Raw genomic sequence first — 280,829 nt, forward strand, 5'->3', positions numbered from 1 at the left:
ACCAATGGGCACATGTTGAGGACTTGAAATGTGGTTAGTCCTAATTACGATGTGCTGTATGTGTGAAATATACATTGTATTTTGAAGACAGGACAAAAAAAGGAAAGGAATCTAAAATACAGTATGAATTATTTTTATACAGATTCCTTGTTGAAATGATACTATTTTGGATATATGAGGTTAGATGAAACACATTATTAAAACTAATTTCCACCTGCTTCTTTTTATTTTTTTAAATGTGGAAAATTTTTAATGACATATGTGGCTTTCCATTGTATTTCTATTGAGTAGCACTGATGAGGAACATATTTTCCTACCGAAAAACAATCAAGAAGGGACTTCCCTGGTGGTCCAGTGGTTAAGACTCCAAACTTCCAAAGCAGAAGGTTGGGTATGACCCCTGGTCAGGGACCTCCATCTCATATGCTACAACTACAAGCCCACGTGCTGTAACTAGTGGAGAAGGCGAGGGCCCCCACTCCAGCACTCTTGCCTGGAGAATCCCATGGGCGCAGGAGCCTGGTGGGCTGCAGTCCACGGGGTCGAAAAGTCGGACACGACTGAGCGACTTCCCTCTCACTTTTCACTTTCATGCATTGGAGAAGGAAATGGCAACCCACTCCAGTGTTCTTGCCTGAAGAGTCCCAGGGACGGGGGAGTCTGGTGGGCTGCCGTCTATGGGGTCGCACAGAGTCGGACACGACTGAAGCGACTTAGCAGCAGTAGCAGCAGCAGCTGTAACTAAGACCCAGCTCAGTAAAAAAAAAAAAAAAAGGGAAATTAATTTTTAAAAATTAAGAATGAATTAGTAGAAAAAAAGAAAGAAAACTAGAAATCCCCAAACACATGGCTATTAAGAAATACACTTCAAAAATAGCCCACATGTCAAAGAAGAATTCAAAATGGAAATTAGAAAACATTTGAACTGAATAACAAAATTCAAAATGCAATTTAACCCAAATTTGTTAGACATTACTAAAGCAGTATGAACAAATTTTAGAGCAGGGCTTGGCAAAACCTAACCAAAATCCAAAATCCAGCCCAGTCTTATTTTGTTTAAAAAAAACTTACAGGAACGCAGGTTCTTCCATTTGTTTATTTATTGCCTGTTTCTGAGTTCATGCTATTATGGCAGAATTGAGTCATTTTGGGAAAGATCTGTCAAATATATTTACTATCTGGCCTTTTATGAAAAAATTATTTGGTTCAGAGCCTCAAATACATATATTAGAAAAAAGTAAAGAGTGTAAAGTAACAGGTTAGGCATCTATGTCAAGACATTTGAGGAAGTACAGCAAAATAAACCCAAAGAAAGTGAATGAAAGGAAATAATAAAGAACAGACGGAAGAGATCAGGCGCGTCCAGGGTGGTACGGCCACAGACAGAGAGCAAACAATGATGAAACATAAGCCGAGCATATGCTAGAAAGGATCGCCAAAGCTCAAAAACTGGCTTTTTGAAAAGTGTTAAACAATTAGCAAACCTCTAGTGAAATAATAAAAAAAATAAGTAGAGAGAAGAATAAAGAACCAACATCAGGACCATCACTACGGACACTGCAGACATTAAAAAGACAGTAGCACAATTCGGAAAGTCATATGCAAATGAAATTTAGAAAAAAACCCAACAAATTAAGGTAAAATTATAACCTCAAAATTGACTCAAGGAGAAATAGAAAACATGAATAATCTTATAACCTACAAAATGATGGATTCAGTAAAGAAACTCTGAACCCAAATGGGTTCAAACAGTGACTTCTTCCAAAATATTCAAGGAAGACATAGTTCCAATCTTACACAACCTCTTCCAGAAAATGTAAAATGAAGAAACACTGCTATGATACCCAAACTGGACAGATGATTGAGTCTTTCTTTTTGAGAAGGCAATCTTACTAGAATGATGATATTCTTTATCATCCAAACACGGGGACATTTGAGAGTGAAAGAAAATGCTATTAATAATATCAAGATGACAGGTATTAACTGGGGTTGTCCCAAGCAAATCAGGATGTAATGTTCCTCTCAATCTCACTCATAAACACAGATGCAAAAATCCTAATGAAAACTAGGACACACAAACTGCTGCTGCTGCTGCTAAGTCACTTCAGTCGTGTCCAACCCCGTGTGACCCCATAGACGGCAGCCCACCAGGCTGCCCCGTTCCTGGGATTCTCCAGGCAAGAACACTGGAGTAGGTTGCCATTTCCTTCTCCAATGCATGAAAATAAAAAGTGAAAGTGAAGTCGCTCAGTCGTGCCTGACTCTTAGCGACCCCATGGACTGCAGCCTACCAGGCTCCTCCATCTGTGGGATTTTCTAGGCAAGAGTACTGGAATGGGTTGCCATTGCCTTCTCCAAAAATGATAATATATGATAACCATGTTGAGTTTATCTGGAATATAGATTATGTTAACTCTAAAATAAATTAATTTGATTCATTACATCAACAGATTAAAGAAAAAACACATGATCATCTCAATATAGATAGAAACATTTTTGATACAATCAATATCCATTCATGATTAACAAAAACTATCAGCAAACCTAGGAATGGAAGGGAACTTCCTTAATCTGATAAGGGATATGTGCAATATACTTAGAGGAAACATCATACTTAATGGTAAAATGATTGAATCTTTCTCTTTGAGATCTGTAACAAGACAAGGATGCATGATACCACTACTTCTATTTAACACTGTATAGTATGTCCTAGCCTGTATAGTAAGGAAAGAGGAAAAAAAGATATGAAAATGAGAAAAGTAGAAGCAAAATGGCATTATTCACAGACGATTTATTCGTATATGTATAAAGTTTAGAAAGATCTATAGGTAAAGTTTAAAGATCTATAAGAGAGTTTATAAATTCATTGGATACAAAATCAATCTATAAAAATTATGTTTCTCTATACCAGAAATATATTAATATGAATTTTAAAGAAGGTATCATTATTAATATTACACCAAAACGCAAACTTCCTAAGAATAAATCTAACAAAAGATGTAAAAGTTCTCTACTGAGAAAATTTAAAACGTTATTGAGAGACATTAAAGAAATAAAAACGGGCATACTAAATTCATGGATTATCTCTTAAAAGGATATCATTATGCTTAAACTGATTTACAGGAAAAAATGCAATCTCAAACTCCCAAAATTTGGAGAGGTGGGATGGGGTTAGAGCAGAAATTGACAAGCTGATTTAAAACTGATGTGGATAAAGAATAGCCAAGACACTCTTGAGGAAAAAGGACAAGGTGGGAGAATTTGCTCTACCAGAGTACTCTTGCCTAGAAAATCCCGTGGACGGAGGAGCCTGGTAGGCTGCAGTCCATGGGGTTGCTAAGAGTCGGACACGACTGAACGACTTCACTTTCACTTTTTACTTTCATGCATTGGAGAAGGAAATGGCAACCCACTCCAGTGTTCTTGCCTGGAGAATCCCAGGGACGGGGGAGCCTGGTGGGCTGCCGTCTATGGGGTCGCACAGAGTCGGACACGACTGAAGCGACTTAGCAGCAGCAGATATATCATATATTATCATAAAGATGAATTATAAAATTTAAGATGGTGTAATATTGGTTCATAAAGAGACAAACAGACCAATGGAACAGAATAGACAACCCAGAGAGAGATCCACACCCACATATAAATGAACCCTTATATGATCTGGATAGTAATGCAATTCAACAGAGATAGGACAGACTTCTCAAAATGGTATGCTACAAGTATCAGGACTTCCCCAGTGGTTCAAGCAGTAAAGAATCTGCCTATGATGCAGGAGCCACAGGAGACACAGGTTCGATCCATGGGTTGGGAATATCCCCTGGAGGAGGGCATGGCACCCCACTCCAGTATTCTTGCCTGGAGAATCCCATGGACGGAGGAGCCTGGTGGGATACAGCCCATAGGGTCGCAAAGAGTTGGACATGACTGACACAACTGAGCATGCACGCACAAATGAGTACCAATATGGAAACAAAACCAGAGCCCTACCTCATACCATCCCAGGTCAATTAGACACATCAGTGTGAAAAGCAAAACTATAAAGTTTTTCTATAGTATCATATATGAGAAAGAGCTTCCCTGGTGGCTCAGGTGGTGAAGTGTCTGTCTGCAATACAGGAGGCCTAGGTTCGATCCTTGGATTGGGAAGATCTCCTGGAGAAGGAAATGGCAACCCACTCCAGTATTCCTGCCTGGAGAATCCCAGGGACGGAGGAGCCTGGTAGGCTATAGTCCATGGGGTCGCAAAGAGTCGGACACGACTGAGCGACTTCACTTCACTTCATATATGAGAAAACCTATGGCCTTGAGGTAAGGAAGTAAGAAATTACTAAATAAGATATAAAAAGCACTACTAATAAAGGTAAGATTTGACTACATTAAAATGAAGAGCTTTTGTCCTTCAAAAGATATCATGGATTGGCAAGATAAGAAACTGTGTGGGAGAAGATATATGCAATGTACACAATCTGCAGAACGGTTAAATAAATCCTACAAACAAGAAAGTTGCAGACAATCCCAGAGCAAAACGTTGGATGGGTACTTCACATTAGAGGAGATCCAAATGGCTGATAAACAACCTAAAAAGTTCTTAACCTCATTAGTAACCAGCACACAAGGCAGATTTAAATCACAATGCTGCTGCTGCTGCTAAGTCGCTTCAGTCGTGTCCAACCCTGACACGACTGCTCCTCTGTCCCTGGGGTTCTCCAGGCAAAAATACTGGAGTGGGTTGCCATTTCCTTCTCCAGTGTATGAGAGTGAAAACAATGAGGTATTATTTATTTCTACCAGATCAGTAAAAAGTTTTCAAGTGTAGAAAACCAAAGAGAATGAGAAAAACTTATAGAATGAAGAGAGTTCAGCAAGATGGCAGAACCATTCATTGCCTTTTCCACCAGCCTCTTTCCCTCCTACCCTGAGCAAACTCCATGCAAGATCTAAATCTACTTAGCTGATATTCCCAAATATCATGGCCAGAGCCCGCCATGAGCAGTAGGTTTCAAGCCATTAGAGCTGTCTTCACATGGTGCTTCCACCTGCTTGCAGCTGACTGCTTGGGGTCTGGGCCCAGAATGTTTCTTCTCCCAGGACTCCCAGGCTAGTCCCCAAACCCCCATCCAGGACTTTAGCATGAGAGGAAGCCGACGTGGTTCACCGCAGAAACCTCTGTGCCTGGGACACATGTTCTCTTTAACAGAGAGAACTGCAGGTGTAACCAAGCCACACAGGAGGGCAGGCATTGCTCTCGGGGCGGGTGAGGAGGCTGGGAGGGCCACACAGAGGCGACCATGACTTGGGTCTCAGGATGAGGAGGCATTCACCAGGCAGTGAGGGGCCAGGGACCCCCGGCTGAAGGAGGACCAGGGATCGGGGTGGCGAGAATGCAGTGACTGGCACTCTGAGGGCCCTGTTACTACACTGAGTAAACCTCAAGAGTCGTCCCAGGTCAGTTAAGAAAACATCAGGCTAGATCTTTTTTTTTCATAATAATATATATATATATAAATAACGTAAAATTTACCATTTAAATAATTTTTAAGTGTACAGTTCAGTGGCATTAAGTGCATTCATATTGTTGTGAAACCATCGCCACCATCCATCTCCTTTTCCATCTTCCCAAACAGAAACTCTGCACCTGATAAAGGATAACTCCTCATTCCCCATCCTCACAGCCCCGGCAACCTCCATTCTACATTCTGTCTCTAGGAATCTGATTCTTGAAGTACCTCAAGTACACGAACAGACTGCAGTATTTGTCCTTTTGTGTCCGGCTTATTCCACTCAGCACAGTGTCTTCAAGTTTCATCCGTGCTGTAGCATGGGTCACAGTTCCCTCCCTTTTGAAGGCGGAATCACGTTCCACTGTATGTATTTACCATATTATTGTTTGTCCATTCACCTACCGAGGAGCACTTGGGTTGTTCCCATCTTTTGGCTATTGTGAATATTGTTGCCACTGTAGACTGAACGTTTTTGTCCTTCCAGAATTCATATGCGGAAATCTCATCCCCAAGGTAATGGTATCCAGAGGCGGGGCCTTTGAAGACCATTAAGTCATGAGGACAGAGACTAAATGAATGGGCTTTGTGCCCTTATATGAGACTGAAGAGGGCTCCCTTGCTTCTTCTTGCGTGTGTTACAGTGAAAGGACACCCATCTGTAAACCAAGACACAGCCCTTCATCAGACACCAAATCTGCTAGCATCTTGATCTTGAACTTTTCAGCCTCCAAAACTGTGAGAAATAAATTTCTGTTATTTTTAGCTACCCCGTCTATGGTATTTAGTTAAAGCAGCCCACACAGACTAAGATAGCTGCTATGAACACTGGTGTATTAATAAAGACAAGACGTTTCAAAGCGAGGGACTAATGCAATTTCAGTTAAGAAAACAACCATTAGACAATTCCAGACAGTCCAGTGGTTATGACCCCTGCACTCACTGCCAGGGGTCCAGATTCAATCCCTGATTGGGAAACTGAGATCCCGCATGCCATGTGGTACAGCCAAAGAAAGGAAGGAAGAAAGAAAACAACCACCAGAGAGGCCAGTACAGTCACAACTCCCAAGTCCTGAGAGACCCACAGGCTCCAATCCCACTTCCTGTCTTCGGTCCCTGACATCGTGGCCCTGTTGGCATGTTCATCTGGGCAGAAATAAAGTGTGGCTTTGCCAGTTACAGGCCTTCTAACTCACCCCAGCCTCATGAAGTACTAGGCACATTTGTTGGAAAGACAGAAATGTGACTCAGTAGTCAAGCCTGAAAAAGTTGATCAGCGTTGAAAAAGTCTTTCACACATCTGTGAAACTCTAGCACGTGTGGAAGACACAAGAGTCAAGCCAATGTTTCAATCTACACTCCGGCAGATACACCATAAGATGAGTTGTGTGAGAAACCAAAGCGGGTCCTGTGCACAGAGCAGAGGAGGAGGTGGAGGACCCAGGAGGCAGGCACAGCTCAGAGAGGGTAACTGTCCAGGATCTGAAGAGCTTAAGCTCCCAAAGAAGTGTCCTTGAAGAAGACACGTGTGAGTCAGGGACAGAAAATGTATGGTGAAAATGCACCCACACCCTCCTCTCTCAGTCTTGTGGAACTGTCCCCCACTTCTGCAGGAGTGGAATTTTATCCATAGCTCATAGGTCTCCTACAGGAGGAGTTAGTTAGCCAGGGTGTTTGAACTGTGAAGCAAACATGTGAAAATTATTGGCCTCGAGTGAAAGGCATGGAGGGACCTCAGCAGAGACCACAGCAGCTGGGCTTAGGATGCTCAGGAACTGCAAGGGCTATGGAAAGACTTCCACGAGGCAGGGCACACAAGGAACATCACTTTTGTTTTTTCTAATCACTGCCTTTAAGTGAGTCCCCTCCTACCACTCTTTCCTGACTGGTCAACTTCTTGGGGAGACTCTCAACTCTTGAGCCACTTGGGATATAAAAGAGAATTAGTGCAGCTTAGAGACAATTTGACATGCATTTCTTCCCCTCCCCAGGGCTGGGTGTGTTGGGTGAGGAGGATGAATGAGACTCACGGCTCCTGCACGACAAGCACTGCTGCCATCCTCTTGTCTGCTGTTGCTTTTCAGCCTGGGCTTATCTGGCTGTGAGGTTCTCTGTGGTCACGCGTACGCATCCTTCAGGATTCCCTGCAGGATGGGGAGGAACTCCTTACTTCACAGCTCCCCATCAAGTGAAAGCCCTTGGCCTGACCTCTTCTGAGACCCCAGCTCCATCACTGTGGTCATCCTGTGATTCTTTCCTTATGAGTCCCCTTGCCTGGCAGGCAGCCTTCTTCACTTAGGGTTGCAGCCCTTTGAACTTCCAAGTGTCCGCTCCGGTCAGAAGAAACCATACATTCTTGCTTCCCCAAACTGCGGTAGCACAGAAGGTTCTAAACCCTCTTTCCAACAGTTTTCTTGGCTCAGAGAGATACAGGGTTGGGTGCTGGTTCTCTTTTCCAGGGCAATACAGTAAAATCCTACCCTGTTAAACTGTCATTTAATCTTGAGGGCATAGTTTAGAAGAAGCTGTGGTGTGGTGTTCATTCCCTAAGTCATGTCCAAATATTTTGTGAACCCTGAGCCCGCCAGGTTCCTCTGTCCATGGGATTGCCCAGGCAGGAATTCTGGGGTGGGTAGCCATTCCCTTCTCCAGAGGATCTTCCTGATCCACGAATCAAACCCATATCTTCCGCATTGGCAGGCAGATTCTTTACCAATGAGCCACTTGGGAAGCCCTCAGAATAAGCAAATGGCATCTAATCAACAACCAATTAGGTAGGAGGCAGCAAGCAGTACAGTCGCTAATTGTATGGCCATTAGAGCTATTTATACTGAATCTGATGGGAAGGTTTTAGAATAGAAAAATGAGTACATTTCATATTGTGTATTGTGGGCTATGCTTTTCTTATGCTGTAGACACCACCCCCCAACCCCCCTGAGTATGGCTACCAGGAGATGGAGGAGGGAAGGAAGTGTGAGAGAGAACTTAAGATCTATTTAAACAGGAGCGAGGGGAATGCAGGAGACTAGGATCCCAAACTGACAAGGATCACTTGTTTCCTGGCCTGGAAGGAGCACTGTGGATCCTCAGTGGGAATTTCCTTAGGAGGGAAGCTAGGCTATGTTCCTCCTGGAGTCTGGGCCAAGTAGGCTGACCACTGGAGGGACAAAGAAGGGGTGATATGAGTGGAAAGGTGTCCAGAAAGGCCTCTCTGAGAGTGGCGGGAAATAGGCTGGGAGGTTGGCCTGGGAGCTGTGGTGGGGACTCAGGCAGCCAGGCCTGGGTCAGGATGTGGGTGCCAATGGGAATGATGAGAGGCACTAAGAAGCAGATGCAGGTGGTGGGGAGAGAGCAATGAGCAGGGGGTGAGGCCCATGGTGGTGACAAAGCCAGAAGCAGGACCTGGGTGAGCCCAGTCAGGGCATAGGCCAGGGAAACACTAGGGAGGCGCTGGAAGCCAAAACCCCAAGAGGAACCAAACCACAGCATTAAAGAAATTAACCGCAGAGTGTGGGAGTCATGACCCAGACCCCAGTCAGGTGGAGAAACCTCTAGAAATGCAACGCTGGGCACAGAGTGACCCTTTACAAAGTGATTGTTTATCCCAGAGAAGGAACCCTTTGAAATCTGAGACACAGATGAAAACGGCGTCATACTCCCTGTGAGCTCCGCTCAGCGGCTCCTTAGAGGCCTCCATTATTGAGACAGATAACTCCTACGACACAATTGTTGGTAACCCCTGCTCAAGACCAAACTTGAGCAGCCTGGCTCAGAATCCAGATGTTCAACAGCTAAGATCCATGATGGACAGAGCAGTAACTGGAACATAAGGAAGAGGACTAAGACCCAGGACTTGAGCCCAGTTCTGTGCCCTGGGAGGGCAAAGGCCTGGACTCAAGGACTCTACACAAAGTTGTGAGGGTTTGTGGGAAGCTCAGTAAGGACTTAAGGGCATCATCCTGAGTTTTCAGGAAGATACTCAGCTTCCTCAAAAACCTGTTTCAGCTCTACTCCCTTTGAAGAAATCAGAAATTTGGGGGAAGACAGAAGCTAAGGCAGGTGCCATGCTCAGTCTGGGCAGTGGGCACACCAGCCCAGTTGGCACCTTACCTGGGATGTGGCCATGGGAACAGCCAAGGCGGGGCCAGAGACAAGAGAAGGCAGTCAGCTTTTGGGGGAAGCTGGGAAGGCAATGGGGCCTCTGTGACTAAGAGGGTATCGGGTGGCAGCTCTGCCCCCAGCCCAGGAGGGGCAGGGACTGGGAAACAGGGGCAGCAATGCTGCTTCTGACTTGGAAAAAAGAAAGACAAGTTCACTCATTCTGATCTGGAATGGGCTCTGCTGCGGACATGGAGACCCCAGAGCTGGAGGGACCCTCCCCAGCCTCACATATTTCAAGCTTCTTCAGATTTTTACTGATACTTGGAAACAAATTAAAGATACCGACAGACTTCTTTCAGGTGTTCCAGAAGGCAGCCAGGTTAGACTTCAGATGGGCCTTTCTCTGCAGGGACCAAGAGTGTGTGTGGCCGGGCCAGGGCGGGGTGTCCTTCCCGTGGTCTGTCGGTCACCCCTGCTTCCTCCTTTCTGGCAAGGTCCCCAGCAGAGCCCTCTACCATCTCCCACAGCCCTCTGTCTTACCAGCTCTATCTTGACCCCAATCCCAGGAAGCACCCAGCTGCCCTAAGGGCATACACTTGAGGTGGTCAGAGCATGTTCTGGCAGAGCCCAGTCAAGGCAGGGCTCATCCCATCCTCTGGCTACTGGTGGGCTGAGGAGGGGGCTTGGGTGAATGGAGAACTCTTTTCTAACCAGCTGCCAGAGAAGAACCCAAAGGAAGAAAGCCAGCTTTGCTAAAACAAAATTTTAGAACTCCCACACTTGGGGAAAAACATCCACTACACAACTCTACATGAGGCAAAGAATAGACTGATGGACGTATCTGCCATTAGGATGCCAGGTAAAGTTAAGACTCGGGTGAGGAGAAGGGGACAACAGAGGATGAGATGGTTGGATGGCATCACTGAATTGATGGACATGAGTTTGAGTGAGTTGGGAGCTCAAGCTGACTTGAGTGGGAGTTGGTGATGGACAGGGAAGCCTGGCGTGCTGCAGTCCATGAGGTTGCAAAGAGTCGGACAAGACTGAGCGAGTGAACTGAACTGAACTGAGATCCATTAACATGCCAGGTAAAGATGAGACCGTGCACGTGTGTCTGACCCCAGCGCACCTGAGCCCAGAGCAGGGATCAGCAACATGATGGCAGTAACACCAGCAGGGAGACAGTGGGCCCTCAGATTCAGCACTCACCTTTAGCACGTGCCACTGATAGAGTGTTTAGATTCCTGCAGGGGAGAAGAGAGAGCCCATGAGCACCATTAACCTGAGGCTGAGCTGGGCTGTCCCTCCCCCATGCTCAGCGTGGCCCCAGCTACTCAAAGAGGTGATAGTAAGGTTATTCTGGATTCCAGAGGGGACATATCAGGAGAATCATGCCTGAGGTTGGTTTCAGGAGTCTCTAAGGGCTGGGGGTTTGGGAAGCTGAACGGAAGGAAAATGAAGAAGCAGGAGGCAGAGGAACCGCCACACCTCTGAGCTGCTGGGAGCAACTGTGGTCCTCCCTGATCCTGTGGAAATCTGAAATGGCCTGGCCTCTCTTATTGGCATGGCAGGAGGGAGAGACTGGGAAATGGGGTGATGGTGGGGTGTGTGAAGAAGCCCCAGATGGGCTGATACCCTTTTCTGATATAGAAACCTCCACAACAAACAAACCAATCTATTCATAATTTTCTGGAACTCAAGATCAGTAAAACTTGAAAAATTGTTCTCAAAGGGATATTATTTTTCTTTCTTCTCTTTTTGGCCACAAAGTTTGTAGGGTCTTTGCTTCCTGACCAGCAACCAAAACCTGTGCCCTTGGTAGTGAAAGCATGGAGTCCTAACCATTGGTCCACCAGGGAATTTCCCTCAAAGGGTTTCACTTTAACCTTCCCAAGGAGGATAAGAGCCACTGTCCCCCCAGACAGAGTGGTTGCAGGTGAGAGGGCAGCCTGGCTCTGAGTTCCCCCAGGCTCGTCTGTGCCTCTGCCCAGCTGGGATCTGGTCCTTTTGTCCTCTGACAGCTCTGACTCTCTGCCAATCACCCTCACTGGTCTCCTGCTTGCTGCTTGACAGGAAGACAGGATTTTGCCTGGGAACATCATCTGTTCCTGTTCAGTCATGTCTGACTCTTTTGCAACCCCATGGACCGTAGCCCTCCAAGCTCCTCTGTCCATGGGATTTCCCAGGAAAGAATATTGGAGTGGATTGCCATTTCCTTCTCCAGGAGACCTTCCCAACCCAGGGATCAAAACTGCATCTCCTGAGTCTCCTGCATTGGCAGGTGGATTCTCTACTACTGAGCTACCTGAGAAGCCCAAGTATTATATACTGTATTCTTAAAATGAAATAACCCAGAAAAAAATGTCATTAAAAAAATCATGTGCGTGCATGTTCAGTTGGTCCCAACTCTTTGCAACCCCACGGACTGTGACCTGCCAGGCTCCTCTGTCCATGGAATTTTCCAGGCAAGAATACTGGAGTGGGTTGCCATTTTCTATTCCAGGGCAATCTTCCTGAGCTAGGGATCAAAACCTGAGTCTCCAGCATTGGCAGGCGGATTCATTACCACTGTGCCACCTGAGAAGAAAATCACAGGAAAATAAAATACATTTCAGTTCAGTTCAGTCGCTCAGTTGTGTCCGACTCTTTGCGATCCCATCAATCGCAGCACACCAGGCCCCGCTGTCCATCATCAACTCCCGAGTTCACCCAAACTCATGTGCATCAAGTGGGTGATGCCATCCAGCCATCTCATCCTCTGTCGTCCCCTTCTCCTCCTGCCCCCAATGCCTCCCAGCATCAGGGTCTTTTCCAATGAGTCAGCTCTTCACATGAGGTGGCCAAAGTACTGGAGTTTCAGCTTCAGCGTCAGTCCTTCCAGTGAACACCCAGGACTGATCTCCTTTAGGATGGACTGGTTAGATCTCCTTGCAGTCCAAGGGACTCCCAAGAGCCTTCTCCAACACCCCAGTTCAATAGCACCAATTCCTCAGTGCTCAGCTTTCTTCACAGTCCAACTCTCACATCCATACATGACCACAGGAAAAACCATAGCCTTGACTAAACGGACCTTTGTTGGCAAAGTAATGTCTCTGCTTTTCAATATGCTATCTAGGTTGGTCATCTTTCCTTCCAAGGAGTAAGCATCTTCTAATTTCATGGCTGCAGTCACCATCTGCAGTGATTTTGGAGCCAAAAAAAAATAAAGTCTGACACTGTTTCCACTGTTTCCCCATCTATTTACCATGAAGTGATGGGACCAGATGCCATGATCTTTGTTTTCTGAATGTTGAGCTTAAAGCCAACTTTTTCACTCTCTTCTTTCACTTTCATCAAGAGGCTTTTTAGTTCCTCTTCATTTTCTGCCATAAGGGTGGTGTCATCTGCATATCTGAGGTTATTGATATTTCTCCCGGCAATCTTGATTCCAGCTTATGTTTCTTCCAGCCCAGCGTTTCTCATGATGTACTCTGCATAGAAGTTAAATAAGCAGGGTGACAATATACAGCCTTGACATAATCCTTTTCCTATTTGGAACCATTCAGGTGTGACCTAAATCAAATCCCTTATAATTATACAGTGGAAGTGAGAAATAGATTTAAGGGACTAGATCTGATAGACAGAGTGCCTGATGAACTATGGACAGAGGTTTGTGACATTGTACAAGAGACAGGGATCAAGACTATCCCTATGGAAAAGAAATGCAAAAAAAAAAAAAAAACATTTACAGTATAGTAATGTATTTATTCGGAGAAGGCAATGGCACCCTACTCCAGTACTCTTGCCTGGAAAATCCCATGGATGGAGGAGCCTGGTGGGCTGCAGTCCATGGGGTCTCGAAGAGTCGGACATGACTGAGCGACTTCACTTTCACTTTTCACTTTCATGCACTGGAGAAGGAAATGGCAACCCACTCCAGTGTTCTTGCCTGGAGAATCCCAGGGATGGGGGAGCCTGGTGGGCTGCCATCTATGGGGCCGCACAGAGTCAGACACAACTGAAGCGACTTAGTAGCAGCAGCAGCAGCAGCAGCAGCAGCAATGTATTTATTGGGGCTTCCCAGGAGGCGCTAGGGGTAAAGAACCGGTCTGCCCATGGAGGAGATGTAAGAGATATGAGTTTGATCCCTGGGTGGGGGAGATCCCCTGGAGGAGGGCATGGCAACCCATTCCAGTATGGTAGGAGATAGTCCATGGGATTGCAAACAGTCGGGCCTTGACTGAAATGACTTGGCATGCATGCACTGTATTTATTGGTTCCATAAGTGTATACTGTCTGTGTCTAAGATGACTTGTCTGTCAGCACCTACAACAATGCTATCTTATACAACACCAAACACTACAGATGATATGTGTATTACTAACAGTAGACTTCAAAAATGAGAAGATAATGTGAAAAAGAAATTTATATTTTTTACAGGTATAATAATTCAGGCACTGATAATGAAGAAGCAGCAATATGATTGCTTTACTGTAGCCCAGTGTAATAAACAGTATTGCAGTCATATTCATAATACAGTACTGAAAATACTGTTACATTAAAAAAAAACCCACCTAACTGTGATGATAGGCTGATGTGAAATTTCTCCAAGTACAAGAGAAAAAGGCATATTGTACCATAATGTAATCCTTTGAAAGCAAAGATATGAAATAGTAAGAAAACTAACACATTATTAATTTTGTGTTAAATATTTCACTCACTTTACACCTACATAAGGACAGACTAGTATCCACATATATTTTAAGCATTCATGATCTAACTTTTTCTTAAATTTTTCACTATTTCTAGGCTCCACATCTTGTCTGTCAGTTTTTTCAAACTGTTGCCAATCTCCAATATATATTTATTGGAAAAAAAAAAGTCTATGTATAAGTGGAACCTCTCAGTTCAAACCCATGTTGTTCAAAGGTCAGCTATATTTTTAAGAGCCTGAAACATTGATACTAGCATTTAAGTCCCAACACTGTCACCTCACAGTTTGGGGGCAGCTTCTTTGAGAAGGAGGACTATGGGGCTGAGGGCCTTATATGCCTGTCCCTCCCCTGCTCCTGGTTTTGTCTGAGATAAATATAATGAGCACAACAGGGATGAATGCATGTCTCAAATCTTTGTGTTCTAGGTGAGAAGCAAGAGAGTGCCGGGCACTGAATGCTTACACATTTATGAATAACAAGAATTATATGGCCACCCCCAGTCCCCCAGATATTGAAGCAGCACCTAGTAGGCTTGAGGTCAACAGACAGCTCTACTTGGGAACGCTTCCTCTGTGACTTGCCTGGCTCCAGAGCATCCTTGAGATCTTAGCTGCCCCACAATCCAGCAAGGAGAGGCTGCCCCATTTCTGGGTTCCCTTTTGCCACCCCACTCCCCACCCCACCAGGCTTGTCATCCTAAACTGTGCTTCCCCGTCTATCTTCTCTATTGGACTGGGCTTGGGAAGGAGGTCCACTTGGCACAGCTGTGCCCCCAAGAAAGCCATGTCCCTGCAGATTGGAATAAAAAGCTGAGGGTGCACAGGCTGAGGCTGTACAGGCCCCAGGGAAGGAGCACAGAGCTGAGTGGCACAGGACAGCTAGGCCTCTCCATCTGGGCCCACCCAGGTGGCTCTTTCCTGTGCTCTTGCTCAGGTGGGCATGTGAAACCTGATGGTACTGCATGGCCAGCCTGAGCCCTGAGCTGCCTTTTGTATTGATAAAACCAGACGGTGTGGTCAGGGCCACCAGTGGAAGCACAGCTGAGGTCACAGAGATACCAAATCTGACACAAGATGCCGTGGACAAGGTGGCAGAAGAGCCCATCATGATGACGCAGGCCTGGGTCCCTGACAGTGGTGGGCAGTCAGAAAAGTCCAGCAGGCCTGTGGGGGCAAGGGACAGGAAGGAGCGGGAGTGGACCTCTGGATGGATGGGTCCCAGGGGCCACGACCTCAGACACTGTACCCTACTCTGAATGTATCTAGGCCACAGGCAGGACCAAGCCAGGCTGGCAGGGATCCACAGGCCAAGGCCCCAGGCCCCATACTGAGACTCACAGGGTCTCTCTCCTACAGACCCCATTCTGCCCCAGCCCTAGCAGGGCCTCCCCGTCCGTGCATCCACCCAGGGCTGGGAGCCATCAGCTCACTTCCCTTCATGATTGCAATCAGCCAGCCGACAGAGGAGGTTTTCCCTTTGCTGGGCTGATGCAAACGCCTGGGCTGGAATCACTTTCTAACAGGGGGTGGCTGGGCCTCTCCCAAGGGGAGAGGGCAGGACTGTGGCCTGCAGGGGAAGAGAGAGGGGTTCCTGTAATTTCACCTGAAGCAGTTTCTTTAGAGTCAAGGCGAACCTCAAAAGAGACTCCTGGAGGAGCCCCAGGCTCTGCCTGGTTCCCCTGAGAGGCTGCAGGAGCTCTGTGGAGAACACCCACTTCTCTGTCCTCCACAGGGGCACCCCTCCCGCTGCCCGCCCTCCCAGTCACATTTGCTTAGAGGAATGTGACTCTGTTCCTCACACACACGATGGGACATCCTTGCTCCCTGCCCTTCCCTTCCCTTCATGGCCTCCTCCCGTTGTCCCGCCTCAGGAGCCTGCCTTTCTACACTCTGCCTCAGAGAAGCCCTGATTTCTTCTAACCTCCTCTCCCTCTGACCCCCAGATGCCAGCCCCTCAAGGTCATCCCTAGCAGTCAGCTCACACTCCCCGATCATGCCACCCTCCATGCCTCTAACCCCACCTCCCCACACCCTCAAGGGCTGACTTCGCTTTCTATTTCCTAGGGAATACAGAAGCTATTGTCCCCTCCTGCCACCAAACCCACTGCAACTTCCCAGCTGGACAGAGGGGGCCCACCCAGGCAGCCCTTCCCTGAGCTCTCTGCTCAGGTTATTGTGTGATACCTGATGCTGTGATTCCTCCCCGTGACCATCCCCTTCAGGCACCCCCTGCATGGCCCGCTGTCCAGCTCTCTCACCCATTTCCAGCTCATCTCCAGCAGAGAGATATTCAAGTTTCCCTGCCTGAAAAGATCCCTCTCTGACTGCTTGACCCCTCTAACTGCTTCTGTCTCTCTCTCTCTTCTTCCCTTCAGAATAAACCTTTGAAGAGCCATCTATCTGTCTTACCCTCCCTCATTCCTCAGCCCACTGCCGCTGGCTTCTGCCCCCACCATACATTAAAACATTCCCCCCTCCACCCCCCGCAGAGGCTCCAGCGGCCTCCTTGTCCTTAACCCAGGATAATAATCCCAGGGGCCACATCTTATCCTCACCCTACTTCTCCCCCCGCCCACCTGGCATTACCTCCTAATTTCCCACTTTCCAGTGCTGTTGCAGTGCGTCCTCAGCCTCTGGGGTCAGACAGACTTGCTTGCATTCAGTCCTGGTGATGTTGCTTCTTAGCTGCAGGAACTCCACCTCTCTGAGACCCAGTTTCCTTTTCTGTAAAATGGGGTGATTAAAGTCTCTGCCTCGGGGCTCACTGTGAGGATGAAATGAATTAGCCATTAAAGAAGAACTTAGCGCCCAGCATTTCAGTAAGTGCTGCTCAGTGAAAGCCGGCTGTTAGAGTCTCTAACTGCATCTGGCTCTTTTGCTCCCCACCAGAATCAACTCACTCCAGCCTTCCTACGATCTGCGTTTCAGAGAGCGCCCCCGACTCCTCACCAACCAACCTGCTGTCCTGATTCTTCCCAGCCATTCTCCCCGCAGTAGCTAGACTGGGATTCCTGGGACTCAAACCTTCTAGGGACCCCACACACCTATCCCTGGCTGAAAACCCCACAATGCTTCCAATGCTCCTAGCATGAAGCCTAAACCTGCTCCTCCTTTAATTGATTTTATAACTATTTTTAAAACAAGAGGCAAATTACAATGGTCAAGATTTATAATAACAAATAAATTTTCTACACAAAATTTTTCTTTGCTTAGAATACAATCTGAAGTCAGGACTTTCAGAGAAGCCTTGTGGGAACATTCAGCCTCCATAGTTTTCAGTTTCCCTCAGAAAGCCTATTTACATAAAAAGGGAAGTTTTTCTCTATAAGAAATCACATTTTTGTGTGTGTGTATGCACAGGTCCAAAAACTCTTACATAGAATGCAACACCAAACCACAGCTGAGTGTTTAAGAAGTCCTGGGTCTCTGGGACACGAACCTCCACCCCTGCTTGAGCTGAATACTTTAAATCAGAACTTTTAAAAAATTCTTATTTTCCTTCCCCATTTTTAAGTTGAAATATAGTTAATGTACAATGTTATGTATCACAGGTGTACAGTAATTCACAAATTTTAAGTTATACTCATTTATAGTTATTATAAAATATTGGCTATCCAAATTCCATGTTATGAAATATACCCTTGTAGCTTATTTTATACCTAATAGCTTGCACTTCTTAATCCCCTACTTCTATGTTGCCCCTCCCCACTTTTCTCTCTTCGTCAGTAGCCACTAGGATGTTCTCTGCATTTGTGAGTCTGCTTCTTTTTCTCTTATGTTCACTAGTTTGTTGTATTTTTTAGATTCCACATGAGTAATATTATACAGTATTTCTCTTTCTCTGTCTGGCTTATTTCATTTAACATAATGCCCTCCAAGTCCGTTCATGCTGTTGCAAATGGCAAAATGTCATTCTTTTTTATGGCTGAGTAATATTGCATCGCACACACACACACACACACACACACACACACACACACACACACACGCTAAGTCACTTCAGTCACGTCCAACTCTTTGTGACCCGATGGACTGTAGCCTACCAGGCTCCTTTGTCCATGAGACTCTCTAGGCAAGATTAGTGGGGTGGGTTGCCATGCCCTCCTCCAGGGGATCTTCCCGACCCAGGGGTCAACCCGTGTCTGCTGTGGCTCCCGCACTGCAGGCAGGTTCTTTACCCCCGAGCCACCAGGGAAGCCTATATGTGTGTGTATCTATATCAATACACACATGTATCACATTTTCTTTATCCATTCATCTGCTGGGGGACACTTAGGTTGCTTCCATATCCTGGCAATTAAATCAGAACTTACTAAATGTCATGTGAATTACCTGAGGACCTGGTCAAAAGGCAATTCTGAGTCAGAAAGTCTGGGGTGAGACTTGAGGGTCTGCACTTCACACAAGCCCCCAGCCAATGCTGAAGCTCCAGTCTCGAGGTCCAAGCTGAATAGGAAGGCTTTACGTCTATCTCTACCCACGAGACTGTGCATCTCTCAAGGAGAGGGACCATGTGTGCTTTATTCACGATGCCTGCTCATAGCAAGTGCTTCATATCAGTTTGTCGAATGAATTGTTCTTAATGCATACCCAGTCCCCAGCCTCCTTACGTCCTTCTGTTGTCTAATTTCACCCATGCCTTTTGGACTCTCCACTTGCTTTTTGAGAATGCTCTGGGCCCAGATCCGAGAGCTGCGGCCACAGGCGTATTGTCATGACATGGCCTTACATCACAGGCTCTTCACCTGCCTCTGCTGCAGCCACATCCTGGTCCTTGTCTTCAACAGATCTGCTCCTGCTCAGAAGCCTGTCACACCCAAATTCCCCTGCCTCAGCATAACCTCCTATCCTTCATCTCCCCACACTGATCACATCACATTGTACCCCAGCCCCTGGCTTTTCCATCCTGACTCTCTTCTTCCTCCCACCGCAGTCCAGTGATCTCAAAGAACTCTTCCCCGTGTCCCTGTGACACCCCTTTACCAAAACCCCCTGCCCCGGGCCTATGTTAGGGCCTGACATGCCCCACAGGGCAGGGGTTCACCTCTTCTTTCAGGGCCTGCCCTCTGGGCACCCCCTCCTAGTCTGCCTTCTTCCTATCTGGGTGCTGCTTCTCTGGTCTTTTGAGGACCCCTCAGGGTCTGCCCTGTTCAGTAAACCCTTCCCGCCAACCTGCATCAGCCAAATCGCCTTCAGAACAGACTGGGATCCAGACCCCTGCAACACAACCCTCTCCTTTATTCACTGGCTGCCAGATAAATTCCTGCCTGCTCCACTGGGCCTTCAGCTGGCCACCCACTCAGAACCAGGCAGTGCCAGGTGGGGTGGGAAGCAGAAGGTCAGGGCTGTCCAGGGCATGGCAGGACCGCATCCCACTGGGCAGGAGCTCCAAGTCAGTGGACCCTCACCTGTCAGAGAGGATCTCTTACCTTTCCCCACTCTGCCCAGTGACCGCCTGTCTCAGCCTCCCTGGCAAGATAAGGAGATACCCTTTGAGTAATTTTTTTTTCCAAGTTTCACTGATCTCAAATACTAGAAAGTGATGAATAAGTCTGTGGTTTGCTATGGAGGTTCCATGTCAGATAAAGATTCTTCCGAAGCCCGTCCTCCCTTCGCTTCCCTGGGGCATGGGCACACTGAATAAAAGTCGGGGGCTGTCTCAGACACTTCAGAACACCACGAAGGACCTGGACAAGACAGAATCCATCCTGCCAGCCCAAACATGAGCAGCCTCTCTATCTTGCATCTGCTCCTGCTCCTGCTTGCACTCCATGCCCCTCAGGCACAGGGGCTGCCTTTGAGGACATCGAGGACTCCATATTCTAGCTTGATGGAGGAAATTATGGATGACCTAAAGAAAATAACTCCGAGTCCAGAAGTGAGTAGCTGGGATAAAGTTGGCAAGGGGCAGGGAAGGGCTGGCAGGTGCCTTGGGCCAATAGCACTCAGGGGCTCTCTCTCTCTCTCTGCCTCACCAGGGCTCCTTGAACTCAGATGAGAAGAATATCCTGGCGGTAAGAGTTCGGCCCCACACATGGGTGCACTTGGGTGGGTTCCCATCTCCTTCCTGCCTGGCGACCTCAGGCTTGTCACACCACCTTGGCTAGCCACTAGGGTTAGCAGCACCTACCTCAGCGGTGGTGTGGTGAAAATTGAATGCACACGGTGCATCAAGTTCCCAGACCAGTGTCTGGTGCTTGCCGAGTGCTCGGGACATTTGCCCAGTCATGGCTGTAATAATGAAAATGATTTTTCTTAATTACAAAAGGAAAAGGCAGCTCTACATGAACAATACCAGAGGCCTTAAGCTCAGTTTTCAGTGGGGCAGTTTCTGGGCTGGCAGACTAAAATTTCCCACAGGATCATGCCTGCCACCTTCTTTTTCCTTTAATAATTGAGTCATGTTTTCCAGTGCCAACCAACACTAGTCATCATCACTTTTAGCTATTTTTCCTAAAGTGGTTATTTCACCTTTGCTTGCATGGCAATTCTTGGGTCAAACAAGAGGTAGAATCTCTCGAGTTCATTGGCCATTTGCATTTCCCCTCTCTTAGGCACTAGTAGTTCACACGCTGCACCCCTTTCCACACTGGGGTCTCTGTGATTGTCTTCCTGATTTCAAGGAGCCATTAATTCAGTCAATTCAGTTAATTCATGGCCTTTTAGCTGCAAATATTTCCCTTAGGCAGGCTTTTGCCTTTTTAGAGTCTGTTTGGGGAAATATGTTTTTCTCCCAAGTGCAAAAAGATCCACCCAGGACCTTCATGCAGCTCACAAGAGCCACAGGCTTGGGACGTGGGTGATATAAAGCTTGTCTGGGGGTGTGCATTCCCCTCTTGGATGGCGACCTTTGGAGCAGTTCAGAGACACATCTGGGGCAAGACGGGGACTAGGAAGGGGCTGTCCAGGGATGTCCCTAAAAGCAGTCTTGGAAAACTGCGAGGGTGACTTCAGCCCAGTCATAAGAAGGACACTCCAACTTTCCCCCTCACATGTATTCTTTGTCCCCTTAGAATAAGAGCCTTCTGCAGGCAAACCTGAAAGCGTTCATGACATTTGCCACAGATACTTTTGGAAATGATTCAAAAATCATGAAAAATCTTAAGGTATGTGAAGCTGTCAAGGGCCTGGGGATCCCTACCTTGACCCTGCCCTTCCTCTGGCAGGAGGGTGGCGGCTCTTGCTTGTTATCGAGGACAGTCTCTGACTGTTTGCTTTGGTCTCTCCCCACAGGAATTCCAGCCAGTGCTGCCCACAGCCACACCCACGGTAAGCTGCCCCCAAAATGCCCCTGAGGTGATGCCCTGAGCCACAACTTAACCCCAGCCTGACATCCACCTTCCAACCCGGCTCCATCTGATGCCTCCTTCTTTGTTTCTACACAGGAAGATTCAATTCTTATTGAGGACAGCAACTTGGGGGATTTTCGGATGAAATTGGAAGAATATTTGGCTACCATTAGAGGCTATCTCAGACACGACTGAAGTGACTTAGCAGCAGCGGAGACTATCTGAAGTCCAAGAACATACGGTTTTTCTAACATCTGAAGTCTGAAGCCTAGTTCCCTCTCTGAAGCCTCAGATCATCAGTGACAACAGACTGTCCTAAATTTCTTCGATGTTTCTCACATGGTCCAGGCCTGGAAGAATTAATTTTCTCCCGTGGAGTCAGATGAATCGTTAATTATTTAACTCTTGATATGTGTGGCCCCCATTTGTCCTTTTGGGATTATGTTCTCATTTTTAATCTATTGAGACTTATTTATTTATGTATGTATTTATTTATTACCTTGTGCAAATGTGAAGGGTATTTATTTTAGCAGAGGAGTCATGTTCTGCTCCTTCTGGACAAAACTTAAGATGGGGACTTGGGAGTATGTTCATTTGTACCTCAGATTTGAAACTGAGGTACACATCTTGAAAATAAACTACACTCTCTTAACAAATGCTTTGTTGCTAGTGTTTCACTTTGACTCAGTAACTCTCTCTCCTGATGATTTAACATGCCTCCCTGCACCGGATGGGCCCTTGTGCCCACACCCTGGCAATCTGTAGTCCATTGGGAAGCTAGACTGAATTTTAGAAAAGGCAAATGTGGTCAGGTTGGTTTATATTTAATTTTCCAGTCCTGGAGGGTCTTCTGGACCTTGTCCAGATACAGACAAGGTCTGTGTTTAGTCACTAAATCGTATCCAACTCTTTTGTGATCTCATGAACCATAGCCCACTAGGCTCCTCTGTCCATGGGATTTCCCAGGCAAAAATACTAGAGTGGATTGCCATTTCCTTCTCCAGGGACTCTTACTGACCCAAGGATCAAACCTGCATCTCCTGCATTGACAGGTGGATTCTTGACCACTGAATCACCAGGAAAGACCCATACAGAGTCCTGCTGCTGCTGCTGCCAAGTCACTTCGGTCGTGTCTGACTCTGTGTAACCGACCCCATAGACGGCAGCCCACCAGGTTCCCCTGTCCTTGGGATTCTCCAGGCAAGAATACTGGAGTGGGTTGCCATTTCCTTCTCCAATACATGAAAGTGAAAAGTGGAAGTGAAGTCGCTCAGTCGTGTCCAACTCCTAGCGACCCCATGGACTGCAGCCCACCAGGCTCCTCCATCCATGGGATTTTCCAGGCAAGAATACTGGAGTGGGTGCCCATCGTCTTCTCCAATACAGAGTCCTAGGGCAGCATAAAAGGCCTGATTCCACCTACTGCTTCTATTTTCCTACTCTCACAGCTACCTATCCTCTCAATGCTCCAGGTAATAGAAGTGCTGTGGCTTCCTAGGTGAACCACACACCTTTTTCACACCTCTAAACCTTTACCCACACTGTTACTGCAGCCTCGCATGCCCTAATCCTGATTCAACATGCCCAAGTTGATTTTAAAAAGCTGTTTACTTGAAGTAACAAGTAAGACTCTGAGTATTTAAAAAGCCGTTTTCCAGCATATTTTCTAATGCTTAATGAAGCATTAGGATGCTTCAAAAGGTTGAGTGAAGGTAGTAAAAGAGAAGATACAATCTAGCTTTTGAATCACTAATAGAGCAGACTGAAATCTTTCTTATTAAAGTAGACCAGGAATAACATAATAAAAACAAGTCATTGAGCCAGTATCATGCTATCTTGATGGCTGTAGCTTTGTAGTATAGTTTGAAAAAATTAGGTAAGTTGATTCTTCCAGCTCCATTTTTCTTTCTCAAGATTGCTTTGGCTATTTAAGATAGCTAGGACATGGAAGCAACCTAGACATCCATCAACAGATGAATGGATAAAGAAGCTATGGTACATAGATGCAACGGAATATTACTCAGCCATAAAAAGGGATGCATTTCAGTCAGTTCTAATAAAGTGGATGAACCTAGAGCCTATTATGCAGAGTGCAGGAAGTCAGAAAAAGAAAAACGAATATCATATACTAAAGCATATGTCGGGAGTCTAGAAGGATGGCACTAATAAACCTGTTCACAGAGCAGCAATGGAGACACAGAGAGAGAGAACAGGCTTATGACAAGGGTGGGGGAGAAGAGGGAGAGGGTGAAACGAATGAAGAGAGCAGCGTGGAAGCATATACTCTAACGTATGTAAATAGATAGCCAATGGGAATTTGCTGTATGACTCAGGGAACTCATACTGGGGCTGTGTAATAACCTAGATGGGTAGGAATGGGTGGGAGGTGGGAGGGACATTCAAGAGTGAGGGGGACATATGTACACCTGTGACTAATTCATGTTGATGTCTGATAGGAATCAAACCAATATTGTAAAGCAACCATCAATTAAAAATAAATAAATATATTTTTTAAAAACTCAGAAACAGTCTCCTGTATCTTATGAAGGATGTGAAAATGTGTGCAATAATTCTTTTTAAAAAACTTAGTATAAAGGGTCAGTGTTTAGGGGATTTGGAATCGTATTGAAAAAGAAAAAAATGAATACATGGAAGAACAAAAGACTAGCTCAAATGCTGCCTACCTCTGGGTTATTCACACTACTCAAGGACAGAGCCCTGAGAGAGAGGGGTGGCAGGGACCCACTAGGAGGACTGCCCCTGTAGCCCTGGGGTGGCACAGACTGATCTGAATGACAGAGGCTGGGGCATCACTGAATGTGGCTTCAGTCTGCCCCCTGACCCTTGGGGTCCCACTGACCCTTTAGCTCTGAGTGCCTCCCTCTCTGGCTCCCCTGAATCCTGCCCAGTGTACCTTCTCCAGTCTGAGGGTTCAGGGGAGGCGGGGCAGAGCAACCTTTCTCCTGTCGCTATGCTAAGGGGCAATGTCATCCTCTCTGACTCCTCACAAGTCCCATAAAGGCTTTGGGTGCTGAATACCTAGGAGTCTGGCCCTCTACTGGACGCGGGGGATATGGCAGTTAACAGAGGGAGGGAAGGTGTTCAGGGAGCTTGCTTCAGATTGAATGGCTTTGGAAGGTCTTTCCAAGGAGGTGACATATGAGTGACAAGAAACTGCCAGCCACACAGCAACCAGGGAGGAAAGAGCTCTGGACCGAAAGGACAGCAGCTGTTGCCCAGAGACTGAAATGAGCTGACAGTACCACAGAAGGGAGAGCCCACTTCTCCCTCAGTCCCTCCCTGCCCTCCTCAAGCCCAAGCCCTGTGTCAGTAGCCAGTCACTGCAGGAAGTGGGCAGACAACACAGACTCCGTGCAGAGAGATCAGAGGATGCGGAGTGTGAGGTCAGCATAGGCAGGACCTGTGGGTCCTGGGCGGAGGAGACATGCTCGAGAAGTTGTTGTTCAGTCCCTAAGTCATGTCCAGCTCTTTGCAGCACTATGGAGTGCAGCATGCCAGGATTCCCTGTCCTTTACTATTTCCCAGAGTTTGCTCAAACTCATGTCCATTGGGCCTGTGAAACTTGAGAAGGGGGTGGGCCTTGTTGGATTCTGGGAGGTTCTTCATTGCCCTTCTGGTAGAACAGTCCAGGCTGCTCCAGGCTGAACTGGGATAAACATGAGCCCAGCACACTCAGTTTCATCCTTGACCCCCAAATTGCAGACCCTGCCTGGGTCTAGCACAACCAGGCCCAAGCACAGTCCTGGTCTGTGGCCCAGAACCAACAGGTGGTCAGTTCCCAGTTGAGTTGGGTTATTTTCACGTCATGTCCATCTGCCTGCAGGGAGATGGCTGATGACCAAATGGTAGGTCCTAGGTCAGTCTCCCCCACAGGTATTAGCCAGAGAATCCCAGAGAGGGGGGAGCCTGGTGGGCTGCCATCTGTGGGGTCGCACAGACTTGGACACGACTGACGCGACTAGCAGCAGCAGCAGACTGTCCTTAGTGCCAGCTCTATAAGCTCAGTTGCCACTAGGGGGCATCCAAGCCCCATCATAAACTGCACAAAGGCCAAGTGAAGGCCAAGGTTCCCACCCTTCCAAATCCTAGGTGCCTTTTCAGCAGGAAAGTAGGAATTCTATTTAATTAAAAAATATTATGGAAAAGAATCTTAACTATGTGTATATATATGTACTATAACTATAGTATATAACTATAGTATAAATAGTGTGTGTATATATATATGGTATATAACTAAATCTTTTTGCTGTATACCTGAAACACTGTAAATTAACTATTCTTCAATTTTCAAAAATAGCATTTTTTTATTGCAAGGGTAATATGAGAGAAAATAAATGCTCTTTACTGATAAACTTTGGGGGTTTGTTTGTTTGTTTAAATAAACTTGGAAATACAGAAAAATAGAGCAAAAAGAAATTGCCAGGAAGGCAAGTTCCTGAGGAGAGAACTCAGAAGAGGCATCGCCCACCTCCTTCCATGGTGTGAATCTTGTTCCAGAAACAGGCTCTGCCCCTCCCACCCTGGCACTTCACTTAGTTCAGCAAGCACCCTGAAGACCCTCCACAGCTTACCCAGGCTGGAGCAGAGAGTTGGGGGAGACACTAAGTCAGGCCTGGGGGCCTCTTGGCTATGCCCATTTGGCCCAGGATGGTGTGGGGCGGGTTATTACATACAGAGCGATGGACAGATGGGTGCAGATCTCGGCAGAGGTGCTTCTCTCAGGAGGGAGGAATGTGGAGGGAGCTTGAGAAATGAGTAGGAGCTCATCAGGCAGCCAGAGGTGCAGACAGGGATGTCAGGCAGATGGTGCCAGGGCGCAGGGTGTGGAGTCTGAGAGTATAGGCTGAGCTGGGGGTCACAGGAGGTTAGGTAGCTTATAGGACCACAGTGTGGGTGTCCAATGGCCAGGTGGAGACAGGTCCCCCAGAACTCCTTTGGCCACTGCCTTTGTTTCCAGAGCCTGACGACGCTGGGCCCTCAGCACCTCTGGGTCTCAGCCTGGTAGCTCCTCAGTTCCTCCCTCTCTTTGCTCAGCCCAGCCCAGCCACTGTGGAGGCAGCAAGACTAGACAACTATGCCTGAGGAGTGGGGCTTGTACGGACACGCAGGGAGAGGAGGGGGCCACATCACTGTGTTTAGGGCCAACAGCAAGAGCCAAGGCAGAGGAGAGATGCTGGAGGAAAGAGGGGGATCTCTGGAGCCACGGTGGGAGGAAGGGAGGGAGAGGCAGAGGTTGTGTGGGCTAGAGTCAGGGGTTGAGTTTTCACCATGGGCTGGGCCTCAGTTTTTCTCCTTGAAAACCTCAGGTCAGGCTCATGCCCACTGAGGCACAGGAGCCCTTCAAGTCTGGTCCAGAGATCACCTGGAATCTCTCCTTTGACTGAACCCAGGCCTCTAGGGGTACCTACTGCCTACTGGCTCCAGCTTTAGGGGTGCACAGCACAGCTACAGTGCTTCAGGTCCATCCTGAGTTCACAGAGCCACCACATGCTTATCACCAAAATCCTCTACATGAATATTTGTCCCTTCTCCTACCCAGCACACCCCCACTCTCCACGTCTGCACACAGTGGGCTTAGATCCATGCTTGCTCCCATCCCCACGCCTCCTGGAGCTTCTGAGAGAGACCACTGGCTCACAGCCATACCCTGCCTTGGCTGGTAGTCAAGGCCTCCTCCGTCCCACCAGCTCCTCAGAGATCCCAGACTCAGATTCCACCTCCAGCCTCGGCTCAGGCTGTGGTCTTCCACAGGCTTTCCTGCTCCCCAGGGTCCACAGAATCCCAGCCTGAGGTCTTCTCGCCCCCTCCTCAGACAGGTGCCCTTGAACTGGCTGCCCCTGGGACTTCTTTCAGCCAACAACAGGCGAGTGTCTCCACTCAGCCTGCCCTGGAGGGCTCCACATGGGCCGTGCCAGAGATGAAGTAGGGCAGCCAGGGACAGCAGACTGTGACAGTGAAGACGTGCAGCTCTGAAAGGAGCTGTGTTGGGAAAGGGGCACAGCTGGGCCTGTGCCTGTGGCCGGGATGAAGCATGGGGTTATCAGAGCGCCTGGGAGCAGGGCGCTGTGGCAGTGCTGCGAGTGAGGGTCCACATCCGGGGGTGATGGTGGCAGGGTGTTCCCTCTCCTTCCACTGTTTATGTCCTGTCCCCTGTGGGGAGAAGGACCAGGGTCCCCTTGAGTGTGGTAATAAAAACAATGAACCCCTCAGAGGGGGTCTGAGCCTCGAATGAGAGCGGGGAAAACATTTTGGACAAGCTCACCCTATGCCAGTGAGCATCCAACAAACGTGACTCTGTTTTCCTCAGGCTGAGGGCTAGACTTGGTGGCTGCTTTTTCCTACAAGGCTAAGCCTTAGGCTCCTGGCAGTCTGGGACCACCTCCTCCCACCCCGGACAGGGGGCAGGACTAGGGAGGACAGTGCCCTACACCCGTGTTGTCAGTTGACTCTCTCCAGGAAAATCCATGGACTGAGTCATTTCCTAGTCAGCTGACCTTGAATCCCCAGGCTGCCTGGCAGGGTTTGCTCCTGGGGGTTGCTTGTGGGGTGGTGCTGGGGTACTGAGGAAAGGTCTGAATAGGAAAACCCCCTACCACCCCCACCAAAAGCCTCTGGAGACTGGCCCAGACTCCAGCAATCACTCCCCTCTCATCCTCTCTTTCCAACAGGGTAATAGAGGCTGGAAGGGGGAGGCACCCAGCCAGTCAAAACAGAAAACATCCCCCCATGCAGCCCCAAACTTCTTTGTTAGGGGGTTTTTACCTGCAAAGCGGACCTTCACCTCCTTGTGGAGATAAGCCAACTGGGGTCCAAAGGTGGAAATCAGTTTGAGGTCATGCAGTGAAAAGCGGCCAAGATTGAAGGCAGGCCCGTTGGCCTCCAACCCTTCATTCAACACAAAGGCGGTTGCTGTGCCCCCACAACCCTATACAGGGGACTTGGCACAACACTTGCTAGGATGTGGCCTGAGGGAGTGGGAAATGAAGGTGTGTTTCAGGGAGTGAGATCCCCAAGGAATCTCTCCTAGAATCTGGTCATCCTAGAGACATTGTGTGGGCCGTCTCCCTCCCCTGCCCCACAGTTCATGGAGCCCTTTGTCACTACTCCTGCTGGGAGGGGCTAGGGGGCCTCTGGGAAAGGTGCTGGGAGGAGGTAGGGGCTTCTGCCCAGAGGCAGAGGTATATAACAGGGAGCTCGCGGCTCAAGGCCAGAGCCCTCTGGGACCTGAAGAACAGAACTGGAAGCAAGAGACACATCTGCCCAGATAGGACCTCAGGGTGAGTCCGAGGGAGCCCTAACACTTCAGAAAAGTCCCAGGAAGCTCGTTCCAGAACCACCCATCTTGCCCAGAAAAGAAAGCTTGCACCTGCAACTTTGACTGGCCAATCAGCTCCAGGAGGACTGGTGAGACAGCCAGGCTAGGGTCCCCAGGCTCTCACCCAGTGCCTTTGCCTGAACTCCAGACCCAAACAGAGAGAAGTGAGGGGCACCCTAAGGACTCTGGGAAGTTATAAAGGCTTCTGGTAAAGATTTCTCCTTTTAATTTTTAATGAAGCCTCCAATGTCTCCCCACCCCACCCCACCCCTGTCCCCTGCACCAAGGAGGCAGGTAAAGGCAGAGGCCCCTTCTAGGTATCTGATGACACTCCTAGCTGGGGAAGAGCTTAAGGGACAGAGATTCACAGGTTGGGGGGGGATGCATTTCCAGCCCTGGAGGGGGTACTCTGGGAGGGTGAGAGGCATAGGTTGGGGGAGGGAAGGCCTGGTGCACCTACCCTTGGTATGTCATTACCTGAGTGTATAGTTGTTCGGTGCTGGGAAATAGCAAAGCAGCCCACGGACCAAGGAGTGAAGTGAAAAGGACCTCTCATCCTTGCGTGCTCAGTTGCTTCAGTCATGTCTGACTCTATGGGACCCCACGGACTGCAGCCCACCAGACTCTTCTGTCCACAGGATTCTTCAGGCAAGAATACTATAGTGGGTTGCCATTTCGTCTTCCACGGGATCTTCCTGACGAAGGAATCGAGCCCACGTCTCTTATGTCTCCTGTGTTGGCAGGTGGGTTCTTTACCACTACCACCTGGGAAGCCCCAGAAAACACATCGTCCCTCACCCGGAACCCGGGTCTGTGGCAGTGAAAGTGCCAAATCCTGGCCACTAGACCACTACCATCCTTGGCCCTGCCTTAAAGCTGGCATCCCTGGGTACTGCCCAAGGCCTGGCTGACTCTGTGCAGCGCTCAGGAACTTCCTCTTCACCAGTGACTTCCACGTGTCTTATGCCCTGACTTCTCTCTGACCTCTGGGCCCATGTGGCCACAAGTGAGTCTTCTGAAGTTCCCCTGGCCTCTCAAACTTGCCACATCCAGTCCGGTCTGGACTGACTCCCCAAACCTCTCTGATACTTTGGGTCTCTCCCATTGCAGCAAATGGCCCTACTGTCCACCCAGCTGCCTGAACTAGTGCACCAAGCGTCACAGGTTCCTCACTCACCTCCTAACCCCAACACACACATACAGTGAGTCCCCTCAAGGCTTTCTCTTAGCTTGCTTCACTCTCATTTCATGACCGACCCCTCCGGGCTGTTCACTTTCTGTTCATGTCTTGATTGATACCTTCAACACTGTGCCTATGAGTCTGGTCCTTGCCCTCCCTGATCCCTACCCAACATGAGCATCAGAAGTGAGCTCTGAGAGCAGAGGGCTGTGAGGTCAGCCACACACACACCTCCTTGGAAGGTGGGCTATATGGATGCAGAGTCTACACACACATGATTGGGGGTTAACCATCCTCAGATTCCCCTAGACCAATCGAAACTCGCCAGCGCCAAGGGTCTTGGGATGCCCAGAGAGCAGGACCACAACAGCGCTCCAGGGCAGCCTGGCCTTTCACAGCGACATCTCTTTCAAGAAGGGCAAGCCACTCACAGTGCTGTCCCCACACTGGGTTCTCCTGAGGGTTCCCCCATGAGCCCCGAGTCTGGGTGGTGGTTGGGCTTGCCACCTTGCTACCTCATCTGTCGAGAAAGATGCTGTCTGGGCAGCAGCTGGGGAAGGAGTAGCTATCCCTGCAAATTCCAGTAAGGCTGAGACATCTGCCTTGTTTGGACTTTAGAAAACTCCCAAAGCGATGCCTCCTATCTGGGAGGATTCTCCCATGAAGTTTCCTGGGACAAGCAACAATTTCCCATGTGAGGTAGCAATAATTAAATGCATTGTACAGATGAGGGAGCTGAGGCTCAGGGAGGAGGGACGTTCTTGGGCTACCCAGGGATCAATGGTGGAGAGTTAATCCTGAGACAGAGATGCCTGGATGTCAGGCTCTGCTGGGGAAATTCTGCCTTTGGCCCCCAGGGCTTCCTGGGGATGGTGACAGGCCACCCTAGCTTCCCCGCCAACACCTGGAGGAGTCTCTCCTTATAGATGCCCTGAGGGAGACATCCCTTTGCTGGTCTAGCCAGGTGGCTAGCATTTCCTGAGGAGGCACAGGTTCGATCCCTGGGTTCGGAAGATCCCTTGGAGAAGGAAATGGCAACACACTCCAGTTTTCTTGCCTAGGGAGTCCCATGGGAACAGTCCCCGGGGTTTCAAAGAGGTGACACAAGGTAGTGACCAAACAACAGCAATAACACGGTGAAGAGGAGGCGGCTTACACAGCGTGCTGTGGAGTGTAAGCAAGGAGGGTTAGAGCTACTGCCCATGTGCCCGAGGTGAGAGCCCAGGGGCTGAAAAAGCAGGTCTGTAGGACCTGAGGGCCCTGTTATCTGAAAAGAAGGGCTGACGGCCAGGGCAGAGTGTCTAGGGGCCAGAGGCATGATAGTTGGGCAAGAGACTGGCCAAGTCCTGGGAGAGAAGGAAAGGAGGAGCAGGAGCCACAAGGAGAGGTCCACACCAGCAGGCTTTCTGATCCCTGAGAGAAGATATCAGAGGAGCAGGAACAGATATGGGCTCAAATCCCATCTCTGCCATCAGTGATTGAACTGGGTGGGCCACAGCTCTGCTGGCTCTCAAGTCCCCAGGGAGGAAAAGGACCAACACTCCCATCAAGGGGTGGCAGGCCCAGGGAGGGCAAGATCAGCTGAGATGCTCATGCAAAGGTCCCATAGGATGCAAGGCACCCTGAGGCCCATTTCCTTCCCTTGTGATAACTTCCTCTGTGAAAAAGATGCCAGGGAAACCACAAGACCCTAATTTCCCTCAGAGTCTGTGGGAGGGACACTCACAGGAAACCCCTTCAAGAGGGTTTTCTCCTGACCGGGGGGGAAAGGGGCCAACGAGGAGTCACACTGCCCGTCTTGGTCCTCACCCCCACCTTCCCACAGTCCCACTGGGGGCCCTGAGTCACTGTACCCGCCCGATGCTATCACTGCCACTTTCCATGCAGTGCAATCTAGGAATGCCTGCCCATGCCACAGCCTCAGCCCTGATGTCATCTTTCCAGAAGAAAGACGCATGGCTGCCCATGAACCTCATTGTCAAACCCCTGGACTTCGGTCCTCTGTGTGCCGACTTCAATGCCCACAGGCCACCCTGCTGGTGCGGACCTCTCCTTGTGGCTCCTGCTCCTCCTTTCCTTCTCTCCCAGGACCACTGGCCAGTCTCTTGCCCAACTATCATGCCTCTGGCCCCTAGACACTACTGCCCTGGCCGTCAGCCCTTCTTTTCAGATAACAGGGCCCTCAGGTCCTACAGACCTGCTTTTTCAGCCCCTGGGCTCTCACCTCGGGCACATGGGCAGTAGCTCTAACCCTCCTTGCTTACACTCCACAGCACACTGTGTAAGCCGCCTCCTCTTCACCGTGTTATTGCTATTGTTTGGTCACTACCTTGTGTCACCTCTTTGAAACCCCAGGGACTGTTCTCATGGGACTCCCTAGGTAAGAAAACTGGAGTGTTGCCATTTCCTTCTCCAAGGGATCTTCTGAACCCAGGGATCGAACCTGTGCCTCCCGCATTGGCAGGCAGATTCTTTACTTCTGAGCCACCAGGGAAGCCCCTCTTCACCATACCTATTCCTAAATCTGTTTGTGCCCAAGACACTCTCCCCCTAAACTGTCCTCCTCCTCCTTCCAGCAACCTGACTTGCCACCTGACTCTACTTGCTCTTTCAGCATGCACTGGGAGGCAGCATCTCCCAGAAAAAGTCTCTGGGGCCCTGTGACCACTGAGCTGGAAGAAGTGGTTCCTTGAGATTCCTTAGCTCTGAATTTCCTCCATCCCAGCCTGGATCATACAATGGGAGGGTCCACTGCTCCCCTACCGGACTGAAAGCCTTCAGGGCTAGATGAAAGGACCAGTGGGAGGGTCTCAACTTCCTCTTCCCCAGCACAGGGCTTGGTGCAGACTGGAAGAGTTTGTTGACTAATTGTCTGAGCTGTGACAAGTCATTTCGAGGAGGAAAGTGACCTTCCATCTCAGAAAGGCCACCCCAGCTTTTTGTCTCCCTGGCCACAAGCTTAGCGATCGCCCACCACACAGCCTCCGGGGTTCTGAATGACACAGACTTTCACTCTGTGTGGCCCTTTCACCTATGTTCCCCCTCGAGCGCTCCCTGTTAGGGCCTGAGCAGAGGTTTCGTGGAAAAGGTAGAGGAAGGATCAGGGTTTGAACACGCTACACTCTCATCCCCAGTTTGGCCACCTAGAAATGTTCCAGCAGGCGCAAATGAGTTAAGGCTGGCCTCACGGTGTGCCCCAGATCCTGGCAGGGACCTCGTGGGGGCAAGGGTAGGGCGTCTGGATGACCAAGGCCTGGCTTCCCTGTACAAGGACAGCAACTCTCCTGCTATGCCATGAAACTTGCTAGGGCTGCAGGTTTGGGCCACAGTGCTCAGACAGTGAGTTCTACCTGCTCCCCAGGGCTGTCCACTGGGGCTCAGGCAGCATGTCCTCACTTATGTCTGACACCATCAATCAAGGTTAAATCATCTGGGGCCCTAAGACATCATTACCCAGTGTGGGGAGTTCCTCCTCTATCAGAGAGGCACCTACAGAGGTATGGGGGCTCACACAGATGCACCACATAAAATACCCTCCCCTCCTGACACATCTGTAAGTATAGACAGCAACCACACAGGCACACGGACACTCAGATACGGAAGTGTGTTGACCCCTACCCCTTCAGTCATGAAACTTAGAGCATCGGGAAGTAAACACCAACTCATGCCGTCCTCTCCAAAGTTCATTGTGAAAATCAAACACTTGTTAGCCCCTCAAGAACTTGTGACCTTTCCAGAAGCAGTTCCTGTTCCACAGGGAGGCTGCTGAGCTGGAGGTGGGCTGGCAGTGGGGCCATATAGGAAGTTAAGCCTGGAAGAACCTTGGTTAAGAAGCTGTTGTCCCCTGTACCTCCTGTGGATGCAGCCACGACCCTGCTGGTGCCTGCAAGAGGCTGTAGATAGGAGCACAGTGCCCACCTCAAAGGGGACAGCCTGCCCTGCAGAGGGAAGTGAGGTTCACACAACTCAGAAGAGTCACTCGGCAAGGCGGTGTTGGAGGCAAGCTTTGAACTCAGAACCCTGACCCACCCCAGCTGAGAGCCCCAACCCACCTATGCAGCTTTGGAGCTGAATATGACTGTGTACCCCAGGACTGTTGCTTTCAGATGAGATTTCACCGTGGAGGATACATTCTGGAATCTTTCTGGCTGGACATGCATACGGTTGTTATTCCCTCAGCTCACAGGAGCTGTGAGGCAGAGGACCCTGGATGGGCGCAGCTTGCTGACCGCTCTAGACCCTTGATGGGAGCTGAGGTGAGCTGTCACAGGACCATGTCATTGGGCTGGAATCTGCCTAGGCGGACAGCGAGGCAGGCCTGTGAGAGTCTTCCTCACACTCCAATGTCTCACTGTGGCCAGAACTGCGGGCTCTAGGAGGAGAAGGGGACACTGGGTCGGAATGGGCAGTGTAGCTCAGCCAGCCCAAAGGCTTCTTGGGACACAGGCAGGATGGGGAGCCAAGGGTGGGGGCGGGGGTAGAAGCCCAATCCAGTGTCTTCCAGGCCCCGCCCTGGCCACTTCAGGCCAGGAAGTCCAAGCTGTACCGAGGCCCCTCAGAGGGAGGGGGAAGCCTTGGCAGGTCAGACTGCTGGGGAGGGCTGGAGAACGCTCAGGAAAGCAGGCAGGTGGGCTGCCAATTCTTGGAAGGGCTCATTAGTGAAAAGCCCCAAGCCTGACCACCTGGGGGAAAGGCTCACCGTTCCATGGTAGCTGATAAGGGCCAGGAGATTCCACAGTTCAGGTAGTTCCCCCGCCTCCCTGGCGTTTTGTGGTCACCATTAATCATTTCCTCTAACTGTGTATATAAGAGCTCTTTTGCCAGTGAGCCCAGTGCTCAGAGAGAAAGGCTAAAGTCCTCAAGAGGATGTGGCTGCAGAACCTGCTTCTCCTGGGCACTGTGGTCTGCAGCTTCTCCGCACCCACTCGCCAACCCAGCCCTGTCACCTGGCCCTGGCAGCATGTGGATGCCATCAAAGAGGCCCTGAGCCTTCTGAACGACAGCAGTGACACTGCTGCTGTGATGGTGAGTGAGGAAGGGAGCACAGGCCACGCCTGGGCCACCCTGCTGGCCTGGACTCATCCTGCCTGTCAGCTCGATAACAGGACATTTTCCTTTTCTACAGAATGAAACAGTAGAAGTCGTCTCTGAAATGTTTGACTCCCAGGTAAGATGCTTCTCTCTGATACACCTTTTCCCAAAGGCCTCTGCCCTGGGGACTGACTCCATTTTAGATGGACCCTTACAGGGTTGTCCACTTTCTCTCCAGCCAGCTGGCTGCCAGAAGGAGGGTTGCTTAGGAGGCCTTGCCCCTGTGGCAGTCATGTGGATTCCTTTATTAGCTGAGCAGCCATGGACAGACCTAGTGTTCAAGGGTATCGGGGTCACCCGGGGACAGGTCGGGGTTATGTCATGAGACAGGGGGTGTGGGCTTGGGACACTCACTGTGCCCTGAGACCAAGCCCTGTGGACACCGTGCTGGCCACTGAAGGTCACAGAAGGTTTGCACGGCAGGTGTGGGCAAGCCCCCCACCCCCTTTCCCCTGAAGGGTGGAAGGACCAGCAATCTCCTTTTCTGGGGGCTGGGACCCTCTTGAGATACCAGACCAAGGGAATGTGGCTATGCCTGCTAGAGGTGGCCTGAGCTGAGTGGTGAGGGCGAGTCAGACTCGTCTGCAGTGGATGGGGGGACAAGGCTGTGTGTATGACAGGGCCTGGCCTGAGCTTAGTCAGGAATAATCCTGTGCCCCTCCCAGGCCCTGCTCTTGGGTGAGTGGGATGAGAAGAGGAAGCAGTGATGGAGAGGATGTCCTGGGCCCACCAGAGCACACTTAGCCACTGCTCACCAAGGAATGGATATTTCTCACAGGAGCCGACATGCCTGCAGACTCGCCTGGAGCTGTACAAGCAGGGCCTGCGGGGCAGCCTCACCAGTCTCACGGGCTCCTTGACCATGATGGCCAGCCACTACAAGAAATACTGCCCCCCCACCCAGGTGAGTGCCCCCATTAGGTGCCCAAGCAGGAAGGTCTCATTCGAGGAGGGTGGATAAATAGTGGGGCGAGACTTTTGGCTGTGGGCATTTGGGACTCCAAATGGTTTGAATCAATAGATTTGTAATGATCAGCCCTTCCTGAGAGGCAACCACTCTAGGTGTTAAAGCCCTGGAGCTCGAGAGACTGTACCATGTCCTAGCGGGAGCTGCTACCTTGCTTGTCACTACTATTAATGATGTCAGAGGTGAGGCAAATACAAGGAAACTCAAGACCTGCCTAAGGCCCAGAGGAAGTTCCACAGCCCAAGTGCCTCCTCCTTAAAGGACTTTCCCCTGGTCCTTCCTGGGATGCCTGGACTGCACTGGAACAAGGAGGAAAGCTTACTCGGGATGGAAAAAGGCCCCAAACATTCCTTCCCTGTGGGAAAAGTGAGGTCTGTGGCCTTGAAATGTGCTCATTCTGGCCTCCTAGAGACAGCCGGGGCTCAGCTTTGTGCCCTGGCCTGGGACCAAAGATGCAGGGGCCCAGTTGCCCAGCAGATCAATGTCTGTCTTGCACTTTTATTGGGCCCCTGGTCCAGCTGCCACTGACAGCGCTGTGCACCCTTTGGGTGGCAAGATGTCACCTGACCCACGTCAGCAGGCGGGCCCCAGACAGGCCTTCTGACCTCTGAGTTCTCAGAGGCAGCACAGAAGCATGCTGATCCCTCCCCCACGTTACCCCTCATGCCTGGACTCAGGTTTTTTTTTCCTTTTCTCTCTTAAGGAAACTTCCTGTGAAACCCAGATTATCACCTTCAAAAGTTTCAAAGAGAACCTGAAGGATTTCCTTTTTATCATTCCCTTTGACTGCTGGGAACCAGTCCAGAAGTGAAGCAGGCCAGACCAGCCAGAAGCCAGCCCAGGAGCATACCTCACAGATCGCTGCCCTCCTACCCACAAAGAGCCAAACAAAACTCAGGATCTTCACACTGGAGGGGCCACAGGGAGGGCCAGAGCTGTAGGGGGCCACTGACTTGTTCAGGGCCATGTTGACCCTGATACACGTGCGGCAGGGGAAACAGGAAATGTTTTACACTGGCAGGGATCAGTAATATTTATTTATATATTTATGTATTTTAATATTTATTTATTTATTTATTTAAGCTCATACCCCATATTTATTCAAGATGTTTTTCTATAATAATAAATTATTAAAAGTCTGTTCTTATTTGTGCAGTTTTCGTTTGTTTTTAATCATGAGCAAATGTTCAAGGTGCTCTCCTCTCTGGCCCAGGGCAGGGTGGGGAGGAAGCTGGGAGTTGGGGGAAGGGGCTGGGGCCTGCAGATCAGGCACAATTGGACAGACAGCACTGTCAGAGCACAGGGGAGGCGGGAGCCCACCTGGGTATGACATTCTGCACACGTGGACATGCTTCCCTGGATGCTCAAAGGTTCCCACTCCAGAGAGAAGTTTTCAGGTTCACTTGGAAGTCCAAGTAACCCAGACAGTGGGAATCTTGCTCCAGAGAAGGGTCATCATCCTTCTTGGGCAGGTGGGGGATTCCTGAGGCTTGGCTGGTCACTGGCCATGCCCTGCCCCTCACACTCAGGGTTTCAACCACTCCCAAGGTGAACCAGCAGATAGACTAGCTGTTCAGGGAAAAAAAAAAAAACAAACCACAGGGGTCAGAGCTCAGCATATTTACCCCCAAATGGGTGATCTTAATCTTTGAGTGTCAGAATGCAAGCGCATAATTTGTTAGTACATGGCTCTCTTCTGGCATTTTCCTGAGTTGGTTTCTGTTTTTACATTAAGTTCTACATGCAATCCGGCACCTTCCCCCCAAATCCATGGCCTTCAGACTGGGAAAACAGGATTTCTCCTTCCTGCCCGTGCTTTGTCAATGGGGCTGGAGGCCTTATTCCCAAACCTGTCCTCCAGTGTCCCTTCTGGGATCTGTGAGGAACTGGGTCTCTCCCTAAGTGTCAAGTGGGCAGCATGGCCAGCCTTTACCTTGACAAGTGGGCCTGGGGAAGCTTATTTGATGAGTTTTAGCTCCTGTCTGGTTTTTTTTCTCCACCCTACTTGCTTGCTCTGCTCAGGCCACCAACTGTAGACAGCACCAGTCCTGGTCAAAGACTTACCCCACACACAGGCAGAAAGGTCATGACTTTAGATGCAATTATAAATAAAAATTCTTAGACCAAATCTGAATTTTAGCAAAGACAAGAATCCACAGAGTATGATGTAGTCATAGAAAATGCATAAAAAACACATCTTGCCCAGAGATAACACAGATCCTCGGTGTCTTCTACGTAAACCAATGATAACTGATAAGAGACGTAGCATTTCCTCAGACTCTCATATATAGGTACATCTCCTCACAGAAATGCTGTCAAGCCCAGGGTTCGGATCAGCTTGGGGCCACCCTCCATCATACCATGTACCTGTACGTGCTCCTGGCTTGTGTGTCATGGGTCTTGGAAAGCCATTCCGCCCCAATGAAGATAGTCAGTGGGTCTACCCAGGACAATCACACGGCAGTCTGTGCTGAGATTGAGAAAGAACTCATGGCTGACAACGTTACATACAAGGTAAGTCTGGGTCTTCATCAAACATCACTTAACTCTCACTGGCCCTCTGCGTTTCTAACCAACTTTTCCTGCCTCCAGGGCTCCTTCGAAAGGCCTCAGAACACCAGTGAGGTAAGGAGCAGTCACCCACGGTCATTTCTGACTCTACTTGAAAGGGAAATCTCAGGGCAGAGACAAGAACAAAAGTTGTTGAGTCAAGAAATCTGGGGAGAAAGTTGGGAGTTTGAAGATGAAGTCTCTGGCTCAGGCAGCAGATGAACCAGCAGCCAGGTTTTTCCAGGCTCTTTGATCACTATCCCAGAGCAGCCCCATGCCTAGGGAGAGACCAGAAACCCACTGCAAACCTCAACCATCCCTGTTTACCCTGGCCTGAGTTTGAGTCCAGGGTTCCATCTGGCCAGGGCAACTAGGGATGGATGAGGCTGAGGGTCAGCGGACCCTCAACTCAATGCCCCCCAACCCTGTTTCAGGAACTCTGCTATGGGAAGTTTATAGAGGGCTTCATCTCCACCCTGAATAACATCTCTACGAAACACAAGAATGACTGGCACATAGAAAAAGTCTGTAAGAACATGAGGCAACTCACCAAAATCTGCCCAAAGCTGAAAGTAAGTTGTTCTTAGGGGAACCTGAGACATTTCTCTGGCCACCGCAGCCAGCAGCCCAGTGGGGCAAACGGCTTCCTAGGGCCCCCATTTGCCACATGTGAGGCTTCAGATACGAATTTGTCATCCAAAAGAAGCCCACTCACTGACAGGGGCGGAGGCTGAGGGGAGTGGGGATTCAGGGGTCATTCTAGGCATTTTCGTTTACGCTCTGCCAAGCCTGTACACACGGGAATCGGCGTGGGACAGGTCAGGGCGTGGGCTCAGCCTGGGAGAGGGAAGGGCACTCAGGGCCAAGCCCAGTCAGGTGGGGAGTCTTAGCTGGCTCTGGTTTGCCCTGCTCTTGGTGCCCTTTCTTAGGCTCAGGAGCTCCACTGGGAGCCCACGGTGTGGGGATGGGTAGTGGCTTGGGGGGGATGCTGCGGAGAAACGACTGAGGTTCCCTGCTCTTTGCCTGCCTTGCTGCTTGTCTCCTGTGTCCTCCCACCCTGCATGTCCCTGTCCTGGGAAGCCAGGAGACCTCCCCACACTCTGCTGGGTCTCTCCCTAAAGCTACGGGTGATCCTCAGTCCTGGGGCTGTACTATCACCAGAGGGTGCCCAGTGAAGACAGACGGGGAGGGTTTGCCCGAGTTACCTCCTAGGTAGACAGGTGGGTCTTACAGGGCCCTGATGGCTGGGAGAACAGAGTTTGCTTTTACTTTTTTTTTTTTCTGCTAAGAAGAGAACTTAATTATGTGTTTCTTATTTAGCTAACAGGACACAACTGTATTACTGAGAAAAGTAACTTCTCAAAATTCAAAGAAGCTTTACAGAGTGTTGTCATATCTATAGAAGGATGGAAATCTTGTAAAAGGATCAAGGGCGTCCTCTGAGACCTCGTCCCCTCATGTCCTGATGCCCTGAGAGCTTCAGGAGATGGGGCTGGAGGAGCCTCAGGAAGAATTTACAGCCGGGGTGGGGTAAGAGTTTGCTGGCCCGGGGTCAGCAGACGGGGCTGAGGGTGGGTCATGGTAGGGGTGTGCTTGAGGAAATATTTCTGTAACTGATGCATCAGCAGTTGTTGCCTTAATAAAGCTGGGTTGAGGAAATGCTGGTAAGAGTTGTGATAGTGTTCAGTCTCTCTGAGGCCTCGACAGACTGAGAGGGGTAAGGGGCTGGGATTGATGGCCCCATAACCAAGGCTCCTGACCTGGAGGGCCAGGGGTCTCTCAGGAAGAGAGGCCCAGGAAGGCAAGTGGGAACCCCACCTTATCTGCCCCTTCGATGTGCTTCTAGAGCCAGTGGACACGCGGTAGGACCCCCATCAATGCTAGCGCAGTTTGTTACTGCTCCTCTTCTCCCTGTGTCCTTTAAAACTCAAATCAGATCTATTCCTAGACACCCCTCCCCAGGCTCACTCAGCACCCATCCACACCTGATCCAAAGGTCCACGGCCCTCGCTAGTTGGGTTTCTACTGTAGCTCTAAGTTCACTTGATCCTCATCCTCCCCCTATCCCCCCACCTGAGGACTCAGTGCGGCCACAGAGTCAACCCTAGTAAATGGCTCAGGAGCAAGGGGGATTTCAGGCTACTCACAGAGGACTCAGCACAGTGGGGGACTTGGACCAGGCTAGGGGGCCCATGGGGGCCCAGAACATTTCCAAACCCTCAGCTTCATCTCACCCAGCAAACAACTGACTTCAAAGCTCCTCTCCTTGGCTTACTGAGCCCCTCACAAACCCTCCAAGGACACTCTCCAAGCATCTCTTTGACCTAACAGCCCACTCCCCAACTATTAACACCCTCCCATCCCCAAAGCATGGGGCCCTGCCTGTGGGGGATCCACCAATCACTCAGGTCTTAAAATGCTGCCACATTGGGCAACCAAGCTCTGACCCCTACCCACTTTCAATTCTAACCCTAACCCTAATTATTCAAACCATTTATTAGAGGTGACTGGGATTACCCCACAATCCAAATAGCTTCCTACAATCCAGACCTTCAGACCATGAACGCATTCAACAAACCGGGAAAGATAAAGATCTACTGTTCTGGAATATAAATAGGCATCAAGCTGTAACCAAAACTAAGCCCAGGCGGGACTTGTACAGAGTCTGCAGTACCTTACTCTGCTGTAAAGCTTCAGACTACGCCGGCAGCCAGCACACAGACCCACTACAGCTCTCCCCACCCTCCTCCCTTGCCCCATGATTTTCAGACCACTTCCAGCTCATCTCCACTGTGAGGACCACTTTAGGCTGGAGGTCAGCCTCAAGTGTGACTGAGGGAAGTGGCCAAATTATCTCAGGACATTGAGCATGGCTCTGTGATTCTGGTTAAGCTGCTATGGGGCCAGGGGCCCAGAGAAAGCCCATGGTCCAGTCCAGAGGCTATGAGTTCCTGTCACTTGGGCAAACCACACAGGTGCTCAGAGTTTCCGAGACCATTCCTCTGTGGCTGGCAGCAGGGTCTGTGGGGTGCACGGTGGCATGAAGTTGCTGAGATATGCTGGCTACTTCAATGCCCGGCCTCCTCTCAGCCTGAGACCCCCGACAGTAGAAGGTCGGGGGCTTGCATGAACACCCTTGTAATCTCAGGGCTGTGTTCAGGACAGCAGGGTACGCGTGAGCCTGGCTTGCCACTAGCTTGCTGTGTGACCTTGGACAGATGCCCCAGTCTCTCAGTCAAAATCCACAAAGACAAAGGCAGGGGTGACTCTAGCCCGGAGGCTGGACTACAGCCTAGGTTCAGACTATTCATCAAGCTAGAGAACCTCAGAGCACCTGGTACAGTTCAGATCAGTTCAGTTCAGTTCAGTCGTTCAATCGTGACCCCATGATTTGCAGCACACCAGGCCTCCCTGTCCATCACCAACTCCTGGAGTTCACCCAAACTCATGTCCATCGAGTCGGTGATGCCATCCAGCCATCTCATCCTCTGTCGTCCCCTTCTCCTCCTGCCCCCAATCCCTCCCAGCATCAGAGTCTTTTCCAATGAGTCAACTCTTCGCATGAGGTGGCCAGAGTATTGGAGTTTCAGCTTTAGCATCATTCCTTCCAAAGAAATCCCAGGACTGATCTCCTTTAGGATGGACAGGTTGGATCTCCTTGCAGTCCAAGGGAGTCTCAAGAGTCTTCTCCAACACCACAGTTCAAAAGCATCAATTCTTTGGTGCTCGGCTTTCTTCACAGTCCAACTCTCACATCCATTCATGACCACTGGAAAAACCATAGCCTTGACTAGACAGACCTTTGTTGGCAAAGTAATGTCTCTGTTTTTTAATATGCTATCTAGGTTGGTCATAACTTTCCTTTCAAGGAGTAAGAATCTTTTAATTTCATGGCTGCAATCACCATCTGCAGTGATTTTGGAGCCCCCGCAAAAATAAAGTCTGACACTGTTTCCACTGTTTCCCCATCTATTTCCCATAAGTGATGGGACCAGATGCCATGATCTTAGTTTTCTAAATGTTGAGCTTTAAGCTAACTTTTTCACTCTCTTCTTTCACTTTCATCAAGAGGCTTTTTAGTTCCTCTTCACTTTCTGCCATAAGGGTGGTGTCATCTGCACATCTGAGGTTACTGCTATTTCTCCTGGCAATCTTGATTCCAGCTTGTGCTTCTTCCAGCCCAGCATTTCTCATGATGTACTCTCAGAGCACCTGGCTCAACTCTAGGTAAACAGGTTGACAGAGAGGCTCTGGTGCCTCTCCTGAGAGAGAGGAAAGTCAGGAATGAACACAGTAGGAAGGCAGCCATACTACCTGGACTATCTTCATCCCCCTGAAAGCCTTAAGCCCCAGACAAGGCCACCAAACACATGGAGAGACCCTGCAGTGAGGGCCATCTGTATTTTCCACGTGCCCCAGTTTTCCCTCCAATTAGTCTCAGATCTGGACAGTGGTCCTGGGGAGCCTTCTGGGGCTGGAACCAGGTAGGAGGGCCATGTGGGCACTGCTCTGGAGACCTAGGCAGGTCCGAGCCCACAGCTCTCTGGGAGCCTACTGGCCCTTCTCCCTCAGGACCTAAGGACAGGCTGGCACACGGTAAAGCCGGAGCTCTAGGCCACACACCTAGGCACAAGAAGCATGCTCTGACTGTCCTGGGTGCTCTCTTCCCCTAGAAGGCTGCGGAACAAGTTCAAATTATATTCTTTTATGGGAGATAATCATGGGCAGGCCTATGGCAGGCCCACTTTAACCCCAAGGAAACACTCTTGGCTTTGCCAGGCCCCCCTCTAGACCAGAAGGAGGAACAGGGCTACATGGTCTGAGGAGATGGGCTCACCCATACATCAAGACTTCCCAGGACACAACCAGTCCCTTCACTTCACAGGGATCTCCCCAGGGACCACCCAAATGTGCTATAGCCTTCTGCTTCCTGGGGGCCCCATCCTGCCTCAGCAATCAGTGGTACTGAAGACGGAGCCAGGAATCGAAGGCTCTCACTAAAGCGGCAGGGCAGCCCTCTCTCATAGGCTAGGCCTTGAGGCCTGGAATAGCCCCATTGGCAGCCGCGTGGCAGTTTCTGTCAGGTCCACAGTGTGTTCGCATCCTTTGACTCTGCATTCACATTCGGGGAGATCACTTGAAAGACGGAGGAAAGAAGCTCCACAGCAACAATCTGCCTGTCCGTGAAATGGAACAAAGGACACGAAGCTAACATGACAACATGTCAAAGCATTTGCGAAAGGCCCAGAATGCTATTATTGCCAGGATGACCCTACTGTGGGCCAAGAGCTGGAAGGGAACTAAGATTATGATTTAGATGGTGGGATGGCAGGCTGAGTTTTCTCCTTGGTTTTCTTTTTGAGTGTGGCCTTGGAGGAGAAAGGCTGAAGGCCAAGTCAGTGGGCACCATATGGTGCTTTTGCTTATAGAAAATCTGCATCCTCAGTGTCCCCAGATATATGGGGTGCTCCGTGGTGGCTTGCATTGCATCGACTGATTCCCCAAATTGGTTGTTCAGCCAAGATGCTGGCATTAGCTTACAATGCAGACGGTATCCTTCGCAGCCCATGCTTGCGCATGCTCAGTCATCTCCGACTCTTTGCAGCTCCATGCACTGTAGCCCACCTGGCTCCTCTGTCCATGGAGTCAGGCAAGAATATTGGAGTGGGGTGCCATTCCCCTCTCCAGGGGATCTTACCGACCCAGGGATTGAACCCATGTCTGAAGGTCCAGATCACCAATACTTTCTTTCTGAGATAGCATGGATAGCAAAAGAGGCCTGTCTGCTCCTCCTTGGCAGGCAGGGCAGCTCTCGGTTTGGGCCTGGAGATCACAAGGTGCTGTTCAGGCATCCTCGATTACCTTTACAACTGTCCTGTGCGTGGATTCTCACTTTGGGGCTATACAGCTGGCCTGCCAGCCAGCCCCAAGTGAGCAGGACTGGCCCTGGAAACCAGGGCCTGAGTCCTTACACCTGTGGCTTCCTGCATATGTGTGTTCTTGGGAATTCAAATCCATATGACTGGAAGTGGAAGGCAGGGGCTGCATGGACCAGGTACATACTGTGCCTACCTGGGCTTCTGAGCAAAGCTGCTTTTTGTGTTGAATGCACAAGGCTGGTTGTTGTAGCTCCAGAAGCAGCTCCTCAGGCCCCTCCCACCTTGTTACACGGGCTTCACAAATAAGGCATCTGGCATGTAGCTTGTCTTGGGCCTCCATTTTCTTATCTATGAGGCGGGGTTGTGGCGGGGACAGAGAAGCCCCAGCCTGACACAAGGAGGCCCAGCTAGATGCAGGGCCCTGACACCTAAGGCCTAGGTCAGAACACTGCTGAGAGCACCAATACTGGCTCTATTCCTCTGAAGAGATGGGAGGCTGGAGTGCTCCTGGCGTCCAGGTCTGCAGAGCAGATCCAAGCAGAGTCAACCCCCAAGAGGGGAGCTGGGGATGAGGAAGAGCCATCTTACCCACTGTTGGTGCTGGCAGCTCTCTGCCCCAAGACCAAAGAAAGACCTGGGACTTCCTCATGACCACACAGGAGGTGAGCCAGACAGAGACCCTAGACTGCTTCCACAGAAGCCTTCTTTCTGGGCTCTCAAAAGGGCTACTGGGCACAGACTTCGCCCTCGGAGAAGACTGACCGATTTCCCTCCTTTTAGGAGACCCCTGAGTTATGGCTGCTAATAAGGATGCAGCTTCACACGTTATTTTTCACTGTGGTTTGAGATAACAGTTAAACAGTTTCATGATGCTGCCACTGATGTTATCTCTGGCCCAGACCTGTTCTTTCAACCTAGAAATGATTAATCAAAAAATTTTTTTCCCTTTTCTTTTTCTTGACTTCAAAGGAAGATGAGCATAAACTCCCTAGGTTCTAACCCTCGAACATGGCTCCTGAGCCCTCACCTAATGTGAAGGTTGGCATTTCCTTCAAGATCCTAGGGGTCTTCAAGAGGCTGAAAAAAATCCTTTAAAAATTATTTTACTTCAAAAAAAATCAGTTATTGAACAATAAAGTACACAAATCTGAAGTGTACAGTTCAGTGAATTTTCATATATGTTTACACTGATAAAACCAGCACTCAGAGCAAGACGGAGAACGTTTTCCAGCACCCTAGAGGCTTCCTGTGGTCTCTCCCTCCTAGTCAGTGCCCACTCACCTAAGCATAGCCACCTTTCAAGCTCTATCACCGTACAGTCATTCTGCCTATTCTTGAACTTGGATGAAGTGGACTCATAGGCTGCACTCTCTTTTATGTTTGACTTCTTTTGTTAAATATTTTCTCTCTCTGGTTGTTGCGTGTACTTGTGGTCTGTTCCTTTCTGTTTCTGTGTAGTATTCCATTGCATCCCAAATACGTTTTCTTATTTTTCTGCTGATGAATATTTTGGCCATTTGTGCTTTCTGGTCAATATTAATAAAGCAACTACAAACACTCTTGTGCTCGTATTTTGGGGAGTGTGTGTATGCATTTCTGTTGGAAATGTTGAGTATGGTGTGGGATTACTGGGTCATAGGATTTACATATTTTAGCTTAGCTGGTACTGTCACACTTTTTTCCAAGGAAGTTCTTTATAAACAACATTGTTGCTGGTCTTCCTGCCTTTTGTAGTTACTGCAGATCCATCAGACACTGGATCTCTCCTTTCCCTTCACATGATCCAAAGCTATTTCCTGAACATTCTCCTCATTATTGGAATTCTTCTCTACATGGTTCAGTCTTGCCCAACCATCAACATCCTGACAAGCCAACTGTTGGGAAACAAAACCCAAATCCGACTAAGTCTGGTCCAAGCTTGGCCCTTGCTCACAGAGCCATGGGGACTGTCCTTGGGAGGCTCAGCTTGGGCAGGCTGTGTTTAAGCACGTGCACTGAGAAGGGCAGAAATTAGCTAGCTTATTGCTCACCAGCTCCACATGCTGTCCTGGCTGTGGGTAGGCTGCCTCAACTTTGAGTGTCTCTAGTGTCTCACTGGGGGGAGTCAGCTCAAGAAGGCCCTAAACTGTGATGTGCCACTGTCCTAGAGGAGAGACCAGGTCAAACCAGGTCTCAGCTCCCTGGTCAGCCCCCTGCCATGTCCTGGTGCTTTCACCTTCCTGCCCCCTGTCAAATCTTTCCACTTCTCTCTATCACACAGCCTCACCCTGGTCCACCCAACCTGCACTGCCACAGATGACTACCACGATTGTCCCAAGGACACTCATCTCTAGATGGATCCCTCCTGCTGTGCTTCCAGGCAGTCAGATGGATTCATGTACCTATTAATTCACTCAACAAATATTTACTGAATCCTACAAAGCATCAGGAATTATGCCAGGCTCTGCACAGAACCCAACACTTGAGGTGCTTACCTTCTAGTGCATTGGTCTGGCTATGGGAAACAAACCCCAAATCCGACCAAGTCTGGTCCAAGGTTGGCCAGGGGCTCCCTGCTGGCTCAGTGTGAGCTCCTTTGGTCTGTTCTAAGACCTGCCACTCTAGGCACACAGTCCTGGAGACCCTTCCAGCCTCACTGCTTATAGCCTTTCGTCTCCCTCCAGCAGCCCTGGGTCCCAGGAACAGGAATCAGCTGCAGTTCTCCTACCATCCCCAGACCCCCGTGCCTGGAATGCATCCTGGTCAAACAGCTAATGTTCTTCTCCCAGTGGGATAGAACAGTGTCTAGTGGGAGACGGACACGTCCTTCAGTGGGGCATCCTCCTCCTCAGCATTCACTCTGGGGCTTGCCTGGCTACCTTCTAGGCCTTGCATGCCTGTGCGTCCAGCTGCTTCAGTCGTGTCCGACTCTTTGCAACCCTGTGGACTGTAGCCCCCAGGCTTCTCTGTCCATGGGATTCTCCAGGCAAGAATACCGGAGTGGGTTGCCATGTCCTTCTTCAGGGGATCTTCCCGGTCCAGGGATGGAATCCACGTCTCCTGATTCTTCTGCACTGCAGGCGGGTTCTTTACCCTTGAACCGCCAGGGAAGCCTTAGGGGAGCACTATCATCTGTTGGGGGCTATGAGGTCTCTGCTCTGAACTATAACTCTATCCCCTAAGTCTGGGGAGGATCCCTCACTGTGTAGGTGCCAGCAGTGACTGTGTTCCAGGGTTTGAGAAAAGTGAGCCACTTCTCACCTCTGATTAATAGAAATACAGGCTTTAATGGACATCAGGATGGAAAGGCAGCATGAATTTCCCGAAGTTTAGAAAAGGCTCTGTGGGGCAAATATCAGCACCAGGCTAAAAGGTACTCCACACACAACCAGAGATCTGTTATCATTATCCTGTCCACATCAGCATCTGAAAGATGAGCCAAGAGGATGACCTTGGGTCACCCAGGAGCCAGGGGAGCTGAGAAACTAACATCAGCATAGCTGCCCTGCTCCCTCTCCCACTTAACGGATTTAGAAACTGTCTCAAAGGAAGCAGAAGAAGGGAGGGAAGCCTAGCTCCCTGGCTATGTGTCATACTTCCTCCTGCCCAGAGCCTGGGGCAGCCCCGAGTTGTCCTGGCGGAGGCCCTGGCTCCTGCCCAGGCCTCTTGCGCCAGCAGGGCTGGATAAGGGTGGTGCCATTTCATGTGCTGGGAGTGGAGGCCAAGGAAACAGCAACTGTTGCTAGAGCCACAGCTTCGAGTCAGAAACTACATGATAACTCACAGTCCCATCCATCCCCCTCACACCCAGGAAGGTCTCCCTGACTGACCCCCACGACTTTTAGGACCCTTTTCCTACCACGATCTCTCCAGGGCAGTTGCTATCAGCCCTCCCCGGTCTTCAGAAGCTCTAGCCAGAGGCAAGGCTGTGCCCAGCCTCGATTCACAGAAGATCTGTGACTCAGACCCTAACATCTCTCACAGGTACAATCCCTGGAAATGCACACCAACCAGTTTTGGGACCCAGGAAGAAATCACAGGAAGCTGGAAGAGTCTCAGGCCATTCCCTGGGCCACATTCGCACCGAAGGCTCCTGTGCCTTTGATGCTTTGGTCTGCTTAGGGACAGTGATGAGTCCCTAAGCAGATCAAACTGTCCTTTGGGCTCCAGACCAAACAAAAACACCAGGCATGGCTGTGGACCTGGGTCCTGTAGTTATCATGAACCCCCATAGAGCTTAGGGGGTAGGAACCCCCGTAGGAAGGAGCTTCTTTCCTTAATGTCATCCAGTCCAGAGGTCTAGGTGTCACAAGCTAACAAATAGACAGAACAGACCCATGATGGTGAGAAAGACACAGTCTGAAGATCCTGATGGTAAGAGATGGACAGGCACTGACCAAGTTCCTGGTACTGACAGATTCAGCCAAAGCTTGGAAGGAATATATGGAAAGACCAGCTGGAGGCAGTGGCAGTGACAGACATGGAGACAGATGAACAGACAGACCTAGGGTCCCAGCAGAGACAAAGACACAGCTGCTGCTGTGGCCAAGGTGAGAGGGGACAGTTTTGTCCTGCACTCAGCCCTAGAGGCTCTTGGAGTTTCTTTCCCAGCACTGCAATCAGAGACTTCGAACGGCTCTTTCCAGGGCCACAACTCCCCCTTCCTCATGATCCTCAGGAAGGGAGCAGGTTGTGGCTCTCACTGTCCCTGGAGCTGTGACTGAGCAGGACCCTATGAGGCCTTCACAGAATAACCTCCCACCCATATCCTCTGCCTGCTTTTTGTCCATAGAAAAACTTTCATCAAAGAATAAGTTTAACCAGAGGAGTGAGAAAATACAGAAAGAAAGGAAAACAGGAAAATAGTCAAGCAAGACAAAATAATACTTTAGCTGTTAAATAAGGGCTTCCCTGGTGGCTCAGTGGTACAGAATCCGCCTGCAATGCAGGAGCTGAAGGAGACGCGAGTTCGATCCCTAGGTCAGGAAGATCCCCTGGAGAAGGTCATGGCAGCCCACTCCAGTATTTTTGCCTGGAGAATTCCATGGACAGAGGAGCCTGGCAGGCTACAGTCCACAGGGTCACAAAGAGTTGGACACAACTGAAGTCACTTAGCATGCACAAACACAGTCATTAAACAAAGTCAAGTCAAGGACCTTTTAGTTCTTCCCTAAGAATTAGAGATAATATTCTGAGCCATGTCCTTTGAGCTGTTTTGTAGATATTTCCACCATCTGGAAGAAGTTAACTGATGCTGCCCACAAGCACATAGACCACAGACCATTTGGAACCAGAAGGTTGATGATCCTGACTCCCAATTATCTCACTACCAACCAATCGGTGTCCACAAGCTGGTCGCAACCCACTCTTTGGACACTCTAAGATTAGTCGCTAACCACTCCAGGGCAGGGCACACAGTTTTGAGGGCATTAACTCACTGTGGCCCCCTCTGCCTGGCAAAGCAAGAAAATTATTCTTTTCTACTTCACCCAAAACTCTGTCTCCACATTTCTATTCAGCACTGGTGAACAGAGGCCAAGTTTTCAGCAACAGAGCCAGACTCAAGAATCAATTCATATCCCTGACACCACTGCTGCTCCCAAACCTTATGGGGTGGGAACAGCTCCCCCACATCCCTCCTGAGGTCTTCGGAGCCACTGAGAGTCTAGACTCTGTGGCCATAATGGACAGTCCCAGGTAGGGGCTGTAGTCTCGTGCTCCCGTGGTTATCAGATAATACTTTGCTCCAACTGGCCAACTTCTTTCTTCACCTCCATGACTTCCAGGGCCCAGAGACCTGAGGAGCTAAAAGGTCCTGGCCAAAGAGAGAGACCCCAGGCCAGACAAAGATGGGGAGACTAGCTGCTTTCACAAGTAGAGACACTGAGACTGACTTGGACACACGCAGCTCTGGGTCTGTAGAGTCCAAGAACCCCTGAGAAGGGGTAAGACTTTCCTACTTTGAAGGGACTTTTGTGTTGAAACCATGACTGGATTGCCTGCCTCAGGCTGGGTCCCTGGGATGGAGGCTGTGAGACAGAGATTAGCATGAAGGACTGTTTGTGGAAGAGAAGAAAATGGAAGAGAAGGGAGCAGGATTGAACTAAGGGAGAAGCTGGATTCAATGCAGTCACAACAAAACCCTCAGTTGACCCAAAGGAGACGATCCTTCAGAGTTTTCCTAACTTAGGGGGTGGAAGTCAAGCTTTATTCCTTGATGTAGGCCCTCCCTTGGAGGACACACAACTCCAAGCATAGCAATGCTTTTCAGCCAAGGAAATCCCCAAAGAGGGCAGATGCCTGCAAAGAGTTGCCTTCCAGCAGCATTCCTAAGCTGGGGGAATAAGCCCTTGACCCTCGAAGGGTGTTTTGGGCAGCACACCATCGTGTCCACCACAATCCACCCCTTGAGCTGTTTAGACCCTCTTCTTCATATAACCACTTCCCACATGTTCTGGGAGCAGTTCCTCCAAGATTCTAATCTGCATGTGCAGTTACATGTTTAACAATTGGCTCTTAAAACTTAGCAATGGGCTATCTCAAGCCAGGCTGAGTGACCTCCGGCACACCGATGATTCTGATGTGCTTCTCCCCTCGGAGGAAGGTTAGTGAGAGGAACTATAGCCCCTGCTGTTGTAGCCAATCTCAGGGCCACCTCAGGACTCATGTTTTCTTCTATTTCAGATCCCCTTAGTTAGCATTGGGCTTCCTTGGTGGCTCAGTGGTAAAGAATCTGCCTGCAGTGCAGGAGACCCAGGTTTGATCCCTGGGTCAGGAAAATCCTCCAGAGAAGGGTACGGCAACCCACTCCAGTATTCTTGCCTGGAGAACCCCATGGACAGAGCAGCCTGGCAGGCAACAGTCCACGGGGTCCCAAAGAGTCAGACACAGCCGAGCATGCATGCACAGTTAGCATTGGGAACACTGAATATATACTCATCTTGGTGGCTTCCCCAGTGGCATCACCCAGTCCCTTATCACAGAGGGATCTAATTCCTGACCTGATATGATTTTAGCCTGGGGATGCTGCCCTTGTCTCTTTTACTGTCAAAACTGGGGGTAGGAATACCAGAGAGGCACTCAAGTGGATCCCACTGGGTAGTACTATGGATCAGTACTATTTCCTCCACCTGATGACCAGGCTTTGGTACTCTTGACCAGAGCAGTTCTTTTCTGCTGGTCCCTGGACACAAGGAGGTCAAATTTCCCTCGCAACAGCTTTGGCGTACAGTTTAATGGGACTCTTGCTTGTGGTCTCAGGTGGAAGTGTCCCTTCCTAAGGACCAAGATCTCTAAACCCACAGAGTCAAGAGTCACAGGGATGGGAAGCATAAATTTCCCAAGTGGGTCACTCAGTTCAGTCACTCAGTCATGTCTAACTCTTTGCAACCCCATGGACTGAAGCACACCAGGCTTCCCTGTGCACCACCAACTCCAGGACCTTGCTCAAACTCATGTCCATCGAGTTGGTGATACCATCTAACCATCTCATCCTCTGTCATCTCCTTCTCCTCCTGCCGTCAGTCTTTCCCAGTATCAGGGTCTTTTCCAATAAGTCAGCTCTTTGCATCAGGTGGCCAAAGTATTGGAGCTTCAGCTTCAGCATCAGTCCCTCCAATGAATATTGAGGACCGATTTCCTTTAAGATTTACTGGTGTGATCTCCTAGGAGTCCAAGGGACTCTTGGTAGTCTTCTCCAACATCACAGTTCAAAAGCATCAATTCTTCAGATGGTGATGGTAAAAGGGGCTATTTCTTCTTCTGTCTCTTGGTTCTCAGACCTTTGTATTACACCTACTGGAACATGGCTCCATATAGGGGTCTTTGACTTAGTGAGAACTGTGTTCTGGAGGACAGCTCTTTATCCTTGTAAAGTACCACTCCCAAGCTGGTGCTTCAATTATGCCTCCAACAAGCTGCTGCACAACATTTTATGGGGTCAGCAGCTCCTACATGGTATAGTATGATCAGTGAACCTTATAGTCATGAACCTTCTCCTTTGCCATAAAGTATATCTCTTGGTTTGAAATACTATATGAGATATCATGCTAGTGGGTCAAAAACTGAAAGCCCTTGGATAGTGATTTGACAGGCCCTATAGATATGAAAGGCAAATCCATTCCTGGTATGTATATTTATTTTCGTCAAAAAGAATCACTTGCTCTTCCAGGGTTTTAGAGAGCTATGTAGTCAATTGGCAATCAAGTGGCCTGTTGATCTCCTTGACTCAGTATTGTCTCTGGGCTTCCCTGATGGCTCACTGGTAAAGAATCCACCTGTAATGCAGGAGATTCGAGTTTGATCCCTGGGTCGGGAAGATCCCCTGGAGAAGGAAACAGCAACCCACTCCAGTATTCTTGCCTGGGAAATTCCATGGACAAAAGAACCTGGTGGACTACAGTCCATGGTCACAGAAAAGTCGGACATGACTTAGTGAATGACTGACAACAACAAAAACAACAAACTGGATCTGGAGCTCGAAGTTGGCATGTGTTGCTGACAAGCTAGACATTTTACAGTGGCGATAGCTAGATCAACCGTGGTTAAGTAAGAGCTCGTGGTATTGGGTTTATGCATAGCTGGCATCCCTGCCCCCATGGGGGCTCCATTCATGTATCCACTGAGCTAGCACTGGGGTGCAATAATGGAAGTGGGTTGATATTACCTGGAATAGTCAGTGTGTATATCTGATCACTGTAGATTTTCCACTGCGGTATGCTTCCTAGCAGGCACTAACATGCAAAATGAAGCTCTCCATAGTTCACACCACTAACAGCTCTCCTTGCATGCCTCTGTACTAGATTTCCTTGTCCCAGGTGTTCTAGTCTTTCTCATTCCAGGTTCCTGAGCAGCCAGTCAAGCTATTGACACTGCCTTTGTGTCCATATATATTTTAAGTTCGGATAACTTTTCCACACAAAGCCAATGGCCAGTTTTACCACCTGAAGTTCTAGTCTCGATTTTTCATTATTATCTTTCAAGGTCAGTCCTTAGTGCAGCTGTAGTACAGTAACAAGCATTTTTGGCTTGACCCACATACTGATCTGACCTACTCGTAAACCAGACTTGGGCTTTTACCTCCTCCATCAGTTGGCCCTGGGGGATCACCCATGTATCTCTAGGTGTAAGCTGGGGGAGAGAGTCTGGTGCCACAGAGGCAGATACATTAAGCCCTGGGTTACCTGTTTGTGCAGCTTACTTGTGCCCTCCAATCCTGTTTATACTTGATACTAGTTCAGTTGATTCCCAGTGTATGACTTCCATCTCATGATGGGTTGTTGCTAAGCCTGCCTGGCTTTCTAAGTTAGGCCCTCTAAATCCATCAGGGCTCAGTAGAATAACAGGAGTTGCTTTTCAAAAGGTGTATAATTCTCCAAGGCAAATGATATGGCCTGTTTCAGAGCCATACGGACACAATGTGTTTTTTCCCCACTACTGACACCTTTATGAAACATAGGATCTGATGATTCATGTGTTCCAAATGGCAGGGCTACTTGTACTACAGCCTGGAAATGCTGTAGAGCCTTGGGACCCCACTCAAAAGTGGCAGGCTTCTATGTTACTGCCAGGTATATGGGTCAGAGCAATAGTTCCAGGTATGCAATAGGTTGCTCCCATAACCCTAAGAGGCCTACCAAACATGGTGCTTCCTTCCTCATGTGAGAAGTACAACATGTAGTCATTTGTCCTATACATTGGAGGAAGTTTCCTGACATATTCTAGACCACTGAAAGAAAGTGAAAGTGAAAGTCACTCGCTCAGTCATGTCCGACTCTTTGTGACCCCATGGACTATACAGTCCATGGAATTCTCCTGGCCAGAACACTGAAGCGGATAGCCTTTCCCTTCTCCAGGGGATTATCCCAACCTAGGGACTGAACCCAGGTCTCCTGCATTGCAGGCGGATTCTTCACCAGCTTAGCCACAACGGAAGCCTAGGAATCCGGAAGTGGGTAGCCTATCCCTTCTCCAGCAGATCTTCCAGACCACTGGATCCCTAAACATTTCACTAATGTGGCAGGTTCTGAATCTTCACAGGGGTTCTCTTCTGGAGTGTATGTCTTTGTCATGGCCATCAGTATGTTAGTCGCTGCTTGACTGCCTTGTCTGGTTGGCATACAGTTATTGATAGAGTAGACCAGGGTGATGTTCTGCAGGATGCTCAGATCACTCAGACCTCTTAGGACTACAGTGTGACAGAGGGAAGGAGCGATAACCTAACCCTGGAAACTTAGAACGTTGTTTGTTCCAAGTAAATCCTAACTATTTCTGATAGGAGTAGAAAAGAATGGAGTCACCATATCAGTGTCCACATATGATATGCCTGAAGTCATGTTAATCTACTGTAGCAAAGATGAAACATCTGGCAGCTACAGTGGCTGCCACTGTGGCTACTATTTGTTGAGCTGGTAGCAGCCCACTGATATCTTCTAGGGTCTGAGTTTTACTGGTAAATCAAAGAAGATACATGGAATTCCTTTAGATCTTTAATGGTGGCACTAATTTCTGCCTTCACCTCTGGGATGTAATACTGGACTTTTGTGATATTGTTTTTGATTTATTTTGATTTATTTTTAATACTGTTTTGGCTGGAACATAAGTTTTTAAGGCTTCCACTTGGCTTTCCTCACTATGACAGCTCTTACCATACTGGCTGGGGACCCAATATAGAAGATTATACTAGCCATGAAATATGTTTATCTGATTATATCATTGAGTGGGTCTGTGGACCTAGAGGGATTTCTATGAGCAGGATTCAGACCAAGAATCTATTTATTATCTGAACTACATATGTTCCCAACTCTAACAAGAGGATCTTGGTGCTATTTCAAGTCTCCAGAGAATAGTTTCAACTCAAATTCTGTGTTTAACAGTCCTTGAAATGCTGGTCTGTTCTCTTTCCCAGTATCTAGTTATCCAAATAAATGGCCTTCCCAAAGGTTCCCTTGGGGGAGAGCTGGGGAAATCACTGTCGTGTACGCTTGCCATGGTACTAGGAGATCCATCCTTCTAGAGATATGGCTTTTTCTTCAATCAATGCGTTCTGAATCTGAAAACTAGTTCTGATCTGGAAATCTGGCAAGGGGCTTGTGATTGGGAGGACTAGGCTCATTATCCTTGATTGATTTCTTTTGATTATACAGAATAAGCAGCACTGTTCACAGTGAGTTCAGTTCTGTGACAATATCTCCTACCATCAGTCTCGACCTATAAAAGACAAACACTGTTTTACTTCTTAGTCATGCTGGTGCCCCTCTTTCCAGCATACTCCTTATTGTTTTGGTGTCTTTGGAGCCCTTCCAACCTTAGTATATTGACTCTGGCACACCCACTTCCTTTGCACACTCTGTCACAGCAATTCTGGCATAGCTATCTTATTTTTCCATGCTTCTAGGAACCATTCTAATGGTTTATTTGCATAATCTCCTGGGGTTCATGCCACAGTTTTTTTAAATATTGCATTCCTTGGACAGTTCAGTTCAGTCGCTCAATGGTGTCTGACTCCTTGCGACCCCATGGACTGCAGCACGCCAGGCTTCCCTGTCCATCACCAACTCCTGGAGCTTGCTCACACTCATGTCCATTGAGCTGGTGATGCCAAATTCAACCATCTCCACTCTGTCATCCCCTTCTCCTCCTGCCTTATTGGCCCGAGTACTGGAGCTTCAGCATTGACTGGTTGGATCTCCTTTCAGTCCAAGGGACTGTCAAGAGCCTTCTCCAACACCACAGATCAAAAGCACCAATTCTTCAGTGCTCAGCTTTCTTTATAGTCCAACTCTCACATCCATACATGACTACTAGAAAAACCATAGCTTTGACCAGATGGACCTTTGTTAGCAAACTAATGTCTCTGCTTTTTAATATACTGTCTAGGTTGGTCATAGCTTTTCTTCCAAGGAGCAAGCGTTTTTTAATTGCATGACTGCAGTCACCCTTGGACAAGTCATTCCTTGGACAGTGATCTCAAATCCATAAACTCTTTTATCCAAATTTCTGTTTCATCCTCTTCATTCAGAATTCAGAGCTAACACAGAATTAGCTCCTGTGTTTTATTTGAGTGTAGATCCTTTCCTACCGGAGATCCAGCATATCTCTGGCCAGGTTACATTGTGATTTAACCCAAGTTACTGAGCTAGTGGGTCAAGAGTGGGAGTGGGAATAGGTCCTGGGAGGATGAAAGAACAAGAACTGAAGGATAAAGGCCTCTGCACCATCTTTAGTTAGGCAAGAGTTAGGGCCCCTAATTCTTAATAGGGATGAATGTGCCACTTGTATAAGCTCAGAGGGTTCTAAGGAATCTGAGGAGTCAAGATTTTCAGATGCAATAGATGTCCTCAATCCACATATCAGGGCCCCCTTCTTTCCTACCCAGGGCTCTAACTTGGGCATGGGAGACCTGTCTTAGTTGGGAATTTAACCTTCTTTGGAGCTTAGCTACTGACATTTTCCTTCTCTTTCACTAAAAGAGATGAGAGCTTGTTATATGTACCAAGGAAGTCTAGGGCTTCCATCCTTAGTTTTTTTAATCACCAATTAATTGCTCTAAGCTTTTCATTACCTTTTTGTGAGACTCAGTCAAGCTTAGCAATAGTTACCCAAACATTGTTATTGGAGTAACTGATTCCCTCATATTTCTCAAATACCTGATAAATTGCACCAGCTAATGCAATCTCTTCCAATAGGAGCAGAAGTATTAACAACTGCACTACTACCTACTGCCTCATGCTAGAGGCTGTCTGCCAACTGTGAAGGGGTGGGTCCTCACTAGCAGCCAGATGGTGAGTGGTCCAGCTCCACAATTCCATCTAAGCATCTCCTTCATTCCTTTTACCACTCCTGTGGGAAGCAGACTCTGAGTCAGAGATTAGCATGTAGGACCTTTACTTGGGATCAACCTCTGCAGAAAAGAGAGGTCAGGAGGATTAGACAGAGGGAGGATGAAATGCTATATAGTTTTAACAAAGGTTCCAGCTGAGCTCAGGGGCTCTCCAATGGTTATCATTCAGAGTTATTCCAAGATAGGGAAGGGAGCCATGCCTTTACGCACTCACATTTATTAGTCACTAGATCTGAGGTATGACCTTACACAAGGTAATTTTCTTTAGCAGAGGCAAGACCCAAAGAGGGCCGAGAGCTGAGGCAGTCATCTGGTAGCTCTTTTAGCAGCTGATAGAATAAATCCTCCATTCATAAATGAGTGTCTGGGTTGTACATCACAACATCTACCACACCACTTTCAAAATGCCATGCACAAAACCAGCTCCTGGCAAATGGGTCAGAAGCCTGATGCCTACAAGTCACCCATTAAGATTCTCTTGCTTTAGTTTAAGTCTTTTTCCTGCTGGGACATGTAAGCCCAGGAAATGGCCCCATGCTGTTCTCTAGTACCCAGCTCCTCAGGAGAAATGGCTTCAGGGTTAGGAGTGGTGGCATCATGAAGGCAGGGAAGACCAAGAGGTCAGAAAATTTCCCTGTGGCTTCCCTGGTGGCTCAGTGGTAAAGAATCCACCTACCAATGCAGGAGACATGGGTTTGATCCCTGATCCAAGAAGGTCCCACATGCCGTGAAGCAACTAATTCTGGGTGCCACAACTACTGAGCCTGTGCTCTAGAGCCGAGGAGACACAACTACTCAGCCCACATGCCATGACTACGGAAGCCCATGAACCTAGAGCCCATGCTCCACAGCAAGAGAAGTCACAGCAATGAAAAGCCCGTGCACGGCAACTAGAGAATAGCCCCCACTCGCCACAACTAGAGAGAAAGCCCACACAGCAGTGAAGATCCAGTATGGCCCAAAAGTAATTAAAATAAAACCTTCCCTGATCCTGGAGGGCAGGTCAGTGCAGGGTGAAGCAGCATCTACTGGCAGCTCTTGGGGCAGCTGGGGTAGGGGATGATGGGGAATGAGGAGGGGATGTGAGTGGAAGAGGCTTCTGTAGTTCAGGTATTTGGGGCTGGAAGCTTTGGACCAGAGGGATGTTGAGCAAGGTTCAGGTAAGAGCAGCCCTCTGCTTGTGGGTAATCCCAGCCTCCTTTCCCAAGCTTTCCCCAGAGCCTTGTTGGAGCAGGATGAACCGGAACTGTCCTCTGGTCTAGGTGCCAGCTCATGCCTGGGTTTCCCCAGGAGGCAGGTCCAACTGGTCCACCCGTCCATTCTGGCAGTTCTGAGCTCTTCTCAGGCAGAGCTATATCCAGCTGTTTTGAGGGCTTTCCAGTGAGCTATGGTGCTTCTGTCCCATGGAACCTACAGGGAAACCCCCAGCTCTGGCCCCCACCCCTTGACTAAGGCCTCCAGAATCTGGGCCAGAGGCCAGGGTGGGGCAAGCCACTGAGTCAGGACAGCGGTTTTCTCTCCACAGATTCCCCTACCATCTGCACCCCAGAAGATGACCCTGTAGGAATGGGGAGCTGAAGTCCATACAGTCACTGGAATGAGTTACATCATTTCTTTAATGCTCACCACAGTCATGTGAGACCATGACCCCCCTCTTTCACAGATGGCGTAACTGAAGCTGCTAGCAGAGAAATAATTTGTTCAGAGCTATAAAGCCACAGAGTGGCAAAGATGAGACTTGGACCCTAGTCTCTGAGACCCCTTGTAAGGTGCTCTTCCACTGCCCTCTCTGCCACTCGGCATAATCCAGCCAGGATGAGATACTGAGAAGGGATGGCAGGTCTTAACTATTTGGCATCAGGATGCCAGCTGGACCTGGGCCCTCTAAGTGTCTCCCCCTTGCCTGCCTCAGGATCCTCTGTGTGAGCCTTATGGCCCATCTAGCATCCCAGGCTCCCACTAATACCTCATATCTCAGCCTTCCCCAGTGCCTACTGAGACCTTCCTCCCAGATGTCCCAAATGCTTTACAACCATCAGTGTGGTGGAACCATTTTACTACCAGAGAGACTAAAACACAGAGGGACCCAGGGAGCCAGGATAGTTGAAAGCACGTGGATCCAGCACAGACGCTAGTGCAGGTCCCCGAGTGTCCACGAATGGCAGATATGAGGGACCAGCAGTCCTATGTCTCAGTCACCTCAGTGAGGACAAGGGTGAGACACCTGGGGCAGCCCCAGCTCCAGGGCCTTCAGCGGGGATCTCCTCTCCTTGTTCTCCACAGGAAGTGTGTGATGCTGGCCGGCCAGCCACAGAGGCCTGGGCATCCCCACAGAGCAGCCTCATTTCTCCGCTCCCTGGCTCTCTCCCCACCTTTATCACACTGGCAGTCACACTTCTTATCTAAGAGCCTGGCTTCCTGCTGCTTTTAAAGAGACACATGGCCTACCACTGGCTGACTGCCACCTTGCTAAGAGGTCCTAGCCTCATCTCCCAGGGTCATAGCAGGTTTGTGCCTTGCTCATCACCAAGGAAAGGCTCTCTCCCCTCCACTCAGTGCCCAGGTCACTCTAAGGACCACCAAACAGCCTAGGGACTGGAATGTAAGTTCTTTTGAAGGACAGATAAGTGGATGAACGGATTGACTCATTCATTCAACAAATAAATACTGACTGAGCACCTATGCGCTGCATATTCACTGTCCTGGACACTGGGGACAAGTGGGAAATAAGAAGACAGACTGTCTGTCCTTTCAGTGCCTACATTCTAGTGGGGGAGACGCTACAGCAGTAGACAAAACGCATTCCCCAGACAATGTCAGAAGAGACGAGCAACGAAGATTAATAAAAGAGATGATGGGGTGGAGTCTCTGGAGTGACTAATGGCAGCCTTTCTGAGGAGACGTCTGGCTGAGACCTGACAAGAAGGAGCTAGATTTATACTTTTAAAGGATCACAGGCTACTGTGCTGGCCAAAAGCATCGGGAAGGGGATCAGTGAGGAGATTGCAAGAGATGATGACCTGATCTGGACAGCAGGGGTATCAAGGGGGAAAAGGGGTCAGGAAAGGGGTCACAGGGAATAGGGAGCAGAAGATGGAGCATAGGAGGGAGACAGGGTGTGGTGCTTAACGGCCCGGTAGGTGGATACCACTTGCCTCAACTTTCCCACCCTCTGTTCCTCAACTGACCTGGCCTCTTGGAGGCCTCTGCTGAATGCCCTTGGACAGAGCTAGAGTATTCAGAAGACGGTGGGGACAGACTGGGAGTGCACATGGGACCTGACCCAGTAGGCTCTGTCCTCACTCTCAGGGCATCCTAATTCTGGTCATATGAGAAACTGGGCTTGAAATGTAGTGAATACTCTTCTTCCTGTTGTTCCTGAACCTCAAACTCCTGGAACTTTGAAGCATGGATGCCACAGCTGCTGCCCATCAGTTGCCTGCCACTCAGCACTTGGGCCGTGACCCAGGCTGACACCCAGAGAGTGATGCCCACTGAAGCTCTAGCAAGTTGGTCATCAGGCACCTAAGCTGGTATCCTTCCCACCTGGAGCAGCTTCTGATCTCCTGGCCATGGGGGAGCAGAGCAAAGTGTCAGACATAGGTGAGCAGCACAGGGCCAGGGGAGGATGGCTGCCAGAGGAGGAGAAGTCAGCAGTCAGCAGACGCCTGCTGCTTGTACTGTTGCTCATCGCCAAGGGAAGGGTATTTACTCAGCATCCAAGCCCCAAAGATCTCAAAGCAGGAGGGCTGAGGTGTTGAGACGAAAGGGGCAGAAACAAAGACAACTGCAGCATAAACAGCAACTTCAGTCAGGTTTGAGGCAGAAGCCCCTTGAGGGCATTCAGTGTTGGGGTAAAAATGGTCATTGAAGTCACTCCCATCAGCATACCGCATTTCAGGGGGCAGTAGCGGCAGGGGCTGGGGGCAGATGGGGCATCTGTGACCTATTCAGTGATATTCCCCCTCACCAGTTTGGCACCCACCAGTTTAGTGGGATGCCAAAAGTCAGAGAGTATGAGAATTGAGTCATCTTCAAGAAATGGACCACCCTGGACTCTAAGAATGAGCCTTAGGGAAACTGTTAGATACGGGCTTCCAATCTAGAGCGCCCCAAGGCTTCAAAGGCAGGTGCTCAAACACTCTGTTCTGCACTACTTGAGAGCTTTCTTGAGAAACCACACGGGAACTTAGCCTGTCCCTTTTTACTATTTTACAAGTCAAAGAGGCCTGTATATTAGGGATTCACTTGCAAATGCCCACAATGGCAGCTGCCTACAAACCAAATATCTAGGACTTAAAAGAGAGTAATATGGGGTCACTGTTCTCACATATGCCAGTCCTATCAATGGCCCTCAAAGAGAACTTCTGGATGTGAAGATTTTGTTATTCTAAAGCTGTCAAAGATGTTCCCTATGTACCTGAAGCCCTCACACCATCAATCAGTGTAGAGTTGTTCATACCTTTCTGCCTGGAGCAAAGGCTGTCTCCAAGAATGTGCAGGTAAGTGAGAGGGAGCACAGCTCTGGGTCTTGGCAGTCACCAACCTCAGTGGAAGAGAGAAGTTGGTGCTTCTGAGGAAGGTTCTCTTTCCCTAAGCTACCATCATCTCATGTGCCCTTGCTTGGCTGGTTCCACTGCATTCAGCAGAGGCAGGCTGTCCCTCAGATGAAACAGTGTCACCAGTGAAAACACCTCATGAGAAAGCCTATCCATCACATGGCCGCCACACGAATCTTACTTGAACATTTCACAGACTTCTTAAAAACAACTCTACTGTCTTAATAATGATATACATTTATTGGTAAAAATCCAAACAAGTAAAGCAAAACAGCAACCCATATCCAGAGATGGTTCTTTGGTTAGCATCCTTCATTATTTCTTTCTCTATTATAAAGAATGTACTTGACTCTATAAGTCTTACTGTACATGTTATAACTTTTTTGTTTTGTTCATTCAGCAACTGAAATGTGCCACACGCCAGCAGCTTTATTCAGGGACAAATGATTCAGAGTTAAGAGAAAGTTGTGACCTAACGTTATATCAGCAAACTATCTTTTGATAATAAAAAGTATAATTCTGGAGAAACTCCTCCTTAGTCTCTGTTCACTGTAATGAGGTCTTGCCTCTTGCTCAGCTGACATCTACAGTGTGACTGATGTGGAAAGCATGAGTGCACAGATGAGAGGTTGCCTGGGCCCTGAAGTGCCACTGATGCAGAAACTCATCAACACGCCAGTGTGTCAACAATGCCAAGAAACCTTTAACACATTGAAAGACCCTGTTAGCAACAGTGAAAGTTTTTTAAAGGGTGAGAAAACCAATGGGGAGGAGACTGCTTTGGCATCTGACTGGCTCATTATATCTACAGAAAAGGAATTAGTCAAAATGACTTAGAAGACCCCCAGTTGCTCATGCTTCATCCACCGGTCTCAGAGAGGAAAAGAGAAAGTGACATTTACTGAGAGCTAGCTATGAGTGACAGCTAAGAACTTCCACACATTGTCTTATTTAATCCTCACATATTATCTTATTTAATCTTCATGAAGTGGATATCATGATCCCATTTTACATATTCAAAAGTGAATTCCTGATCTTCCCCTTCAAACCTACCCTATTGTAGACTTCCTTATCTCAGGCAATGTCAAGCCCTTCTTTCCAGCTGCCCAGGGCAAAATCCCTGGAGTCAACAGTGCTCACTCTCATATTCACTTCTAATCCATTAGAAAATCCTGATGGTTTTTCTTTCAAATTATATAGAGTCCAACATTTCTTGCCATCTCTACTGCACCCATGATGGTTCAAGTTGGTTCATCTTCTGCCTAAAATAAACCTCAGTGGACGCCTGGCTAATTTCCCTGCTTCTACCTGTGCTCTGCTTTATAGTCTACTCTCAACTCAGCAGTCAGAGTGATCCTGTTACAATCTAGGTTAGATTGTGGGACTCTTCTGTGTTTCATCAGAGCAAAAGCCAAAGTTCCCACAATGGCCTGCAAGGCCCAACGTCATCTGCCGCTTCATCTTTCCATTACCTCTCTGTCTTTCCCCCTCTGCCCCACCCCCTCACTGATGCTGCTCCAGCCCTGCCAGGCTCCGTTGCTGTTCCCGGAACACAATAGGCTCAGGGCCTTAGCACTGGTTCTTTCCTCGGTCTGGAACAGCCAAACTTCTTCAACCACGTTCAAGTCTTTGCTCAGATGTTATTTTCTCAAAGAGATCTGCCTTGCCCACCTTATTTGAGACTGCAGTCCCTTCTACCAGCACTCCCAGCACTCCAAATCGCCCTTATCTTGCTCTATTTTTTTATCTGTAGTTCTTATCACCTTCTAACATATTATCAAGCTTATTGGTTGTTTTGTGTCTCCCATGCTATGATACGCATTTCTGAAGGTTTCCTCTACTTCTGTTTCCTCTACTGATGACACTCAAGTACCTAAACAAGTACCCAGTACACAGAAGACTCAAGCAATGAATGTTGAATGAATGATGAACTGGGGCAAACTGAAGAGTTAGTAAACTGTCTAAGACCTGCCAACTAATAGATGGCTGAGTTAGGAGTTGCAGCCAGGTCCCATGGACTCTAAAACTCAGGCTATTTCTACCAAATATCTCTTAGAAAGAAAGAGGCAAAGGATCCAAAAGCAAACTGACTATGGGACTTTTGCCTACAGGATAAGCTGGGGCCTCTTTAGGGGTGGGTGCCCAACTCAGAGCTGGGCCCACCTCCAGCTGTACCTGTAACCTCACTTGGAGTCAATGCACAGTGGCCAGCCTGAGCAGTGGCCCTGAGTCATCCCAAAAGGTATCAGTTGATTAAGGTGGAGCCTGAGAAACACTGTGAAAAGGATGTCTGTGAAACATTAGAGTAATGTCTGGGGCTGGCCCACCTATGTTATTCGAAAGAGTCACTTCCTTATGAACTTGGAGTCCTGTTTTTCTGAGGGTAGAGCAGCCGCCTCACTTCTATCCATCTGTCCTCTTGATCTGCTGTCTGTAGTTTGTGCATGAACCGCCATTTGCCTGACAAGCCTCTCTCTAAACCTGCCCTGGATGTGGCAGCTTGTTTGCTGCTTCCGCTTCCCATGTGAGGCAAGGCATCCTCTTTCTGAATTCTCTCCCCCAAGAAGACTGTCCACTCTTAAGAAGGCGGGCCAAAGCTTAGAGGCTAGGTTATTTCTCATCTAATTACACTGGTGTCAGGAGCATGGGCAAGGTAGGTGAGTGGTTGTGTCACTTCATAAGCATAGAAGAGGGCCTTGGAGGCTCCCAAATGCCTGGAGCATTCGGCCAGTTTTTGGCCCCACCAGAATTGAGGCAGCATCCAGGACTTCAGAAAAAGAAGGGCACTTTCAAACAAGCAAGCAAACCAACAAACAAATTCCTGTTGCCACATTAAGACTATTTCTCATAGAAATAAGACCAGGAAAAGATCAGTTCCTTCAGCTGCACCCCACTCTGCCTGCCTCAAAGGCAGCAACTCCTGCTTGCTTGTATTCCTGTCATGCCCTGACTGAGAGATCATCTCAGAGGACAAGTTGGAGCCAGTTGTAAGCTCAAGGAGGAGAAGCCTGCCTAGAGGCCACTCCAGTCCTTTCCACTTAGGAAAATGCCACCAGTTGGCAACCGAGATGCATGATTATTCCATGGCTTTGGGGCAAGGCTCAGGGGCCAGTTCTCAGCCCTCAGCTTAGCAGTGCTCTACCAACTCCAGGAGCAGAAATGCTCCTTAGAGGCACACAGTGGAGCCCAGGAGCTGTGATGAGACAACCCAGGAGTTTAGAAGAAGAGGCTGAGTAGGTAAAACTCCCACAGAAGGATAGCTGTGCCTAACTCAACCTCCCTGAATGAGGTCCACCCTGGGGAACCAAGTGTAAACACCACACAGTCCCATCTTTCTAATAAGCAAGGAACTCTGAATACTGTATAGTTTCCTGAAAGTGCTTTATCAAAAACCTCAATTAATGTATTCTTTGTCTTAAGACCTTTTCTTTCCTTAAAATGAAAATGCCCCCAAAAGGTCATAGACTGGGCTCTCACAATTCCACAGAGCATGTAGGTCTTCCTTTCAGCAGATTTTCTGGGAGCTACTCTCTACCTATATATCTTCATTGAGATCATAAGGGGATTTCTCGCTCAAACTAAAAACTGCTCAAGAAGTAGTTTCTGAAGAACCTCCACAAACAAGGCAGGCACACAGAGAATTCCAACCTTAGTGCTCAGAGGACCCAGGGCTCCTGGCCTACTGCTGAGGTCTAACCTGAGGATTCAGGACTGCCACACTGGAATGCCATCTCTGTCAGCCTGTCACAGAGGAGCCGGAGCCAGGAGCTGGGGGCAGGGATCACCTTGCTGACTAATAACCTAATCGTGGAAAATTACAACTTCCTGAGTTGGGTCTATCAGAGGTGGCCACAAAACTCTTTATGATGTGGCCAAAAATTCTTCCTGCCACCACAGCCCTCGAAAATAGGTCAAAGACACCTTCTATGGAACTCTCAAAGCAGGCTTTAGCTCATACCATCAAACTATGTCAATATGCTGCAAACATTGGAGCTTTTGTGAGAATACTCTTATCATCTTTGGGTCTGAGCCTGGCCCTGGTTCTGAGCTGGTTGTCGGTCTTTCTCCCCTTGATCCGCCTCAGGGGATTAAGTGGCTATGGAGGCCAAAGAGAAGGTTTCCTGCTCTTTGCCCCCCAAAAGTCTGTCTACAGCCTCTCTGGGGCAAGAGAGTCTCCTTTTATGTACCAACCAAGACCTACAGGCCTGGTTTCACCTCTCATCTCCCAGGCTACACCTAACCCAAAAGCAGCGCAAAGAGTAGATTAGCCACTGGCAGAGACTTTAATCTTCTTTCCTTTGGCTTCTGAGAGGTCCCAGGCTTGTGGCAGGGGCTCATGCTTGGCTGATGCCTGGGTCAGACATGCAGAGCTCCCTCCCTGAATGTTGGGCATCCCGTTGGCAGTATGGTGCAAGAAAAGTGCAAGTGAAGTTGCTCAGTTGTGTCCGACTCTTTGCGACCCCATGGACTGTAGCCCACCAGGCTCCTCCATCCATGGAATCTTCCAGGCAAGAGTACTGGAGCGGGTTGCCATTTCCTTCTCCAGAAGATCTTCCTCACCCAGGGATCGAACCCGGGTCTCCCGCATTGCAAGCAGATGCTTTTACCATCAAGGGTCAGCATATAAACTGGCTCTGATGCCACCCACGCTAACTGTATAACCCTGGGCCATCTCCCTTACCACAGTGAAGCCTGTCTTCCCTGAGAATGAGGGCAGCATTCTCTGCTACAGGGGCTGCTGTGGAAGCCCTAGGGTATACAACAACAGATGAAAGTGGCTTTGCAGGCCCTTATGGAGGTGAGCACAGAGCCCCTGTCTCCTATTTCCTGTGTTCAGACCTTGGCAGAGATAGAAACCATTCAGCTCTGAGGGTGCCAAACAGTGAGGAATTTAGCTCTAAGAAGTCAGGACTCTTTGAAAGCTCTGTGCCTATTTCTCTGCATTTGTGTCTATTGCTACTAGCAGGAGTCCCACCCTCCAGGGCTAAAGCAGTGATGAAATCTCTAGGGTTTGAGTGTCCTCTCTTCTAAGAGGCTCAAGAAAGGGCTGACCTGGAGAAAATGTCCCACCTAATTGCCTGCCACCCAAAATTTCACTTCTCTTGGCCAGAAGGCCTCATCGCACCACTGGCCCACACCTCAGCCTGGACGGGGGTAGATGGTCCTGTCCTGACAGCACCCCCAGAGCCTCCAGGCAGCCCTTACCAGGGATAAGAGGCCTAGAGTTGGCCTGGCCTAGAGCCAGCTGAGTCACAAGAGTCTGCCTTGAGTTCAAGGCCAAAAACAATGACTCAGGCAGGATGGAATCCAGGGAAAACCAGCCCTGGCTTTCCACCCAAGAGTGTTGACCAGCTGGGCATGAGCTCATGCAGTTAGACAATGACAATGACAGTGGGAAACTGCCAGCCCCTTGTATATGAGAAAGACTTGGGGGCTGAACCTTGAGCCTGAAACCACCCCTGAAACATTCTTTGAAAACCCCATATCATATCAACTCATCTAAAATTAGCTTTCAGCATCTAAATCACTTCCTGTTATGGAAACCACAGGTCTGATGCTTCAGTCATCACCCTGACAGCCTCTAGGGGGTGGGGCAGGTGAAACAGGGGTGCTGCACATAGAAAACTATGATAATCCAAAAGAGATACAGCAGTCAGGAGCCCTCCTCTCCCTAATGCAGAAATGACAGCTAAGCAGAACTTATGAGGCTACTGCTGCAGGAACCAGGACCATCATGAGCAGACATGTGCAGCCAAGCACACATGTACATGCCTCCCTGTGCCTTGTACACACAGGCCAGGGCCTTCAGTGTTGCTACAGATAGACTAGCACATGCATAGCCCAAGCACGTCTCCACCACGCCCCTTCTGAGCAGGGGACTCTCCAACAAAGGAAGGTGGGTGTCTGGCCCGCTTTAAGCATCTGCAGCCTTGTTTCTTCTTGTCTTGTAGCCTTGGGTACTCTATGTCTAATAGGCTGCAAGCAAGACTGACCTAGTGCTCAGGGCTTGGCCTTCACTCACTGCTTCAGCTAAGTCTTCGTATACTAGGACCACCAGGAAGCATTCTTAATAAGACTGAGGATTATACTAGAAATCTATAGCAATATATTTTAACAGTCAAACATTAGAAAAAATTCCACTGAAGTCAGGAATAAGACAACAATATCCAATACCCACGCTATTACACATACTGAAGTCCTAGTCAGTGCATTAAGATAAGAAAAACAGGTATGAAAATTAAAAAAAAATCCAATAAACTTATTTTAAGATAAATGATGATTGTTATCACTGTTTGCTTTATGTTAAAGGTTTATGTATCTCGTTTAACTCACTTAATCCTAACAACCACCTTATGAAGTAGGTGTTAGTATAGAAGCCATTATTATAGATGAGGAAACTAACAAAAATTCTGAGATACTTGTCTGGTAAATGGCAGAGCCAAAATTTAAACCCAGGAGGCAGTGTGACTTCAGATTCTGTACTCTTAGTCACTATTACTATATAACCTCTTGATGATGTCAGACTTTACACAGAAAACCCAGGAGCTGAACAATGTGGCCAGATATAAGTTCAGTAAACAAAAAAATTAGCAGCTTTCCCAAACATCACAAAAGTCAGTTCTTTCAATTAATCTATAAATTCTATCCAAACTATCCTAATCTATTAAAATCAAAACCCCCAGAGAACATCTCCTCAATCCTGATTTATTGATTCTAAAACTCATAATGGAGAATATTGAAGATCATTCTGAAGAACTATGGTGGAAAATTTGCCATGTATAATTTCAAAGTATGCTATAAAGCAAGAGGAATTAAGACAGTGTGGTACTGGTACATAAATAAATAAACAAACCAGAAACTCAGAATGAAGAGTCCAGAAACAGACCCACATATTTAAGGGATTTATGGGGGCAAGATAAAGTTTAGATTCTGAGATGAGTGATAATACTGACTTGGACTCTCTTTAAGGTCAGTTTTATTTTGGGTTACTCCTAAAGTAGTTACTAATTAGGAACACAAAAGACATTAGTGAGATGAAGATGCATGTGGGGTAAATGCATCCTCATTTCTTGCTTTCTCATAAATGAATCCCTCAAGTTCATGGTCTTGACAACCTGCAGAGACTGACATGTCTGCCAGATCAGATGAGCCCAGAAGAGCACTCACTGCCTTTTGCAATCCCTCTTATATACCAAAAACAGCTCACACTACCAAATGAAGCAATAATTCTGCTCTTCAGTAAGTCATACCACAGAGTGCTAATATGTATATTCTAGGTGTTGAAACTTCTTGTTGCTAATTTTATGGGTAACCTATCCTTACCTAGCTATGGAGTCTTGGTGTTTTCTGTTCATGCATACTCTTTCGGTAAGCAAGCCTAAATCTACCACAAGTGCTCTTCCATGTAATTGTGAAACATACGGGGCTTCCCAGGCGGCGCGAGTGGTAAAGAATTGACCTGCCAATGCAGGAGCTGCAGGAGACGTGGGTCCAATCCCTGGTCAGGAAGACACCCTGGAGTAGGAAATGGCAACCCACTCCAGTATTCTTGCCTGGAAAATTCTATGGACTGGGGAAGCCTTGTGGGCTACAGTCAGCGGGGCTGCAGAGAGTTGGACACAACTAAACACGTGAAACACACTAATCTTTAAATGAACAGTATTGAGATGATTGTGATTCAATGTTAGGAATACTTCTAGTTTTAAGTAAAACTTAACTCAAACTGGCTTAAATAATAAAGAAAAAGTAGTGGCTCAGAAGTACGCTGGATTTTGGAACAGGATTGGCCCAGTAGATCAATAATGTCATCGAGAATCTGATTTCTCTTCTCTGTCTTCTACTTTATTGGTTGATCATAAGATTAGCTTCCCCTGTGGGAGTAAGATGATTGTCAGTAGCAACTGAGCCAACACTGAAAAGAAAACCTCTTCGTTAGAAGCTCACAGCAAACATTATTTCGTGTGTCTTAACCCCTAAAGGGTCATTTACCCAACTGAAACATTCGTACCCTGTAGCCAGGGTGGATGGGATGCATTGATTGGCTTAAGCTACTTTAAGGGGTGAAAGCAAAAGAAAGCAACGTTGCTCAGTCGTATCCGACTCTTTGCAACCCCATGGACTGTAGCCTACGAGGTTCCTCCATCCATGGAATTCTCCAGGCAAGAATACTGGAGTGGACTGCTGTTTCCTTCTCCATTAAGGGGTGAGGGTGAGAGCAATCCCACATATACTACACATCTAGGAAATTCAGAATGCTGTTAGCAAGGGAGGAGAGAAGAAGGGGAACTGTGAAGACAATCAACAAAGCTTCTACAAAATTATCACTTAGTTGAAAAGATAAAGCTATTGACAGATTCTTCCTCATACCATTCACAAAATAAATTCAGAGATATTAAAGTCCTAAATATAAATAATAGACATAGGAGAAAATATAGAAAAATATGTTTATGACCTGGAGGGAAGAAGAATCCTTTTTAAATAAGATCACACAAAATATCAAGTCACTTTAAAAATTGATCATTTTACTCCATCAAAATCACACATTTTGGTATAGTAAAAGATACTGTAAAATGAAAGACAAGTGAAATAATGGGAGGAAGGATTTAAAACATGTATAATAGACAATTAATATCCAGAATATAGAGTATCAAAAAGTTAACAAGTAAAATCTTAACAACTTAACAGAAAAAGAGTATGAATCAACTAAAAAAACTAACAGAAGAAACAAAAATGTCCAATAAATATATAAAAGATGTTTAGCATCACTAAGGAACTTGAGAAATAAAGTCAAATTCTGCATGTGACATTTGATAACATGAAGCCTATGATTTTAACAGGTTCTTGGCAGGTATGTGATGTTAGTGGCTTTTAGTGGATCTAACTTTTTTCTACAAACAAGTTGACAGATGTTACTAATACACCCATGAGTCTGTAATTTCTTATGCTTGCTTATGAGCTTAATGAAGCATATGCAAGAATATTCATTGCATCCCAAGTGTAATACTGAAATTTTAGAGACACATAAAATTTTTATCACCCAGAGGTGAATAAATAAACTGAGGTATGTTCATGCTAGATAATATCATGCAGCAATTCCAAAATGCACTTGCTCTCTTTGAACCAACACAGAAAGATCTCTAACATAACACTGACTGATAACTGTAGAGTGATAACATACAGCACATCATTTATGAAAAAGAAAGAGAGAGGAGGAAAGAAAAGCAGAAATCATAAAAGAATCCTATCTTTTTTTTTTTTTTTTACAAATATACAGGGTCAGTAAGTAAATATATTTTTAAAAGATCTGGAAGGATGCAGATATATGCAAATATACAGCTAGCTGAGAACTGTGGTTACCTGTAGGAACTGGGAGTGGGGATTAGGATCTGATGAGGCAATCAAAGAACACTTTAGCTGTATAATTTTATAATCATCAGATGAACTTCCTTGCTCTTTTTACAGGAAGATAATATTCTCGCTTGTAAGATGTTACAAGAAGAGAATGTATTCATGCATCACTTGGGTAATTAAAAGACTAAACTATTCTTTATGAAATCATTAGGAGTTGGGCAAGCAAAGGCTAAAGCTTGGAGCCTTATTCTTCTGCAGGAGCCCTGCAGTCCACGACTGACTAGACTCCAGATGTCTCCGCTTACCTGCCATGTATCTGCCCAGGCCTCACTGCCATGTTCATGGATCTCCCTGGCCCCTGAAGGGGGCATGGGCCAGCTCTCTCCTGCAGCACAACTGCATGTCCCTTAATAGGGAATGGGGCGGGGAGGTATAAAGTCCTGGATAGATAAAGGTTCCTTTTATGAAAGAAGTTCAAAAACAGAAAGAAGGGAGGGCCATAGAAGGTCCAGCCCTGGCAGGCAAATACTAGCATTCAGATCATGTGTGCCACTCCCCATGTGCTCACCTTGCATCCCAGCAGCACCTCATCCCAAGGACTTTTGCCCAGATTTTGAGAGACCATTTCCCTCAACTCACCTTGAGTCCAGGGCAGTGGCTAAAACAGGGGCAGCAGAAGGAACAGAAAAAAATGGTCTAGGACAGCATCAGGGTAAGAAAAAGACATGAGGAGAAAGTCAAAATAGTAAAGGACCTGGGAAAGGGCCAAGGGCAGGGGCAGGGTTATGCATCAGGAGGAGGTTCTACTCACATCCAAGGACAGTAGTGGCAGATCAAACTACTAACTACATTCTTCTCCAACATGGAGAAAAATGTCTTTTACCCACAGGGGTAGTAATCCTAATTCCCACTTTGGTTAACCAAGTAAGAGAGGAAAGAGCCTTCCTACCAGGTCAGGGCAAAGAAAGTCATTGTTCTCACTGGAGAGGTACAAATGGAGCCCAAGGCAGATGGCAGAGCCCTCCCAAGGCATGGTCCAAAGGCCTGGGCCAAAATAACTAGAGGGGCTGATGCCGTGTGTGCAGGAAATGGAATCCTGGGGGTGGTGTGGTAAAGAAAAAAACCCTCTGGTTTTAGCAGATCCACTCCTAAGGTTACTCAAAAAGTTCAGACCAAAGCATCACCCTCAGTCTACAAAGCATCCACCCACTCCCCAGTGACTTCAGAGAATTGTGGGAACTAAAGTGCTCCATCCCAGGAAAAAGGGCTTCCTTTGAGGTTAAGGTGTGAAATGACAAAGACTACAGCATCCAAGAAGGACTTCCCAATGCTGAGACTCCTGGTCTCTACCTCCAGAGCCTTGGTAGAACCTAAGAAGGTGAGTACTTTATCAGGCTCTTAAAAGGAATGAATATGGAAAGCTTCTATTGCATCCTTTTAGAGTCAAGTGACCTGACATTAAAGAAGAGAGGTTCAAAAAGTGGGCTTATTTTTTCTTTATGGCAGGCCCAAAGGGGCACAAAGTGAAAGGACTTCATTGTATAATAACATGAGGTATTAACTATACTATAGTTAAGAAAAATTATGGAGCAATTTGGAAAAATGTTTCTCTTTTTTCTGATGGGTTTAGAATATCCAGTCTGTAAGAATTAACAAGCGACTGTGTCTGTGTGTGTGTCTAATAGTTATCAGATGTCCCTGTAGACAACTAGAATAACAAAGAAGTGGGTACATCTGCTGCACACAGTGGCAATGAAGAACTTGAACCTGCCTTGGAGTACCTACATCTACCTGGACAGTCCTGTTGGTATTTTTCTGTATTTTTCAAGACCAGCATTCCAGTAGAACCTTCTGTGATGATGAGAATTATCTATCTGCACTGTCTAGTACAGAAGCCACAAATCATATGTGGCTATCAAACACTTGAAATATGGTTAAGACAATTGTGAATTTTTATATTATTTAATTTTAATTGATTAGCTATATTCAATTAAACAGCCACATATGGCTAGTAGCTATTGTTCTGGACAGCACAGTTCTAGGCTGACTCTGTGCTGTTTGTTTGAGGCAGAGTCTGCCAAGGTGTATAAGATGCACCATGGAGGGTACAGAAGACACTGAGAAACACATGAGGAATAAGGCACTCGTGATGGATAAAGCTCAGAGCAAGTGCCATGACGGCACAGAACAGCTGTGGCACCTCAGATCTTCCCAAGCCTCTGCTGCTCACGACAAAATGAAACAAAACCTTTGGCCAAGTGACATTTTCAGAAAAACCCTAGAAAAGGGGGTATATTAGTGAAATGGAGAGATGCGGAACAGGTATAACAAACTCAGATTAGTAGAAGAGGGTAATCCTAATGATGATGAAATCTTCATCTCCATTCCCGCTACTGAGAAGCCCACTTTGGCAAGCGGCCAAGGAAGCACCAGGCTGGACACAGTGTTGGGACTGGACTTCCCTATCATCCATAGGCAGTGACTCGGGAGGCAGAGCTATGGGTTGAGAAATGCCTCAACTTTCTAAACATTAGACTGTATGGTTTCCTGGGCCTTTTATGCAAGGTAGCTCTTCAGATAATGAAAACCACCCCCAAGGCATGAGTAACAATAACTTCCTTCTATTTTTTTTATTTCTTTTTTTCTATTTTCTTTTTTTCTATTTTTTAATTTCTTTTCCTGGCCAATTTTCATAAGCCATATGACAAGACAGTGATATCCATTTTGCATGCTCTCAGGTCAGAGTTCAGGATACAGAACTTCCCTTTGGAGAACTCAAACATTTCTGGCATAGTACCAGAGTATCTGGCATACTACTCAGGGCCCAGACTCCAGCAGCCACTAGCAAGTAAGGAGTATGGTACTGACCATGTTATTATTTCAGAAATGGTAGGAATCAGAAGTCATTCCAGGGAATATCCCAGGAGACTGATGCAGGTTGAGAAAGAGAAGACACAGAGAGGAGGCAGATGAGGTGAAAGGAGGAAAAACACAAGAGGAAACATCTTATACTCTGTTCGTCTCACACCAGTGGAAAACTATGAGCGGAGCTTCCTCCAGCAGTTCTAACCACAGTTCTTTTTTCCCTGGCTCAGAGGCCTCTAACACCTTCCAGCAGTTACAAGATAGAGGCTAAAATCCTACGCTTAGTAACCAAGGCTCACGGGGCCAGGTCCTATCCACTCTATACCCACGTCTTGTATGTCCCAGATGAACTGATCCTTTTACTTCTCCCACGTACGTCATGTTGATTAGGGCCCCTATATCATCTTTATATCAGCTACTCCCACAAGCTAGTTCACTCTAACCACATCCTTCCTTTTTCCTACCACTTTACAAGCCAGCTAATATTGTCCCCTTCTGGAAGACTTATCCAACTAATCAGTTCAAAAGGAGCTCTCCCTCCTTTTTAGCATACCTAGATTTACTGATAAATTTCTTCCTTTTTTTTTCTTTTTTTCAGATTTTATTTTACTTTACAATACTGTATTGGTTTTGCCATACATCAACATGAATCTGCCACAGGTGTACACGTGTTCCCAATCCTGAACCCCCCCCTCCTTTGTTTTTAACTCTTCAAATGGGTAGTAATTTCTGACAGATAGAGCCAACTACAGGAACAGGATTATCATCTCTGAGTTTCCCACAGCACCCAGCACAGAGCCAGGTGTACATCAATCACTTAGGGTGCTTCGGTTCATTTCAACAAACATTCTGAGTATTAACTCTGTGCCAGGAGCCATTCTAGATGTTTCTGCCAGAGTCAATGTAGATAATGAAGAGGCAGTAATACATTTATCCCATCTTCACATACAGCTAAACCAATTCTGAATTCCTCTGATTCTTCAAGGCTGGAGAGTTGTCCTTTGATGAAAAAGACTATTCCCCATATCAGACCTGTCTATTCCCTTTACCGTGACTTCACTCTCCGTAACGCTCTTGCTCAGTAGGATGAAAGCACTGAAGGAGGACAGACACAATCTACAGCAAGGTCATCTCAATTCCTAGTAATGGGCAAATCAGGCATCAATCCAGGTCTCCCTCCGTAATGAAAAGCAAACAAATAAAGCAAAATGTGAGACAAACAAAAGATTTAGCAGTTCAAAAAAAGTGACCCAACTTGAATAATTTTCCCAACAGATTCCAAAAGGACATTATAGCAATAGAAACAATATAATCAGAAAAAAATATGGCAAGAAAAAAATGTGATTACGGAATTACACAGATTTTTTTTAATCCCAAAGGAAGCAGTAAATAGAAAAACTAGGTACTACAGAAAACAGAATCAGTGTATTAGTAAACAAACTTAAAAAGGAATTCCGAGAAATTCAAGGGAAAACATAATGAAGAAGAAAATTATGGCATTTGGAAGAAAACTCCAGATAAGGTAAGTGAGTACAAAAAGAAATTTTAGGAGAGAACTGATTAGATGAAGACCTAAAGAAATAGCTGAAGTAAATCTCCCTGAGATGTACAGGGTTACAGGTGCCAGGGATACAACAGAAAAGAGCTCACACAAGGTACCCACTCTCACGGAGTTCCACAAATAAATGATTAGAAATATTTCAGATACTAGTAAATGCTTTAAAGAAAAAAAATGAAGCAATATAATAGAGTAACTTGGTGACAGAATGGCTACTTTAGGTTTAGAGAGAATTCTCTCAGGTGACAAATACACTTAGTCTTGAAGGAAAAGAGGGCAATAGTCATGATAAGAAGGCTTCTACGTAGAGAAACTACTTTGTGCAAAAACCCTTAAAAAGGCACAGCATGGTTTAGGAAAAGATATAAAGCCAGTATGGCTAAAGCATAGGAAGGAAAGGGGAGAGTGTGATGAGAAGAGGCTGGAGAAATAGGCTGGGGTAGATTACATAACATCAGCATGGGAAGAAGTGCAAGTGTGAGAGAAGGCACAGGAGCGCTTTCAGCTAAAAAATTATTGCTCTGGCTGCTGACTGGAGAATGGATTGTAATAAGGTAAAAGTAGAAGAAGGAGACCGATGAGAAACCTGTATCAATAGTCTAGGGAAGGGAGGACAGTAAATATGTACTTGAGTTTTCAGTGGATATAGGAAACAGATTAAAAATAAAGAGATGGGCAAAAATACAAGAAACAAGAAGTTAGAAGTTATCATAGAAAAAAAACCCAGCTGAGTTAAATCAGAGGGTTATCTTGCTTGATATTCCAAAACAAAGATATTCATAAGTATTTCTGGGCTGAAAACAGCTTACAAAATTATAACTAAAATAACCAGGGAGAAAGAAAGGTAATTAAAAAAAAGTGTAAAGCTACTACTATAATGGATACCTTAACATATGTTTTTCAATCTTTAACAGATCAAGCAGACAAAGATACAGAGAATTTGTCTATTATTAATAATTAATAAACCTGGCTTAATAAAGATATTAAACACATATCCTATAAATTCTGAGTATACATTCTGGTCCAAAAATCATAAGAATGATAGTGACTTTTTAAAAGTCTATCTAGATAACTGTATATTAGTGCTCTCTTCGGTAGCACACATACACTGGAATGATACAGAGAAGACTAGCATGGCCCCTGCATAAGGATGACTTGCAAATTTGTGAAGCGTTCTGTATTTTGGGGGGTGACCTAGAGGTATGGGATGGGGGTGTGTAGGAGGTTTAAGAGAGAGGGGATATATGTATACATACAATTGATTTGGGCTTCCCTGGTGGCTCAGATGGTAAAGAATCTGCCTGCAATGCAGGAGACCTGGATGCGATCTCTGGGTGGGATCTCTGGGAAGATGCCCTGGAGAAGGGAATGGCAACCCACTCCAGTATTCTTGCCTGGAAAATTCCATGGAGAGAGGAGCCTGGTGGACTACAGTGCATGGGGTAGCAAAGAGTCAGACACAACTCAGCAACTAAGCACAACAACACAGCTGATTCGCTTCACTGTACAGCAGAAAGTAACACAACACTGTAAAGCAATTATACACCAATAAAGAATAGGTATGTTAAAAAAAAAACATAAGTCAAAGGGGGAATCAAAATTGTTAGTAAATTAAAGGCAACATCAATTATCATGCTACATACTAAACATATACGAAATGGACTAGATTAAAAAGTCCTCAAAACACAAAGAAGAATTCTAGGAGGTAGAAAGCTGGGAAGAGTATTGCTCACACCCTAACAACAACAGCAATAGCCAGATAAACCATTAAATGGTAGCTTTTACTGGACCCATGGGAGAACTGAGGTCACAGAGCAATCAAAGAGCTAAAATCTAAGGAAACTCAGATGCCAACACTTAAGAGATGGAACATGAGCACATGTTTACCTGTGGCAGAACACAAAAGAATGAAACATTGGGCGCCACAGAAGAAGGAAAGAAGAATTCACACAAAACTTTTCAATGAGTTGCTAAAGGCAAAGTATGGGCTACATGAGAGTATGGGACTCCTGGGAGTCGCAGATACAAGGGAAATTCACACCGCTCATGCTCACAGGAAAGACTGACTATTTCTGTCCACAGGGCTTTCTCAATGATCCTGACCCTCCTCTCCATGACATTCAAAACTCTTCCTTGTATCTTTGGTGGGTCTTGGGCAGGAGATAGTATAATGAACCTCTCACAATGGTAGAACACTTCTAAAGATTTGGGGCCAGATCATTTCCTGACCTCCCATATGGCAACAGAGTTTGCAAACTGTCTCTAATTGAGGCTTGACCAGGACAACAGAGGATCCCCATTGGTTTCCACCACTAGACTAGCCAAGCCTAGTACCAGACAACAGAAGATTACTGCTAGGGAGGAGCAAGAGTGCATCAAGAAAATCCTGAGGTACAAGTACACTGGGAAGTCTCAAAGCTGCAGGTGAAGCAGGAATATTAAAAACAAAACAAAGCTTCTGGAAACTTAGCCTCTTCCTAAGCAAAATGTTTTGAAGCTGAAGGTACACTGAAGGCAAAATATAGCAACCAAAAATGATCTCAAACTCAAATACTAAGTAAATTGACTCAGATCTCCACACTAATGGCTTAGGAAAAAAAGAAACGTGCATACTTCCAGGAAAAGAAAATCATATTTACATCATGGTATTACGTACTGTCCCAATTCCCAAGAAGGGCAGTACTTTAGTACATTCAGTACATTAGATCATTAAAACCACCAGACAAGTGCACTCACCTCCCATGCTAGTATAAGGTTATGCTCAAAATCGTCCAAGCTAGGCTTCAGCATTACATGAACAGAGAACTTTCAGATGTTCAAGCTGGGCTTAGAAAAGGCAGAGGAACCAGAGATCAAATTGCCAACATTCGCTGGATCATAGAGAAAGCAAGAGAATTCCAGAAAAAAACCTACTTCTGTTTCATTGACTACACTAAAGTCTTTGCCTGTGTGGATCATAACAAACTGTGGAAAACTCTTGGAGAGATGGATTCACCAGGCCATCTTACTCGTCTCCTGAAAAACCTGTATGTGGGTCAGAACAGTTGGAACCCTTATGGAAAAACTGACTGGTTCAGGATTGAGAAAGGAGTACAACAAGGTTGTTTATTGTCACCTTGTTTATTTAACCTATACTCAGAGCATGTGAAATGCCAGGCTGTATGAGCTGCAAGCTAGAATCAAGATTGCTGGGAGAAATATCAACAACCTCAGATATGCAGATGATATCACTCTAATGGCAGAAAGTGAAGAAGAACTAAAGAGACTCTTGATGAGGGTGAAGGAGGAGAGTAAAAAGTTGGCTTGAAACTCAATATAAAAAAAAACTAAGATCATGGCATTTGGTCCCACCATTTAATGCCTAATAGAAGGGGAAAGGGTGGAGGCAGAGGACAGATTTCCTCTTCCAGCTCTGAAATCACTGTGTATGGTGACTGCAGTCATGAAATTAGAAGACGATTTCTTCTTGTCTGGAAAGCTATGACAAACCTAGACAATGTGTTAAAAAGCAAAGATATCACTTTGCTGACAAAGGTTGGTTTAGTCAAGGCTATGGTCTTTCCAGTAGTCACGTATGGGTGTAAGAGCTGGACAATAAAGAAGGCAGAGTGCCAAAGAATTGATGCTTTTGTTTTTTTTTTAATTTTTTTATTTTTTTTTTAAATTTTAAAATCTTTAATTCTTACATGCGTTCCCAAACATGAACCCCCCTCCCACCTCCCTCCCCACAACATCTCTCTGGGTCATCCCCATGCACCTGCCCCAAGCAAGCTGCACCCTACGTCAGACATGGACTGGCGATTCAATTCTTACATGACAGTATACAAGTTAGAATTCCCATTCTCCCAAATCATCCCACCCTCTCCCTCTCCCTCTGAGTCCAAAAGTCCGTTATACACATCTGTGTCTTTTTTCCTGTCTTGCATACAGGGTCGTCATTGCCATCTTCCTAAATTCCATATATATGTGTTAGTATACTGTATTGGTGTTTTTCTTTCTGGCTTACTTCACTCTGTATAATTGGCTCCAGTTTCATCCATCTCATCAGAACTGATTCAAATGAATTCTTTTTAACGGCTGAGTAATACTCCATTGTGTATATGTACCACAGCTTTCTTATCCATTCATCTGCTGATGGACATCTAGGTTGTTTCCATGTCCTGGCTATTATAAACAGTGCTGCGATGAACATTGGGGTACATGTGTCTCTTTCAATTCTGGTTTCCTCGGTGTGTATGCCCAGCAGTGGGATTGCTGGGTCATAAGGTAGTTCTATTTGCAATTTTTTAAGGAATCTCCACACTGTTCTCCATAGTGGCTGTACTAGTTTGCATTCCCACCAACAGTGTAGGAGGGTTCCCTTTTCTCCACACCCTCTCCAGCATTTATTGCTTGCAGATTTTTGGATCGCAGCCATTCTGACTGGTGGGAAGTGGTACCTCATTGTGGTTTTGATTTGCATTTCTCTAATAATGAGTGATGTTGAGCATCTTTTCATGTGTTTGTTAGCCATCCGTATGTCTTCTTTGGAGAAATGTCTATTTAGTTCTTTGGCCCATTTTTTGATTGGGTCGTTTATTTTTCTGGAATTGAGCTGCAGAAGTTGCTTGTATATTTTTGAGATTAGTTGTTTGTCAGTTGTTTCATTTGCTATTATTTTCTCCCATTCAGAAGGCTGTCTTTTCACCTTGCTTATATTTTCCTTTGTTGTACAGAAGCTTTTAATTTTAATTAGATCCCATTTGTTTATTTTTGCTTTTATTTCCAGAATTCTGGGAGGTGGATCATAGAGGATCCTGCTGTGATTTATGTCTGAGAGTGTTTTGCCTATGTTCTCCTCTAGGAGTTTTAGAGTTTCTGATCTTACATTTAGATCTTTAATCCATTTTGAGTTTATTTTTGTGTGCGGTGTTAGAAAGTGATCTAGTTTCATTCTTTTACAAGTGGTTGACCAGTTTTCCCAGCACCACTTGTTAAAGAGATTGTCTTTACTCCATTGTATATTCTTGCCTCCTTTGTCAAAGATAAGGTGTCCATATGTGTGTGGATTTATCTCTGGGCTTTCTATTTTGTTCCATTGATCTATATGTCTGTCTTTGTGCCAGTACCATACTGTCTTGATGACTGTGGCTTTGTAGTAGAGCCTGAAGTCAGGCAAGTTGATTCCTCCAGTTCCATTCTTCTTTCTCAAGATTGCTTTGGCTATTCGAGGTTTTTTGTGTTTCCATACAAATCTTGAAATTATTTGTTCTAGTTCTGTGAAAAATGTGGCTGGTAGCTTGACAGGGATTGCATTAAATTTGTAAATTGCTTTGGGTAGTATACTCATTTTCACTATATTGATTCTTCCGATCCATGAACATGGTATATTTCTCCATCTATTAGTGTCCTCTTTGATTTCTTTCATCAGTGTTTTATAGTTTTCTATATATAGGTCTTTAGTTTCTTTAGGTAGATATATTCCTAAGTATTTTATTCTTTTCGTTGCAATGGTGAATGGAATTGTTTCCTTAATTTCTTTTTCTACTTTCTCATTATTCGTGTATAGGAATGCAAGGGATTTCTGTGTGTTGATTTTATATCCTGCAACTTTACTATATTCATTGATGAGCTCTAGTAATTTTCTGGTGGAGTCTTTAGGGTTTTCCATGTAGAGGATCATGTCATCTGCAAACAGTGAGAGTTTTACTTCTTCTTTTCCAATTTGGATTCCTTTTATTTCTTTTTCTGCTCTGATTGCTGTGGCCAAAACTTCCAGAACTATGTTGAATAGTAGCGGTGAAAGAGGACACCCTTGTCTTGTTCCTGACTTTAGGGGAAATGCTTTCAATTTTTCACCATTGAGGATAATGTTTGCTGTGGGTTTGTCATATATTGCTTTTATTATGTTGAGGTATGTTCCTTCTATTCCTGCTTTCTGGAGAGTTTTTATCATAAATGGATGTTGAATTTTGTCAAAGGCCTTCTCTGCATCTATTGAGATAATCATATGGTTTTTATTTTTCAATTTGTTAATGTGGTGAATTACATTGATTGATTTGCAGATATTGAAGAATCCTTGCATCCCTGGGATAAAGCCCACTTGGTCATGGTGTATGATCTTTTTAATGTGTTGTTGGATTCTGATTGCTAGAATTTTGTTGAGGATTTTTGCATCTATGTTCATCAGTGATATTGGCCTGTAGTTTTCCTTTTTTGTGACATCTTTGTCAGGTTTTGGTATTAGGGTGATGGTGGCCTCATAGAATGAGTTTGGAAGTTTACCTTCCTCTGCAATTTTCTGGAAGAGTTTGAGGAGGATAGGTGTTAGCTCTTCTCGAAATTTTTGGTAGAATTCAGCTGTGAAGCCGTCTGGACCTGGGCTTTTGTTTGCTGGAAGATTTCTGATTACCGTTTCAATTTCTGTGCTTGTGATGGGTCTGTTAAGATTTTCTATTTCTTCCTGGTTCAGTTTTGGAAAATTGTACTTTTCTAAGAATTTGTCCATTTCTTCCACGTTGTCCATTTTATTGGCATACAACTGCTGATAGTAGTCTCTTATAATCCTTTGTATTTCTGTGTTGTCTGTTGTGATCTCTCCATTTTCATTTCTAATTTTATTGATTTGATTTTTCTCTCTTTGCTTCTTGATGAGTCTGGCTAATGGTTTGTCAATTTTATTTATCCTTTCAAAGAACCAGCTTTTGGCTTTGTTAATTTTTGCTATGGTCTCTTTTGTTTCTTTTGCATTTATTTCTGCCCTAATTTTTAAGATTTCTTTCCTTCTACTAACTCTGGGGTTCTCCAACTCTTCCTTTTCTAGTTGCTTTAGTTGCAGAGTTAGGTTATTTATTTGACTTTTTTCTTGTTTCTTGAGGTATGCCTGTATTGCTATGAACTTTCCTCTTAGCACTGCTTTTATAGTGTCCCACAGGTTTTGGGTTGTTGTGTTTTCATTTTCATTAGTTTCTATGCATATTTTGATTTCTTTTTTGATTTCTTCTGTGATTTGTTGGTTATTCAGAAGTGTGTTGTTCAACCTCCATATGTTGGAATTTTTAATAGTTTTTCTCCTGTAATTGAGATCTAATCTTAATGCATTATGGTCAGAAAAGATGCTTGGAATGATTTCGATTTTTTTGAATTTATCAAGTTTAGATTTATGGCCCAGGATGTGATCTATCCTGGAGAAGGTTCCATGAGCACTTGAAAAAAAAGTGAAATTCATTGTTTTGGGGTGAAATGTCCTATAGATATCAATTAGGTCTAACTGATCTAATGTATCATTTAAAGTTTGCGTTTCTTTGTTAATTTTCTGTTTAGTTGATCTGTCCATAGGTGTGAGTGGGGTATTAAAGTCTCCCACTATTATTGTGTTATTGTTGATTTCCCCTTTCATACTTGTTAGCATTTGTCTTACATATTGCGGGGCTCCTATATTGGGGGCATATATATTTATAATTGTTATATCTTCTTCTTGGATTGTTCCTTTGATCATTATGTAGTGGCCTTCTTTGTCTCTTTTCACAGCCTTTGTTTTAAAGTCTATTTTATCGGATATGAGTATTGCCACTCCTGCTTTCTTTTGGTCTCTATTTGCGTGGTATATCTTTTTCCAGCCCTTCACTTTCAGTCTGTATGTGTCCCTTGTTTTGAGGTGGGTCTCTTGTAAGCAGCATATAGAGGGGTCTTGTTTTTGTATCCATTCGGCCAGTCTGTCTTTTGGTTGGGGCGTTCAACCCATTTACGTTTAAGGTAATTATTGATAAGTGTGATCCCGTTACCATTTACTTTATTGTTTTGGGTTCGAGTTTATACACCCTTTTCGTGTTTCCTGTCTAGAGAATATCCTTTAGAATTTGTTGGAGAGCTGGTTTGGTGGTGGTGAATTCTCTCAGCTTTTGCTTGTCTGTAAAGCTTTTGATTTCTCCTTCGTATTTGAATGAGATCCTTGCTGGGTACAGTATTCTGGGCTGTAGGTTATTGTCTTTCATCACTTTAAGTATGTCTTGCCATTCCCTCCTGGCCTGAAGAGTTTCTATTGAAAGATCAGCTGTTATCCTAATAGGAATCCCCTTGTGTGTTATTTGTTGTTTTTCCCTTGCTGCTTTTAATATTTGTTCTTTGTGTTTGATCTTTGTTAATTTGATTAATATGTGTCTTGGGGTGTTTCGCCTTGGGTTTATCCTATTTGGAACTCTCTGTGTTTCTTGGACTTGGGTGATTATTTCCTTCCCCATTTTAGGGAAGTTTTCAACTATTATCTCCTCAAGGATTTTCTCATGATCTTTCTTTCTGTCTTCTTCTTCTGGGACTCCTATAATTCGAATGTTGGAGCGTTTCATATTGTCCTGGAGGTCTCTGAGATTGTCCTCATTTCTTTTAATTCGTTGTTCTTATTTCCTCTCTGATTCATTTATTTCTACCATTCTATCTTCTATTTCACTAATCCTACCTTCTGCCTCCGTTATTCTACTAATTGTTGCCTCCAGAGTGTTTCTGATCTCATTTATTGCATTATTCATTATATTTTGACTCTTTTTTATTTCTTCTAGGTCCTTGTTAAACCTTTCTTGCATCTTCTCAATCCTTGTCTCTAGCCTATTTATCTGTGATTCCATTTTGATTTCAAGATTTTGGATCATTTTCACTATCAATATTCGGAATTCCTTCTCTGGTAGATTCCCTACTTCTTCCACTTTTGTTTGGTTTGGTGGGCAACTCTCCTGTTCCTTTACCTGCTGAGTATTCCTCTGTCTCTTCATCTTGGTTATATTGCTGCATTTGGGGTGGCCTTTTTATATTCTGGGAATTTGTGGAGTTCTCTTTATTATGGAGCTTCCTCACTTTGGGTGGGGTTCTATCAGTGGCTTGTCAAGGTTTCCTGGTTAGGGAGGCTTGTGTTGGAGTTTTGGTGGGTGGAGCTGGGTTTCTTCTCTCTGGAGTGCAATGGAGTGACCCGTAATGGGTTACGAGACATCAAAGGTTTTGGGATAATTTTGAGCTGCCTGTATATTGAAGCTCAGGGGAGTGTTCCTGTGTTGCTGGAGAATTTGCGTGGTATGTCTTGTTTTGGAATTTGTTGGCCCTTAGGTGGAACTTGGTTTCGGTGTAGGTATGAAGGCATTAGATGGGCTCCTGTTGCTTAATGTTCCCTGAATTCAAGAGTTCTCTAATGTTTTCAGGCTTTGGATTTAAGCCACCTGCTTCTGGTTTTCAGTTTTATTTTTACAGTAGCCTCTAGACTTCTCCATCTATACAGCACTGATGATAAAACATCTAGGTTAAAGATGAAAAGTTTCTCCACATTGAGGGACACTCAGAGGGGTTCACTGAGTTATAAGGAGAAGAGAAGATGGAGGGGGTAGTTAGAGGTAACTGGAATGAGATGCTGTGAGATCAAAAGAGAAGAGAGCAAGCTAGCCAGTAGTCACTTCCTTATGTGCGCTCTATAGTCTGGACCGCTCAGAGGTATTTACAGAGTTATATGGGGAAGAGGAGAGGGAGGAAGTAGACAGAGGTGACCAGGAGGATCAGAGAGAGGAATGAGTAGGAGAGAGACAAATCCTGCCAGTAACCTGTTCCTTAGGTGTTCTCCACTGTCTGGAACACACAGAGATTCACAGAGTTGGATAGAGGAGAGATGGGGGAGAAAAGAGACAGAGGCCGCCTGGTGGAGAAAAAGGAGAGTCCAGAGGAGGAGAGAGTGGTCAAGCCAGTAATCTCGCTCTCAGGTAAACTGGGATAGTGAAGTTTGGGTTTTTAAATGTACAAAATTGACCACAAAAACCTAAGAGCAAAGATTAAAAATCTGTTTTTGAAGACAATGATCTGCTTTTCTGGATGCCTAATGTCCTCTGCCAGCCTACAGAAGTTGTTTTGTGAAGTTTGCTCGGCATTGAAATGTTCTTTTGAGGAATTTGTGAGGGAGAAAGTGGTCTTGCCGTCCTATTCCTCCGCCATCTTTCCCTCCTCCCCAGAATTGATGCTTTTGAACTGTGGTGCTGGAGAAAACTCTTGAGAGTCCCTTGGAAAGCAAGGAGATCAAACCAGTCAATCCTAAAGGAAATCAACCCTGAATACTCTCTAGGACTGATGCTGAAGCTGAAGCTCCAATACTTTGGCCACCTGATGCAAAGAACTGACTCACTGGAAAAGACCCTGATTCTGGGGAAGACTGAAGGCAGAAGGAGAAGAAAGTGACAGAGGATGAGATGGTTGGATGACATCACTGATTCAATGGACATGAACTTGGGCAAACTGCAGGAGATGATGAGGGACAGACAGGGAAGCCTGGGGTGCTGCAGTCCATGGGGATGCAGAGTTGGACACGACTTGGTGACTCCACAACAAATTACACACTATATTACATACAAGTATGCAATAAAAATTATGAGACACATAAAAAACCAAGAAAATGAAGCACTGTTAACAGACAAGCAATTATCTGAAACAGAATCACAAAAATACAGATATTAGAATGAACTGACAATTTAAATGTAAGGTAAATCAGTTAAAGTCTTGAGTAAAAAAAATGGATGGCATATATGAACAGATATGGAATTCCAGAAGAAATATAAAAATCATAAGAAAGAATCAAATGGAAATTCTAGAAATAAAAAATACAATGAGAGAGTTGAAGAATGCCTTTGACAGACACATTATAGACTCAATACAGCCAAGAAAGAATCAAGGAACCCAGAGACAGAGTAATAGAAATTACTCAGATGTAAACACAAAGAGAAAAAGGGTGTAAAAAACCAGAACAGAGTATTCAGGAGCTGTGAAAAAATATCAAGTGGTCTAATATATATGTAATTAGAATCTCAGAAGGTTGAAATATAATTAAAGGGAAAAAGAGAAACATTTAAAGACAAGTTAGGCAAGAATTTTCAGAAAACAATGAAAAATATAAACTAGAGAAACAAGAAACTCAGACATCACAAACAGGATAAATACTATCCCCCCAAAATCACACTTAGACACATCATTCAAACTGCTAAAAAACAGACAAAAAGAGAAAAATCTTGAAGGCTGTGAGACAAAAAAAATTACACACACAGAAACAAAGATTAAAAAATAATAGCAGACATTCATAAACTATGTAATACAGAAAACAATGGAGTGAGATCTTCAGTGTTGAAAGAAAAAAAAGCTGTCAACCAGGATTCAACAACCAATGAAACAACCTTTTAAACTGAAGGGAAAAAAAAAAAAAAAAACTTTCAGAAAACAGACTTTATTTTTTTAGAGCAGTTCTAGGTTCACAGCAAAACTGACCAGGAAGTACAGAGTTCCTAGACATTCTCTGCCCTTACACATGCACAACCTCTCTCTCTACTAACATATTGTACCTCAGTGGTGCAAATTGTTTTACATTGCAGTTTTTTTACACGTGCAAAAATTGATGAACCTAAACTGATACACATCATTATCACCCGAAGTCCACTATTTACATTATGGTTGACTCTCGGTGTTATGGGCTTCCCTGGTGCCTCAATGGTAAGCAATTTGCCTACGAATACAGGGGACGCGGATTCTTTTCCTGGGACAGGAAGATCATCTGGAAAAAGAAATGGCAACCCACTCCAGTATTCTTGCCTGGGAAATCCCATGGACAGAGAAGCCTGGTGGGCTTCAGTACATGTGGTCACAAAGAGTTGGAAAAGACTAAACAACTTGGTGTTGTACATTCCATGGGTTTGGACAAATATAATGACATGCATTCACCATTACAGTATCATATTAAATGGATCACTACCCTAGAAACCCTCTGTGCTCTGCCTATTCATCCCTCCTTCCCCCATTCCCTAGCAACTACTGATCTTCTGTCTTCAAAATTTTTTTATTTTCCCTGAATTCTATGTAGCTGCAGTCATACATTATATGCTGCTGCTGCTGCTAAGTCGCTTCAGTCGTGTCCGACTCTGTGCGACCCCACAGACAGCAGCCTACCAGGCTCCGCCGTCCTTGGGATTCTCCAGGCAAGAACTGTGGAGTGGGTTGCCATTTCCTTCTCCAATGCATGAAAGTGAAAAGTGAAAGTGAAGTCGCTCAGTCGTGTCCAATCCTCAGCGACCCCATGGACTGCAGTCTTCCAGGCTCCTCCATCCATGGGATTTTCCAGGCAAGAGTACTGGAGTGGGGTGCCATTGCCTTCTCCGCATACATTATATAGCCTTTTCAAATTGGCTTCTTTCTTTTTTTTTAATATAAATTTATTTATTTTAATTGGAGGTTAATTATTTTACAATATTGTATTGGTTCTGCCACACATCAACATGAATCTGCCATGGGCATACACATGTTCCCCATCCTGAACCCCACTCCCTCCTCCTTCCCCGTACCATCCTTCTGGGTCATCTCAGTGCACCAGCCCCAAGCTTCTTTCAGTTATCAATACACATTTAAGATGCCATCATGTCTTTTCATGATTTGATAGCTCATTTCTTTCTGGTCCTAAGTAATAGCCCATGGTCTGGATGCACCATAGTTTATCAATTCATCTACTAAAGGACATCTTGGTTCCTGCCAAATTTTGGCAATTATGAATTAAGTTGTTATAAATGTTTTATGTGCATTTTTTGGTGTGAATGTAAGGTTTAACTTATTTGGGTAAATACCAAGGAGTTATGATTGCTGGATGATACAGTAAGACTGTTTATTTTTTAAGAAACTGCTGAACTGTCTCCCAATGTGGCTGTAAAGTCATTACTGATGTAGTTAAGATTAATACCTACTATATTTTTTTACTGCTTTCCATTTGTTTCGCTTGTTCTTTTTTCCTGATTTTTGTCTTCCCCTCTTTTCCACCTTCTGCAGTTTTACTTGAGCATTGTATATAATTCCATTTTCTCTTCTTTCTCAGAATATCAATAAAATTATTGTTCAGTCACTAAGTCGTGTCTGACTTTTTGTGATCCCATGAATTGCAGCACACCAGGCTTCCCTGTCCTTCACTATCTCCCCAAGTTTGCTCAAACTCATGCCCACTGAGTCACAGTTGATGTCATCCAACCATCTCAACCTCTGTCGTCCCCTTCTCCTTCTGCCCTCAATCTTTCCCATCATCAGGGTCTTTTCCAATGAATCGGCTCTTCCCATTAGGTAGCCAAAGTATTGGAGCTTTTGCATCAGTCCTTCCAGTGAATATTCAAGGCTGATTTCCTTAAAGACTGACTGGTTTGATCTCCTTGCTGTCCAAGGGATTCTCAAGAGTCTTCTCCAGCATCACAGTTTGAAGGCATCAATTCTTTGGTGCCCTGCCTTCTTTATGGTCCAACTTTCACATCCTTACATAACTACTAGAAAAGCCATAGCTTTGACTTTACCGACCTTTGTCAGCAAAGTGATGTCTCTGCTTTTTGATATACTGTCGAAGTTTGTTATAACTTTTCTTCCTTTTGCTTGAGCATTAGGATTTTCTCTTTATTTTTTAATTGGAGGAAAATTGCTTTACAATGTGTTAGTTTTTGCCAGACAACAACATGAATCAGTCATAACTGCATATGCATCCCCTCCCTCTTGAGCCTCCCTCCTTTCCCCTCAACTCACTCCTCTAGGTCATCACAGAGTGCTAGGCGGGGCTCCCTGTTTTATATAGCAACTTTCCACTAGCTAGCTATTTTACGCAGGATCGTGTATGTATGCTGATGATACTTTCTCAATTCACCCCACCCTCTCCTTCCCCTGTTGTGCCCACAAGTCCGTTCTCTACATCTGTGTCTCCATTCCTTGCAAATACATACATAAATAGCATTTTTCTGGATTCCATATATATGGAATATACATGATATTTGTTTTCCTCTGACTTACTTGACTCTGTATAACAGGCTCTAGGTTCATCCACCTCACTACCAGTGACTCAAATTCATCCCTTTTTATGGCTGAGTAATAGTCCATTGTATATGTGTACCACATCTTCTTTATCCATTCATCTGTCAGTGGACATCTAGGTTGCTTCCATGTCCTGGCTATTGTAAATGGTGCTGCAATGAACACTGGGGTACACGCGTCTTTTAGAATTGTGGTGTTCTCGGGGTATGGGACCCAGTGATGGGACTGCTGGGTCATATGGTAGATTTATTCCTAGGTTTTTAAGGAATCTCCATACTGTTCTCCATATTATCAGTTTACATTCCCTCCAACAGCACAGGAAGATCTCTTTTTCTCCACATCCTCTCCAGCATTTATTTGTAGATTTTTTGATGATGGCCATTCTGACTGGTATGAAGCGATACCTCACTGTGGTTTTGATCTGCATCTCTCTAATAATGAGTGACATTGAGCATCTTCTCATGTGCCAGCTGCATGTGTTCTTTGGAGAAATGCCTGTTTAGGTCTTCTGTCCATTTTTTTATTGGCTTGTTTTTCTGATATTGAGCTGTATGAGCTGCTTATATATTTTGGAGATTAATCCTCTGTCAGTTTCATTTGCAATTACACTTACAATTAACCCAAATCCACTTTCAAATAATACTATACCACCTACAGTATTACTTTTCCCTCTGCCTTCTTTCAAGATTTTTTTATCTTTGATTTTCTAAAGTTTGAATATGATATACCTAAGTGTAGGTTTTTCAGTATTTACCAGGCTCATCATTCTCTGAGTTTCCTGTATCTATAGTTTGGTATCTGAAACTAACTTGAGGAAGTTCTTAGTCATTAATGCTTCATATATTTCTTTTGTTCCTTTCTCTCTTTCTTCTTTTGGAACTCTGATAATGTGTTATTTAGATCTTTTGTAGTTGTTCCACAGTTCCTGGATATTCTACTATTTTTAAAGACCTTTTTCCTCTTTGCTTTTCATTTTGGGAAGTTTCTATTAACACACCTGCAAGCTCACTGTTTCTTTCCTTGTCTGTGTCCAGTATCCTGATAAGCCTATCTAAGGCATTCTTGATTTTTGTTACAGAGTTTTTTAACTTTTAGCATTTTCTTTTGATTCTTAGAGTCTGCACATCTCTGCTTTTACTACCCATCTGGTTTATGTGTTTTCCATTTCTTCCTCTAGAACCCTTTACATATTAATCACAGTTGTTTTAAATTTACAATCCGATAAGTCTAACATCTCTACCATGTCTCGGTCTGGCTCTGATGTTTGCTCTGCCTCTGGAAACTTTTTTCCTTCTCCTCCTAGTATACTTTATAATCTTCTGTTGAAAGAACATGAAGGACAGAGAAATGAGGTCACAGGGCAAACCTCTGTATCATAAATTGAAACACCAGACAGGTAGAGCAGAAATCCACCTCCATGAGAATAAGTACTGGGATAGAAAGGTCTTAACTGTGATTAATAAGATCCTAGAGGCTCAGTATGGAAAAGATTGAGAGATAAAAAAACTCCAGGGGGATCCTAGTCATGAGAGAGCTCTCATACTTTCATGAGTTTTATCTCTGGCATCCCTGCCAGGTTCTCACAGGAAAGAACACCGAAAAATCCCCTCATGCTTCGGGTAGGAGTAGAGAAAAGGGAACTGTTTTGAATTACACTAGAGCATTCTGGTCTTAACAAGGCCTGCTGTCAAGAGAATATACTTTCCCATGTGAGAAGACCTTTAGCAATACAGTGGAGAGAGTGGAAGCATTTTATAATTCCGTGATTAGGTCTCAGTCTTTTGGTAATCCTATGCCTGTGGACTGTCAGCTTCACCAGTGTTTCTTAGTTCCCCCACCCCCTTAGGTGGGATGGATAGAGGGGACTGAAGTTGGTATTTCCTCTCCCCTACATGGAAGGTTAGAAAGAACTAGAGTTGGCTATTTCCCTCACCTCAGGTTAGATTCTGATAAAACCCCAGCTCTCGTAAAGTAGATTCTCTTGACAGCAGACCTTGTTGTTTTCATTGTTATTGTATAGGAACACAAGGGATTTCTGTGTATTAATTTTATATCCTGAAACTTTACTATATTCCTTGATTAGTAATTTTCTGGCAGTACCTTTAGAGTTTTCTATATAGAGGATCGTGTCATCTGCAAATAGTGACAGTTTTACGTCTTCTTTTCCAATCCGTTCATTTTCTTTTTTTTCTCTGATTGCTGTGACTAGGACTTCTAAAACTACATTGAATAGTACCGGTCAGAGTGAGCACCCTTGTCTTGTTCCTGATTTTAGAGGAAATGTTTTCAATTTTTCACCATTGAGGATAATGTGTACTGTGGGTTTGCTGTATATGGCTTCTATTATATTGAGATATGTTCCTTCTATACCTGCTTTCTGGAGAGTTTTCATCATAAATGGGTGTTGAATTTTGTGAAAGCCTTTCTCTGCATCTACTGAGATAATCATATGGTTTTTAATCTTTCAATTTTTTAATATGGTGTATCACATTGATTGATTTGGGAATATTGAAGAATCTTTGCATCTCTGCAATAAAGCCCACTTGGTCATGATGTATGACCTTTTTAATATATTGTTGGATTCTGTTTGCTAGAGTTTAGTTGAGGATATTTGCATCTATGTTCATCAGTGATATTGGCCTGTAGTTTTCTTTTTTTGTGGCATCTTTGTCTGGTTTTGGTATTAGGGTGATGGTGGCCTCATAGAATGAGTTTGGGAGTTTACCTTCCTCTGCAATTTCCTGGAAGGGTTTGAGTAGGATAGGTGTTAGCTCATCTCTAAATTTTTGATAGAATTCACCTGTGAAGCCATCTGGTCCTGGGCTTCTGCTTGTTGGAATTTTTATTACAATTTATATTTCTGTGCTTGTGATTGGTCTGTTCAGTTTTTCTGTTTCTTCCTGGTTCAGTTTTGGAAGGCTATACTTTTTTAGAAATTTTCCATTTCTTCCAAGTTGTCCATTTTATTGGCATATAGTTGCTCATAGTGGTCTCTTACAACCTTTTATATTTCTGTGTTGTCTATTGTGGTTTCTCCATTTTAATTTCTAATTTTATTGACTTGATTCTTCTCCCTCTTTTCTTGATGAGTCTGGCTAACAGTTTGTCTAATTTATCTTCTCAAAGAACCAGCTTTTAGTTTTGTTGATCTTTGCTATAGTCTCCTTCATTTCTTTTACATTTATTTCTGTGATTTTTCTGACTTCTTTCCTTTTACTAACTTTGGAGTTGTTCTATTCTTCTTTTTCTAGTTGCTTTAGGTGTAAAGTTAGGTTGTTTATTTGATGTTTCTCTTGTTTCTTGAGGTAGGCTTGTACTGCTATGAACCTCCCTGTTAGCACTGCTTTTATTGAATCCCATAGGTTTTGGGTTGTCATGTTTTCATTTTCATTTGTTTCTATGCCTATTTTGACTTCCTTTTTGATTTCTTCTGTGATCTGTTGGTTATTCAGAAGTGTGTTGTTTAGCCTCCATATGTTTCTGTTTTTAATAGGTTTTTCCCCATTATTTGATATCTAGTCTTACCACATTGTGATCAGAAAAGATACTTGAACTGATTTCAATTATTTTTTTTAATTTTCCAAGGCTAGACTGATGGCCTAAGATGTGATCTATCCTGGAGAATAATCTGTGTGCACTTGAGAAAAAGGTGAAATCCATTGTTTTGGGGTGAAATACCCTGTAGATATCAATTAGGTCTAACTGGTCCATTGTATCATTTAAAGCATCTGTTTCCTTGCTAATTTTCTGCTTGGGTGATCTATCCATAGGTGTGAGTCGGGTATTAAAGTCCCCCACTATCATTGTGTTATGTTAATTTCCCCTTTCATACTTGTTAGCATTTGCCTTACTCATTGAGGTGCTCCTGTGTTGGATGCATATATATTTATAATTGCTATCTCTTCTTCTTGAATTGATCCTTTGATTATTATGTACCATCCTTCTTTGTCTCTTATTATGGCCTTTATTTCAAAGTCTATTTGGCTTCCAAATTTGCTGGCATATTGAGTGCAGCACTTTCACAGCATCATCTTTCAGGATTCGAAATAGCTCAACTGGAATTCCATCACCTCCACTAACTTTCTGAACTTGACTTCACATTCCAGGATGTCTGGCTCTAGGTGAGTGATCACACCATCGTGATTATCTGGGTCGTGAAGATCTTTTTTGTACAGTTCTTCTGTGTATTCTTGCCACACTTCTTAATATCTTCTGCTTCTGTTAGGTCCATAACTATCACACAACTGTACTCATCTCACACGCTAGTAAAGTAATGCTCAAAATTCTCCAAGCCAGGCCTCAGCAATACACGAACTGTGAACTTCCAGATGTTGAAGCTGGTTTTAGAAAAAGCAGAGGAACCAGAGATCAAATTGCCAACATCTGTTGGATGATCAAAAAAGCAGGAGAGTGCCAGAAAAACATCTATTTCTGCTTTATTGACTATGCCAAAGCCTTTGACTGTGTGGATCGCAATAAACTGTGGAAAATTCTGAAAGAGATGGGAATACCAGACCACCTGACCTGCCTCTTGAGAAACCTATATGCAGGTCAGAAGGCAACAGCTGGAACTGGACATGGAACAACAGACTGGTTTCAAATAGGAAAAGGTGTACGTCAAGGCTGTATATTGTCACCCTGCCTATTTAACTTCTATGCAGAGTACATCATGAGAAACACTGGGCTGGAAGAAGCACAAGGTGGAATCAAGACTGCCGGAAGAAATATCAATAACCTCAGATATGCAGATGACACCACCTTTATGGCAGAAAGTGAAAAGGAACTAAAAAGCCTCTTGATGAAAGTGAAAGAGGAGAGTGAAAAAGTTTGCTTACTCCTTGGAAGGAAAGTTATGATCAACCTAGATAGCATATTAAAAAGCAGAGATATTACTTTGCTAACAAAGGTCCATTTAGTCAAGGCTATGGTTTTTCCAGTGGTCATGTATGGACATGAGAGTTGGACTGTGAAGAAAGCTGAGCACCAAAGAATTGATGCTTTTGAACTGTGATGTTGGAGAAGACTCTTGAGAGTCCCTTGGACTGCAAAGAGATCCAACCAGTCTACCTTAGAGGAGACCAGTCCTGGGTGTTCACTGGAAGGACTGATGCTAAGGCTGAAACTCCAATACTTTGGCCACCTCATGCGAAGAGCTGACTCATTGGAAAAGACCCTGATGCTGGGAGGGATTGGGGGCAGGAGGAGAAGGGGACGACAGAGGATGAGATAGCTGGATGGCATCACCGACTCGATGGACATGAGTTTGGGTGAACTCCAGGAGTTGGTGATGGACAGGGAGGCCTGGCGTGCTGTGAATCATGGGGTCGCAAAGAGTTGGACATGACTGAGCGACTGAACTGAACTGAATGATCCTGTTACCATTTACTTCATTGTTTTGGGTTCATTTTTATAAACCTTTTCTGTGTTTCCTGTCAGAGAAGATCTTTTAACATCTGTTGAAGAGCTGGTTTGGTGATGCTGAATTCTCTACATTTTTGCTTGTCTGAAAAGCTTTTAATTTCTCCTTCATATCTGAATGTGATCCTTGCTGGGTAATCTTGATTATAGGTTTTTCTCTTTCATCACTTTAAGTATGTCCTGTTATTCCCTTCTGGCCTGAAGAGTTTCTATTGAAAGATCAGCTGTTATCCTTATGGGGATCCCCTTGTGTGTTATTTGTAGCTTTTCCCCTGCTGCTTTTAATATTTGCTCTTTGTGCTTAATTTTGGTTAGTTTGATCAATATGTGTCTTGGGGTACTTCATCTTGGGTTTATCCTGTTTGGCACTCTCTGGGTTTCTTGGGCTTGGGTGGCTATTTCCTTCCCCATTTTAGGGAAGTTTTCAGCTATTATCTCTTCAAGTATTTTCTAATGCCCTTTCTGTCTTCTTCTCCTGAGACACCCATTTAACATTGTCTCAGAGGTTTCTGAGGTTGTCCTCATTTCTTTAAATTATTTTTTTCTTTTTCCTCTCTGTTTCATTTACTTCAATAACTATTTTTTTAAATGGTTCATATAAAAAAATCTTTTAAAAAGAGTCTTATTAAGTTTTTTGCATGATATAGCCAAAGCAGTGCTTACAAGGGAATGTTTGTCATTAAAGGCTTACATTAGAATAGAAGAGAAGTTTCCCAATCTAACCTCTGTAAGAGTGTGGAAAAAGGGTAAACTAAATGCAAAGCAAGCAAAGGGAAGGAAAATATTTGGTAAGGGCAGAAATCAATGAAACTAGAAATAGAAACAATAGAGAAAACCCATGAAAATAAAAGTTAATTCTTAAAAAGATCAATAAAACACAAACTTAGACTGATATTGAAAACAAGAAGACACAAACTACCCATATCAAGGAAGAAAGAAGGAAGGTCATTATAGACCATTCTGTGTGCATGCAAGCATGCTAAGTTGTTTCAGTCATGTCTGACTCTTTGCGACCCTATGAATTGCAATCCGTCAGGCTCCTCTGTCCATGGGATTCTCCAGGCAAGAATATTGGACTGGGTTGCCATGCCTTCCTCCCGCGGATTTTCCCTACCCAGGAATAAAATCTGCATCTCTTATGTCTCCTGCATTGGCAGGTGGATTCTTTACATGTAGGTATTTGAAAGCTTTCAGTGTTGTAGTGTCTGACATGTGAATTTTAAGAAGGATGAAAAAGTAGTTTGGGCATTTGGAAGTCTCTTTCTAGAACATTACAAATACTGATGTTTGATGTGGAATGATATTTGAAAAAGCAGCCTTAGAGATGCCAGCTATAAACAGTCTTTTTGGAAAACTGCTGTTTGCTAATAAAGAAATCAGGATTGACCAGCAGTTGTTTCCTTCTTTTTGGATGTTACCTGTGTCTCAGTCCAAAGTGGGAATCAGAGATCCCTGGCTAACTTGTGTGGGGATGGGAATTCGGTCCAACCCCACACGAGTGCCACCTGGGAAGCCCCACAGACCACTCTGGTATCAATAAATTCAACTTGGATGAAGTGGAAAAATTTCTTGAAGGACACAAACTACCAAAAGCTCATGCAAGAAGAAAGTAACATCCTGAATAATCCTATACTTATTAAACTATACTCCAACATAGAAAATCCTGGGCACAAATGACATCATTGGTGGATTCTACCAAACATTTAAGAAAGAAATACTATCAATTCTACACAAACTCTTCTGGAAAAAAGAATAGGAGGGAACATTTTGCAATTTATTTTATGAGGTCAGAATTACGCTGATAACAAAACCAGAGGAAAACATTATAGGAAAATAAAACTATGGACCAACATTCCCCATGAACTTAAAACACGAAAATTTACAGCAAAATATCAGCAATATATCAATATAGCAAATGGACAACATCATGACTAAGCAGGGTTTATCCCAGGAATGTAAAGTGAGTTCAACATCTAAAACTCATTTAATGTAATTTATGACATCATTGGAAGGACTGATGCTGAAGCTGAAACTCCAATACTTTGGCCACCTTATGCAAAGAGTTGACTCATTGGAAAAGACCCTGATGCTGGGAGGGATTGGGGGCAGGAGGAGAAGGGGACGACAGAGGATGAGATGGCTGGATGGCATCACCAACTCGATACACATGAGTCTGAGTAAACTCCAGGAGTTGGTGATGGACAGGGAGGCCTGGCGTGCTGCAATTCATGGGGTCGTAGAGTCGGACACGACTTAGCGACTGAACCGAACTGAACCGATGATATCAACAGACTACAGAAGAAAAATGTCATATGACTGATTACGTCAGTAGTTAAAGATAAAGCATTTAACAAATTCAATCTCCATTCATATACTGTCAGCAAACTAGGAAGAGAAAGAACTATTCATAATCTGACAAAAATCATTTGAAAAAACTTTTACATATTTAATGATTAAAAACTGAATGCTTCTCCCTAAGACTGAAAGTAAGACATAGATTTTCCTTCATCATTCCTATTCACTATCCTAGTCTAGGTCATAGCAAGTACAATAAGATAAGAAAGTTAATTAAAAGATTTACAGATTGGAAATGAAAAAATAAAACTGTCTCTATTTGTAGACATGCTTGTCTACATAAAAAATTCTGAGGAAATTTTAACATAGCTACTAGAATCAACTAATAGCTAACCTAGGTCATAGGATAAAAAGTCAAAATTAAAAATTAACTGTATTTCTATATATTATCAAGGAACAACTGAAAATTAAAATTCAAATAAGGGTACCATTTATAACAGCACAAAAGATTATTTAGACATAAATGTAACAAAATATGTATAGGTTTTATATTCTCAAAACTACAACAGTCGAAAAACCTGATAACAAAATATCAAAGATCATCTATATAATGTGTTATAGACCTGTGTTCATGGACCATGTTCATAGATTATAAGGCTCAATATTGTTTGACTACACCAAAGCCTTTGACTGTGTGGATCACAACAAACGGTGCAAAATTCTTAACAAGATGGGAATACCAGATCACCTTACCTGCCTCCTGAGAAATCTGTATGCAAGTCAAGAAGCAACAGTTAGAACCAGACACGGAACAATAGACTGGTTCCAAATCAGGAAAGGAGTACATCAAGGCTGTTTATTGTCACCCTGCTTATTTAACTTATATGCAAAATACATCATGCGAAATGCCAGGCCGGATGAAGCACAAGCTGGAATCAAGACTGCCAGGAGAAATATCAATAACCTCAGATACACAGATGACACCACCCTTATGGCAGAAAGCGAAGAACTAAAGAGCCTACTGAGCCTCTGGATGAAAGTGAAAGAGGAGAGTGAAAAAGCTGGCTTAAAACGCAATATTCAAAAAACGAAGATCATGGCATCCGGTCCCATCACTTCGTGGCAAATAGATGGGGAAACAATGGAACCAGTGAGACTTTAATTCTGGGGGCTCCAAAATCACTACAGATGGGGACTGTAGCAATGAAATTAAAAGACGCTTGCTCCTTTGAAGAAAAGCTATGACCAATCTAGATAGCATATTAAAAAGCAGACTTTTGCCAACATAAGTCTGTCTAGTCAAAGCTATGGTTTTTGCAGTATTTATGTATGGATGTGAGAGTTGGACTATAAAGAAAGCTGAGTGCCAAAGAATTGATGCTTTTGAACTGTGGTATTGGAGAAGACTCTTGAGGGTTACTTGGATTGCAAGGATATCAAACCAGTCAATCCTAAAGGAAATCAGTCCTAAATGTTCACTGGAAGGACTGATGCTAAGGCTGAAAACTCCAATACTTTGGCCACGTGATGCAAAGAACTGACTCATTGCAAAAGACCCTGATGCTGGGAAAGACTGAAGGCAGGAAGAGAAGGGGATGACAGAGGATGAGATGGTTGAATGGCATCACTGACTCAACAGATATGAATTTGAGCAAGCTCCGGAAGTTGGTGATGGACAGGGAAGTCTGGCGTGCTGCAATCCATGGGGTCACAAAGAGCTGGACACAACTGAGTGATTGAACTGAATGGATGTTAATTCTCCCTTAATTGACCTAAAGATTCAATGCAACCCCAATCAAAATCCAAGCACACACAAAAATTAGTTGTATTTCTATACATTAGCAATGAAATCTGAAACAAAATTAAGGAAACAATGCCATTTAAAAATAGAATAAAAAAGAATAAAATACTAAGGAATAAATTTAATCACAGTAGTGCATGATTTATACACTGAAAACTACAAAACATTGCTGCAAGAAATTAAAGAAGACTTAAATAAGCTGAAAGACACTCTGTTCATGGACTGGAACACAATATTATTAGGAAGGCAGTACTTTCCAAAGTAATCCACGGATTCAGTTCAGCCCCAATCAAAATCCCAAAGGCCTTTTTTGTATAAACTGAACATCTGATCCTAAAATTCATGTAGAATTTCAAGGTAACAGCCAAACCAATACTCAAAATTAGTTGAAGAACTCACATTTACTGATTTCAAAACTTATTACATAGCTACTTATCATTAAAGCAGTGTAAAACTGGCCTAATAGGGATAATTATTCCATATCAATGGAATACAACTGAGGGTCCAGAAATGAATCTATAAATCTGTGGTCAATTGATTTTTGACAACAGTGTGAAGGCAATTAAATGCAGAAACAACCAATAGTACTGGGGTAATTAGATATCCACATGCAAAAGAAAGAACCCTTACCTTACATACAAAATTAACTCAAGATGAATCAAAAGCCTAAACGTAAGAACTAAAACTATAAAACTCGAAGAAGAAAACATTGAAGTAAGTCTTCACAACTCTGGGTAGTTATGACACCTAAAGCACAAGTAACTAAAGAAAAAAGTCAGATAAAATGGACTTCATCAAACTTTAAAAGCATTTGGCTTCAAAGGACACCATCAAGAAAGAAAAGATAACTCACAGAATGGGAGAAAGCAAATCATATTATCTGATTGGGTCTAGTATACAGAATCTATATAGAAGTCTTACAACTAAACAATAAAAAGACAAACAACCCAACTAAAAAATGGGGAAAGGATTTGAATAGACATCTGCAAGCAATATACAAATTGCTAATAAACAGATGAGAAGATGTTCAACACCATTATCCCTTACTGAAATAAAATCAAAGCCACAATGAGATACCACTTCACAACCACTAGAAAGGCTGTATACTTTGTAAACAGGAAAATAACAAGTGTCTGCAAGAATGTGGAGAAACTGGAAGGTAAATTGATCCAGCTATTATAAAAAATAGTTTGGTGTTCCCAAAAGAGTTAAACACAGAGTTACCATATGACTCAGCAATTCCAAGCCTGGGTATATAATCAAAGAATTGAAAACACATGATTAAACAAAACTCTGCACACAAATATTCATAACATCACTATTAACAATAATTAAAAAAGTCAGGAACAACCCAAGTGTCCATCAACTCATGAATGGATAACCCTGAATAGCCAAAACAATTCTGAGAAAGAAAAATGGAACCAGAAAAATCAGGCTCCCTGGCTTTAGACTATACAACAAAACTAGAACACTACCAGGGGAGGCGGTCCTGAGATGATGGAGGAATAGGACGGGAGACCACTTTCTCCCCGACAAATTCATCAAAAGAACATTTGAACGCTGAGTAAATTCCACAAAACAATTTCTGAATGCTAGCAGAGGACATCAGGCACCCAGAAAAGCAGCCCATTGTCTTCAAAAGGAGGTAGGAAAAAATATAAAAGATAAAAAGAGACAAAAAAGGTAGAGATGGAGATCTGTCCCGGGAAGGAAGTCTTAAAAAAGAGAGAAGTTTCCAAACACCAGGAAACACTCTCACTGGTGAGTCTGTGGCAAGCCTTGGAACCTCATAGGCAACATAACCGGGAGAAAAAACAAATAAATAATGAAAACCCACAGATTACATGCCCAGGGTAACTCCCAGCAGAGAAGCAGCGCAGACTCCGCATCCGCCACTAGCAAGCTGGGGCTGGGCAGGGAGGCGCGGGCTGCATTGCTTAGAGTAAGGATCTGGCCTGAATGCCCTGAGGGCAACCTGAAGGAACTAACTTGAGATAGCAAACCAGACTGTGGGATAGCTATCCATGCAGACAACACCACCCTTATGTCAGAGAGTGAAGAGGAACTAAAAAGCCTCTTGATGGAAGTGAAAGAGGAGAGTGAAAAAAGTTGGCTTGAAACTCAACATTCACAAAACGAATATCATGGCATCTGGTCCCATCACTTCATGGGAAATAGATGGGGAAACAGTGGAAACAGTGTCAGACTTTATTTTTGGGGGCTCCAAAATCACTGCAGATGGTGATTGCAGCCATGAAATTAAAAGACACTTACTCCTTGAAAGGAAAGTTATGACCAACCTAGATAGCATATTCAAAAGCAGAGACATTACTTTGCCAACAAAGGTCCATTTAGTCAAGGCTATGGTTTTTCCTGTGGTCATGTATGGATGTGAGAGTTAGACCGTGAAGTAAGCTGAGCACCAAAGAATTGATGCTTCTGAACTGTGGTGTTGGAGAAGACTCTTGAGAGTCCCTTGGACTGCAAGGCGATCCAACCAGTCCATTCTGAAGATCAGCCCTGGGATTTCTTTGGAAGGAATGATGCTAAAGCTGAAACTCCAGTACTTTGGCCACCTCATGCGAAGAGCTGACTCATTGGAAAAGACCCTGATGCTGGGAGGGATTGGGGGCAGGAAGAGAAGGGGACAACAGAGGATGAGATGGCTGGATGGCATCACTGACTCGATGGACATGAGGCTGGGTGAACTCCGGGTGTTGGTGATGGACAGGGAGGCCTGGCGTGCTGCGATTCATGGGGTCGCAAAGAGTCGGACACGCCTGAGAGACTGAACTGAACTGAAGACACCGCCAGGCCTGCTCACAGAACAAAGGACTGAACAGATCTAGCCAACTGTGGACTAGCCCATCTCCCGCTGGAGACAGGCAGGTAAGGACAGCCAGAGACGGAAGGGGGCAATCGCAGCCCCAGAGAGGCATCATCTGCCAAACAGCAAGCAGGCTTCATTGCTAACTAAGACTTCTTTGGATTCTGGATGGTTGACATCTGCCGGAAGGGTCACAGCCAGAGATCAGCTCCCCAGAAGAGACACAGACAACCAAGCGGCATGGACGGGGAAGGCGATAAGTCACAGCGACCACGCTCGCCAAGCACCTGGTCACCTGAGCTACTCAGACCTGGGAAGGGCACAAAACGCAGGCCCAACCAATCTGCGTCTTTGTGGAGTACCTGAGTACCTGAACCTGAGTGGCTTGGACCTGGGAAGTGCATACAACCCAGGGCCGGCCTCAGACAGTTGCCGGCAGAGCAACCTAGAGCCTAAGCAGTAATCAAAACAGTATGGAACTGGCATGAAAACAGAAATATTGATCAATGGAACAACACAGAAAATCCAGAGATAAACCCTCGCACTTATGGTCAATTAATGTATGACAAAGGAGGCAAGGCTATACAATGGAGAAAAGACAATCTCTTCAACAAGTGATGCTGGGAAAACTGGACAGCTACATGTAAAAGAATGAAGTTAGAACATTTTCTAACACTGTATACAAACATAAAATCAAAATGGATCAAAGACCTAAATTTAAGACAAGATGCTACAAAACTCAAGAGGTAAATATAGACAGGACACTCTTTGACATAAATCACAGCAAGATCTTTTTGATCCACTCGAGTAATGAAAATAAAAACAAAAATAAACAAGTAGGACTTAATTGAAATCAGAAGCCTTTACACAGCAAAGGAAACCATAAACAGAATGAAAAGACAACCCACAGAATGGGAGAAAATATTTGCAAACAAAGCAATTGACAATAAATTAATCTCTGAAATATACAAACAGCTCATATAGCTGAGTAGCAAAAAAATAAAATAAAATAAGCCATCAAAAAATGAGCAGAAGACTTAGAGACATTTCCCGAAAGAATACATACAGATGGTAAAGAATCACTTGAAAAGGTGCTCAACATCACTAATTATTGGAGAAACACAAGTGAAAACTACAGAGGTGTCACTTCATGTTGGTCAGAATGGCCATCATCTAAAAGTCTACAAACAATACATGTTGAGGACAGGGTGAAAAAAGGAAACCCTCCAATGTTGTTGGAAGAAACATGAACTGGTATAACTGCTATGGAGAACAGTATGGAGGTTCCTTAAACAACTGAAAATAGAGCTACCATATGATCCAGCAATCCTACTCCTGGGCATATATCTGGAGAAAACCATAATTTTCAAAGATACATGGACCTCCAATTTCACTGCAGCAATATTTACAGCAGCCTAGGGCATGAAGCAATCCAAATTTCTGCTGAAAGAGGAATGGATAAAGAAGATGTGGTGTGTGTGCATGCGTGTGTGTGTGTGTGTGTGTGTATAATGCAATACTATCCACCCATAAAAAAGAGCGAAATAATGCCATTTGCAGCAATATGGATGAACCAAGAGACTGCCATACTAAGTGAAAGAAATCAAACAGAGAAGACAAGTATAGTATGATGTCCCTTATATGTGGAATCTAAAGAAATGGTACAAATGAACCTACTTATAAAACAGAAATAGAGTCACAGATATAGAAAACTGAGTCAATTCCTAAGCAGGTTGATAAGAAGTCTGGGTTTTCCAAGGAGGAGAGGTCAGTCTGGGGCTCTCAAGGAGGAGATAGGGGTCTGGAATTTTTAAGGAGAAGGAAAGGACAAACGTCTTTTTTCTTTTCCTCTGCATTCCTTACTCTTAGTCACATAAAACATTTTTTTTTTCCCTTTAAGCCCAGGACTGACAATTACACCACAAAACAATTCAGTTTAAACTCTGTACTAAGGATTATATAACAACAATGTATCCTGCTTGAGGACAGTTTCTCCTTCCTGAAAACCTTCTGACATCTTAGAATGTATATTATGGGAGTGAGTCTGGTAAGATCTTTCTGTTAAGTCCTAATCCTGTTATCTTAAAATGTAAATTCTGGGAGTCAGTTTAGTTCAGTTGCACAGTCATGTCTTTGCAACCCCATGGACTGCAACACGCCAGGCTTCCCTGTCCATCACCAACTCCCAGAGCTTACTCAAACTCATGTCCATTGAGTCAGTGATGCCATCCAACCATCTTATCCTCTGTTGTCCTCTTCTTCTCTGGCCTTCAACCAATTAAAAAAGTGTATAGCTCCTTTGCTAAGACTAGCAAGTGGGGCACTCTATGCCCTCTTCTGATGTCTATGTCAGAAGCTTCCTCTGTCCCTTTTCACTGTAATAAAACTTCTGCCACACAAGAGCCCTGAGTGGTCAAGCCTGGTCTCTGGTCCTGAAGGTAATTCCTCTTTGGAGATCATGAATCCGAAGTCATTCACTGTAAGTTATCAAAGTGAACTTACAGTTACCAAAGGGAGAAGGAGAGGAGGGATAAATTGGAAGGTTGGGACTGAAATACAATCTACTATGTATAAAATAGATAACTAATTATAATCTACAATATAGCTCAGAGAACTCTGCTTAATACTCTGTAATGAGAAGAACAAAGTCAAAGAATGTTCAAACTATTGTACAATTGCTCTCATTTCACATGCTAACAAGGTAATGCCCCAAACTCTTCAAGCTAGGCTTCAGCAGTATGTGAACCAAGAACTTCCATATGTACAAAATGGATTTAGAAAAGGCAGAGAAATCAGAGAGCACCAACATCTGTCGATCATGGAGAAAGCAAGGGAATTCCAGAAAAACATCTATTTCTGGTTCATTGACTAAGCTAAAGATTTTGACTGTGGATAACAAACTACAGAAAATTCTTAAAGAGATGGGACTACCAGGCCACCAGTAAGGTCTCAGATCTCCTGAGAAACCTGTATGAAAGTCAAGAAGCAACAGTTAGACCGTATGTGGAACAATAGACTGGTTCAAAATTGGGGAAGGAGCACATCAAGGCCGTATATTGTCACCTGACTTATTTAACTTCTATGCAGAGTGTATCATGTGAAATGCCAGCCTGGATGACTCACAAGCTGGAGTCAAAATTTCCAGGAGAAATATCAACAACCTCAGATAGGCAGATGATACCACTCTAATGGCAGAAATCGAAGAAGAACTAAAGAACCTCTTGATGCAGTTGAAAGAAGGGAGTGAAAATGCTGGCTGAAAGCTCAACGTTCAAAAAACAAAGATTAAAACACACACACACACACAAACATCATGGCATCCAGTCCCATCGCTTCATGGCAAATAGACGGGGGAGAAGTGAAAACAGTGACACATTTTATTTTCTTGGATTTCGAAATCACTGTGGATGGTGAGTGCAGCCATGAAATTAAAAGATGCTTGCTCCTTGGGAGAAAAACTATGACAAACATAGACAATGTATTATTAAAGGGCAGAGACATCACTTTGCCAACAAAGGTCCAGTAGTCATGTGCAGATATGAGAGTTGGACCATAAAGAAGGCAGAGTGCTGAAGAATTGATTCTTTCAAATTGTAGTGCTGGAGAAGACTCTTGGGAATCCCCTGGACTGCAAGGAGATCAAACCAGTCAATCCTTAAGGAAATCAACCCTGAATACTCAGTGGAAGGACTGATGCTAAAAGCTGAATCTCCAATACTTTGGATACCTGATGCAAAGAGCTGACTCACTGGAAAAGACCCTGATGCTGGGAAAGATTGAAGGTAGGAGAAGTGGGTGACGGAGGATGAGATGGCTGGATGGCATCACTGACGAGTAAACTCCAGGAGATAGTGAAGGACAGGGAAGCCTGGCGTGCTGCAGTCCACGGGGTCGCCAAAGGTCAGACATGACTTAGCGACTGAACAATAACAATGGGAAGAGAATCTAAAAAAAAGTGGATATATATATAATAAAGCATATGTATAACATAGGTATAATAAAACATATCTGTAATAAATATCTATAATAAAACATATGTGTATGTTTTTATAACAGAAACTAATACAACACTATAAATTAACTATATAACAGAAACTAATACAACATTGTAAATCAACTATACTACAACAAAAAGTATTTTTTTTAAAGAAATTAGCAAGACTTTAGAATCTCACAAATTTGGAAACTAAGAAATAAATAATCTATTGGTTAAAGAACAAAACACATGAAAATAAAAGTATCTTGGACTGCGTAATAATACAACATACTAAAATTTGAATGATGCTACTTACAGCCTGCAGGTAAAGCTAGAGACTAATGTATCAATTAGTTTAGTGCTTAGGGTAGAAAATTTTTCTGTTTTGCTGGACTGCCTCTTTTCCATTCCTAAGGCTGGTGGAAGCAGGCTTTTCTTTGGGCCTTTTTTGTTTGCGTCTATTCACATTTCCAGGTTGCCAGCTTCTGAAATGAATGAGGTAAAAAGAAAACCCAGGGAACTCACTGCAGTTTTGTTCCTTCCCAGCTAGTTTCCCTTCTTCTCTCCACCATTCAAAGCATTGTTATGTTTTAGGTGTACTTAAATATAAAATCCAGGGTTTTAGCTGTACTTACTAACAGAGAAAAGTATTTCTACTCTATGTTTCTAGAAATAGAAGTCTCTCACAAGAGACTTTTAAGGCACTGACTTATATTGTCCTTTTTCTTAACTTGGGTGGTGGTCACGTACGCGGTCACCTTATTACTCTTTAAGCTATATGATTTATGCATGCATCTATATATATATATTTCACAATTTTAAAGTAAACATATTATAAATTATAACAGCATCACAATTCTCACAATATTCTGTGAAGCAAGAGGAAACTCTTTCTTCCACTTTGCAGCAGGGAAATTCACACTTGGAAAACACAGAGAACACTGAACCCAGGTCAAGAACCCAAGCCTAGGGCTCTTAAACACTAAGGCATTCACTGCTCTAACTTCTGAGATTGGCTTCTACAAAGGTGATGCTTAAGAAATGCCGAACTTCGTAAAGTATTTCCACGCTTAAAAACACACCGAAAACAAGGCTTTTTATAGATACTTTATTTTTTGGTTAAAGGTGCAGCCAAAAAAAACAGAAATGGCGATATAATCAATGTGTAAACAAGGTATCAGAACTTGGATTCATGAAAATATATGACAAAGACATCACTAGACACTAGAAAGTTTCACTATTGTAGGCCGACCCCTGCCCCTGGTACACAGAAAGCACAGACCTCGATCAGCATGAATCCAGTTTACTCAGGACCTACTCCAGCCTGCCTTCCCTCTGCTCCACAAATTCACTTCTCCAAGTTCTCACCCTGACTGGGGTTGGAACAAAGAAAGGTGTCCATCATACTGTATTTAAAGATGCAGGCTTAGAGTTTGGAAGTGAAAAGGCAGAAAAGGATATCATTCAACTTCTGTTGGTTCACAGGGCCTCAAGAACTCCTGTCCTCACTCACGGAACCACCTATTGGAAACTGAACAGAAAGAGTGTTATAGTCCTGGTTGTTTACTCAGCAGCCAAAATCAATAACCCCTTTAACCCAAGTCCTGTGGTAGGTGCAGGAAGCATACACAAATAAGACAAGTTTTGAGGTAGGACCATATGTTGTTATCTACTTCCCTTTTAGAACTGCCTTTGCATCCCTAGGTTTTGGGTCATCATGTTTTTAATTTGTTTCTAAGTGCTTTTTATTGCCTCTTTGATTCCTTCAGTGATCTCTTGGTTATATAGTAGCATACTGTTTGGCCTTCATGTGTTTGTTTTTTTACAGTCTTTTTTTCCCCCTGTAAATGATATCTAATCTCATAGCACTGTGGTTGGAAAAGATGCTTGATAAGATTTCTATTTTCTTAAATTTCTGAGGCTTTATTTGTGCCCCAAGATATGATCTATCCTGAAGAATGTTTCATGTGAACTTGAGAATAAAGTGTATTCTGCTTTGAGATGGAATATCCTATGAATATCGACTAAGCCTATCTGGTCTAATGTGTCATTTAAGGCTGTGTTTCCTTAGTACCATATTATAATCTCCACAGATTCAGAAAAACCCATTTATGATGAAAACTCTCCAGAAAGTAGGCATAGAGGGATGCTACCTCAACATAATAAATGCCATACATGGCAAACCCATGCAAACATTCTTAATGGTGAAAAACTGAACGCATTTCCTCTAAGATGAGGAACAAGACAAGGGTGTCCACTCCTGCCACTGTTACTCAACATAGTTCTGAAGTCCTAGCCATGACAATCAGAGAAGAAAGAAAAAGACAAGAATCAAAGCTGGAAAAGAAAGAAAACTCAGTGTTTGCAGATGACACAATACTACACAGAGAAAATCCTAAAGATGCCACCAGAATACTACTAGACCTAATCAATGAATCTAGTAAAATCATAGGATACAATATTAATACATCAAAATCTCTTGCATTCCTATATACTAATAACAAAGTATCAGAAAGAGAAATTAAGGAAATAATCCCATTTACCATTGACCATTGCAACAAAAAGAATAAAATACATAGGGATAAACCTACCCAAGGAGACAAAAGACCTATATGCAGAAAACAGTAAGAATGATGAAAGAAATCATTGATGAAATGATTTAGAGTTTAGATTTAGAAACTCTTAGTTTCTAAGTTTAGTTTAGATTCGGAGTTTAGTTTAGTTTAGATTTGGAGTTTCCACTAGGTGGTTCCATGAGTGAGGACAGGAGTTCTTGAGGCCCTGTGGATGAACAGAAGATGAATGACATCCTCTTCTGCCTTTTCACTTCCAAACTCTAATCATTTCTTTCATTGATGAATGAAATCAAACAGATGGAAAGATATATCATGTTCTTAGACTGGAAGAATCAATACTGTGAAAATGATTATTTAATCCAAAGCAATCCACAGATTCATTGTTCAGTTCAGTTCAGTTGCTCAGTCATGTCTGATTCTTTGCGACCATATGGACTGCAGCATGCCAGGCTTCCCTGTCCATCACCAACTCCTGAAGCTTACTCAAACTCATGTCTGTAGAGTTGGTGATGCCATCCAACCACCTCATCCTCTGTCTTCCCCTTCTCCTTCCGCCTTCCATCCTTCCCCACATCAGGGTCTTTTCAAATAAGTCAGTTCTTCACATCAAGTGGCCAAAGTACTGGAGTTTCAGCTTTTAGCATCAGTCCTTCCAATGAACATTCAGGACTGATTTCTCTTAGGATGGACTGGTTGGATCTCCTTGCAGTCCAAGAGACTCTCAAGAGTCTTCTCCAACACCACAGATCAAAAGCATCAATTCTTCGATGCTCAGCTTTCTTTAGAGTCCAACTCTCATATCCATACATGACTACTGGAAAAACCATGGCTTTGACTAGACAGACTTTTGTTGGCAAAGTAATGTCTCTGCTTTTTAATATGCTGTCTAGGTAGGTCATAGCTTTTCTTCAAAGGAGCAAGCGTCTTTTAATTTCATTGCTGTAGTCATCATTTGCAGTGATTCTGGAGCCCCCCAAAATAAAATTTTTCACTGTTTCCATTGTTTCTCCATCTATTTGCCATGAAGTGATGGGACCAGATGCCATGATCTTCATTTTCTGAATGTTCAGTTTTAAGCACACTTTTTCTCTCTCCTCTTTCACCTTCACCAAGAGGCTCTTTAGTTCTTTGATTTCTGCCATAAGGGTGGTATCATCTGAATGTCTGAGATTATTGATATTTCTCCCAACAACCTTGATTTCAGCTTATGCTTCATTCAGCCCAGCATTTCACATGATGTACTCTGCATATAAGTTAAATAAGCAGGGTGACAATATACAGCCTTGATGTACTCCTTTCCTGATTTGGAACCAGTCTGTTGTTCCATGTCCAGTTCTTACTGTTGCTTACAGTTTTCTCAGGAGGCAGGGCAGGTGGTCTGGTATTCCCATCTTTTGAGGAATTTTGCGCAGTTTCTTATGATCCACACAGTCAAAGGCTCTGGCGTAGTCAATAAAGCAGAAGAAGATGTTTTTCTGGAACTTTCTTGCTTTTTCGATGATCCAGCAGATGTTGGCAATTTGATCTCTGGTTCCTCTGCCTTTTCTAAATTCAGCTTGAATGTCTGGAAGTTCATGGTTCACTATGGAGAAGAGTATGGACTAAACATAGAACTACCACATGACCCAGCAATCCCATTGCTGGGCACACACCCTGAAAAAACCATAATTCAAAAAGACACATGTAACCCAATATTCACTGCAGCACTCTTTACAACAGCCAGGACATGCAAGGAACCTAACCATCCACTGACAGATGAATGGATAAAGATGTGGAACATATATACAATGGGATATTACTCAGCCATAAATAATTTAAATTGGATCGTTTGCAGTAATGTGAATGGACCTAGAGTCTGTCATACAGAATGAAGTAAGTCAGAAAGAGAACCCATCTGTCTTTTGTCAGACCCAGATCTAATGTGGTACCAATTCCCTGATTAAATGAGACCTCACTCTACTGTGCTACTCAATTGATAGGTTCTCTGTTATAAATTCAAGCACTAGGTTCTCTGTTACCAAATCTTCAAACTTTACACATCTATTTACGAATTGCTTCCATTATCCCAAATTATTTAAAGGTAAATGTGGCATTTATCTTTGCTACTACATCAAATCTTTATTAACTGTTGAAAGAATAATAATATAAATTACTTTTTTTAGGGCAAAGGCTTTGGGAAGCTCCAGATCAGGGTCTGATTCCCGAGCCTTTCACTAACCTGCAATGAAACCTCTGTGACCTCAGATACATTATATAACTTTTTGACCTTCAGCTTCTATATCTGTTATAAAGAGTTGTGAGTTTGAAATAACAGACTGTAATATTCCTAGCACACCACCAAATCCATACTGAAAAGCTCAACTCTTTCATGCCACAGTGAACATGTTAACACTAAGCTAAGCAGGTTAATAAAGATTACTAAAAATAGTGCCATATCTCTAAGGTTATCTTCTGTTTGTTTCCAGGACCACACAGAGTGACAGGACAGCACCAACACATAACAGAGTCCTTAATAGCTGATACCATGCTTAATGTAGGAAATGTTTAAGATAATTGTGGGACATCTTGTTATACCAGATAACAAAGGAAGATATCAAAGGCAAGGTTTTCTCTATCTGTATTTTGTTTTACATGAAAATAAATTTCAAAAAGTAAAATGAACAAGAGACTTCTACTCCTAGCTATGATGGAATAGCTTAAGGTAGAATAACTTTCATGTCAAAAATAACCATGAAAACTGGATAAATCTCTTAAAAATCTGAAGATATCAACAGACTGCTGAAGCAAAAAGGGCTTAAGCATCAGATGCTGGGGAATGATGAATCTCAGGTGGGTGAGCCAAAAGACTGATTTCTTTTATCCTTTGACAATTTACTGACCATTTACATGCATCTAGGCATGCAGTAGGAGAAGGCAATGGTGACCCACTCCAGTACTCTTGCCTGGAAAATCCCATGGACAGAGGAGCCTGGTGGGCTGCAGTCCATGGGGTCACTACGAGTTAGACACGATTGAGCGACTTCACACTTTGACTTTTCACTTTCCTGCATTGGGGAAGGAAATGGCAATCCACTCTAGTGTTCTTGCCTGGAGAATCCCAGGGACAGAGGAGCCTGGTGGGCTTCCGTCTATGGGGTCACACAGAGTCGGACACGACTGAAGCAATTTAGCAGCAGCAGCACCAGCAACATGCATGCAATAAGAGACTGAGGACTCAGATAAGAGGACTCAAGCAATAGGCAACTGCTAAGAGACAGAGAAACCAGCAGAGATCTTAGTGGTCTCAAAGGGCACTAAAAGAGAAAAATTAGACTGTAGTTTTTTAGAATACTAAATAGGAGGGAGGGATGTGGAACTTAGTCAACCACTCACCCTGTTTACCCATTATGACATTTTCTAGATTCTAAAGCTGTGCACAATGGAAGATGAAGAAGCTAATCAGAGAACCTCTGGAAAAAAATGGATTTGGGGGTCAATGTCACATACTGAGTATACAAGGATTAGAACTGTAGAACTGCCAGTGAGACAGATCCAGGGAACACTCTTGGCAGAGAAGTTGCAACTCTATTATTTTTCAGATTCCCTTATTAGCTGGCTTCCTGTTAGGTTCTGATGGTGGAAGGCACCAGAAGGAGATTGTATGGCACCAGATAGGTAACAGTTGCCCTAGAACCAGTGATTTTTTGCATGAGAGATGGCTTTATAATTAGGCCATTGAGATTTAGGGATTATTTTACTACTCTAGCATAAACCTAGTCTATCCTATTAAAATATGTAAAAAGAATCTTTGTACTTCATACCAGATACAAAAATAAAACCTAGGTAAATTAAAGATATAGATTAAAAAAATGACTATAATGCTTCTAGAAAAGAATATAAGAAATATCTTTATGATCTTGGGATACAGAAGAACTTCTTAAACAAGACATACAAAGTGTAAATTAAAAAGGGAAAGCCTGATAAACTTGAAACAGAAATTAAGAACTTCTGTTCAACAAAAGACAGAACTAGGAGTAAAAAGACAAACTAAAAAAGATATTTCAAAACATGTAATCAACAAAGAGCTTGTGTCCATAGTATATTAAAAACTTGTGTGAATTAGTAAGAAAAAGACCTGAATAGACAAATATGAAATCCAAAGGCTAAAAAGCACACAAGAAAGGGTTCAACGCCATTAATAATCATGTTCAGTTCAGTTCAGTTACTCAGTCGTGTCTGACTCTTCGCGACCCCATGAATCGCAGCAGGCCAGGCCTCCCTGTCCATTACCAACTCCCGGAGTTCACTCAAACTCACGTCCATCGAGTTGGTGATGCCATCCAGCCATCTCATCCTCTGTCGTCCCCTTCTCCTCCTGCCCCCAGTCCCTCCCAGCATCAGAGTCCTTTCCAATGAGTCAACTCTTCACATGAGGTGGCCAAAGTATTGGAGTTTCAGCTTTAGCATCAGTCCTTCCAAAGAACACCCAGGACTGATCTCCTTTAGGATGGACTGGTTGGATCTCCCTGCAGTCCAAGGGACTCTCAAGAGTCTTCTCCAACACCACAGTTCAAAAGCATCAATTCTTCGGCGCTCAGCTTTCTTCACAGTCCAACTCTCACATCCATACATGACCACAGGAAAAACCATAGCCTTGACTAGACGGGCCTTTGTTGGCAAAGTAATGTCTCTGCTTTGGAATATGCCATCTAGGTTGGTCATAACTTATCTTCCAAGGAGTAAGTGTCTTTTAATTTCATGGCTTTAGTCACCATCTGCAGTGATTTTGGAGCCCCCAAAAATAAAGTCTGACACTGTTTCCACTGTTTCCCCATCTACTTCCCATGAAGTGATGGGACCGGATGCCATGATCTTTGTCTTCTGAATGTTAAACTTTAAGGCAACTTTTTCACGCTCCTCTTTTACTTTCATCAAGAGGCTTTTTAGTTCCTCTTCACTTTCTGCCATAAGGGTGGTGTCATCTGCATATCTGAGGTTATTGATATTTCTCCTAGCAATCTTGATTCCAGCTTGTGCTTCTTCCAGCCCAGCATTTCTCATGATGTACTCTTCATAGAAGTTAAATAAGCAGGGTGACAATATACAGCCTTGATGTACTCCTTTTCCTATTTGGAACCAGTCTGTTGTTCCATGTCCAGTTCTAACTGTTGCTTCCTGACCTGCATATAGGTTTTTCAAGAGGCAGGTCAGGTGGTCTGGTATGCCCATCTCTTGAAGAATTTTCCACAGTTTATCGTGATCCACGCAGTCAAAGGCTTTGGCATAGTCAATAAAGCAGAAATAGATGTTTTTCTGGAACGCTCTTGCTTTTTCCATGATCCAGCAGATGTTGGCAATTTGATCTCTGGTTCCTCTGCTTTTTCTAAAACCAGCTTCAACATTTGGAAGTTAACAGTTCACGTATTGCTGAAGCCTGGCTTGGAGAATTTTGAGCATTACTTTACTAGCGTGTGAGATGAGTGCAATTGTGTGGTAGTTTGAGCATTCTTTGGCATTGCCTTACTTTGGGATTGGAATGAAAACCGACCTTTCCCAGTTCTGTGGCCACTGCGGAGTTTTCCAAATCTGCTGGCATATTGAGTGCAGCACTTTCACAGCATCATCTTTCAGGATTCGAAATAGCTCAACTGGAATTCCATCACCTCCACTAGCTTTGTTCGTAGTGATGCTTTCTAAGGCCCACTTGACTTCACATTTCAGTATGTCTGGCTCTGGGTGAGTGATCATACCATCGTGATTATCTTGGTCATGAAGATCTTTTTTTGTACAGTTCTTCTGTGTATTCTTGCCACCTCTTCTTAATATCTTCTGCTTCTGTTAGGTCCATACCATTTCTGTCCTTCATCGAGCCCATCTTTGCATGAAATGTTCCCTTGGTATCTCTAATTTTCTTGAAGAGATCTCTAGTATTCCCCATTCTGTTATTTTCCTGTCGGCTGCGACGGCGCACAAGCACGGCCAAGAGGAGCTACCCCATGTCCGAGGTCAGAGGCGGTGGCCAAGAAGAGCTACCCCCCACCCGAGGCCAGGGGCAGCAGCCAGGAGGAGCTACCCAATGCCCGAGGTCAGGGGCAGCGGTCGAGAGGAGCAACGCCAAGTCCAAGGAGCAGTGGCTGCATGGTGCAGGAGGGCCTAGAGGAGCTACTCCACGTTCAAGGTCAGGAGGGGTGGCGGTGAGGAGATACCCCTCGTCCAAGGTAAGGAGCAGTGGCTGCGCTTTGCTGGAGCAGCTGTGAAGTGATACCCCAAGTCCAAGGTAAGAGAAACCCAAGTAAGATGGCAGGTGTTGCGAGAGGCATCAGAGGGCAGACACACTGAAAACATACTCACAGAAAACTAGTCAATCTAATCACACTAGGACCACAGCCTTGTCTAACTCAATGAAACTAAGCCATGCCCGTGGGGCCACCCAAGATGGGCGGGTCATGGTGGAGAGGTCTCACAGAATGTGGTCCACTGGAGAAGGGAATGGTAAACCACTTCAGTATTCTTGCCTTGAGAACCCCATGAACAGTATGAAAAGGCAAAATGATAGGATACTGAAAGAGGAACTCTCCAGGTCAGTAGGTGCCCAATGTGCTACTGGACATCAGTGGAGAAATAACTCCAGAAAGAATGAAGGGATGGAGCCAAAGCAATAATTATGTTAAGATAGATAATACTATACATATAATAAATGAGCTAAAATCCAAGTATATGACAAGACAGGATATTGGAGAAAGTTGGGATAACAACTCTTACTCCTAGTAGCAATGAGCTCAACCACTCTATAATATATTATACTAGTAAAGTTGAAGACTCATCTATTGAGATTCAGCATTTCCGCTTCTAGATACATATTCTACATAAATGTGTTTATTTGTACCAGAAATAATGTATAAAAATGCAATGACAGCCTATTCATTAAAGACTGAAACCAGCCTAAATGTCTATCAACAGTGTATCAGTATATTATATACCATCCTATGATAGATGCTAACAAAAGTGAACCATACAAATTAACATAAATTACAGTTGCACAACAACATGAATGAATCCTACAAACAACTATCAAATAAAATAACCCAAACATCTCCCAAAATATACTCTTAATTTCACTATAAAAAGTTCAAAATCAGGGAAAACAAAATAACTAATATTTATTTAGGGATACAGACCTTGACAGTAAAACTACAAAGAAAAGCAAAGGCATGACTACCACAGATCACTTGACAGTGGTTACTACCGAGGTACTGGGGGCAGGTCAGAGATGTGATCAGAGAGGCTCACAGGGGCTCCTGAGGTATAAGTCTGAAAATAATCTCTTCTCTAACCCAGATAGTGACATGGATGCTCATGCACACTCTCATAGTCTTTAAACTGTACATCTATGTATCACAAACAATTCTGGGTGTGTATTTCAAATTTTTAAAGTAAGAAATCTCAAATTATAACAGCATCACAACCATGGGCATACATGATCTCTATATTCTCTGAGATGCAAGGAGACTGACTCCCTCACTTCCCAGAAAGGACATTGATGCTTAGAGGAAAAATAAGTGGGAAACCTTGTCTAGAACCTAACATCAGAGTTTGCCTCTCAAGTATTCATTATGCATATTCTCCTTGAACAGAGAGGATGCATAGGAAATGGTAAACTTGGTAAAAGCTCCCCATATTAAAATATATATAGTCTAAATAAAGCTCTTCAAGGCTTCTGGCAGGGAGGGACATTTTGTTTTTTGGTTAAAGCCACATTAATAGAAATTTCATAAAAACAAGCATGTAAACAAGGTATTAGAACTTTGGTTCACTGAAACATCTCACATCTAAAGCATCTGAAGTACAAAGGTAACTTGCTATGTGCCAGACCACCTGACTCTGTTCCAACCCTACCTGAGCAGCCAGAGATAGCACAGGCTGGCTAGAGAGGCTGGGACCAAGGTCACCCAGGACATTCCCCAGTCCACTCTCTACTCCACACAAATATTCATGCCTCCAAAGACCTGCCTTATGGGACTGGAAGATGAGGGGGGTCTCCCACATTGAATCTGAAGACAATATGGGTTGAGGGGCCAGGAAGGCAAAGGGCAGAAAAGGATGACAGTCAACTTCTGTTGATCCACATGGCCTCAAGAATTCCTGCCCTCATTTATAGAACCACTTATTGGAGAATGGACAGAAATAAGTAGATTAGTTCAGCAGCCAAAATGAATGATGCCTTCATGATGACTCCTTCACAGGGTCTGGGAGTCAGAAATGAGTAAGACTTGGTTTTGGACATCAAGTTGCTTATTAACTGGTGAGGGAAAGAGATAACTGTACAAAAGCCTGTCAGTAGCACAAGATATATGCATGTAGGCTGCCACAGAAATAGAGCTAAAGAGCGTCTAACCATGTTGGGGAAGAAGAAACCCTAGAGCTGGGACAGAAAGCTGAATAGGAGTTATTCAGCGAAGAAAATTGACAGAGCAAGTGGTTCCTATACCAAGAGTGTCCGGGAAGTGGGAACAGGATGAGAAAGAGAGCAGGCATGATCCACCCTGGAGTGTGTGTCAAGGACCCCAAAAGCTTGATATTGCTGGGATGTGGAGGGTGGAAACTGAGAGACAGGAGATGAAGCTGGAGGTTAAGATTGTGGAAGGCCTAGACATCAACCTCAGGGGCTCTGGCAAGTGGACCAATCTTAGGAAGCAGAGTTGGTGCTAGCATAGTCTATTACTTAAAGCTGTGCCTTAAAGGCTCATGAATCATGATTTCATTTCTCAATATAGATGCATTAATAATGAATTCTAAAAATTGATTTTAACATATTAATGAAGTCATAATACTTCAAAATATAATTTATAATACTTAATTTTTAAAGCAATACATATACTTTTTTGGAAAAGTCAAACTGTTCCACAAGAATTACAGTGTTACACAGCAATCTCCTACTTATCCCTTCTCACCACCAATTCCCACCTCCAGAGGACATTCAACTCCTTTAGCTGTTTCTTCTGATATTTATCTTTATTTTTCTAAATAATATACTTACAGTGCTATTTATTTCAATTTTAGATCTTATATGTTGATAAGTCTACCATGGAAGATGGAGACTTGGAATTTTTTACACTACTCTTCAAATGCCTATTTCACACTCCTATCTCCCAATATAGTTAAATTACAAGTTTAGTTAAATTAATATTTAGTGTTCACATTATTATGTCATTTATGTAAATACTGCTCACACCTAAGCCATCTAATAAATAAAACAGGTGATTCTTGAACCACACAGGTCCATTCATATGTGGCTATTTTTTAAACAGTTTAAATATTATGGTACTATACAACCCCACAGTCCATTGAATCTACTAATGTAGAAGCACAGATATGAAGGAATCATGTACACAGAGGACCAACTATAAATTATATGCAGATTTCCAACTGTGCTGAGGGTCAGTACTCCTAATCCCTACGTTGTTCAAGGCTCAGCTATACTTCTATTTCCTTTCTTGTACAACTTTTTCTTTTTCCTGAGGTCAGCAATTGTCTCATTTTGTTTTTAATTTGCTTAATTTTCTGTGAACCTATCATTACTTATCCCCATAATTCTCTAAGAAGGCTATAAATTTTTCTCTTCGTGATCACTTCCTGTCACAACCTGCTTTGAGCCTCTCCACTGCTCACCACAGCTGCTTCCAGAACAAAGCTCAAATTTCAGCCTCCATGGTTTGGTCCCAGTCTTGAGCTTCATCTCTTGACCCCTGTGCTAAGGCCTCTTTTCGTGCAAGAGACAAAGGCAGCCTGTCTCCACACCTACAATGCTGCTTTTAGCTTGAGCCTTGCTCCATGTAGGCTTTACTTGCCTGAGACACCTCTTCCAATCTCTGATTCAAGTTCTCCCTGACTGCAATCTCAGAACCCTTGCCAGAATCCATTTCTCTTGACAGCCATATTCAAGAAGTCTCCACAAGGTTCCCATAGTATTTTGAGAATTTTCAAGGGAAACTCAAATCAATTATTTTAATATTCTCAACAAATTAAGTGGGTAGAAAGCTACATGTTGAAAGAAGGCTCTAAAGTAGTTAGTGTAGAAAATTCTATACAAGGAAATTGTCTTGCCTTCATAAGAATATGGCGGCTGTTCACTCCTGGTACAGAGTCTAAGACTGACCACCAAAACCTAGTATGAGGTCACAATGGCTAACCGCACATCTTATATCACTCACCCCACTTGCAGCCCACAAGCACAGGACAGGCAGTATGTTTTGTTAGGTGGTTGCCTTTCCCACTCAGCAGAAGGTTATACCAGAATATGGCTGTTCCCTGGAAAGAGAGGGCTTATCAGAACATATCCTGTTGCTGGTTTTGAGGGAACAAATCAGAAACAGACTTTGGAAGACACAAATTTTGAACCCAAAAAGAGATGCCACTTGTGATAAGCATATGACTTATTTTTATTCAGGGAAAGTCATCAGCTACCTATATAGCCACCACTCCAATTTCACATAGTCTCTGGGACCTGACCATGGAGTACTTCTGAAACTCCAATCTGAAAGGAAACACTCTCACCAAAGTATAAGGGCACAGAGCTCTAGGACTCCACGGGCATTATGCAGGCAGTACCTACCCCTTATGATGTGGTGAACATCTGGAAACCCACCCGTCCTTGAAGGATCTCCTATACCTTTTCCCAAAGTAGAGGCCAAAAGATTGTAGTCCAGGTAGAAAGTTAGTTCCTGATGCCATCACAGTCACAGTAAAGCAAGCTAAGGAATGAAGCAGGTAATGAACAAGTCCTGTGCCCTGAAGCAACCAGTGACCTACAAAGAACAGAAATTACCTTCTTGGGTGAAATCATAGTCCCCAGATATGGGAAGACAGTGGCACGACCAGCTTCTACATCATTCATCTTTGAAAACAAAGCATAGTAGTTGCCCCTTCTCACTCAAGGCTCTTAGATTCTATATCCTGCTTGATTTGGGAAGGATCCAGACACAAGCTGTTCTTTTTTCCCTACCACCCATGGTCAGTTCAGTTCAGTTCAGATCAGTTCAGTCGCTCAGTCATGTCTGACTCTGCGACCCCATGAATCGCAGCACGCCAGGCCTCCTTGTCCATCACCAAATCCCGGAGTTCACTCAGACTCACGCCCATCGAGTCCATGATGCCATCCAGCCATCTCATCCTCTGTTGTCCCCTTCTCCTCCTGCCCCCAATCCCTCCCAGCATCAGGGTCTTTTCCAATGAGTCAATTCTTCACATGAGGTGGCCAAAGTACTGGAGTTTCAGCTTTAGCATCATCCCTTCCAAAGAAATCCCAGGACTGATCTCCTTTAGAATGGACTGGTTGGATCTCCTTGCAGTCCAAGGGACTCTCAAGAGTCTTCTCCAACACCACAGTTCAAAAGCATCAATTCTTCGGCGCTCAGCCTTCTTCACAGTCCAACTCTCACATCCATACATGACCACAGGAAAAACCATAGCCTTGACTAGACGGACCTTAGTCAGCAAAGTAATGTCTCTGCTTTTGAATATGCCATCTAGGTTGGTCATAACTTTCCTTCCAAGGAGTAAGAATCTTTTAATTTCATGGCTGTAATCACCATCTGCAGTGATTTTGGAGCCCCCGCAAAAATAAAGTCTGACACTGTTTCCACTGTTTCCCCATCTATTTCCCATGAAGTGATGGGACCGGATGCCATGATCTTCGTTTTCTGAATGTTGAGCTTTAAGCCAACTTTTTCACTCTCCTCTTTCACTTTCATCAAGAGGCTTTTTAGTTCCTCTTCACTTTCTGCCATAAGGGTGGTGTCATCTGCATATCTGAGGTTATTGATATTTCTCCTGGCAATCTTGATTTCAGCTTGTGCTTCTTCCAGCCCAGCGTTTCTCATGATGTACTCTGCATAGAAGTTAAATAAGCCAGGTGACAATATACAGCCTTGACATACTCCTTTTCCTTTTTGGAACCAGTCTGTTGTTCCATGTCCACTTCTAACTGTTGCTTCCTGACCTGCATATAAGTTTCTCAAGAGGCAGGTCAGGTGGTCTGGTATTCCCATTTCTTGAAGAATTTTCCACAGTTTTATTGTGATCCATACAGTCAAAGGCTTTGGCATAGTCAATAAAGCAGAAATAGAAGTTTTTCTGAAACAAGAGATTGGGGACAGGAGGAAAAGGGGATGACAGAGGATGAGACGGCTGGATGGCATCACCGACTCGATGGACATGAATTTGAGTGAACTCCAGGAGTTGGTGATGGACAGGGAGGCCAGGCATGCTGTGATTCATGGGGTCGCAAAGAGTCGGACATGACTGAGTGACTGAACTGAACTGAACTGACACATCCCATCTGTCAAGAAGGGCTGACTACAGTAGCCATACACTTGGAAGGGGTCATGAAAGAGATGAGGCCAGAGATCAATACTGGGAGTCTTTGATGTCTACTGGAGTCTTTGATGTCTACTGGAGTCTCTGATGTCTATCAGTCACCAGTCTACTGGTGTCTGATTGAAAGGAGTCAGTAGCAGAGTTCAAGCGGAGGATATTTAAACCAGAGTGCACTCCATACTTCTCAGCGAGCTAATCCAGCCCTTTACTTATTTAAAATGGAAGCACAGTTGTTGTGAAAGTAAAAGTCACTCAGTCCGACTCTTTGTGACCTCATGGATTATACAGTCCATGGACTTCTCCAAGCCAGAATACTAGTGTGGGTAGCCTTTTCCTTCTCTAGGGGATCTTCCCAACCCAGGGAAAGAACCCAGGTCTCCTGCCTTGCAGGCGAATTCTTTACCAGCTGAGCCACAAGGTTGTATAATATTATATAAGTTACAGGTGTTCAACAGAGTGATTCACCATTTTTAAAGGTTATACTCTATTTATAGGTATTATAAGATGCTGCCTATATTCCATATGTTGTAACACTTATCCCTGTAGCTTATTCTATACCTAATAGCTTGTACCTCTTACTCCCTTACCCCTTTTCCCCCTCTTCCCTTCCCGTTCCCCACTGGTAATCACAAGTTTGTTCTCTATATCTCTAAGTTTGCTTCTTTTCTGTCGTATTGACTAGCTTGTTTTATTTTTAGATTCCATATGTAAGTGATATCATACACTATTTGTCTTTGTCTGACTTATTTCACTTAGCATACTGTCCTCCAAGTTCATCCATATTGCTACAAATGGCAAAATTCTGTTATTTTTTGAGTCTGAGTAGTAGTTTATTGTACATGTATACCACATCTTCTTTATCTGTTCATCTGTTTGGGAATTTAGGTTGCTTCCATACCTTGGCAGTTGCAAATAATGTTTCTATAAACTATGAACCAGGGTGTATGTATCTATTAGAATTAGCATTTTTGCTTTTTTCAGATATATACTAAAAAATGGAATTGCTGAGTCACAAGGCAAATAAGTCATTAAAAAAATTATGATTTTCAGAAATCTCCATTCTGTTTTCCATAGTGGCTGCACCAATTTACATCATACCAACAGCGGGAGGTTCCCGTTTCTCCATATCCTTGCCAACATGTGCTATTTGTGTTATTGATGATGGCTGTTCTGACAGGTGTGAGATAGTATCTCACTGTGGTTTTGATTTGCATTTCCCTGAGGATTAATCACATTGAGCATTTTTTCCATGTCTGCTGGCCATCTTAATTTCCTCTTTGGAAAAATGTCTATTCAGTTCTTCTGCCCACTTTAAAAAGACATTTATTTAATTGGGGGCTAATTACTTTACAATAACGTGGTAGTTTTTGCCATACATGGACATGAATCAGCCATGGGTGTATGTGTGTCCCCCATCCCAAACCCCCCTCTCATCTATCTCCCTTCTCATTCCATCCCTCTGGGTTGTGCCAGTGCACCAGCTTTGAGTGCCCTGTTTCATACATCGAATGTGGACTGGTCATCTATTTCACATATGGTAATATACAGATTTCAATGCTATTCTCTCAAATCATCCCACCCTCGAAAGTCTTTCATCTACATCTGTGTCTCTTTTGCTGTCTCGTGTATAGGGTAGTCATTACCGTCTTTCTAAATTCCATATATATGTGTTAATATACTGTATTGGTGTTTTTCTTTCTGACTTATTTCACTCTGTATAACAGGCTCCAGTTTCATCTACCTTATTAGAACTGATTCCAATGTGTTCCTTTTAATAGCTGAGTCATATTCCATTGTGTATATGTACCACAGCTTTCTTATCCATTCGTCTACAGATGGACATCTAGGTTGCTTTCATGTCCTGGCTATTGTAAACAGTGGCACGATGAACACTGGGGTACACGTGTCTCTTTCAATTCTGGTTTCCTTGGTGTGTATGCTCAGCAGTGGGATTGCCAGGTTGTATGGCAGTTCTATTTCCAGTTTTTTAAGGAATCTCCACACTGTTCTCCATAGTGGCTATACTAGTTTGCATTCCCACAAACAGTGTAAGTGGCTTCCCTTTTCTCCACACCCTCTCCAGCATTCATTGTTTGTAGACTTTTTGATAGCAGCCATTCTGACTGGCGTAAGATGGTACCTCATTGTGGTTTCGATTTGCATTTCTCTGATAATGAGTGATGTTGAGCATCTTTTCATGTGTTTGTTAGCCACCTGTATGTCTTCTTTGGAGAAATGTCTGTTTAGTTCTTTGGCCCATTTTTTATTGGCTCATTTATTTTTCTGGTATTGAAATGCATGAGCTGCTTGTATATTTTTGAGATTAATTGTCAGTTGCTTCATTTGTTATTATCTTCTCCCATTCTGAAGGCTGTCTTTTCACCTTGCTTATAGTTTCCTTCGCTGTGCAAAACCTTTTAAGTTTAATTACCTCCCACTGGTTTATTTTTGCTTTTATTTCCATTGCTCTGGGAGGTGGGTCATAGAGGATCTTGCTGTGATTTATGTCAGAGAGTGTTCTGCCTATGTTTTCCTCTAGGAGTTTTATAGTTTCTGGTCTTACATTTAGATCTTTAATCCATTTTGACTTTATGTTTGTGTACAGTATTAGAAAGTGTTCTAATTTCATTCTTTTACAGGTGGTTGACCAGTTTTCCCAGCACCACTTGTTAAAGAAATTGTCTTTTCTCCACTGTATATTTTTGCCTCCTTTGTCAAAGTTAAGGTGTCCATAGGTGTGTGAATTTATCTCTGGGCTTTCTATTTTGTTCCACTATTCTATATTTCTTTCTGCCAGTACCATACTGTCTTGATGACCGCAGCTTTGTAGTATAGTCTGAAGTCAGGCAGGTTGATTCCTCCAGTTCCCTTCTTCTTTCTCAAGGTTGCTTTGGCTTTTCAAGGTTTTTGTATTTCCATACAAATTGTGAAATTATTTGTACTCAGTTCTGTGAAAAATGCCACTGGTAGCTAGATAGGGATTGCATTGAATCTATAGATCGCTTTGGGTAGTATACTCATTTTTACTATATTGATTCTTCTGATTCATGAACATGGTATATTTCTCCATCTATTTGTGTTATCTTTGATTTCTTTCATCAGTGTTTTATAGTTTTCTATATATAGGTCTTTTGTTTCTTTACTACATTTATTCCTAAGTATTTTATTCTTTTCATCACAATGGTGAATGGGATTGTTTCCTAAATTTCTCTGTTTTCTCATTGTTAGTGTATAGCAATGCAAGGGATTTCTGTGTGTTGATTTTATATCCTACAACTTTACCATATTCATTGATTAGCTCTAGTAATTTTCTGGTGGTGTCTTTAGGGTTTCCTATGTAGGTGATCGTGTCATCTGCAAATAGTGACAGTTTTATGTCTTCTTTTCCAATCTGGATTCTTTTTATTTCTTTTTCTTCTCTGATGGCTGTGGCTAAAACTTCCAAAACTATGTTGACTAGCAGTGGTGAGAGTAGGCAGCTTTGTCTTGTTCCTGACTTTAGGGGAAATGTTTTCATTTTTCGCCATTGAGGATAATGTTTGCTGTGGGTTTATCATATGGCTTCTATTATGTTGAGGTATGTTCCTTCTATGCCTGCTTTCTGGAGTTTTCATCATAAATGGGTGTTGAATTTTGTCAAAGGCTTTCTCTGTATCTATTGAGATAATCATATGGTTTTTATCCTTCAATTTTTTTAATGGGGTATATCACAATGACTGGTTTGCAAATATTGAAGAATCCTTACATTCCTGGAATAAAGCCCACTTGGTCATGATGTATGATCTCTTTAATATGTTGTTGGATTCTGTTTGCTAGAATTTTGTTGATGATTTTTGCATCTATGTTCATCAGTGATATTGGCCTGTAGTTTTCTTCTTTTGTGTGGTATCTTTGTCTGTGGCATTTTTGGTATTAGGATGATGGTGGCCTCATAGAATGAGTTTGGGAATTTACCTTCCTCTGCAGTTTTCTGGAAGGGTTTGAGTAGGATAGGTGTCAGCTCTTCTCTAAATTTTTGGTAAAATTCACCTGTGAAGCCATCTGGTCCTAGGCTTTTATTTGTTAGAAGATTTTTGATTATAGTTTCAATTTCCATGCTTGTGATGAGTCTGTTAAGATTTTCTATTTCTTCCTAGTTTATTTTTAGAAGTTATGCTTTTCTAAGAATTAGCCCATTTCTTCCAAGTTGTCCATTTTATTGACATAAAACAGTTCCTGATAGTAGTCTCTTGTGATCCTTTGTACTTCTGTGTTATCTGTTGTGATTTCTCCAGTTTCATTTCCAATTTTGTTGATTTGATTCTTCTCCCTCTTTTTCTTGATGAGTCTGGCTAATTGTCTATTTATCTTCTCAAAGAACCAGCTTTTAGTTTAGTGGATTTTTGCTATAGTCTCCTTTGTTTCTTTTTCATTTATTTCTGCTCTAATTTTAATGATTTCTTTCCTTCTACTAACCCTGGGTTTCTTCTTCTTTTTCTAGTTGCTTTAAGTGTAAAATTAATGTTATTTATGTGATTTTTCTGTTGTTTCTTGAGGCAATCTTGTATTGCTATGAACCTTCCCCTTAGCGCTGCTTTTACTGAATCCCATAGGTTTTGGGTTGTCGTGTTTCCATTTTCATTTGTTTCTATGCCTATTTTGATCTCCTTTTTCATTTCTTCCATTATTTGTTTGTTATTCAGAAGCATGTTGTTTAGCCTCTATGTGTTTGTATTTTTAATAGCTTTTTTCCTGTAATTGACATGTGATCTTACTGCATTGTGATCAGAAAAGATGCTTTGAATGATTTTAATTTTTTTGAATTTATCTAGGCTAGGTTTATGGGCCAGGATGTGATCTATCCTGGAGAATGTTCCATGTGCACTTGAGAAAAAGGTGAAATTCATTGTTTTGGGGTGAAATGTCCTATAGATATCAAATTAGGTCTAACTGGCCCATTTAAAGTTTGTGTTTCTTTGCTAATTATCTGTTTGGTTGATCTATCTATAGGTGTGACTAGGGTATTAAAGTCTCCCACTATTATTATGTTACTGTTAATTTTCCCTTTCATACTTGTTAGCATTTGCCTTACATATTGAGGTGCTCCTGTGTTGGGTGCATATATAATTGTTATATCTTCTTCTTGGATTGATCCTTTCATCATTATGTAGTGTCCTTCTTTGTCTCTTTCACTGTCTTTATTTCAAAGTTTGTTTTATCTGTTATGAGTATTGCTACTCCTGTTTTCTTTTGGTCTCCATTTGCATGAAATATCTTTTTCCAGCCCTTCACTTTCAGTCTGTATGTGTCCCTTGGTTTGAGGTGGGTCTCTTGTAGACAGCATATATAGTGGTCTTGCTTTTGCATCCATTCAGTCAGTCTTTGTCTTTTGGTTGGGGTATTTAACCCATTTAAATTTAAGGTAATTATTGATAAGTATGATCCCATTGCCATTTTCTTTGTTGTTTTGGGTTCAAGTTTATAAACCTTTTCTGTGTTTCCTGTCTAGAGAAGACCCTTTAGCATTTGTTGAAGAGCTGGTTTGGTGGTGCTGAATTCTCTCAGGTTTTGTCTGTAAAGCTTTTGATTTCTCCTTCATATTTGAATGAGATCCTTGCTGGGTATAATAATCTGGGTTGTAGGTTTTTCTCTTTCATCACTTTAAGAACGTCTTGCCATTCCCCTCTGGCCTGAACAGTTTCTATTGAAAGATCAGCTGTTATCCTTATGGGAATCCTCTTGTGTGTTATTTGTTGCTTTTCCTTTGCTGCTTTTAATATTTCCTCTTTGTGTTTGATCTTCATTAATTTGATTAATGTGTGTCCTGGGGTATTTTGCCTTGGGTTTATCCTGTTTGGGACTCTCCGGATTTCTGGAACTTGGGTGGCTATTTCCTTCCCCATTTTAGGGAAGATTTCAAATATTATCTCCTCAAGTATTTTCTCATGCCCTTTCATCTTCTTCTGGGACTCCTATGATTTGAATGTCAGGGTGCTTAACATTGTCCCAGAGGTCTCTGAGGTTGTCATTTAATTTTTTTTTCTTTTCTGCTTCATATATTTCCACCATTCTATCTTCCCCCTCACTTATCCTACTTCTGCTTCAGTTATTCTACTGTTGTTTCTCTACAGACTGTTTTTTATCTCATTTATTGCATTATTCATTATTGATTAACTCTTATTTCTTCTAGGTCCTTGTTAAACGTTTCTTGCATCTTCTCAATCCTTGTCTCTAGTCTATTTATCTGTAACTCCATTTTGCTTTCAAGATTTTGGATCATCTGTACTATCATTATTCTAAATTCTTTGTCAGGTAGACTCCCTATCTCCTCCTCTTTGGTTTGGTTTGGTGGGCATTTATCATGTTCTTTTACCTGCTATTTCTCTGCCTTTTCATTTTGTTTAGATAGCTGTGTTTGGGGTGCCCTTTCTGTAGGCTGGAAATTTGTGATCCCTCTTTATTGTGGAGCCTGCTCCCTGTGGGTGGGGTTAGATTAGTGGCTTGTCAAGGTTTCCTGGTTAGGGGAGCTTGCATCTGTGTTCTGGTGGGTGAAGTTGGATCTCTTCTCTCTGAAGTGCAATTAAGTGTCCAGTAGTGAGTTTTTCAGTATCTATAGGTTTGGCATGGCTTTGGGCAGCCTATCTTTTGGTGCTCAGGGCTGTGTTCCTGCTTTGCTGGAGAATTGGCATGGTGTATGTCTTACTCTGGAACTTGTTGGCTCTTGGGTTGAGCTTGGTTTCAGTGTAGGTATGGAGGCTTTTGGGTGAGCTCTTGTCTATTAATGTGCCCTGGAATCAAGAGTTCTCTGATGTTCTCAAGTTCTGGAGTTAAGCCTCCTGCCTCTGGCTTTCAGTCTTATTCTTACAGTAGCCTCAAGAATTCTCCCTCCATACAGCACAGTGAAAAACATCTAGGTTAATGGTGAAACAATTCTCCAAAGTGAGGGACACCCAGAGAGGTTCACAGAGTTACATGGAGGAGAGGGAAGAGGGAGATAGAGGGGACCAGAAGGAGAAGAGGGAGAGTCAAAAGGGGAGAGACCAGTCTAGCCAGTAATCAGTTCCCTAAGTGTTCCCTAAGTGTTCTTCACAGCCTGAAACACCCAGACAGATTCACAGAGTTAAACAGAGAAAAGAAGGGGGAGGGAGGAGATAGAGGTGCCCTGGGAGAGAAAAAGGAGCATCAAAAGGGGAGAGAGAAATCAAGCCAGTAATCACACCCCTAAGCGAAAATGGATACTGAAGATTAGATTCTTAAAGGTACAAAGTTTCTAACAAATACCAAAAAGTAAAGATTAAAAATAGAGTAGAGGTTAGACTCTCAAAAAAACAAAATATTAAAAATACAAAACAAAATCACAAAAATTATAAAATATATATATATGAAATTGGCTTTAAAAATAGGGGTTTTTTTTGCAAGGTAATAGTAGCTTATAAAAATGAAAATTAAAGGAGCAAAAAAGAACTTAAATTTTAAAAAACTTAAGTAGTGATAATAGTAAAACTATATCTAGGAATTCCTCTGGAGCGGCTGTGGCCGTGTAGCATCAGTTCAGTTTCAGATAGTTCCTTGTTGCAGCTTGTACTTATTCACAAGGTCTGTAAGCCCCCTCCAATGCTTAGTCAATGTTAACTACAGGGTTTTAATCTGTTGTACCTGTCACTTCCAGAGCGGTTCCCTCTTCCTTGTTTATTTTGGCTTCCTCTTCTTTCAGGTCTCTCCAGTGTCTAATCTCTACCCTGATACAAGAAGGCAAAGGTGGTCACTTATTTAGGCTCACTTGTTCAGTTGTGTTGTGGGGAGTGAGGGACACTGCAAACAAATATCACTGGTGTGTGTGGGGAGTGCTCACAGTATATGGACCACACTGGGTTTGCCCCAGCTCAAGGTAGTATGCGCTTTCCGGGTCTACACTGCTCAGGCTCCAGGGTGCTCTGCAGGGGCACTGTCCAAAGCAGACCCTGCATTTTGTGCACTTCCCAAGTCTAAACTGCTCAGGTTCTCGGGTACCCCATAAGGGCACAGACTCTGTTCGGTGTGTGTTTTGTAACTTTCCCAGGTCCAAGCAGCTCAAGCAACCAGGTGCTTGGTGAGCACACTGTTCCAGGAGGGCCATGCATCTTAATGACTTCCCCGGTCTCAGCCACTCATTTTCCCAGGTGTCCCATGTGTCTCCTCTGGAAAGCTGATCTCAGGCTCCAACCCTCCTGGCAGATGTCAACTGTTCAGGATCCCAGGAAGACATGGTTAGCAACTGGGAGCCTGCTCACAGTTTGGTGGAGGATGCCGGTCTCAGGTCGAGATTGCAACAATCCCTTGCCTTTCAGCTCTGTCACTCACCTGCCTCTCCGCCTCTGGTGGCAGGGGTGGGAGGAGTGGGTCCTGTATGCAGTCAACTAGCTCTCCCTTGGTATTCACTCAATCCTTTGTTCTGTGAGCAGGCCAGGCTGTGCATTAGCCTTTCACAGGAAAGTTCTCTTTTTTCTCTCTCTCTGGCAGTCCCAGTTTGGGCTGCCGTCTCATGTTAGCTCCCTCAGATTGTCCTCAGGGCATTCAGGCCTGGTCCTTACCCTAAGCACTGATTATGCAGCCCATGCCTCCCTGTCCAGCCCCCCCTAGCTGGTGGCAGGAGTGAGTGTCTGGGCAACTTCTCCGCTGGCAGTTGCGCTTAGGCATGTATTCTGTGGGGATTTTTTCTTTCTCCCGGTTATGTCGCCCTCTGAGATTCCAAAACTTCCCACAGACACACCTGAGAGAGGGTCTCCTACTGTTTGGAAACTTCTCCTCCTTCACAACTCCCTCCCCAGGATGGGTTTCCATCCCTAACTCTGTTGTCTCTCCTTTTGTCTTTTATATTTTGTCCTACCTCCTTTCAAAGAGAATGGGCTGCCTTTCTGGGTGCCTGGTGTTCTCTGCCAGTGTTCAGAAGTTGTTTTGTGGAAGTTGCTCAGCATTCAAATGATCTTTTGATGAATTTGTCAGGGAAAAAGTGGTCTCCCCGTCCTATTCCTCCACCATCTTGGGAGTGCTCCTTCTGCCCACTTTTTAATCAAGATTTTTTTAAATGTTGAGTCGCATGAACTGCTTATATATATTGAATATGAATCTCTTATCACTGATATCATTTGCAAATATCTTCCCCTGCTCAGTAGGTCATCTTTTGTTTTGTTGACAGTTTCCTTTGTTGTGCAAAAGCTTTTGTCCCATTTGTTTAGTTTTATTTCCTTTACTTTAGGAGATGGATTCAAACAAATACTGCTGTAATTTACGTCAGCATGTTCTGACTGTATTTTCCTCTAGGAGTTTTATATATCTAGCCTTTTTTAAAACTGTTTTATTTATTTGGCTGTGCCAGGTCTTATTTGGGGCACTCAGGATCATCCATCTTCATTGTAGCACCGTGGGATCTTCTAGTTGTGGCATGCAGGATCTTTGGCTGTGGCATGTGAACTCTCAGTTGCAGCAAGTGAAATATAGTTTCCTGACCAAGGACTGAACTGAGGCCCACTGCATTGGGAGCTCAGAGTCTTAGTCACTGAGACACCAGGGAAGTCCCCTACATACCCAGTTCTACATTTAGTTCTTTAATCCATTTTGATATTTTTTTTGTACATCCCTTAAAAGAGACATCGATGGCTAACCCCTACTCAGTCCCCATGGACTTACCGTTCTCAGAATTCACATAAAATCCATCAGTTGCTGTATCACCTGGCCCCTAGGTGTTAAAGCCCTGCTGCTACCCCTTTCTTGTTACCAGTATCTTTGAACTACAACTCATCTCTGCAGCCTCAAGGATAGGCCTCTAGCTTTCTTCCAACTGCCTCTTCTTTGGGGTCCATGAGAAATATTCTGTACAGACTACTTGGCCCAGGTTTCCCCTTCTCTGAGGCTTACAGCAGGAAAACAACACCATGACAGTCACTGGGCCATACTTTATCTACAACTGCCCAGGAGGAGCTGATCCAACCCTGCCCTGCAAGGACTCCTTGAAAAGAAAGTTTTGACAAATATCAACCTGTGTTCTTTTGCCCCTTGCAATCTAATATTTTTCCCTTTCTCTGCCTCCTTTCAGCCAATCAGCCCAGGGCCCACACTGTAAAGCCTATGAGGCAGACAGTGTGGTGAGCCACCCAGATGCTTCTTTCTGGATTGAGGTATTCATCTCTGAAGCTGTCAGGAGTGTTGCTTGCTGATGACTCACAGCTATGTCCCTCTCTGGATACTGCCCTCATCTGAAAAGAAATGCCTCACCTGTGTTACAACCTCCCTAGGGACAGCCTTCTTCAATGCTGGGCTAATGCCAGAGTAGGAAGGTCTAGGCATCTTGCCTCAATTTAGGACAATTATAAGGGGTTTTCCAAGTTCCAGACCTTCTCAGAGGGTTGACTCAGGCCTATTTTGCAGCTGAATCATAGTTCATCTTACTGCACTGCCCAACCCTGTTTCCCCCAATGTCTAATATTATTCTTGAATGCAAATCTCCAGTTCAGAGTCTGTATTTAGAATTGACCTAAAAACTGTTAGTAAACTGAGTGGTTCTAACATATAGATTCTAAAATAAGATTTTGGCAGTCAATTACCTGCTTGGTGGCTAGCAATGAGGACGCTATCATTTGTGGGAGATATAATATTAATAGTCCCTGGAATGGTGTAGTTGTATATGTGTTCAAACCTTCAGTAACAGCAAATTGGGAAAGGATATTAGTGGAAAAGAACACACTGGTGGTGCAATATCTCAGGTGACTAAAAGATACATGGGTATGGTATACAAACTAAGGTTCCCCTAAAGATGTAGGAAAAAAAACCACATAGTTATCAGAGGGTAAACGTATGGCTATCAGAGGGTAAATCAGTGCAGGCAGGAATCAATTAGGAGTTTGGTATTAACAGATACACACGACTATGTATAAATATCTTGCAATAATCTATAATGGAAAAGTTTGAAAAAATATGCTATATATATAAATAACTGGATTATTTTGGTGTACATGAAAACATAATATATAGTGTAAAACACTATAAATCAAGTATACTACAATTTTTGAAAATCTGAACTAGAAACCACACACATGAAAAAAGAAGTGAAAGGCCTGCATACTGATAACTACAAAGCACTACTGAGGGAAAGTAAAAAAGACCTAAATAAATAGAAAAACACCCCCATGTTACTGAACTGGAAGTCTATATTGCCAAATGGCAGTACTATCCCAACAATTTATAGGCTCAGTGAAATCCCTATAAAATTCCAACTCCCTTGTTCATATAAATGAAAAAAACCTATCCTAAAGTTCCTGTGGAAATGCAAGGGACCCAGAATAGCCAAAAATCTTGGAAAGGAAAAATAAAGTTGAAGTACACATTCATTGATTTCAGAACTTACAGTAAGGAAAGAACAATCTTTTCAACAAATGGTGCTGGGACAAATGGATATCTAAGTGCACGAGAATGAAGTTGGACCCACAGCTCACCACATGCAAAAATTAACTTGGGAAGTTCCCCGGTGGTTAAGATTCCAGGCTTTCACTGCTGTGGCCTAGGTTCAATCCCTGGTAGGGGAATTGAGATCCCATAAGCTGCATGGCACAGCCAAAAAAGAAGTTGACTCAAAATGTATCAAACTTAAATACAACAGCTAAAATGATAAAAACTCTTAAGAGAAAATACAGGTATAATATTTGTGACCTTGGATCAAGCAATGGTTTCTTAGGTGTGACATATAAATTATAAGTAACCAAAGGGAAAAGAACAGATTAACTGGACTTCATTAAATTTAAAAACTTTTGTGCATCAAAAGACACCATTAAGGAAAGTCACAATGGGAGAAATATTTTCAGGTTATATATCTGATAAAGTTCTAGTATTCTGGATATAAAAAAGAATACATGAAACTCAATAAAAAGACAACCTAATTTTAAAATGGACAATGGATTTAAATGTATCTCCAATGAAGATAAAGAACTGGCCAATAAAAACATTAAAAGATGATCAACATCATTAGGCATTATGCAAATGCAAATATAAGCAAAAAGAAGATATATCACTCACCATAGGATGGCTATAAAAATAAAAAGCAGAAAATATAATAAGTGTTGACAAGAGCGTGAAGAAATGGTAACAGTCATACAATTGATGATGGGAAAGTAAAATGGTACTGTCACTGGAGGAAGCAGTGTAACAGTTGCTATAAAAGTTAAACACAGTTACCATATGACCCAGTAATTCTACTCCTAGGATAACCAAGAGAATTTAAAGTATCTGTTCACACAAAAATCTGTACATAAATCTTTTTGGTAGCATAATTCACAATAGTTGAAAAGTCAAAACTCAAATGCTCAGCAAATGATAGATAAACAAAATATGCCATATCCATACAATGGCATATTATTTAGCTCTAAAAATGTATTGAAATACATGCTACAACATGGATGAACCTTGAAAATACTAAGGGAAAGAAAACAGACACAAAAGCCTGTATATGATTTTGTTTGTATGAAATGTTCAGAATAAATAAATCCACACAGGCAGAAAACAGTAATGCTTGCCAGGGACTGAGAAGGGAAAAAGAAGGGGAGAATGTGAATTACTGTTAAAAGGACACAGGGTTTGTTTGGGGGGTGATGGAAACATCATGGAATTATATTAATGATTGTTGCATCACCATGTTGTGCAATACACTAAAAATCATTGAATTATATACTTAAAAGGGTGAAATTTATGGTATATAAATTACATCTCAATAAAAATTTTTAAGAGGATAGATTTACCCCATTTACGAACATGGTAGAAAGGTCTCAGCCTTGTAAAACCAGGTGCATATCCCTCAGGATCTACTTTCATTCTCCTTCTGGTCACTACACCAATAACTGAAATCAAGTTACAGCATAACCTAACTAAAGAAGTAGTGGGCCTAATAAGGGAAAAACACACTGTATACTGAAGAAGCTACAGAAACTGAGTTAACATATTCCATCAGGATCTAATTATTGGGTCTGGATTCTAAGGATGTTGGTGGGAGGTGGGGATGGGGCCTGTCACATGTAAAACTGGCACAGGTCTGTATTTATCTTTACCATGCATCACATCTCTTTTCACACAATGTGAAGCACTCACAGCTGTAATCATTTGGGTGATTTCCAAAACACTGCATTTCAGCACCATTTCTAATAGTAATATATTTTCAGTATGCACCCACATTTTGAGCTAATTCATTAATGACTGGAAGACTATACTGCTAACACGGCAATACTACCCAAATAATCTACTGGTTCAGTACAATTCCTATAAAAATCCCAACTTCCTTGTTCACATGAATGGAAAAGTCTACCATAAAGTTCCTGTTGGGCCGGCCCCATCTTATGACATGGTAGATATGACAGACAAGAACCCAATGGGCAGCTTTGTTGCATAATCACTTCATATTTCAAGCTTAAACACTTAATTTCTACCACAAATACTCCATTTCTAACTTTCCTGCTACAGTATGCACTTAAAGTTGGCCAACTTTCTGTTTTAGCTGTGAACAGACAGAGGCAGATTATGGGATATGCTGCTCTGGACCAACTACTGGATATTTAAAGACTTCACAAATGTGGTAGGATCCTGAATTTTCACAATCTTTAATAGTTATGATCGAATGGTCAGCTGGTCCCATCACAGTCTACCACTCAAAAAAATAGTAGCTTGACAGAGTAGAGATCTCTTAAAGATTCCAGTAAGGTGTTAGCTTGAACATTCTAATTATATTCTACGAGGACAAGGTCATCTTTCAGGATGCATTCTATATCCCCAAATCAATAACTATAATATGCAGAATACATGGGTCTGGGAACCCTGGGATGAAAATTGGAATGGCTCCACTTCATGCCATTCAGAGTGATTCACCTGGAGAATTTCTGTTTCCTATAGGCTCTATTGATCTAGAGCTACCACTACCAAATAAGGTAACAATTAGCCATGTATATCTGTTTAAATTTTAAAATGTAATTAAAAATTAAGTTCCTTAGTTGTACTAGTCATATTTCAAGTGCTCAACAGCCACATGAGACAGTGGCTACCATAATAAATAGCACAAGCACTATACATTTCCATTACTGTAGAATGTTCTATTGGACAGCATTACTCTACAGGACCTGATTATCAGAATAGAAAACTTCTACCAGGGGATACAGAGAATCCTACTGAAATTTAAGCTATGGCTATGGCACTGTCCCTTTAAGCACTTCGTGCCAAGAGACCAGGAAGAAATAAAAGGAGTCACTTTTCTGACAGGGTCATTGACCCTGATCATCAAGAGGAAATAGTGCTGGGACTTCCCTGGCAGTCCAGTGGTTAAGACTCTGCACTTCTTCAGGGGGTATGGATTCTATCCCTGGTTGGGGCACTAAGAGTCCACATGGGGTGTGGTGTAGCCAAAACATTTTTTCTTTAAAGAAAGTAAGTGTTGTTGTTGCTATTACAGAATGGAAATAAGGAAAAATACGGTGCTCAGGTGATCCACTGGAGGGTTTCTTGGACTTGTCAAATTTTAATAGTAAAGGGACAAATGTTTCATTCATGCCCTCAAAACATAATGGTAAACAAGGCTCAGACATCTCAGGATGAGGGTCTGGGTCAGATTAACTGGTGTGCCACCCATTACAGCAGAGGTACAAGCCTGACACAGGAATAAAGAATACCTTCATATTTCCTGTGTAGTAACACGACAATGACTCAAGGTCCAAATGAGCATGCTCCGAATGCTTTGTTACTATGTACGTGTCTGGAAAACTGAACAACTGCCATATCTAAGTGCTGGGAGATCAAGATTGTCTGAAAATGTCAGAAAATGGTGGCTGAAATTGAAAGAGCTACTTTCAAAATATTTCTTTGTGCTAAGTTTTCCTCTGTCTCAGACCTTTCCACTTGTTACACTCATCTTTCAGATCATTCACACAGCTAGCTCATTATTACTCCGATGTAATTTCCTTAAAAGAGATTTTCCCTAATCAACAAAATCTCCCAACATAGCTTATTTTTCTTAATACCACTATAATTAATTCCTTTATAAGACTTCTAAAATGTGCATTCATCTTATTAATAGAGTTTTAATTTTTCATATTTATTGTTAAATTACACCACTTGAATTTAATCTTCATAAGCGTGGACACTTTGGTGATTCTACTCACTGCAACATTCTCAGCACCTAGTAATAATCAATGCCCCCTGGTGGCTCAGAGGGTAAAGCACCTGCCTACAATGTGGGAGACCTGGGTTCGATCCCTGGGTCGGGAAGATCCCCTGGAGATGGAAATGGCAACCCACTCCAGTACTCTTGCCTGGAAAATCCCATGGACTGAGAAGCCTGGTAGGCTACAGCCCATGGGGTCGCAAAGAGTTGGACACGACTGAGTGACTTCACTTTCACTTTCACTTTCAGTACACTGTAGATGCCAATGTATGTGTGCTAAGTTGCTTCAGTCATGTCCAACTCGTTGTGACCCTATGGACCGTTAGCCCAACAGACTCCTCTGTCCATAGGATTCTCCAGGCAAGAATACTGAAGTGGGTTGCCATGCCCTCCTCAAGGGGATCTTCCTGACCCAGAGATCAAACCCACATCTCCTGTGGCTCCTGCATTGCAGGCAGATTCTTTACCACTGAGCCACCAGGGGAACCGTAGGTGCTAATACATAGTTTCTTTCTTTTTTGCCAATAAATATTTTCTAATTGACTGTTGCAGAGGCTAACAAAACTGGATTAGAAATTGGGACAGGTTATTTCAATACCTTTAACTAACCAATAAATCAATGGGGATAAAAAACCTAAAAGCAACAACTTGCCAAATATACACAGCTAGTTTCTAGCAGATTCAGCATCAGAACTTTTCAAGATTGCTGGGGGAAATATCAATAACCTCAGATATGCAGATGACACCACCCTTATGGCAGAAAGTGAAGAAGAACTAAAAAGCCTCTTGATGAAAATGAAGGAGGAAAGTGAAAAAGTTGCCTTAAAGCTCAACATTCAGAAAACTAAGATCATGGCATCTGGTCCCATCACTTCCTGGGAAATAGATGGAGAAACAGTGGCAGACTTTATTTTTTGGGGCTCCAAAATCACTGCAGATGGTGACTGCAACCATGAAATTAAAAGAAGCTTACTCCTTGGAAGAAAAGTTATGACCAACCTAGATGGCATATTCAAAAGCAGAGACATTACTTTGCCAACAAAGGTCCGTCTAGTCAAGGCTATGGTTTTTCCAGTGGTCATGTATGGATGTGAGAGTTGGACTGTGAAGAAAGCTGAGTGCTGAAGAATTGATGCTCTTGAGAGTCCCTTGGACTGCAAGGAGATCCAACCAGTTCATCCTAAAGGAGATCAGTCCTGGGTGTTCATTGGAAGGACTGATGCTGAAGCTGAAACTCCAGTACTTTGGCCACCTGATGTGAAGAGCTGACTCATTGGAAAAGATCCTGATGCTGGGAGGGATTGGGGGCAGGAGGAGAAGGGGACGACAGAGGATAAGATGGGTGGATGGCATCACCGACTCGATGTACATGAGTTTGGGTAAACTCTGGGAGTTGGTGATGAACAGGGAGGCCTGGCGTGCTGCGATTCATGAGGTTGCAAAGAGTCGGACACAACTGAGCAACTGAATTGAACTGAACTGAAAAGGCCCTGCCCTTTCCACTGAATCATCTATATAAAAGTAAACAATAAATACTGCAACTGTTCCAAGAATGTGGCAAGCAGCATATACATAAGGCAAAGAAAGTGAACTATAATTAGTGCTCATGTGCTCAGTCGTGACCGACTCTTTGTGACCCCATGGACTGTAGCCCACCAGGTTCCTCTGTCCATGGGATTTTCCAGGCAAGAATATTAGAGTGGGTTGCCATTTCCTTCTCCAGGAACTATAATTAGTATCAACTTTAAATACCATATCTGCCATCTCTTGTCTATTTAACTATGAGAGAAGCAAACAGAATAACTTCCAAATATCTGTGGCAGTAGCAAAGACTGGGAGAGCTAGGAATATAGTTAATTCACAAGAGAACTCAAACTACATTTCTTTACCACCTTCTCTTCTAAATCCTTGACCAATATTTGTTAACATACCATAAAAGCATTGCTCCACTGTTCATGCTGGAGAAAAGAGGTGGGGTAACTGTTCCAAATAATCTGTATCTAGAATATTAGGCCTAAAATGCCTTACACTAACTTTGTAATTAATGATTTTTCTCATTTTATCTTGGCGAAAACAGGAAATTTACACATTGTGACTACTGCCCGTTGGGACTAAAGTACACCACTCATATCCATTTTCTAAGTTATAATCACTCATTGAAACAAATAAAACAAGTCATATTCAAAAAATTCCCGAAAGAACATTCTTTGTCCAAATTAAGCTTTTTTTCTTATTAATAATGATTAAAAGAACAGGAAGGATCTTCATGTTGTACCAACCTCAAATTGGGTATGACAGAATTTCAATATTGACAATCATTTCCTTCCAAAAGGAATGAATAAGAATGAGAGAGAAACCTTTCCCCCTGGAAGCCGTCTTTGTTGTTGTTGTTCAGTCGCTAAGACATGTCCGACTCATGGCGACCCTATGGACTGCAGCACACCAGGTTCCCCTCTCCTTCCCTGTCTCCCAGAGTTTGCTCATATTCATGTCCATTGAGTCAGTGATGCTATCTAACTTCCCATTCTCTACCACCCTTCTCTCCTCTTGCCCTCAATCTTTCCCAGAATCAGTCTTTTCCAATGACTTGGCTCTTCACATCAGATGGCCAAATTATCGGAGCTTCAGTCTTAGCATCAGTCCTTTCAATGAATATTCAGGGTAGGTTTCCTTTAGTAGTCACTAGTGATAAGCAAAAGTCTCTGGGATGTCCCTCACAAAAGTGAGGTCTAAATCTGCTATAACTTGGGAACAATTTTTGGAAATTTTAAAAGTAAGTGTGATAATACCAGAGTATTATTTGATAATGGGTAGAGAAGGAAAGACAGTAGAAAAATGTCTGTTATACGCCTCTAGGAATCCTGAGGGCTTTTTCCCCTCATTGCTTATTTTAAAATTAGCTTAAAAAATTAAACAATTACTTAAAGAAAATGAAAAAATTAGCCCTAGTGCAGAGGAGGAAATCACACCTGACTGTCAAAACAAATGGTTCTAGATCTTCAGCCCTCAATGAAGAGACTGACAATGTTAAGGAGTAACCGAATGACTCCCCCAGGGGATTCTGCAACTCTTCCCTTTGCCTCTCTCCCCCTCTACTTTTAATCACTAAGTGATAGTAGTTCCCTTACAAGGTTGATCATTAGAATCTACTGCAGTGTTTAAATTTCTGGATCGAAGTCCTCAATGTTTTGTTCAGTGGTGATGCTTCCAGCTCATGCTTAGTGTGTCTAGGGGACAAGTCCGTACTGACCATACTTACATAGTTCATGAATGTGGCCACGCGATTCCCCGTCACAATAAATTCCAAAGGGTTACTGTCAAAGTCCTGTGAAATTTATGTAAAAGTGAATATACAGGTCTTAAGCTTAACTAATTAAGAAAAGAAGCATGAACAATAGTTGCTTTCCCAACCATTATGAGAATGAGAAACTCATCTTAGCCAAATGGAGGTCACCCTGCTCCTCAAGGATGGATATGATCATATAGGCAGGTGAGACTGGAATCCAGACAGAAAGGGCAGATATGGGAACTAAGTGTTACATTCAAAGAACAAACCACCAATCCACTTATTTTTGCATGGTGGAGACAGAAAACTCAACAAAGGAAGTGGGTCAGAAAAGATGACTAAGAAGGAATGCATGCCACTCTAGAAAACATTTGATCCTAGAGCTGGATAAGTCAGGAACATTTCAGAGCGGAATCACAAAGAGGTCTTATCCATCGATAGGAACAGATTGGCTTTTGCTTTCAAGATCTATATCATTTCCTCAGTAAAAGCTATTCCCACAACATCAAGAATATGGTTTCACAGATTCCTGTAGCCAGTGGGTCAATCTATACTGTAGAGACAGGTACTTTCAGACTATATTCTGGCAGCAGTGAGAGAGGGCTTTGATTCTAGGGACACCTTCTTATGAAGGGACAGTTTTAAAGGAACAATCTTAGCTTACACCTAAGCTCCCCCAGGAAATCTTTTCTGAACATTTAGGCTGATTGCCTGTTCACTGGGTCTCAGGACACTGTGCCCATACCTTCTTTATAGCACTTACTAAGTAACTTAGAAAGTAACTATTCACACGTATGACTTGCAAAAAAACATGCCTCTGTTTGAAAATGGGAATTTTTTTTTCTATGCCTTCCTATCCCTAGATCCTAGGAGAATAACCAGGATATTAAAAGTGCTGAAGAAACATTTGGTGTTTTGTTTGCTGATTCAGCTTGTCATTCCCAGAGTACAAATACCAATCTTCTCTCAGTGTCTGGTTCAGCCATACAAGGGGCTTATGTGAGGCTGAAGTACTGGCACTCAAAGCAACTGACTCAAGTGCTCCTCCTATCAACAGAGGAATGAGGTCTGCCTGAAGAGACCGAGGAACCTTCTAGCACAAGAGAGGGGACACAGGTAGGAGGAAAAGACTATGTAGCTCTCTCTCCATCACTTTCTACCCCAAGAATTCATCTTAAGTCCAGATGCCTAGTGGAGGCAGCACCACACTAGAAGACAATAAAATCTGTTTTCTCTTCTGTCCAATTTTAAGACAGTCCCCAAAGATTTATCCTTGAGAATTTAGATGACCCTGAGGTAGAAGCCAAACATTCCATGTGAGTTGGTACCTTTTCCTGCCACTTGAAACACAGCCCAAAAGAAAGATGTTTTGCTCTTACCAAAAAAGAATCCACATGAGGTTCATAGTGTCCTCCAATGCCATAATCAGCAACCTGGCAGTTAAAAAAAAAACAAACATGGTTAGCTGTGGGAAACCTCCAAGCCAGCTCAAGAACTCTGCATTCCCAAGCCTGCTCCTAAATGAAGACTGAAAAGCAGTTTACCTAGCACCTGCATCTGGACCAGGAAACTAAGGATCAGACAAAATATGGAATTTACCTAAGGTGACACAGACAGAAAGTCACAAAGCTTGAATTCCTACCCAGGCTTTTTGATTCCTGAGGTCCATGCTCTTAAACCCTCCACCATTTTTGCCCAAATGAAAAAACAACCAACAAGCAGGCTGGGTAAGTTTCTGTGGGAAAGGGCATAGACGTGGGGCCCCCAACATTTCAAGACCCATGTCCTCAGGCTGGAGAATGGAAAGCTTTTCAGGGCAGAGATAACTATGGCTCAAGTGCCTGATTAGAAAGGACAAGAAAAGGGGACAGGACAGGACACAGATTTCACAGTCAGGTTGACTCAGATACCTCATACCTGGAGAAATTCGGCTGTTTCATCTGACAGCCCAGTGATGAGCTAAATCCTGCGATTCACTTGGCCAATCACAGGGTCTTCTTCTTCTGTTAGAAATACACTGGATGGAGAAAATCAGATAGAAGACAGGGGCATGGGGCAAGGAGAAAAGGGGATCAATGAAAAGAGAGTCAGGAGAAAAAGATGGGGTAGAAAAGGAAGTGGAGAGGACGAAGGGGTTGGAGATCATTCCTCTCACCTCGGGACACTGTCACAGCTGTCATTTCCAGCTCAGAAATGCCATATGGTGATGTTTAGAATCCCCACAATGTCAGCATTCACAGGAGCCTTTTAACTCATCCCTTCCAACCTTCTGATCTCTTAACAATTATATTGGGACAATACTGAGAGGGTAAACTGGCCAAGTTTATACAGTCAGCAAGGGCAGAGGTAGGACTATAACTCAAGTCATCAAGATTTCAGTCCTGTGCTTTTTTGGTGAGACAACAAGATCTTCCAAAATTTTAAATAAAACTAAAAACTGATCAAACCAAGATAAAAATTTGAATATATAATTTAAGTTAGAAAAAAATCATTCTTGGGTCCATGAACAAACACAACCCACATGTATAAACATATGTGCATAGTTGCTCAGTCATGTCCAACTCTTTGCAACCCCGTGGACTTTAGCCTGCCAGGCTCCTCTCTCCATGCGATTCGCCAGGCAAGAATACTGAATTGGGTTGCTGTTTCTTTCTCCAAGGGATCTTCCTGACACAGGAACCAAAGCTAGGTCTCCTACATTGCAAGCAGATTCTTCACCATCTGTGCCACAAGGGAAACCTCATACACACATGCACACTTATAAGCCCACATGGAGGTATGCACACAGTCACAGCTAAGGACAGTGTGAGAGACAAACAGTAAACAAAAGGAGAGACATGAAGTGAACACCCAGGTCAGAGAAATCTCACATATATGAGTAGGGTGATTGGGAGAGATGCCAAACCACACTATGCCCAGATTACCTTTGGCTGATTCTTTGTTTGGATGACTGGGGAGAACGTGAAGTGAGGCTAAAGACTCTGGATCATTTCATCTAGGAAATAAAATCTGAGAATGAATTTAGTCTCACTTCACCTCTATCTGCTTATGTCCAAAGACTCTAGACATAGAACTATCATTCATTCATTCATTAATTTATTGTTTTTAAAACTTATTATGAGCTATTTTAAAGCATACAGAGACCTATGAGGAATAATACAGTAGATCCATAGGTACCCCAACTCAGGCCTACCAATTTTTGGCATTGGTCAGAAGATGCAGAAACTACCTACCTACACAATACCTATATAAAAGACTTTCTCTCTTTCTTCACTAATAAGATAATTCTGATTTTATTTAAGATACCAATGTGCCCAGAAAAAAAGATTGTATCTTCTCATCTCACTTGTATTCTGTGAACATGTGCAAAGTTGCCTCCATTGTGTCCACTTCTGTGTGACCCTATGGACCATAGCTTGCCAGGCTGCCCTGTCCATGGGATTTTCCAGGCAAGAATACTGGAGTGGGTTGCCATGCCCTCCTCCAGGAGATCTTCCTGACCCAGGGATTAAATACAGGTCTCTTATGCCTCCTGCAAAGAATCACTATCCCCAAATTATTAGTGCTTACTTACCCTGGAACATATTTTTATACATTTATTAGTAATGCATTTAAAGTGAATATAAATAGTATTTTTCCATGTACTTTATATAAATTGTATCATACTAAACATAATCTTCTATAACATGCTTTTTAACTTAGTGTTTGTTTTCTGAGAGATCCATGAGAACAATTTGTTTGTATTTTTTTTTTAATTTACTCATTTCCACTCCAGCTAAGTCATGGGTTGTATGCATAGTTCATGAATTATTCATTTCCCTTTGATGAACATTCAGATTTGTAAAAACCTTTATATTACATCTCCCTGTCCACATGAACAAGTGTTTCACTAGAGTACGTGTACAAGTGTTTCACTAGTGGTCTGTATACCCCTAAAGTATGCAAATTTTAGCAGAAATACACAGGAACTGATTTTCAGATACTCAAGTGCTATATATACACTTAAACAGCTTTGCTATTTCTCTCTCTTTTTAAAAAACATTTATTCATTCATTTAGTTGCAATGTGCAAGATCTAGTCCTGTGACCAGGGATTGGACGCAGGTCCCCTGCAGGTCTTAGCTACTGGACCCATCAAGGAAGTCCCTCAATTTTTCCTTTCAAATAGTCCTTCCCTTCACTCTTCAAAAGAAAGGTCTAGTAGTGTTCATGCACGTCTAGTAGTGTTCATGCACATTAAATTTTATAACGGTGTATACTTCCCAAGTGTAAGAACTAGGGCATCAAAAAAAGGAACAACATGAAATACAGCTTCAGTGAAGCCTCCTCTAGGTTAACGAAGACACTCATTAACTCACAGTATGGTTTCCTGTACCTAACGTATCTGGTTAACTGTATAGTATTTAGAAATGGGGTATTTTGGGCCCTTGCTGGGATGCTCTGAATAAAAATGTTTGTAAAGCAGGACACTGTAACTGATAAAAATTTTAGTTTCATAATTTGGCCTCTTCTATCCCTTGATTATTTTCAAAGAAGGCTTTCAAGTAGTCTTGTGGGATGAAGGGTCTGGTGAGGTTCTAGTAAAGGTCTAGTAAGGGTCAAGTGAGTAGTGAGAATGAATATTTCTCTGCAAAGTGGTGGCAATTCTTTTCCACTATTCTTAACATTCATCCCTAGTATATGTCACTTATTATAAAGAAAAGGAAATTCAAACACCTAAAAAAGTCCAAAGTCTAGGTTGGTAACATTGATTATTTCAATAGTAAAAGGCTGTCAACAATTATATTCTTCTAAATGCAATTCCTTCCACATAGCTTCCAAAAATCACCAATAAGGAAAAAAAAACAAGATCACCCATCACCTAGACATACAATGTAACTTGGAAACAGATACTACAAATTTCAATTTTCTTGTTAATGGGAAAATAAACACCAGATGTCAGCAAAGTGCTCCAAAGACATCTAAGCAAAGAATCCAAGGCAGCAGAAAGAATGAAAAGTGCAGTATGGTCTTAATGATGGTGAAACAAATATTAATGGTAAACATCATATAAAGTAATCTAGGGTCTTCTTTCCAGAGGGAGAGGTCGTACTCTGAATAGGGAAATACTGAGAGAAAAATATGAAACTTAGTGGATCAAAGGACTGCCTTTTGGATATTTTAAACACAAGAGCTTAGAAACTGTACTGAATCACAGGAAAGGCACTATTACTGGGGTAAAGGCAGTCTCAGAGAGTGAGACGGCTCTCATAGGTTTGGTGGTGAAGAGAAGTGGCTAAAAGTAAGGGACCCATGAAAGTTATAAATTAAGAAATAATCCAGAGTAGACAGACCAAAAATAATACCATTAACTAAACTGAATGCATTTCATTGTAGAAACAGAAGAGGAAACATGTAACATGAGATCAATGGTCCAGGAAAATATAACAAAAATAAACATGAACAAGAAAAAATAAAAAAGAACTCACTACCCATACAAGTTACTGTCAGAAAACATAAAATGAAAATGAAAACTTTTCAGGAGTTGAAAACACAAAATCACCCAGCCCTAGCCAAGAAACAGAAGAAAATTATAAACAAAATACTGTAACATTAAATATAATTAAGCATCTGTAACTATGAAAGAAAATTACAATTCATAAATTGAAAAGCTCAAATGGATATAGACAACAAAAGAATATATGAATTAGAAATTGATCATACTCAAAAAAGCTACAGAGAAAAAATAAAACAATACTTTGGCCAACTAATGCGAAGAGCCAACTCACTGGAAAAGACGCTGATACTGGGAAAGACTGAGGGCAGGAGGAGAACAGGGAAACAGAGGATGAGACTGTTGGATGGCATTACCAACTCAATGGACATAAGTTTGAACAAACTCTGAGAGACAGTAAAGGACAGGGAAGCCTGGCGTGCTGTAGTTCATGGGGTGGCAAAGAGTTGGACATGACTAAGCGACTGAATAACAACAACATACTCCTAACAAACTGACCATTACCCAAGTAACTATAAACTCTGGGAAAAAATATGAAAAATAACTACCGGAAGGCACTGCAGATTAAACAAAAGCAGGCAGATTATGAATGGCAGTCAATCCTTAAAAGGCAAGAATGGTACAGGGTGATTTCCTATTTTTTAAACAGCTGTTAGACTTGGATGACCATAGGTGATACAGAACAGGAGAGCTAAAATTCTGAGAGAAAATCCAAAGTTTTTCTAACCTTAAACACATTACTGCTGCTGCTGCTAAGTCACTTCAGTCGTGTCCGACTCTGTGTGACCCCATAGATGGCAGCCCACCAGGTTCCCCCGTCCCTGGGATTCTCCAGGCAAGAACACTGGAGTGGGTTGCCATTTCCTTCTCCAATGCATGAAAGTGAAAAGTGAAAGGGAAGTCACTCAGTCGTGTCCAACTCTTCGCGACCCCATGGACCTCAGCCTGCCAGGCTCCTCTGTCCATGGGATTTTCCAGGCAAGAGTACTGGAGTGGGGTGCCATCGCCTTCTCCAGAAACACATTACATCAGTGCTTAAAAGTAGACTGAGTCACAACATGAGAGAAAACTGGTGATGGTGGTGGTTTAGTAGCTAAGTTGTGTCCAACTCTTTGCAACCCCATGAATTGTAGACCATCAGGCTCCTCTGTCCATGGGATTTCCCAGGCAAGAATACTGGAGTGGGTTGCTGAGAAAAAGAGAGGAACTTTCAAATACTAGGCATAAGCTCCGCCCAACTCTCACAGATCACCAAACAAAGCATATGTAGGTGAGACTGCAAGCATCCCAGCCAAGAATAAGAACTGAACTGCACAGAAAAGCTTGCAGTTTGTGTCAAACCAAGTTAACTTCCTGTATTAAAAACAAACAAGCTGTCCATTCCAAGATGGTGACACAGGATGCTCCTGAACTCACCTTCTCCCATGGACACACCAAATCTATAGCTACGTATAGAAAATTTTTCTCTGAAGGAAATCCAGAGGATGAGTGACAACTATGCATCAGGTGAACAAGAAAAACTCCACATCAAAAATGGTAAGAGAAGAGGAAATCCCTGGTGGTCCAGTGGTTATTACTCTGCACTCCCATCGTAGGGCGTACAGGTTTGATTTCTGGTCAGGGAACTAAGATTCTGCAAGCTGCATGGTGTGACCAAAAGATAAGTAAATAAATAAAAATTTTAAAAATAGTAAAAGAGGACAAAATCACAGACAGAGAGAAAAACTAATGGTTATCAATGGGAGAGGGAAGGGGGGGGGGCAAAGTAGGGGTAAGGGATTAAGAGGTATTCACCTGAAACAGGTATATTTATATACTTTAAAAGCTGCTGCCAGAGGGTCCAGCTTACAATCAGCCTGCACCCAGAGGCTGACTGATATCCTTTCCTTTGGACACTAACAGCTCTTGGTACACCTTCAAATACTAGAAGCCACTAAGAACAAATAAGGCTGCTTAGACAATCACAAACATTTGAGAAAAAAGAACAAGAGCTAGGTCATGGTTTAATGACAAGGTTCATCTCCTACACAAGACTAAAGTGTAGGAAGTGACCAAATACCTTGAACTGCTAATGGAAAAAAATGAAAACCAAGAATACTCTACCCAGAAAGGTTGTTTTTCAAATTTTAATAAGAAACAAAGAGTTATCCACACAACCAAAAGATGAAGGAAATCATCACAAATATATCAGTATTACAATAAATGTTAAAGGGAACTCTAAATTGAAATGAAAGGGCACCAAGTAACAAAAAAACATTTGAAGTATAAATCTCACTGGTAAAGGTAAATATAGTTAAATTCAAATAATCTAACACTGTAATGGTGGTGGGTTAATCACTGATAATCTAGTGTAAAGATTAAAACACAAAGGTAGTAAACTATAATTATAATAATGTGTCAATGTATACGCAAGATAAAAAGATGTAGATTTTGACATCAAAAAGAGAAATAATGGGTAGGGGAGAGTTAAAATACAGGGCTTTAAAATGCATTCAAACTTATGCTGTTATTAAAACAGACTGTTAGTGTGGAGATTCCTTAAAAAATTGCAAATAGAACTACCTTATGACCCAGCAATCCCACTGCTGGGCATACACACCAAGGAAACCAGAATTGAAAGAGACACATGTACCCCAATGTTCATCGCAGCACTGTTTATAATAGCCAGGACATGGAAACAACCTAGATGTCCATCAGCAGATGAATGGATAAGAAAGCTGTGGTACATACACACAATAGAGTATTACTCAGCCGTTAAAAAGAATACATTTGAATCAGTTCTGATGAGATGGATGAAACTGGAGCCGATTATACAGAGTGAAGTAAGCCAGAAAGAAAAACGCCAATACAGTATACTAACACATATATATGGAATTTAGAAAGATGGCAATGACGACCCTGTATGCAAGACAGGAAAAAAGACACAGATGTGTATAACGGACTTTGGGACTCAGAGGGAGAGGGAGAGGGTGGGATGATTTGGGAGAATGGCATTGTAACATGTATACTATCATGTAAGAATCGAATCACCAGTCTATGTCCGACCCAGGATACAGCATGCTTGGGGCTGGTGCACGGTGATGACCCAGAGAGATGTTATGGGGAGGGAGGTGGGAGGGGGGTTCATGTTTGGGAACGCATGTACACCCGTGATGGATTCATGTCAATGTATGGCAAAACCAATACAGTATTGTAAAGTAAAATAAAATTAAAATTAAAATTAAAAAAAAAATAAAACAGACTGTTATAAACACAAGATGGGGTTTATGTAAGCCTCATGGTAACCACAAAGCAAAAACCTATTGTAAGTATAAAACAAACAAACAAACAAAAAAACCTAGGCATACCACTATTTTAAAAAATCAAGAAGAGTGTAAGAGAAGAATAAAGGAATTAAAAAACAGCCAGAAAACAATTACCAAATGGCAGTAAGTCCATACCCATTGATAATTACTTTATATGTAAATGGACTAAATTCTCCAGTGAAAAGACATGCGATGGATGAATGGATAAAAAAACAAGACCCAGAAATATGCTGCCTACAACAGACTCACTTCACCTTTATGGAAATACACTGACTAAAAGTGAAGGGATATAAAAATACAGTCTATACAATGGAAACCAAAAGAAAGCTGAGAGAGGTATACTTATTCTAGATAAAACAGACTTTAAGACAAAGACTATAATAAGAGACAAAAAGGTCATTGTATTATACAATGATAAAGTGGTCAGCCTAGTAAGAGGACATATCATTTGAAAATACTTATGGACCCAACACCAGGGCTTCCCTGGTGGCTAAGATAGTAAAGAATCTGCCTGCAATGTAGGAGACCCAGGCTTGATCCCTGGGTAGGGAAGATCCCCTGGAGAAGGAAATGGCAACCCACTGCAGTATTCTTGACTAGAGAATCCTATAGACAAAGGAGCCTACCTAGCAGGCTATGGTTCATGAAGTCACAAAGTCAGATACAATTCAGTGACTATCACACCATGCACCCAACACAGTAGCATCAAAACATAGAAAGATTTAAAGGGAACCATTGATAACAATACAATAATAACAGTAATTGTTGTTGTTCAATCACTAAGTTGGGTCCAACTCTTGGCAACCCTGTGGGCTGCAGCACTCCAGGCTCCCCTGTCCTTCACTGTCTCCTGGAGTTTGCTCAAATTCATGTCCATTGAGTTGGCAATGCCATGCAACAATCCCATCCTCTGTCGCCCCCTTATCCTCTTGCCCTCAGTCTTTCCCAGCATTATGGTCTTTTCCAATGAGTTGGCTCTTTGCATTAAGTGGCCAAAGTGTTGGAGCTTCAGCTTTCACATCAGTCCTTCCAACAAATATTCAAGGTTGATTTCCTTTAGGATTGACTGGTTTGATCTCCTTGCAGTCCAAGGGACTCTCAAGAATCTTCTCTAGATTTAAAAGCATCAATTCTTTGGTGCTCAGCCTTCTTTATGGTCCAACTCTCACATCTGTACATGATCACTGGAAAAACCATAGCTTTGACTACATGGACCTTTGTTGGTAAAGTGACGTCTCTTCTTTTTAATATACTGTCTATGTTGGTCATAGCTTTTATTCCAAGGAGCAAGTTTTTAATTTCATGGTTGCAGTCACCACCTGCAGTGATTTTGGAGCCCAAGAAAAGAAAATCTGCCACCGCTTCAACTTTTTCCCTTTCTATTTGCTATGAGGTGATACAACTGGATACCATGATCTTAGTTTTTTTAATGCTGAGTTAGTTTTAAGCCAGTTTTTTCACCCTCTTCTTTCACCCTCATCAAGAGGCTCTTTAGTTCCTCTTTACTTTCTGCCGTTATAGTGATATTATCTGAATATCTGAGGTTGTTGACATTTCTCCCAGAAGTTTTGATTTTAGCTTGTGAGTCATTCAGCCTGGCATTTCACATGATATACTCTGCACAGAAGTTAAATAGTCAGAGTGACAATATACAGTCTTGTCATACTCCTTTCCTAATTGTGAACCAGTACATTGTTCCATGTCTGGTTCTAACTGATGCTTACTGACCTGCATACAGGTTTCTCAGGAAACAGGTAAGGTGGTCTGGTACTCCCATTTCTTTAAGAATTTCTGTAGTGATCCATAGTTTCTGGGTCACTGGAAGGACTGTATCCATAGTTTTTTGGGCTTCCTTGATAGCTCAGTTGGTAAAGAATCCGCCTGCAATGCAGGAGACCCTGGTTCAATTCCTGGGTTGGGAAGATCCGCTGGAGAAGGGATAGGCTACCCACTCCAGTATTCTTGGGCTTCTGTTGTGGCTCAGCTGGTAAAGAATCTGCCTGCAATGTGGGAGACCTGAGTTCAATCCCTGGGTAGGGAAGATCCCCTGGAGAAGGAAAAGCCTACCTACTTCAGTATTCTGGCCTGGAGAATTCCATAGACTGCATAGTCCATGGGGTTGCAAAGAGTCAGACACAACTGAGTGACTTTCATAGTTTCTAGTGATCCATACAGTCAAAGGCTTTAGCACAGTCAATGAAGCAGATGTTTTTCTGGAATTCCCTAGCTTTCTCTATGATACAAAAAATGTTGGCAATTTGATTTCTGGTTCCTCTGTCTTTTCTCAACCCAGCTTGCACATCTAGAAGCTCTCTCAGTTCACATAGGCTTTTGAGCATAATCTTACCAGCATGTGAAATAAGCACAAGTATCCAGTAGTTTGAACATTCTTTGGCATTACCCTTTTGGGGGATTAGAATGAAAGTGTGATGCTGTAGAGAACAATAATGCATAGGAATTTGAATCAAGGTAAATTGGGCCTGGTTGAGTAGGAGATAGGAAGAGTGAACATCAACATCTTAGGAATCAGTGAACTAAAATGAACAGAAATGGGTGAGTTTAATTCAGACAACTATTAATATCTACTACTATGGGCAAGAATCCTTTAGGAGAAATGAAGTAGCCCTCATAGACAAAAAAAAGAGTCTGAAATGCAATACTTGGGTGCAATCTCAAAAACAACAGAATGATATCAGTTTGTTTCCAAAGCAAACCATTCAAAAATAGTAGTAGTAGGAGACTTCAATACTCTGCTTTCATCATGAGTAGAACACACAGACAGAATCAGTAAGGAAACATTGAACTTACATTACACATTACACCAGAGGAATTTAACAGAACATTTTTAGGCCATTTCATTTAAAAGCAGCAGGATATACATTCTCCTCAAGCATATATGGAACATTCTCCAGTATACATGATATGTGATTCCCTGGTGGCTCAGAGGGTAAAGCGTCTGCGTGCAATGCAGGAGACGTGGGTTTGATCCCTGGGTCAGGAAGATCCCCCAGAGAAGGAAATAGCAAACCACTCCAGTACTCTTGCCTGGAAAATCCCATGGACAGAGAAGCCTGGTAGATACAGTCCATGGGATCACAAAGACTCAGACACGACTGAGCGACTTCACTTCACTATGCCACAAAACAACTCTTGATAGAGTTAAGAGGACTAAAATCATATCAAGCATCTTTTCCAATCACAACATTATGAAACTAAAAACTAATAGCAAGAACAAAGCTGGAAAATTCACATATATGGGCAGACTAAGCAATACACTGTTGAATAACCAGTGGGTCAAAGAAGAAGTCAATCAAGAAGATACTGAGAGAAATAAAATGAAAATATAATATATAAAACTTAAGGGATGCAGCAAAAGCAGTTCTAAGAAGAAAGCTCATAGCAATAAATGCCTGAATTAAGAAACAAGAGAGAACTCAAAATAACCTCATTATACACCTCAAGGAACTAGAAAGAGAAGAACAAAAGAAGCCCAAAGCCAGTAGAAGGGAAAAAATAACAAAGCACAGAGTGAAAACAAATGAAACACAGACTAAAAAGACAATAGAAAGGGTCAATAAAACTAAGAGCTTTTAAAAAAAAATGTAGACAAAACAGACAAACCTGTAGATAGATTCACCAAGAAAAAGAGAAGACTCAAATAAAATTAGAAAAGAAAGAGGAGGTGTTACAACTGATACTACAGAAATACAAAGGTCCTTGAGAAATTATGTTGAACAAGAACAAACTGGGACAACCTTGAAGAAATGATAAGTCCCTAGAAACATACAACCTACCAAGAATGTATCATGAAGAAATGGAAAATCTGAAAAGATCAATTACTAGTGAGAAGACTGAATCAATTATTTGAAAATTACCAACAAAAAGTTCAGGGCCACAGGGCTTCACTGGTAAATTTGACTAAATACTAAAGAAATACTAATAATTCTTCTCAAACTCTCTCAGAATTTTCAGAGGGAATACTTCCAAGCTTATTTTACTCTGGCAGCATTACATTGATACCAAAAAACTATAAGAAAAGAAAAATATACACCAATATCCTTGTTGAACAAAGATGTAAAAATCCTCAACAATCTATTCAGTTCAGTTCAGTTCAGTTCAGTCACTCAGTCTTGTCCAACTCTTTGCGGCCCCATGAATCGCAGCACACCAGGCCTCCCTGTCCATCACCAACTCCCGGAGCTCACTCAGACTCATGCCCATCAAGTCCGTGATGCCATCCAGCCATCTCATCCTCTGTCGTCCCCTTCTCCTCCTGTCCCCAATCCCTCCTAGCATCAGAGTATTTTCCAATGAGTCAACTCTTCACATGAGGTGGCCAAAGTACTGGAGTTTCAGCTTTAGCATCATTCCTTCCAAAGAAATCCCAGGACTGATCTCCTTCAGAATGGATTGGTTGGATCTCCTTGCAATCCAAGGGACTCTCAAGAGTCTTCTCCAACACCACAGTTCAAAAGCATCAATTCTTCGGCGCTAAGCCTTCCTCGCAGTCCAACTCTCACATCCATACATGACCACAGGAAAAACCACAGCCTTGACTAGACGGACCTTAGTCGGCAAAGTAATGTCTCTGCTTTTGAATACGCTATCTAGGTTGGTCATAACTTTTCTTCCAAGGAGTAAGCATCTTTTAATTTCATGGCTGCAATCACCATCTGCAGTGATTTTGGAGCCCAAAAAATAAAGTCTGACACTGTTTCCACTGTTTCTCCATCTATTTCCCATGAAGTGATAGGACCGGATGCCATGATCTTCGTTTTCTGAATGTTGAGCTTTAGGCCAACTTTTTCACTCTCCACTTTCACTTTTATCAAGAAGCTTTTTAGTTCCTCTTCACTTTCTGCCATAAGGGTGGTGTCATCTGCATATCTGAGGTTATTGATATTTCTCCTGGCAATCCTGATTCCAGCTTGTGTTTCTTCCAGTCCAGCGTTTCTCATGATGTACTCTGCATATAAGTCAAATAAGCAGGGTGACAATATACAGCCTTGATGTACTCCTTTTCCTATTTGGAACCAGTCTATTGTTCCATGTCCAGTTCTAACTGCTGCTTCCTGACCTGCATACAGATTTCTCAAGAGGCAGGTCAGGTGGTCTGGTATTCCCATCAATCTATTAGCAAAACAAATTATACAATACATTAGAAAGATCACACACCATGATCAAGTGGGACTTAACCCTGGAATGCAAGGATGGATAAACACTTGTAAATTAATCAATGTGAATCACATTAACAAAATGAATGGAAAAGTCATATGATCATTTCGATAGATGCAAAAAAACCATCTGACAAAATTCACCATCCATTCATGATCAAAAAAATCTCAGCAAATACAGAGGAAATGTGCTCCAACATAAAAAAGGCCATATATGCCAAGTCCACAACTAACAGCATACTCAACAGTGAAAATGTCAAAGATCTTCTTTAATCAGGAACAAGACAAGGATGCTCACACTCATCATTTTTATTCAATATAGCACTAGAAGTTCTAGACAGAGCAATTAGGCAAGAAGAAAAGAAAGGCAGTTGGAAAGGAAGAAGTAAAACTATCTCTATTTGCAGATACCATGATCTTTTTTTTTCACTGAAGTATAGTTAATTTGGGGGCTTTCTTTGTGGCTCATCTGGAAAAGAATCTGCCTGCAATGTGGGAGACCTGGGTTCAATCCCTAGATTGGGAAGATCCCTGGAGAAGGGAAAGGCTACCCACTCTGGCCTGGAGAATTCCACAGACCATATGGTCCATGGGGTCACAAAGAGTCAGACACAACTGAGCGACTTTCACTTTGGGGCTTCCCTTTTGGCTCAGCTGGTAAAGAATCTGCCTGCAGTGTGGGAGACTTGGATTCAATACCTGGGTTGGAAAGATCTCCTGGAGAAGGGAAAAGCTACCTACTCCAGTATTCTGGCCTGGAGAATTCCATAGACTGTATAATCCACAGGGTCGCAAAGAGTCGAACATGACTGAGCAATTTTTATATAGCTAATTTAAAATGCTGTGTTGGTTTCTGTTGTATAGTGAAGTGAATCAGTTATATATATATATTCAGTTATATATGTATACATATATTTTGTCTTTTTCATATTCTTTTCCACTATAGTTTAATATAAGATACTGAATATAGGTCCCTGTGCTATACAGAACCTTTTTGTTTATCTATTTCATATACAGTAATTTCTATCTGCTAATTCCAAACTCCTAATTTACTCCTCCCCCAGTCCCCTTTAGTAACTGTAAATTTGTTTCCTGTTTCTGTTTTATAAATAAGCTCATTTGTATCATACTTTTTTTTTAATTTTTTTTTAGTTTTTTATTTTTTTAATTTCAAAATCTTTAATTCTTACATGCGTTCCCAAACATGAACCCCCCTCCCACCTCCCTCCCCATAACATCTCTCTGGGTCATCCCCATGCACCAGCCCCAAGCATGCTGTATCCTGCGTCAGACATAGACTGGCGATTCAATTCTTACATGATAGTATACATGTTTCAATGCCATTCTCCCAAATCATCCCACCCTCTCCCTCTCCCTCTGTATCATACTTTAGATTCTACATTTAAGACATATTATATAATACTGTCTCTGTCTAACTTCATGTAGTATGATAATCTCTAGACCCATTCATGTTGTTGCAAATAGCATTATTTTATTCATTTTTACGCTGAGTAGGATTCCACTGTGTGTGCATGTGTGTGTGTACACACACAAACTACATCTTCTTTATCCATTATCTGCCAGTGAACATTTAGGCTGCTTTATTTCTTGGGTATTGTAAATAGTGCTGATATGAACACTGGGGTGCATGTATCTTTTTGAATTAGAATTTCATCTTTTCCATATATATCTGAAGAAGTGGAATTAATAGATCATCATCTATTTTTAGCTTTTTAAGGAACCTCCATATTGTTCTCCATAGTGGCTGTAGCAATTACATCCCCACAGTGTAGGAGGGTTCCCTTTCTCCACATCTTCCAATCTATTTATAGAGTTTTTGATGATGGTCATTTTGATGGGTGTGAAGTGATACCTCACTGTAGTCTTGATTTGCATTTCTCTAATAATTAGTGATGTTGAACATCTTTTAATGTGCCTGTTGGCCATCTGTATGCCTTCTTTGGAAAAATGTCTGTTCAGGTCTGGCCACCTCATGCAAAGAGTTGACTCATTGGAAAAGACTCTGATGCTGGGTGGGATTGGGGGCAGGAGGAAAAGGGGATGACCAAGGATGAGATGGCTGGATGGCATCACAGACTCGATGGACGTGAGTCTGAGTGAACTCCGGGAGATGGTGATGGACAGGGAGGCCTGGCGTGCTGCGATTCATGGGGTCGCAAAGAGTCGGACATGACTGAGCGACTGAACTGAACTGAACTGAACTGAGGTCTTCTGCCCATGTTTTAGATTGGTTTGTCTGGTTTTTGCTGCCATTTTTTGAGCTTTCTGAGCTGTTTGCATATCTTAGAAATTAATCCCTTGCCAGTCACATCATTTGTAAATATTTTTTCTCCTGACCTGTACACTGTCTTTTTGCTTTGCCTCCACTTTGTTCTTTTTCCTTAAGATTGCTTTGGCAGTAGATGCCATGATTTTATATAGAAAGCTCTAAAAACCCCACCCAAAACTGTGAACTAATAAGCAAGTGCAGTAGTTGCAGGGTAAAAAAATCAATATACAATAATAAATTGCATTTCTGTTTACTAATTACAAACTATCAGAAATAGAAATTAGGAAAACAATCCCATTTCCAACTGCATCAAAAAGAACAAAATACATAAGAATAAATTTAACCAAGGAAATGGAAGAAGTATATGCTATAAACTACACAATGAAAGAAACTGAAGACAACACAAATAAATGGAAAGATATTCCAGGCTCACGAACTGGAAGAAGTAATACTGTTAAAATTGTTCATATTACCAAAAGCAATCTACAGATTCAATGCAATTTCTATCAAAGTATCAAAGGTACTTTTCACATAAATAGAACCAAAAATCCTAAAATTTGCATGGAACCACAGAAGACTCCGAATAGGCAAAACAATCTTGAGAAAAAAGAACAAAGCTGAAGGCATCATGCTTCCTGATTTCAAACTATATTATAAACATATAGTCACAAAACAGTTTGGTATTGGCCTAAAAACAGACCCAAAGATCAATGGAACAGAAGAGAGAGCCCAGAAATAAACCTATGCAGATGTGGTCAATTAATTTACAACAAAGGAACCAAGAATATACAATGGAAAAAGGATAACCTCTTCAATAAATGGTACCAGAAAAACTGGACAGCCACATGCAAAAGAATGAAACTGGACCATTATCTCAAGCCATACAAAAAATCAACTCAAAGTGGATTAGATCTGAATGTAAGATCCAAAACCATAAAACTCATAGAAGAAAACAAAGGGTAAGCTCTCTGACACTGATCTAGGCAATGATTTTTTGTATTTGACACCAAAAATGAAAGCAAGAAAAGAAAAAATTAGTGATTGGGACTATATCAAATGAAAAAGTTTCTACACAGCCAAAGAAACCATCACAAAATGAAAAGGCAACCTATGGAATGGGTGAAAATATTTGGAAATCATGTTTCTGATAAGGGGATAATATCGAAATCATATAAAGAACTACTACAATTTAACAGATACAAACAATCCAGCATGGGGATGATCCAGAGAGACGATATTGGGTGGGAGGTGGGAGGGGGGTTCAGGATTGGGAACTCATGTACACCCGTGGCTGTTTCATGTCAATGTATGGCAAAATCAATACAGTATTGTAGAGCAAAATAAAGTAAAAATAAAAAAATTTTTTAAATGAGAAAGGGATCTGAACAGACATTTTCCCAAAGATGATATAAAAATGAATAGACAAAAATGATATAAAAATAAACAGACATTTTTCCAAACATGATTTAAACATATGAAAAGGTGATGGTAATGGTTTAGTCACTAAGTAATGTCCAACTCTTGTAACCCCATGGACTGTAGCCCAACAGACTCCTTTGTCCATGGAATTCTCCAGGTAAGAATACTAAGAGTGGAATGCCATCTCCTTCTCTAGGGTATCTTCCTGACCCAGAGATTGAACCTGGGTCTCCTGCACTGCAGGTGGATTCTATACTAACTGAGCCATTAGGGAGGTCATGAAAAGGAGCTCGACATCATTAGTCACTATGAAAACGTAAACCAAAACCACAATGAAATACCACCTCACATCTGCTACAATGGCTAAAAGACAAGAAGTAAATATTGGTGAGTATGTAGAAACCTGTACACTGTTGGAAAGAATGTAAATTGGTGCAGCCACTGTGGAAAATAGTACGGAGATCCCTCAAAAATTTAAACATAGAACTATAGATCCTATAATGATACTCTGCATATTTATCCAGGAGAAAAGAAATCACAATCTTGAAAATGCATCTGCAGCCCCATGTTCACTGCAGCATTATTTACAATAGCCAAGACAAGAAAACAATGTAAATGTCCATCAACAGAGGAACAGATAAAGAAAATGGGTATTGCTAGATTTCTAATTTAAAAAAACAGATGTGCAACAAGGGTTTTCTGTATAGCACAGGAAACTATAGTCAATATCTTATAATACCTATAATGGAAAATAACTTCAAAAATAATATATGTGTGTATGTATAACTGAATCACACAAAAAAGAATTCTACTTTTTGAAATTTAGTAATGTTTATCTTTTTGCTAGTTTTTCTAAATGTCCTATGGACATCTAATAACAACAAGGATGACCCTGTATACAAGACAGCAAAAATGACACAGATGTGTATAGCGGACTTTTGGACTCAGAGGGAGAGGGAGAGGGTGGGATGATTTGGGAGAATGGCATTGAAACATGTATACTATCACGTAAGAATCGAATCACCAGTCTATGTCCGATGCAGGATACAGCATGCTTGGGGCTGGTGCACGGGGATGACCCAGAGGGATGTTATGGGGAGGGAGGTGGGAGGAGGGTTCATGTTTGATAACGCATGTACACCCGTGGCAGATTCATGTCAATGTATGGCAAAACCAATACAGTATTGTAAAGTAAAATAAAGTAAAAATAAAAATTAAAAAAAATAAAGAAATATTTAGTAAAAAAAATTTTTTTAATATTTTTGTGTAGGATATAAGTTAATAAAATTAATATAAACAGAAATTATTGTATTTAAATTACTAATGACATCATTCAAGATGCTCCTATTTTCTGCACTTGATAAAACATTCTTCAGTTCAGTTCAGTTCCTCAGTCATGTCCGACTCTTTGCAACCCATGTACTGCTGCACAGAAGTCTTCCCTGTCCATCACCAACTCCCAGAGTCTACCCAAACTCATGTCCATTGAGTCGATGATGCCATCCAACCACCTCATCCTCTATTGTCCCCTTCTTCTCCCGCCTTCAATCTTTCCCAGCTTCAGGGTCTTTTCAAATGAGTCAGTTCTTCACATCAGGTGGCCAAAGTATTGGAGTTTCAGCTTCAGCATCAGTCCTTCCAATGAATACGCAGGACGGATTTCCTTTAGGATGGACTGGTTGGATCTGCTTGAAGTTCAAGGGACTCTCAAGAGCCTTCTCCAACACCACAGTTCAAAAGCATCAACTCTTCGGCACTCAGCTTTTTTTATAGTCCAACTCTCACACCTATACATGACTACTGGAAAAAACAGTAGCTTTGTCTAAATGGACCTTTGTTGGCAAAGTAATGTCTCTGCTTTTTAATATGCTGTCTAGGTTGGTCATAGCTTTTCTTCCAAGGAGCAAGCATTTTTTAATTTCATGGCTGCAGTCACCATTTGTACTGATTTTAGAGCCCAAAATATTCTTAGAGAAATGTTAATGTCTTACTAAGAGTATATATTTTTTCTTTTCCCTTACATTTTTTATGATTTTTGCTTTATGTATCTATCTTTGTTGTTAGGTATCTAATGATTTACAATGTCTATCTCCTTTGTGAATAGTACCTTTTATCATTAAAAATATTCATCTTTGCTTCATCTAAAATACATAAATTTAATTTTAAAAGGAGAAAAAAGAAAATGTGGTATTCATATACAATGGAATATTATCCAGCCATAAAAAAGAAGGAAGTATTGCCTTTCAAAAATATGGATAGATCTTAAGGTCGTTATGCTAAATGAAATAAAGACAAATGCTGTATTATCTGATCTCACTTATATGTGGACTCTATAAACAAAACAAAAACAGCAACAAAAACTGAACTTGAACAAAATACAGATTGACAATTGCCAGAAGTGAAGATTAGGGGTAAGCAAAGGTGTTCAAAAGGCACAAACTTCCAGTTATAAGATAAATAAATCCTGAGGATGTAAGTAACAACAGTGTATTGTATATTTAAAAGCTGCTAAGAGAATAAATCTTTAAAGTTCTCATTACAAAAAAAAATTGTAACTAAGATGATAATGTTAACTAAAGTTATTGAGGTAATCATTTAGTAATACACACATATATTAAATCATTGTTATACAGCTTAAAACCTCTTACATTGTTGGTGGGAATGCAAACTAGTACAGCCACTATGGAGAACAGTGTGGAGATTCCTTAAAAAACTAGAAATAGAACTGCCTTATGAGCCAGCAATCCCACTGCTGGGCATACACACCGAGGAAACCAGAACTGAAAGAGACACGTGTACCCCAATGTTCATCGCAGCACTGTTTATAATAGCCAGGACATGGAAGCAACCTAGATGTTCATCAGCAGATGAATGGATAAGAAAGCTGTGGTACATACACACAATGGAGTATTACTCAGCCATTGAAAAGAATACATCTGAATCAGTTTTAATGAGGTGGATGAAACTGGAGCCAATTATACAGAGTGAAGTAAGCCAGAAAGAAAAACACCAATACAGTATACTAATACATATATATGGAATTTAGAAAGATGGTAATGATAACCCTGTATGCGAGACAGCAAAAGAGACACAGATGTATAGAACAGTCTTTTGGACTCTGTGGGAGAAGGAGAGAGTGGGATGATTTGGAAGAATGGCACTGAAACATATAATATCATATAAGAAATGAATCACCAGTCTAGGTTCGATGCAGGGTGCAGGATATTTGGGGCTGGTGTACTGAGATGACCCGGAGGGATGGTGTTGGGGGGAGATGGGTGGGGGGTTCGGGATTGGGAACACGTGTACACCCGTGGCGGATTCATGTTGATGTGTGGCAAAACCAATACAATATTGTAAAGTAAAAAATAATAATAATTTTAAAAAAACTAATACAATGTTATATGTCAATTATATCTCAATAAAACAACAACAACATTCTTAAAGGACTATAATAGAATCTAGAGTTCCAACATCATTATATTTGCAGAAGACAGGATATAATAAAAAAATTACTTGATATATTAAGAACCAAGAACATGTGACCTATTTTCTAGAGAAAAGTCAGAAACAAAACCAACTCAAAGATGGAACAGATGTTGGAAATAGCAGATAAAGATTTTTAAGCTGTTATTATACTCAAGGATGGAAAGAAAAATAATACTTGTAATTAATGAGAAGAAGAGAAATCTCAGTCAGTAAGAGTAAAGAAACTATTGAAAATTTTAGGACTTCCCTGGTGGTTCCAGTGGTTAAGAATCTGCCTGCCAATACAGGGGACAGCAGCTTGATCCCTGGTTCGGGAAGATGCCACATGCTACAGGGCAACTGAGCCAGTGCAGCACAACTACTGCAGCCCGCACGCCTGGAGCCTGTGCTCTACAGCAAGAGAAGCCGCCGCAATGAGAAGCCTGTGCACCACAATGAAGAGCAGCCCCCACTCACCACAGCTACAGGAGTCCACGCACAGCAACAAAGACCTAGCACAGCCAAAAATAAATAAATGTAGAAATAAGAACAGTAGTAAATTTGAAGGAAAGATTAAAAAAAGTTTAACAAAAGAGAATCTAGTTGAAATTTTTAGAACTGAGAATTCCCTGGTGGTTCATGGTTAGGACTCTGTGCTCTTACTGCTAAGGGCCCAGGGTTGATCCCTGGCTAAGGAACTAAGATTCTGCATGCCCTGTGGCATAGCCAAAACAGAGAGAGCAAATTTTAGAACTGGAAAATACGAGATCTGAAATTAAAACTTCACTAGATGCACTTAACATGGAAATGGAGATGACAAAGGCAGAACCACTGTTGGAGGTATATCAACAGATACTATCCAATATGTAGAAAAGAGAAAATATCCAAATAAAATTGACAAGACCTCCTGCTTATATAAAGATTATAACCCTATAAGAATACAAAAAGAAAGAACAAGAATATCCTTTCTAACTACCAAAGGACAACCAATAACTATGATAAACTAATGAAACTGTTTTTGAAAGAAAAACTGCCTTCACTGAGTTTATCATCTATTATCTAGAATATGAAGAAATAATTCTTTCCCAGATGACAGCAAAAAATGAAAACAAAAAACATGCCAGAGATATGAATAACTAAGGATGAATAGGCGATAAATCTTATTCCCGAGGACCTCTAAAGCTGACACAGGGTTTCATGGAAAGAGCAGAAAAGAATTCCTCTGTTTGGTCACAAGTATTATGGCTTTCATCAGTTAAATACTTGCAATCTGCTGCCTATTTCATTTATGTAACCAACTTTTAAAAGTCACATATAATTAAAATAAAACTTTATAGATAAATAAAAAATTTAAACAGGTTTAAAAAAGGATCTCGTGGAGACACTAAATTAAAACATAATATATACTGATACACTTCTCTTTGAAAAGATCTTGGAGGACCAGATTATAAAGAATTTTGCTGAAACAGTCATTAAAAACAAACAAAATATGTACAAGAGGAAAACTACCAAAACTCTGAAGAGACATATCAAAGCAGAACAAAATAAACAGTGATTCCATGTTCATGGATAAGAAGACTTAATACTGTCAAGATGTCAGTTCACCCTAAATTAATCCATAGATTCAATACAATCCTAATTAAATTCTAACAAGTTATTTTGTGGATATCTACAAAATGATCCTAAAGTTTATATGGAAAGACAAAAGACCCAGCATAGACAATACAATATTAAAGGAGAAGAACAAAGTTGGAGAAATGATACTACTTGACTCCAAAGCTACTACAAAGCTACAGTAATCAAGACAATGTGGTATTAGTGAAAGAACAATCAATCAACAGAACAGAACAGTGAGCCTAGAAACAGACCTCCATAAAAATAATCGACTCATATTTGACAAAGGAGCAAAAGCAATACAATGGAGCAAAAAGAGTCTCTCAAAAAATGGTGATGGAACAAATGGACATACATATGCAAAAAATATAAATCTAGACCTTACATTCTTCACTCAGTGTAACTCAAAATGGATCACAGACCTAAATGTAAAACACAAAACTATAAAACTGGAAGACAACATGGGAGAAAATCCTGGTGACCCTGGGCATGGTATTGTCCTTTAAAATAGAATAACAAAGACATGATCCATGAAAGAAATGATTGATAAGGTGGACTTCATTAAAATTAAAAACTCTCCTCCAAGAAAGATAATACAAAGAGAATGAGAAAACGAGTCGCATACTGGAAGAAAATATTTGCAAAAGAGACATTTAAAAGGGACTGTTATCTAAAATATATATAATGAATTCATAAATACAACTATAAGAAAACAAAAACTCAATTAAAAAATGGACCAACGCCCTTAACAGACCCCTCAGCAAAGAGATATACAGATGGCAAGTAAACATAAGAAAATATGTCCCATATCATATGTTATCAGGGAACTGTGAATTAAAACAATGAGATATTAATACCATCACATATCTATTAGAATGACCAAAATCCAAGACTGACAATCTCAAATGCTGACAAGGATATGGAACAACAGGACTCTCATCCACTGTTAAATGCAAAATAATACAGATACTTGGAAAGACAGTGTGGCTATTTCTTACAAAACTAAACTTACTCTTTACACAAACCAGCAATCACATTCTTTGGTATTTACCCAAAGTAGTTGAAAAGGTAATGTCCACACAAAAATCTGTACATGGATGTTTACAGTATCTTTATCCATAACTGCCAAAATGTTGAAGAAACCAAGATATCCTTTAGTAGGTGAACAGATGAATAAACTGTCACATTCAGACAATAAAATATTATTCATGAAATAAGCTATGAAACCATGAAAAACAAGAAGGAACCTCAAATGGATATTAGTAAATAAAAGAAACCGATCTGAGATGGCTACATACTGTATATTCCAACTATATAATACTTGAGAAAAAGCAAAGCTATGGAAACAAAATATCAGTAGCTGCTGTGAAGAGTGGGGGCAAAGATGCACAGTCAGAACACAGAGGATTTTTTGGACAGCGAAATTCTCTGTATTAGATTATAATAATGGATATAGGTCATGAGACATTTGTCTAAACCCATAAATTACAACGTCAAGACTGAGCCCTTTACCCATAGGTAAACTAAGGAATCTCGAGGGATTATGATATGTCAATCAATATAGGTTAATCCTGAATGAAAATGTACAATTCTGGTGAGTGATGTTGATAATGAGGGAGGCTATGTATGTGTCAGGGCAAGGGGTATATAGGGAATCATTGCACCTCCCTCTCAATTTTACTGTAAACTTAAAACTACTCTAAAAAAATTAAATCTTTTTAAAAAAAGGGCAATCTGCTATCAGCTTTTCCCTTAAATGTCCCCCAAATAATGACAGCATGGTAAGTCCAAGGAGGGAACAGAGGGAAACGTGCTCAGCACCAAAGGAGAACTTACTTTGGGTTTTGCAATCTCCTTGATCTTCCTGATTTCCTTGTCAGACATGACATTGTAGAACCTGACAATGTGTGGGCTGTCCCATTCATCCTCCTCTTTGAAGGGGGTGATGACCAGCTAGGGCATCCTGTTGCCGTAATGTAACCTACAGAAAAGCCTCTTCTGCCTCTGTGGTGTCTGGGAAGCACAGAGCAACGAGTCTATTCCAGGCTCCTCAGTCTGCAGGCACTAGCCTCACTCCTTAGGCCCATCTCCTCCCTTTTCCCTCAGAAAGGAAAAAAAGCATAATGGAACACAAATCATTCAATATCTTCTCTGTCAGGAATATCCTTACTCACACTTACAAGCCCTTAGAGGGAGGTCACTCTTATATTGGACTTAAAAAACAGTGACAATTCACCTTAAATGGGTTTGGGAAAAAAGACTCTTTTTCTTCTATCCAACTTCCCATAATGTCCAGGGGTGATCAGCTCACTTCTGTGATTGAACCCTTTAATGGTCTGTTCTCTGTAGCCTTCCTACTCGTGCTATGACCCATGGACCAGCATCACTTGGGAGATGGTTAGAAATACAGAATCTCAGGTTCTAACTCAGTATTTATGAATTAGAATCTGCATTTTAACAACATCCCAGGTGATTCCCACGCACCTTAGATTGTGAGACACTAACAAAATTATCTACCCATGATCCACCTGGCCCTCCATGAGCCTGCCTATATTAAAATTCTGAATATTATAGCTTCTTTTCTCAAATATTATGCTCTACTAATATAAAAAATGTTTACTATTTCCAAAACATAGGATAATTTTTCTCACTGTACACTTGTTCATGGTATAGTCTCAGCCTAAAACTTCTTTTATTACATTGTTCACCTGGTAATCTAGTTTAGGAGTCCTTTACCTGTGAACCTTACCACTTTTTGTCCTAGAGTTAATAACCTTTTGTTGTATGTTGCTACCAAATCTTACACATACCACTACTGTACTAAAACTACTTATTTATATTTTAAATTTTCCTTTAATACACTACATATTTCTATAACAGGGCCATATATTATTCATTTTTGCTTAATTTCTTCCACATGCATATGATAAAAAATAATATTCATAATAGTCTTAATGCCTAACATCTAATTAGCTATCAATTAAAATAAGTGTTTGATATAATTATAAGAAAAAGACCCAGTGGTGCACTCAAGGGGCAGGTTCAAGAACTAAAACATCTTCTCAACTAAATCTGGCCTTCCAAAGTCAAAAAGTCCCCAGTATTCATATGGCCAGGTGATCTAAAGGTCTCAAAGTAACCTAAGCACCCCTTATAATCCCAATATCTCCCTTTCCCATCTTATGAGTTTGATACCCTATCCGCGGCAGAGGCTTTCATAGCTCTCGAGGGTTTGCTTATAATCAAGAGTATCCTGAGAAGAACTGTTCAGTGTCTCCTGCTTGGTCTCTGATTCTTTATTCCCAAGGTTTCCTGGCCTTTTTTCCTCCAAGTACTTCACAAAGTATGGCAGATTCAACTGGGCTTGTTTATGAGAGGAGTCTGGACAAAGGAAAGCAAATAGTTAATAATCAGGGAGATCATTCAGAGAAGCTCTGCAATTCTTCTACTTCAAACGACGCTGATAAACCAGTATGGAATTTGAACACTGTCCAGAATTAGAGTTAAGAGAGAAATAAAAACTGGTATGGAGAAAATCCACCCCACTGTGCCTCACTCACCAGTTCCAAGGGACCTAGTACAGACAGGCAACCAGTGGTCCTGCTTCACACTCACAACTCAGTTTTATGCTGCGCACATCTGCTTCCTAATGCATTTTCATTCCAATGTTATATATCATGTGCTGTTATATACATATACAGTTAGAATGTAGACTAGAGTTCCAGATAACTTCCACAAGCATCATCATCTCATGGGCCCTCACAATATCCAAGAAAGAAGGATTTTGGTCCCCATTCCTCAGGTAAGAATACCAAGACACAGAATAAACAAGGAACCTGGGTCAAGATCACATAGAAAAAATAAGCAAATCAGAACTAGAACCCAGATATCTAACTCTGTGGCTCTTACCAAAAATACTCAAAAAAATGTACAAGGCTTATCTCATGTAACAGTCATGAAGGACACTCCCATGTTAGCCAGTCAATGAAAGAGTTCTGGCAATAATGTCAACAAAAGAAAGATTTTACGAACCTGAGTCACAGCAGCACAGTCTAGAGTGTGAAATCTTACCAAGCTTATTAATATAAATCAGGTGTGGTATGATAATATAAATGCCCTTTTCAAAAGAAAACAAATTACAGTCAAATTAGATATAGCCCTTTGGTCATCCTAGGCTAGTTATGAATCCAGAATTGAAATATTTTTCACTAAGCTCTCACAGTGCTGTGATCAGTCATCGTGTTATTTTCTACAATCTATTGACTTTATCTGTTAACATGTCTAATCTCCCACTACCATCCCCAAACTACCTTAAGATATTCTGGGAATAGGCCACACATATTTAAGTCTTTTGCCCAGTACAGCATGTAGCATTTAACAGACTTCTGTAAGTTTGCTGAATTTAGTAACAGTAAAACGACTCTGCAATATTCCCACCTGTTGGTAGTCTTTATGCCAAGATATCTCCCTGGAAACAAAGGGGATACACCACCTGTCAAGGAGCTCCTTCCACTTTTTGGCAATTATCTCGAGTTTCTCTTCAAACAGAACCCAAGAGTATCTGGCTGCATATTCTCATATGATCTAGGGCTAACTCTAAGGGCCACAGAGAACAAAAATAATCAATTCCTCTAATTCTTCAGTTAATCTTTTCTTCCTCCAATAATTCCAATTATTTGTTAAGATTCTGACACTGACTCTAATTTGTGAATTTTCCGACATGACCAAGCAATTCTCTGACAGCTGCTGGGTGTTCTACTATTTAACTCAATTCTGGCACTATCCATCTAAAGATAGGGTCAGATCCCATAAGCTAAGGGTTCAGTCCCACAACACGGTCTCCTACCCCTACCTCTACTTCAGTGGCCAACTGCTGTTCAATTGCTGAGTCATGTCTGACTCTTTGCAACCCCATGGACAGTAGCATGTCAAGCTTCCCTGTCCTTCACTATCTCCTAGAGTTTGCTCAAACTCATGTCCATTGAGTCGGTGATGCCATCCAATAATCTCATCCTCTGTTGCCCCCTTCTCCTCCTGCCCTTAATCTTTTCCCAACATCAGTGTCTTTTCCAACGAGTCAGCTCTTCACATCAGGTAGCCAAAGTATTGGAGTTTCAGTTTTAGCATCAGTCCTTTCAATGAATATTCAAGGTTGATTTCCTTTAGGATTGACTGGTTTGAACCTCTTGCAGTCCAAGGAACTCTCAAGAGTCTTCTCCAGCACCACAATTCAAAAGCATCAATTCTTTGGCGCTCAGCCCTCTTTATGGTCCAACTTTCACATCTGTACATGACTACTGGAAAAACCACAGCTTTGACTATACGGACCTTTGTTAGCAAAGTGATGTCTCTGCTTTTTAATACACTGTCTAGGTTTGTCACAGCTTTTCTTCCAAGGAGCTTTCCAAGTGTCTTTTAATTTCATGGCTGCAGTCACCGTCTGCAGTGATTTTGGAGTCCCAAAATATAAAATCTGTCACTGTTTCCACTTTTCCCCCATCTATTTGCCATGAAATGATGGGACTGAATATCATGATCTGCTTTTTGAAAGCTGAGTTATAAGCCAGTTTTTTCACCCTCCTCTTTCACTCTCAAGAGGCTCTTTAGTTCTTCTTCACTTTCTGCAATTAGAGTATTATCATGTGCATATCTGAGGTTGTTGATATTTCTCCCGGCAGTAGTGACTCCAGCTTGCAATTCATCCAGTCAGGCCTTTCGCATGATGTACTCTGCATAGAAGTTAAATAATCAGGGTGACAATACAGAGCCTTGTCATACTCCTTTGCCAATTGTGAAGCAGTCCATTTTTCCATGCCCGGTTCTAACTGTTGTTTTTTAACCTGCATACAGGTTTCTCAGGAGACAGGTAAGCTGATCTGGTATGCCCATCTCCAGAAGAATTTTGTCCAGTTTCTTGTGATCCACACAGTCAAAGGCTTTAGCATAGTCAATGAAGCAGAAGTACATGTTTTTTCTGGAATCCCCTTGTTTCTTCTACGATCCAACAGATGCTGGTAATTTGAGCTTTGGTTCCTCTGCCGTTTCTAAATCCAGTTTGCACATCTGGAAGTTCTCAATTCACTTACTGCTAAAGCCTAGCTTGAAGGATTTTGATCATTACCTTGATAGCATGTGAAATGAGTGTAACTGTACAGTAGTTTGAACATTCTTTGGCACTGCCCTTCTTTAGGCCTGGAATGAAAACTGACCTTTTCCAGTCCTGTGACCACAGATGGGTTTTCCAAATTTGCTGGTGTACTGAGTTCAGCACTTTAACAGCATCATCTTTTAGGATTTAAAACAATTCAGCTGGAATTCCATCACCTCCACTAGCTTTGTTCGTAGTTATGCTTCCTAAGGCCCACTTGACTTCATACTCCAAGATGTCTGGCTCTAGGTGAGTGATCACACCATCTTGGTTATTCTGGTCATTAGGACCTTTTTTGTACAGTTCTGTGTATTCTTATCACCTCTTCTTATATTCTGCTTCTTTTAGGTCCATACCAATTCTGTCCTTTATTGTGCCTGTCTTTGCATGAAATGTTCCCTTGGTATCCACAATTCTAGTCTTTCCCTTTCTGTTGTTTTCCTCTATTTCTTTGCACTGTTCACTTAAGAAGGCTTTCTTACCTCTCCCTGCTATTCTCCAGAACTCTGCACTTAGTTGGATATATCTTTCCTTTCTCCTTTGCCTTTCACTTCTCCTCTTTTCTCAGCTATTTGTAAAGCCTCTTCAACCACTTTACCTTCTTGCGTTTCTTTTTCTTTGAGATAGTTCTAGTCACTACCTCCTGTACAATGTTATGAACCTCCGTCCATAGTTGTTCAGGCACTCTGTCTACCAGATCTAGTCCCCTGAATCTATTCATTACCTCCACTGTTGGTGCTTCTGACTACTGGCTGTGGATTGGAGGTTCCAATGACCCTCTCCACAGGTTTGCTTAATTTGTTAGAGCAGCCCAAAGAACTCAGAGAAACATGTTACCAAGTAGATTACCAATTTACAACTTACGAACAGATAAAAGATATGCATAAGGCAAAGTATGTGGCGAGGGGTGTAGAACTTCCACGCTCTTTGGTCTTGCCACTCTCTCAGCATCTCCACATGTTCACCAGTCTGCAAGCTCCCTGTGCCCTGTCCTTTGGGTTGTTATGGAGGTGTCATTATATAGGCAGGTTTGATTAAATCATTGGCTATTGTTGGTCAATTTAACCTCTAGTCCCTCTCCTCTTTCCTGGAGGTCAGAAAAGTTTCAACATTCAAATCACAGGGCTTGTTCCCCTGGCAAGCAGCTCTCATCTTTAAGTCACCTGAAAGTTTTCCAAAAGTCACCTCATTAACAAAACAAAGACACCTTTATGCCTCTCATCACTCAGGAAATTTGATTTTCAGAGCTTTGTGCCAGGAACAGGGAGGGAGAAACCCAAATACATAGTACTTATTATAAGTCACAATATCACATTCACTCAATACAGATCAAATGAAGTGTTTAGCACTACCCTTGAGTTTGAAAATGCAAAACTGGAAAAAAAAGAAAAACTATTATTTCTAAAGTCTTTGCTTTAGAAATAAAATTTGCTTGTCATTGGTAAACAAAGGATATTGTAGCCATCAAGACATTACATTATACCCACCCAAAAGATGAGCCCTGAGGGCACCCAGGATGGAAACAGATTACCTGCCATTTAGGAATCATCAGATTGCAGCTATCCCTGAGGGTGTAGCTTGGGGAAAGTCATGATGAGAAAACACAGGATACTGGCCCCATATAGCTGAGGTTCATATCAAGGAATGATTTCAGTGAGCCCAGACTCTTGCATCTTCCAATATTCAGGAAAGTGCTAAAATCCTTAACTTGAGATACCTGGTTTTCTTTGCTTAACAATAATCTTTTGATGTTTCAACTACTTGACCTTTGTTTTGCTGACTTAAAAAATGCACCAACGTGAGAGTTGTGAGTTAAGTTTTATCTGGAGCAAAATGAGGACTATAGTCTGGGAGACAGCATTTCAGATAGCTCTGAGAAACTGCTCCAAAGAGGTAGGGGGAAGGTCAGCATATAGTGATTTGGGAGCAGACATCATCATAAAGAAATGTGGTGCTTTTCTAGACATGAGAAGATGCAACAACTGAGCTCACAGAATCAGTTCCTGAAAATATGTAACTATTTGAAGACCCATTCTGCCAATTTTTTCAGAGCACGGAATGCCTCTTTCCTGATCTCCTTCCTGAACTCCCTTCAGCAGATGTTGAAGGTCAGCAGCTGCAGCAGCATGTGTGATTTAATCCTTGTAGAGGTAGACAGGAAGTGTACACAGCAAGTGCCAACTGGTAGTTAACAGTTGCAAAAACTCCTATATATACTGGCTCCCCCTTCTCCTCCTCATAACAGTTTTCTCAGCACTATCTGAGATGCTGTCTCCCAGGCCTGAAGTCATAATAATGTATGCCCAATAAAACTCTCAATTTTTAGGTTGTACATTAAAAAAAATTTTTTTAATCTATTTGGCTGCAATGGGTCTTAATTTAAGTAGGCAGTATCTTCAGTCTTCACAGAGACAGGCAGGATCTTTAGATGTGCCATGTGGGATCTAGTTCCTTGATCAGGGATCGAACCCAGGCCCCCGGAATTGGGAGTTTGGAATCTTAGCCACTGTATTATCATGAGGAAGTCCTTTAGGTTGTGCCATTTTTTTTCTGCTGACAGCTTACTGGGGAAAACAATTTAATAAAAGCAATATAGATATAAATGAACTATTAAAACATAATAAACTTCTAAACTTCTACGGTGAAGGGAATTACAGGCTACTATGGAACTTGTAGAAGGGAAGAAGAGAATGTCAGAACAGATTTATCAGAACAGAGAATGCCTCAGTTGTGAGCCCTCTTAAAGACTGATTATGCCTGAGAAATAAAATATTGACTGCTGTGTCAGTAAACAAAGGATTTTGCAGTCATCAGTGATTGTAGTCACCATGGACGGTGAGCCCTGAGGGAGTTCACAATGGAAACAAGGAATACCAGCCATCAGCAACCATTAGACTGCACTCACCCTCCATGCTATAGCCTGAAGAAACTTGGCATGAGGAAACATTGGCCTAGATAACTGATGTGCCTATCAAAGGAATGATTTCAGTGGGCCTAGACTCCCATTTCTCCATTCACAGAAAAGCACTAAATTCCTTAACTTAAAGAATAGACATTTTCACTGTTACACAGAGCTCCTTAGTGAATTTCCACTACCATATGAAGGCTAACTAGTTGTTCATCAACCTACTTCATGCTCCTGGAAACAGAGAAACTTTGTATTTTCCAAGCCTCCCTTGAAATGAAACGGGGGCCATGATAGCTCTGACAAGAGAATGTGGACAGAAGTGATGGATGCCACTTATAGGCCTAGCCTATAACATGTATCACGAAATCCTTCACACAGCTAGCATGAAGGGACTCCAAAACAGCAGAGTCACTCTGGAGTAGAAAAAAAAAAAATCTCAATTTCTTTTTTGGGGGGCCATGCCACACAACTTGCGGGATCTTAGTCCCCCCACCAGGCATTGAATTCAGGCCCCCTGCAGTGGAAGTGCAGCATTCTAACCACTAGACTGCCAGGAAATTCCCTAGAAAAAAATCTAAATTCTTGAGTCAACATTTAGAAAAGCCACCCAACCTGCAGGAGGACTCTGCATGGATGAAAAGTAAAATTTCATACCTTTCTTGTCTTAAAGATTCATGAGTTTATTTGTTACCATAGTGTAGTCTTCCCTGACTAACACAATTGAGTCACAAGAACTCTATGGAATATTCCACCTAAGGCGAGGGGAGGTGGGTAAGTTGGTAAGTAGGATGAAGGAGCAGGTCAACATGGAGCAAATTACTTGTTTTCCTAGCTCCCAAGGGTATTACCAAGAGAAAGCAGCTGATGGGTGAAGTCCACGGCCTTGTACAGGTTCCCAAGCCAGAAGCTGATATCACTGAGATGGTCCAGGACTTGAACCTTGGAGATAGTGCTATGCTCCCCTGCATTCAGTTGCTTTAGCGCTTGTTGCATCCAAAGCATTGAATGGTGAAGGTCACTGATGCTGAGGGCTGTCTGGCCCAGCCTGAAGCAATCACCAACACTCAGGGTAGAAGGATACTTGGTTTCTAGAAGCAAGAAGAACAATGATTATTCCTGATAAAGGATGCAAAGGGTGATCACTGAGGTCAATAAAGAGATCATTCACCCACTCTATTCCCACTATCCAAATACAACCAGTCTTAAGTTGTTTCCCTTCATATTTTATCTCTAAATACATGCTTCAGAAATGATCAGATTATTTTTATAACTATGTTTGGTTAAGATAAGGGGTTTACCCCATAGAAGACACTGAAATGAGTTCCCATGGACCACCTTATTAGTAGGAACATACTTTTTTTTTTTGAGGAACTGAATTTTATGTTTATTTAACAAAAAATTTACATTTAAATTTAAACAATCTTTTTTAATATTTAAATATAAATTTATTTATTTTAATTGGAGGTTAATTACTTTACAATATTGTATTGGTTTTGCCATACATCATAAGGCAGTATGGGGAGAATAAGCATGAATCAGGAGATCTAGGCAGGTTATAATTCAAGATAATACAAGAATGAGACACCAATAAAAGCTATATTTGATAAAGCAATGTAGACTTTTTAAAATATTTACAATCTAGAAGTTGAGAGTTATGTTCTATTCAAAGTTTTAGGACTTAAAGCCCGGGAGGCAGCACTTCCAAGTAACCCCAAGAGAACCCCTCCAAGGAGGAGAGGAAGGGGAGCCAGGTTATATAGCAGTTTTGCAACAGGACATGCATGTCAAAAAAAATTACTTTAAGTAAAGGAAAAATAGGTATCTTGAGTTAAGGAATTTAGCACTTTTCTATGTATGGGAAGATGCAAGAGTCTGGGCTCACTAAATCATTCCTTTGATATGTACCTCATTTATCTAAGGCCAGTATCCTAGTTTTCAAATCCTGAGTTTCCTCAGGTCTCACTGGCTCATGTTGGAGGGCTGCAATCACTGATGACTGTGACATCTTTGTTTACTGATGGTAGGAAATATGCTATTTCTCACAAAGTTTTGAAAGTCATCTGCCTATTATACCAAATCCACCCAAGCATAACTGTTCAGTTTCTCTTCTACTTCCTAAAATCAGATATCAGTTATCAGTTTCTTAGAACATGAAGTGTTTCTGGTTTTTATCTCCTAAATTCCCATGAAAGGTCCAGAGTTCTCAGAACACCTCATAGCCACATGAAAAAGGCAAAAAGTAGTTTCTTCCTCTGTATTTCTCAAGTCCTACAGGAAAAAAATTCCAAGTTCTAAAGACAAGAAAAGCAGCTCTAAAGCAAATGTTCACAAAGGGAATCCATGCATGTTGCTTACCTGGCAGGACTCCCCTGGAAAGAGTTGTCAGAGCCAGTTTGTATGTGTGCTGAAGAAGCAGCAGGGCCTTAGCAGGCCCAATTACATCCTCCTCTGTAGGGAAAAACCTGTGCAATGATGTGAGCCTGGAAGAAAACACTTCCACACACCCGAGAGGGAAAAAGTTAAAGGAGAAAGAAAAAGAGATCACATGAAATTACTGATAAAAGGAAATGATCCAGTAAAGAACAGACTGCAACTTGTGGGTTCGATTCCTGTCAGGAAGATCCCCTGGAGAAGGAAAGGGCAACTCACTCCAGTAGAGTCACTCTGGAGTAGAAAAAAAAAAAATCTCAATTTTTTGCTTGGGAAATTCTATGGACAGAGGAGCCTGGTGGGCGACAGTCCATGGGGCTGTGAAAGAGTCAGACACGACTTAGTGACTAAACAACAACAAAGAACAGACCAGAGCATACTATCAGACCTCAATACTTTACACAAAATTGAAATCATCTGGAAATAGTGGGAATGGGGGTGCTGGGGCAATGACTTTCTAAAACTATCCTCCAACACAGTAACTACTGGCTACATGTGGTTATTAGACTGTAAATTTATTAAAATTAAATAAAATTTAAAATTCAGTCCCTCAATCATACTAATTAAATTACATTTCAAATGCTCAGTAGCCAGATATGGCTAATAACTACCATGTTGGATACTGCAGATATAGAACACTTCCATCATAAACAGTTTTACTGCACATGCAGTGCTCAGTTGCTAAGTCATATTCAGCTCTTTGTGACCTCCTGGACGTAGCCCATCAGGTTCCTCTGTCCATGAGATTTCCCAGACAAGAATACTGGAGTGAGTTGCCGTTTCCTTCTCTAGGGGACCTTCCTGACCCAGGAATCAAACACGTACTTCCTGCATTGGTAGGCAAATTCTTTACCACTGAGCCACAGAAATGCTCTAAAATAAATCCTGGAATTGAAAACAACGGATAAGATTAATAAATCATTGGTAGTACTGCAAGGTAGCTTATTAATGCAAATGAAAATTGTTTCTAGAGGAACTCACTTTCAAGCAGATTTCAAAGAATAATTTCCACAAAAAGAAGTCCAAGGAAAGCAAATATTAATAGCTCTCAAGAGGAAAAAAAAAGGCAGAAACACTCCAAAAAAATTTAAAAATTCAGATGTTAGAATTATATGACATGTAATATGAAAGAATATATTTAATGTATCTGAAGAAATGGAATAGGGACTTGAAATATGATAAAACTGCAAGAAGGTGACAAACACTATCCAAACTGAAATACATAAAAATTGAACTAAAAGTTCAATAGATTTGGGGCTTCTGGTTTTGGCCATGATAAAGTAGCTTACAGTGATGTAACTTTCCCACAAAAAGCAAATATAAAATATGAACAGAATCAATAAAACAATTATTTGAAGGCACTGGATAGCAATTAATGTAAACTGACTTGGAGGCTACACTCGTAAAAGAAGGAAAATACTAGAGGTAAGCTCTGCACTCAACCTAAATTTTACAAAAGCCATTTAACTGTATACTTAAAATAAATGAATTTTATGGTATGCAAATAGCTCCTCAACAAAGCTGTTTTAAAAAGTCACAGTGTTGTTCTATAAGGAATTAAGTATCCCCATGAAAAAAACCAGATACACTGGCATTTTGATGTTTCCTACAGTATGATTAGCAGCCTCCCCAACAGCTAACCCAAATTCAACCAAGATAAACATTCTGCTTACATTTTCAGTATTTTCAGAGGTTTTAAGTTTTCTCCTTCAACTTAACCTCACTGATACCAACCCTCTCTGATATGAACAAATGATTTTTTAAAAATTCACCAAGTATATAATGAAACCCTCCAACATCAGAATCCATGATAATACAAAAATGGAGAAAAAGGGTTCCTGGATAAACACATAATAATGGGAACAGATAAAACTTTCCTTAAAACTGATAAATAACACTTAAGAGATATTTAAGTTGATAGACAATACATCCAAAACACAAATGCAAAACATTTTGTAAAAAGAACAATGATCATAAAAATAAAAAAGATTTTAGAAGTTCAAAATGACTGTCAAAAAATTAAATTCAAAGTAAAATTGCCAGTTCTAAGAAGTATAAAAAACAGGCAAAGAAATGAAAAATATGAGAAAAACAGGATCAATGCAGGAGATCCCCCATCCAGGTAATGTAAGCTCCAGAAAGAAAGAAGAGAGAAAATAGAAGAAATTATGAGAAATACAGTTTTCCAGAACTAAAGAAAAACACAATCTCTTGTATTGAATGCACTCACCAAGTGTCAACCTGAGAAAATGAAACTAACAAACAAAAATCTCCCAAAGTACCATTGTGAAATCTTAGCCCAAGGATAAAGGTAAGACCTTGCAAGAGAGAAAAACAAAACAAAACAAAACAGGTATTCTACAAAGAAGGGAGAATCAGACTGGTATCAGTCTGTCCATTAGTTACACTGGACACTAGAACAACAAAAGTTCTGAGGAAAAATTCCTTCAATTTTTGGCATGCTTGAAATAGGGCTAAAAAATGAATAAATTCTATTTGGAACAGGAAAATAAATGTTTTCAGAAAGATATTTTTAAAGAAACTCATAATAACTCATTTTACTAGACTTAGAAAATCAAAATAATAATATTCTGACTTCTGCTTCTCCCCACAAATATTAAATGCTACAAGACTGTTCTCTTTCACCACGAGCAGCTAGAAAACTGGACAAAATAAATCAAATTGGACAAAAAGCAGAGCAGAGCAGGATTAATCCTTAAGAACAGTAAAAGAGACAATGAGAACCTTATGATAGCCCCATATTTCTGCCTGGAGACAAATTCTTAACATCACTGCTGAGGATGCCAAGGCAGTAAGAAACTGCAAAAGTATCAAAGAATAGGGAAACACACACACAAAAAAAAGGTCCTGAAATCTAAAAATGGGTCTCCTCTATTCTTTGGCTATAATACTATTCTATACTTGCATTAGGCAAAAATCCAAAAAACTAGACAAATAAATACTGTAGAGGAAAAATAATAATCAAGAATTTTAGATCTAAACAATTCTCATCATTCATATAAGGCAGGAAATCATTTGACTTCCCACTATCAAAATGGGAAACTTTGCTCAATATTCAGAGCACTCACTAGAAATCCCCAAAAAAATGGGTCTTGCAGGAGGAGTTAATCCACAGAATACAGACCACTCTAGATTCACCTTAACAAAAAATAAAAGCAAGCTTCAAAGGGATAAAACTGACCTGTATTTAAATGCTTGCTAGAATAAAAACACTCTATAAAGAATATCACAAAATTCAAGGTAAAATTCATAATCCTGGCACTCAGTAAAAAACTACCAGACCTGTTCAGACAGAAGTGGACCAGGCACAACCTTTAGAAGAATAATGCAGCCTGAGAACATGACATGAACTGATTAGAGCCAAAAAGGTCCAAGTCCACATCCACTAGATCTTGAGCCTCAGTGCACACCTCATTATGATAACACATCAGCAAGCTAAATGACATACCCATAGGTGCCATGACAGTCCCAAGGCCAACTATAAAAGTCAAAAAGTGGGTGGTGGTCCAAATCCTGAAAATGCCCATCCCTTGCCACAAAAAAAGAAAACTACAGGCCAATATCACTGATGAACATAGATGCAGAAATCCTTAACAAAATTCTAGCAAACAGAAGCCAACAACATATTAAAAAGATCATACATCATGACCAAGTGGGCTTTATCCCAGGGATGCAAGGATTCTTTAATATCCACAAATCAATCAACATGATACACCACCTTAACAAATTGAAAGATAAAAACCATATGATTATCTCAATGGATGCAGAGAAAGCCTTTGACAAATTTCAACATCCATTTATAATAATAAAAAAAAAACCCTCCAGAAAGCAGGCATAGAGGGAACATACCTCAACATAATAAAAGCCATATATGACAAACCCACAGCAAACATTATCCTCGATGGTGAAAAATTAAAAGCATTTCCCCTAAAGTCAGGAACAAGACAAGGGTGCCCACTCTCACCACTACTATTCAACATAGTTTTGGAAGTTTTAGCCACAGCCATCAGAGAAAAAAAGAAACAAAAGGAATTCAGATTGGAAAAGAAGAAGTAAAACTCTCACTGTTTGCAGATGACATGATTCTCTACACAGAAAACCCTAAAGACTCCACCAGAAAATTACTAGAGCTAATCAATGAATATAAGCTAATCAATGAATATAGTAAAGTTGCAGGATATAAAATCAACACACAGAAATCCCTTGCATTCCTATACACTAACAATGAGAAAACAGGAAGAGAAATTAAGGAAACAATTCCATTCACCATTGCAACGAAAAGAATAAAACACTTAGGAATAAATCTATCTAAAGAAACAAAAGACCTATATTCAGAAAACTGTAAAACACTGATGAAAGTAATCAAAGATGACACAAATAGATGTAGAAATATATCATGTTCGTGGATCAGAAGAATCAATATAGTGAAAATGAGTATACTACCCAAAGCAATCTACAGATTCAATGCAATCCCTATCAAGCTATCAACGGTATTTTTTAGAGAACTAGAACAAATAATTTCACAATTTGTATGGAAATACAAAAAACCTCAAAGAGCCAAAGCAATCTTGAGAAAGAAGAATGGACCTGGAGGAATCAACCTGCCTGACTTCAGACTATACTACAAAGCTACAGTCATCAAGACAGTATGGTACAGGCACAAAGACAGAAATATAGATCAATGGAACAAAATAGAAAGCCCAGAGATAAATCCACACACCTATGGACACCTTATCTTTGACAAAGGAGGCAAAAATATACAATGGAGAAAAGACAATCTCTCTAACAAGCAATGCTGGGGAAACTGGTCAACCACTTGTAAAAGAATGAAACTAGAACACTTTCTAACACCAACACAAAAATAAACTCAAGATGGATTAAAGATTTAAACATAAGACCAGAAACTATAAAACTCCTAGAGGAAAACATAGGCAGAACACTCTCTGACATAAATCACAGCAGGATGCTCTATGACCCACCTCCCAGAGTAATGGAAATAAAGCAAAAATCAACAAATGGGACCTAATTAAACTTAAAAGCTTTTGCACAACGAAGGAAACCATACGCAAGGTGAAAAGACAGCCTTCAGAATGGGAGAAAATAATAGCAAACGAAGCAACTGACAAGGAATTAATCTCAAAAATATACAAGCAGCTCCTGCAGCTCAATTCCAGAAAAATATATGACCCAATCAAAAAATGGGCTGAAGAACTAAACAGACATTTCTCCAAAGAAGACATACAGATGTTTAACAAACACATGCAAAGATGCTCAACATCACTCATTATCAGAGAAATGCAAATCAAAACCACAATGAGGTACCATCTCACGCCAGTCAGAATGGCTGCTATCCAAAAGTCTACAAACAATGAATGCTGGAAAGGGTGTGGAGAAAAGGGAAGCCTCTTACACTGTTTGTGGGAATGCAAACTAGTACAGCCACTATGGAGAACAATGTGGAGATTCCTTAAAAAACTGGAAACAGAACTGCCATATGACTCAGGAATCCCACTGATGGGCATACACACTGAGAAAACCAGAATTGAAAGAGACACAGGTACCCCAATGTTCATCGCAGTATTGTTTATAATAGCCAGGACATGGAAGCAACCTAGATGTCCATCAGCAGACGAATCGATAAGAAAGCTGTGGTACATATATACAATGGAATATTACTCTCTCATTAAAAAGAATGCATTTGGATCAGTTCTAATGAGGTGGATGAAACTGGAGCTTATTATACAGAGTGAAGTAAGTCAGAAAGAAAAACACCAATACAGTACACTAATGCATATATATGGAATTTAGAAAGATGGTAACAATGACCCTATATGCGAGACAGCCAAAAAGACAGAGATATAAAGAACAGTCTTTTGGAATCTGTGGGAAAAGGTGAGGGTGGGATGATTTGAGAGAATAGCATTGAAACATGTATATTATCAAATGTGAAACAGATTGCCAGTCCAGGTTCAATACATGAGACAGGGTGCTCAGGGGTGGTGCACTGGGAAGACCCTGAGGGATGGGATGTGGAGGAACGTGGGCGGGGTATTCAGGATGGGGAACACATGTACACCCATGGCTGATTCATGTCAATGTATGGCAAAACCCACTATAATATTGTAAAGTAATTAGCCTCCAATTAAAATTAATAAATTAATTTAATTTAAACAATAAAATAAAAACTAAAAAAAAAAAAAAAAGAAAATGCCCATCCCTTCACCAAAATAGCTGGAATACTCCTCCCATTCATTAGCCAATGAAATTACCTACCTACCCCTATAAAAACTGACAACCCCATACCCTGACGCCTCTCTCACCTTCTGAGATGGCCCATACTCTATTTATAGAGTGTATATATCCCTGAATAAACCTTTCACTTTGCTATGCTCACTCTTGAATTCTTTCCTGAGCTAAACCAAGAACCTACATTTGATGGCCATCCTATTTAATCCATTTTATCTGCACCATTGGTTTATTAGCTGTCATTTTAAAAAAAATTTGTAATGGTTGCTATGGAGTTCACAATATGCATACTTAACTTACTGTGAAAGGCCTTTATATATTATTATGTCTCCTTACTAAATGTAAATACTTTATAACACTATGCCTCCATTTTCTGAGAGCTGAGACATGGCTATCCTCTCTGGCCCCATTTCTTTCCTGTAACAATGTGAAGAGATCAGGAAAATATAAACCATAACCAGGAAAAAATCAATCAACAGAAAAGGACCCAACAATGATAGATTATAAACTACTAAACCAGAACTTTTAGATAGTTATTATAAATATTATGAATAAGCACAAAGATATAAAGAAAAATTTGAACATAATGAGAAGCAAATATTATTTAAAAAGAACTAAGCAGGGACTTCCCTAGTGGTCTGTTGTTCAGTCGCTCAGTCGTGACCAACTCTTTGTGACTCCATGGATTGCAGCACAGCAGGCTTCCCTATCCTTCACTATCTTCCCGAGTTTGCTCAAACTTATGTCCACTGAGTCGACCATCCAGCCATCTTATCCTCTGTCGCCCCCTTCTTCTCCTGCCCTGAATCTTTCCCAGCATCAGGGCAGTCTGTCGTTTAATTGGTGAACTTTTTCTTCTGAGCTAAAGGCTTTATTTCCTTTTTGAATAGTTATTTATTTTATTATTTATTTGGCTGTGTAAGGTCTTCGCTGCATCATGGGGGGAACTTTTTGCACTTCACAGATCTTTCATTGCACTACACACACTCTCTAGTTGTGGTGCTTGGACTCAGTAGCTCTGCAGCATGTGGGATTTTAATCCCATGACCAGGGACTGAACCCAGTCCTCTGCATTGCAAGACAAATTCTTAACCACTAGACCACCAGGGAGGTCCCTAATTGGAGAATTTTGACCATTCACATTTAAAGTAATTATTAATATAGCTGAATTCAGTTCCGTTCAGTCACTCAGTCATGTCCGACTCTTCATGACCCCATGGACCACAAAGCATGATAGGCCTCCCTGTCCATCACCAACTCCTGGAATTTACTCAAACTCATCTCCCCTGAGTCGGTGATGCCATCCAACCATCTAATCCTCTGTCATCCCCTTCTCCTGCCTTCAATCTTCCCCAGCATCAGGGTTTTTTCAAATGAGTCAGCTTTTCACATCAGGTGACCAAAGTATTGGAGCTTCAGCTTCAGCATCAGTCCTTCCAATGAACACTCAGGACGGATTTCCTTTAGGATGGACTGGTTGGATCTCCTTGCTGTCCAATGGACTCTGAAAAGTCTTCTCCAACAACACAGTTCAAAAGCATCAATTCTTCAGCGCTCAGCTTTCTTTATAGTCCAACTCTCACATCCATACATGACTACTGGAAAAAACATTGCCTTGACGAGACGGATCTTTCTGGCAAACTAATGTCTCTGGTTTTTAATATGCTATCTAGGTAGGTCGTAGCTTTTCTTCAAAGGAGCGTCTTTTAATTTCATGGCTGCAGTCACCATCTGCAGTGATTTTGGAGCCCCCAAAATAAAGTCTGACACTGTTTCCATTGTTTTCCCATCTATTTGCCATAAAGTGATAGAACCAGATGCCATGATCTTAGTTTTCTGAACGTTGAGCTTTAAGCCAACTTTTTTACTCTCCTCTTTCACTTTCATCAAGAGGCTTTTAGTTCTTCTTCACTTTCTGCCATAAGGGTGGTGTCATCTGCATATCTGAGTTTATTGATACTTCTCCCAGCAATCTTGTTTCCAGCTTGTGCTTCTTCTAGCCCAGTGTTTCTCATGATATACTCCGCACAGAAGTTAAATAAGCAGGGTGACAATATATAGCCTTGACATACTCCTTTTCCTATTTGGAACCAGTCTGTTGTTTTATTCCTGTTCTAACTGTTGCTTCCTAACCTGCATACACATTTCTCAAGAGGCAGGTCAGGTGGTCTGGTATTCCCATCTCTTCCAGAATTTATATTTTAAAAAATAAAATAAAATACATAGACTTCTCTCTAAAACAAATTAAAAAAAAAAGAATTTTCCAGTTTATTGTGATCCACACAGTCAAAGGCTTTGGCATAGTCAATAAAGTAGAAATAGATGTTTTTCTGGAACTCTCTTGCAATGATCCAGCGGGCGTTGGCAATCTGATCTCTGGTTCCTCTGCCTTTTCTAAAACCAGCTTGAACATCTGGAAGTTCACAGTTCATGTATTGCTGAAGCCTGGCTTGGAGAATTTTGAGCATTACTTTACTAGCGTGTGAGATGAGTACAATTGTGTGGTAGTTGGAGCATTCTTTGGCATTGCGTTTCTTAGGGATTGAAATGAAAATTGACCTTTTCCAGTCCTGTGGCCACTGCTGAGTTTTCCAAATTTGCTGGCATATTGAGTGCAGCACTTTCACTGCATCATCTTTTAGGATTTGAAATAGCTCAACTGGAATTCCACCACCTCCACTAGCTTTGTTCATAGTGATGCTTCCTAAGGCCTACTTGACTTCACATTCCAGGACATCTAGCTCTAGCTGAGTGCTTATCTGATTCACCATCACCATCACCATCATGATTATCTGGGTTGTGAAGATCTTTTTGTACAGTTCTACTGTGTATTCTTGCCACCTCTTCTTAATATCTTCTGCTTCTGTGAGGTCCATACCATTTCTGTCCTTTATTGAGCCCATTTTTGCATGAAATGTTCCCTTGGTATCTTTAATTTTCTTGAAGAGATCTCTAGTCTTTCCCATTCTGTTGCTTTCCTCTATTTCTTTGCACTGATCACTGAGGAAGGCTTTCTTATCTCTCCTTGCTATCCTTTGGAACTCTGCATTCAAATGGGTATATCTTGCCTTTTCTCCTTTGCTTTTCACTTCTCTTCTTTTCACAGCTATTCGTAAGGCCTCCTCAGACAGCCATTTTGCTTTTTTGCATTTATTTTTCTTGGGGATGGTCTTGCTCCCTGCCTCCTGTACAATGTCACAAACCTCCGTCCATAGTTCATCAGGCACTCTGTCTATCAGACCTAGGCCCTTAAATCTATTTCCCACTTCCACTGTATAATCATAAGGGATTTGATAGCTAGATTAAGATGTATCATATTTGTTATTCTACTCACTGCCCTTGTTCTTTGTTTCTTTGTCCTCTACTCTTTCTTCCTTCTCTGGTTTTAATTAAGAATTTTATATAATTTTCTATTCCATAATTAGAATATCAACTTCTTAAAAACTTAAAGTAGTTGCCCTAGAGTTTTCAATATGTTTACTTATATATTAACACTGTACTGTTTCTTGGTTATTGCATATACCTTATAACAGAGTATTCTCAATTTTTCCTCCAATTCCTTATAAGACTGTTCTCATTTATTTGATTTGTGTGTTAACTGTAATCATTTAATATATTTTTTCCATTATTATTGAACAAACTAATATCTTCTTTATTATTTATTGAACTATTCCTTTATATACAGACCCAAGTTTCTGACACATACCATTTTACTTCTCTCTGAACAACTCTTTTTAATATTTCTTCCAAGGTATGTCTACCAGCCACAAATTCCCTCCATTTTTATCTGAGAAAGTCTTTATTTTACTTCCCTTTGGAAGGTTAATTTCACTCGATACAGCATTATAGGTCAATGGGTTTTTTTCAAACACTTTAAATATTTCACCACTATCTTCTTGCTTGCATAACTCTGAACAAAGGCCTGATATAACTCTTATCCTTGTTCTTCAACAAGTGAAATAGTTTTGCCTTATGTTTTCCTTCAAAATTTTTTTCTTTTTCTTTGTTTGTGCAGTTTGGTGTAGACTTTCGGGTATTTTTCCTGCAGCATGTACTCGGAGTTGTTGGATCTGTGGTTTGGTGTTTGTCACTAATTTTGGAAAATTCTAAGCCATGCTTACCTTAAATATTTCTTCTATTCCTTTCTCTCTTTTCCTTTTGGTATTTCCATTATACATATGATACCTCTTTTGTAATTTTCTCATATTTTTTGGATATCCTGTTCTAACATTATTTTTCTCTTCTTTTCAGCCTAAGAAGTTTCTGTTAACATATCTTTAAGTCACTGTTTCTTTCCTCATTCCTGTCCAGCTGATAAGCCCATCAAGGGTAGTCTTCATTTCTGTTACAGAAGTTTTAAAATTTCTAACATTTCATTTATTTAAATTAATTTTTATTGGAGTATAGCTGATTAACAATGTTGTGCTAGTTTCTGCTATACAGCAAAGTGAATCAACTATACATATACATATATCCACTATTTTTTAGATTTTATCAACCATATAAAGTATTGAGCAGAGTTCCTGTGCTATTCAGTAGGTTCTTATTAGTCATCTAATTTACATATAGTAGTGTGTATATGTCAATCCCAATCTCCAAATTTACCTCCTCCCCTCAAGCATTCCCTTTTAAAACTTAAGAGTTTCCATCCCTCTGCTTACATTACCCATCTGTTCCTTCATGTTGTTCACTTTCCCATCGGAGCCCTTAGCATAAAGGAAAAACTGGGGAATAAGATGTCCACAGAGAGCTTTGAAAAGCTCTGACACAATTTCAGGACTCTAGAATGTCACTCACGTGTACAGTGCACTGTACATTCCTAGGAAAGACCTAAGAAGGCCCTGATCTCTCATTTCCCTCTGTCTTTGAGTCTCTGTACCAGCAGGATATGAAAGATAAGACACAGTTGTAAACTCTCTGCCTGAGTATTGAAAGTATGCCCCGACATCCACACAGAGTCCCTCAGCAAACGCTGAGAAACTTTTGTGGCAAGATAACTAAGAAAATCTTTGTTCAAAAATTAGCTGACCAACTAACAAAGCAGAGACTTAAGAGGCTACACAAAGAACATATACACTACAGAACAGAATTACAGTGTATAAGTCATTAAACAAACAGGATCAACAACAACCTGGGAGTAAGATGAAGGGGAATCTGATTTCCAGAGTTCCCATGTTATATTACTAAAATGTCCAGTTTTCATACCTCAAAAATATAAGACATGCAAAGAAACTGGAAAGGACAGTTTTTATACAGAAGAAAAGCAATCTGGAAACCCATACCTTGGATTTACTAAGTAAGACTTTAAATGAACTATTATAAATATTTTCCAAGAATTAAGGACAATTATGTCTAAAAAATGTTAAAAGAATAATCATGATGTCTCATCAAAGAGAGAATACTATAAAGAGAGTAAAGTATAAAAAAGAACCAAATAGAAATTCTGGGCTTGAAAAACACAAGAAATGTAACACAAAATTTACTAGAAGGGCTCACCAACAGATGTGAACTGGCACGTAAGTCAAATGAGGTTACTCAGTGTGAGGAACAAAGAGGAAAAAGGAATGAAACAAAGCAAACAGAGCCTGGAGTTATATCAGGGAATACAGCAGGGTAAGAATAGCCAAGAATCTCTCTCTGTGTAGCTAGACAATAATTGCAGGGTCATAAATGTCTAAACTGACTGTTATGGAACTCCAGAGTACACTTGAGAGTTTGCGGCTGCTAAGGGAATGCTTGGCTGGTAAACTGCAGTTGATATCATTTGATTTCAGAACTCAATAGAATTCCAACTATTCACCCCTATGTCAGGTGGCAACAGGGATAGCAACCCACATTTCTGGCATGGCTAAAGCCACAGTGGATAATAAAAACCTTGTCCTCCAGGTACAGAAGCTAGCTGCATTGTTCTAATCTCCACCAGCTAAAGCAGCTTCCAGGACATTTAAAGGAACCACATCTATCTTTATGGACATCCAAAAACAATCACAGATATGGTGGAATTTAGAAAGCCAACTGTGAATGCCCAGGGAAAGATGTAGGCTGAGAAAAGACAATGAGAACTTAAGCTTTCATCTTGGGCTACTCCCCAGCAAAGACATACCCTACAATAATAACAACAACAAAATCTGCTAACCCTAGGGAAGATGGAGAATACTTATATCCAGAATTACTAAAGTATAAAATTCAAATACCCAATTTTGAGCAGGGGAAAAAGATTACAAGGCATACAAAGAAACAGGAAAGTATAGCCCATACAAAAGAACAAAACAAATCAACAGAAATTATACCTGAGTAAATCCAGATATCAGACTCACTAGACTAAAACGCTTTAATATGCTTAAAGAGCTAAAGTAAGACATGAACAAAATAAGAAATGATGTATGAACAAAAAGAGAGTAACAATAGAGAGAGATATTATATAAAGGAGCCAAAAAGAAATTATGGAGTTGAAAAGTACAATAGCTGAAATTAAAAAAAAGTATACTACAAGGGTTAAAAGCAGACTTACGCAAGCAGAAAAAAGTAGACTTTAAATCCACAAAGGTTAGAACAGACTAACAAGGATATTATATATAAATAAAATGGTCAATACAGCAAGAAGATGTAACAATTATAGACTTTTACATACACCATAAAGAAGGCTGAGCACTGAAGGACTGGCACTTCCGAACTGTGGTGCTGCGGACTTTTGAAAGTCCCTTGGGTTGCAAGGTGATCAAATCAGTCAATCCTAAAGGAAATCAACTTTGAATATTCGTCGCAAGCACTGATGCTGAAACCAAAGGTCCAATACTTTGGCCACCTGATGCAAAGAACTGACTCACTGGAAAAGACCTTGATGCTGGGAAAGATTGAGGGTAGGAGGAAAAGGTGGTGACAGGGGATGAGATTGTTGGATGGCATCATCAATTCAATGGACATGAGTTTGAGCAAACTCTGGAAGATAGTAAAGGACAGGGAAGCCTAGCATGCTGCAGCAGTCCCTGGATTGCAAAAGAGTCAGACATGACTGAGCAGCTAAACAAAAACACACACCTTATAACAGATTCTCAAAATACAGGAAGTAAAAATTCACAAAACAGAAGGGCAAAATAGACATTTCTACAGAAATAGTTGGAGATTTCAATATTCTGCTTTCAATAATGAATAGATTAACCAGACAAAAGATGAAAAAGGAAACAGAGCCCTTGAGAAACACAATAAAGCAACTACACCTAAGAGATATGAAGAACACTCCATCCAACAATAGAATATATTTTTCAAGTGCATGTCTTCTCAAGTGTACATTGGACATTCTCTAAGCTACCTCATATGCTAGGCCACAAAATAAGTCACAACATAGTTTTAAAGATATATATCATACAAAGCATCTTCTCTGACTAGAAGTTGAAGCTCACAAATATGGAGAATTTAACCAATTGCTTAAGAACAAAACAGACTGGTTCCAAATAGGAAAAAGAGTACGTCAAGGCTGCATATTGTCACCCTGCTTATTCAACTTATATGCAGAGTACATCATGAGAAATGCTGGGCTGGAAGAAGCACAAGCTGGGACCAAGATTGCCGGGAGAAATATCAATAACCTCAGATATGCAGATGACACCACCCTTATGGCAGAAAGTGAAGAGGAACTAAAAAGCCTCTTGATGAAAGTGAAGGAGGAGAGTGAAAAAGTCGGCTTAAAGCTCAACATTCAGAAAACGAAGATCATGGCATCCGGTCCCATCACTCCATGGGAAATAGATGGGGAAACAGTGGAAACAGTGTCAGACTTTATTTTTTGGGCTCCAAAATCACTGCAGATGGTGATTGCAGCCATGAAATTAAAAGATGCTTACTCCTTCAAAGGAAAGTTATGACCAACCTATATAGCACATTGAAAAGCAGAGATATTACTTTGCCAACTAAGGTCCGTCTAGTCAAGGCTATGGTTTTTCCAGTAGTCATGCATGGATATGAGAGTTGGACAGTGAAGAAGGCTGAGCGCCGAAGAATTGATGCTTCTGAAGTGTGGTGTTGGAGAAGACTCTTGAGAGTCCCTTGGACTGCAAGGAGATCCAACCAGTCCATTCTAAAGGAGATCAGTCCTGGGATTTCTTTGGAAGGACTGATGCTAAAGCTGAAACTCCAGTACTTTGGCCACCTCATGCAAAGAGTTGACTCATTGGAAAAGACTTTGATGCTGGGAGGGATTGGGGGCAGGAGAAGAAGGGGATGACCAAGGATAAGATGGCTGGATGGCATCACTAACTCGATGGATGCAAGTCTGAGTGAACTCCAGGAGTTGGTGATGGACAGGGAGGCCTGGCGTGCTGCGATTCATGGGGTTGCAAAGAGTCGGACACGACTGAGCGACTGAACTGAACTGAAAAGAGATATTAACCAATTGGTTAAGAACAAATCAAAAGAGAAATTAGAAAACACTCAGTGACAAATGAAAATAAAAATACAACATACCAAAACTTGTGGGATTCAGTGAAAGCAATGGTAAGAGGGTAATTTTATAGCTGTAAATGCTTACATAAGAAAAAGAAGAAAGATTTCAAATTAACTTTACAACTTAAGGAACTGGAAAAAAAAAAAGAACAAACTAAACCCAAAGATGGTAGAAAGAAGGAACTAATAAAGATAGACCAGGGATAGACAAAACAGATAACAGAAAAACAACAGAGAAAATTAATAAAACCAAAGTTGGGTCTTTGAAATGATTAACAGAACTGACAAATCTTCAGATAGGTTGACAATGAAAATAAGAGACAGAAGATAAACTACCAAAATCAGAAATGAATGTGGGGACATCAATACAAACTTTCAGCAATAAGAACATAAGAGGATTCTATGACCAACTGTATACCAACAAATTAGACAGCTTAGAAGAAAGGGACAAATATATAAATTAACTAAACTGACTCAAGAAGAAATAGAAAATCTCAGCAGATCAATAACAAGCAAAAAGACTGAAGCGGTAATCAAAAACCTTCCAAAGAACTAAAGTCCTGGACCAAATAGCTTCACTGGTGAATTTTACCAAATATTTTTAAAAGCATTAATACTAATTCTTTTCAACTTCATCCAAAAAATTGAAGGGAAGGGAACAGTTCCTATCTCATTCTATGAAGCCATTGCCCTGGCAAGTACTGCCTAAATCAAAGTCAGATAAAAGCATTACAAGAGGAAAATTGAAGACCAATATCCTTTATAAATGTAAAAAACTCAACAAAATATTAGCAAATAAAATCCAACAGCATATTAAAAGAATTATGCACCATGACCAAGTGGGATTTAGCCCCTGAATGCAAACATAGTTCAACCTAAGAAAGTGGATCAATGCAATACATTATATTAATAGAGCAAAGGGGGGAAAAAACACTTGATCATCTCAACTGATACAGGATTCTTATTAGACATAATCCAATACCCTTTTATGATAAAAAAAAATCTCATAAAGCTAGGAATAGAGGAGAAATTCCTCTACACAATAAAGAGTATTCATGAAAAACCCACAGTTAACATAATACTCATTGGCAAAAGACTGAAAGCTTTCCCCTGAAGATCCAGAAAAAGACAAGGATTTCCACTTTGACCACTACTATTCAACGCTGTTACTGAAAGTGATAGCCAGAACCATTAGACAACAAACGAAATAAAAAGGCATCCATATAAGGAAGAAGTAAAATGGTCTCTACTCACAGACAACATGAGTCTATACAAAGAAAATCTCAAAAAATCCACAAGAAAGCTACTTGTGCTAACAAACCAAACCCCAAGTTCCTGAGTAAAGTATAAACACACAAAAAGCTGTGTTTCTGTACACCAGCAATAAACAATCAGCAAAGAATATTAAGAAAGCAATTTCTTTTATAATGGCATATAAATGAATTAAATACTTAGGTATAAATCTAGCCAAGGAGGTGAAAGACTTGCACAATGAAAACTACAAAGAATTACTGAAGGAAATTTGGAAACGATAGGAAGACTTAAGTCACTGGTCATCTGTTGCGGCTAAGTCGCTTCAGTCGTGTCCAACTCTGTGCGACCCCATAAATGGCAGCCCACCCGTCTCCCCCATCCCTGGGATTCTCCAGGCAAGAACACTGGAGTGGGTTGCCATTTCCTTCTCCAATGCATGAAGTGAAAGTGAAGTCGCTCAGTCGTGTCCGACTCTTAGTGACCCCATGGACTACAGCCTACCAGCCTTCTCCATCCATGGGATTTTCCAGGCAAGAGTACTGGAGTGGGGTGCCATTGCCTTCTCCAAGGTCATCTGTTAATACTACCCAAAACAATTTATAGGTTAAATGCAATTCCTATCAAAATTCCTAGAGCCTTTTTGGCAGAAATGGAAAAGTTGATGCTCAGATTCATCTAGAAGTGTAAGGGATCCCAAACAGCTAAACAATCTTGAAAAAAAGAATAAAGTTGGGAGGACTCACATTCTCTGACTTCAAAACTTACTACAAAACCACTACAGCAATTAAAGAGTATGAATGAACAACAACCAAAAAAACCTAAGCCTTAAAAATGAGCAAAGGATTCGAACAGACATTTGCCCAGAGAGGATATGCAAATAGCTAATAAACAGATGAAAAGATTCTCAATATCACTAATTACTAAGGAAATGCAAACCAAAACCACAATGAGATACCACCGTATACCCATTAGGATGGCTGCTATCAAAAAACCAAAACCAAAAACCTAGTTATGATGAGGATTTGGAGATACTAAAACTTGTGTACTGTTGGGGGAATGTAAAATAGTGTAATAAATATGGAAAAAAGGACAGAAGTTTTAAAAAATAGAATTGCCATATGACCCAGCAAGTCCAATTCTGGATATATATAACCTAACGAACTGAAGGCAGGGTCTTGAAGAGTTATTTGTATACTTATATTCATAGCAGCATTAATCACAAAAGTCAAAAGTTAAAAGCAATCCAAGTATTCAAAGACAGATGAATGAGTAAACACAATATCCAAATGATATGTTATATATATATAATGTAATATTATTCAGCTTTAGAAAAGATGCAAATTTTGACATATGCTACAATGTGAATGAACTTTGAGGATAACTGTTAAGTAAAATAAGCCAGTTAAGAAAAAAGGCTAATAACTTCATAGAGACCTAAAGTAGAAGAATGGCTGCCAAGGGGAAGTGGGAAATAGAAGTTGGAGTTTCATTTTTACAAAACAAACATATTTCTAGAGATTGGTTGAACAGATGTGAAATGTATGTAACGCTATTGAACTGTATGTTAAAAAAATGGTTAGATGGCAAAATATTTTATGTTATATATATTTAAACACTATTAAAAAAATTTTAAGTATGTAACTGGCCTAAAGACACACATAAACCAAGAGGATAGTATAGAAAGCCCAGAAATAAACTGAATTGTACATTCACAAGTGGTTAAAATGATATCATGATATGCATATTTTACATTAAAGAACAGAAAAAATAAAACCAAACCTGATTCTTTAAAAATATTTTATATAGTCAAAATGGTCAAGAACAAAAGACATGAGTTAAACAGTGAGATAAGAATAAAAATAATTCACAATGCAAAAGATATTTAATATTATAAAAGAATAAATATGAACAGATATAGACCAATAAATTCTAAAACCTAGAAAAGACAAAATGATAAAAGTGGGTACAAGAAGGATTACAAAGGCTAAATAGACCAATAAATATTTAAGAAATAAAAATACATCAAATACTTATCTGTAAAATATTCCCCAGGCTTTAATAGTTTTATTTGTAAGATCTATTTAACTTTCAAGGAACACACTCTCAAGTACTCTCACAAGCTCAGAAAGAGATTCAGAAACATGAGGAAAAGCTCACAGACGTATAGGTATATACCCACATGTAACACACACAAAGCTAGCTTACCAGCGGATGGGTCCTGAAGGACGGAGCTCTCCACTAATGACCAATCTCTAGTTAGATGCTTCAGTTCCTTGTACACATCCATTATTTTTTCCAAATCTTCCTTGTCTTCAGGGATTACAAGGTTCAGTGCATCTCTTTTTTCAGCCCAGCTATAGAATGTATTGGGTGGAAAAATGAGAAGATAAGAATAACGAATCAAATTTAAGAGATTTTATCTTAACAAGTTTAAAATGCATCTCCCAAACGCTATGACTTTACTATGTACCAGGTCCCAGAATAAGGAATTAAAAAATTAACTCCACTAACTATCTTTCCAACTATCCCATATATCAAGTATTAACACCTCCCCTACCCAAAGATAGATAAAACCAGCTCAGAAAAGTTAAGTTATATGATTTCCCAAAGTCATACAATTGATAAATTATTAACAGAGTCAGGATATAAGCCCAGATAGGTGTAACTCCCAGACCAATGCTTTTAATCACTAAGCTATAACTGCCTCACAGATCAACAAACATACCAGTAGTATCTGGCTGAACAGGTTAGGAATGATGCTAAATACATCCACAGTCAATTTGATATAATCTTTCTGAAGGACAACCCTACAAGTCTAGGATTCAGCAATTCCATTTGTATGACAACACAATGAGGAAGTGTGCAAAGATAGAATAACGAACACTGAAGTGTTTTTCCAGATATTCAAAATGTTCAATAGGAAGAACACTGTTAAATTAATTATGATGCAGCTGCAAAATATAGAATACAGCACCATTTAAATGATAATAAAATCCATATTTACTAATAGAAACACATTAGCTAGCAAACCATGTTACATAGTAAATATTATGATCCATATTGGTTAAAATTTAACTAAATTTGGTTAAAAGAAATACAGGCATATCTTATTTTATTGTGTTTTGCTTTTCTTCATTCAACTGTTTTTGCAAATTTAAAATTTGTGGCAACTCTGCTGTCATGATGGTTAATACCTTTCAGCAATAAAGTAGTTTTTCATTAAGGTATGTACTTTGCTTTTTTAGATATAATGCCATTGTGTATGTGTGGCTCAGTGGTAAAGAATCTGCCTGTAATGTAGGAGACACCAGGTTCAATCCCTGGGTCAGGAAGATCCCCAGGAGGAGGGCATGGCAATCTACTCCAGTATTCTTGCCTGGAGAATCTCATAGACAGAGAAGCCTGGAGGTCTACAGAGGTTGCAAAGAGTTGGACACGGCTGAAGTGACTGACCATGCACACACATACACACTGTATACTTAACAGACTACAGTATAGTATAAACATAACTTTTATATGTACTAGAATACCAAAAAATTCATGTGACTCACTTTATTGCAATATTTGCTTCACTGCAGTAGTCTAGAACTGAACCCACCTGTAGTATCTCTGAACTACACCTGGTTAAATTTTATGCCAGTGTATTTCAGTTCAGTCGCTCTTGTGTCCGACTCTTTGTGACCCCATGAACCGCAGCATACCAGGCCTCCTTGTCCATCACCAACTCCCAGAGTCCACCCAAATCCATGTCCATTGAGTCTGTGATGCTATCCAACCATCTCATCCTCTGTCATCCCATTCTCCTCCTGCCCTCAATCTTTCCCACCATCAGGGTCTTTTCAAATGAGTCAGCTCTTTGCATCAGGTGGCCAAAGTATTGGAGTTTTGGCTTCAACATCAGTCCTTCCAACGAACACCCAGGACTGATTTCCTTTAGGATGGACCATCCTAAAGGATTTCCTTACTGTCCAAGGGACTCTCAAGAGTTTTCTCCAATACCACAGTTCAAAAGCATCAATTCTTCGGTGCTCAGCTTTCTTTATAGTCCAACTCTCACATCCATACATGACCACTGGAAAACCACAGCCTTGACTAGATGGACCTTTGTTGACAAAGTAATGTCTCTGCTTTTCAATATGCTGTCTAGGTTGGTCATAACTTTCCTTTCAAGGAGTAAGCGTATTTAAGGAGGGGAAAAAAGCCTGTAAACGTACAGACATCATGGTTACTTTTATCGGGTAGATTAGAGGTGGATTTTACGTCTTTATTACTACAAGAGTCATGCTGATTGTCAACTCTGCTGTCATGTTGATAATCTTCTAGTTTCCCATGAAAATAACTGTTATTTTCAGGTATCCAACCCCCTCCACGTAGAAAAATGCTTCAAGGAAAGCTAGGGGCATCTACTGATCATGCACTGACTAGTCTAAGTTAATCACAGAAGTCCTGTTCCCCTTGTTAGTGATCTGCCTCAGCACAGGCAACTAATGCAATTTAAGCTAATGAGACATAAGTTTAGTGGGAGACGTCAGAAAAAATTTCTTCAGTGTTATATTAATAAATAAAAAAAAGAAATAGCTCTTTAGCCAGTTATTGTGCTGTCTCTAAATATGATACCTAAAACTATTAGACATTTTAATCAGAGAAAGCTAAACCGAGGAGAAGCAGATACATTATTAGCAGAAGAGATGAAAAGAATCTGAGTTCATAACATGGTTGAGCCTCTCAATCAAGCAGCCTTAAAACTGCCTAATCTTAGGATTTCTTTTTATATGTAATATTACATTTTCCTCATTGCTTAAGCTATTATTATCTGCCAAAAGTATCTCTAATTAAATTTTTGTATAATCTTAATTTTGTTTATAATGTTAATGTATGATTTTGACATCCCTACTTAGAAGCATAATAGATAATTCAAATTTAACTGCCGATCTTTGCCCTCAAACATGCTCCACCCACTCACTTCCCCATGTCAGTTAACAACTCTATTTTTCTAACTCTTAAGGCTAAATCCCAGATTTGCTCTCATTTTTTGTCTTTCTTTCCCTCTCTACTCCAGCATGAAATAACAATGGTTCTACCTTCAAAACTACACTAGAGTATGACATCGTCTCACCAACTCTGTCATGACCACTCTAGTCCAAGCTACCACATTTTCTGTTAAGATTTTTCCAATACTTTCCTAACAGAGAACTCTATTCCCAATATAGATCTAGAGAGATCCTTTCCAAATAAGAGCAGAAGGATGTGGAGAAAAGGGAACCCAACTGCATTGTTGGTAGGAATGTAAATTGGTATAGCCACTATGGAGAACAGTATGGAGATTCCTTAACAAACTAGGAATAAAACTACCATATGACCTAGCATACTAGGCATTTAGCATACTAGGCAAATAACTGAGAAAACCACAATTCAAAAAGACACATGCACCCCAGTGTTCACTGCAGCACTATTTACAATAGCCAGGACATGGAAGCAACCTAGATGTTCATTAACTTATGAATGGATAAATAAGTTGTACATATACACAATGGAGGAGAAGGCAATGGCACCCCACTCCAGTACCCTTGCCTGGAAAATCCCATGGACAGAGGAGCCTGGTAGGCTGCAGTCCATGTGGTGGTGAAGAGTCGGACACGACTGAGCAACTTCACTTTCACTTTTCACTTTCATGCACTGGAGAAGGAAATGGCAACCCACTCCAGTGTTCTTGCCTGGAGAATCCCAGGGACGGGGGAGCCTGGTGGGCTGCCGTCTATGGGGTCGCACAGAGTTGGACACAACTGAAGTGACTTAGCATACACAATGGAATATTACTCAGCCATTAAAAGGAACCATTTGAGTAGTAATAGTGAGGTGGATGAACCTAGAGCCTGTTATACAGAGTGAATTAAGTCAGAAAGAGAAAAACAAATATCTCATATTAACACATATATATGGAATCTAGAAAGATGGTACTGCTTAACTTATTTGCAGGGCAGCGATGGAGACGCAAAAGTAGAGAACTCTCATAGACACAGCAGGATAAGGAGACGGTAGGACAAACTGAGGATAGTAGCATTTACATATATTATACACACACACACACACACATACATATATACCCTAAAAAGTGTAAAACAGATAAAGAGCAGTAGAGCAGGAAACTGCTTGTAACACAGGGAGCCCAGACACACACACACACACACACACACACACACACACACACACACACACACACACACATAACCCTAACAAGTGTAAAACAGATAAAGAGCAGGAAACTGCTTGTAATACAGGGAGCCCAGCCTGGTGCTCTGTGACAACTTGGAAGGTGGAAAATGGGGAAGTTTGGGGGGAGGCTACAGAGGAAGATGATATATATATAATCATGACTGATTTGCACTGATATATGGCAGAGACCACCACAACACTGTAAAGCAATTATCATCCAGTAAAAAAAAAAAATTACGTAAGAGCAAACCATACTACTCTTGGGCTTCCCAGGTGGCTCAGTAGGTAAAGAAGCTGCCTGCAATGCAAGAGACATCAGAGACATGGGTTCGATTCCCGGGTTGCAAAGATCCCCTGGAGGAGGGCATGGCAACCCACTCCAGTAGTCTTGCCTGGAGAATCCCACAGACAGAGGAGCCTGGCAGGCTACAGTCCATAGGTTGCAGAGTCAGATACAACTGAAACAACTTAGCATGCATACACATGCTACTCCTCTGATCAAAATCTTTCCCAAACTGCCAGTATCACTCAGTAAAAATTAGCCTCCATGGTTCACAAGGTCCTAAATAATCTGGCCCTTCACTGTCTTGCTGACCTCATCTTCTACTACTCTCCCTCTTGCTCACTCTGCCTTCCTCATCCTTGCTTTCCACTACTCCTTAAACCCACCAAACTCCTCCTTTAGGACCTTCACTGTAGATGCTGCTATTTGGCTATCTTCTTCACATCACTATATGGCTAAAATATCACTTCCCTGATGAGGATTATATTGACCATCCTATTTCATTTCAGTTCAGTTGCTCAGTCGTGTCCATCTGACTCTTCGCGACCCCAAGAACAGCAGCACACCAGGCCTCCCTGTCCATCACCAACTCCCGGAGTCCACCCAAACTCATGTCCATTGAGTTGGTGATGTCATCCAGCCATCTCATCCTCTGTCATCCCCTTCTCCTGCCCTCAATCTTTTCCACCATCAGGGTCTTTTCAAATGAGTCAGCTATTGCATGAGGTGGCCAAAGTATTGGAGTTTCAGCTTCAACATCAGTACTTCCAATGAACATCCAGGACTGATCTCCTTTAGGATGGACCAGTTGGATCTCCTTGCAGTTCAAGGGACTCTCAAGAGTCTTCTCCAACAACACAGTTCAAAATTATCAATTCTTTGGCAACCAGCTTTCTTTCTAGTCTAACTTTCACATCCATACATGACCACTGGAATAACCATAGCCCCAGGACTGATCTCCTTTAGGATGGACAGGTTGGATCTCCTTGCAGTCCAAGGGACTCTCAAGAGTCTTCTCCAACACCACAGTTCAGAAGCATCAATTCTTCGGCGCTAAGCCTTCTTCACAATCCAACTCTCACATCCATACGTGACCACAGGAAAAACCATAGCCTTGACTAGATGGACCTTTGTTGACAAAGTAATGTCTCTGCTTTTTAAAATGCTGTCTAGGTTGGTCATAACTTTCCTGCCAAGGAGTAAGCGTCTTTTAATTTTATGGCTGCAATCACCATCTGCGGTGATTTTGGAGCCCCCCAAAATAAAATCAGCCACTGTTTCCAGTTTCCCATCTTATTGCCATGAAGTGATGGGACAGGATGCCATGATCTCAGTTTTCTGAATGTTGAGCTTAAGCCAACTTTTTCACTCTCCTCTTTCACTTTCATCAAGAGGCGCTTTAGTTCCTCTTCACTTTCTGCCATAAGGGTGGTGTCATCTGCATATCTGATTTAGTAGCACAAATAGTCCCTGCTTCTAGAAGTCCAGATCCCCTTTACCCGGCTCTACTTTTCTTTTTTCCCATGATTTTGGACACTTTCTACAATATAATTTACTTATATGTTAAGTTTTTGATCTCCCCATGCTGCTGGGGCTAGAATTATTTTTTGTTTGGTGGTGTTTTGTTTTTTTTCCTTCATGTATGTACTGGGTCTCCATTGCTGTGCATGGGCTTTCTCTAGTTGCCATGAGCAGGGGCTACTCTCTAGTTGCGTTGTATAGGATTCTCATTCTGGTGGCTTCTCTTACTGAACAGCACAGGCTCTAGGCACATGGGCTTCAGTATTTGCAGGTTGCAGGCTTAGTGGCCTCGCTGCATGTGGAATCTTTCTGGACCAGGGATCGAACCTGTGTCCCCTGCATTGGCAGTCAGATTCCCAAGCAGTAAACCACCAGGGAAGTCCTGTTTGCTGGTTTTTAACTGCTGTAGTCTAGCTCCAAAAACAATGTTTGGCACGTGATAATTACACACTAAATATTTGTTACATGTAGAATACATGAATAAATGGAGGAGAGGTGATGAAACCACTGTCATCATTCCAAAAATACCTCTCAATCTTATCTGAGAAACAAGAAACTTAAGATATACATGAAACTATTCACGCATATTAATAAATCAGACAGCTAAGTATACAGTTCAGGAAGAGTGCTGTGAACTGGCCTTCCAGGGTATAATCAGAACCCTAGAGAAGCAACAAGCAGACATAGAGCCCAGAAGGGAGTGTGGTCATCAGCAGCTTAGCTGAAGAGGTGAGCATTCTTAACAGAGCAACCATCTCCTTCTCCTCCAATCTCAAGAACCCTGGATTCACACCCCAACTATCCAGGTATCATCCATGACACCAAGGGTAATATATCAAACAGGTGGTAATAGGTAAAGTCCAAAACAGGACAGGGCAAAATGGGCAATTTCAAAGTAAGCATGTGAAATGTCAAATCCATACTTTTTGAGCATGAACCCTCAAGCGCTGGCTAGTAAGGATAGCCTCCTGGAGTCTTATCAAGTCCTTTGATCAGCTAAGATTTTAAATGAACCCTAACAATGGATAACCAGAGAAGGCAATGGCACCCCACTCCAGTACTCTTGCCTGGACAATCCCATGGATGGAGGAGCCTGGAAGGCTGCAGTCCATGGGGTCACTGAGGGTTGGACACGACTGAGCGACTTCACCTTCACTTTTCACCTTCATGCATTGGAGAAGGAAATGGCAACCCACTCTAGGGTTCTTGCCTGGAGAATCCCAGGGACAGGGGAGCCTGGTGGGCTGCCGTCTATGGGGTCGCACAGAGTCGGACACAACTGAAACGACTTAGCAGCAGTAGCAACAGTGGATAACAGAAAAAATAAATGAAATGGAAACTTTCCAAGAGGAAACTATATCATTTCAAAATAGAGACCGAGGAAAGACTAAAGAGATTAGACCAACTAATGCAGAGGGTTGGTATAAGCAATGGAATTTAAAGCTCCAAAAGTAGCTAGGGGACACATAGAGAAGGGACACAGGCTCCAATGCACTGACCCACGAACTCTTCCTTCACTGCTCTCACTAGCAGAGATAAGAAGGGCTAAAAGAAGAATGTGGGAACCAAAGCAACAATGGTTTTATCTTTGGGGGGCAGTATTAAACTTCAGAATTAATGTCTTTAATAATCATAGGTCTACTCATGTTTTCAGTTTTGGTAATTTATATTTTTCTAAGATACTGCCTACTTCATTCTAACTTTTCAAAATTATTAGCATACAGTTGTTCATAATCTTAAAATTAATATTAATTAAAAGTTTAAATTCTGCTAAAATACTTACAAAATTTACCATCTTAACCATTAAAAATTTTTTTAATCTACTTACTTATTTTTGGCTGCACTGGGTCTTTGTTGCTTTTGCTTGGGCTTTCTCTACTTGCAGCAAGAGGGGGGTTATTCTTCGTTGGGTGCACAGTCTTCTCATTGCAGTGGCTTCTCTTGTTGTAGAGCACAGGTTCTAAGCACAAGGGCTTTGGTAGCTGCAGCACGCAGGCTCAGTAGTTGTGCATGAGCTTAGTTCCTCCATGGCATGTGGGATCTTCCTGGACCAGGGATCAAGTCCCCTGCATTGGCAGGCAGATTCATATCCACTGCACAACCAGGGAAGTCCACCATCTTAAGCATTTTCAACTGTACAGTTCAGCAATGTTACATATATTCACACTGCTGCACAACCAATGTCGAGAACTTCTACATCTTGCAAAACTTAAAACTCTTTACCCACTAACCAACAACTCATTTTACTCTTTCCCTGCAGTCCCCTCAACCATCATTCTGCTTTCTGCTTCTGTGAATTTAACTACTGTAAAAATACCTAATATAAATGGAATCATACAGTATTAGTTTTTTTATGATTGGCTCACTTTACTTAGCACAATATTCTTAAGGTTCATCCATGCTGCAGGATGTACCAGAATTTCCTTCTTCTTCAAGGCAGAATAAAATTCCATCATATGTCTATACCAAACTGTGTTTATCCATTCACCTGTAGATAGACATTTGGCTTCCTTCCACTTGTTGACTACTGTGAATAATATTATTATAAACATAGATATAAGTCCTGGAGACTCTTCCTCCAATTCTTTTGGGTATACCAGAAGTGGAATTACTAGACCATATGGTAATTCTATTTTAAATTTTTTGATGCATCGTCATACTGTTTTCCATAGGGACAGCATCATTTTGCATTCCCAACAACAGTACACAAGGATCCCAATTTCTTCACATTCTTGCCAATATTTGTTATTTTCTGCCTTTGTTTTTTTATAGCACCCATCCTAACAGATGTGATGTGGTATCTCACTGTAGTTTTGATTAGCATTTCCTTAATGACTTGTAATGCTGGTCACATCTTCAGATGTGACTTGGCCATTTGAGTATCTTTTTTGCAGAAATGTCTATTCAACTCCTTTACCCATTTTTTAATCCTGTGACTCACACTATGCATTTATTTTTAACCTCACTGTATGTATAGCTATGTATCAGTTTTTACTTCTAATATTGTTTATTTGTTTTCCTTTCTTTTTTTCTTGACCATCCCAGTCAGAGGACTGATTATCTTGCTAACATTTCCAAATATTACCAACTTCCGGTTTTGATGATTCTCTAAACTGCATCTTTTATTTTTCTGACTTCACTAATTTCTACTTTATCGGAATGGTTTCCTGTCTTCTACTTTCTTGGGGTTTTCTCTGTCATTCTTCTAACTCTTTGACTGGCTCACTGTGGAAATAGAAAACTGTAAACCTTATAGTGGCTAACTCAATTTGTGTCAGTTCAGTCACTCAGTCATGTCCGACTCTGCGATCCCATGGACTACAGCACGCCAGGCCTCCCTGTCCATTGTCAACTCCTGGAGTTTACCCAAACTCATGTCCATTGAGTCAGTGATGCCATCCAACCATCTCATCCTGTTGTCCCCTTCTTCTCCCGTCTTCGATCTTTCCCAGCATCAGGGCCTTTTCCAATGAGTCAGCTCTTCGCATCAGGTGACCAAAGTATTGAAGCTTCAGCTTCAGCATCATTCCTTCCAGTGAACACTCAAGACTGATCTCCTTTAGGATGGACAGGTTGGATCTCCTTGCAGTCCAAGGGACTCTCAAGAGTCTTCTCCAACAACACAGTTCAAAAGCATCAATTCTACAGTGCTCAGCTTTCTTTATAGTCCAACTCTCACATCCATACATGATTACTAGAAAAACCATAGCCTTGACTAGACGGACCTTTGTTGACAAAGCAATGTCTCTCCTTTTTAATATGCTGTCTAGGTTGGTCATAACTTCCTGCCAAGGAGTAAGCATCTTTTAATGTCATGGTTGCAGTTACCATCTGCAGTGATTTTGGAGCCCAAAAAATTGTCTTTCACCATTTCCACTGTTTCCCCATCTATTTGCCATGAAGTGATGGGACCAGATGCCATGATCTTAGTTTTCTGAATGTTGAGATTTAAGCCAACTTTTTCACTCTCCTCTTTCACTTTCATCAAGAGGCTCTTTAGCTCTTCTTCACTCTCTGCCATAAGGGTGGTGTCATCTGCATATCTGAGGTTATTGATATTTCTCCCAGCAATCTTGGTCCCAGCTTGTGCTTCTTCCAGCCCAGCATTTCTCATGATGTACTCTGCATATAAGTTAAATAAGCAGGGTGATAATATAAAGCCTTGACTTACTCTTTTCCTGATTTGGAACCAGTCTGTTGTTCCATGTCCAGTTCTAACTGTTGCTCCCTGACCTGCATACAGATTTCTCAAGAGGCAGGTCAGGTGATCTGGTATGCCCATCTCTTTGAGAATTTTCCACAGTTTATTGTGATCCACACAGTCAAAGGCTTTGGCATAGTCAATAAAGCAGAAATAGATGTTTTTCTGGAACTCTTTTGCTTTGTTGATGATCCAGTGGATGTTGGCAATTTGATCTCTGGTTCCTCTGCCTTTCCTAAAACCAGCTTGAACATCAGGAAGTTCACGGTTCACATATTGCTGAAGCCTGACTTGGAGAATTTTGAGCATTACTTTACTAGCATGTGAGATGAGTACAACTGTGCAGTAGTTTGAGCATTCTTTGGCATTGCCTTTCTTTGGGACTGGAATGAAAACTGACCTTTTCCAGTCCTGTGGCCACTGCTGAGTTTTCCAAATTTGTGTAGGAAAGTTTAAATGGAGTCAGGGGTTGGAAACCTACAGTTCTGAATAAACTTTGAAAACACAGCAGACTCTTAAAAGTATTCTGAAAATATAAGTCATGTTACAATCACAACTAGTGTGATCAACAATGAAAAGGTTTACCAAATCTTTAATGTCTATTTTTACAAAATTTAACTTACATGTATACGTATTGTTTATCTTGTCATTATATATTGAAAGGTTTGTTTCAATAATTCCAAAGTATGTTTAATTTATAATTTTGGGACTAGAACGGTTTGCTACAGGAAAGGAAGATTTTAAAAATAATTGCTGTAGAAAAGGTATATGCTCATTAAAGATGTAAACTATAATTGTCAGACATTGGTTATCTTCCTGATAATCAAGGCATTATGTCTTCATATGCTAATCAACAAACCTATCTATAAAGATTCTCTTAACATTCAGAACATAAATGAGATTTTCATCCTTGTAAAACCAGTTTTTACAATTAAAAAATAAAATGACTGCAGTTTCTTTTTTTTAATTTAAATTTATTTATTTTAACTGAAGATCAATTACTTTACAATATTGTATTGGTTTTGAACCTTAAAATACTATGCAGAATTTTCATTTACTTTCATAAAATTTACCTTATTAATTTCAGCCTTTCTCCCTTTGGAATTTAGGCTATAAATATCCCTCCAAGACAATATAGATGCATTCCTCAAGATTTGATACATAAAATTTTTATTAGTCATTCCACTCTAAATGTTTTCTAATTTCTACGATGATATCATTACTATTACATATATATACATATACACACACACACACATATATATATATATATACACTACACACACACACACACATGTATCTTTTTAAACATGAACTTTTAAAAGTTATTTTTGTCGCTTTCTAATTTCATGGAATGGTGATTGGAAAACAGTCTGTCGATACATATTCTTAAAAGTGAAGTATGACCTAGTGTGTATGGAGCTTTTTATATGTTCTATGTGCACTTGAAATGAGCAAGGAAGGTTCTACATGCGCTCAGTATACCAAGCTTTTTTATTGTGCTATTCAAATCATCTACTACTTTAATGTGTTTTCATTTGCTTGATCTATCAATGACTGTGTGCATATGTTAAAATATCTCACAATAATTATGGCTTTACAATTCTTCCCAGAAAGTTTATACTTTAGTACTTGTATGGCATACACCCAAACAAATTTAGTATCCCTAATATCATTTTTTGCTTTAAAGATCATTTTGTCTGATATCAACTTGCCATACTGGTTTTAATAACTGCCTGGAGAGCTTTCCTGGTGGTCCAGTGGTTCTGACAATGCAGGGGATAATCATTGGTCTGTGAGGATTCCACATGCTAAGCAGCAACTACGACCGCGTGCTCCAACTACTGAGCCCACACTCTAGAGTCTGAGAGTTGCAACTAGTGAGCTCACATGCCACAATTACTGAAGCCTGCATGTCCTAGAGTCTGTGCTCTGCAATACGAGAAGGAACTGCAGTAAGAAACCTGTGTACCACAGCTAGAGAAAGCTCACGCGCAGCAACAAGTACCCAGCACAGCCAAAAATAAATAAATAAATACAAATTTAAAAACAACTGCCTGGAGTATATTTTACGATTCTTTCACTATTTAACCTTTCTGTATTCTTTGGTTTCTGTCTCTTTTGTAAACATGATATAGCTAAATTTTTTTCTGAATATGAGAATGTATCAGTTAAACTGCAGCAACCTTCAGGCTTGTTTACCTTATTCTAGTTTTCTTTTTTTATAGCACTTGTTAATATTTTAACATACTCTATAACATACTTATCCAGCATATTGTATTGCTTCTTTTCCTCAGCTAGAATGTTAGTTTCTGAGAATGGGAATTTTTGTCTATTTAACTCACTTATGTTCCAAGTGTTTACAATATAGCCTGGCATAAAGTTTTATGCACTCTATGAATATATGATAAGTAAGTGACTATTTCTCTTTTAACTGCTAAGGTTAATGCACTTTCATTTCTTGTGATTACTATTATATTCAGATTCATTTCTACAATATTATTTTTAATGCATATTAAAAACAGTACAGCATCTAAGGAAAAAAAGGTAAATTTCTGAAAAATAATGGCTTTTTCTTGCTTGCCAAGCAGTTCTATCCTGACCAGGAAATTCAAGACTCAATGGAATCCTTCACTGAAATGTTATTTTGTCAACATTTTTGCCTTGATGAAGTAAACAGGGTCTCTCATTCACCATAATTGGGAATCTTTTGTCTTAAATATAAACCTGAGTGAACTCACTTTTTAAAATAAGCTTTATTGATATATAATTTACATACCAGAGAAGTAATCCTTTAATGTGTATGACTGAGTAGTTTTTAGTATACTCACAGAATTGTACATTACCGTGAACTGCAGAACATGTTCATCTCCCCATAAAGAAATGCTATACCCATTAGAAATGCTATACCCACTCCCCACTCTCCTTCCTTTTTCCCAGCCCTAGGCAACCACTAATTTGATATCTGTCTCTATGTATTTGCCTAGTCTAAACATTTCATATAAATTCAGTCATATAGTATGTGGCCTTTTATGTCTGGTTGACTTCTCCAGGCAAATCTCTGGGATATCTATTCTTCGTTTAGCTGGCCTAGTCTGCTCTGTATCTGCTGTGGAACATACCACTGAATCAAAGAGAACTCACTACAGGAAATGAAAAGACAGAAAAGGAACACTGAAATAATACAGTGATAGTAACTGCAGAAGCAGCTCCCACCCCTACAACTAGGGGAACAAGGAAAAAGGTATAAGGAGGACTCTGGTTTAAACCCAGGGACTGACTTCTGAAGAAGACAATGCTGTCTGACTATTTCTGGAGCAGGAGAGGGAGGCACCAAAGGTCTGGGACTCGAGCCTTTGAAGTAAGAGCACTGACTTGATGAAACTGCCATCAATGAACACAAACTATGACTGCTTCTAGAAGACTGAGAAAAAAACGGGGAATACCTATTAATGCTGAAGTTTACAACTACTGAGGGACTGACATTCACGGAATGGCATACAAAACAGGAAAAGTACAGGTCACTTCTTCCTGTTGCATTTCATTCTACTTTTAGTGCCCTCCAGTTGGCAGAAACTGACAGGAAGCCAACTAATAAGAGAGAAATAAAGTTTGCCAACTCCCATCTCCAAGACCAAAGCAGAATATATTAATAGAAGGGTAAGTCTGAATCCAAGGTGTCTCTTGGGTAGCTTAGTAACCAGTACATGTTATTTAACCCATCCAGTGAGCCTTCAATTTCAAGAACTGCTTTTAACTTTTAGAACATATATTTGGTTCTTTTCTTTTTTTAATATAAATTTATTTTAATTGGAGGTTAATTACTTTACAATATTGTATTGGTTTTGCCATACATCAACATGAATCCGCCACAGGTATACACGTGTTCCCCATCTTGAACCCCCCTCCCTCCTCCCTCCCCATACCATCCCTCTGGGTCGTCTCAGTGCATCAGCCCCAAGCATCCAGTATCATGCATCAAACCTATACTGGCGATTCGTTTCATATATGATATTATACATGTTTCAATGCCATTCAAATCTGCATGGTCTTCTGATGAATTCTGTTGCTGTCTTATGTTTTCTATTTCATTTTAAATATCTTATATGCCTTTATTATCCCAAGTTCTTGGGTGTCTAAATTCAATTTTGTTTTCTATTCTGCTGACACAGTGAATAGGTTTTGAAATTTAGAATTGTGAACTCAGCAGCAGGGTCTATGTGAAATTGAAAGTGTTAGTCACTCAGTCATGTCTAACTCTTTATGACTCCATGGATTGTAGCCCACCAAGCTCCTCTGTCCATGGAATTTTCCAAGCAAGAATACTGGAGTGGGTAGCCATTTTCTTCTCCAGGGGAATCTTCCTGACCCAGGGATTGAACCTAAGTCTGCCACATTGCTGGGATTCCCTGGTAGTTCAGATGGTAAAGAATCTATCTGCAGTGCAGGAGACCCCAGTTCAATTCCTGGGTTGGGAAGATCTTCTACAGAAGGGATAGGCTACCCACTCCAGTATTCTTGGGCTTCCATGGTGGCTCAGCTGGTAAAGAATACACCTGCAATGAGGGAGACCTGGGTTCGATCCCTGGGTTGGGAAGATTCCCTGGAGAAGGGAACAGCTACCCACTCCAATATTCTTGCCTGGAGAATTCCATGGACTGTATAGTCCATGAGGTTGCAAAGAGTCGGATACAACTGAGGGACTTTCATTTTCACTTTCTCCCACATTGCAGGCAGATTATTTGGGAAAGCACTAGGGCTTATGTGGCCTGGATTTAAAGTGTGTCCCTTCAAAGAAGATTTGCATTTATTTCTGCTAGGCATGCTAGAGGACCATATTCAGGTGAATTTCTACATCTGGAGAATAAGTGCAAGATCCTAGACTGTGGGAATAATGAATTATCTTTACCTTTTCATCATAGACAGTTTGGCTTCAGCCAAAACAATGTATTCTTTCAGAGCCTGGACCAATTCTTCTTCCACAGAAATCAACTTAGCCATGCGCCCTACAAGGGGATAGAAGAAAGGGCCCGTCAGAACTGGACAAGTGGTTTCCCAGCTTGCTTCACTGGGACAAAAGCTCCAATGAAAGGTGGGTCCCCTGAGCCAGAAGAGAGAAGCTCTTTCTGGATCAGTCAGTTGAGAAGCTTAAGGAGATTTGATGGTCACACTGTTTTAGCCTTTGGCTTGAAGACAGAAAGACACTCCCAGAGGGATGTTCAACACTTGGTCCATACAGTGAACTCTGTCATTAAGGAAGGGCCTTTATCTCATCCTTTCACCATACAGCTAATCTTATCACGTGGGGCATGGAAATCCTGGAGGATAAAACCACTTCAATACATAGAAATGAACTCAAGTTTCAGGTGAGGAAGAAAAGAGGAGACTGGATTCTCAAGTCATATAATGTACACCACCTATAATCATTATGCATGTATGCTCAAACATGGATGACTCTGTGCAACCCCATGGACTGCTGCCTGCCAGGCTCTTCTGTCCATGGAATTTTCCAGGCAAGAATACTGAGGCTTGCCATTTCCTACTCCAGGGGATCTTTCTGACCCAGGGATCGAACCTGCGTCTCCTGCATTGGCAGGCAGATTCCTCACCACCGCACCACCTGGGAAACGATCACTAGTGTGGAATCACTTTTGTGACACTCCACAAAAAGTACCTGAGCATTCCTAAAGGTTCTGAGAATATCTAGACCTCACAGAAAGGGTACACACCACAAACACATGTTTCACAGAAAAAATCTTTGGGCAATGTGCGGTCAGTTCCTTGCTGCTGCTGCTGCTGCTGCTGCTGCTGCTTAGTTGCTTCAGTCGTGTCTGACTCTGTGTGACCCCATAGACAGCAGCCCACCAGGCTCCACCGTCCCTGGGATTCTCCAGGCAAGAACACTGGAGTGGGTTGCCATTTCCTTCTCCAAGGCATGAAGGTGAAAAGTGAAAGTGAAGTCACTCAGTCATGTCCAACTCTTAGAAACCCCATGGACTACAGCCTACCAGGCTCCTCCATCCATGGGATCTTCCAGGCAAGAGCACTAGAGTGGGGTGCCATTGCCTTCTCCAGGTCAGTTCCTTAATGACCTCTAAAACAAAAAGTATTAATTTCTGGAAATTCCTTTCTCACTGTCGCCTGCTGCTGCTGCTACTGCTGCTAAGTCGCTTCAGTCGTGTCCGCCTAGTTACAGGTAAAAACATGTGGGTGAGACTTTTCCACCCTGATAGAGAATAAGTCGGCCAACCTGATGCGGGGAACTAAGACTCATTTGCGGAGAATACAACCTTCCCTGGTGCATACCAGCAGATGTGAAGATCTCAGCCCTTGTGTAGCCCAGAAAACCAAATGAGGCCATCACTAGCACAGACATTTGGAGTTTCATGATTCCAGAAGCCAGCATCTGTAAGGCATGTAGTAACACTAATTGGATCACTACAGTTAGAAAAAAGACTGACTAATGTGAGGAGATTAATACAAATGCATGCACATGTGCAAACACACACAACACAAGCCACAGTAACTGACTTATACTGTGAAAGTTTAAAGGAAACTGTCTGATTATATGCTCTTCAGGAAACCAAGCACTAGAGGGGAGCAACCAGTTGGGAAGCAACCAAATGTAGGTCAAGCAGTTTTCTAACGCCAGGATGATCAATATGAGCTGGTTGCTGGGAACCTAAAGTGAAGTATGCTACAATACTCGAAACTAAACAGTTCACTCTAGAAACAAAATGATCAAAGCTGAGCACACAATTAATTAGAAAGCCAAGTCCAATCCATTAGCTGGTAAAATCTATAGTCTTCAGAAATGGTGAAAGTGAAGTCTCTCAGTCGTGTCCAACTCTTTGCAACCCCATGGACTGTAGCCTACCAGGCTCCTCCGTCCATGGGATTTTCCAGGCAAGAATACTGGAGTGGATTGCCATTTCCTTCTCCAGGAGCTCTTCCCAAGCCAGGGATTGAACCTGGGTCTCCCGCATTGTAGGCAGACACTTTACCATCTGAGCCACCAGGGAAGTCCAGACATTCGGAAATGGTATAGCTCAATAAGAAAAATACGCTAGAACAGGCAAGGTATAATTCTAGACTTCACAGATTACTCTGCTGTCTTTATTTAAATTTGGTCCTCAAGGTCAAAAGAAGGGGAGCATGTCCTGAAAAGTTTCAGATTTCACTGGGAAAATAAGCATAAAACATATGTGAATACATAGAAAGAAAGTTGAACATTCAGACTCAGGAAACACAGATCAATTATTCACTTTTCAAAGAACAAATTTCTTCATCAACAAAATAATATAACTGGATATCATGATTTTTAGGGCCACCTGTAAGTTTCAAAGAGAGTCTATGATATTTATAAAATTTACCTCAAAGAAGAAATACAATATAGGTATATTCTGTGCTAACTATGGAGTAAGAGAGTTTATCCATTTACTAGCTGTGATGTTTTGGACAAGATAATTTACCTTTCTAAGTTGTTTTTCACTCTACATGTGGTGTTTAATGAGGATTAAATAACAGTTAATTTAATGAGGATTAAATAACAGATTTAATGTGATTTAATGTGATTTAATCCAACATCTGCTGGATCATGGAAAAAGCAAGAGAGTTCCAGAAAAACATCTATTTATGCTTTACTGACTATGCCAAAGCCTTTGACTGTGTGGATCACAATAACCTATGGAAAATTCTGAAAGAGATGGGAATACCAGACCACCTAACCTGCCTCTTGAGAAATCTGTATGCAGGTCAGGAAGCAACAGTTAGAACTGGACATGGAACAAAAAACTGGTTCCAGACAGGAAAAGGAGTACATCAAGGCTGTATATTGTCACCCTACTTATTTAACTTATATGCAGAGTACATCATGAGAAATTCTGGGCTGGAAAAAACACAAGCTGGAATCAAGATTGCCGGGAGAAATATCAATAACCTCAGATATGCAGATGACACCACCCTTATGGCAGAAAGTGAAGAGGAACTAAAAAGCCTCTTGATGAAAGTGAAAGAGGAGAGTGAAAAAGTTGGCTTAAATCTCAACATTCAGAAAACGAAGATCATGGCATCCGGTCCCATCACTTCATGGGAAATAGATGGGGAAACAGTGGAAACAGTGTCAGACTTTATTTTTGGGGCTCCAAAATCACTGCAGATGGTGACTGCAGCCATGAAATTAAAAGACACTTACTCCTTGGAAGGAAAGTTATGACCAACCTAGATAGCATATTGAAAAGTAGAGACATTACTTTGCCAACTAAGGTCCCTCTAGTCAAGGCTACGGTTTTTCCAGTGGTCATGTATGGATGTGAAAGTTGGACTGTGAAGAAAGCCGAGCGCCAAAGAATTGATGCTTTTGAACTGTGGTGTTGGAGAAGACTCTTGAGAGTCCCTTGGACTGCAAGCAGATCCAACCAGTCCATTCTGAAGGAGATCAGCCCTGGGATTTCTTTGGAAGGACTGATGCTAAAGCTGAAACTCTAATACTTCAGCCACCTCATGCAAAGAGTTGACTCATTGGAAAAGACTCTGATGCTGGGAGGGATTGGGGGCAGGAGGAGAAGGGGATGACCGAGGATGAGATGGCTGGATGGCATCACCAACTCGATGGCCGTGAGTCTGAGTGAACTCCGGGAGTTGGTGATGGACAGGGAGGCCTGGCGTGCTGCAATTCATGGGGTCGCAAAGAGCCAGACACGACTGAGCGACTGAACTGAACTGAACTGAACTGAACTTAATGTGACTGGCACACAGCCATCATTTCAATAAAGAAAACCACAGTCATTATTTGTTCCGTAAACATAAAAAGTGTCTGTTTTTATGTTGCTGTTAGCCTAAATTCTGCCTTTGGTCTACTTCTCCCTCTCTAACCTTTAATAATAGTAGCTATCACTTGTTGAATGATTACCAGTCTTCTACATACCATCATGTGTTGTTGTTGTTGTCTGACTCTTTGCAACCCCATGGACTGCAGCACACCAAGCTTCCCTGTCCTGCTGCGATTCATGGGGTCGCAAAGAGTCGGACACGACTGAGTGACTGACCTGAACTGAACTAAAGGGAACACAGTGAAGGTCAGCAAACATCCATATACTATTAGCAATGACGAGGACAAAATCAAAGTTAGAAGGCCTCCTTTTATTTTCTGTGGGTCTTGTTGGGCTGCTACACTTCTATGGAAACTTTGCAAAGGAAAGAGCTCCCCATAGTGACTGACAGTAAGTTTCTCACCAGCACAGCAGGAAAGAAACTCTATCATATTTAATTTAAATTAATGACCTCCTCTTTTCTCCAGGAAAGCAGGAGATAAAACTCCTCCATGAAAGATGTTCTCTATATACCAGGATGAAAGCAACTCTCTAATTCCCAGAGACTGGGAACAGAGGCCAAGAGAAATCTGTATATAGATCTTGTTAAAATAACTCTTAACTTCCTTTAGTCTCCCCATATACTTCATCCACTTTTTCATATTTTCTACTCTTTGTTCAACCTGGTATATAAGCACCTGGGCCTATCCATTTGGGGATCTTCATTCTCCTATGGGGACCCCCAAGTACATTTAAAATTCTGTATGTTTTTCTCCTGTTAATCAGTTTTACATTAATTTGATTTTCAGGCCCACACAGAGGCGCCAAGAGAGCAGATATAAAGTTTTGTTTCTCTTACACTATTAACCAACTCAACCTGGTATCTACAGAATACCCTACCAAACAACAGCAGAATACATATACCTTTCAAAGTCACACAAAACATTCTCCAGGATAGATCATATGCTAGGTAATAAAATAAGTTTCACTAAATTTTTTTTTTTAGAAAAACCTCTACACACAAACACACACACACACACACACACACACACACACACACACACACACACTCTTCTACTGACATGCTGGTAGTGGTTTAGTTGCTAAGTTGTGTCCGACTCTTGTGACCCCATGGACTGTAGCCCACCAGGCTCCTCTGTCCGTGGGATTTTCCAGGCAAGAATACTGGAGTGGGTTGCCATTCACTAAATTTTTAAAGGTTCATATATTAAATGATATATTCTCCAATAAAATGGAATAAATTAAAAATAAAAAATTGCACAAAATCCTAGGCTTCTTCAAATATTTGGAAACTGAACAACATAACCTATAGGTCAAAGAAGAATTTGAAGTGAAATTAGAACATATTTTGATCTGAATAAAAACAAAATTACAATATATCAAAATATATGGTGCTTAGTTGCTCAGTCATGTCTGACTCTTTGTGACCCTTTGAGCTGTAGTCCGCCAGACTCCTCAGTACATGGGAATTCTCCAGGCAAGAATACTGGGGTGCATTGCCATGCCCTCCTCCAGGGGATCTTCCCAACCCAGGAATAGAACCTGTGTCTCTGGTGTCTCCTGCACTGCAAGTGGATTCTTTACCTGCTGAGGCATCAAGGAACCCCTCAAAATCTATGGGGTATAGCTTAAAGCAAAATACAGAAGGAAACATATAGCTTTAAATGCCTATACCAGAAAACAAGGTCTCAAATCAGTAACCTAAGCATTCACCTTAAGAAACTGAAAAAAAATGGAGGGGGCAAATTAATCAAAGCAAGTAGAAGGAATGAAATAATAAGGATAAGACAGAAAGGCATGAACTAGAAACCAGAAAATCAATAGATAAAATAAAGGAAGTTCCAAATACTGTTTAGTTGAAAAGATGAACAAAGTTAACGAACTTTTAGTTCGGATGACAAGGAAAAGAGAGAATATTTTTAAATAGACAAATAAAAAATAAATAAATAGACAAATAAAGGAATAAAGTAATGACACAGAGAACAACAGTACAAACCCTACAGAAACTTTAAGGATTATAACGGAATATTATAAACATCTTTATGCCAACAAAGCAAACAACTTAGATGAAAGAAAAACTCCTAGAAATGTACAATTACCAAAACAAACTCAAGAAGGTATAGAAAATCTAAACAGATCTATAACAATTAAAGATATTGAATTAATAATTTAAAATATTACCAGAGAGAAATATCCAGGCCCAGATGGTAAATTCTGGTGAATTCTATCATTTAACTGAAAAATAATAATAATCCTTCACAAACCCTCTCAAAAAACAGAGAACGCATCCAGCTAAATATATAATGTCAATACTACCCAGATACCAAAGCCACACAAAGACATCATATGAAAAGAAAACAAACTACAGAAGCCTCAAGTAAATTCTAAATTATCAGCAAACCAAAATACTCAAAAAGGATTAAATATGTAAAATGTGTTACAAGGATTTAATGGATATTTAATTTAATATCCAGCAATATGCAAAAAGGATTTAAACACTATGATTAAGTGAGATTTATCCCAAGAATATAAGGTTGGTTTAACATTCAATTAATGTACAATACTATGTAGAACAAAGGACAAAAAACACAAATACTCAATAGATACAGAAAAAGCATGTGACAAAATTCGATACTCATTCATGACTTACAAAAAAATACAAAACCTCGACAAAACAAATGGAAAAGAATTTCCTTAACCTGATAAAGACATGTGTGAAACTCTCATAGCTAACATGCTATTTAATGGTGAAAGACCAAATGCTTTCCTGCTAAGAACAGGAACAAGGTAAGGAAGTCTACTATTGCCACTTGTGTTCTAGCCAGAGCAATAATATAATTTTTAAACATCAGAAAGAAGTCATAAAACTGTCATATACAGACTACAGGTAGAAATTCAAGAAATTCACAAGAAAACTACTAGAACTAATGGAAGAGTTTAGCAGGGTGAAAGTCGCTCAGTCATGTCCAACTCTTCGACCCCATGAACTGTAGTCCATGGAATTCTCCAGGCCAGAATACTAGATCGGGTAACCTTTCCCTTCTCTAGGGATCTTCCAAACCCGGGGATCAAATCCATGTCACCAATACTGCAGGCAGATTCGTTACCAGCTGAGCCACAAGGGAAGCCCAAGAATACTGGAGTGGGTAGCCTATACCTTCTCCAGGGGATCTTCCTGACCTAGGAATCAAACTGGGGTCTCTTGTATTGCAGGCGGATTCTTGACCAACTGAGCTATCAGGGAAGCCCAGGTGACAGGGTATAAAATCAATATATCAAAATCAATTGTATTTTTCTATATTAACAATGGCATACACTAAAATATTGTAATTAGCCTCCAGTTAAAACAAATTAATTAAAAAAAACAATGGCATAACAAAATGGAATTAAGAAAATGATTCCATTAACAACAGCATCAAAAAGAATACACTATATAGAATCAAATTTAACAAAAGTATAAGACTTATACACTGAAAACTACAACTGCTGAGAGAAATTTTTAAAACTCTAAAATGAAAAAGACATTCCTTGTTTGTGGAATGGAAGGCTTAATATTAAGCTGGTAATACTTCCCAAATTGATTCAAAGATTCAATACAATCTCTATTGAAATCTCAGCTGGCATTTTTGCAGAAATTAACAAGCTGATTCTAAAATTCATATGGAAACACAAGGGACCCAGAGTCAACCCAGACAAACCATAGGTGGCAATAAAAAAGCAAAAAGCATTTACTTGGTATCAAAGAATTGCAATAGGGGGCACACAGATTGGTCAGCAACTGAGTGTCCCATTAGACAGTAACTGGAGATTTTAAAGGCAGAGAAAGGAGTTCTCATTACAAAGTATTGTAACTGGAGTTGGAGGCAGAAGTTAGTCTTGGTTAAATATGATTGAGTGCTAAACGTAACACTCAGTTCAGTTCAGCTCAGTTCAGTCGCTCAGTCATGTCTGACTCTTTGCAACCCCATGAATCGCAGCACACCAGGCCTCCCTGTCCATCACCATCTCCCGGAGTTCACTCAAACTCACGTCCATAGAGTCGGTGATGCCATCCAGCCATCTCATCCTCTGTCGTCCCCTTCTCCTCCTGCCCCCAATCCCTCCCAGCATCAGGGTCTTTTCCAATGAGTCAACTCTTCACATGAGGTGGCCAAAGTACTGGAGTTTCAGCTATAGCATCATTCCTTCCAAAGAAATCCCAGGGCTGATCTCCTTCAGAATGGACTGGTTGGATCTGCTTGCAGTCCAAGGGACTCTCAAGAGTCCTCCAACACCACAGTTCAAAAGCATCAATTCTTCGGCGCTCGGCTTTCTTCACAGTCCAACTCTCACATCCATACATGACCACAGGAAAAATCATCGCTTTGACTAGATGGACCTTTGTTGGCAAAGTAATGTCTCTGCTTTTCAATATGCTATCTAGGTTGGTCATAACTTTCCTTCGAAGGAGTAAGCATCTTTTAATTTCATGGCTGCAGTCACCATCTGCAGTGATTTTGGAGCCCCAAAAATAAAGTCTGACACTGTTTCCACTGTTTCCCCATCTATTTCCCATGAAGTGATGGGACTGGATGCCATGATCTTAGTTTTCTGAATGTTGAGATTTAAGCCAACTTTTTCACTCTCCTCTTTCACTTTCATCAAGAGGCTTTTTAGCTCCTCTTCACTTTCTGCCATAAGGGTGGTGTCATCTGCATATCTGAGGTTATTGATATTTCTCCCGGCAATCTTGATTCCAGCTTGTGCTTCTTCCAGCCCAGCATTTCTCATGATGTACCCTGCATAGAAGTTAAATAAGCAGGGTGACAATATATAGCCTTGATGTACTCCTTTTCCTATCTGGAACCAGTTCTAACTGTTGCTTCCTGACCTGCATATAGGTTTCTCAAGAGGCAGGTCAGGTGATCTGGTATGTCCATCTCTTTCAGAATTTTCCACAGTTTATTGTGATCCACAGTCAAAGGCTTTGGCAGAGTCAATAAAGCAGAAATAGACGTTTTTCTGGAACTCTCTTGCTTTGTCGATGATCCAGAGGATGTTGGCAATTTGATCTCTGGTTCCTCTGCCTTTTCTAAAACCAGCTTGAACATCAGGAAGTTCACGGTTCACATATTGCTAAAGCCTGGCTTGGAGAATTTTGAGCATTACTTTACTAGCGTGTGAGATGAGTGCAACTGTGCGGTAGTTTGAGCATTCTTTGGCATTGCCTTTCTTCAGGATTGGAATGAAAACTGACCTTTTCCAGTCCTGTGGCCACTGCTGAGTTTTCCAAATTTGCTGGCATATTGAGTGCAGCACTTTCTCAGCATCATCTTTCAGGATTTGAAATAGCTCAACTGGAATTCCATCACCTCCACTAGCTTTGTTCGTAGTGATGCTTTCTAAGGCCCACTTGACTTCACATTCCAGGATGTCTGGCTCTAGGTGAGTGATCACACCATCGGATTATCTTGGTCGTGAAGATCTTTTTTGTACAGTTCCTCTGTGTATTCTTGCCACCTCTTCTTAATATCTTCTGCTTCTGTTAGGTCCCTACCATTTCTGTCCTTTATCGAGCCCATCTTTGCATGAAATGTTCCCTTGGTATCTCTAATTTTCTTGAAGAGATCTCTAGTCTTTCCCTATTTCCTCTATTGTTGTTTTCCTCTATTTCTTTGCATTGATCACTGAGGAAGGCTTTCTTATCTCTTCTTGCTATTCTTTGGAACTTTGCATTCAGATGCTTGTATCTTTTCTTTTCTCCTTTGCTTTTTGCTTTTTTTCTTTTCACAGCTATTTGTAAGGCCTCCCCAGACAGCCATTTTGCTGTCTAGACTAACACTAACACTAGAAGGAAGTAGAAGTTCAGGTAGTCTTGCAGAGTCCTTGAAATATGTATGGTTTGGCCCACTACAAAAGTTCAGTTCCACCTGGTGAGGACATAGGTAAGGTTCACTTCCTAAAATGACCTCCTTCCTCCATTAAACAATTACTTAAGTTACTCCAGTTTCTTTCACGTTTCACTTCAGAATAACCAAAATTTTGAAAATTTTGGAGAAATCTTGAAAAGAATGAAGCTGAAGTACTTACATTGCCTGAAGGACCAGGGACATCTTCCCTAAAGGGTATCTATGCTTAGCTCCCTGAAATAAATGGGCAGACCACTCATTTCCCTTTCAGTAACCTGAGGTCAGACTCATGAATCCATCCTCATCCACATCGATCCCCAAGAAATACTTCAAGAAGAACATCTAACCAGGGGTAAGAGACTGTCTTTATGAGGTGATGTTATAATTTCATCTAGAACTCTACAGTTCTTAGAACTCTCCCCTTGAGCTTACCAATCAGAAAAACTAAATCATATTTAGTTCTTTTTTTAAAAAAATAATTATCTCAATTGTTTTATCTAAACAATAGACTACTTGGTTATGGAATTGATATATGATCCAACTTTTATAGTGAAGGAAATAAATGTACAGCATCATTAAGTTAACTTGCCTAAGTCACACAGATAACTAACGGATTCAGGTTATCTTACTGTCTAACCAGGATATGAAGCACTTTAAAAGTGACTAATCATGTTCTAAGTATTAACTAGCACTGATAGAGCATCCAGTAAACTCTATAAGGCAGATAAGACAAGATCTTTCCTACTGTTTGGAAGAACCCAGTGCTCTAAACACTTAAGTGATATGTCCATGTATAGACACTTGTTGACAATTTACTGGTGGCTATCTTCAAACTTGGAATACAATGTAAGGGAACAGAGAAGGCTTAACTAATTTTTACACAGATCATCATTTACAGAAATATTTTTCTTTTCACAGATTATATTTCACAGTGAAACTGAACAACTAAACTCACTTAAAGTAGTTTCTGATTCTTATTTTACTATTGCTGAATGATCTTAGGAAGAAACCTTGGTATTTCTCTTCCAAAAAACAAAAAAGTAACCATTAAGAGAGAGAGAGAAGAAGAGCCACTAAAACAGGAGGATATTTTTATAGCATAACTACCAATAAAAAGCCTGTATCCAAAATACATAAAGAATTCCCACAAATGAGTAAAAAACTCAATAGTAAGTGTGCTAGAGACTCAAAAAGAACTCATAACAGAAGATATCCATGTGGCCAACAGAAATATGAAAGGTATTCAGTATCATGCATAATCAGAGAAACACAAAATACAACTATAGGATACAACTACCATCAGAAAGTCTGAAATTTAAGAGTCTGTTAAATACAAAATATCATTAAGAACTGCAGTGCAGTGGGAACTCTTACACATAGCTGGGGAAGTGAAAATACAATTATTCTAATAAAGTAGCATAATCTAATAAATTTCAATAATCCAGTAATTCCACTCTCATGAAATAAATAGTAATTTCATTTCCATGAACTGAATAGAAATATGTGTACCATAAGCAAGTACAATAAACAAGTCCCTCTAAAAATAGAAGGACTTCCCTGGTAGTCCAGTGGTTAAGACTCTGCATGTCCACTGCAGGGCATGCAGGTTTGATCCCCAGTCAGGGAATGAGGATCCCACTTGCCAGAGAGGGCAGTCAAAACAAAAATAAAAAACCCAAAACTTAAAAACAGAGCTACTATATGATCCAGCAATCTCATTCTTAGGCATATATCCAGAAAAAAACATTAATTCAAAAAGATACATGCACCCCAATATTCATATACAGCATTATTTGAAATAACCAAAAATAGAAGCAATCCATCAACAGAGGAATGGATAAAGAAAATGTGAGATACATATGCACGCGTGTGTGCACACACACACACACGCATGCGCACAAACATGGAATATTACTCAGCCATAGAAAAGAATGAAGTAATGCTATTTAAAGCAACATGGACAGACCTAGGGATTATCATATTAAGTGAAGCAAGTCAAAAACAAATATCATATAATATCACTTATATGTGGAATCTAAACAATGATACAAATGAAGTTATTTACAAAACAGAAACAGACTCAGAGATACAGAAAACAGACCTATGGTTACCAAAGGGGAAAGGCTGTGGGGGGATAAATTAGGAGTTTGGGATTCATATATACACACTACTATATACAGAATAGATAACCAACAAGAATCTACTGTATAGCATAGGAAGCTCTACTCAATATTCTGTAATAACCTATGTGGAAAAAGAATTTGAAAAAGAATGCATATATGTACATGTATAAGTGAATCACTCCGCTGCACACCTGAAACTAATACAACACTATACATCAACTATATTCCAACATAAAATAAAAATCAAATTAAATTTTCTAAAAGAACTTCCTTTAAAAAAAAAATATTCACACCAGAGTTTACTGTATTCCCAAAGTGAAAGAAACTCAAATGTCTACTAAAAGAACACATAAAGAAACCATGGTATACCAGTTTCTATCCAATTAAGTGCCATGGAGTACTTAAAAGGAATGAACTCTACAAACTACAGAAGAAACACAAAAATAACATTGATATATCTTAAAAACAAAGCACTGAATAAACTAGACAAATAGAACACACAGTGTATAAGTTCATGAATATAAACTTTTAAAATAAAGTATATTGCTAAATTATAAAATTGAACTATCTCACAAAACCACTACATTTAAAAATATAGTTCTATATATTAAGAACAGAAAAATCTTCAAGATATATTGTTAACAAAAGTAAACTGTAGAACAATATGTTTAATATGATTTTATTTATGTAAAACAGATAACTTAGGGACTTTCCTGATAGTCTAGAAACTAAGCATTTGGGCTCCCCACGCAAGGGGCCCAAATTCAATCTCTGGTCAGAGAACTAGATCCTACATGCCGCAACTAAGAGTTTGCATGCTACAGCTAAAGATTTCACACGCTGCAACTAAAAAATCCCATATACTGTGACAAAGACCCCAAGTACTGCAACTAAGACCCAGTGAGGCCAAATAAAAAAATTCTTTTAAGATAACTTATTTGCATGATATGTATCTGAGACATTGTTCAATAAAACTTACTGCAATAATGAAAATTTCTAAAATCAACCATTTAATTCAGTAGGGAAGTGGCTGTTGAACACTTGAAATGTAGTTAACACAACTGAGGAACTGAATTTTTAATCTGAATTATTTTCAATTTAATAACTGTGGCTAGTGTCTACAGTTTGGACAGTACCTATGCTCACTTGGTCATGTCTGACTCTTTGCAGCCCCTTGGACTGTAGCCAGCCAGGTTCCTCTGTTCCTGGGGCTTTTCACTAGGCTCCTCTGTTTAAGGGGTTTTTCAGACAAGAACACTAGAGTGGGTTGCCATTTCCTTCTCCAGGGTCTTCATCCCAGCCCAGGGATCATACCCACATCTCCTAAGGCTCCTGCATTGCAGGTGGTTCCTTACCTGTGGAGCCATTTGGGAAGCCCCACTGTTTTAAATTTTAAAAAGTAAATTAATATCAAAAAGCAGAGACATTACTTTGTCAACAAAGGTCTGTCTAGTCAAGACTGTGGTTTTTCCAGTAGTCATGTATGGATGTGAGAGTTGGACTATAAGGAAAGCTGAGCACCAAAAAATTGATGCTTTTGAACTGTGTTGTTGGAAAAGACTCTTGAGTCCCTTGGACTGCAAGGAGATCCAACCAGTCCATACTAAAGGAGATCAATCTTGAGTGTTCATTGGAAGGACTGATGCTAAAGCTGAAACTCCAATACTTTGGCCCCCTGATGCGAGGAGCTGACTCATTGGAAAAGGCCCTGATGCTGGGAAAGACTGAGAGCAGGAGGAGAAGGGGATGACAGAGGATGAGATGGTTGGATGGCATCACCGACTCAACAGACATGAGTTTGGGTAAACTCCAGGAGCTGGTGATGGACAGGGAGGCCCTGGGTGCTGCAGTTCACGGGGTTGCAAAGAGTCGGACACGACTGAGCAACTGAACCAAACTCTGTTTTGCCTAAATTGTTTAGCAGTAATGTACACGATCTTTATATAATTAATAATGTAAAAACTAAGGCTCTTTTTCTTATGGGTAAAATGAGAAGTACATACCTCAACTCCAAGATTACTATTACTACTAAGAACAAAATGTAAACAAATCATCAATTTCCTGGTGCATTAAGAAAAAAACAAAACAATGGGAAAAAAAGTTCACATTAGCTATAAATAACAGTGGAGAGAAGCTGGTATCTGGGATCACACAGGAGTTTGTAGCTGGGAGAAATGGTCAATTACGTTTGCCATTCACAAAGACTGGCAAAACAAAAACAGGAACCACTTAAGCAAAGTATAATGAATCCAGTTTGGGTTATATTAAATCCAGTTTGTGGGCATTGTAAGCAGAGCTACAGCTGCTGCTGCTGCTACTACTAAGTCGCTTCAGTCGTGTCCGACTCTGTACGACCCCATAGATGGCAGCCCACCAGGCTCCCCTGTCCCTGGGATTCTCCAGGCAAGAACACTGGAATGGGGTGCCACTGCCTTCTCCAGTGCATGAAAGTGAAACGTGAACGTGAAGTCGCTCAGTCGTGTCCGACTCTTAGCGACCCCATGGACTGCAGCCCACCAGGCTCCTCCATCGATGGGATTCTCCAGGCAAGAGCACTGGAGTGGGGTGCCATTGCCTTCTAGCCAGAGACTAATAAAAGCTGGAATTAAAGATTAAAGAGTTGCCAATACACAGGCAGTATTTGGAAATCATAAGGTTTCAGGAAAGCAAAATGGCTACAAAGCAATTCTGAGCCATAACTGAGAATTGACAAAGAAGGACCAGGGGAGTCAAAAAGACAGAAGAAAAACCAGTAGACAATTGGTTTGGCCTCTCATGGAAGACAAGGTTTTGTTTCTAAATGGCTATTTCCTTAGGTTTCATTTCTATTTAAAAAAAAAAAGAAAAAGAAAAACAAAGCAAAACAAAACACAATGTACACTGGGACTTCCCTGGAGGTCCAGTGATTGAGGTGTCACCCTGCCAAGGCAGGGGCCCAGGTTTAATGCCTGGTCAGGGAACTAAGATTCTGCATGTGTTGAGCAGCATGGCCAAAGACAAGAACAGAAGAAATAACTAGATCTAAATCAGGAGTGTGGTCAATCTCAAAGTAGCCCTCACTGACGATCAAGGGAGTAACCCTGGAACTGAGAAATCACTGATCACTCGCCCTACAAACCATCAAAGAAGGAAGGTTCTGCTAAAACACCAAACTTGAACCCTCACTCACGTCTATCATTCTTGCCTCCTTACTCACAGCTTTTACCAAGCACCTGGCCTCAGACCTGTTCTGAAGAGGAGAAGAGCAGGCTACACTCTCACTCATAAGCACTTTCTGAAAGGTCTGCATCAGACCCTGATCTCTGACCAGGCTAAGGTAGATCTCATGTGGACTGTGATACACAAAATCTACACAGTTAATCAGAAATCCTCTTCTTTGGATTCCAGGCTTATCATTCTTGATTCTACTTCTAAAGACCAAGTTTATATAAATAAGTCTGGTGGTGGATTGATTTACTTGTCAACGGAGACTGTAATATAATGTACTCTCACAGAAAAGCTGTAAATCTGATGCTTATCTATGAAAACACACGTTTTCATCTTATCATTTGAGGAAATCCTAACTCAAAATCTGAACTGTTGAACTGCAGCAGGTCTGGGAAACTTAGAAACCATAGGCAAATTCACAAGAGGGTTTGTCACCTCAAAGGTTAATAGCCACAATAACTTTTTTTTTTCTACCTCAGGCCCTATTTATGATCACTCATTGAATAATTTGTGACACCTATTCCAGAGTTATGCGCAAGTTCCAAGCAGCAGTTCCGAGTAGGAAGCTGGACCCAAGAGTCTAGAACAAAACTCAAGACAGATGTGAGTGAAGTTTAAGAAATCATAAGCACATACATGACTGTTACAGCATTGAGAATAAGAAAGAGCCTTCCTTTTAAAGTATAGTACTATGAAAAGGAAACCCGGACATACACAGGAGAAATGTGGGCCAACGAAGAAAAGTTAGCAAGACAGACTGGGAAAGAAAGAAAAATCAAGAATCATGAAGTTATTTTTCCTTCATTGGATGAGAAAAAGTCAAAAGTGTCTACTACTGAGTATGACCACTAGGAGGACCCTGAACACCTCACCAGGCAATTTCAGGGAATTAGTTATAGTAGATTTACCATGTCAAAAAATAAAGAATGGGAGGTGAGAGGACAGTAAATATAGGATAAAGTTTTATGTAGCTTGTCAGTGAAATCAAGACGGACAAGAAGACAGCTATGGGCCCATCAGGGGGTTTGGTTCTGACTTCAGTGAGGCCTGTGCTGTGCTGTGTTTAGTCGGTAGGGGCTGCAAGTTCATGAACCAAGGCAAAGAAAGAGGCTGTCTTTTCAGAGTATTATCAGTAACAACAGACCACCTAGTGGGTTGCTAATATTATAAAACCACTCTCAGAAACACATCGAAAAAGTCCTTTAAAATACTCAACTTCAGGTTTGCCAAATATCCGTGACCTTCCACTTACTCAACCCCCAAACATTTCACACAGAAAAAAAGTTTTCCCCAAGTTTAAAGAAATAAAAAATCTTCACAAAAGTTTAAAAACCTCTTCAAAGTGGCCTCAGCCTTGGAAATGACGTCCCAGACAGCGCTGGACACTCTCCGACCCCCCCTCAGGGCGCCACCTCCATGCCACCTGCGCTGGGAGCGCTTCCTCACGGGGACACAGTGCCTCGGGCACACGCACCAAGCCGGCCCTTGCTCGGTCAGGAGCCTGAACGGAGAGGCGGGCTAGAAGCCCTAAACAGCGGCTACGGAGACTGCATAACCCCCAACGCCGGCAGCGCCAGCGCTCACCTCCTCAACTGCAGAACACGCACCTCAGCATCAGTGCCTTTCCAGAAACCTCTGGCCCCACCCTTTCCGCAAAAGCCCCGCCCCTTCCCTAAGACTGCCCACAGGACCTGCCCCATCCGGGTACTCAGCTTTAGGGAAGACTCGCTGGTAGAAAATCGAATAGAGACGTGGGAATTTCCTTCCCTCAGGGGACTTCCGTTCAAGTTGAGTCAAAACCTAATACACAAATAAGAATGTCGTGTTACAGTGGCGTTGTGTGCTAGGAAGAAAGCAGAGCAGGGCGCGGGAATGAGGATGCAGATGTTCAGGGAAGTTTTGAAAGGCCAGTATGATGAGGTGTCTAAGATGGGGCTTGGTCAGACTGAACGGAATGAGGATAGAAACTCTCTGACCACGTTGGGGAGGAACTTTGCAGGCAGAGGGGACCAGCAAGCACAAACACCTGGGTAGGCCAGTGTGCTGGAGCGAAGGCTGCGGGGAGGGTTGTGGGAACCGAAAGGTGCTCTCAGTCTTCCCCAGCCATTTGCCCTACCGGGAAGGATTGGACATGCCCACAGGCTGCTCAGCGAGACTTGAAGCCACGGGACTGCCCCTAGGAGGCCCCGTCACCTCTGCATAACCAGCGGCCAGGGTGTCGAGACGGCCTTAGTGGACCCAGGAACAGGCAGGCAGCTTTCTCCCCCGTGTGAAATAATGATGTTTAGGTTTGGAAGATAATATACAGGATGCCCAGTTAAATTTGAAGTTCACATGGGCAACGAATAATTTTGTAGTATCTCTCGTGCAAAATTATTGGTTGTTCATCTGAAATTAAAGTTTAACTGGGTGTCATGTATTTTTGTTTGTTAAGTCTGGCAACTCTAATTTAAGAGTTCAGACGCTAGGTTTGAAAACAAGACCAGTGGTATGCCAAGCCATATTAGAGACTGAGGCAGAAGAAATCCTGTGCAGCTAACATATGTTTTTGTGTATTTTTTGTTAGTGTTCCCAAGGTAGTAAAACTAGTTGAAAATATTGCAAAATTGAAAAGATTGGTATATTAAAATTCACATTTTTAAGTTTAAATATTTTATTTATACCAAAAATTAAAATTACTATGTTCTATTTTCCTGGTTTTAATGGAAGCAAACTCATCAGTAAAAATTTCAAAACTTTGAAACTCTTGATCAACTTTCTTGACCAAGTGCAATCTTAAATTATCTTAAATTAGCTTCAGTTTACTGATTATTCTTTTGTAGGATGCCACTGTGACTCCTATTTAGAACAAAATTCCCTAGACCACGTCCAAGTTTGGGTAAGATTATACTAAGAAAATACGTGAATCAGATGATTCAAACACAATGCTGTTTTTATATTGCAAGTCATTGCTATTGTATGCTGCTTAAAATTACTTCAGGTAAATCTGCCACAGGATTTAAGTCATCAGACTTATAACAGATGTATTCACAGAAAATAACTTTTCTCCAGGTAAAAATTCAAAATATCTGAAGACACTTCACTTGCTAAGTCCATATCTAGGACATCTATAATCTCTTTAAGTTTCTATTTGATAAACACTTTTCCTATAATAATTAATAGACTCATCCAATAATTTGTACATTTCCAATCTCTTTGTCTTCAAATTCAGGAAGTATATTCATATCTCTTCCTAAGTTTAACATTAGTCAAACATACTTTCAGTTACTTGCTCTCATTTGTTGTAAGCAAAACATGCAACTTTTTAAACTTTTTCTCAGTTCAAAACATCATCCCAAATAGGTAAGTTCCAAAAAAATTTGTAATGTATTTGTACCACAATGCAGTGTTTTAGCATGTTGTCTGAGCATGTTGTATTTAGGTTCCAGGATGTTGTATTTTGTCAATTAATGTTATATCTTTTAACATTTAACAAATATCTTTGTGTGAAGTGCTGTGATTGAATTTGATCTTAATGCCCCTCAGGATTAGTATTTGTGTTTAATGTATTTTAGACGGGCTTCCCAGATAGCTCAGCAGTAAACAGTCTGCCTGCCAATGCAGGAGACACAGGTTAGATCTCTGGGTCGGGAAGATCCCCTGGAGGAGGAAATGGCAACCTGACCCAGTATCCTTACCAGGAAAATCCCATGGACAGAGGAGCCTGGCAGGCTACAGTCCATGGAGTCTACAGACAGAGAGTCAGGAATGATAATAATTTTGTAACTGCTCAATGAATTTTACCTGTATCTATCAAAATATCTGTGTCTTCTGTACAGTACTAAAAATATATTTGAAGTCATTGAAAGTAGTCTTTTTGCACATTAAATTATGAGCTGAGAAAGGCAAAAATTTGGCATAATCATTTTGAGGGAAAGTAATAGCTTGTGTACCCTGCAATATTGGTTCCATTAACATAACCCTGGCCTCAAAGATTTTTTATTAAGAATTTCATAAGATAGCTCATATTCCCTAATCTCTTCAATAAAATCAAAATTTCTATTGTTATAGCATTCTTAATGAAAACATACTTAATAATCTGACACACTTGCTTATAATGGGCTACATCTGATATGGAAAGTAAGGAAAAGAATTTTGCTTATTTTATTCCAAATAGTGTTCCAAATCTAAGATGATTTCCTAGCAGCATTAGGAGAAGGCAATGGCAACGCAGTACTCTTGCCTGGAAAATCCCATGGACGGAGGAGCCTGGTAGGCTGCAGTCCATGGGGTTTCTAAGAGTTGGACACGACTGAGCGACTTCACTTTCACTTTTCCCTTTCATGCATTGGAGAAGGAAATGGCAACCCACTCCAGTGTTCTTGCCTGGAGAATCCCAGGGACAGGGGAGCCTGGTGTCTATAGGGTTGCACAGTCGGACACGACTGAAGCAACTTAGCAGCAGCAGCAGCAGCAGCAGAATTATATATCTCCCAAAATTCATAAGTTTAAATCTTGACCCCTAGTACCTTGAAATGCAACTGTATTTGGAATTAGGGTCTTAAAGAGATGTTTAATATAAAATTAGGTCATATGGGTGGGCCCTAATCCAGTATAACTGGTGTCCTTATAAGAGGAGATTTAGACACAGACAACACATCCAGGGGTGAAAGTGGCTATTTGGAAGCCAAGGAGAAAGGCCTCAGAAGAAACCAAACTTCCTGAAACCTCGATCCTGGACTTCTAGCCTCCAGGAACTGTGAGAAAATAAGTTTGTTTTAAACCACCCAGTCTGTGATGTTTTGACAGCCCTAGCAAACTAATACGTGTTGTAAATTTGTTTTGAATTTTATTAGACAAATAAGGCACAGATTCCTTTTTATTATAGCTATATCAACATTATAATGACTATAAGTTCAATTAAATTAAGCTACATACATAGTTTTTGGTTTTTCAACTTTTAAATTCAACTTATCCTGGATATTAAAACAAGCATCCAAAGTATAACTGACAGATTTGGGAAGTTAAAAGGGCATGTGAAAGTTAATTTTAACTAGGCTAGACTGTGGTAACCAGTTGCTTGGTCAGATACTAGATCTTCAGCTCACATAGTAAAATATCAGAAATGTTACCTTAGGCTTACAAAACAAAAAGGATGTTTGTGTTACCAGGCAAAGAAAGGACTATAAAAAAAAAAATCAAAAAGTGACAAAAGGGAGCAGGAAGATGTAATAGAGGATAGTGAACAAAGCTAGATGATCATCTCTTAAATTTCTAAAGTGGAAAAATCAAGAGATAGCTTTGTAAATCTATGATTATAGTCAGAAAAAGTAGATAATTGAAAAAGGTTCCCTTAAGAATGGGGAATAGAGGAAGAGAGAATAGAGTAGGAAAGCATTATTCATGGTAAACTCTTCTGTTTCTTATTTTTAAAGCCATGTGCATGTATTTTAAACTGAGATTAGCAGACAAAAAAAACAATTCCTACTTATTCTTCAAGACCCAGATCTAACAATGTGGTAACTCCTGGTTAAATGAGACCTCCTTCTCCTGTGCTACTCAAGCACTAGGTTCTCTGTTACCAAGCCTCTCAAACTTTACACATCTATTATGATGCTGGAGAAGGATGAATTTCAGGTACGTGAGCCGAAAGTCTGGTTTCTTTTATCCTTTATTTACTGATTCTACACATGAGATAAGAGACTGAGAAACCAGATAAAGAACCGAAGTAACAGGTAACTGCTAAGAGAAACCAGCAGAGATCTTGGTGATCTCAAAGGGCACTGAAAGGCAAAAAATTAGATTGTAATTTTTTAGAATACTTAACAGGAGGGAGAAGTATAGAACTCAGTCAACCACTCACCCTGTTTACCCATTAGGACATTTTGTAAATTCTGAAGCCATGCACAATGGAAAATTAAGAAGCTAAGCAGAAACCCTCTGGGGGGAAAAAATGGATTTGAGGAGCAGTGTCTAAATACTGAGGATACAAGGATTAGAATTATAGATCTGCCAGTGAGACAAATCCAGGGAACACTCTAGGCAGAGAAGTTGCAACTCTCTTATTATTTCTCAGATTCCCTTACTCACTGGCTTCCTGTTAGGTTCTGATGGTGGAAGGCACTAGAGGGAGACTGTATGGCAGTCGATAGGTAACAATTTCCCTAGAACCAGTGGTTTTTTGCATGAGAGACGGTTTCATTAAGCCACTAAGATTTAGGGATTATTTTATTACACTACCACAAGCTTCAGTTCAGTTCAGTCGCTCAGTCGTGTCCGACTCTTTGCGACCCCGTGAATCGCAGCACGCCAGAACTCCCTGTCCATCACCATCTCCCGGAGTTCACTCAGACTCACGTCCATCGAGTCGGTGATGCCATCCAGTCATCTCATCCTCTGTCATCCCCTTCTCCTCCTGCCCCCAATCCCTCCCAGCATCAGGGTCTTTTCCAATGAGTCAACTCTTCGCATGAGGTGGCCAAAGTACTGGAGTTTCAGCTTTAGCATCAGTCTTTCCAAAGAAATCCCAGGGCTAATCTCCTTCAGGATGGACTGGTTGGATCTCCTTGCAGTCCAAGGGACTCTCAAGAGTCTTCTCCAACACCACACTTCAAAAGCATCAATTCTTCGGCGCTCGGCTTTCTTCGCAGTCCAGCTCTCACATCCGTACATGGCCACAGGGAAAACCATAGCCTTGACGAGTTTGACTTATTTACTTTGTTTACTTGTTTACTTTGACTTGTTTACTTTATTGGCAAAGTAATGTCTCTGCTTTTCAATGTGCTATCTAGCTTAGTCTCTCCTAATAAAATACGTAAAAAGAATCTCTTTAAGTAGATTCTTGCACCTCCTACCATATACAAAAATAAGACCTAGGTGTATTGTATTAAAGATATCAATGTAAAAGACATGACTATAATACTTTAAGGAAAGAATACAAGAACTATCTTCATGATCTTGGGATATAAGAAGAATTTTTTAAACAAGGCATAAAAGCATAAATCTAAAACGAAAATCCTGATAAATTTGACACAGAAATTAAGAACTTTTGTTCAACAAAAGAACTAGGAATGAAAAGACAAAGTAGAAAAAAGATATTTGCAAAACATCTAACCAACAAAAAGCTTGTGTCCACAGTATGTTAAAAATTCCAATAAATTAGTAACAAAAAGATTTGAATAGACAAAAATAAAACCTAAAACTAATAAACATACAAAAAGGTATTCAATGTCATTAATAATCATGTTAAGATAGAAAAACTATCTATATAATAAGCTAGCTAAAATGCAAAAATGTGACAGTATCAGATATTGGAGAAGATTGGGATAACAAGAACTTTTACTTGCACCTGGTGGCAATGTGTGTAACCACTCTGGAATACATTATACGTAAGGTTGAAGACCCACCTACTAAGAGTCAGCATTTCCACTTCTAGGTATATATTCTAAAAAATGTGTTTATTTGCACTAGAAATCACATATAAAAATGCAACAGCAGCCTTATTAATAAAAGACTGAAACCAATTCAAATATCTATCAATGGTATATTAGCCTATTATGATACTGTTCTATGATAGATGCTAATAAAACTGAACTACACAAATTAATATAAACTACAGCTTCACAACAACATGAAAGAGTCCTACAAACAACTATCAAATAAAAGAAGCCAAACACCCCCTAAAATATACTCTTGCTTCCACTACAAAAAAGTTCAAAATCAAGGAAAACAAAATAACTACTATTTATTTAGGGATATAGACCTGGATAGTGAAGCTACAAAGAAAAGCAAAGGCATGACTACCACAGATCACTAGACAGTGGTTACTACCGAGGTACTGGGGGCAGGTCAGAGATGTGATCAGAGGGGCTCACAGGGGCCCCTGAGGTGCAAGTCTGAAAATAATCTCTTCTCCAACCCAGGTGATGGTGACATGGGTGCTCATGCTCACTTTCATAGTCTTTAAACTGTATATCTATGTATCACAACCAACTCTGTGTGTATGTCTCAAAATTTTAAAGTAAGACATTTCACATTATAACAGCATCACAACCATGTTCTCTGAGATGCAAGGAGACTGTCTCTCTCACTTTCCAGAAAGAACACTGAAGCTTAGAGGAAAAATAAGTGTTGAAACCTGGTTTGGAACATCAGGGTTTGCCTCTCAAGTATTCATTATCCAGATTCATTATCCAAATGGTGAACTTGGTAAAAGCTCCCCATCTTAAAAAAATACTCCAAATAAGGCTCTTTAAGGCTTCTGGCAGGGACATTTTATTTTTGGTTAAAGCCACATTAATAGAAATTCCATAAAAACAAGCATGTAAACAAGGTGTCAGAACTTTGGTTCACTGAAACATCTCACACCTAAAGCATCTGAGGTACAAAAGCACCTTGCTAGGTGCAGACCACCTGACTCTGCTCCAACCCTACCCGAGCGTCCAGAGATAGCATGGGCTGGCCAGAGAGGCTGGGACCCAGGTCATCCAGGACCTTCCCTAGTCCACTCTCTACTCCACACAAAACATTCACGCCTCCAGAGACCCGTCTGATGGGACTGGAACATAGACAGGAGTCTGTCACACTGAACTTGAAGACAACACGGACTGTGGGGCCAGGAAGGCGAAGGGCAGAAAATGATGTCAGTCAACTTCTGTCGATCCACATGGCCTCAAGAATTCCTGTCCTCGTTCATGGAACCACTTATTGGAGACTGTGAACAGACAGAAAGTATGTTACATTCCTGTTGGTTAGTTTAGCAGCCAAAATTAATGATTCCTTCATGATGACTCCTACACTAGGCCTGGGAATCAGACATGAGTAAGACTTGGTTTCAGTCATCAAGTTGCTTATGAGCTAGTAAAGAAAACAGATAATTGTACAAAAGTCTGTCAGTGACACAAGATATATGTATGTAGGTTGCCACAGAAACAGAGCTAAAGAGCGTTTAACCATGTAGGGGAAGAGGAAACCCTAGGGCTGGGACAGAAAGCTGAACAGGAGTTATCCAGGGAAGGAAATGGACAGAGCAGGTGGTTCCTATACCAAAGGGGTCTGGGAAGTGGGAACAGGATGAGAAAGAGAGCAAGGCACGATCCGCACTGGTGTGTGTGTCAGGGACCCCAACAAGTTTGGCACTACTGGAATGTGGTGGGTGGGAAGTGAGACGCAAGAGGCGAGGAAGCCTGTCAGGACTGTGGCAGGCCTGGAGTCGACTTCAGGGGCTCTGGGCCAGCAGATCGATCCTGTGTGTTGTGGGCAGCAGGGAAGCGGAGCCGGTGCTATCACCTGAAGTCATGTCTTAAACGCTCACAAACCACGCTTTTCATTTCACAGACTCATAATGAATTTAGAAAATCGCTTTTAATGTACGAATGAGGTCATGGCACTTTTAAAATAGACTTTGTGATAATTAAATCATACATGTACTTAGATGAAAAAATCAAATTGTTCTACAAGGCTTCTAATGATAAACAGCAATCTCCTACCTATCCCTTCCCATCACCAATCCCCACTTCCACTGAACATTTAACTCCTTTGTCTCTTCTGATATTTATCCTCATTTTTCTAAGTAACATAATGTTATTGGTTGACTTTCAACTTTAGACCTTATATGTTGATAGTCTACCATGGAAGATGGGAGCTTTGGAATTTTTTACACCACTCTTAAAATACATATTTCCCTTCCTATCCCCGAATATAGTTATATCACAAGTTCTAGTTAAATTAATATTCAGTATTTATTATGTCATGTAAATATTATTCACACTTGAGCTACCTAATAGATTATATAGCTGACCATTGAACAACACATTTGAACTGAGCAAGTCCACTTATATACATGGGTTTTTTTAAAGATTTATCACTTTATGTTTAAAATTAAATCTATCTTTTGCTGCACTGGGTCTTCACTGCTGTGCGCGGGCTTTCTCTAGCTGTGGCAAGGCGGGTGCTACCCTCTAGTGTGATGTGTGGGTCTCTCGTCGCGGCGGCTTCCCTTGTTGAGGAGCGCAGAGTCTAGGTACATGGGCTTTAGTAGCTGTAGCATGTGCAATCTTCCTGGACCAGGGATCACACCTGTGTCCCCTGCATTGGCAGCCAGACTCTTAACCACTGGACCACCAGGGAAGTCCTATTTTTTTCAGTAGTAAATACTACAGTACTATATGATCCACAATTGTATGAATTTGTAAAGGCAGAACTTTGGATATGGAGGAACCGCATATATGGAGGGCCAACTATAAATTACACATGGATTTTCAACTGTGTAGAGGGTCAGCACCCCTACCTCAGTTCAGTCGCTCAGTCGAGTCCGACTCTGTGACCCCATGAATTGCAGCACGCCAGGCCTCCCTGTCCATCACCATCTCCTAGAGTTCACTCAGACTCACGTCTATGGAGTCCGTGATGCCATCCAGCCATCTCATCCTGGGTCGTCCCCTTCTCCTCCTGCCCCCAATCTCTCCCAACATCAGAGTCTTTTCCAATGAGTCAACTCTCAACCCCTGCTTTATTCAAGGGTCAACTGTATTTCCTTTCTAGTACAACTTTTTCTTTTTTCTTATTTTCTTTCTCATTTGCTTAATTTTCTGTGAACCTATCACTATTTATCCTCATAACTCTCCAAGAGGGCTATAAATTCATCTCTTTGCGATCACTTCCTGTCACATCCTGCTTCAAGCCTCTCCATGACTCACCACAGCTGCTTCCAAAACAAAGCTCAACTTTCAGCCTCCACAGTTTGATTTCAGCCTCAAGCCTCATCTCTCAGTCTCTGAGCCACAAGCCTCCCCTTGTGCAAGAGACAAAGGCAGCTAGTCCCCACACCTATGATGTTGGTTTTAGCCTGAGCCTTGTTCCACGTGGGCTTTGCTTGCCTGAGACACCTTTTCCTCTTTCTGTTTCCACTTCTCCCCACTGTGACCTCAGAACCCTTGCCAGAGCCCACTCTTCTGGGGGCCACCCTGGACCTAGGATGCCTGTATAGCTATTCTTCCTTGGGGCGTCCTTAGCTCTCTAGGCATCTCTGAAAGTATTCCCAACCAAATGTCTTAGCACATAACCAGCTGAGTGGACAGCTAACATGGCTGGGTGGGACTACTGGTTATCAAGGAAAAACAAACACAAAACCCCAAAATCTCCAAAAGGGAGACGGTTTTGACTCTGTGAAAATTCAGCAGCAAGTATCTCTCAGTTCAGAGTCTCAGGCTGAGCCCAGAGGCCACCACCACAACTGAAGCCACTCACCCCACTTGCAGCCTACAAGCACGGGGCAGGCAGCATGTCTTGTTCGGTAGTCACCTTCCCCACTCCGCAGGAGGTTGTACCAGAATACAGCTGTGCCCTGGAAAGAGAAAGCCTGTCATACAACACCCTTAGATACTGGGCCCAAGGATCTGATGCTGAGTACCACAGAGCCCCCTCTGAGCAGAAACACTCTCACTCGCCTGTGTTCAGGGGCATAGGACTCTGGGACTCCAGTGTGGAGAAGTTCCCCAAAAAGCTCCTACCCTCCATGGTGGGGTAGATACTGAGAATCCCGCCTGGCCCTCCAGGAATTTCCCTCTCCATTCCATCTCCCAAGGTGAAGGCCTAGACCACAGGTCAGGGTTCAGGCAGGAAAGGACTAAGGTCCCTCAAAGTGACAGTCAAGCAAGCCAGGAAACTGGACTAGGAGACAGGAATGAGGTCTGGGCCCTGCACTTCAACTTTGACCCCCAAGAACCAGAACTTACCTTCTTAGGCCAAATTGCAGCCCCCAGATCAGGAAAGACGGTGGCACCACCAGCTTCTACATCACTCATCTGGGAATACAAGACACAGAGCTTGGCCCTTCTGCTCAATCCTCTCAGAGCAACTGGGCCACAAAGGATGTGAAAAGTATGTGGACTGTCCTCCTCTAAGCATCAGTAGCTCCACCACCAGCCCTCTGGCCAGAAAGGCTCTTCCCACACCCTGCCCTTCCCTAAACCCTGCTTAATCTGAGTGGTTCATCAGGACAGTCTCAGGAGAGATGTAGGCCTAAGGAGACCCATACCCTGGCTGTCCTCAGATGGGGAAAATCTGAGTCTGTGCTGGGAAAATGCCTGGCTGACCCCCACGCCCTTTATCCTCATCCAGGCTGGCCCTCGCCTAAGCCAGTGTGCCCTGTGAGCTGCCCTGTGGCTTCTGTCACCATCGGTGGCCCCAACTCTGCACTGTTTCTCTGGCTTCAGTAACTTGCAGCTCTAGTCAGACCCTCACCTTCCCACAACAGCCACCCTCCCAGGGCCAGCTAGGGTACTCTGTCTCCAGAGGGCCTGCTTCTCGCGCAGTAAAACCTCAAACTAAATGGAACACAATTTCCATAGCAGCAAGGCTGCACTCATGCCCACAGAGCTCAGCTCATGCCCAAAGCACTACTTCTTTCTCATCTGGCTCTCTTAATTCAAGTTTTTTGCCTGTAAGGTAATAAAACATGGAGCTAAAATATTTCCATAGGACACATACCAGACAGACTGAAGGGCACCCAGCAGACAAATGGTAAATGTGGAAAATGACAACCCCTGATGGCCTCCCACCAGAGCGAGGATCAAATCCAGGCTCTCTTCTAAAACCTGAAGGTCCTGGCAGTCTCACCTGCCTCTCTCTCTAGTCACCTCAGATTAACACACTATCTCTGAGACACACCACCCTTTTTTCTCTTGTTCCAACATCCCAAGTTCCTTCCCTCCAGGCCTCCACACATTCTCCTCTCTACCAGAAATCTGTTCTACCAACAAATTTCCACTCAACCTTTAAGTCTCAACTGACATATTACTTCTCAAGGGAGGCTTTCTCAGAACCTCCACTCTGCATTACTTCTTCAAAGCACATCACTATGGTAACCAAACAATTACCTCCCCTATGTCTAAAGTCTTTCATATTAGACCATAAGCCCAAGAGAAACCACACATGTCCTGCTCACCAGCACATTCATAGCAGTCCCCAGCACATAGTAACCACACAATGAAACTTAAACAAGACACCAAAGGGGAAAATGGACACAGGCTTCTGTCTCTAAGTTACTTCTATGCCTCTTCAGGGCTACCTCTTTCAGCCAAGGGGAGAGGAACCTGTTCCTCGTGTGAGAGGTAGACCTAACCCTGGCTGGAGTACAGGCAGCAGGTGGGAGGCAGGCAGGCCACTGAGCTCTGGGGAAATGAAGGCCGCTTCATCTAAGGGCACTTCCAGGCCACCTCCTCACTCTGACGCCAAGCAGAGACCTCTCCAGGACACCCATCCCCAAAGTCCAGACTAGCACTGGGCCCATCAAAAAGGAGCCAGGGTTGTAAATCACAGGAGTTGGGAGAAGCACACAAATGGAAACACGGGGCAATACTCTACTCCAGCGAAGAAGGGTGCTGAGGGCCAGGAGGACCCAGCCATTGAGCAACAGCTGGTGGTATTGGCTCTGATGGGAACATATTTAAGAGAGCACTCTGGACCCGGGCTCCCCTTAAGCCCACACACTGCAGGCATCATACTTACGTAGTTTAAGAACGTGGCCACACGATTCCCCGTCCCTAAACGCTTGAAAGCATCTTGCTCATCTTTCTATAAAATTAAGTGAGAGCACACAGGTGGGCCTGTACCCAATACTTACATAGTTAAGAAACGTCGCTAACCTATTCCCCTCCGTTTTGAGGCCGCTGTCAAAAGGTCGCTGCAATAGACAACAACTTTCACCCAAGTTTGCAACTGACTTTCCCCGCCACCCACAGGACTGAGGCCAAAAAGGTCAGGGGAAGGTACTAAGCGGGAGTTCCATACATAGGCCTGGACCAGGGGCCAAAGTTGCAAAGGAAATCCTGGCTGGGCATGGAGGAGAAGGGGCAGGAAAGAGTTCACAGGGACCTAGTGATGTCCTCTGCTTCAGAGTCAGGGCAAAGAATGGCAGGGTTGGGTCAGGGGGACCACTCCCAATATCAGGGGAAATAGCCGGGCTGCATTGGCTCTGGACTTGGGCTTCTCCAGTAACAAAGAGTGGGGTCTGGTGAGGCGGGGGGGCTAAGCTGAAGGCTACAGCCTTCTCAAATCAGCAAGAGCAGGGCCTTTGAAAAAACCTGAACGGGGTCTTACCCTGGAGAAGTCAAAATGTGGCTCGTACTGTCCTCCCATTCCATAATTAGCAACCTGGTAGGAAATAACAGCATTGGACTTTGTCAGCAGCACAAACCACCTTGAAGCAGCCCATCTCCCCAGGTAACAACCAGAACCCCGAGGAGCAGCCTCTCTGAGGAGGGTAGTTATGCCCTGCCATTTTGGGCAGAACAAATGCTATAAACAGGTCTATAGTTGTGTCTAAGAGGAAGGGTGCAGCACACCCAGAAAGCACACGATGGGCAAGCTGCAGATGGCCACCGCGGAGAAGCTCCAGCCCTTGAGGGACACATGAATGGCAGCAGAGGGAGCCCTCCTTCAGGCAGGCCATGATTATTTGCAAGATAATGAAGTGGTAATCCAGAAGAATGCCAGCAATAAATTCAGAACTGGTTTGTTGGGGGGAGGTTCTTTTTAGTACTAGTTTGGGAACTACTCAGTGCCTGACCATGCTCCTGCCACCTCTGTCACCAGGCCCCAGAAACTCATCTTGGTCAGGCTGAACAGGACAAACAAATCCCACCCCATCTCATAGTGGTCCACTGCACGGAATACTTCTGCACCCAAGTACAGCATCAGGGCCTGGGCAGCTGGCTGCAGGGGCCCCAAAACTGCTGCTCTATCTCAGTGCCCCCAAGTGGAGCCTGAACCCAGACCAGGGCCTGAGCCACCTCAGGTATCACTAATTGGATGAGAAGTCATAAACACCTTTGTGAACAGTTTACCAGCACAATGTAAGTTCTAAGTCACGATGGTTATTTTAGCTTCAGTAGCTAGATGAGAGACGAAGTTCAAGATGAAATGCAAAATCTGACATGAAAGCTGATGTACCAAATGGTACCACCAATGTCCACCTGGGAACACTTGGCTACTGTGTCTTAAGGAAACCATAAACACTTTGAGGATTCAACTTAATAGTTGAATAGTCCTCAGAAAATTGGTTTCACATAAACTTTGTGGTGATTCTAAAAGTCAGGAGAGAGATGCTGCAAACCTGGCAATAATGGCCATCTATGAACAGGATGGAGGGAGAGGGAGGAGGGGCTTTACAAGAGAGAAAATCCTCCTTTTGGAGTATAAAACAGTATTTATTGAATGTGATGAAACGCAGATTTGGGGCAGAATGATTTTTTCCAATGTCCATAAAAATAAAAACATTGATAAGGAGAATCAGAATCAGTGGAAGAAAACATCCTGTCACACACTGCTTCGGCCTTCAAGTATCCCACACCCAAAATACTATCAACAGTGCAAGGAGGCCTAGTTCAGCAGGTGACCCTGAGACTGAAGATGCATGTAAGGAGAGAAGTGCTAGAGAAGCTGATGAAGTGATACCACAAATGATTTTTCTTTGGATCCACTATAGCCAAGAACTTGAAGAAAACTTTAAACATGACTGCGATCAGTTTGCCAGTGCATTCAGGAAAGTTCGCTCGCTGCTTGTTGCAGGAGGTGCAAGGTATGACTGCATTTTCCAACACTCCCACTTGCTGGATGGAGTGCTTAAATTTTCACTACCTGGGGATAATGAAAGAAGCTACATTGTTACAGGTGGCTCATCTTTTAGCAGTTTTGAGAATCATGGTGATTCTCACATTTGATCATAGTGTTTAGGCTACTGTACCTATACTATTTAATACCATCCCCAAATAGTACAAGTGCCATGGGAACTTCTGGACGTGCAGCCATCAGAATCACCATCTGGGAAACTCCAGGCCCCAGACTCATACCTTACATAAAAGAAGCTGTACATCAAAACTGATTCCTGAGAGGAGGTATTCATTTGTCACAAAAGTATTAAGAGTCAGTCCTTTGAAAGATGTGGGTATTTACAATTCTGAGGTCAGAGTGAAGGGGGGAAAAATAGTTAGAAATCACTTTTTTGGTGAGACTGAGACATCAGCAGACTCTTCAATCTTCAGGAATTCTGGCAATGCAAAATCTCTTCCACTCTCAGACAGGCCCTCATCCAATTCAAAAGAAAGCCTCGATCGCCCTTTCTTCCAAATGATCTAAAGCAAACACATCAACTACAGATGAGAGTGTCAACAGACAGCAGAAGAACCTGTTCCTTTCCAGAAGCCTGTAATGCTCCCATGGGGACCCTGATGGGAAGGCTCTTGCTAGGCATGTATCATACTATGTGGAATGAACACTAGGAGACAGGTTCTGTCCGTGTAGGATCAAAGCTTTGAACAATACTGGCTGGCAAAGAAAATGCCAAGACAGTTCCTAGAGAATGAAAGCAAACAAAAATGGTCTTCCGGAAGACCCTGACCCTAAAAGACCATACAGTGGGCGCTGCGGCATTCAAAGCCCATTTATCAACTGAGTTACAACATTACGAGAACTCAGTTAAGATGAAGCCAGACCAAGGACAGAGCTGCGTCTTCTGGGGTTGCATGTGAGATAGGGTACAGCCTGGAAGTCATCCAGGAGAGCAACAGGGGTACAGGCCTTGTACACTCTTTTCAGCCTCTTGGTCCAGGGTATGGAGTCAGCAACCAAATGGAACATCATCCTCAGTAAGGGCCATGATGGTCCTAACACTGGCTCATTTGCAGGAAGCAATGGTAAATGTCTTAACAACAACACAAAACCTGTTCCAGGAAGGTATGAATCGCAACTACACCGAGAGGAATGCACTTGGGGCATGGAGACCCTTTCGCTCTTGAAAGGGGTGTGCTCTCCCACGTAACAGGCGAGTGGGAGATGTGGCAGAAGTCCTCTCTTGATGCGCTTGTCTGCAGATCTTACCTAAAAATTAGACTTACAAACTCAACACTAAGCTCAGTGCAATTGAAAAAATTACATAAGATGTTCACAAGACTGTAAGATAATCAGCATGCTTTAAAAAGAAAAAAAAAACAACTCTGGTAGACTTCACACAAATCCATAAAGACAACCCTCAAAATTGGTTTTGGTTGCTGACCCAGCTACGGAGTGGGGAATGAGTGCTGATTTGCTTGGATGTGTCCAGGCAAAGGTTCAGAGAGTATTTTCCAAGTGATCTCAGTTCAATATTCTACTGAGAGCTATGGTTGATCAGTTAAAGTGTGAGATCCTTAAATACACAGAACTTCTGGCCAAACAGATCCAGGAGACTCAAGAAAAACGCCAGTGAAACTTTTCTGGCAGTGTCTCAGGGCATCACTTTACAGCAGAATTCAGAATCTGGGATGTTCAGACGGGAGCATGCCCAGTGCTGATTTGAACTCAATAGAACAGAAACACATAAGTAGGAGCTCTGCCCATAATGTTCAGTATGGTGCTGCTGTGTGTCTTCACCTCTGAAATAAAAAGCAGGAAGCCACAGTCCCACAGAATTACTTAAAATCGAGTATTTCATCTTCATCATCCAACCAATCTAGGCCTGTCATTGCTGAAGTATTATAGAACATTTTACCTCCAAGTGCGCTTGACTGAGACTCAGAACCATACCTCTGAATATATTCACAGCTCTCAGAGGTATCCCTGGAACAATTCAGGATATCAGCTTCTGTAGTCAAGATGACATAAATGGACCTGCCATATCCACCAACAATCCCTAGCACCTAGTGCGATACTTGGGCACAGAGGAGATATCCAGGTGGCATTTGCGAACACTAACTGTTGAATGCCAGTGAGCCTACTTAATTCCGGCTTCCCAATAGGAGGCCACTCCATACTCGTGGCATCCTGGAGTCATACAGTTTTTTGGGCAAGCTGCCCTAGGCCCAGCCCTGAGCACCCTGGGAGGTGATCTAGCTAGAAACACTCCCTTCCCAACTCCAGGGTCCCAGGAACAAGCCACACCTGCAACAATTCTGCAGTCTTCACTGTTAGCCCTGTGATGTGCTGCATCCGGAGATTCACCCGAGCCACAACAGGGTCATCGTCCTCCTCCAGCCAGGAGCTACACCAAAACAAGAGGGAGAGAAAAGCAGGGCAAAGCAGGCTTAGATGAGGTCCTCCACTCTCCTCAGCCTCAGGGCCAGCACTGAAGGCAGCACAGAGTGAAAGCTCCCCACAGGCGGGTGCGGGCACCAGCAGGGGGGACAACCACCCAAGCCACCCACCCTCAGTAGGAACTGGGAGGCCCCGGAGTTGGGGCGTGAGCAGCCATCCCTCCTCCACCATCACCTTTGCTAACCTTTTGGAAACCCTGTAGCTGGCGACAGTGAGCACACCTGTCTTGGGATCACGAACAGTGGCTCGTGCAAGCTGGAAGGCAGGAAGAAAGGGCACACGTATCATTCTTTGCCTTGAGTGTTTTCCTGGAGAGGCTGGGACCTGATCTGCCAATCAGACCAGGAAGGGAAGGAGCTCTGCAGGTAGTGGCTCTAGCCAAGGCCCCTTGATCCTGCAAGCCAGGCCAGGGCCGTGGTCTCCAAATTCCTGTTCTGCTGTCAGAGCCTGGCCACTGCCCACCCCTGGCTCCCAGGTCCATGCTGTCTGCAGAATTATGCCTACGGAGTCTGTTTAGTCTATTCACCCAGCTGCCTGGACAGCCCCTTTCTCCCCAGGCCCACACACCACACCAGCCCACGCCTGGCTGCTCCCACCACATTCAGACTGTGCTGCGGTCCCTGAGTCTCAGTCTTGCGTGCTCCTCTAAACACGGTCAAGTCCACTGACCTTCTGAACCTCAGCAACCTCCTCTGCCCAGAAACCTACCCACTCTCCTACTGCACAGCCCCTGCTGGCCTCCTACTGCACAAGGAACAAAAACAGGAAGCACAGTTTTCACTCCCTTGGGAGCTTTGTGAGGTCAGAAGATAGAGTCAGGAAAGCAATCTACAAGCAGCAGTAAGTGAACGGCTGCTGGAAGCCACCCACCTCCACATGCTCATTCATAATAACACACACACACACACCTCACCTATCTCATATCCCCCAGTTTCCACAGACTGGTGCAGTGATACTCCCAGGAAGGGCCTGCTGCCTGGAGCCAGCCCCCCATGCTCCAGCTGCGGTCTGTCTTAACTAGCGCTTACTCATGTGCCTAGCACAATGCTGGGTGACCAAGACATGGCCACTATCCTCACACAACTCAGTCGGGTGGGAAGGCAAAAAACTAGCTGGGTAGTCATAGCACAGCATGTAGAAGCCGGGAAGGGGGACGCTCAGTGTCTGGGGGAGTGCAGTCTACAGGGTCAAGACTGGTGTCCTAAGAGGGTGATGGGGGAACCACCTCACTGAGATTTGAATGGTAAGCAGGAGTTAGCCAGGCAAGAGAGCATTATAGGAACAGGGCAGGAACAGCAACGCAGGAACCCAGAGGTCAAAATGGATGTGGCATATGACTGTGGATTAGAAGTGAGAGGGAAGAGATGAGAACAGGCTGAGGAGGCAAGAGGGGGTTGAGCTGGACGTAACCTGGGACCAGTAAGAAGCAGGAGAGGGACACCACAGCCTGAGTGTAAGAAAGATCACTGTGCATACATCATAGAGGGTTGATGAAGGAGGGGTCAGAGCAGGAACAAGGAGGCCAGTGAGGATGTCAGAGAGAGGTCAGGGCAAGAGGTGGCAGAAGGGATCAGGGGGGTGGATGGACCAGAAGGCTGGCCAACCTGGACAGGTGCTGCTGCAGCACATTTGGGTAAGACCCACTGCACCCAGAACGGAGGGCTTCCCCGAGATCCCACCTACTGTTCTTTCCTGACGACAACTGCAGCTGTGGCTAGATCCCATCCAAGCAAGTGAACCACAGCACTGGCCTGATGCCCACAGGGAGGCTCTGGGCAGCTGTGCTCGGCTCCCAGGGACAGACAGAGCTATTCTGAAAGCAGGCCAGAGACCCATAGGCAGCTGCCAGGCATTCCCCACAGGCTAAGTTAAGCTCGTGGGCCCTACTTCAAAGCCAGGCTAGCATCTGTGCCTCACAGGCTCCGGAAAGGAGAGGTCAGCCTGTAATAGCCTACATGTTTGGCCCTTCACGGGGCTGCTATTCAAAGACTAGCTTCCCAGCCACTCTCCTCTTCAGCCACACCCATGTGCACACACACACCCAACGTGAGCACACACACACACAGAACAATGTTTCTGCCTTGGTTAGAGGGACAAAGGAGGAATCTCTCAGGAGGGTCTGGCACACAGTGCCTCTCTCACCTGACAGCCAAGAAAGCAGTTTTCTTTCCCGCAGGAATCTGGAGCTGGTCCAGGGAATGGAAGAGAGTGGGGGTCTGTGGTCCCCATTCTCCACACACACTGGCTAGGCCCTCCCTCAGCAGTATCAGTGACACTAAAAACTGGCTCTGAGCCCTGGAGATCCTAGTACCTCAAAGCAAGGTTGTTCCAAGATGCAGTCCAGGGCCCAGGATGGGAACCTATCCTAGGTCTCTCCAGGAGTGCTGGCCTCCTGGCCTCGACAGTTCTCTTAGAAGCAGAGCAACAGAGGGTCTCCAGCTAACTCCTCGCTCCTGATCACCAGTGACAGGAGAAGGGTGGGGACATGGCAGCAAGCAGTTCTCTTTGAAAGATGTCAAATGGGAGAAAATCTTTTATGAACTAGAAATAGAAGAATAATTTTGTAACATGATGACGTATATACAAAACCAACAGCGAACTTGCACACTTACCAGTGAAATACCAAAGGCATTTCTAGGAAATTCAGGAACAAGACAAAGATTCCTATTATAAAAATGCTCTAGAAGCTCTGGACAATTCAACAAGACAACAGAAACAGAACTATAATGTCTACGAAGGAGAAAACAAAATTTTTCTTATTTGCAGGTGCTAGTACTATATGGACAACCTAAGAAAATTAGCTAAAAACCAAAAGAATAAGAAATGAGTTCAACTACTAGCTGTGATCTGCACCGGGTCCATTTCCTTGTGGGTAAAATGAAGATGATGGCAGAGCCTGCTGAACAGACACAGCAGTTAACACGTGTTAAGGACTTAGAAGAGGGCCTGCCACACTTCCGAACTCAGTACACATTAGCTATTATGATGAAATATGTTTTTACAATCAACAGTTTAGCTTATGATGGTAAGCTGATTTAATAACATAACCAGTAAAATCATAATGATGAAAGGAACAAAGTGAAGTTACAATAACAATAATAACAACAGCAACAAACTGCCTAGGAATAAATTTAACAAGAGAAGTGCCGGGCTTATGTGAAGAAAATATTTAAAGGTGTGAATACACAGAGAGACCCAGCGTGCTGCTAGATGAGAAGACGGTCCTGCAGATACTCACTCTCCTCCAAGTCAATCACTTCTCCGCAGTCCTCATCAGGAGCTCCACAGGGCCCAGCCTGGCAGTACCCCATGGCATACTTCCTAAACACTCACCCACACACCAGCCACCAACCTGCCCAGGGTGCCCTTATCTCCCACCCTCTCTGTCCACATTGGTTCCCTCCGTGGACTGTGACTCTTCAAGGTCTAATCGAGTCTGCAGTACCTTAGTACCCGGCAGTGGACTCACGCAAGCCACCAGCAGAGGCCAGCGGGGTGAGCAACCAAACAGCCCCATGGCACCTGGACTAAGTGGCCTGAGAAGGAACAGCGGAGACACCTACTTTGGGTTTCGCAATCTCCTTGATCCTCTCAATTTCCTCGTCAGACATGACATCGTAGTACCTGACGATATGCGGGCTGTCCCACTCATCCTCCTCTTTGAAGGGGGCGATGAGCAGCTGCGGCACCCTGTTGCCATGGTGATACCTACAGAAGAGCCTCTTCTGCCTTCGGGGGGTCTGGGGAATACAGAACAACAGGCCCTGAACCGAGTGAGTCCTAACCCTCAGTCCCAGACTAGCTGGCTGCAGACACTGGTCTCAAACCCAGTGTCCAGCAGTCGCTCCCTCCCACCTCACCAGACAAGAAAACAAAAGCCCCTCAGTTTGGCTGGCATGAAATGATATGCCACAAATCACGCAGAGGTTCTCCTTTCCCAAGAATACCTCATTTGACAAGTTCTGTGGCAGGGTGTAATTCCTGACCCTTCTCACAGAGACGTGAGTAGGTGAGGAGGGCTGGAGCAGGGGAGACATCTTTCTAGACAGAAGAGCCAGAGGGAGCAAGCAGACACGGGCACAGAGAAGGCCAACAGACTGACTCACATCTGAGCCTCTGTGAGGAAGCACCGGGGTCCCAGGGCTGTCCAAGGCCAGTGATACTTCATACCAAGCTCTAGCAACTTTCTTGTCTTTGCTAGAGATCATGACTTCCGTTGGGGCCCAAGGCACATCAAGTCCCACAGGTTTTCTTAGAACAGTGAGTCAAGCAGAAGCTGGCCTCTTGGGATAGGGAGGGGTGCTCAGCAACAACTCAGAAGACTGAAACTCTGCCTGGGACCTCAGGGAAGACAAGCCTCCTATCCTGTACCTCAGAGAACATCCACATGTCGGCCTCAGCAGATACGACCAAGAATTGAGAAAACCACCTACAGACAGAAAACCGCCTAACATCTTCCTCACATCTGTCTGTCCAGAGCTGAAATCTAGGCCCACTGCCTGGGCCCTGACCCATCCACGTGTCTCACCAGTTTGACACCCTCCCCACGACAGAGGCTCTCGTAGACATCCCTCTCGGGCAGGTAGTCCACAGGCCTCTCGTATATGCCTTGCTGGGCTGCGAGCTCAGCTTCTGTGTGATTCGATAACATTTTTTCTCTTTCTTCTTCCAACAGCCGTTCAAAGTAGTGCAGATTCCCTCCAGCTCGTTCATGGCTCGGGTCTACAAAAGGAAAGAACATGAAGGAAAAGGAAACCACAAACATCTGTTAGGTCATTCAGAGAAATTATTCTGTAAGCGGTTTTCTCCCCCAGCAGCTCACTTGCACGCAGCATTCTGGCTTCCACAGCACCTAAGCCGGGTTTGCTGATCATAGAGGAATAGCCAACAGAGGTTTTCTCCACTCTGGTCAGAGATGAGAACGGAGCAACAAAGCGGGGGGTGGAAGGGATGCTGCACCACTGATGCAGATCTCCTCTCAGACTTCCCTGGAAATCCTGAGGACACGGGTCCAGAAAAGCAGTCCAGAGTTCTGCCTCCTCCTCCCAACCTGGCTGCGTGCTAGCTTCATCCATGCCCTAGAGTCCATCTGCTCCATTACTGGTGAGCGCATCACGCCCTGGCCACAGCGAGAAGGCAGGCTGAAACACCAGCAACAAGAACAGCCACGTGACACTCCCACGGCTTTGTCCTATGGGCCTCACGACACGAAGGAGCAAGCCAGGCAGGAGTACTGAGCCACCCCTCAGAGGAGGAAACTGAAGCCCAAAGATGTGAGGAAATTAACGTGAGGTTATTCAGAGGAGGAATCCAGGTGACCCGACTCCCTGTCCAAGGCTCTTACTAACATGACAGGGTCTACAGAGCTCTCTTCCCATATCCATCTAATAGACATCCACACTAGCTGGCCTCAGATGCAGGACCCATGAAAAGCAGCAGCAAAAGGAAGCCTTTGCTGGCCAGTGAAATCCCAAACTATGATATCCCAAATATTAATAAGAAGAGGAACAAATAGGTTCTTGAGACACAGTGCTTCTGATCTCCTTCAATCTAACATCACAAGACACTTAAATGACCAAAGTCATGGCAAGTCCATCAGTTAGACCTCAGGCCTCTAATAACAGGTCAGGTAACTGTCACTGCAGCAACACTGAAATACAGCTTGCCTCTCGAGCTACTGTGGATGTAATAAAGGCTCCACCGTACAGAGCAGCAGATATACTGCAACCCTGGATCCCCATTTATAAATGGAATAGAAATCTATGTGCAGGCCTGAGTGTATCCATCAGTGACTGGGCAAGGGTTAAGGCCAGAACTGAGGTAGGTAAAGAGCAAGCTGGCAGCTAGCCTGGGCCTGAAGGCAGCAAAGGATTGGTCGCTGGCTAGGCAACTGGTCAGACTGGCTTGGTCCCTGACAGGAGCCAGCCCTACCACCTCCCCATCTGCACCTGACCTTCCCCCAGAGGCTCCTTACCCAGGGAGAGCAGGCGGCGGGTGAGCTCCACGGCACGGTGCAGGTCACCCAGCTGGAAGACAGCGTAGCTCAGATAGTCCAGCACCTGGGCCTTGGATGTGGTGGCCTCCTCCCCAGCATCGAGCTGCTTTAGCACCTGTTCCATCCACAACACTGTGTGGTAATAGTCGCCTTCATTGTAGGCCGAGCGGCCCATCCCAAAGCAGTCATCCACACTCAGCACGGCCTGGTACTTGGTTCCTGCAGCCGGAGAGGCATGTAGTCAGGCTCCAAAGGGCCTCTGGGTTAGGGAGAGAGATTTCCCCCATTGTGGGAGCCTGGGCCCCTGCGAGGTGGGGGCGTCACCCCAGCAGAGGCCCACTAGGATTTCAGACCACACACCTCCAAGGGCCATGAGTCCAGAAAGCACAGCCATACTGGCCCTGTCTCTGGCTGGGGTGCACAGCCTGTCTCCTATCCTCAGACTCCCCTCCTTCCAAGGGGGAAGGGGCCTTTATTATGGAGGAGCCCAGGATGCCCAAGAAGTAGTGTTCAGGAGAGTAAAAAGGTCCTGCGTGCCGCACAGGAGATGTCTGCAAGGTAGCTGGCCATTTGAGACTGGAAGTTTAGAAAAAATAACTTGAATATAAAAAACAGAACTGAGGTGGCAGGTAAAGCCATGGATGAAGATAAATGCTTCCAGAAATAAGTGTCAGGAAAGAGAGACATGGTAGTTGAGGCCAGGGCCCCAGAGGCCACCTGTACAGAAACGGTGGAGTAAATAACACTGAGAAGTACCTAAGAGGCAGAAGAAACGGAACGGGAGGGGCCCGGCAGATGCCAAGGGAGGGCAAGAAATAAGACTGCAATGCCAGCTTTGACCACTAGGCGGTGGGGGCCCTTCAAAGGGAAAGTGTTCGTCACTCAGTCCTGTCCCACTCCTTGTAACTCCATGGACTGTAGCCGCCAGACTCCTCTGCCCACGGAAATCTCCAGGCAAGAATATTGGAGTGCGTAGCCATTCCCTCCTCCAGGGGGGTTTCCCAACCCAGGGACTGAACCCAGGTCTCTCACACTGCAGGCAGATTCTTCACCGTCTGGGCCACCAGGGTGGGGCCCTTGGTTAAGGTCAATTCCACAGGTCCTCTGACCATAGGTCATCTGCTGTTGGTTCACGCTGGAAGTGACCATGAAGAGAGTTTCAAGTCAAGAAGGAGATGTGATGTGTAAGCTATGGGGAGATGCAGGGTTTAACCTGTGACCCTCCTGGAAAGCAAAGGAACTTCCCTACAAAACCATTAATAGCAACCCAGGCATGGCTAACAGTGGAGAGTTGCCTCAGAGTGGGCTCTTTCTGCCTGATATCCAAGATGCCCAGAATGAAATCCCTGCTGCCATGGTTGGCTTCAGGGGCTGCTCACCAGGATGGCTCAGGAACAGACAATGTAGGACAGGATAGGAAAACGGGGAAAATAAACACCAGACAGAGTTAGCAGGAAGACCATGGATGGGAGAAGGGAGGCATCCTTGAGTCCTTGTTCACTCTCCATGAACCTCTAGATCTCTGGCTCTGTGGGTGCAGGAACTCAACACTGATGGAGGCAGCATGACACAGGTGAGCCGGTTGGACAGAGCAAGGCCTGTGTGGGCCTACCTATGGCACCCAACAGCTGTGTGACCACGGGCAAGTTACTTAGCCTCTCTGATTCTTAGTCTGTTACCTCTAAAAAGAGATAATGCCATCAATTTTAGAGGACTTGTGCCAAGAATTCAAGAAGACAATGTCACATGAAAATGTCTCCTATGCGTCCTTTGAGTGCAATAAACAGTAGCTATTACCATATATCTCACAGATACCAAGAATGGCAAGAATGGCTCCCAAACACTCAGTATCTTTCCCAGAAACCAGTGTGAAAGTCTGCTCTCTGGAGAGTGCTCTCGGGAGAACACCAGCTGAGCTGAATGCTGAAGGGCCATAAAGGTAAACCTGCAGAGTTTGTGGGATGAACAAAGAAGCCAAGCAGTGGTGAAGCTTAGTACAAGGGGCAAGGAGGCCAGGGAGACGGTACCACGCAGGACTGCAAAGACCACGTGTTAAGAGGAATTTGGATTTAGCCCTAAAAGTAAAGCACTGTGAACAGGGTCCCCTGGAGAAGGTGCTTAGGGAGACACCAGATAGGAACAGCATCCACCCCTCACTGCCCCTCCAGGATACACACGGGGCTGTTACTGAATGTGAAGGGTCAATGCCTGGCTCTGGCTCCTTCTTCCCACCAACCATTCTCATAACTATAGGGTGAACGGATCCTGCAGGAGCCCCAAGCCACCTTCTCTCTCTGGCCTCCTGGCCTTATCCAAAATCTGACTGAGTGAGGATTAAGGAGACATCCCCAATCTTCCTGTTGGCTCCCTGGGCTTCCCAGTGCCAAGGCTCTGACTAGCCAACAACACAGTTCCTCCCTCTTCTACACACCGTGATTCCCTCTGCTGCGCCTCCTACAGGGTCCCCACGGGTGAGGGAGCCTCCAAGATCTACCAGAGTCTAACTGAATCCCTGGGTTTATTGCCCTTTAATAGCTACCAAACCCCTACACATCTTCTTATAAACATACTGAGGTAGCCAGTTGAATTGAAACAGGGCCTGTAAAAGAAATGAGAGAGAGAGGTGCCAAAAGAGAAACAGCTGAGATCAGTGTCCCAGAATTCAAAGGAGGGGAGAATATCAGGAAGAATCAGGCAATTAATATGCTGAACGCTAGTGAAAAGCTAAAGAACATTCGGCCTGAAACCTGTCTACTCGCTTTACCATCCAAGTGGCCCCTGGTGATCTTGCAGGAGCAGAAGGAGGCCAGACTTTGTGTGTTCAGGAGGACACAGGAACCAAGGAAACAGGAAAAGAGTGTAGATGACTATCCAGCTGCCTAACCAGGAGGGAGAAGAGATCGATCAGCAGCAGAGACTGAAAGGGGCCTGGGATCCTGAGGGCAAGGGTATGTAAGATAAGCAGGAACAGAGGTTTCCAAGATGAGCCCAGGGGGAAGAGTCCAGAGAGGTGGACACAGAAGAAACAGGGGCAGAGACTGTAACTGAGGGTACACAGGCCACGGGACAACGAGTTCCAAGATCAGTCCTAGGCAAGAGGACCCTGGAAGGTGGGAACGGAAGTGGGTCTGGATACAGTCCTGACAAGGAGGTCCTGAGCAGCAGCCTTGGCATTCCCTGAGCTGAGAGAGGGGAGGCCTGGGCTGGAGGGAGGTGGCGGGGGAGGGGCTGAGGGGAGGCAGCTGTCATAGACTAAGGGACTGGCACCAACTGTAAACAGAGAACCACTGACGGTGACGGTGACGGTGCCCCTGAGGGTAGAGACCACGAATCAGCAGTGGCTCCAGCCCTGCCCAGACACCACAGTAGACTGCACGCGCTAGACAGGCTTTGTCTGGAGTGGTGAGTTACCTGGAAGTTCCCCTTTAGAAATTGTATCTGGGTCCAGTTTGTATGTGTCCTGAAGTCTCATCAAGGCCTTGGCGGCTCCTGTTTCGTCTTCATCAGTGGGGAAGAACTGTCGCTGCACTGACAGGTTTGCAATAAAATCTTCCAAAGGAGAGAGTGAGAACAAAAGGTTACCTCCATCCAGGAACAGAATTTCACCTGGAACCGGACAGGCACCCACAGGAGGGTCTTTGGCTAGCGCAATTCCTTGCCCCTTCTCATGAGGGCCGTTTCCCCTTTCTCCAGGAAGCCCTTCCTAGCGGCTCCAGTTCAGGGAGACGTCTCCTTTCTTACTCCTCACTGTGCCAACTGCCTGTGCTGCTCATCTGAACTGAACAGAACAGCCCCCTCATACCAATTAACATGTGGGAGTCTGAGATCCAAGAGTCTTGGATCCAAGGCACTCAGACAGACCTGGTGGAGACAGAAGGGACAGAGAGGGTAACTGACTGGGACACAGGAAAGGACTAAGGGAGGACCTGCTGACCACTCAGCAGAAAACAAATCACACAGTAAACCTTGATCTAGGATTATGAGGCTGGCCAGGTAATCACAGCTTTGTGGCCCACATCTCAGACGGAGGAGCTCAAGGGACAGAAGAGAGCCCAGCTGGCCACTCATTACTGACCACTGGTCCTAATCATCCAGAAAGGTAATGACGACAGTCCTGGAGGTGTATGGCGCTCTCCCCTCACCAAGATTAGGGATTAGAGGATCATCTGAGCAGGCCAAGTACTGAGATGGGTCGCACACGCCCTGTTGTGCGTGATTCCCCTGCCAGACCACACCGGCCGGCTCTGCTTACTAGGATAATTCCTGCCACTCCAACTCACACTGAGCTCAGGGAATGAGCTCCCTGACTGTGGTGCTCAAGACCGCAGCCCAGAGTCTGGGAGAGCCCTAACCACAGATGCAACCAAGGAAGCTATTCTGTGACTCCAAGACCCAGCTGTAAAGCAAGATATACGTGTCCTGCAATCTCAGGACTCCCAGTGGGGGCCAGGCTCTCCCATGCTGATTTAGGGGCTTCAACTGTGCTCAGGAGCTGAGAATTGGAAGGGGAACTCCAAGGCCATTTCTTTTCTTGCTTCTTCCCACAGCACCCACAACCTCAGGCACAAACATCCACTTCTAGCCACGCCTGAGGACCCAGGAGCCAAGATGCTGCAACCTTGTCTCTTCATGGCTACATGGTCAGGGACACTGAGAGTTTACAATCCAGAGAGAAAAAATGCTTTCCAGAAAAAGCCACATTGTTAGTGTTATCTCCCTGCCTCCTCACTCCACATTTCAGGGGCAAGAACTCTGAAAGAAAGAGGTAAAAACAACCTATTGCTTTCTGGGGCTGTCCTATCTCCCTCTGGGTAATTACAAGGTTTTCCAAAGGAACCAGATGTTGATGGTGGGGGCTGGGTATAGAGAACAAGACTGGAGAGCAGATCATCATCTGGGCGGGCTCATTCTCCTGCGGTGCAGGCAGAATGGCCAGTTTGGAGCTACAGGCCCAGGCTGGGAGGCAGGGTCTGGGAAAGACAGCCACGGCTTCTGGAGGCAGTGAGCTCACCGGGCACAGCTCCAGCCCGGCTGAGTTCACCAATCCCTCCCTGGAGGCCACTCTGCTCCCAGCCAAGCCAAGCCCATCCCAGTCTGGCCACATGGGCTGAAATGCCTCAGCTTGAGAGACAACGAATCTGAAGTTAATCAGCACTTCCAACTCAGGGAAGAGAGGCAGTGAGTCCGGGGGGCTGGGCCCAAGGCTGGAAGGCCCACCTCCAGGCCTGCCCCACCATCTGCTGTTGAGAGGAAAATATTAGAGCATAGAAAGTACTATCATAGTAAAAGCACTAAGCAGAGTTGAAGTTTTAAAAGAAAAGTTCATACTCTGGCCTGCAAATCCCACTTATGAGAATTGATCATAAGAAAATAATCAGAGTTGGGCACAAAGATAGGGGTAAGATTGCTGATAACTTGGGAACAATTCCATGTCCACTGACGACCATTTTTACACTACATCAGTGTGACATATTACTGCTGCTGCTGCTGCTAAGTCGCTTCAGTCGTGTCCGACTCTGTGCGACCCCATAGACAGCAGCCCACCAGGCTCCCCCGTCCCTGGGATTCTCCAGGCAAGAACACTGGAGTGGGTTGCCATTTCCTTTCTAATGCATGAAAGTGAAAAGTGAAAGTGAAGTTGCTCAGTCATGTCCGACTCTTAGCGACCTCATGGACTGCAGCCTACCAGGCTCCTCCGTCCACAGGATTTTCCAGGAAGAGTACTGGAGTGGGTTGACAAACTACTGAGCCAGACATTAAAATCATGTGGCAGAAGGATATTTAAAAAACATACATAGCAGCTGAAAAATTCAAGGAAACAGTGTAAGCTTATGTCACAAATCTGCCAATGGATATGTCTTCTTTCTAAAAGATATGAATGGGAATGAATTTAGAGGAGGCCCACACCCCCACCACTTAGCCCACTTAACCTTTGTTAATTCCTTTGGTCCCTCAAACATTCCCTGGTATGGTTCCATTTTATACACGTGTGAAAAAGACTAGAATTTTAATAGTGATTATCATCAGGCAATTGGATTAAAAACTGTAATTTTCTTATATGATTGTTTTTGTTTTCCAACTTATCTAGAAAAATGTATTACTAAAGCATAATTAGAAAAAAGTCACTACCCCCCACCCCAAAAGGGACACCAAAACACTAGAAAAAGGCAAGAACTGATTTTCTTTTTTCGCCATGCTGTGTGACATGCAGGATCTTAGCTCCCTGACCAGGGATCAAACCCATGCCCCCCTGCAGCAGAAGCACAGAATCCTAACCACTGGACCACCAGGGAATTTCCAAGAACTGATTATTATTAATATCACAACTGAAAGCAAGGACAGCCAATTGCCAGGTCCCCACAGAGATAAGAGCCACGGGACTGGCAGCTGCTGTTCACACACTGCACATGCACACCAACATCCTGAACCAGGACAGGCTCAGACCCACACGCCACAGGCGCGAGCCCAGCGACATACCAGCTCATGCAACCACCTGCTCACAGTCCCTCACCTGCGGCCGAGTTCTGCAGGACAAGGTCCTCCAGTGCAGGCCAGTCCGTGTTTAGCCGCTTCACCAGTTTATAGGCGTTCACAGGGTGGGCCAGGTAGCCCTCAGGGTCAGCAGCCGACTTGCTGGTCAGGGCTTCCATTTTGTCAGCCCAGCTGTGGAACCACAGAAAAAGGTAAACTAACACACCCATTCACGTGGATCTTGACCTCTGGTAATTTTCCTGGTGAGATTCAGCGGATCTCTACCCAGAAAGGAAAAAGCAGTGATCCTCAGCCCACATACTTAGCTACTCTGGGGGACTGGCATGAAGTAAACTCCAGGCCAGGCCCATACTGCCCCCTCAAGGGCTTCCTCTTATGGGCACCCTGGGTGGGTTCCTGGTGGGGGCTCCTGCCACCCTGCCACCCTGGCTCAGGGTGGCTGTGGGGACTTAGGACATCAGACACCTCTTAATCTTGGAGAGCTTGGCTTCCTCCACCAGGATGTACTCCTTCAGGGACTGCACCAGGTCCTTCTCTGCATAAATCAGGTCTGTCATGTGTCCTGCGAGGGAGAGATAAAAGGCCCAGTAAGTGGATGAGGGACATCCAGCTCCCAACCTTCAGGCAAAACACATCAGCACAGAGGCAAGCTGAGCCAGGCGTGTGTCAGCTCTCTTGGGGTCATGGGGACCTAGGGTTAAAGGAGGCCTAGGCACTCATATGGTCCTGGCCCCCAGCTTTAGGAAGAGAGAGGCAGAGGCTCCAAACAGATGGTAAGTGCACCGAGGACACCTTAAGGAAGAAACCCCGAATCTCGCTCTCCCACTGTCACCCAGCTGGGTCATGTTCCTGGGACAAGGATGTCCTGGGGGCTTCTCTGCTCAGAACCATTCTGTAGTCCAGGAGAAAGTTGGACAGAAATGCCAGGCAGCCCAGGAGCACCCCGCACTTTCCAGGGTGGAGGCCCAGCTGAGACGGCCACCTACCAGGAAGGATATCCAGGTCATCAGGCGTCAGAGGCAGAAACAGCAGCTCTGCAAGCCCGACTCTCCCCAGATCTGGTCAAAACCAGTGGACGAGGCCACCCCACCGTGAAGGAGGACAGGCCTCAGGCAGTGCCATCCGCCGGCACTTGAGCCAAGGAATGCCCAGGCAGGAGACAGTCCTGTTGGCACATACCAATAGAAGTGAAGAATTCAGCCTGCACGCAGCCCAGGACACCAAGCCAGGCCACCAGCAACGCGGACTCCCAGGGTTTCATGGTCACAGAGGGCAGTGTCTGCAAGGCATTCAGTGACAGTCATTAGATCAACAATGGTGAAAAAACAACTTAGGAGAGGACACATACACACGTGCACATATACAAAGACATTGAAACATGCCAAACTCTGAGCCAGCACACGGAAGTTAAGGAAGATATTCAGGACCACCAGTGGAAAGACACTAGGGTGTAGAACCAGGCATGTGCACTTAATTCTGTCCCCTGCTCTGGGAGGCTGAGTGCCCATGGAAGAGACTCTGCCCTCTCAAATTCCGATAACCACTTACAACATGCGAAGGCTAAATGGGGAGGAGGGACAGTCACCCCTGGTTCTAAGGGTCTGTCAGTTCAAGATTCTAACCCAGACCTCTTCTCTGTTTGTCTTTCCTTCCAACACAAGTGCCAGGACAGTGCCCAGTGCTGAGGACCCAGATGTAATACACCACCCATGGGCAGAAAGAGAACTGGACACAATATGCCCCAGGGGGTCCACACCCAAAACAAGGTGTACAGCAGATGGTCAGCCAGAAGAGAAATCAAACTGCTCCCTGCTGGTCTGCACCTGGCCACGGTGAGAGCAGGCTGGGCAGACACTGCTCTTCCTGTAGCGAGGCTGCTCGGCAGACACTGTCCTCATGGAGAATCACCATTCGCAAATATTCACTCTGCCAGGCACTGAGCTAGGCGCTTGGGATACAAAAATGAATCAGCCACACAGGGCCAAAACCTTAGACTGGGCTGGGCTGCTGACATAAGTAAGAGGCTGTCTTCCCGTCAGCCTAGAAATAGCCAGACGCAGCTCTGAAGGCAGAAGGCACACCATGGGGCAAGCCCACTGGCAGTGGACCCAAATACACAACGTGAGCTTCAGACATCATCTCCCAGCTTAGCCACGCGGCCCGGAGCACGCAGGAGGAACATCCACCTGAACGCCAGTTCTGCCAGTCCCTCCTCTTCTGCTCTACTTCAGCCAAGCCCCACTGGAAATTTACTGAGAGAAAACAAGGAAAATAAAGGACGTACTAAGGCCTTCCCTCCAAACTGCAAGCCTTATCTAACAGGATTCTAAGGCTGAGCTGACTAATGCCAGCTCATCAGTTTTTTGCCTGCGATGGCTGACTGCACGCACGCTCACACCCATCATTCCTCACTTCACCCTTCCAGGAGAAATTCCAATCTACTGTGGCTCCTGGGCAGGCTCAGAGAAGCCCAACCACGACCCTAAACCCCAAATGGATTCCTGTGTGAGGAAGAGGGGGGCTTCCCTGGTGGCTCAGCTTGTAAAGAATCCGCCTGCAATGCAGGAGACCTGGGTTCGATCCCTGGGTCGGGAAGGTCCCCTTGAGAAGGCAAAGGCTACCCCTTCCAGTATTCTGGCCTGGAGAATTCCATGGCCTTTATAGTCCATGGGGACACAGAGAGCCAGACACGACTGAGCAACTTTCACATGAGGAAGGGGAGAGAATAAACGAGTGTCCCCCTTTGCCCCCTGCCAAATGTATGCAGAGCTGACATCATGCCCATCCGTGCCCTAGGTGTTAGGGGCCCAGAGATACACAGGACAAGACTATTCAGCCCAGAACCTGCTGCAGGGTAGGGAGGATGGACTAAGGGGTCCACTATAGAGTTAGGGCAGTAGAGGAAAGCAAGTCCCTGAGAAGAGGTGGCAGGGCCCAGTCCAGCCCTAAGGGAGAGCCCAGATCCTCCTTTTTCTAGTCATTGATCTGCTCCCAGACCTCAGCACCCTGAATCCACCCCCAGGATTCTAGAAGGCCTTTCTTCTTGCTTACATAAGACCTTTTCTCAGGGAATGACATCTGCTCCTTGTACTTCAAGAGGCTTCATCAGCATAAGAGAGCACCTTCTGTACACATATAGGGAGGAAACTGTAAAAACCCAGAGCCAGGAGGCTGCATCTGCAGACAATTCGGCCAACTACCTGTCAGGCTGGGGTGCTGGGAGAATAGAGGCCAGGCAGGAGGCCAGACTACACACGGCTGGAAGTTGGGGGGTGAGGGTCACCGTTTGTCCCCTGTTCCATCACCAGTTGCAGTGGCAGATAATCAGATAATCAGATGATCTCTGCAGAGATCAGATAATAAACTTGAGGAAGGGAGAAACCTCACTTTTTCTTTCAAATTAGTGATATTGGCCATGGTTCATGCTTTATGGTTCATGCTTTATAGCACTCAGGAAAAAACAGCCAGGTTCCTTCATTACATGAATACCAGCTGTCATTTCTCTGGAATGTGCTATCTGGCTTAGACTGAGACTATCCATGAATCCCAGTCTGGAGGCAGAGCCCAAAGAATCACAGATGGGTTTCTGAGTGACCAAGGGCTAAAAAGTCCTCTTCTGATGGAGGAAGGGGCTGACAACCCTGCTGGCCCAGACAGCTAGGCACTCCCACGCAGCCCCCAGACCACTCAACCTGAACTGCCACCCCATCCCATTTCTCCTGAACACTAATTTGTATTAGGTGTACAAAAGGTCATCTAATCAGGGTCAGGTTGGGAGGCGGCAGCCTCCAAGAAGGACTGCGGGTCCCAATGTGGAAAAAACCAACCAGCTGCATATCCCCCTCCCATCACATACCTATACCAGAGCTTGTGACGACAGAGTAAGCGGGGGCCTGTGTGCCTGTCAGTGCTGCCAGCAGCCCTCCAGGAACCAACCCTCAGAAATCCACGCTGAACAGGCCTAGAAATGGGCAACACGGAGCCCCCTTTTATGAAAAGAAGGTAGCACCAAGCCCGAGCAGAAAACCCATATTGAGTTTTATGCAAGCTGCATCCCAATTCTGGCCCATATCTGGCACCCAACGAAAAGGAAAACCTCGCCACAGATTTGTTCCTGCCAGGAAACTATAACATCAGATGTTACATTTCTTCCATACAATGGATGGTTATGGATTGTGTAGGAATGGATACTGTATGCTTTTTAACACCAAGAGAAGACCAAAGCATCTTGTTAAGTGAGAAAAATAGGTTCCCAAACAATATATACACTATGCTTTCATTTTTACAAGGAATAATTTTTATGTATGGAAATTTACATACGTGCATATATATGTAAGCAGAGAGTCATAAATCTAGTTGTTATCTTGGTAAAATAATTCTATTTTTCTCTTTATGGTTTATTTGTATTTCCTAATCTTTCTACAAGAAGTTCTATGGGAAACTTGAAATATACTTTATATAATATCTAAAATGAGAAGAAAATAAAGCAAGCCCTCTCCCATGGAATCCAAAGAGACTCAGCAGCCTGAGTTGGGACCCCCACAGGGAGGTCCTTCAAAGCTTGCCAACACCCCAGCGACAATAATTTGCCCACCAGGCAACCGGCACTATTTCTAAGCACAGGACGGTTCCAAGACATACAATCAGAGGCCCCAGCAAGCCGGCTCTTTGGAGAGGATGTTCACAACCGGGCCAAACAGCCATGAAAAGATGTTTCCAACTGCAAACCAGCAGTGTCCTTAGCTTCTCCCCTTACCTCATCAGGCAGGAACCTATGCCAAGCTCCCAGCTGCAACCCAAATGCAACAGCTTGAGTTTTAACAATGTATTTAACAGCCTAGAGACAGAACATGGGTTTGCCAAGAACAAACAGGTCTCGTTTGGCTCCGAACAAAAGGATGCCTGCCTTCTGCGAAGGGGCAAGATCTGCCTGAACAGGGCTCCCTCCAGTGGCCTTGCCTCCTGGTAGTGTGGCCAACTCTGCATGGCACAGCCAAGAGGACCTGCGTGCTCAACCGAGCAAGAGTTAACAGAGGCTCCAGAGGCCCTACCACCTATGCACATGGATGGCCACTGAGGCCCCTAAGCTGCTCTCCCTGGCACCCCAGGGGAGGGATGAGAGGCACCTGACTCTCCTCACCTGATATCATGCCTCAACTATCACCCTGATCTGAGCCACCCCTAAGTCCTTCTTACCAGCCATACTGGCCCCTGCCTGCACTGGTCTCCCATCTTTATGGCCTCCCTCCCACCTCTGCTCTACAAAGTCGCCAGCACAGCTTACTGTATCCCCTCGTTTGGTCTCTCTCTCCCTAAGAACCCTCCAAAGGCTCTCCACTATTCTCAGAATAAAGTCCAAATTCCTTAGCACTTTTTGACTCTGCATGACCTGGCCCTACTGCCCTCTCCAGCCCCATCTCATGACTCCAGATTTCATACCTTCAACAACCACATCACATGAAAAACAGTCTCCTTCACTGAAAACCTAAAGAAGCCTAGGTGTTCCTGCACATCTCTCCTTACGCAGCTGTCCCTCAGGATCCACAAGGGATTGGCTCCAGATGACCCCACAGATACCAACATCCACGGATGTTCAAGTCCCTTATATACTAGGCATCATACAGTCAGCCTTCTGCATCGACGGGTGTCACATCTGCAGGTACGGAGGGATGACCGTAGTTTCTCTATCCAGCACCTGGACATGCTGACTTGTACTACCCACGTGGGTACCCTCAAAACCACAAGGTTCCTGCTTCAGTAACTAGACAACGAAGTAGCAGAAAAGGCTGTACAAATCAACATTCAAAAGCCAGCTGGGTTTTCGATCAGAGTCTTGGCAAAGACTCGGCAGTCTAGGCAAGACTAACTTATAAGGAACTATGGGAAAGAAGAAGACCCACACACCGCTATACCAGATGTATCTACAGGACCACCTTGTACTCTCTTGGCCTCACCTGCCTCCTGGGCCACTTGCTCTACCTCAGACCCAGTGAAGGACACTGCGCAGGCTCCAAATCTCAGACTCTTCCTGCAACTTCTAAACTCCAGTGAAGTGCCTTGCGGGCCTCTCTGGGGACTGCTAGAGGGCCTGGGAGTGCAACTGAGGACTGAGCAGGGTTGCGGGGGGTGGGCGGAAATAACTCCTCCTTGGGCAACTGCGACCAATGAAAAACAGAAACAAGAGGACATCAGCAGATAAATCCCCTCTCCAGGCCTCCACTGAGAAGCAGCAGAGCTCACCCAGAGATGCCCTGCACAGCTGAACAACTAGAGCACCTCTGTTCAGCTGCACTTTTCTTTTCCCTTATACTTGCTACTCTGCAACTGTACCTTCTAACAAAGCATCAAGTACTTAAGATCTGTTTTCTGAGAACTAGGTTAAGCTAATCACTATTCATGTTTCCAAAAATCTTTCACTTCTACCATCTAATCCTCACCAGCACTTTGTAAACTAGACAGATTTTCATCCCCATTTCAGATAGAGATATGTAAAATACATAACTGAAACTGCTCAACTCACATGCTACAGTAAATCAATGGCAGAGCTCAGACTCAAAGCCAAAACATATATTCCATTATTTATTGCTGCCTTCAATCCTACTCAGTAACATCTGTTGCCATATAGCATCCTAAGGACTTCCCAAAAGGAAGAGCCACACTTTGGCCTACCAGAACAGGCTTGCCCAAGTCAAAGACTTTACTGTGATTCACAAAGCAGCCTTATGATACCCATGGCTGGATCCCACCAGAAGGCAGAGAGCAACATGGGCTCAGAAAGACAAAACATGGTGCCTCCAGTTCAAGTGAGCAGTCAGTCCTGCCCAGACATCACAGCACTCACAGATGACCAAGTGGCCCAGCTCAGGACAAGACAATACAGTCGAGCAGGCACACCAACCCTGGAGTCAGATAGTCCCAGAGTTAAAACTCAACTCCATAATCACTTCCAGGTTTCAGAACCTTAGACAAGTTACAGTCTAAGGAGTTACAGTTCCAAGTTACAGTCTTGGAGCCTCAGTTTTCCCATCTATTTAACAGTGATAACATCTCATAGGGCTGTTCTGAAGACTGAATGTGCTGACAGATGTCAGTGGGCAGCCTAGCACCAGGCACAACTTCCACCAGTCATCAGCACCAAGGGCACTAGAGGAACGGCAACAGACCTGAAGCCGCTGACCCCTGGAGAGAAAGAAGGTCCAGCCTATGAGACAGTGAAGACGAAAACGAAACAGAAATCGGAGAACCTCCATGTCCCAGGAGTGTCAAAGGAGATTCAGGAGAGGGTGGAGTCAGGCCTAAAGCAGCACACTGACCGTGGGGGAAGCTAACTTTGAAAACTGGCCAATCACTGGCTCTCTCACCAAGGAAGGAAAGTTCTCTGGCAAAAAACAGGTGACCGGATCTATACTCTGGAATCTCACCTATTTCTATGTCTCTCACCTGCACACTCTGAGTTCCTACAAATACCAGGTCTCAGGATCACGGCCACACCCTGGGCCCTCAAGAGTGCCAGGTACAGAGCAGGGTATATTCTAGCAAACACTTCCTGAAACGTCTAGAGCAGATGCTGGTCTGTGATCAGAGTCACATCCAGTGAGCTGGAGAATTCACTACCCAAACATTTATAACCCTCTGCCCTGAAATGACACCACTTAAACACATGCTTTCTCCTAGATCTCCAAGAAGTCTAATCCAGACTTTTCAGCCCCCTCTGCTCCTTCTGAGAATAAAAACGATATCCCTCATTCCACATCCGCAGCTCAAACCCAGTGACCACAGGGGCTACCAGCCCTCTCTGCTCAAGAACAGACTCATGTCCCACCCTGGTGCACTTCAAAAGTCCAAAAACATTGCTAGAGTTTTCAAAGTTTAACTCTCACTCTAGCACCCTGTCTGGGCTTGCACGTGCCTGCATCACACCATTTCCTGCCAACCTCCATCTGCATAAAATTAAACTTTCTACAGATCCCAGGAGCCAGGGACACACCCAACAGCCCAACGCACACCATGGCCAGCGTGGCCACACACTGGCCAAGGTCTTAACATCCAGTCTCAGGCCCTCCCAAGGATGTGGGAGGGCAGAGTCAAAAAGGGAGGTTCTCTCAGGAAATGAGCAGACCCTAGATTTGCTACCCAACTCATTCCTCAGGGCTGTACCGATGCAGTTGCTCCTCATGAGCGCTCACACTCTGAGCTCCTCCCTGGCATGTGACCAGCTGCCAGCCTGAAGCAGCAATCTCAGAGAGATTATGAGCTACCCATGGGCAAGGATTATAGCACCATCATTGTCTCCTCTCCCTCCTCCCTCATTCCAGCCCCAGGCACACTTTAAGCAAAAGCCCAGTACACAGGAGATACTCCAGGAATGAACAGAGATCAGCCAGGCTAAAACAGTGACAAAGCAAGTGAGAAGTACACTCTCTGGGGTACACCATTTCAGAGCACTGGACAGGACAGAAGGGCCTATCATAAGCCACAGACAATACTCAGTTGCCACCATGTCTGCCTGCAGATCTCTCAGAGAACTAGGGTGGCCGAGTATGACAGCATCTCTGGGATGAGGCCCCCAGCCAACTCACCCCATCTTTGCAACGTGGCTTCCTTGGCCGGGACACACAGTGGACAGAGTTGGCCGTCTACAAATGAGGCTCAAGAATAAAAGGATTCAAAGCCCAAATATCCTATGAGTAGGGAGAAGTGAACAGAGAGGCTGGACCTGGAAGCCCAGAACAAAGTGAGAAACTGCACCCTGGAAGCTTCAGAGACTCTCTGAGCACAAGCCAAAGGAAACCACGGTTCATTTAACAGAGAATTAAATCATGGAATCTGCTATCCCAGATATGACGTGGGCAGCAGCTTGCAAAACCGTCCTCTAAATTCTTAGGGGGACAGTGGATCTCTGCAAAATCAGGAACATCTGAGAATGCCCTAAGCTGCAAAGCAATGTTCCCCAACTCTTGATCTCAGGGCCAGGATCTCCTCCAGAAGGGCTGGGGTTGTTGAGCTTCAGACGGTTTACATCAAGCAGCACAAGCCTCAGGTATCACTCTACAGCAGAAGACACCAGCCTCAGCCTTGGGAGGGACTTTGATATTCTTCTCCATCTGAAAGGTGTCAATTAGAAAACAGAGACCAGGGGCCTCTGCCCTGGAAAAGGAAACTTCCTGCATCCACATTCATGCTGCAAGGATTCACTGAGCACCCTCCACATAAAGGACACAATACCAGGCACTGTCTTCTCACTTGAGCTCTCTGGACAGGGTCTCTAGGCAGCTATCCACTAAAGCGTCCCTTCCCCCATTTCCTTGCTTCCTCTAGAGTGCCCAGGTCAGCTTCCATTCACACAGGCTATTCCTCTGTCTGGGTTACCCTTTATTCAACCTTCATCTGATCACTCCAGCTCATGGGTCACCTCCTCCAGGAAGTCCTCTGGCCTGAAGCATCCTGTCCTCTACCAAGTACCCACAGTCCAGTGCTCCCTCTGAGCACAGCACTCACCACACTGACCAGGGCCTGGCCTTTCCTGGTCTCCAGTCCGCGCGCCCCACTAGGCCAGCAACTCCTTGCAGTTTCTGATAACACTGAAGGGTTCGTTTCTTGAATTAGTTAACTAGTTACAAGTCTCTGCGGCTGCTGAGGCAAAACTGGAGAGAAGAAGGAAAAAAGAAACTTATCATCCAATAGCCTGTCTTAACGGGAACCAAACAGGGTCAAGGCTACAGACTCCCAAGCCTCTGGATGGAGGAGGGTGGACCTAACACCAAGCGGCCCCTAGAGGCCTGCCCGGCGCCCCTGCCTCCTCCAAGCTCCGGGTGCCCTGGGGCCGGGCCGCCCCTTCCCGGGAGCCTGACCCTCGGGGCGGCCACGCTCCCCACCCGGTCCGGCCGCCCCGAGGGGACCGGCAGGAAAGGCGCCGCTGACCTCACCGCCCTTAGCTCGGGGAGGGGACTCGGCGGCGGGACAGGAACCCACGCGGGTGCAGAAACAGGGCGGAGGGCGCGGGGCTGCGGCCCGGACAGCGCGACCCCCGGCCCCCAGCTGCCGGCCCCGCGCGGGCAGAAGGTTCGGCCCGGTGACCCCGGCCGGTACCAGAGCCCCGCGGCTGCCAGGCAGGCGGGACGCTCACCCGGACACGCGCCGCTCCCGGCGTTTCCAGAACCTCCCGCGGCGGCGCCGGGCCCGCTCGGCGCCTCCTCCTGGGCGGCTCCGCCTCCCGCCGCTGCCGGGCTCCGCCCGCTTGAGCCGCCGCCACGTCCCCACCTCCCTCTCCCTCCGGGCTCCCTACCTCCCGCCCGCCCCCAGCCCCGCTCCCACCAGCACCCCCCGCGCGTCCCAGGCCCCAGGTTCCGCGCCCCGACAGCCTCAGCCAGGGGGCGCCACCGCCGGCGACCCCCGGGAAGACCCGGGCCGCCCGGCCGCGGGGGAGCGGGGAGCAGGGAGCGGGCCCGGGACCCGGCGGGGGCCGGCCGCCCGCGCCCTTCATGCGGCCGGCCGCTCGCCGCACGTACGCGGCGCCCGCCTCCCCTCGGCGCTCCCTTGTGGGGCTCTGCCCGCCCTCCTCCCCCGCCCCCTGGGCGGCTAGAGAGGCGCGCACCACCGGAGATTAGTGCGGTGGGGGGAGCATCCCTGGATGCTGGCCGACTCCCCTGGCCCCAGCTCAGGCCCGTTTCCTCGGTGGTCCTGCTGGATATACCGCTCCTACCCTCGCCTCCCCATCATCATCACCACCAGGTGACGGGGGGGGTGGGGTCACCCGGCCCTGGAGCTGGATTATCAGGGGTTATCAGGGAAGGGGACAGTGGAGAAGGACCTGAAAAAGATCTAGGATCCACCTTCAGGACCAGGTTCCCAAAGGGATTCAGGCTGTCCCCAGCTCCTGGATCCGGCACTCCTGGTGATGAAATGTGTGGCTGAATAGGTTGATGAGAGGGGAGACCATCAAAGGCTGGTCAAAGCGGGGGGAGGGGGGCGGAGGGAAGGGGGCCACATTGGAGTCAACCTTTGTTTTTCCCAAGCCCTTATATACAATACGGGCCAAAAATAGTGGACGCCACTTTCAGCCAATCCAGCGTGGGAGAGGGAGTGAAGGCCGGGATGCTGCAAATCTCGGCCTGAGCTAGCGGAGGCCCTGGCCACAGAGCAGGTTCCCACGCCTGTTCTGTGAACCTTTCTGCTCATGAATGAGGGGAAATACTGTCTGAGAATCTCATCAGGGAGCTAGCCCGGAGTGGGAGGTGCCCAGCCTCCGCCCAGACCAGTGTGGGGATATTCCCTGTTAGCACACTGTCCAGGCTGGCAGCCCAGACCTGGGGAAGGCCTGAGCACACACAGAAATACACACAGCACATGTAAGACACGGAGTGAACCACTGTTCTGGCCTTCCTCAGCCACCAGCTGATCTCCCCAGAGCTCAGCTAAAACCAGAGAGACTTTCCTGCCTCTACTGTACCCTGTTATTCCATGGGGAGCCTCCCTCTGTTTGCCCAGGTCCTCCCATCCATCCTCTCCCCCTTCTCAGGAGCTTGCTGGATGGATTATCCCCTCTCTATCTTGAATGTTCAACCTCCTCTCAAATGGCTCCACCCCTTGACCTATAAATATTGACAGGCCTTGGGACCTCCTTAGTGGTCCAGTGGCTAAGACTCCATGCTCCCAGTGCAGGGGGCCCAGGTTCAATCCCTGGTCAGGGAACTAGATCCTGTGTGCTGCAACTAAGACCCAGTGTAGCCAAATAAATAAATAAATATTTTTAAAAATATTCAGGCCTCTACTGTGGAAACAGTAAAGGGCTTCCCTGGTAAAGAATCTGCCTGCAATGTGGGAGACTGGGGTTGATACTTGGGTTGGGAAGATCCCCTGGAGAAGGAAAGGCTACCCACTCCAGTCTTCTTGCCTAGAGAATTCCATGAACTGTATAGTCCATGGGGTCGCAAAGAGTTGGACACAACTGAGCGGCTTTCACTTTCACTATGGAAACAAAACCGCATTAGACCCCACCAGCTACTGCAGTATCTCTCTCCTTCTCGACCACAGCAAAATCATCTGAAAAAGCAATCTATCCTCACTTTTCTCCCAAACCTCAGAACCTTGCAGTGGGCCTTCTGTCCCCCTCGCAAGACCAAACAAACTCTCCATAACCTCCAAGTCTAAATTCAACAGCCCACTCTCCTCATTTGACAAAGCCCCCAGCACCACCTGACACCCCAGCAGCCTTTGGTCACTGCCTCCCGGAAACGCTCTTGTTCCACATCATCCTCTCTGGCCACGTCTGCCCATTTTTGCCCCGACCTCGTCCCCCTCCCTCCCCATTAGTCAATAAAGGTTGGGGGTTCCCTAGAGTTCAGGCCTAGGCACTCTACTTTCCTATTCTCTTTCTAGAACTCCTTCCTATACACAGATGAGGCATGTTTGTCTCTCTACCCTTGCCCCTGACTCCTGAACTCCAGACTGGCTGCACAGTATACATCTCTGCTGCGTGTCCACAGGTTCCTCAATCAAAGCATGCCCAGCGTGGAGTTCATGCTCTCTCCCCTCCTCCTGCTCCATGCCTCTGGTACTGCCTGCCTCACTGGGGAGCCCACCCCACCCCCACCCCCAGTTACCTCACTGGAAGCCTGGGAATCACCCTCAGCACTTCCCTCTTCCCTGGCCCAGGCTGTGTCCTTCCATATCCCACATCTGTTCAATTCTACCACCTAAATCTCTCTCTAGTCCACTCATTTTTCTCCATCCTCTTTCCTTTTTTTAATATATGACCATGGGATGCCATCCTTTAATAACTTGGCAGAGGCATCTAAATATCAAAGAGATATGTACTTAAAAAAAAAAAGCAAAACATGAGAGTTGCGAATTAGGTTTTATTTGGGGCAAAATGAGGACTGCAGCCCGGGTCTCCATCCTCTCGCCCTTGAATGACAGCAGCAGTTTCCCAGCTGACCGCCCCCTCCATTGCTTCCTCCCGTCTCTCTTCCATACAGGGACCTCCTCAGAATGCAGCTCTGAACCCATCACTTTCAGCTTAGTAAACTGCATTGTTCTCAGGAAAAAAATCCTCAAAGTGACCCATAAGGCCGCGAATGGTTTGGCCCCTGCTCACTTCTCCAGCTGCACTGACCTTCCCCTCCAGGCCCTCTAACTGGCCACTTCCCCTCCCCATTCCACTCCCAGGCCTTTGCACATTCTTCTCTTTCTCTCTAGCAAAATGTCCCTCCTCCCCAATTAAATCCTTCAGATCCTCCCAGAAGGAATTTCCTCGCTTCCCTGACCAGGTCAAAACCTCCTATAACAGCCTTTCATGCCCTACATGCTTTGTAACACTTGCAGCAGTTGCTATAGTTGAATGATTGTTTAGTTTAATGTCTGTTCCCCCTGCTCTGCCCCCACTACACACACACACACACACACACACACACACACACACACACACACGCACACACCCCGCTGGCCTGGGGTCTCCAGGAGTACATAAACAATGTGTGTTGTCAATCATCACATCCTCAGCAGCTAACACAAAACTAGGACTCAATAAATATTTCATGACTACATGAAGGGATGGATGTCTCCTTAAAGCCTTGTCATAAAACTGTAGCCAAAAGGCTGACTGAGGCCCCCACAGAGCCTCAGCGTCCTGGGCCCCACTCATTCCTAAGTGTCTGCTTCTACTCCTCTCCTGTCTCATAGAAGGATACTTACTGTTGGACTTAGGACTCACCTGGGTAATCAGGATGATCTGACTGTCATGTCCACTTCCTTCACCACTTTGCCTTCCTAGGGAGGGAGGCCGCTTCTGGGCTGTTTATCACTGTGTCTCCAGGTCCAGCACAGAGCCTAGAACCCAGAACCTAGACAGAGAGTAGGAAAGAAAAATACAGGGATGAATCAATGGACATGCCCCACTAATGTGGCCTCCACAGGCTTCACCAAGTACACCCATTTTGGGTCACTTAATAAATCAAGAGTCATTTTGAGCAGCCATGTCACACCCCCTTCCTCCCAAATCTGCTGTGTAAATAAAGCCACACCTCCCTTCTGATCATGGCTGTATCCTATTCATTTTGTGCATTCACTCCACAAACATCTGATTGGCACCAGCTGAGGCCCTGGCTAGGGGTTCAGGGACCATGAAGATCAAAGGGGCTCTGTCTAGTGGGGAAAACTGGCAGGTGAACAGACGCCCACCTAGTCCCAGTCTTAGAGACCCTTCTTGGGCTCAAGATCAGGTGACTGCCACCTTTGACCCCAGCCTGGTTTCATTTGGGGCATCACCAAATGAAACCTTTCCCCCATGCTGTCCCTAAGTGGTAACCCTGGCCAACGGCTCCTCAAAGCAGGCTAGACATGTCTACCCACCACCCCCACCCCAGAGAAGGACCTGGCATCTCTCCAGAGATGACAAAAATATCTGTGCTAGACAGACAGGTAACTGGATGAATGAGAGGGCAAGTGTGATGCAGCCTTTTGCTCTAAACCCAGGGGGTCCCCGTCCCCTAAGCCAAGGACCAGTACCGATCCACACAGCAGAAGGGCGAGTAGTGACGCTTCATCTGTATTTACAGCCACTCCCCATCGCTCACGTTACCGCCTGACCTCTGTGTCCTGTTAGATTCTCATAGAAGCACGAACCCTACCAAGAACTGTGCATGTGAGGGACCTAGGTTGTGCTTTCCTTATAAGAATCTAATGCCTTATGATTCTGCATTGTGGTTAGTTGTATAATTATTTCACTATATATCATAATGTAATAATAATAGAAATAAAGTGCACAATAAATACAATGTGCTTGAATCATCCCGAAAACATTCCCCTCCCTCATCCATGGAAAAGTTGTCTTCCGCAAAACTGGTCCCTGGTGCCAAAAATGCTGAGGACCTCTGCTCTAAGAGGAAGGGGTCTGAAGAGGCATCCTGAGCCTGCCCTGCTCCTGCCTTTCCCCACTCACCTATGATCCCTGACCTGGGAAGCAGGAGGTCTCCCAGACTGCTGATGACCCTTACAGGGCCTGGGAACCACCACAACAGCCGGAAATCTGGCCAGGGTTTATGAGTGCCTGGTCCCTCCGTGGAATTCCCCAGAGCAGCGTTCCTGAGATCAGTGCCACAGAGGGTATTGTGCATGTTGACACACACCTGTACCCTTCAACACAGTCAGCACGCAGCTGGACTTTGGGTCCAACCCTCCTCTCCAGGTTCCTCCCTTTAGGGACCAAGAAAAGACTGGATATATCTTGACTCAAGGCCCGCGAGAGAGGGCCAGAAGTGCAGCTTGAGTGGGGCCACCTAGTGGCGGCCTTGCATGCATGCCAAGTGGCTTCAGTTGTGTCTGACTCACCCTATGGATTGTATAGCCCACCAGGCTCCTCTGTCCATGGGATTCTCCAGGCAAGAATACTGGAGTGGGTTGCCATGCCCTTCTCCAGGGGATCTTCCTGACCCAGGGATCAGACCCATATCTCATATGTCTCCTGCATGGGCAGATAGGTTATTTACCTTTAGCACCACCCGGGAAGCCCAGTGGTGGCCCTACGGCTTGAGAAATATGGCCTCTCAGGTCTGGTCTTACAGCCTGGTGTAGGACCCTGGGGTAGACAGAGAGAATCTGGCAGAATCCCCAGAAGCCTGCGGTGCCAGCCCTGGACAGGGCCAAGTGGGTGCCCCCAGAGCGTCCACTTGGTGCATGCAAAAGATGAGACAGACCCAGTGGAATGGCTACAAGTCCCCTCCTAGCTGCCTCCTCCATGCGCCCTTGCAACTCAAGACAGCAATGCAAGCACAAGCTGGGCTGTCATTACAGGGTGGAGAAAGGCATCCAGGGCCTTGGGAGCTATAATTACCCAGCAGGTCCAGGGCAGGCCCTCAGGGTAGAGACAACGGGCTTAGACTTCGTCTTCCCTCCTCACCACACTCGTCCCACTTCCATCTTGAGCAAGAAGCTTCTGGGTTGGTGCCAGTACCCAGAAGGCCAGGAGTTAGCTAGGTGCAGTGCTTAGAAATCCTGATATTATAAATATGTTTTTTAAAATTATTGTTATTACAACACAGAGCCCCATCCTACCCCAACCGTCACCCTGTCTCTCCTCCCCCAGCCTTGGGCGGGGGGAGGGATTAGGGATGGGTGAGGATGAGGTGAGAGTGGGGATAGCTATCGAACATCTGACTTAGCTACTGTTTAAAAGGCTGAACATTCAGTGGTTTCACTAATTTTTTTTTTTTTTTCAGGCCTTGTCAAAATGTCAGGAAGCCAGTAGAGCAGAGGGCAGAGGAGAGACAAGAGGTGAGACTGCAGTGTTCTCGGGACAGAGCACCCTTGACTTCGCGGGCCCCCAGAATGGGTTTGGATATGATGCTGAAGGCAGGCAGCAGCTACCCCAGGGTGAAAGCTAGGGAGGAGCAGGATCCCATTTGGGATCTAGGGAGAGCATCCTGTCTGCCTGCTGTTGGGAGGAAGAGAAGGAGCAGAGCCTGGGAGTGACTGGGGATGAGGGTGGTGTAGGGTCTACATGACAGCTGATGCTAATCTCAAGTAAGGAATGGCAATGCATAGAGAAAGAAGCTGGTAGATTTAAGAATTAATAAGGAGGTAGACCCGGAAGGCTATGTTCATTCATTTATTCGGCAAATATTTATTGAAAGTTCTGCTCCCCATTCTGCACTCCTTCAGGTTGAAGCCCTAATTCACACCCAGAACGAGGTCTTTTCATCCTTGACTCCCTTGACCCTGCCACCCCAAAGCAGGTCTTGCTAAAGGAAATCAGTGGCAGCCCTCAGAAAACACAAGAACAGGAAGAGGGTTGTTTACCCCTAGAGATCACACCAGCACCCTTGAGAGTTTCAGACTGACATGGAATCCTTAATCACAGCGTCTGGTTTCCTCCGTCATGAGGCTCCTTCCACAAACCACCCAGTTAATCATGGTCTTGGCACTAAGTAACATCACCCTTCCGCACCCTGTGCTTCATTTCCCCCCCACCCTCCTATTTTTAAGTGAATGCACTTCTGCTCTAGTGATGCACGTTTCTAAGGCACCTCATACCCTGTCCGGAATGAGATGGATATCCATCCACGAGCGACCCTAGCCCAGTCACGTTGTGCAAATTCTGTACTGCACAAGCCTGGGGCTCCATTCCCATCACAGACACTGTAGATATGATTATTTATGACAATGTATCAGTAGATAGAAATAAAATGAATTGCAAATGGCGTATTCCTTGCTGATTTGTACAAAACAGTTGTATGATTCGGTATGTCTGCTTCCACACAATCACAGGATCCTGAGTCACCCTTGTGGATGAGGCCTTCAGGAGTCCAACCCCTCCTGTGGGCTCTCTCCAGTCCTCAGCCGCCTGGCCTGTATCAGCTGTGGTTGTGGCCCTGACTCTCCCCCAGCCCCTTGAGGAGACGCAGTCATCTGATCTTGCTGGTGAGCCCCGTCCTCTGTCCAAGGAACTCTGCGCCAGACTCTGACCCACCACAGGCAGGCCAAGGCATTCATTCCTCCGGAGGCCCTCACTACACCACACCACATCAAACTTACTCCAGTACACTCACATCTCATACATGTACATTTTGTACTTACCCAGTAAAAACATGGCTGAGTTGCAGTTAACTGGTTTCCATGACATAACATTATAGTTACTAGCATTTCATATTCACAATTTTATTTTTTGTAGTTTTCTACATTTTTCCCCGTGTCCATCATTCGCATGAACCTGTGAGAAGCTTGATTGACCTGGCCACAGCCTTTGGTGGGAGGATCCTTACCCACCAGAGTTTCCCTGGTGGCTCAGAGGTTAAAGCGTCTGCCTCCAATGCGGGAGACCCGGGTTCAATCCCTGGGTAGGGAAGATCCCCTGGAGAAGGAAATGGTAACCCACTCCAGTATTCTTGCCTGGAGAATCCTATGGACGGAGAAGCCTAGTAGGCTACAGTCCAAGGGGCCGCAGAGTCGGACACGACTGAATGACTTCACTATACTATACTCCTTACCCACTGGACACGCAGGCGCATGCATAGAGGTGTGCACGCATGCACAAGCTTGTGGGACTTGGCTTCTCACATGAGAAGGAGGAGATTCTGTGCTCTGTACCTTCGCTGTGCCCTTAACCTTGACTCTGTCTCACAACTTAATGTTAACACTGAACCAGAATCTTACTTTATCGCTAACCCTGAGCCAGTCAGTTGATGCTTGGAATCAGAAAAATGTCTGCTTCTATCACCCGCAGGAATCACACCTCCAAGGGGAGCAGGAATAGTTTGGACAGGGTATCTCCCTGGCTGAAGAGTGAAGGTAGAGACATGGCTATCGTGCGGTGTCTGGCCATCAGACACTATCATGTGTCAATAGTCAGGGAGCAAGCGTTATTCTCTCATCCCAACAGTCACCAAATACGTCTAGGCAAGGCTGACCCATTACCTTCATCTAGACCTGGAATGTTTTTTCTTTACTTCATCCCAGAACAACAGCAGTTATCTGTGTCCCTGGGCTGACATGCAATGGGGCCTCAAATCTCTTTGGAAAAATTCTGCTGCTGTGGTCTTGCCCCAATAGCTCCAGCTGCAAAAATGAGGATGGCCAGCAGAGGGTGCATGGAACCCACCATGGGCCACCCAGTTAAAGGAGCAGTCCCAGTTTTGCTCAAAAAGCCCCTCAGTTCTTGATCAGGCTCTATTCCTACAACCTGCCAAGGTTTAACGGGAACCCTTGCCTAGAACTGCATAAACAGGAGCAACCATAAACATGAGCAGATAGAGATGTTTTCCAGGCCATATGGAATACCTCCAATGCTGGGACCTCTGGTAGTGGCAAAGGCAGAGAGGGTACCATGGGTGACCAAGGCCCTTCACAGCCAGTTAAGTTGACTTGCAGCCTGGGGAGAGCCTCAGGCCATAGGATCCAGTAGGCCTAAAGAAAACCCAAGGGCCAGTAGCTCAGTGAAGTGAGGTAAGGAGATGGGGAGGCGGCTGATAGGACTGTGAGCGTGCCTGGAATATCATGGCTCCTGGTTCCTTGAAGAGAGGGGCCACAGGAGAAGGGATAGGCAGTCCTCTTTGGGGTTCCCCTGATGCTCCATGTGCTCTCTGATAGGGCAGCTAAGGGATGGCGTGCTCTCGCCGGTCCAGGGAGTGGAAGCTAACACTTCACAGACATCATCTGCAGAGGACACTTCTGCTGCTCCTTCAGACCCTTGTCTCTCTCTCCCCTCCTGCTTTGTGCTCCTGACTGCCAACCTACGTGATGACACAGCAGGTGCTCCTGCCCTGTGACTTTTGGTTGGATTCAATCTATGGAGAGCACCAAGCCAGGAGGAAGACATGGACTCTGGGAAAGTTGCCTGCAGCCTACACTTGAGGGTCCAGCTCAGTGACCTACCTAATTTCTGGACTGCCCTGGCTATACTAAGGGGCAGCCAGGCCCATCTGCTTTCTTTCACGATAGGATCACTCAGCCCAAGGCCTCAGAAGCCGTCTACATCCTCACTTACCTACAGTCAGTCAATAAATAATTGCTGACACATTGTCTGTGCCCAGTCCTAGGTGCCCAGGGACACAGACACAGAGCTGGGGTGAGTCTGACAAAAGCCTTTGACAGAGCTAATGGGGTTCTTTTTTGGCAGGGGAGGGGGCAACAACACAGACAAGGAAATTGATGATGAGTCACAGGGGCTGAGGGAACCTGCAGAAGGGTATCTCATCTCCTAGTGGCCAGTTGAGGGAGTGGGGTTTGGACCTCTGAAAAGTCAGCCGGGGGAATAATGGAGGTCTGGGAGACAGAAGGTGCAAAGGCTGGGGTGGGGGAATTCCCTGGCAGTTTGGGGAGACTCTGGCAGTTGGTGATGGACAGGGAGGCCTGGCGTGCTGCGCTTCATGGGGTTGCAAAGAGTCGGACACGACTGAGCGACTGAACTGAACTGAACTGAACCAGTGGTTAGGACTCTGTACTCTCACTGCTGATGGGCCACGTTCAGTCCCTGGTGGGGAACTAAGATCCCACAAGCCATGCTGTGTGGCCAAAATTAAAACAATAAAAAGGCTGGGGGAGGGGGATGACTAATTCACATGGAAGCCTGTGCTGGCCAGGTAGGGCCTCCCTCTGCCCACTGGAAAACTGCTTGAACTTCATAGACTCCTGCCAGCAGGCGTGGAATGGCATGTGCAGCCAGGGCCACTTTAAACTTTTGTGTAAAAACGTATTAAGATATAATCAGGTGGCACTACATAAGAGATGTGGGTTCGATCCCTAGATTGGAGTAGGGAAATGGCAACCCACTCCAGGATTCTTGCCTGAATCAGACACAACTGAGTGCACACACACACACACATACACACACACAAGCAACAAAAGGAAAACTGCTCGTCTTAATATATAGCCCAATGTGTTTCAAATACATGTAAATTCATATTACCATCACTTAGACCAAGATATAGACTATTTCTATAATGTCAAAAGGCTCCCTTGTAACCCAATGATAGTCAATAAACCTTCCCAAAGTTGACTACTATTCTTTCTTCTTTGATTATGTTTTTCAGATTTTGAATTTTATAAAAGTGAACTTATATACTATATACTTTTATGTCTGCTTCTTAAATTCAACATTATGGTTGTGGTAGTGCCCCATCTTGCTGTTTTTGTTAGTACATCATTCTATTTCATTGCTGTATGGTATTCCATTATTTGAATATATCATAATTTATCCATTCTATTGTTGGCAAACATTTGGACTGTTTCCAGTTTTTAGTTATTTTAAATAAAACTGCTTTGTATATGGAGAAGGCAATGGCGACCCACTCCAGTACTCTTGCCTGGAAAATGCCATGGGTGGAGGAGCCTGATAGGCTGCAGTCCATGGGGTCGCAAAGAGTTGGACACAACTGAGCGCCTTCACTTTCACTCTTCACTTTCATGCATTGGAGAAGGACATGGCAACCCACTCCAGTGTTCTTGCCTGGAGAATCCCAGGGACAGAGGAGCCTGGTAGGCTGCCGTCTATGGGGTCGCACAGAGTCGGACACAACTGAAACAACTTAGCAGCAGCAGCAGCTTTGTATATATTTGCACATGTACATTCTTATTTCTTAGTGGAAATAAACATTCACTTATGTAGAATATAAACCCAGAAGTGGAATCACTAGGTCATAGTATATACACATATTTAGCTATAGTGGTTACTTCCAACCATTTTTCTAGATGGTTGTACAAAATTACTCTCCCAGCAACAGCGTATGAAAGTTCCAGTTGTTCCACACAACAATGTGGGAAATCCTCAGGGGAAAAGCCAGGGTAAATGTGAAACTCACTACACATTATTCCCTTTTCTCAAGGATCATAATCCTTCCATTCTTACCTGCATTAGTTGTTCTCCAATGTCCTCAAAGAGTTGTCCTTTATATTTCGTCCAAGTTTCTTAACTGTTTTTGGCAGGAGTATTATTCTGATACTATCTGCCACCATGGCCAGAACTGGAAGTTTTATTCGGTTCAATTCTGACACAAGATTAGAAAATACTGGAAAGGGATGGGCCCCACTGGCCCAGCTGTTTTCAGCTCCAGCTTAGAGTCTCGACACCTGTGGCATCACATCCACATTCTGAATTAAGCCTCCCTATTTTCCTTTCTTCTTTTAAAATTTTATTAGATTCCAACCATGGGTGAGTAACTGGTAATAAACTAACTTCTCCACTGTAAACAAATACAAAGCTAGATAAAACATTTACAGTAACTGATTACAGGCATTGGACATCAAACAACCTTCATCCTTGAGAGAAAGGAAACACAAGAGGTGAATTCCACATTCACTAAAGTTCTTTGCCTAGGGCATTTTCCAAACTAAGGCAGAAGGAAGTGGATCCCAAACAGAACAAAGTAGATGAGCAAAGGAAATAGAGATCAGAGATAGAGGATACTGAGGTGGCTGAACTTGTGGGGCAGGGTATTAAAGAGTAAGGAGGGAGCTGCATGGAGAAGGAGCTCTAGAAATCTGCCCAGACACACTCTTGAGGCTTTGTCTAAGTTGCATAGTTGCAGAGAAAGACTCTTTGAAGCCTGATGGATAAAAAAACTCTGAGTCTGTGAACTAAACAGAGGTTCCAGAGTTCACACAGGGCTGAGACCTGATCTGGCCAGAGTGGAAAGACCTTGCTGAAAACCCTGAACATTTAATTAAAATCTTAGAAAGTCCATACCTTAGGAATAGGGCCACTCTAGCCATATAGAACCGTGGTGTTGGAGAAGACCCTTGAGAATCCATTGGACTGCAAGGAGATCCAACCAGTCTATCCTGAAAGAAATCAGTCCTGAATACTCATTGGAAGGACTGATGCTGAAGCTGAAACTCCAATACTTTGGCCACCTGATGCGAAGAACTGACTCATCTGAAAAGACCCTGAGGCTGGGAAAGATTGAAGGTGGGAGGAGAAGGGGACGACAGAGGATGAGCTGGTTGTATGGCATCACTGACTCCATGGATATGAGTTTGAGTAAGCTCCAGGACTTGGTGATGGACAGAGAAGCCTGGCGTGCTGCAGTCCATGAGGTCACAAAGAGTTGGACACAACTGAGCAACTGAACTGAACTGAGCCACACAGAATGCATTACTTTACACCTGCCCTAACAAAGCCTCAATAAGATCAAATTAAGCCTCTAGTAGATTTACTGCCCAATGAAACAAACTCAACACTCCATAAAGAAGAGCATAATCCAGACTCAAAAATGTACTGTCCACAGTTCCCAACATACAGTCAAATATCACCAGACATATGAAGATGCAGGAAAATATGATATATAGCCAGGAGAATAGGAACAGATTCAGAGATAACACACTGGAAATAGCAGATAAGGACTTTAAAACACCTATTATAAATATGTTCAAGAATTTTTCAGTGATAAGATGGACATAATAAATGAAAAGATATGCCATCTCAGCAGAGAAATGGAAACTGTAAAAAAGAACTCAATGGAAATTCTAGAACTGAAAAACATAATATATAAAATGAAAGTTGTACCAGGTAGTCGTAAGAGTAGACTGGGCTCTGCAGAAGAAAAGTTCAGTAAACTTGAAATCAAGTCAATAGAAATCATTTAAATGGAAACACAGAAAGAAAATGGACTGGAAAAAAAAGTGAGTAGAGCTTCAGGGAAATGAGCTGGAAACAATCTCAGGCAGACTAGTATACATAAAATTAGAGTCCTGGAAAGAAAGGAAAGAGATTATGGTGAAACTTTAAATAAAATAGTGACTAAAATTCTAAATTTTATTTTAAAAATTATTAACTCATCATCCCCAAAAGCTTAGGATTATAAAACCTCAACCAGGATAAATACAAAGGAAACCACATCCAGGCACATCATAATCAAATATCTTAAAACCAAAGAAAACATCTTAAAAACAATGAAAGGCACAAACACGTTACATTAAGAGGAACACTTATCCATCATCAGAAGTAATGTAAGCCAGAAAACATGGAAACCTAAAAAATATATAGCATATTAAACATGCTATTAAAAATCAACCAAGAATTCTATATCCAGAAAAACTATCTCTATAAAAGAAATGAGAAATAAAACTATTTTGAATTTTTGAAAAAGCTGAGAGACTTTATCACCAGTGAAACTGCATTACCAGACATGTTCAAGGAAGTTCTTAATGCTGAGGAGAAATGATACCTGATGGAACCTTGGCTCTAAACAAAAGAACAAAGATCTGTAATACATAAATATAACATACATTTTCTTGTTTCCTAAACAATTAAAGAGATAACTGAGTGTTTAAAGCAAAAATAACAACTCTTCATTATGGAGTTTGTCATGTTTGTAGAAGCAAGTGTACAACAACGCAATAGAAAGGAAGGGAAGGGTAAGTGGAAGTATATTAGCGTAAGGTTTTTATATAAAAAGGAAAGTGTATCCTTTTCTTCTTTTCTTTATTTTTCATTTTATTACGTTCATCTTCCTAGTTAAAATACAATACAGATTTATTTACATAAAATTAAAACCCTGACAAAACACATAACCTAGAAATGTAAATGTTTCAAAACATTATCACCAGCGGTAAATATCAGTAGTTGTGACTTAATAGTTTAAAAAGGTATTAAAAATCTGAACACATATATGAATATACCTTATTCTGCTCCATCTGACAAGATCCCTCTACTAGTCATGGGAGTTTTTCAATTGATTCTCCTGGATTTTATGAAGACACAACTATGATAACATCTGCCAGTAATGACCCTCTGACTCTTTCCATTACTTACTTCTTTTACTAATCCATTATTTCTTTTTTTTTCCACCTTACAGTCCTAGTAAGGGCCTCCAAAGCAGCCCTGCACTGCAGTAGTGAAAGGGACATTGTTTGGATAATGTCCATTGTTTGGACATTAATGGCAACTGTAGAGTTGTAAGTCCAGTATTGGCTTTTGGTTTCCAGTATATGTCATTTAGGGCTTCCTCGGTGGCTGAGTGGTAAAGAATCGCCAGCAATGTGTTAGAAGCAGGTTTACTCTCTGGATTGGGAAGATGCCCTGAAGGAGGAAGTGGCAACACACACTAGTATTCTTGCCTGGAAAATCCGATGGACAGAGGAACCTGGTGGGCTACAGTCCATGGGGTGGCAGAGTCAGACACGACTGAGTACACACACACACACATATGTTATTTAAAAAGTTAATGTTTCCTCCTCTTCACGATTTTCCAACTTTTTACTGTGAATAGCTGGTGAGTTTCCTCAAATGTCTTTTGGGCTGATCACAGTGTTCTTTTTTCTCTTTAATCTATTAATCAATGGATTTTATAATGTTAAATCAAGCTTGCAATCCTAGAAAATCACCAAGTCGGTAACTATTTTAACATACTATGGAAATCACTTTGTTGTATTCACAAATTAGATGGATCTGCCATTTTCTTTGCAGGGGGCTGCCTTGGTGTTAGCATAATAAATAGATCTTAACAATAATTGTGGGAACTCTGGCTCAGGAACACCACAGTTCTCAGAGGGAGAATGCCTGTGTTCCTTGGCTGGGCCAACAATGCTGCATGCTTGAACGCCCAATGTCACAGCTCTTTGTGGTCAGCTTGTTTAATCCTAGACGCAGCTACCTCTCAGGGCCTGCTGGTTCCAGAGTTGTGGGCAAGCTCCATTCCAACACTCAGCGCATGTCTAATCCAGATCTGCCATTTTCCCTTCCTCTTCCCTGAGATGAGACAGTTCTTGCTTAACTCTCAGCATGTAGAAAGCTCATTATACATTCTCTTTGAGCAATCGTGGCTTCCCGTGTGGGAGAGGCACCCCTCTACACCCCCTCAACCCTGCCTCTCCTGTTCCTTAGGCAATCCTACCCTCCTGCAAATAAGATGATCTCACAGGCAGCAAACAGTCTGATCAGGTGTCCTCTCAGCGGGGGACACATCACATGTACACTCTTTGTAGGGGGTGGGAACAAGAGATGTGGGGTGTGAGGAACTCAGACCCTGACACTGAGGACTCTGCCCACGTCCCACTGCCGAGCCTGGGTCTGCACAGCTATGGGCCTAGCCTTGGGAGGAAAAGTAAGTGGGAAAGGATTTTTGAAGATTCCTGGGAGCCAAAAATATAGCCACCCAGGACATGAGACTGACTCATGAATCCTCCTGCAGCCCATTCACCCCATGGGCCTGGAGTAGCCTGAACCCAGCTTCACCCTTCCAGGCCTGTATCTGGCTTTTTCTGCTCTAATCCCCATGGCCCCCTGCACCTGGATTCCCATACCCTGGGGCCAGCTGACAGCTGCTGCACTCTAGGGGCACAGCTCTGCTCCACTCTCCTAGCAACACAGACGGCCAGGCTCATACCAGGTGGTCACAGCTGGGGTGCCCCAAAGCCAGGCCCGGAGGTGAAGTCAGCCTGAACAGTCCATGCCAGCCTGTGACTCAGTCACTAGAGGCACCACAAGCACCGCTTGGCAGTGCTGGGCACCACCAGGCAGGGCATTTCACCAAGACAAATCAGAGACTAAAGTTGCTGGTGCTATAGAGGGGTGGGTGGCCCTTAGAGACAGAGGATGCAGCTGGGACGACAGGCTGGACACAGGGCCATGCTTGCTGGACTCTTGGGGAAGTCTTCAAGGCCTCCGCCAATGTCATCGTGGTCTCTAATACTCTTGGGTAGTAGGAGACAGAGGCTAAATCTATACCAGTAAGAAAGTTATGAGGGGTAGGGGCTGCTAAGGTTCATCTTGAGGAGGACTAGGCAGTCTGGAATTTAGATCTTTGAAGTTCTCTCCAAATGAGGCTATACATTTTACAGGCGTGTTATAAGCGTTCAATACTCAGGCCTAAAACAGTGCCTGACCCATAGGAGGCTCTCAAAAGTATTTGTTGAATAAATGACCAAAGCATAAATATTATAAACCATGACTCTTAAAACACAATTTTCAGGGACTTCCCTGAAGTTGTGACCCTGGTGGTCCAGTGGTCAGCCTGCCAATGCAGAGGACACAGGTTCAATCCCTGGTCCAAGAACTAAGACCCCACATGCCAAGGGGCAACTAAGCCTGTGCGCCACAACTACTGAGTCCATGCACCTAGAGCCTGTGCTTCACAACACGGGAAACCACCGCAATGAGAAGCCTGTGCACCACAAGAAAGAGGAGCCCCCGCTTGCCTCAATTACAGAAAGCACGCGCACAGCAATGAAGAGCCCATGCATCACAATGAAGACCCGGTGCAACCATTAGATAAATAAATTTAAAAATCCTTACAACAAATAAAAAACACTATTCTCACATTTTTCCTATACTTATTTCACTGAAAGCCTAGAAATATGGAAGTGGCCTGGCCTTCTCTCTGAGTGGCCTCAGTGTCAGCTCTAATGGTCAGAAGAGGAGGAAAGTCTTCAACCAGGAGAACAGAGTGTCCTGGCCAGGTCCCTGCCAAACATGAGTGTCTGTGGATGTGTGGCCTGGGGCAGGGCTAAGCTGTGCCAGGACTCCAGGCCCGGGGAGCCAGTCCCAGGCTGACAGAGGAGCAGTGGCATGTGTCTCGGGAGCCTCAGTAATTCCTGGGCCGCCTCCCATGCTCGTTCCTCTTTGTCATCCTTGCACTTTCAGTGGTCTGACCTGCCCCGACAGCTCACGTCCCCCAGAGCAGCAGAGGGATGGATCCTGAGCCCCTGCTTATGCTAGAGTATGGTGCTGGTCAGGCCAAGGCCGAGAGCGTCTAGGGAACAGAACGGACCATCCAGTTGTTCCCTGATCCCTCTGCTCTTCTGCCTGGAGAAGCTGATTTGTAAAAGAAGGCACCTTCTCTGCTCAGGGACCCACTGTGGCTGGCTGATAGAAGCCTTCAACTATCACGGGAAGCTGGTGAGAACCCCAGCATTGGGCCTCTATTTGGGGACTACAGGTAGCAGCACTGAGGCATTTGGTGCTAGGAGAAGCTGGGTGATTCTAAGGCAAGCTGACTGTACCCTCTGGGCTGAGCAAGAAGCAGGAGAGAGGGTAAGCTTGGGGGTGTCTTTGAGGCAGAGGCTGAGACCACGGTGCCTTTGTAAGCTGCTTTCTTGAAGAAAGCACTCAGTCACATGGGCCTCACTCCCACCTCTGACAACCTGTTCTGTCACTTCCTTACTTGGGCTGGGCTGCTCCTGACTCTCCCACCTGTCTGCTGCCTCCCTCCATTCCTCCCAACTCCCTCCACTCCCAGGCCTCAGGGCCAGAGCCTCCTTGGGCCCAGCTGGGTAAACCTGCCCCCACCCTGCTGCCTGGCAGTCCCTTTGTTGGGGACCAGAGCAGATGGGTTTTCTCTGTAGAAACAGAGACAAAGCAGGTCCGACGGGGGTGCTACTGGGGACTGCAGGCATGATCAAGACATGTCTAGTCTCTGGTGCAAGGGGCATGGCGTAAGTCACCAATGCAGGGTCTAAACCTCTGATTGGCTGCATAGAAAATATATGAGCTTGGGGTGGACGCTCACCCTTCCCAAGGCTCAGTTTTCTGATGAGAATTGGTTCTGCTTTCGCACCTGCCCTGGAATCTGGCTCAAGGCCAGTAACTAGGCTCCGATTGTCAGAATTGGCTTTGTCCCTGTTTCGATCTTCAGAGGCTGGTTTCCTCTAGAGCCTCTAGCTTCTCAGCCCCCAGGGGGGTTGTGGCGGGGTGGGGAGTCCCCACATCTCCAAGCCTACTTAATCAGGTCTAGGCTAAACACACAGCATGCATTCAAAAAGTTTGTTGAGGGATCAAATGGCACAAAACTAAAGCTGGGAAACTCCCTTTGTCACAGGCACGCCCTCCCCTGAGTTCTGCTGCACCAAACACAGCTCACAGGCCAGCTTTGTTGCCTCCTCGACTAGCCCTGTCATCCCAAAATATGTGGGGCATTGCCTTTAGTCCAATTCAAAAGCTACACCACCTCAGACCTTCTTTCCAGGTGTTACCTGGTGCCCATCCCCCTGGCTGTCTCTCCCCTGTGGTCTCCCCGTTGAGAGCCCCTCAAATCTTGCTAAGGCCTGCCTTGCTCCCTATCATTATAGGGCCAAGCTCTGGCCCTGCAGAAGGCCCCCACAGCCCCTCCCCATCCAGCCCTGCCCCAGACTGCTGTTCTCTCCACCCTGCACACTCACA

The 280,829-nt window shown here is 43.4% G+C and overlaps 4 protein-coding genes, 1 non-coding gene and 1 pseudogene across 14 annotated transcripts; 3 read left to right on the plus strand and 3 right to left on the minus strand.

The window, feature by feature from the left end:
• On the plus strand, nt 20,006–22,233 carry LOC102190507 (interleukin-3). 2 transcript variants are annotated; one of them, XM_013965276.1, is made up of 6 exons: nt 20,006–20,173; nt 20,274–20,309; nt 21,309–21,401; nt 21,529–21,564; nt 21,681–21,759; nt 21,801–22,233. In XM_013965276.1, the coding sequence occupies exons 1-6, from the start codon at nt 20,018–20,020 to the stop codon at nt 21,833–21,835; spliced, it is 435 nt and encodes a 144-aa protein (XP_013820730.1). In that variant the 5' UTR covers nt 20,006–20,017; the 3' UTR covers nt 21,836–22,233. The 2 variants fall into 2 exon arrangements, with proteins under 2 accessions (XP_013820730.1, XP_005682685.2); XM_005682628.2 differs by lacking the exon at nt 21,801–22,233 and having other exon boundaries at nt 20,018–20,173; nt 21,681–21,779.
• Nucleotides 34,944–37,297, plus strand: CSF2 (colony stimulating factor 2). 2 transcript variants are annotated; one of them, XM_013965265.2, is made up of 4 exons: nt 34,944–35,125; nt 35,226–35,267; nt 35,970–36,095; nt 36,862–37,297. In XM_013965265.2, exons 1-4 carry the CDS (start codon nt 34,967–34,969, stop codon nt 36,967–36,969), a joined length of 435 nt encoding a protein of 144 aa, XP_013820719.1. In that variant the 5' UTR covers nt 34,944–34,966; the 3' UTR covers nt 36,970–37,297.
• On the plus strand, nt 38,432–40,373 carry LOC106502311. Its single transcript, XM_013965274.2, has 4 exons — nt 38,432–38,672; nt 38,751–38,783; nt 39,143–39,280; nt 40,029–40,373. The coding sequence occupies exons 1-4, from the start codon at nt 38,520–38,522 to the stop codon at nt 40,149–40,151; spliced, it is 447 nt and encodes a 148-aa protein (XP_013820728.1). The 5' UTR covers nt 38,432–38,519; the 3' UTR covers nt 40,152–40,373.
• LOC102182028 lies at nt 61,058–191,790 on the minus strand (annotated as a pseudogene).
• On the minus strand, nt 208,611–208,682 carry TRNAC-ACA. Its single transcript has one exon. It is a non-coding gene; the product is annotated as a tRNA-Cys (tRNA).
• LOC102189116 (prolyl 4-hydroxylase subunit alpha-2) lies at nt 229,935–266,077 on the minus strand. Of its 8 annotated transcripts, XM_018050728.1 has the most exons (17): nt 262,371–262,491; nt 261,743–261,888; nt 256,101–256,205; nt 253,424–253,523; nt 252,710–252,806; nt 252,264–252,415; nt 249,164–249,301; nt 245,732–245,971; nt 244,286–244,479; nt 243,321–243,497; nt 239,942–240,012; nt 239,605–239,704; nt 235,789–235,842; nt 235,198–235,263; nt 233,424–233,492; nt 232,936–233,032; nt 229,935–230,401 (listed from the first exon to the last, which is right to left on the minus strand). In XM_018050728.1, the coding sequence occupies exons 4-17, from the start codon at nt 253,503–253,505 to the stop codon at nt 230,331–230,333; spliced, it is 1,608 nt and encodes a 535-aa protein (XP_017906217.1). In that variant the 5' UTR covers nt 253,506–253,523; nt 256,101–256,205; nt 261,743–261,888; nt 262,371–262,491; the 3' UTR covers nt 229,935–230,330. The 8 variants fall into 8 exon arrangements, with proteins under 8 accessions (XP_017906217.1, XP_005682682.1, XP_017906218.1 ...); XM_005682625.3 differs by lacking the exons at nt 256,101–256,205; nt 262,371–262,491 and adding an exon at nt 265,956–266,077; XM_018050729.1 differs by lacking the exon at nt 256,101–256,205 and having other exon boundaries at nt 261,752–261,888.

This window comes from Capra hircus, chromosome 7 (assembly GCF_001704415.2).
Source record: "Capra hircus breed San Clemente chromosome 7, ASM170441v1, whole genome shotgun sequence".
Taxonomy (NCBI): domain Eukaryota; kingdom Metazoa; phylum Chordata; class Mammalia; order Artiodactyla; family Bovidae; genus Capra; species Capra hircus.

Excerpts from the sequence above, each read along its gene's own strand:
- LOC102190507 (XM_013965276.1), top strand. The coding sequence starts at position 20,018 with ATGAGCAGCCTCTCTATCTTGCATCTGCTCCTGCTCCTGCTTGCACTC. Across the intron at positions 20,310-21,308 it reads ATGAGAAGAATATCCTGGCG|AATAAGAGCCTTCTGCAGGC; the intron begins GTAAGAGTTCGG and ends TTGTCCCCTTAG. Across the intron at positions 21,565-21,680 it reads TGCCCACAGCCACACCCACG|GAAGATTCAATTCTTATTGA; the intron begins GTAAGCTGCCCC and ends GTTTCTACACAG.
- CSF2 (XM_013965265.2), top strand. The coding sequence starts at position 34,967 with ATGTGGCTGCAGAACCTGCTTCTCCTGGGCACTGTGGTCTGCAGCTTC. Across the intron at positions 35,126-35,225 it reads GTGACACTGCTGCTGTGATG|AATGAAACAGTAGAAGTCGT; the intron begins GTGAGTGAGGAA and ends CCTTTTCTACAG. Across the intron at positions 35,268-35,969 it reads CTGAAATGTTTGACTCCCAG|GAGCCGACATGCCTGCAGAC; the intron begins GTAAGATGCTTC and ends TATTTCTCACAG.
- LOC106502311 (XM_013965274.2), top strand. The coding sequence starts at position 38,520 with ATGTACCTGTACGTGCTCCTGGCTTGTGTGTCATGGGTCTTGGAAAGC. Across the intron at positions 38,784-39,142 it reads GGCCTCAGAACACCAGTGAG|GAACTCTGCTATGGGAAGTT; the intron begins GTAAGGAGCAGT and ends ACCCTGTTTCAG. Across the intron at positions 39,281-40,028 it reads AAATCTGCCCAAAGCTGAAA|CTAACAGGACACAACTGTAT; the intron begins GTAAGTTGTTCT and ends TTTCTTATTTAG.
- LOC102189116 (XM_013965333.2), bottom strand. The coding sequence starts at position 253,505 with ATGAAACCCTGGGAGTCCGCGTTGCTGGTGGCCTGGCTTGGTGTCCTG. Across the intron at positions 245,972-249,163 it reads TTCTAAAGGGGAACTTCCAG|GAACCAAGTACCAGGCCGTG; the intron begins GTAACTCACCAC and ends CTCCGGCTGCAG. Across the intron at positions 230,402-232,935 it reads GCTTGTAGGCTGCAAGTGGG|TCTCCAATAAGTGGTTCCAT; the intron begins GTGAGTGGCTTC and ends GTCTGTTCACAG.